General features: G+C 41.6%; 21 protein-coding genes and 3 non-coding genes across 34 annotated transcripts in view; 15 read left to right on the top strand and 9 right to left on the bottom strand.

Moving 5' to 3' along the window:
* serinc5 (serine incorporator 5) overlaps positions 1–13,536 on the top strand; it is a 17,536-nt gene extending 4,000 nt beyond the window's left edge. The window contains exons 2-12 of the mRNA XM_070834478.1: positions 3,579–3,746; positions 6,466–6,644; positions 6,933–7,015; positions 7,312–7,405; positions 8,019–8,230; positions 8,502–8,594; positions 9,299–9,425; positions 9,931–10,000; positions 10,212–10,248; positions 10,736–10,880; positions 11,684–13,536. Coding sequence (XP_070690579.1) covers positions 3,579–3,746; positions 6,466–6,644; positions 6,933–7,015; positions 7,312–7,405; positions 8,019–8,230; positions 8,502–8,594; positions 9,299–9,425; positions 9,931–10,000; positions 10,212–10,248; positions 10,736–10,880; positions 11,684–11,828 — 1,353 coding nt within the window. The 3' untranslated portion in view covers positions 11,829–13,536. The remainder of the gene's footprint in view (positions 1–3,578; positions 3,747–6,465; positions 6,645–6,932; positions 7,016–7,311; positions 7,406–8,018; positions 8,231–8,501; positions 8,595–9,298; positions 9,426–9,930; positions 10,001–10,211; positions 10,249–10,735; positions 10,881–11,683) is intronic.
* Positions 13,537–13,608: 72 nt separating this feature from the next.
* Positions 13,609–22,002, bottom strand: thbs4a (thrombospondin 4a). Its single transcript, XM_070833094.1, has 23 exons — positions 21,845–22,002; positions 20,719–20,916; positions 20,306–20,553; positions 20,036–20,159; positions 19,825–19,916; positions 19,013–19,064; positions 18,713–18,909; positions 18,474–18,611; positions 18,280–18,360; positions 18,041–18,193; positions 17,790–17,894; positions 17,589–17,696; positions 17,329–17,488; positions 16,217–16,335; positions 16,081–16,133; positions 15,902–15,986; positions 15,715–15,811; positions 15,424–15,602; positions 15,088–15,136; positions 14,763–14,959; positions 14,384–14,556; positions 14,158–14,297; positions 13,609–14,069 (listed from the first exon to the last, which is right to left on the bottom strand). The coding sequence occupies exons 1-23, from the start codon at positions 21,924–21,926 to the stop codon at positions 14,020–14,022; spliced, it is 2,880 nt and encodes a 959-aa protein (XP_070689195.1). The 5' UTR covers positions 21,927–22,002; the 3' UTR covers positions 13,609–14,019.
* A 2,180-nt stretch (positions 22,003–24,182) lies between these two features.
* mtx3 (metaxin 3) lies at positions 24,183–29,347 on the top strand. 4 transcript variants are annotated; one of them, XR_011584403.1, is made up of 10 exons: positions 24,183–24,263; positions 25,551–25,620; positions 25,834–25,910; positions 26,037–26,129; positions 26,217–26,399; positions 26,512–26,588; positions 26,851–27,008; positions 27,254–27,342; positions 27,496–28,525; positions 28,625–29,347. XR_011584403.1 is itself a non-coding variant. In XM_070833095.1 (9 exons), the coding sequence occupies exons 1-9, from the start codon at positions 24,183–24,185 to the stop codon at positions 27,589–27,591; spliced, it is 924 nt and encodes a 307-aa protein (XP_070689196.1). In that variant the 3' UTR covers positions 27,592–29,347. The 4 variants fall into 4 exon arrangements, 3 of the variants coding, with proteins under 3 accessions (XP_070689196.1, XP_070689197.1, XP_070689198.1); XM_070833095.1 differs by having other exon boundaries at positions 27,496–29,347; XM_070833096.1 differs by lacking the exon at positions 28,625–29,347 and having other exon boundaries at positions 27,254–27,397; positions 27,496–27,545.
* A 1,412-nt stretch (positions 29,348–30,759) lies between these two features.
* cmya5 (cardiomyopathy associated 5) lies at positions 30,760–42,133 on the bottom strand. 2 transcript variants are annotated; one of them, XM_070834243.1, is made up of 14 exons: positions 41,952–42,133; positions 40,404–41,049; positions 37,257–40,226; positions 34,746–34,841; positions 34,366–34,584; positions 34,239–34,261; positions 33,865–33,989; positions 33,629–33,763; positions 33,071–33,217; positions 32,710–32,857; positions 32,361–32,494; positions 32,151–32,268; positions 31,885–32,061; positions 30,760–31,799 (listed from the first exon to the last, which is right to left on the bottom strand). In XM_070834243.1, exons 1-14 carry the CDS (start codon positions 42,056–42,058, stop codon positions 31,547–31,549), a joined length of 5,298 nt encoding a protein of 1,765 aa, XP_070690344.1. In that variant the 5' UTR covers positions 42,059–42,133; the 3' UTR covers positions 30,760–31,546. The 2 variants fall into 2 exon arrangements, 1 of the variants encoding a protein (XP_070690344.1); XR_011584420.1 differs by lacking the exons at positions 30,760–31,799; positions 31,885–32,061; positions 32,151–32,268; positions 32,361–32,494 and having other exon boundaries at positions 32,724–32,857; positions 33,629–33,794.
* A 599-nt stretch (positions 42,134–42,732) lies between these two features.
* tent2 (terminal nucleotidyltransferase 2) lies at positions 42,733–49,039 on the bottom strand. Its single transcript, XM_070834342.1, has 15 exons — positions 48,996–49,039; positions 48,526–48,688; positions 48,290–48,397; positions 47,560–47,803; positions 47,336–47,450; positions 47,170–47,258; positions 47,003–47,060; positions 46,617–46,683; positions 46,451–46,527; positions 46,146–46,274; positions 45,998–46,041; positions 45,622–45,758; positions 44,764–44,855; positions 44,556–44,635; positions 42,733–44,435 (listed from the first exon to the last, which is right to left on the bottom strand). Exons 2-15 carry the CDS (start codon positions 48,642–48,644, stop codon positions 44,349–44,351), a joined length of 1,446 nt encoding a protein of 481 aa, XP_070690443.1. The 5' UTR covers positions 48,645–48,688; positions 48,996–49,039; the 3' UTR covers positions 42,733–44,348.
* Positions 49,040–56,471: 7,432 nt separating this feature from the next.
* On the top strand, positions 56,472–72,379 carry homer1b (homer scaffold protein 1b). Its single transcript, XM_070833407.1, has 8 exons — positions 56,472–56,835; positions 59,276–59,407; positions 61,499–61,591; positions 63,737–63,885; positions 68,891–69,047; positions 69,265–69,375; positions 69,495–69,575; positions 69,665–72,379. Exons 1-8 carry the CDS (start codon positions 56,533–56,535, stop codon positions 69,854–69,856), a joined length of 1,218 nt encoding a protein of 405 aa, XP_070689508.1. The 5' UTR covers positions 56,472–56,532; the 3' UTR covers positions 69,857–72,379.
* A 1,584-nt stretch (positions 72,380–73,963) lies between these two features.
* LOC139203591 (junction-mediating and -regulatory protein-like) lies at positions 73,964–85,970 on the bottom strand. The gene is made up of 10 exons (XM_070833406.1): positions 85,072–85,970; positions 81,866–82,039; positions 78,299–78,449; positions 77,489–77,658; positions 77,230–77,395; positions 76,799–76,968; positions 76,281–76,358; positions 76,108–76,200; positions 75,457–76,006; positions 73,964–75,360 (listed from the first exon to the last, which is right to left on the bottom strand). The coding sequence occupies exons 1-10, from the start codon at positions 85,888–85,890 to the stop codon at positions 75,053–75,055; spliced, it is 2,679 nt and encodes an 892-aa protein (XP_070689507.1). The 5' UTR covers positions 85,891–85,970; the 3' UTR covers positions 73,964–75,052.
* On the top strand, positions 79,857–79,928 carry trnaq-cug (transfer RNA glutamine (anticodon CUG)). The gene has a single exon. It is a non-coding gene; the product is annotated as a tRNA-Gln (tRNA).
* Positions 85,971–91,631: 5,661 nt separating the features above from the next.
* Positions 91,632–91,703, top strand: trnaq-uug (transfer RNA glutamine (anticodon UUG)). Its single transcript has one exon. It is a non-coding gene; the product is annotated as a tRNA-Gln (tRNA).
* A 475-nt stretch (positions 91,704–92,178) lies between these two features.
* trnaq-cug (transfer RNA glutamine (anticodon CUG)) lies at positions 92,179–92,250 on the top strand. Its single transcript has one exon. It is a non-coding gene; the product is annotated as a tRNA-Gln (tRNA).
* A 391-nt stretch (positions 92,251–92,641) lies between these two features.
* On the bottom strand, positions 92,642–96,078 carry LOC139203373 (betaine--homocysteine S-methyltransferase 1-like). The gene is made up of 8 exons (XM_070833061.1): positions 96,006–96,078; positions 95,148–95,280; positions 94,905–95,017; positions 94,614–94,805; positions 94,360–94,507; positions 94,094–94,276; positions 93,562–93,790; positions 92,642–93,430 (listed from the first exon to the last, which is right to left on the bottom strand). The coding sequence occupies exons 1-8, from the start codon at positions 96,024–96,026 to the stop codon at positions 93,337–93,339; spliced, it is 1,113 nt and encodes a 370-aa protein (XP_070689162.1). The 5' UTR covers positions 96,027–96,078; the 3' UTR covers positions 92,642–93,336.
* A 502-nt stretch (positions 96,079–96,580) lies between these two features.
* cenph (centromere protein H) lies at positions 96,581–99,511 on the top strand. 2 transcript variants are annotated; one of them, XM_070834259.1, is made up of 10 exons: positions 96,581–96,626; positions 97,390–97,530; positions 97,728–97,783; positions 97,869–97,914; positions 98,030–98,098; positions 98,242–98,298; positions 98,388–98,451; positions 98,924–98,975; positions 99,087–99,247; positions 99,336–99,511. In XM_070834259.1, exons 2-10 carry the CDS (start codon positions 97,409–97,411, stop codon positions 99,426–99,428), a joined length of 720 nt encoding a protein of 239 aa, XP_070690360.1. In that variant the 5' UTR covers positions 96,581–96,626; positions 97,390–97,408; the 3' UTR covers positions 99,429–99,511. The 2 variants fall into 2 exon arrangements, with proteins under 2 accessions (XP_070690360.1, XP_070690361.1); XM_070834260.1 differs by lacking the exon at positions 96,581–96,626 and adding an exon at positions 96,633–96,653.
* Positions 99,512–99,609: 98 nt separating this feature from the next.
* Positions 99,610–102,777, top strand: dimt1l (DIM1 dimethyladenosine transferase 1-like (S. cerevisiae)). The gene is made up of 12 exons (XM_070833726.1): positions 99,610–99,771; positions 100,429–100,502; positions 100,641–100,727; positions 100,856–100,917; positions 101,018–101,111; positions 101,195–101,244; positions 101,336–101,459; positions 101,546–101,638; positions 101,737–101,801; positions 101,903–101,966; positions 102,082–102,188; positions 102,287–102,777. Exons 1-12 carry the CDS (start codon positions 99,714–99,716, stop codon positions 102,327–102,329), a joined length of 921 nt encoding a protein of 306 aa, XP_070689827.1. The 5' UTR covers positions 99,610–99,713; the 3' UTR covers positions 102,330–102,777.
* Positions 102,778–104,167: 1,390 nt separating this feature from the next.
* On the bottom strand, positions 104,168–119,224 carry kif2a (kinesin family member 2a). 4 transcript variants are annotated; one of them, XM_070833057.1, is made up of 22 exons: positions 119,046–119,224; positions 113,982–114,076; positions 112,789–112,911; positions 112,021–112,075; positions 111,622–111,741; positions 111,423–111,467; positions 109,981–110,081; positions 109,712–109,807; positions 109,563–109,617; positions 109,313–109,475; positions 109,068–109,158; positions 108,844–108,907; positions 108,621–108,712; positions 108,390–108,532; positions 108,028–108,232; positions 107,785–107,895; positions 107,630–107,697; positions 107,245–107,370; positions 106,191–106,338; positions 105,645–105,746; positions 105,225–105,360; positions 104,168–105,127 (listed from the first exon to the last, which is right to left on the bottom strand). In XM_070833057.1, the coding sequence occupies exons 1-22, from the start codon at positions 119,104–119,106 to the stop codon at positions 105,042–105,044; spliced, it is 2,286 nt and encodes a 761-aa protein (XP_070689158.1). In that variant the 5' UTR covers positions 119,107–119,224; the 3' UTR covers positions 104,168–105,041. The 4 variants fall into 4 exon arrangements, with proteins under 4 accessions (XP_070689158.1, XP_070689160.1, XP_070689159.1 ...); XM_070833059.1 differs by lacking the exon at positions 107,245–107,370; XM_070833058.1 differs by lacking the exon at positions 111,423–111,467.
* Positions 119,225–122,588: 3,364 nt separating this feature from the next.
* unc45b (unc-45 myosin chaperone B) lies at positions 122,589–129,894 on the top strand. The gene is made up of 20 exons (XM_070833512.1): positions 122,589–122,654; positions 123,394–123,555; positions 123,663–123,699; positions 123,810–123,985; positions 124,154–124,243; positions 124,340–124,507; positions 124,761–124,926; positions 125,094–125,264; positions 125,366–125,537; positions 125,658–125,958; positions 126,181–126,275; positions 126,568–126,709; positions 126,793–126,933; positions 127,088–127,215; positions 127,384–127,450; positions 127,574–127,687; positions 127,977–128,092; positions 128,198–128,315; positions 128,437–128,592; positions 129,431–129,894. Exons 2-20 carry the CDS (start codon positions 123,394–123,396, stop codon positions 129,701–129,703), a joined length of 2,793 nt encoding a protein of 930 aa, XP_070689613.1. The 5' UTR covers positions 122,589–122,654; the 3' UTR covers positions 129,704–129,894.
* Positions 129,895–142,694: 12,800 nt separating this feature from the next.
* Positions 142,695–163,805, top strand: pip5k1bb (phosphatidylinositol-4-phosphate 5-kinase, type I, beta b). The gene is made up of 14 exons (XM_070833798.1): positions 142,695–142,794; positions 142,916–142,984; positions 143,687–143,817; positions 146,737–146,854; positions 149,755–149,907; positions 150,157–150,456; positions 156,506–156,708; positions 157,069–157,152; positions 157,953–158,001; positions 158,116–158,200; positions 159,226–159,384; positions 160,454–160,580; positions 162,187–162,310; positions 162,479–163,805. The coding sequence occupies exons 2-14, from the start codon at positions 142,916–142,918 to the stop codon at positions 162,479–162,481; spliced, it is 1,605 nt and encodes a 534-aa protein (XP_070689899.1). The 5' UTR covers positions 142,695–142,794; the 3' UTR covers positions 162,482–163,805.
* Positions 163,806–163,948: 143 nt separating this feature from the next.
* LOC139203895 (ceramide transfer protein-like) lies at positions 163,949–183,315 on the bottom strand. Of its 2 annotated transcripts, XM_070833797.1 has the most exons (18): positions 183,179–183,315; positions 182,839–182,973; positions 180,183–180,299; positions 173,390–173,497; positions 172,985–173,123; positions 172,270–172,353; positions 171,920–172,077; positions 169,833–169,925; positions 169,579–169,665; positions 169,249–169,341; positions 168,764–168,841; positions 167,891–167,986; positions 167,523–167,655; positions 167,358–167,428; positions 167,124–167,252; positions 166,748–166,877; positions 165,783–165,920; positions 163,949–165,660 (listed from the first exon to the last, which is right to left on the bottom strand). In XM_070833797.1, exons 1-17 carry the CDS (start codon positions 183,266–183,268, stop codon positions 165,793–165,795), a joined length of 1,869 nt encoding a protein of 622 aa, XP_070689898.1. In that variant the 5' UTR covers positions 183,269–183,315; the 3' UTR covers positions 163,949–165,660; positions 165,783–165,792. The 2 variants fall into 2 exon arrangements, with proteins under 2 accessions (XP_070689898.1, XP_070689897.1); XM_070833796.1 differs by lacking the exon at positions 168,764–168,841.
* Positions 183,316–184,854: 1,539 nt separating this feature from the next.
* Positions 184,855–192,002, top strand: polk (polymerase (DNA directed) kappa). Its single transcript, XM_070833799.1, has 15 exons — positions 184,855–184,923; positions 185,086–185,215; positions 185,487–185,606; positions 185,751–185,903; positions 186,188–186,319; positions 186,436–186,586; positions 186,779–186,988; positions 187,338–187,462; positions 187,690–187,856; positions 187,954–187,986; positions 188,112–188,208; positions 188,988–189,159; positions 189,299–190,351; positions 191,146–191,194; positions 191,312–192,002. The coding sequence occupies exons 2-15, from the start codon at positions 185,087–185,089 to the stop codon at positions 191,391–191,393; spliced, it is 2,673 nt and encodes an 890-aa protein (XP_070689900.1). The 5' UTR covers positions 184,855–184,923; position 185,086; the 3' UTR covers positions 191,394–192,002.
* Positions 192,003–192,697: 695 nt separating this feature from the next.
* Positions 192,698–197,583, top strand: ankdd1b (ankyrin repeat and death domain containing 1B). Its single transcript, XM_070833758.1, has 15 exons — positions 192,698–192,872; positions 193,252–193,352; positions 193,497–193,595; positions 193,710–193,808; positions 194,172–194,276; positions 194,387–194,488; positions 194,658–194,756; positions 195,172–195,270; positions 195,463–195,561; positions 195,775–195,873; positions 195,964–196,062; positions 196,266–196,361; positions 196,707–196,908; positions 197,200–197,331; positions 197,452–197,583. Exons 1-15 carry the CDS (start codon positions 192,698–192,700, stop codon positions 197,505–197,507), a joined length of 1,662 nt encoding a protein of 553 aa, XP_070689859.1. The 3' UTR covers positions 197,508–197,583.
* A 152-nt stretch (positions 197,584–197,735) lies between these two features.
* poc5 (POC5 centriolar protein homolog (Chlamydomonas)) lies at positions 197,736–206,095 on the bottom strand. The gene is made up of 13 exons (XM_070833757.1): positions 206,025–206,095; positions 205,011–205,094; positions 204,468–204,621; positions 203,696–203,803; positions 203,346–203,533; positions 201,763–201,939; positions 201,301–201,405; positions 200,409–200,588; positions 199,810–199,987; positions 198,886–199,010; positions 198,654–198,755; positions 198,292–198,462; positions 197,736–198,192 (listed from the first exon to the last, which is right to left on the bottom strand). Exons 2-13 carry the CDS (start codon positions 205,092–205,094, stop codon positions 198,058–198,060), a joined length of 1,707 nt encoding a protein of 568 aa, XP_070689858.1. The 5' UTR covers positions 206,025–206,095; the 3' UTR covers positions 197,736–198,057.
* Positions 206,096–218,598: 12,503 nt separating this feature from the next.
* sv2ca (synaptic vesicle glycoprotein 2Ca) lies at positions 218,599–237,912 on the top strand. Its single transcript, XM_070833979.1, has 12 exons — positions 218,599–219,196; positions 228,558–228,738; positions 229,859–230,010; positions 234,444–234,577; positions 235,074–235,163; positions 235,616–235,726; positions 235,868–235,956; positions 236,358–236,522; positions 236,722–236,855; positions 236,944–237,150; positions 237,385–237,544; positions 237,729–237,912. Exons 1-12 carry the CDS (start codon positions 218,599–218,601, stop codon positions 237,910–237,912), a joined length of 2,205 nt encoding a protein of 734 aa, XP_070690080.1.
* A 5,147-nt stretch (positions 237,913–243,059) lies between these two features.
* iqgap2 (IQ motif containing GTPase activating protein 2) lies at positions 243,060–277,349 on the top strand. Of its 2 annotated transcripts, XM_070833133.1 has the most exons (38): positions 243,060–243,169; positions 246,434–246,533; positions 251,736–251,892; positions 252,417–252,494; positions 253,974–254,050; positions 256,210–256,277; positions 257,997–258,110; positions 258,216–258,394; positions 259,814–259,901; positions 260,164–260,327; positions 260,908–260,995; positions 261,209–261,372; positions 261,526–261,686; positions 262,022–262,146; positions 262,323–262,486; positions 266,131–266,221; positions 266,556–266,723; positions 266,844–266,986; positions 267,073–267,243; positions 267,474–267,557; positions 267,957–268,028; positions 268,134–268,203; positions 268,531–268,739; positions 268,948–269,100; positions 269,221–269,384; positions 269,566–269,790; positions 270,213–270,353; positions 271,532–271,616; positions 271,772–272,004; positions 272,692–272,824; positions 274,027–274,129; positions 274,228–274,369; positions 275,044–275,131; positions 275,240–275,452; positions 275,561–275,721; positions 275,898–276,041; positions 276,220–276,328; positions 276,689–277,349. In XM_070833133.1, exons 1-38 carry the CDS (start codon positions 243,124–243,126, stop codon positions 276,800–276,802), a joined length of 4,989 nt encoding a protein of 1,662 aa, XP_070689234.1. In that variant the 5' UTR covers positions 243,060–243,123; the 3' UTR covers positions 276,803–277,349. The 2 variants fall into 2 exon arrangements, with proteins under 2 accessions (XP_070689234.1, XP_070689235.1); XM_070833134.1 differs by lacking the exons at positions 275,240–275,452; positions 275,561–275,721; positions 275,898–276,041; positions 276,220–276,328; positions 276,689–277,349 and having other exon boundaries at positions 274,228–274,380; positions 275,054–275,127.
* f2rl2 (coagulation factor II (thrombin) receptor-like 2) lies at positions 262,910–264,632 on the bottom strand. The gene is made up of 2 exons (XM_070833135.1): positions 264,569–264,632; positions 262,910–264,164 (listed from the first exon to the last, which is right to left on the bottom strand). The coding sequence occupies exons 1-2, from the start codon at positions 264,630–264,632 to the stop codon at positions 263,128–263,130; spliced, it is 1,101 nt and encodes a 366-aa protein (XP_070689236.1). The 3' UTR covers positions 262,910–263,127.
* Positions 277,350–277,503: 154 nt separating the features above from the next.
* Positions 277,504–280,620, top strand: f2r (coagulation factor II (thrombin) receptor). Its single transcript, XM_070834403.1, has 2 exons — positions 277,504–277,714; positions 279,175–280,620. Exons 1-2 carry the CDS (start codon positions 277,630–277,632, stop codon positions 280,383–280,385), a joined length of 1,296 nt encoding a protein of 431 aa, XP_070690504.1. The 5' UTR covers positions 277,504–277,629; the 3' UTR covers positions 280,386–280,620.
* The last annotated feature ends 579 nt before the right edge of the window (positions 280,621–281,199 follow it).

Here is a 281,199-nt window from a genome sequence, read left to right as displayed (position 1 = left end):
TCACAGTCTAATCACAGATGTGGTTTTAGGTTTGTCTACATTTGTTGATTATGCATCCAGCTGTAGGTCAGAGTTTCAGTTGAGCTATCCATGGTCTTACTAACTAATTCTATCTCTGCAACCACTTGCTTCATTTTGAATGGCATTTGGGTTCATTTCCTGAGGGCATTCTCGCTGCCGTGTCCTGTCCATCCTTTCCATGTAAAGCTGATTCCTGTGTGTGTGCTTTGAGTAATATTGTCTTTCTCCTGACCCCTAGAACAGCTGGAGGGCACCCAGGCATTGGGGACTGAGTGATTTAGGTTAAAGGGTTAAAGAAGAAAACAAGAGGAAGAGGGGACAACAACAAGCCTCAAAGTAACAGGGTGGGGGAGGATGGAGGAAATGAGATGAAGAGAGTGTAACAGCTTCAGGCTGAGTGAGAAAGAGACAAGCTTTTGTCTCTTGAGATTCCCACAGTGGCAGTATAGTGAGGCTTGGTGCCTTCAGTGGAGGGTTGTGAGAGTCTTGGCTTATTTTAAGTTTGGTAAAGCTGAACCAGGGTCTGCCCATCAAGGGGTCAAAGTGCCTCTGATGATCTTTTTTTGACGGGTGACTAGAGCAGTATGACAACCTAGTGGGGGGTTGCTGTTGATATTGAAGAAGGGGTATAAACTGCAGACACGCTGACCACCTGTCGAAATGCTGGTGGGGCAGGCGTGCGGTGGAGGAGGGGGTGGATGGCCCGTGAAGTGAGTAGGGTCAGCGTTGGTTACCGTGGATACTCTTTTTGTATCTGTGGATAGTGGAATTCCCAGAGACTTTCCCGTCTCTCCTGGCTCCCCCTCCCTCCATCAGTTCTGCTTCAGCCTGCCGTTGGCCCCCTCACTGTGTGCAGTCCGCTGGTGAAACACCCCCTAACTAATGAAATCTAAACACCCTCACGACTTGAATCATCCCGCTTTTTTCCCTGCTTACTTTCAGTCTGCTGTAGTTAATTACTCGCCCATTGAAAAAGACATGTGGGTGCAGCAGAGACAAAGGAAACGGCTTATCCTGTTAAGCTGTGTGTAGTCAAATGGAGATCAGAGGCCACATGCATAAAACTTTGTTTAGATCCAAGGCTAGACGTCTGCGTATGCTTAAAAGCAGAAGTGTACATGTGCAGCCTTGGAGTTTCCAGAATTTTATATTTTATCTTAAGCATCGGTAAATTGTATGCAAGTGTTTGAGCTTAATGCCCACTTACACAATTTACCATAAATATATATTAACACACCCCTCTTTAATCCTGATTGGGAATAAACTGGTCTCATTCCTTGTTTGATCTGGCGTCAGAGCCTCCAAAAAGTCTTTGTGTGCATTACATTGTAGATACAGGAATTGAACCTTGTGTGTTGATCTATTTGCTCGGGTTTGAATAAAGTCATAGAGTTGAGAGGGATTCACTGTTTTTCTCAAGGATACCACAGCAAAACAGACACGTACCATCATAAGGGATTGAACCAAGATTTTCAGATATTGCCGAATTCCTTCCTTGCTATGCCACCCTGGGGCTCCACTCTGTTGTTTTCTGATCCAAAAGGCCAGGTATGTGTTGTGTTCTTGATTTCATAAGGTTTAATTCATGATTTTGCACCTCACAGTTTCTTTAAAAAAAAAATCTATATGTACCATTATATAACAAGAGCATCAGACACAGCAATGTTTTTCCACTTTCTTATCTCTCTTAGAGAAGTAAGTGGAAACTTTTTTTTGCGTTTGGTTTCACATGGGAATAGAAAGCTTTCAAACTGAAATTACGCAGCTCGCATCAAAAAAGCTTCAGCGTCTTCAGCACGAGACGAAAACCAATTAAGTGGGCCATCTAGAAAAGACCGGCAGGGAAAGCTTTTGGAAAGAGAGACCCAGAAGGCACAGCCATGTGGACAGAGAAGTAGCTTGATCCCGACCATGTGCCTGTGTGGATCCACGAGTCTGCAGCATACCACACATTACTGGCATCTGGAGCGGAACGCAAAGCGTCAGACAATGTTGCACACTGGCTTTACTACATCAGTACACCCTGGCCAGATTACAGACCACAGCTGAGGACACACGCTCGCAGACAAGGACTACTGCTGTGACTGAAAGGCAGATTTAACTGATCTTGCTAGGATACATTAACAGGTCTAGATAGATAAAACGTGTTAATCACCACACCATTGGTTGGATTGATGCTGGAATCCTAGTTTGTCAGGATACATATGGGCTGTTAGATTGGATGTCCTGGTGGCTTGCAGTTTGTTTCCCTGACAATGTAACTGTAATCCACATAAGAGAATGAATTTGTTGTCATACATTGATTGGGATAGTTTTATTTTTTCGTCAGATGTCGATGCCATTAGACGGCACTGTGCACAACTCTCCTAAGCTGTTTTTCTCTATAGCCCTGACACTCTCCAGTTGACAGGTCAGTAGTTGTTGGCACATTATTACCCATCTGCCCATAATTTTCAACCTTTCATCTAACACCTTAATGACAGTACTTAAAGACAAGTTTTCCCTGTAGCTCAAAAAGACTCAACCATGGTCAGACTAGCCTCGGCATGTAACCCACTCTCGTGCCTCTCCCTCATCACAAGTCTGTCTCACATCCCGTTAAGTGGAGGAAGGAACGTGGTGCGTGTAATCCCTCCAGCAGTGCAGCACCAGTGCAGCCTTACAGTGAACCACACCTTAACTGTAGACCGCATCAGAAGTTCACCTCTGACCACACCAGTGTGTGTTCTGCAGGCTGAGGAGTAGGAGGCTTACACTAGCAGGGTGGGGTGGCTACAGAAGGACATTTTACTGTATAATTATAGAGCCTCCGTTCTCCTAAATAGAACACAGGGCCTGTCTTTATGAGACTGTCCTCATGTATGAGGGCCTGTCAGAGACACAGTGTAGGCCTCTGTGTGTGTGTGTGTGTGTGTGTTTATCTGTTTTCGGACAAGACTTTGCTGTCTACATTGAGTTGCCACTGTGAAGGAGGGGGAGGGATTTGTCCCCCGTGATAGAAGCCATGACTGAGCAAAGAGATAGTCAGGCGGGTGTCTTCTACTGCAAGTTTACCTCTGTCTAGTAAGTTGCGATAATTTGTCTTCTGGCTCAGATCTGCAGTAAGTACAGTTCCAGGATTATGAAAGCTGAAGCTCTGGAAATATGAAAATGTACAATACGATACAATAATAACAATAATATGTAGTAATATGTGCAAATAAAGGATCATCATCTTGTTGCATTTTGTGAGATGAACTTCACATACATGTAAACACCAAAGTTACTCTGGGATGTGCAACAGTACCTATCTCTGAGATACTGTAACATTGAACTTTCAACTATGAATTAAAAGGTCTGTTTCATGAAGAATGGAGATTTTTTTTTTGTTTTCTTCATTCTCTTCTCGTGCAGCTGACAGAGATGGTTGCAAAATCACCCTCCCTTATCCAAGTGCCCTGTAAATACATTGTATAGGCCTGTCTCAGATTGCTCATAATGGTGTGGAAAATTCTGAAAGTAATATGGTAATGTTTTCCCCATCCCTCCCTCCTTTCCCTATTGTTCTTTGTGTCCAGCTGGCCTGCTGCTGCGGCTCAGCGGCTTGCTCGTGCTGCTGTAACTGCTGCCCCAAGATCAAACAGTCCACAGGGACCCGGATAATGTACGCCCTCTACTTCCTGCTGGTCACCATCATCTGTGTCATCATGATGTCCCCCACTGTGGAGCAGGTGTTGAGAGAGAGTGTAAGTACATAAATCACACGCAGCAAAGAACCACTCCCCCACAAGAGGTACACACAAGCATACACATGCTTTTATAACTATGTAAATTCCAGGTATGATGAGATATGTAGCTGAAGATTTTGAATTGCATATGGTTGGAAGAGTTAATTCTAAGATGGCTTAAACTGCACAGAGGGAAAATTAAATCTCTCGTCTGTGCTTCATGACAGCTCAGTTTTATATGTAGAGTGAGTGGAGAGGTTTTGAAACTCTCAGTACTAAAAGCCTGTAATAGATAAGTGCTTCCATAGTGCGGTGAGGATACGCTGGCTATGATGAAATCTGTCTCTAGGTCATGGTTTCCTTTCTGGGCAGATTATTGTCATGATTTGGGCGTCACCCAGTTGGACAGAGAGTCGAGTCCATTTGCTGCTGATTCAGACATTCAGCACATCCATTATTGCTGTGAAAAAAGCCACTTGACTTAATATAGTTTAGCTATCATCATTGCAGGTATAGAATTTGTGTGGAGGCCGTGGTTTAGCGGTGACACGGTTATTATCACAGCCCTACTTCCGCCATCTACCATTTCACCCAAATGGTGCCCAAACCACATGCTTTTCTATTTATGTCTTAGGTGAACAAAGCACATAGACTTTTATTGATTTCTGTTTTTGTGAAATTGCCTCATGTCTCTCTTACATCTATATCTACATCTTCTTAAATATCTGCTGCTTTCTGGTCGTCAAGAATAACATCTGTGTATTTTCTCAGGAGTAAATTATGTCCGTATTGTCTAGTCTTTGTAAGTTTAAATATCGTTTGAGGTCTATTCCCCACTTTAAAGTCTCAATTTTGCCACCTTTTTGCGAATGTCCTAGTTTACTGAATAAAGAGTGGGGATTGACTCAGAGGCTCTAGTAACCGAGCCAACAGGAGCCTCAATACTGTGACCATTTACACTGTTTGGCCTGCTGCTCCATCTACACTCTCTGCCCAGACTTCAATTTGCAGAGGTTAGCAACTGTACAGTTATTGAGGTCTGGGCGCCATCACACAGAACAGTGCTGCTAGAAACGCATACTGACATGGAGCAGAACCAAACATATTTGTAGGTTACACACTCTCCACACACATATCTTGAGGTTGGGTGTTCTCTTGTCAGGTTAGCCAGCTTGTGTGTTTAGCTCAAGGAATGTAACAGATTTACCTTGTCAATGCTAACAGGCAAAATTAAAGACATTGTTACAGACCATGTGTGTCTTCACAGTAGTAAGGCCAGAGTCAAGGAGGAAGGAGCTGAGGATGGTAGCTTTTTGTTTTTAACCCCCCACCTTAGCCTGTGAAGTTAGTCTCCTGAGCAGTGACGTTCCTGTTTCACTTTCACCATGAAGTATGTACAGTGTGTATCAGCATACGCTGGACTAGAAGAGTAAGCAGGGAATAGTGATATCTGTATCTAGGAAGAATACCCTTAGCAAACTGTGTTACTATGGCAATAGCGGCAAGCTTCCTCAACTCAGAGCACTATTTGAAGACGGTGATCTTTTTCCACCAATCTTCTTCTGCTGTTTTTGCTTCTCTCTTTCTCAGACAGTGTCTACTGTAAAGCATAAAATCGGCTCCCCACTGTGTGCCTCCGAGAGGAGAACCTTGTAAAAGGCCCATTCAGGCACCAAATGGCCTCTGATAGCCCCACGCATAGCCCGCTGAGTTACACACACATATATACACGTATACATGCACACTGTCAGTCACACACTGACCACAGTGGGAAGTCCCAGCTAAGAGAGCAGCCATTGTGTGTATGAGAGTGCTGGTCTTTTCTCAAGAGATTTACAGCTGTCTGAAACAGCCGGCCCCTTTCCCTCTTAATCACTACACCATGGACATGCTAATATGGTCCTCAACATGAGACAAAAGCTCCAAAATGGGCTTTTTACTCTATGTTGTGGTCTGGCTCTGGACTGAGCTGCACACTGAGGTGATGACAACTCAATCCACTGGCGTCTCACCCACCAACGTCAAAGTCCAAAATACTCTGCCAAAAACTAGCAAAGCCAACTCAAACAATTTATTATCTGAAACTAAAGATCTGTAGTTCTCCCGAAAATTGACCGTTGTATTTGTTTTGATTCACGGCTCTACAGTCAGGGGGAACAGGAGAGGGGAACAGGTATTTGCGCCTCCATTCTGCGGTCATCATCTCAAAGGCTGCCCCTACGGGCCAGTAAAGCACTTCCAATTTGAAGGCAACAGCAAGGTCCTTATCTACTTTACTGAATCACCAGCTCTAGTTACACTCATCTTTGTTATATACCTCAGTGAAACGTCGAAATAAATTGTGAACATTTATTTGAAGACGGATCTCCCAGTCCTTCACCCTCGTTCATGCTTTCTCTGCTTTTCCCTCTCCCCATATCCTCTGACTTGCTGACAAGAGGCAGTTAATTTATTCATCTGTGTCTTTTGTTTGTGTACACTGACAGTTACTTGTAAGGCCCCTCTAACAGCCTGTAGAGAACGAGGGATGAAAGAGTGCTTCATTGAGAGAAAGAGGGGTTGTTGTTGCTGCCTGTTCTCTCTTTCTGCTCCTTTTAGAGGCGTGACACTCAGAATAGCCGCTATTGGGCCTTTTCTCTGTGGCCTTGTACAAGACAAACATGGGCAGAGGTGGGGGGGATTCAGCACCATAATGATCTCATCTAAATATCTTGGGTTTGTGATTTTTGTCAATCAGATCCCTTTCTACAGTGAGTTGTGTGAGACGGTGAATGCAGGGGAGAACTGCAAAACTCTGGTTGGCTACTCGGCAGTCTACAAGGTGTGCTTCGGCATGGCCTGCTTCTTCTTATTCTTCTGTATCTTCACCATACGAGTCAACAACAGCACGGGCTGCAGGGCGGCTGTACATAACGGGTAAGGAGACCTTGTTCCTCTCGTTAGTCATCTCTAATATCTAGCAGGATACTACATTACACAAGTCAAAAGCCAAATGAAATTCAAACTCTTGATAGGAGGCGGGTTTTTATTAATGCTAGCATTAATTAGGTCTGTTTAATACCAAGAGTAAAGATATAGATATCGTAAACGAACAGGCTTATCCTGCAATTAAGCATCTTTTTCTTGTTCCTTCCTCTCCAACATCAAGTGATCTTGTGTTTCTTTTTCATATGCAACCTTTAACAGTATCATTTTGAATGTTAGGTTCTGGTTGCTGAAGTTTATTTTGCTAGCGGCATGCTGCGCTGGAGGCTTCTTCCTCCCAGAAGAGGAAACCTTTCTGGAAGGTAAAGATTGAACACTCAACAATGGTATTTGCAACATGTTTTGTTAGATAACATATCATTAATTTATCCACCTTGACCCAGCAAGTATTAAGAAGAGTGTGGAAGTAACTTGCTGCATTTTTTTGATTAGCAACATAATTTTACAAGCTTCCTCAAATAAACTGCATCCCTTTACACAGCCAAACATTTTCTGTAGTTTGAATATAATCTCACAGCATGAAACCAGATATCTGATGTTAGGTCTTATTGTCTCTAAAACCATTTCCCCGTCTCTCTCTCTGTTCAATGGACCACAGTGTGGCGCTACGTGGGAGCCATTTGTGGCTTCATTTTCCTGCTGATCCAGCTCATGATGTTGGTGGAGTTTGCACACAGATGGAACACAAATTGGTGAGAGCAACATGTCTTCTCTCTCCTCCTATCTCTTGTAGCCCGGTATCTCGGAGCCTGGCTCGCGTATGTGAGCATGGACGCCCTGTCAATAGGAATAGTGCAATGCTTTTGATTTCTTTGTGAGAAACTCTGAGGTTAGTGGGTGGAGGGGACGCTTGGCAGCAGGTCGACCCTGAGCGGATTCACAGGATGCACATGGTTTAGGAGTGTGCTCTCAGTTTCCCCTTGCCCTTCCCACACAGACACACACACATACCACAGCAGATTGTTCCAAAAGCGATTAATGGTTTGGTAACTGATGCATTAAACTTAAACCTCTCAATATGTATTGGGCCCACTTTATTTAATTTTTTAGTAAAACCCTGAATTTCCAGACCAAGTGAAACTGATGTAAAAGCACTTAAGCAGCCATAAACCTGTCTTCTCATCTCCCCTGGGTGCAGGAATAACTCAAACAAAACTCTTTCTCTTTCTTTGACTTTGTCAGTTGTCTTTTTATTTTTCTTTGTTCACTTGATCCCTTTTACTCATTAAATGTACCCTTGTTCATGTTGTGTTTTTCTTTTCTGCGGTCTGTTTTCTTTTTCTCTCCCCTTTTTTCCGTACGCAGGAGTTCAGGAGTGAAATATAATCGTCTCTGGTACGCTGCTTTGGCCTTCGTGACTCTGGTGCTGTTCAGTGTTGCGGTGGGAGCTGTAGTCTTCATGGGTCTGTACTACACTGACCCCGAGGCCTGCTTACTGAACAAGATCTTCCTGGGCATCAATGGCAGCTTGTGCTTCATCGTCTCCATGTTGGCCATCTCACCGTGCATACAGAAACGTGAGGACCTGCACATTATCTCACATCACACAAATAAAAATACAAGCATTTGCATTTATGTGATGTTTATGGAAAGCTACTTGGCTTAGCACAAAGAGAAGTTCACAGACGGCACATCTGAGGCACATCAAACATAGCATAATGATAGAAAGTAAGACTGTTGCCTGAAATACCCGCAGCGTTTTCTGCAATGCATTCATACCAACTCAGGAGTCTCTGTCGGCAGAGGCAACTACATTTAAATCCTGTATTCACCTTTGTGTTCCTGCAGTCCAGCCCACATCAGGCCTGCTGCAGCCAGCAGTCATCAGTGTGTATGTCATGTACCTGACCTTCTCAGCCTTCTCCAGCAAACCAAAAGAGAGTGAGTACGAGCAGACGCACATCTCCACCGAGTACACACTATTGGTTGCCAGCTCGGATCAACAGGTATTATTTATGTCCAGTGGTGGGCTGGGCTTATTAACGCTGCAGATGGATAAAGTTTACCTGGCAGGGATGGCATTGACGCAGCTGCTTCATATCATGACAGTGACTTTTAACAATAAATATCAGCTGGTGTAAATTAAATATAATGAGGCCTTTCTAAGATGAGACATTAAGATCTTTATGATAAAGATTTTTTTTTTTTAATTTTACATAGTGAAATGAGACATAATACATATCACACATAAACAAAATATCTTTGATTAAGAAAAAAAGTTGTGATTCTTAAAACAAATTTCTCTGTATAGTCTGAGGTGTATCTCCGCAGCACTCGTGTTTCCACAGTAGTAGTCAAGTTAATATACTATGGTGAGACACTATTGTAAAGATAATATTACCATAAATATTTAATATATCAGTAATATATCCACCTAAGTAACGCTCAAGTATACTACAGGCTGTTGGTGCTGTTGTACTTACTGAATGTCCTGTACTGTCTCTCCACTCTCGCTGCTGCAAACATTGTGCCAAAATACACACACACACTCCCTGCATCTCTTGCAATCTCCTTACTCCTCTCAATACTCCCTCTACTTCTTCTTTCACCCCGGACATCTCTGTCTGTACATTCGCTCTGTTTAGTGGTGGAGAGAAATGGTGTGAACACAACTGTGTGTGTGTTTCCCTTCAACTCTGGGACGGAGAGCGACAAGAAGATTGTCACTGCTGTGGGGACCGTTCTCCTGTTTTTCTGTGTCCTTTACTCTTGGTAAGACACACGCACACATTTTGTTTCTCCTTTTTCCTATTCTCAATGTCTACATACATTCCAAGTTTTCCTCAAATATATTTCTTTTTAGCGTCATATGTTGTTGAATTTATGTTGAGTTTAGAGATCATACAAAGGCTACATTCCATACCCATTAACAGCAGTTGTGTTCTAGGCAATGTGGAATAAAAGTAATGCATTTTATGACAGGATGCAGTGACAGAGAGAGGGTAGTTTTGATTGGCTGTGACTCTCGAGAGGCTGTGCATGATTGGCTGTGGCTACGCCAAGGGTGTGAGACACCAGAACTATGGCTTTTTGCATTTTGTTCACATGTGTTTCCCATCAAGTGGAGGCATCGTGTCTCTTGTGGTCGTTCCCTGTAGAACAGGGAATTAGACTCTGCAGCAATTTGAAACTGCACATTACTGGAAAAATATATAGTGATGGAATTACAACTTTTCTCTCCTTCCATTTGTCTTTCTCCCTCTTTCTCTTTCTTTAGCTTGACGTCCACCACCAGGCGAAGCTCCGCAGCACTCCGAGTGTGTAGGAACAGTGAGCCAGAGACTGAGGTAAACGCAAACATAATTCAGATCTCACTGGGTGTGTGGGTTAATGAAACGCACAGGCTTGTTAAACAGATTAGTAGGACTTGAAAACCCCACTGACCAAGCACTCCCAATTAGATGCACTCATCAAATTAAACAGATTAGGCCCAAGAGACATAATGTGTGTGTCTGTTCCAGTTAGATGGTAACCTGTAGGTCTTTCTTTATCCCACAGAGAGCACGCTGCTGTTTCTGTTTTGGAGATGACACAGGTGAGGAAAGCCAAATCATTTCCTCTCACTATCATATCTTTTTTTTTTTCTTGCTTTCCCTCTCTCCCCCTGCCTCTTCAGCCTGCTCAGTGTGTACGCATATGTCCCCAGCCGTAGTGTTTGCACACAGAGGAGCTATGCTCATTGCTATTCCTCAGCCAGATTGACGATGGTGAGAAAGTATTGGTCAGCAAACACAGATGATGTCACTGTTACTAGGAGGTTAGTATAGACACAGTGAAGCAGGACCAGAGGCAAAGCGGAATTGTTGGTAGGCTGACACTGCCCCCTGCTGGACATGAAAATAAAACATAACTATCAGAAATATATCATACATATAATTAAAACGAATCAGTCTTCCATAATGACATTAGATTTTCTTGCATAACTTTTATCGTGGCTCATGTCATTGACTTCAGCTGAAGTCGGACTTCCAGGCATTTTCTCACCCACAACCCGTTTGCATCATTTCATGTGTGCTTTATAGATGATTATGATGAGGAGAAGACTGGTGGAGGCCAGAACGTTGTGTATGACGAGAGAGAGGGAACCATCTACAGCTACACCTACTTCCATTTTGTCTTCTTCTTGGGATCACTCTACGTCATGATGACCGTCACTAATTGGTTCCAGTAAGTGATACTTAGTTGTGTAATATAATACACAGTAGACAATAGCGGTGTCTTTGCTACACTTCTGGGGCTGTATTCACAAAAACAAAACAAAAAAACTGAGAGCACTTGTCAGACCTCACTTTGTATGGTAGTTCATTAAGTGTAGATTAGATAATCACCAACTGAAATAAATAACTTGAATAAATATTTTCATAATAACAGTGGATCCGATAACTGTGCAAAAGGCACAACTCATAGTGATGAATCCAAAGGAGGTTATCAATGTTCCTCTATGGAGCCTCAGTGTATTTATTTTGTTTTGTTTTCACAGTCTGCTTTTGGTTCATTCTCATCACTCTCATAGAGTTATTTTCAACCGCAGCAGGCAGCTGTTTTCAGGAAGAAAAAATAGAGCCCATTGTAACTGCCGAGCATCAAACAGCCAACAGGCAAAAGTTAGCATCCCGTTGATAGTAGTAGTACATCGTGGTGCATAGAGCTGCTAATGAGTCAGATATTCCCCTTAGGAGTTGGTAGAGAATAAAACAGAGCTAAAAGGAGTGTGAATACTGGACTTCCTTTCATTAAATGGCCAGAAACACAACTCTCAGTGAGTGGTTATGTTTCTTCATTTTCAGCCAGATGTGAAAATCAGCATCTGTTTGCCATATCTAGTTAAAAGGTGATGAAATGTCAGTGTTGTGTTTGTAGCTTGTTTTCTGCTTCCCTCAACCAGCCTAAAAGTTATTGTAGGTTTCAGGTGGCTCTGAACTGGGAAAGAGAATAAAAACCACGTTTGTTTCTTTTCTTCCGTTTTGCAGTTTTGATGACCATAAGATTGAGAAACTGTTGGATGGGAGCTGGTCAGTGTTCTGGATCAAGATGGCCTCCTGCTGGGTCTGTCTCATCCTTTACATGTGGACCCTCATCGCCCCCATGGTCTGCCCGAAGCGCTTTGAGGCCTAAGACACACATCACTACACTAGAGTCGGCTTACTCTGTCTCTTGGGATGTGGCCAGGCAGAAGCTCTCACGCTGAGCCAAGGGGCTACCCCCATCCTCCTCTTTTCCTTGAAACACAACCCTACTCTACCCTCAGCGTTCGAAATGGAGGATTATCTGTTGCCTTTTATTTTATATGCTAGTGTTTATTTTACTTTGTTGTACAATGTTTAGCTGTTAATACCTTGATGGTAATTTTTGTTGTCTTTTACTACCACTTACTCCTGGGATTTTGTATTTCTTACAGATTTTAAGTTACATAAAGAATCATTTCAGTTAAGTTACATTATGAAACATGTGAAGCATCCAGCCTCCATCGATTCCTTAATAATTTCAGATTTGAAACTATATTTCCTAATTATTTCCTCGGTGTGTCAGTTTTTTTTAGATTACCGCTTTTACTCTCAGCCAGGCATTTCAGTTCTGTACAGGTGGACCATAAAGTTGTGGCAAAGTTTTGGGGCAAATTTATTTCAGCTTAGAGATGTTACAAGAGAAAATGTATTTATTAAAGTGTCTTACATAATCAGGAATCATTTTGTGGAGGAATGTGCTGAAAATTGAATTAGATTTGTCCCCGACTTTGTTTAAAAACTCATCTCTCAGGCTCAGATGTAAGCTGTATATGTTTATGCTTTGTTATGTTGCGCCCTTTTGTAGACGTTTTCTATGCAACGGAACAAGCTCTTTTGGATATTATAGACACCCAATGTCGTGAAGTTTCCACTTAGATCACAAGGATAATGTGTCAGATTTTATTAATGTCAGTGCTCCCTTTGAGCTAGATCTTTTCTTAGGAAAACCCCATTTCATTTGTACAGCATTTCCAGTGATCGTCGTTGTTCTACTGGGCAGTGAACTTCAAATCAATCTGCCTTACATAAAAGTGAAGTTAGTGGAGCGCCGCCTCTCTGGAAGAGCTGCAGTGACACAAAGGAGGAGCGTTTGCCAAAGGTAGATGTCAGAAAACAACAAACTTCTCTGTCAGATTGTTTGGCCAGTTAGAGAAAAATCTAACTGAGACATCATGTATTTGCATGCACACGCAGACACTTCAATCAGCTGTTTTCTGTACAGTTATAAAGGCTTTTGCCTTGTCTTTGTTACTTGTATCAGCTCATAGTGGTGGTCAGAAAAAGGTAGCATGAGTGATTTTACTGAAGTTATTCAACACTGGATGTTGAGTTTACTGCCGAATCAAAAGTCACACAATGACCTTCACCTGTTTGATACCTGTGGAACATGTTTTATTTGTATAAAACACAATATATCGCACATTGTCAGCTGCCAGTCTATTATATTCAAAAATAAATCAGTATGCTCATTGTCTGATTGTATTCCTAACATGTTTTATAATAACTTATATGTACATTTTGGCTAAAGTTCTGTGATCTGTGGAAAGTTTCACTCGAATTTTGCTTCATATGCCTGCAACTTTTGTCATGTTTGTCCTCTTTTGGAAATATTTCTGCATTTTAACTATTGGTATGGATGTAGAAATGCAACGGTGCTCTGCAGCTTTAATATCAAGCTACATAAACAAATTCTAATACAAATAGCAGGACCCACTGTGAAAGCTGTCTACCATAACATGCAGGAATACTTTTTGACTAAGTATGTGGGTGCCATGCAGTTGTTCACACTCTTTCAATAAAACATCCATTGAACACCTTGTGGTGTATTTATTTGTTAAATGTAGTTTTTTGTTATACAGATAGATAACACACGGTATTCTCAAGGGGAAAAAATAGATACAATCTGCTTTGATTTTCTAAAATGCTCAGGATTTTATTGTTCTATTATTCAAAAACAGTATTGAATCTTTACTCATAAAATGCTAATAAAATCACAGCTGATATATCGCATAGACATACACAGAACCTGCTGATGATTTATACAAGAATGTCCCAGCTTCAGTTTAACTGAATTAAGTATATAATGCCCAAAGTTATGCTTTCCTATGAAGCTCTCACTTAAATGACAAAGTTAAAACACTATCATCCAAATCTTTCACCAAAACTCCCCAAGGTGTTCTGTCATATTCATCTTTCTTTCCAACTCTTGTCCTCTACCTCTTTGCTCTCAATAGCGAAGCTTTGCTTTTTTCAACAAGGCTCAAGCTGTTTCCTTGATGAATCGCTCCCCTTGTCTGGCTTCACTGAGCATTCTGGGCATTTAGATCCTCGTAGTCAGAAGGAATTGTGTCTGTGGATGAAGAACACAAAAGAACTCATGAGTTTAAATTTACAGTTTAAGTAGCTGGCTGGACTGCCTTTAACTCACAGCCACTCACCGTTGCAGCGGTACTTCAGATTGGACCAGATTATATTTTCCTGAGAGAAGCAGAACACGCCCAGTCTCCCGCCTCTCATGCTGGTGTCGATTATTACCCCAGTGTCCGCCACAAGCTCAGAGCCCTCAAAGAAGCGAGCCCTGTCTCACACACAAGGTGAAACTAGTTAGTCAGTTCACACAATATGTCTGTGTATGTCTGAGTGTTGGTGGGTGTCTGTTTGTACCTGATGTATCCAACCTGTGGTCTGTGCTGAAGGAACCAGCGGTATGAGACCTTGTCCTTCCAGCCACTGTTCCTGGGGTCCTTCCACAGGAGACGAACCTGCTCTGGGGTGTCTCCTGTGTGCCAGAGGGAGTTCCTCAGGTACTCACCGGGACCAGTCTTGGATTTCACCACCTAGTGATAAAATTCCAGGTAGTATAAGAAAGAGAAAAAACTGGTATTGATCCTTGGGCACGACATTGAACCCCAAATTGCTCCTGATGGTCTGGCAAGCGCCTTGCACAGGTGTGGATGTGAGTGAGTATGTGAACAGGTGGCATATTCTAAAGCACTTTGAAATAAAAGTACTATAAAAATGCAGACATTTACCAGCCGTTTACCTTGAGCTGTATTCCTGGCTCAGCAACAGCTCTAAAGGGCGCAGCTTGCCAGTATGTTTGCTCTGTCTGTTTCCACATCACCACGTAGAAGGAAGAGGAGTCCTGGTAGCCGAAGATGAAGCCAGCATAGTCATCATCTGTCATCGTGTTCACGTGGAATGTCCCCTCAAAATCGACACCACTGAATGCTTTGTAGCCTATAGATGTGAACAGAAATATCCACCATAATAGATGAAGGCTTTGGAAAAAAATACACAGAGGAAATAGGGAAATATTCTCTAGTTAAAACACGTGGGAAAACAGTATGAAGGGAATCTGTGCTTACCTACAGCAAGACCAGGGTCAGAGTTCATGGTCTGAACTATCTCCATGCCCTGTCAGGACAAAACAGCTTCACTTTAGCTTTATTTGTATTATTATATGACTTGTAGATTTGTTGTTTTGTTGATTCTAACAAAACAATCTTAGTTTTATCTTGTTAGATATTAACATGTGATCAACTTTTACTCTTCAGTACAGTAGTATACTTTTTTGTAATTTTGTAGAAAATATGGGCAGGATACCCTAAAATGTTTGCGCTTTATACAAAGACTGATTTAAAAAAGAAAATACACTGTAACAGAGGCTCAGAAAAGGAGGTTGAACTTTGGCTACCGTTTACCTGATTGAGGACCACCCAGTTGGGGTCAATCTGAGAGTCCCCTTCTGGATCCAGCACTACAGTCTGATAGGCTCTGAAGTCGGTCAGAGTGACCTCAGCGTTCTCTGGGCAGTGGTCGATTACGTCAATGATTTTGTCGTTGTCAAAGTCTCCCTCGCATGCATCTCCAACATTGTTGTCTGAAATGCAAGGACACAGCTTAGGAACCACGCAGCAGAAACACACATGCAGCACGCACAGACTTTGCACACGCGTGTACACTCCCAGGAACAAATGTGAAGTGATACTAACTGTCTGTGTCCTTCTGGTCAGAGTTGGGAACTAGTCTGCAGTTGTCATCATTGTCCAGCACGCCGTCATTATCGTCGTCATCATCACATTCATCTCCCTATCAACATAGAATAGTCACACACATGAGGTTAATAAATGAAATATTAAATAAACTGTGTAAAGGATAAAGGAAGAGACAGTATCAAACCATTCCATCCTTGTCAGTGTCCAGCTGAGAGGAGTTGATGACTGAGGGACAGTTGTCCTTTGTGTTCTGGTGGCCATCACCATCACTGACAAAGAGGAAGCAGAGCAGGTAAAACTAATGGCAAAACTTTATACATCTTTATGCATATTCACACCACATGTCACGACAGCGGGCTCTACCTGTCTATGTTGTCGTCACATGTGTCTCCTACGAGGTCATCGTCTGAGTCAGACTGCAGGTAGACAAAGCAAATTCCCATTGGTCAGAGTTATGGCAGCAGCTGAATCTTTTTCAGGTTGTTGTTTGGTTTGTTACCTGGTTAGGGTTGGGCATATCAGGACAGCTGTCACAGGCATCTCCCACGCCATCGTTGTCTCTGTCTTTCTGGTCTATGTTGGGGACTCGCTGGCAGTTGTCAAGAATGTTCTTCAAGCCTGAGAACATAAACACCTCAGCACTCTAATATCTGCGTCATGTGTAAAAGTGTTGAAAGGAAAATGAAACAGCATGACGGAACGCAGTCTACAGACGCAGCCTGTCAAATGCATCACCAGATGGCAGTGTTTGTGTAGGAGCAAGGTGAAATAGTTTCCAGGGGCCCTCAATGCCTGGCGAAGGCTTACCGTGGAAAAATGCTTTTAGAGAGGAGACAGACATGACCAAGCGCTTAGCAATCCAGCCTCAGAGGTAAAGACATAACCAAATGATCAAAAGGTTGGAGCTCTGCCAAAATGAATGAACGGGGTCACCAAACAGTCTAAATATGCAACATGCGTAAGCACATAACGGTAAACGCACAAAGACATCGAGTTACAACTGTGTTTCCAGTGGAACAAATGAGAGGTGCTAAGGAAGGCCAATAAGGTGAAGTATGTGAGACAACACTTACAATTCCAGTTGGAATAGTTTAACATTTAACACCTTTTTCTCCTGTGTTTTTAAAGTTGTTTTTTTAATGATGCTTGAGTTGTTTCCCTGAAAACCAATGACCTAACTGCTAGAGGATGTGAATTGGAAACAGACACGAAAAAAAAGTCCAGGAGGATGTTTTTAACAGATAAAGTGCTGCCAGTTCAGTGAGAGCAACAGAGATGTTCACCCTTTCCACCAAACATGATTGTAAAGGATGTTTTCTTGTCTCGACAGTCTGGTCCAAACGGTCTGTGGTTTGGATCACCTTCACAGTCACGGTAGTCTTTTAATGTAATTATCAGCCTCACAGTGTGTTCCCAAATGTATAACCTCTAACTGATACAATAAAAGAAGTAATGGCCCTGTTATTACACCTAGAGTAATGACCATCCAACCTTTTCAGCCACTGTGACCATTTACAAAAAATGCAAAAATGTCCCAGTGATGTAAAGTAATCCCAAAAGTATATGACTACAATGATTATATGACTGTGAAATAATTATTAACACACTTACCGTCCCCATCCATATCATCATCACATTCATCTCCCAGCCCGTCCTGATCGGTATCCCTCTGTAAGGGATTTTCGACTGTTCGGCAGTTGTCACAGGCGTCACCATGGAGATCCTTATCACTGTTCCTTTGGTCCACATTAGGAACAAGCCAGCAGTTGTCCTGAGAAGGACAAATGAGAGAGTCGTTCAGAAAATGTTAGAGCCCACCTAAACTTGTGAGAGCTTATCGTATGCAGGTCCTGTGGAACTAAGTTACTTACATCTATGTTAAGAATGCCATCACTGTCCGCGTCATCATCACAGGAGTCACCGATCCCGTCCCTGTCTGCATCCTCTTGGCCAGAGTTTGGCACAAACCGACAGTTATCCTGGCAGCAACATATCAAAACACAAACAGCATTAATTTTTATTTCTAGCATGAATTAAATGCAAGAGAGGGTAGCGGGTGTAGACACGAGTACCTGCTTACAGTTGTTGTCACGGCACTGGAGCTTACTGTCAGGGTATGCGTCAATATCTGTGTCCTTTCCGCACACATAGCCATTACCTGCCCAACCAACGCCACACTAACACACACACACAAGAAGGGAAAGGGATGTCCACTTTTATGTAAATGATGTAAAGTGGATCAGCACAACAGTCCACATTCACGATTCTTTCACGATGATATGCATAAAGCTGAATATGATGTCAGTATCTCCTTAATTCTTACCACACAGCTAATACTGCCGTCTCTCTCCACGACACACTCGCCATTGATGTCACAAGGGCTGGGCTGACCATTGGGACAAAGCCTGGCACCATGACAGCCTCTCACCTGGTCACCCGTGAAGCCAGTTATACACTCTCCGCAGCGGAAGGAGCCCTGGTGAGAACAGTGCAGAGTCAATAAACCAGGTCCTCTAGCTTTATCAGTGTGATATAATCATCCACCAGTTCCCGTGGTCTTACCATAGTGTTGTAGCAGTGCGAGTTGGCAGTGCAACCTCCATTCTCAGGTGGATTCAGACACTCATCTATGTCCTCACACACCTGGGAAGAACAGATGAAAGTCAGTACATAAAAAAGATTCATATTCTGTCATCGGACATCGACAAATCAAACTGAATGAATCTTTCATACACTGTGGATTCATTTTGCTGTACCTGTTTGTGTGATTTTGCATAGGACACTCCAACTCCATTTAGCTCTGGTCCAGTGTATCCCAGCGGGCATTTCCCACAGCGAAAACCAGGAGCAGTGTTCACACATAGGACACCAGGGAAGCATGGGTTAAACTTACACTAAAACACAAAGAAACAGAAAAAGATCAAATGCTAATTAGTGACAAATTCACTTACTGGTTGCAGAGATACGTGCACGCTAAGAAACTTCTAATCCATACCTCATCTACGTCATCACAGTGCACCCCATCTCCTGTAAATCCATCTGGACAGGGGGCGCACTGGAAACTCCCTGACTCCGTACGGATGCACATGTTCTGCCTGAAACAGGTCCCAGGTGGACACTGAGTCGAAGGCTGCATGACAAAATGCCCAGGACTTGGAGCTGGACCTGTGTTGGTTGCACTGCCCCCAAGACCTGTGGGAATGCACAGACAGACAGAACGCACCCTGTTGAAATGTCAGAAGAATCTAAGTACTCTATAAAAGAAAAGTCTGATCATAATATTTTTGACGGTTACCACAGGCGAGGCACTCTGCGATGGTATTCCTCAGAAAAGTTGTCTCCTTAATCTTAAACCAGAAAGACACACAGTGTGTGTTAGTCAGGATAAACTGCACTGTTTGAGTGTTTTCCCTTTACAGCTTATATCAACAGAGGCAAATCAGAATGTTATCTTTCAATAACTATTGAAAATCTGAATGAGACTAAATCTGGAGGCTAAAAAGCTTTGGATAAGGTTTTAAAAAGTTGTACAAAGTGTGTCAGGGTAAGCTCCACTGGTCTGTTTCCTTACATAAAAGATCCTCTGTGTGTCTGACAAGTCTGAGAAGCTGAACTATGTAAGGAGCATTTTATTGCCTCAGGCTCCCTGTTTGATGCCTTATCTCCTGACAAATCCTCTGCTTTAAGTGATCATCGGAAATCATCCACTTGAAGCTGCTGCTGAGGATTTTCGCTTTTGCTCAGGCTACATAGTTGGTGAAAAGAGAGGTCCAGAAAATCAGCGGGGCACTCATAGTCTGCATTCTCACTTTTCACAACAAAGTGCTGAATTCACTGCAAAACCAATCTCCCCCCAGAGGAAAAGGAAATCCCTCATGGTTGTGAATCAGCCCGCATTCTTCCACCTTTAAACATAGCTACCTGAACAACAAGGAATCTCTCCACATTTTCTGCTCAACACCATCATCATCCAATAATCATTGGGCTGTTTATCACGACTTTATGTTCAAACACTTTGGTGCTCTTTGATTGATTTTCCAAGTAATTTTCCCTTTCCATCAGGAGTGACGTGTAAAACACACATGACTGAGACACAGAACAGGATACCTGCTGGTGGAGCAGCTCCTTCATCTCAGATAACATGCTCCTCAGCTCCAACATGGTGGCCTGGTCGTGTACCGTCCTGCCTCCCTGGATACCTGAGTGAATGTCACAAATCCTGACAAGAATCAGACACACAACACATCTACCAGGTTTAAGTAAAAATGGCTGTGCGATGGTGTTTGATATCAAATAATCAATTGCAATCTGTTCTCACCCAGCAGCTGCAACGCCTCTCTGGTAGATTGCCGAGATCCAACCGTATCTACGCTGCAGTCCTGTAAGGTGGCCACATTGTCTATGGTGTCCTCTATCACCAGCTTCAAGTCTGTCAGTTCATCCTTAAAAAAGAACAGAAGACAAAGAAAGAAACCAAAAGATTAGAATGAAATGCGTGTGGCAAATGTCTATCAAGTTATTGCACTGCTCAAACAGTATTCATATTTATGCTGTAATGTTGGGACCACACTATAAATCTCTTATTCACCTGTCCGCTTGACTGCAGGGTCCTAAGAGCCACCTTGTTGGGACCAGATGGGAGGGACCCAAACGCAGGTGGCAGATCATCCAAAGTGTGCACCAGTCTGCAGTCTATGTAGATGTTGAGGCGGGGTGGACCCCTCTGGAGACCGCTGGCATGCAGCATCACATGGTGGTCTCGGCCATCTGCCAGGGAGGCGTGGTTGAAACTAGTTGTGGCAAACCTGCCGTCAGTCTTCTGGTAACGAATGGTCACTACAATTGGAGAGAAGAGAGAATGAAAGACAAAGGCAAGAAAAAATAACTGGTAGGGAGACAGAGCAGGGGCAGCAGGAGAACACAAGTTAAACCAGTTGATAATGGAGCCTGTTTAAGTAATTCTCACACACATTCTTCATTTGTGTCAGTATAACAATTCACCCTTGCTCAATTTGGCCTGCACGCTGAGCTCCAGGTACTTGGTGTTGTCTTTGGGGTTGATGACAGCGTAGAGGGAGGCGGGGGCCTTGTTGTGGAGCCTGAAGGAAGAGAGGAGGAACGCCTCGTCTCGTCCATTGTTCTTCAGGCTTCCTTGGAGCAGGTCTGGCAGGCAGTCTGGAGACACCAGGAGGTCATAGACTAACATAAAAGAAGGATGTTAAAAACTTGCATTATACTGCTGTAGATGCACTCTACCATAATTCACATTACATGATAGATTAACACAGAAAGGAAAACATACAGTATAGTGATCAGTTAATAGTGCTGCAAGGAGTTGTTATAAGAAATATTCAGCACATCAACTGAAAGCACTCCATTTGGTACACTATCCTTTTTTTTTTCAATACTAATGGCCAATTTTCCAAGTTTGCATCTTGATGGCTCGCAGCGCACTGTGGATTGCTACTGCTGAGTCAGTGCGCCATGGCACTTTATTATGTGTGACAGTGTATATGGATGTGTGTGTGTGTGTGTGTGTGTGTGTGTGTGTGTGTGTGTGTGTGTGTGTGCGCAAGTGCACGTTCATGTTTGTATCCTGCTGTCTTTTATAGAGTAGTAGACTGGAGTTGCAGAAAGGAGCAGCCGTAAAGTCTTTCCACTGGAACAAACCCACTGCCTCACACTCACATGCCTGGACACACACGCACGCACACACACACACACACACATAACCCTTGCACATGGCCATTAGCTGAATTCAAGGATAATCCGAAGTGACAGTAAATTGTATGGAAACATTTACGTGTGTAGATTCAAGGCAAATTTATGCACATGCACTTTCTCAGATGGCAGTTAGTGCTGTTTTACCATCTAAAACTGACCTTATTTAGGTCAGACTGTTACTAGATCCCAGACATCAAATTCTGCAAGCCACAAAAAAGCCAACCTCATGTCAATGAAATCAACAGAGTTACCCCTATTATTTGCAGATAGGAGGTTGTAAGATCAGACGAAGAGATTGTTTGGAATAAATAAATGGAAAAGACAGTCGTATTTGATAGTGATCTAAAGAGGTTTTTAACAGGTGCTGATCTACAGACACACATAGATGGTGAAGAGTACATACCAATGCCTTGAGCTGTGATGGTGAGCGCCAGCTGTTGCAGCACCAGAGACAGAGCTGCTGCTCTGGCCCACATACCCATCATCAGAGCTTCAGTATAGCACACACCTCAGGAGAAGCTGCGCTGCTGATGAGAGAAAATGAGTTTCCTCTGTATCCTCTGTGTCACAAATGAATCATCAATTACAATGGTCCAACAGAATGATGGAAAAATCCAGATGTTGGAGAAAAATCTCAGCAGAGGTGAGATGGTTTTGTGGCCACAGGCACAGCTTTTAAAGCAAAGGGGAGTGTCCTTGTACTGTTGCGAAAGTGGCACAGTGAAGGACTATTTTAATAGCTTGTGGGCGTGTCCCCTGCTACTGTTGCTTGATAAAATTATAGGTTGTATATTGTCCTTGTGTACAACAATGTAAACAGAGAAACATTTTATTCTAAAAACAATTGACTGACTGTTGCATTACTTATACTCTCTGAGCTAAATGTAAGTTGTTGTTTTTTTTTTAATCTATTTTGAGTCAAGATAAAGCTTTGATTCATCAAGTCCCTGTCTTGGAATTTGTGTTATGATACCATAAAAAGTACTCTAAATCAGCCTGTATACAATCAGCCAACTCTACAAAATGTCTGAAATGGATTGCATCTGGGTCTCAGAGGAGAAAAACTCGATTCCAGCTGGCCATTGTTTTGCAAAAATGTCATAAACCTGTGTCGTCGATGTGGATTTGGTCTGTTAGCTCATCTCCAGTAAGTCAGTCGATATGTATAACTGTATGCCAGATGTTTTTCATTTAAATTCAATCTAACGTGTTCTACATGCCTCCGCAAAACTTTTCTTAATTCCATCTGTTGGAGAGTGTGGGAAAGGAAAGACAAAAAGGGCTGGACTTAGGACCCTGGAAACATTTCGTGATAGCTGTCTGGTCTCTCAAAGCTTTCTCTACTGAACTCAAGTACATTTCAACATCTCAGCTGCTGGTCTCAGCCAAAGAGAAACATTTACCATCCCTCAGTGCATTATCGCCGTGCATCTGTCTGTGTCTGGTTGTCTGGTCTCTGACCAAACACCTGGCAGCCTTCGGCTCACTGACGACCAGCCCAGGGACAGACATCGTGCTGTTTTTGCTGAAAATGAGTAAAATGCCACAGTAGCGGCAGTTTCTGTTTCACATGGTCAAGTCAAAATATGTTTCATTCCTGCAGTGTAGAAAGCCTGTTTCTATACACGTGGAAGCAGACAGTTAATGAGTGATATGACTATCTGATTGTGTTATCTCTGCTCCCATGTTGAAGATATCTCAGTTTTAGTTTTATGCTGTTTTTCCTCCTCCTCAGGTTTTATAATGGATGTGTGTTGCGCTGCCTAGAGCGGGTGATGTCACCAGCTGCTGCTCCTCTGCCTTTCTGCTTCTTCAACAATTTTCTCTCTTCAGCCCTTTTAACGTCCACACCTTCAACTTTTTCTACACAATTTATGCATCAAACATCGTCGGCCCCAAAGCAACAGGAAACCACTTCGACTCCCTCATTCACTCTAATGTTATTTTGGCTCTGAAATCTTTGACCAAAACCACAAAGTTGGGACTTTTTAAACTGTGATATTGAGGTAATTTTACCTGTACTACTACTAGTACTGCTGCCACTCATAGTACTACAGCTTGTACTACTGTTACCTATACTACTACTACTACTACTACTAGTACTGCTGCCACTCATAGTACTACAGCAAGTACTACTGTTACCTATACTACTACTAGACAGAGACGGAGAGACAGACTGAGGAGAGCAACAGCTACACCACTGGTACACAGTCAAAACTGCAGTAAACTGAAGAACTACAGAATACCTGAAATTTCAAGTTCCCCTGAACACCTCAATGAAATCTGTCTGCTAACTGAAATCTAAATACTAAATCTTATTTATTATTATTGTCATCCTCTCATAAAGGTGCATGCATTATGCTCAGTTGTTGTTAGGATGGTGTAATTCTTCGATGATTACCTCACCATTACTTACCAATCTTATGACTCTTAAACTGAAGGAAAGCATCATCTAAGCAAACATCTAATGAGTTTTGTTTGTTTGTTTGTGTGGGAATGAATCATCATAGTTGCCAGACACAAGTATATTAATGTAAATATATATAACACATTTATATTCAGATACATATGTCACATTTATCTTTCTTCATGTCGGTACAAATGTGCTTGGTAGGTCACCTGAGCACTGAAAACATCCTTTCATCTGACTCGTGCTGACAGTTGATCTCCTCACCTGATTTCTGCTGGCTCTGCTATGACAGGTACGCCGTGACGTCACCGGCTCCTTCCATGAACCAAACATGGCGGCCGCCATGGAGCTGAGATGCTGGGGAGGAGACTGGGGTTTGCCCTCTGTCCACACCGAGTCTCTCATTGTACTGGTAACGTTATTATCTGCTCGTAAAAATATTCAAAAGCGGTCATTACGTGTAAGTCAGCGACACTTTTAAGACAAAAGGAGGTCGCGCCTCCTCTGTGTGTCTCTTAGCTTCCGTGCTAACTCATCTGCTGCAGTTTGCCTGTTAGCCCAGCTCGGTGTGTAAGATGGACACTGATATCTGCAGCGCATTTCGTGTTTTCCCAGCTGTAACAGAACAACTGTGACTGCGTGGTGTGTCCTTTACGTTTGGCTGGTTGCCACAAGTCACTCTCACTGTGGTCTATCAAGGTCAGCTCGTCGAAGCTCCAGTTTTACTGTATTTGTGTGTGCTGATCAGTCTCTCGCTAAGCGGCTCTTGAAGGTGTCCGAGGCAGTGATAACCTTGTCAGAAAATGATCATCGAGCTGTTTGCTGGGTGATTATCATGTTGTAGTCTCCCAGTGGACCTCCCAACACAAGGTGACTCGTTCTCTGACCAAGATGGCACGAGTGCCACCTTTTATTTAGAGATACGAGTGCGTGTTGTTGTGGTTTTGTTTGTCTTGGTTTGAACGCAACACGTCAGACTTGTGTCCTTGTTGAGTCCTGGGCTTATTTCTAACCATGGTACTGGAAACCAGCAGAAAACACACATTCAGTGTGTGACATTAATACATTAAAAAAAAAACTAAATTAAAAGAATAGAAAAAATATATACATCAGGAATTGACTTCAATTGACTGATTTTTTTCATGTCAAACATCACACAGGTACTGGCCTCCAGTGCTCTGCATTAATATCATTGTAAACTGAACATCTTGGCTTGTTTGACATTTGAAGACGTCACCTTACCATAAAAGATTGATCTGGAAAAATATCAAATAGTCGTCACTTTGCAGCCATAATTGCTGTTATACATTTATACACACATGTCCCTTCATTTGGGTGCATTTTTAATCCAGATGTTGGGGGGGGGACTGTCCAGAGAGGCTCGAGGTTTTGCTTGTTCTTCCTTACTCTGTAAATGAAGCTGTTTCTGGTCAGCAGTGTGATCATACTGGTCCCTTTTGCCAAATCTTCATTTATTGTCAGTGCCAAATTCCTTTGAAGGTACTTTGATTGCAACAAGCATTGAGCTTAGCCCTGATTAGCCCGGCACACAGTTCAGGAAGTAGTCTCCTGAGAGTCGTACACTGGAGTACTTTTGTATTTAGATCAGTAGTTCCAGCATAACATCGATGACAAACCTTTGAACTCTCTTTTTACCATCTTTCCTGATTTTTCTTTCCATTTGTGGGTGTTCTTTCAGGCATACGCCAAGTTTTCTGGGGCCAAAGTCACAGTTTCTCCAATAGACTGGACATGGAAAACTCTAACAGGTGGGCTGCAGCTTCCTATAAACCAGAATGTCACGGCTTTGTCCTTGAGACAACACACAGGGATTGCTTGGTGTACAACTGTAATACCTTAATTGCAACTGTCAGGCAGAAAAGGTTCAAAAACTCAGATTTAAATAATCATTTTCAATTTTAATGTTATGTTGTGCTTATGTTATGAATAGTAATACATTCTTTCTTTCATTCAACCTGCAGCGACAGTCCCAGAGTTGCTTTGTGGCGACTCTGCAGTTCGGGAACCTGCACAGATTCTCAACTTCCTGAGGAAACAGGTAAAATTGGATGCCAAGGGCTGCTCTCTGTCTGTCACCTGGTCATTCTGTCCCCCAAACCCATTCAGCAGGATCAGTAATCTAGTAGTAATATACTGTAATATTTGTGATTTTTCTTGTTTTCAGAGATTTAATGCAGACTATGAACTGACAGCCAGAGAAGGAGCTGACACCATGGCATACATCGCTCTGCTTGAAGAGAAACTACGACCAGCTCTGGTAACATGTGTCTCCTGTGCTTGTTCCCTGACAAATACTAATCTGTGAGTGCTGTTGATATTCAGAGTGGTGCTTTGTGTCCCACAGTTGCACACTTTCTGGGTGGATGCAGAAAACTACGCCAATCTGACACGGCCATGGTTTGCTTCACGCTCGCCGTTCCCCCTTAACTTTCTCGTCCCTTGTCGCCATGCCAACACCGCCCTCTCCCGCATCCTGGTAACTAAGGCTGAGGCACCGCTACACAGAATCACTGAAGTGGAAGGAAAAGTAAATATTTATCTGTGTGATTCATCAGTCACATGTTGTATCCACTCTGTGTAGTTTTGACTGCCAAGTTCTCTTTTTCACACCTGTGAATCTTTGTCCCTGTCTGCTTCAGATCTACAGTGATGCTAAAGAGTGCCTGAATCTCCTCTCCTACAGACTGGGAACAGCAGATTACTTCTTTGGCAACTCGTGAGTTTTAATATTCACTGATTTAAATGTCCGTTTCAAGGACCATATGTAGGTGAATAGCAGAATAGATGGAAAAAGCATGAAAATTTGGGACAGAAATATGTTGTACTTGATGTATGTTTGGTCAGGAGTCTGTGTACAGGTAGGACTTCTAAAACATTTTGACAATATGGATTATGCTGCTCACGGACTCATAGCCCTATATCGCTTGTCTCTGTGTGTGCCTAAATGTATTTTTCTGTACATACATTTGTGTTTGTAGGCCGACCAGCCTGGACGCCTTTGTGTTTGGCTTTGTTGCTCCACTTTACAAAGCCAGTCTCCCCAGCAGCCCTCTGCAGAGTCACCTCAGACAGCTGGATAACCTCACACACTTGTGTGACAACATCCTCGCTGTGTACTTCAGCTCGGACCACCCTTGTAAGATCGTGACTCACACTCAAGGGGCTTTAGCTTAGTGAAATCTACACACGGAACTGCAGCAGTAGTTTTACGTTTGCATGCAAAAACAACTAACATCATCAGCATTTCTTCTGCTCACATCTTCACTGCATGCTTGCTCTTTATATCTGCTTTATTTTTGATGCTCATTGAGCCAGCTTCCACTTACACTGAGCTATCTCCTTCTTCTTCTCTGGGTGTCCCCCTACTTCGTCTCTCTCCAGGTCATCCCCCACCTGTTCAGGAAACAATGGATGCCAACCTGCAGAAACTAACTCAGCTTGTAAATAAAGAGTCCAACTTGATAGAGAAGGTGCTTCTGCTTTCCTTTTATCTTCTTTGCATGGGTTCATGGTTGCATTTGGCAGGTACAGTCCCAGCTGGAGAAGTAAATGTGTCTCTTACTGAATCATCATTTCTGCTGGTGCATGTGTGCTTTAACTAATCTGGACATCCTGTGCTGTAGATGGATGACAACCTTCGCAGCAGCCCTCAGCACAAACCCCACAGACCAGACCCCAAACCCAGTCTGGCCAGTGAGAAGAGCTCCACCCCCGCCTAACGGCTGACCTGCCAACCCTGATCCAGCCTTATAAATGGAGGAGGAACAGCCCGTAGATGAAAGGTGCTGTTCTGCATCTAACTCAACGTCCTGTAAAACAAAAGAAAAGTCTCGCAGCTGAACTATAACTTGGATGACAAATAACCAAATAACTAATTGAAGTTTGACTGTGTAATTATACAATTATAAAGACTTTTTTTTACTGCAACGCCATGATAATAGATTTCAAAGCTGTTAGTCTGAGAGTGAAGGGAAAGTGCATGTGTGGGGATTTGAAAGAGGCTGAGCGCATGTATGTGGGTAAGGATGGAATGCTAAGAAGCGGCTCTCAATGAGAAAGACACAGAAAGTTTAAAGGAAAGCCGGAGTAAATGAGAAGTCCAGCAGGGAAAAGAAGTGGCACGGTTTGACCTCTTCTCCTATTTGTTTAGTTTAAGACTTTCTCTTTGAACTTTTCAATTTTTCATGACTTTACAGTTGATGCTTCATAGGAAACTTTGAGATGTCCTCGTGAGGATATTGAAATCTGAGTCAAAGATACCTTGGTCACTAAAGTAGAACAGTGTTGGGTTAGAGCACTTAGTTATCTTACGTTACTCCAGTTTATAAATCTGCGTTTTCATCAGATCCTTGAGCACACATCCCTCCTAATATCCACTTTAAAAATGCTATGTAAATTCTAATAACATTTAGTGTAATGTACAGTATGTTTGCAGTCACGACTACAGAAATAACCAATTACTTATTGTTTTGCTCACATCTCATCTGCTTTGTATAGCTTGTATAGTTGTAAATAGTTAAATGATAATAATCAATGCAATTTAATTACTAAGTTTCCTCTAATAGGGCTGATCAGCTTGTTCACAGTCTTTGCCCGATACACTGAGGTAATGGAAGGGCCTTACACACTGTATCAACAAAATATATGGGACTTGTGTGTGTGTGTGTGTGTGTGTGTGTGTGTGTGTGTGTGTGCGCGTGCGTGCGTGCGTGCGTGCGTGCGTGCGTGCGTGCGTGCGTGCGTGCGTGTGAGTGAGTTTTCCCAAACCATTGTGTCTTTCAATTATTGTGTCTTTGTTTTGTAGTATATTGTGTGTCATTAACAACCCCCTCACTTCTGTTGCTGCCATGGTTTCCACAACCATTTTTGTACATTTGTTTTGGTTATCATTTGCTGTGCCTGTTTGAGATCACCTCGTTAAAACTGAAGTGTCTGTCCCGCTTGGGAATGTCTCATTAGCTGCTTTATTTTCACCGTCTGAATTTCTAAACCTGAAATTGGACTGTGAAATTAGTCTTTTATTTCCTTTTTCCTGCAGTCATGTTCCCCCAAAATCCTCACAGCCCACACATAACTGAACTGTGTCTACTCCATGCCATTGCTGTCGAGATTTGCCTGTGTCTTATTCTACAAGTATTCCTCTTTGTAAAGATACTTGGGATGTTGCAACTTCCAAAAGATCACTTTATGGTTACATTCCCTTTAAAGCACCATATCCAGAAACAAAAGCGTTTGTGTGTGTGTGTGTGTGTGTGTGTGACTACAAACAGGCTTGTGAGGACCATATGGGTGCAGTGTGCCTTCATGACTGCTGGTGTCTTTGTATAAATTGTCAAAATGTTAACAGTGTCCTTCATGATTTTGATACATTGTCATAAATGATCTTTGTCATTTCTGTTACTGTTCGTTCTTCGTGGATAGTTGGAAACAACTGTCTTCATGTTATTGAAATACAAATATGATAATCCAACCAAAGCCACTGTCTGTTTGTTTTTTTTTAAAACCAAATAAACATTTTAATATCATTTCACTAAATATGCCTATAAAAAAGTGAGCTGGGGCTGGGATTGAAATTGTTTGAGAGAGCGGTTTGTCTCCTGTTTGGTGCTTTAAAAGATATTGTAGATGTTTTCTCCATCCTCCACGGCATGCTATTGGGGGACTTGTTTTTCCAGTAATACTTACAGACGATTTCAGCCTTGCCCACCGTGCTTGTCTGATTGTGGGATCCACTGTTTAGACGTTGGGAGGACAGAGAGCTCTTTGTTTGGTTTTGGCCTTTGCTGTGGAAAAAATGAGAGCAATTAAGCTGAAAGGATATGATGCATACTGGACATCAGATATTGTCAAAGCCATCGGTCACGTGAGTGAGGGACTGCTGCTGAGGCTTCTCTTAGCTGGCTATTTAACAGGTTTGGTAAAGAGATATAAATAGCACATTTGGATCTGTTTTTCTGTGTCGAAAACTATCTATCTGAACTGCAGTGATTTTAGGACACCTGTCATCCTATTTTTCTGAGCTATTTAATGTTTTCCAAATAAATCACAGTGTCAAAGATGTCAAGGTGAAAACAGTCCCCAGTGTGGAGCAGTGATTCTGGGTCCTCGCTTTTAGCTGTAGAAGAAACACATCCTTCCCAAAATTAGCTACAATAAAAACTATTCCAACCTCCAAAACCACTGCAGCAAGACAGAGAAGAGTCAGTTCCAGTTAAATGAGGCTGTCACTTTTCAAAGCGTTTTTCAGGCTCCAGCTGAGCCGTCCAACGCATCACATGGAAGCCAGCAGCTGTTCCCTGATGGGCTGCATGTGTTTGCCCCACATTCTTCTTCCTCCTTTCATCCTCCTCTCTTTGTTTCCCCAGAAATGAAAAAAGGTGTCAGAGATGATGGGATAGTTACGCAATAATTGTGAAATGACTGCCCTCTGGAGAAGCATGTAGCTTTGTCTGAAAGGTGTCTGGCACCCAAATCTACAGAAGCTGTGAGTGAAAAAAAAACAATCTGGAAGTCTCAGTGCATAATAGATTTTCCAGAAGCTGTTAGGATTGGTAGCAGAAATGTATTTGATTGATTTCGGCTTGAGGTCCAGAGGGTAAACCCATTCAATTCACATTTCTGCACACATTCTCAGGTTGATAATGTGCATAATATTACATGGCTGTAGAATATTTCAAGGAGTTGTAGGAGTATAATGTAAAACTCAGTTCAGCTGAAATCGGGAAAAAAGTGCTTGTTCATATTATTGAGGAAAGAAAAGCTAAATTTTTGGATGATTTTGACTCAATGCTACAGTTACTGAAGTACTGAGGCCCTCTAGTGGTGAATGTATGTTAGAGAGAAAGCTAATGAGCTGAGTCAAAACAAACAGTCCAGTTGCACAAATAGAAAAATAAACATATTCATTCAGCTCAGACGTGAAAATCAGTCTACAAGACAAGGAAAGTAAAACAATTCATCTTCATTTGCTGTGACTGTGACTACACATAAAATATAGAAGCGATCACAACTGTTTAAAAAGTTATTTACACAAATTCACAATATGAAACACATTTCAAAAGTGCTGCAGTATATTTCTTGAAGTGATAAACTCAGTGTCTAATCTCAGTGTTAACAGAAGGCCTTGACTGCTGTTAACTTCTCATTCACAACACTGTGTGTTTGACTTCAGTATGCAGTCAGTCCCTTTAACTCACAAAACCTCAAAAACTCAAAAATGAAAATGAGTAAATTATGGAACATGTACAAAACTATCTTGTCATTGATTGTTATGGTCATATTTATGAAATGATCCACAACATGGCACGTCTCCCTTGGCGATACCAAATACATTCAAGGCACTAAATTTCAGTCTAGTTGTGTACAGTTGTGTACAATTTCATTTCTGTTACCAAAAGATATAAAATAATTAAAATCCCGTTCAACCAGAGAAAACTATATCAATTAGGTTCCATCTCACGAAAAGCACACAAAGCCATCAATGAGGCCTCTTTAGAAGAATGGGATCCATTATGTCTTCTGCCTTTTCTGTGGATATCTGAATATTTTATGTCCTGGCATATCTGCACATATCATCATATCATCATCTGTTTTCCCAGTAATGCTATAATGGTCAAATCAATATATGTCCAACATGAACTGTAAACTCCTCAGTGTGCGAGGCCAGTAGCAGAGCTATCTGTCCTTGGCAAACTCTGGCATCTCCAGCACCATCCTGACCTCCAGGCTGCCCGGCATCTCCAGGGCCAGAGCAGGGTGGCACGGCTGGGTGAAGCGCTGGCAGAAGGTGCCTAACAACTGACCACTTTGGGCATTGTAGAAGGATAGACGACCAAGCTGGTAATCCAGGAGAGTACCCACCCGCTCAGGCATCTCAATCACAAGCACACTGGACCGAACATCTTTGTGGAGCAACTGATACCTGCAGCTGGACAGACGAAGTGAGCAAAGGTTTAGACTGGAACATTGATGGGAAGTTCAGTTAATGGGGGGGCGTCATGTTTTATACATACCCTGATGGTGTAGGGACACACTGCAAACACCATGACAGGCTGTTTTCTCCCAGCGGGCTGTTTCTGTTGGCTGTGCTGTACGCTACTCCAAGCCTGTAAGCTGTACTTCCTGTTACAATGGTCTCCCAGTAGTAATGTCCTTTTGCTGGCAACAACTCACCCAGGATGGATGGACACCTAGAAAACACACAAACTCTGGTTTACACCAATTCTCTTAAGGGTTTCCTAAGAGGGTCCAAAGCATGTAGGAGCTGACTGGAACGCACTGTTCGTCTGTAGATGGTGTGTGTCCAGGTACGTCCTGAGAGTAGTGCAGGGTGGTCTGGTCCACTGACAGCTCCAGAGCGAGGTGAGCTGAGGCTTTCAGCAGGTGGAACCTTGTCCCTGAAAACAGTCACAGGTAACAAAAGACATTATGAAAAAATATGTAGTATTACATACAAGTACAAAGACAGTGGAAGTGTGCGTTTTGTTACCTTTGGTGGAAATGAGTGCAGCTTCGCTCTGTTCGCTGGCTCCAGCCTCATTCACAGCTTTGATGTAAAACAGATAATTCTCATTGGGCTGCAGGAGAACCCTCTGTTCACAGCTTCTGATACCCGAGACTGACCTGGGAGTAAGTCACACACAGCCACAAACATGCACACGCATAAATTGAAGGAATAAACTGTGGTACATTAAAATGTGTCCAGCTAGTTTTTGCTAGAAATTGAATTATGTCTTGGCCTGTACTGTTTATTATTAGTTTGTTAAAGCAAACTAACTGGCTTTCCTAATATGCTAAATGTCAGAAATGATAAACAAAGTTAAATGACTTTCACCCACCTGAGCCCCTCTCCCTCCAGTTCATACTGACGGCAGTACTCCAGGGTGTAACTCTGTTCAGGAGTCTGTTTTGCTGAGCTCCACCGCAGTGTGGCTGAATCCCACATGACAGTGCAGCGTTCTGTATCAATTACTGGCACTGATGGAGCTGCCAGGAAAAGAACAAGATAACAATAATAGTGGGAAATTCACTTTTGGCTTTGAAGGGCAGTCGTCTGGGCCCTTAGAAATGTAGATATTGTAATATAACAGGAATCTGATCTCCCTTCACAATGCCAGTAAAGGTTCAAATGGAGCTTTCCAGTTTTATCAGATAAGGTTGTTGTATAGTTGTAACTTTAGCTCCAGTGTGCGGACTGACCGGTTCTGAAGGTGAGTCTCTCGCTGGGCAGAGAGCAGCCTGTATAGTTGACAGCCATCACCCACACCTTGTAGGTCTTGTCAGGCTCCAGCTCCTCCAGGACACAATAACTCTCCTTCACTGTCACACGGTACTCCTCTGACACAGCTGTGAACAACAGCAGCCACAACACGTGCTATGTTTGTATGTAGGTATTTAGTAACTCAGAAAGCCACAGGTATGACTTTAACTTCAGAGAAATAACTTCAGAGAAATACCTTTGGAGAAATAACTTATATAAAGTAATAACTAATATAAAGGACAGGACAACCCGAACACAGAATCTCTACCTGTTAGATAATGCTAAAGTAAATATAAAAATAAAACTTCAAAAATTTGTGAAAATGACTTCTTTTTAAATGAACAAAAGTAAGAAGTAATTGCATTTCCAATTAAATCCACACTTAAATTTAAGTGGAAACAGTGCATCAAAAAATGATAAAGGAAAAATAAAGTGGGAGCACTTTGAACGTTGGCCCCCATTTTCCAGTTTATTAACACCATCCTGAAAGTATTTACCTCCCTGTGGATCCTCCATGCAGTAGACCTGGAAGCAGTCTATGATATCCCCAGGGTTGACTCTCCAGTAAACGGTGACGCTGGTGCTGGTGGCTGAGCCTGGCTCCTGAGGCTGCAGTGTCGGCCTCTGAGGCACTGAGGCACAGACCGGGAGACACGCAAATTCCTAACTGCACATATACGCAAAGAACATAAGACTGCTTGTGGTATAGATGTCAGGTTTGTATCAGATGTACCTGGGATTCCCTTGCGCTGTGCGAGGTGAGAGCTGGAAACGTTGCCCTTGGCATAGTCCTCAAACACCAGCAGTCCCTTGGGGCCCAGCTCCAGTGACATGGCTGAGTCCAGAGCTGCCTTGAGCCTAACCACACAACCACAGTATTTAGCCTCTGGCCACAACCACAAGTCAGTGTCAAAAGCATTCGTTTCTCTATACTGAGCTTGAATCTACCCCTACACTTGAATATTCAGCATACTGGCACACTACAAAGGCTATAGCTTTGCAGGTCATGCAGCAAACTTTATCGGTTATCACTATCTGGGAAACCTTTAGAATAAACTTGTTAGAAAAACACATTAGGTCACACTCCATTCACTGAATGCATATTACCTTGCATGAATGTCCTCAGGAGCCTAGTGGGAGAACAGATTGAAGAGGGATTTATCAGAAATTTGACCTAATCATGGTCATGGGCTGAATATGACACCGCTGATCAATAAGCATCAACAAGACTCACCCGTGCATCAGTCTCAGCCTCTCTCACCGTGGTCTCCAGAATAGCCTTGGCGGAGTCGATGCTCTCCTGGAAGGAGACAATCTGGTCATATAGCTGCTCCAGCTTGGCCTTCTTCTCCTCTTCCATGCTGACAGACATGTTGTTGTACTGCTCCATCACCAGAGCCATCATCTCCTCATTCTGCGCCTGCATCGCCGCCTCAGTCTCCACACACTGATCCTGGCCGAGAGGAGAGGGACAGAAAATAGACACATTGTATTCACAAACATTCATAAATCAAATGGCATTATGGTGCGTATCGTGTCATTTTGAAGACAGTCTTATGTATGTATATGCAGATCTACTGAATGTGAAACAGTCAAACAGACAGCTTGTTGTACCTCTACAGAGTTGTAGGCTAGTTCAAGTTCAGACACTAAGTCCTCGATGTTCTCCGACCTCCCCTGAAGCTCTGAGATCCAGTCACTCAGCTTCTCCTGATGAAAAAAAAATCATCATTAGGCTAAATATCACATTTATATCTCAGAGACGCTGACAGCAAGATACGGATGTGTAAAAAAAAGCAAGAAAGTGGTGTGACACCACTGATTAGGGTGCAACATATCTGACAGTTTTAGATGATAGCAGCAGTATTTTTTCTGTAGAAAAGTCTTTTCTACAGCTCATTTATTCGTGTCAGTGAGTCTGATTTTCTGACACTACTCATATCATATAAAATATCTGAATCTGAATTTTACTGAGGCCGTCTGATGGATCTCGGGGGTCCTGGTTAGTAGGAGATAGATGTTCCTCTCTGCTGTTATCATTTACAGTGATAAGACAGGGTAATCTTTGGGCAAAATGTTGTCTACTGCAGCTTTGAAGGGAATCAGGGAAGTCATTCCCAGAACGGTGGCAATCCCCTGTCACCACCCCACCACTGACGGCTCACATTTAACTAGGTCAAGCTTTGGTCACTTATCGCTCCCTGCTCCTTCTAAAGGCAGACCGCATGCCCATTAAGAGTCAGAAAACAGGTGTGTGTGTGTGTGTGTGTGTGTGTGTGTGTGTGTGAGTGTGAGTGTGTTTGCATGTCTGTGAGGAATAATATGTGAGCTTCTATGTCTGACGAATTGTATTATAGCTCAGAGCACTGGCCTGGATGCAGTTTGGCTAAGTTGTTTTGGTAAACTTGTCAGGATCGATTTTCTGCGCTCTGCAGTATCCGAATAGACTGCACTTCTTGGTGCTGAAGTCAGATTTGTATTACAGCTTTGATCTTAGTCTTATTTAGCGTCCAGCTGTCGATGTTTCACATAAATACAACATCACACATGCACAGGGCCTGGTTGAAATGTCATCTGGAAATGACATTTGATCATTCACAGTTTGCTCCATGCTTTCCTTTGATTTAGATGCCAGACACTGTACCGTGATTGTTTATCAAACACAAAAAAGTTAAAAATTGGACAGCAGACTGTTGGAAAACAGCAGGTAAAAGACAACAAAAAAGGTTTTCTAGATCGCTAGAAGGAGCTATAACATTAATACAAATGTTTACAAAGGCAGATGGCTGACCCAGTGCTGACCCATAGGGACAGCGAGGGAGAACAGTGTGTGTGAGGAGATCACATGTCAGTCTCCACTTGATGATGTCACACCGGACCTTTCCACTGATCAAAGCAGAGCATTACATCACAACAATTCAATGTGCTTGGCCGCAGCCGCAGAGAGTATGCAGCCTGCCAGCATGAATGGAAAAGTTAGATCCGATTAATTTAAGACCATTTTAATGTATGATGATCCAAACTAAAGCCAGTAAAGTGAGTAATGATCATGACCGTGTGTTATAATAATGCTGTTAAAGTATACGATGATGCTGTTCGATTAAAGCTTGCCATCAGACATGAGAACTCATGTCGTTTCAGCAGCAGCCTGCCAATATGATCAAACATCTGCGAGACACTGGGATGTCTCAGAGGCCACAGAGAGAACAAAAAGAAAAACGTCTTATCTGAAAAGGATACAGAATTAAACATTTTGGCAAATCTACTTATTTGCTCCCAGAGAGCCAAGAAAATAAGAGCATTTCCCAAAATGTTGAACAAGTCCTTTAAATCTATTCATTACATTTTTCACCACCTTACAAAACATTTCCATTGTGTGATATTCCTTAATCATTTTACTAATACTGTCAATGTTAACTAAGCTATAAATTAGTATAGTATTCATTTTCCAGTGCATATATGGTGATTGCGCCATCGACATTCTTAACAGTGCATATTGCACAATATGCAAAAAATGCAGTTCATAGTTATTAAGGGACTTCTTCTTATTAACTAGTAGTAATAAATAGTTTAACAATTAATTAACAATTAATTTTTAAACAAATGCTAATTAAATTCAATAATGTGATAACTTAATAAATGTCCGTAGTAATCATTTATGACTTTTAATACAACTTTTCCCTGTTTATCTTATTTCTAAAAACAGAAATGTTCTTTGATTTATCTTACCATCAGAGATACAAATGAGGCGGATTATGATGCAGTTCATCTGAACAGCACCATAAACTGCAGCGTCCAAAATCACCACAACGTTAAATCAACACCCCTCTAAAACATGACGGCAGGATTTATTGTAGGACTGTTGTGTTAGACTGCATTAATGTTAGGCAGGTGTACCTCATGAATCAGAGATACAGAGCAAATTAAAATCCATTGTATTCAACCACATTTCACAGCTGGGGTCTCTAAGTAACCTTTTGTAGCCACCTTCTGAACATCAGTTTAAAATCATATTTCTCAAGGACCCCAAACACAACACTAGGGTTCAAAAAACTCAACCCTCATCATAAACTTTAAATTAAATGTTAATGTATGTAAAACATCCTCACGTTCACTTTAGATTACCTTGATTTCCTCGTAGGCTTTGTCCACAGCGGTCACCTCATGGCTGCGATGCTCTCCAGACCCACAGTCGTCCTCTGACAGCAGACACTCACAGGTGAGACAGAACCAGTCCATCCCCTCCAGCTCAGCAGCCAGTCGGGCCTGACTCTGCTCCTCTGCATCAATGATTTCATAGTCAGCCTCGATGAGCTCTTCTTCTGGAGCCAGATCAAAGACCTCCTCCTCTTTCTCCATCTCCACCTTCTCCTCTCTCTCCTGAACAGACTCGGGTTCTGGTTCCTCTGCATCTCTCTGTGTTTCAGGTTCTGGCATTGGTTTGGCATCCTGTTCTGATATTACTTCATATTCAAGTTCCTCAACAGTTACCTCTGGAGCCTCTGCAACTGTCTCATCCTGCTCCATCTTTTCCTCTGCATCCTCTCTGTGCAGATCAATCTCTGGACTTAAACCCTCTTGAACGATGTTTGTTTCTAGCTCATCTTCCACCTTGTGTACCGCTGCTTTTTGCTCCACATCTGCTGCTTCTGGCTGTATATCCTCTCTGTCTAACCCGGACAAATCCTCCTGGGCAGTAAAGCTCCTCAGAGGGGAAAAGACCCCCCCATCCTCTTCCTCTTCTACCCCGAGGTCCCTCTCTGTCTTCTGCTCCTCAGTGTTGGCCTCCTCTACGGGAGCTGGAGGTGCAAACCTATTGTCTAACTCATTATTGGGTAGTGGTTCCTCCTTTAGAACAACTTCTGGTTTTACCTCCAGTTGTGGTTCTGTCATTGTTTCTTCTTCTGGTGCCTGAAGAATCTCTGAGCATATTGTGGTAGTTTCAGGTGCTATGAGAGGTTCACATGTGCTGTCAGGTTCAGAGAGAGCTACTGTATCACTTGCGGGCTTCTCCGACCACTGACTGATCTCTATGTCCATCTCTACAGCTTGTCCTTTGGGGACAAGGACGATTAAATCATCATCCACATTCACCTTCTCCTGAACAACCATCCCAGTGTCCTCTATGGATGACTTATCCGTGGCCTCAGTTATCAGCTTGGCTTTCTCTAATTCGCTGCCACTTACTGACTCCTGTTGTTGCTTGGGTTCAAGAATTTCATTCTGTTGCTCAACTGAATCTGTTTTGATTTCCTCTGGTATCACAGGTTTAGTTTCCTCATGTGAAATCTCAGTTTTAGCTTCTGATTCCTGATCAGCTGTAACAATAATCGCAGGCAACTGGCTCTCCACTGCCGTTTCCTCTGTTAGACCTTCCCGTTCTTCTTCAGGAGCTGCCGTTTTAACACCTGTTGCCTCGACACTTGTTACCTCCCGAAGATCAATCTGAACTTGAGTTTGGATCTCTTTTTCATCCACTGCTTTTTCAATGACCTCTACGACAGCGTGTACTGCAGAATCACAGTCAGTGACGACCTCAACGGGTGCAACATCTTGAGCAACAACTTCTGCTGCTGCTTTATCCTCACACAGTGATGTTTCAGCCGATGTCTCGATGTCAGCAGAGGTGAGTGTTTCATGTGCTTCAGTCTCAGGTTCTTTCACTTCAGCTGGGGCCTCTGCTATGGCTTCAGTTACATCTTTCTCATCTGCAGCCACCATCTTAGTGTCAGAAGCTGCCTCCTCAGATAAACTCTTCTCAGTGGTTTCTGTTGGTATTTCAGATGTAGTGATGACATGAGGCTCCTCACTGCTAACACGTGCTGTCACAACTGTCTCCTCTTCAGCATTTATAACCACCTGAGCTGGTTTTTCCACCACTTCCTGGGTCTGACATGGCTGCTCAGCTTCAATGATGCTAATTGTTTCTGGAACTTCTCTCTGATGGTCCTCAAACTCCTCTGTTTTCTGTACTTTACAGTCTACCTGCTGAGTTTCAGGAAGTGGTTCATCAGTGCTGCTCTTAGGAGGTTCAGTCTGGTCTCTCTCTACCTCATGTTTCATTTCCTGATCCTCCATCTGATCCTCTCTTAGTTTGGACTCCTGACTGGATTCTTCTAAGGCCTCTATGACAGTCTGCTCTTCACTCACCATGGAGAGTTGTATGTCCTCTATCACCTTTTCTGTTTCAGCTTCTATTCTTTCTTCAAATGTTGCTAATTGTAAATCCTCCCTCCTTTCTCCAACACTGTCCTCCTGTGTCTGTGGTTCCTTTGCCTTTGTCTTGTCCTCGTCTTCTTCTTCAACTACTCTTGTTAGACATCCTGTCATTTCAAACTTACTCTGTGACCACATCATCCTCCCCTCATTCTTATCCTCGGCTGACTCTGGCTGAACCTCCACTGTGGGAGTTTCATCCTTCAAAATAAACTTCTCCAGGTATCCATCCGCCTCCTCGGAATCTGACAAACGTCTCTTGTAAGACTTCTCAGATGCCATGCTCTCTGCCTCAGAGTATTCCTCATCGCTCTTCCTCCTCTCGCCTGCAGCATCCTCGTAAAGGTCGGAGTACATGAAGGACATGGCAGTGGGCTCCTCCAGCAGGATGGGGTCAATGATCTTAGGCGGTCCAGAGGAGATAAAGATGGGTGTGAGGATGGTCTCTTCAGTCCCAAACAACACTGAACCACTTTCCTTCACAGATCTTTGGCTCTCTAGTCTTGTTCTCATCCCTGGTCCACTCTCTGCCTCATCATCTCTCCGCTGCAGTGCATCAGCAGGAGCTCCGTCTCCGTAGAAGACCTCATCCAGGTGTTCTCCGACTATCTCCACATCTGTAACAATGACAAAGGAGTCTTCTAATGCAGATGGGCTGTCTGTGGCTGTCCCCTCAGCAGGCTTTTGCTCATCTTCTTGGGGCTTCAGTGCAAGCTGTTCTGCCTCCTCCTGCAGCTCTGAGGTTTGCTCCTCAGGAACCACCACATCAACCAGGGTAAACTTCTCAAAGTAGTCAATGTCACTGGGGATCTCTTTCTGGATGAGTGTGTGTCTGAGCTCTGTGTCCGCTGATGGCTTAGAAGAGTCTGGCTCTGAGGGCTGAGGAATGATTACAATCAGCAAGGCAATCTATAGAGCACAATATAGTATTAAAACATTATTTTACCAGACAAATCAATATATTGATTTAACGTGAAAAAAGCAAATGAAACCAAAACAAGAGTTAGTACCTAATTGTTAAAATGGCTCAGATCAAACAGAGGAAACACTAAATACCTCTTGGTGATCCAGTATTTCACCCTCCTCTGGCAGGACATGATTCCTTTGCTGTGTCCAGTCATGGTTGTTTCGGGACCTGATCTTTGGGGTCTGGTCCAAATAAGACAAATTGTCCTGCAGCTCTGTGCTCTCCTCCTCATCCACAGTGGGAAGTTTGGAGGGGACTCTGATGTTGAGAATCTCATAACCCTCTGAAATCAAACAAAACAGCTGCTGATCTTTGCTTTTGATTTCCTCCAAGTCCGGCTCTGGTTCAGCTTTCTCCTGTTTGACATTGGGCAGAGACACCTCTGCCATCTCTGGTCTCTCCACTCCCAGAGCTGAAGCCGACCTTGAACTACCAGGTCGGCTCAGCCTGTCCCCTAGCCTGCTGCTCCTTCCTCCAGACCTCGTCCTCCTGCGGACTATTTTCTCCTCATCAAAGACGATAGTGATCTTCCCTGCAGCTCCAGAGCCCTCCATACTGTAGGCTTCAGACATGGAACTGGTCTCAGAAGCCCAGGGGGTAGAGCAGCGGCTAGAGGCCGTCTCCCAAACAATACCACTGTCCTCGCTCTGAACAGTTACCATGGAGAACGATGGATCCACCATCAGGCACTGGAGTTTGGGCTTCACAGACTGATCCTGGACAACCTCTCGCAGACTGGAAGAAAGAGGAATGGATGGAGTTAGAGGGAGGAGAGCAGGCTTTCTTTTTGCTTGTGCTGTTCATGGGAAGAGGAAGGTCATGAGTAAACAGTCTAACTGCAAGAAGAGATCCTTTTGGCACACCTCGTGAAACTGCAAGCTGAGAACAAACTAATGAATCAAATTAAAAACATGTCTGAGCAAAATGTGCAAACCACATTCACGTTTTGCACCTGAGGCAAGTTAGAGAATCTAAGCTGACAACACCCGCTGATCTCTTCTCAAGATGATAACTTTAGGAGTGTATATCTCCAGCATTAGACCAGGTGTCTGGTGCCAGGCTGCCACTGTGAGTGATGAGCTGAAAAAATAATGATCAAATGCGCTCTGAGCTCTAACCTCCTGCTATGAATACAGCTCATTCCTGCAGGGTTACTGCAAGGTGACGTCCCAAAGTGTCATTCATGTAATATTAGAGAAGAGATGCCTGGCCGTCCCAGATACATTCAACATATCTGTATCTCCTGCTATTTATGACATGGCAAGGTCCATTACCCATAAATAAGATGTGAAATATGGGATGGTGAAGATATCAAACATTAGAATTGAGCTATCTGCCTTGCCACATTGACAATTTCTTGTATGATGATTTGATATATTGGGTGAAATTGATGGTGTGCTTCTTTGCTTCACTTGGATATACGTGTCCAGTCATACTGTCCAGCCAGAGATAACACACAACTTTTCTTTTCTCTTTTTAAAGTAAAATGTACCTGAGTTAAGAGGCCCAGAAACAAGTGGGTTCTCACAGATGAATGTCATGGTAAAATGTCCTTGCAGAAAAGACACCACTTTGCACATAGATAAAGTAGACAAACTTGAGGTTATTCGGCTTGTAAGATCCTGTATGTAAAGCACCTGTTCTGCAGTTCCTCCACCTCATCTTCATCGTCCTGGCTGATGGCCTCTGAAGCCTCACTCTGAAGCTCTGTCATCTCCGAGTCCAGACTCTCACACTCCTCCATCTTAGTAATATCCTCCAGCTCTTCCCTTTGCACGTCCCAATGTTGTTTTTCTGTGTATTTTAGAGTCCTCTTGATGTTTTCAGCCACTCTGATTTCAGAAGAGCTGGTCTGCCTGTTTGTGTCATTCTAAGTTGGGAGCTGTCCATCTGACTCAGCGAGGGACGGAAATAGACTGAGTGGGGAATGAAAAGAGGGGAGTGGAGATAGAAACACGCAAAGCAGTGAGAGGGTAGGGATCACTAGAAGTTTGGCTAAACACACTATCAATTAACTAAAAAGAAGTTAGCTTTTAAACTTATCATAAAAAGATTGTTGAAGATTGGGGGAAATCCTCATTATCTTGGTCAGTACCAGAAACAGTCGAATGAGCCAGTGTGACTTTAAGATCAAATTCCCCCTTGCGAAGTTAAATATAGGCTGTGTGCTGAAACAGTACCCCGCCTGGTCCCCCTGCTGCTGGGGGAAACACTAAACAGGGTCACACTCACGTCTTGTAAGGTAGCTACCCACCAGCAGTACTGGCACTATGCTGCAGTCATAAAACTATGTGTAATAAGGCATCAAACCACTGGACAAAAACTAATCAGCATAGGAGCTGCCAGATGAGGCTGCAGAGATTCAGGAGTCATCCTTAGTTTTCTAATCTTTTTTACGGACTAATAAATCACAAACACCTGCAAGCGTTTGGATAGTGGTGGATAAACTGTATTAGCAGAAAGAAACAAAATGACACCTGACTCCAAATATCAGATGGGCTAAATGGTTTGGACCAGATCTGTGGGATGGCATTCGAACTTATGGGCAATGTCTGTTCCAGATTATCAAGCATAATTGCTGTGGATCAAATTTTTTACCTTGACTTCAAAATGCAAGGTGATCAATAATATTAGGTGATGGATTAGAGTGTTGATGAGTCCTCTTTACATCCCATACTCCAGAACAGGCCGTTATACCATTTTGCATAAGAAATTATCTTAAAACATGAAGAAAAAAAAAAAATAAATCATACACTTTAGTCAACACATCTGAACATGAATGACAGCTGGAAGACAGAAGCCAGTGTACAACATGATATGATTTTGGCACTTGATTTCGCATAGCCAAGCATTCTATGGGCTTTGTATTCAGCTCAAAAATATAAAGCGAAAACAATCATACATCTTCTGAGATTTAATCTTTAAATAAACATTTAAAATTCAGTAATGTACAAAAAAGAACTGAGGAAAAACATAAACCAAAAAGAAAATAGAAAGTCACACTCAAGTGTAAATTCTTCAAATAACTTATGTATTTAGGGAACCAATAATGAGTGGATAGCACGTTGGTTTTTGTCCAAATAAACCATGTAGACCCTGGACTAAAATGACACAGCATGGAACCATCACCAATCTGAGGAAAATACAAAAGGAGAACAGTAAAGGAGTCACTTAAATTATGACACCAACTTAAGCATCACGTAATAAGAAGCTCAGTCTTCAGAGGAGCTTCGAAAGTTAAAGATGGTGATGTGACAAAAGAGGGGCCCTTCAAATGCAGCTGTAGAAAAAAGTGTATACAATGTTTAAACCCACATTAGATTCCCTACTGTCCTAGAAAAATAGAAAAAAGACTTTTATGTTACAAGTTGGTCCAGGCAGGCTGTAGACAATATATAATCAATTATGTGGCATAAACAAATCATTGGCATCATCAAAGCTATGTGCAGTATGGCTCTAGCAATCTCTATATACGGTATAACTAAAACCGAGATTACAGGAGATAAACCTGGCTGAGACCAGTCAAACCTAAATGCTGCTGCTTCCATTCAAGCTATCTTAAGGGTATGAGCAGGTACCGGGTATTAGTTTGTCTTTTCATACTTGTCAGCATATTGAAGTTCTCTCCACATTGGGAAAGAGGGCCATGTAACAGCATCTCTAACAACACTGACCGTTCTCCTGCTTCACAGCAGCGTCTCTCTGTCACGAGTTTAAGTGAAAGGATTTTAATTTCAGAGCTCTCTTGTGTCACTATAAAAATATTTTGTATTTCGATTATCACTTTCAATAATTTGGCAAATTTTGAAAATGAGCGCAGTATTTTCAATATGTACTGCCACAGGACATACAGTACGCCACCGACTCCGAGGCAGTCGGAGTCCCAGAGTCTTTCTGGCTGTGATGTGCGGAGGCAGCAGGGTCCTTTCTCAGCATATCCCAAAGGTCTCGCTCTTCGTTTCTGGGGACAGTCCTGTCTTGAGGTAGAAGACTCTCAGCTCGAGCTCGTCAGCTCGTCTAATTAGAGGAGTCCCTTATCTCCCGGATGACTCCTTATTAATGATGGCTCTGACTGGGAGGATTGCGTTCAGGTCCTTCCTCTGTTGTAGTATCCGACATGACTGCGCAGACACAGAGAGATGAGAAGCAGGAGGATAATGAATAACTCATATCTGGCCCACAGCGACTTGGAAGAAGAAAGAAAAAATGAAGGGAGCTCAGTTATCAGGAGTGGCACACACCTCAGCAAACTGAGCTTTGATGGCGTCGAATTTCATCTTCTCATGGACTGCCCTGGCGACATTATTCCTTTCAAATGGCTCTGAAACACAAGGGATTGCCGTCACTCACTGAATATGTAGCGTTACTGTGGACATTTCTTACACTGCTGCTCCAGTTATTGTTAAATGGTGATAGCAGTGATCATGTTATGCCCGGTGAAATGTTTACCTTCCACGCATATGTATTTGTTTCTCCATTCATGAGTATGGTTCTTGGGCAAAGCTTTGGCCTCTCGAACAGAGATCACGTACTTATCCCACCTGCAAGACACAGAATCAACAAAAGTGATGGGAATTTAGTGCTTTTTAGACTGAAAATAAACTGCCATACCAGAGGATAATCAACTACAAAATATGTGCGCTTTACTGTCAACAAACAAAGGGGACGTTTTTCAGACAGACTAGTCTTTCAAGGCATCGGGCGGTTTTAGTTTAATTCAGTGCAGTATGAAAATTGAAATTTGTTTGGGAAAGACAATGTTAACATAAAGGGTTAACATTAGGGTACAAGATTGTCATGCAATAATGTGAGAAGCAACAACATTTGTGCAAACTCATTCTTACTGGACAACATGAGCATATTAACCTTCACACTATCACAGTATTGTCTGTCCCTCAACTCCAATCTCTTAAATGTTTGAGCTTCATTGAATGCATCAAATACAAGGTACAAAAAAAAAAAAAAAAAAAGATTATGAGTAAATGTTCCACTGGGCCAGATTTGTTTATTGGCAAGAAAAAAAAAAAAAATCGGTGCATGTTTGTTTGGTGAGTTTTAGTTCATCATGGTATGTCATGTTAGTGCTGCTTTGTAAGGCCAAAAGGTCCCACCTGCTCCTGCCCTTCACCCAGAAACATGAAACCAGAGAAGAGGATGCATGATAGAGGAAGGAGAGGAGAGACGGGGGACTAGAGAGGGAGGAGATTTTGGCCAGAGGAGCAGGGGATGAGGAATGGGAGCAAGGCAAAAGAACCATGGATGCCTCTGAAACACTAGACTCAGTACTGTGATATCCTTGGGAGATACCTGAAGTCTGTGGCATAGTACTTGAGGAAGCCCAGAAGCAGCTCTTCCAGAGAGGACTGGTTTTTTGAGATGTAGGGGGGGATGTGTTTGGGTCCCCCTGGAACCATGTCAATGTCCATAAAGGGATTAAAACACTCCTGAAAAAAAGCCAAGCACCTTTTCATTATACTGTAGACATGTATTTTTACAAAACTAGGCAGAGGATAAGAATGGGAACAAAGTTTTTTTGTATCATTTACCTGTTTAACAAGCCATTTTACTATGTTTTTCAGCTGTGCCTCTCTAAATTAACTTGGATGAGAGTTAAAAAAAAACAAACTAATAGTGGAAACAAGATTCTGCTGCAAAAAAACCCCAAATACAAACAGACACTTACTGGGTAGTCTCTCTGTAGAGAGGGAAGGACAGGTTCATTAAGAGCTGTAAAGAAAACAACACATACAAGATGGGATTCACTATAAGTCCAGAAGTATAATTGAGAATGAAAAAGCATTTACTGTGTGTGTGTGTGTGACTGTACTGACTCTGGAGGTAGTGCAGCACCATCAGAACCAGCGCGTAGCTGCTTAATGTTCCTTTGCTGGCATCATTGATTTGATTGTACCGGGCCCATTTCTTGACAACAAGGATTATGGGTCTTATCCTGAGATCAGCTGAGGGAGACCACACAAAAACTGCAGGTCAAAAAACAAGTAACTTTTCCTTCTTCCCTTCAAGAGGCGAACACACTTCTTTCGGTTGGACTAATGGATGGACTTCAAATGAGAAAGGGGACTTTTGAAGAGCTGCAGCCACAAAAACAATGGGTATTGTTGACTGTCTCACCCACCATAAGCATAACTCCTCAGAAGGAATGTGTTTCTGATGCCCACTGTGTTGTTGATATTCAGATCAAACTCCAGATCACTAAATAGGGCAGGAGTAAAAAGAAAAAGTCACATGAGCACTTCTGACTTCTTTCTAATGTTGTAAAAACAGGACTGAACGACTCCTACCTGCCTTTCTCTCTGAACCTGAGGATCGGCACTTTGGCTCTGATCAGCTGAGTCCTCTCTACATATGCTAGGAATCAAAACAATTATCATGTGATTTAGTTTGGTTTTAGTTTCCTTTTCTGTAAACCTGAAACTCTTCTGCTAATGGGTAAATAGCCCCACCTGGTGGAGTCTGTTGAGAACATAACATCTTGGAAAAATAGCCTACAGGAATCCAAAAGTCCACTATTGGTCACAGTATTATTTATTTTGTTTGGTAAAAGTTGCTAGTTATACACAGTAAAGAAGTAAGTGAGACATTAGATAGTACTGAGTAAGTGAGAGTTTTTTAAACCATGTTAGAAAGACAATCATTTGATATAAAAAAAAAAAAAAGTATTACTCACACAGTGATTTGAAAAACCTTTGGAGGACAGAGAGTACATGAATAGGATCATGTCTTTTCTGAAACAGAAAAACATGCAGGTATTTAAGAGGAAGAAAGTATCTATGATTGTATACACACACACACACACAAACAAACACTTTGGACGACTGAGTCAGAGGTACTCACATTCCCCTTGAGGACTAGACACAGATCAGCATCACTGCTTCTGCAGCCCAATCCATTCATAGAAGATCCAGTCAAGTAAAGTCGTGCCACTGCAAGAAACACATTTCATAAATAAGGGTCACAATAGAAGATTCGAGCAGAGCGAGACTGTGCATTTCATACACACCTGCATAGACACGCTGTATGTCTTGCTGCAGCCGAGTTCGGCACGTCTCCTTTCGGGCCAAATCGGAGGACTGCTGCTGGCACGCCTCAAACAGTTCCACCATCTGAGAACTCAACTGATGGCACAAACACATGCCCACTGATAAACCACGTATGCCTGCATGCACACATAGTGAGACTTGATGTAGATCGGCTGCAGATTAAGACTATCTGAACATACAGTACCTTGTCCTTAGCATAGGCCTGCAGGCCGTTGGAGCTTTCTGGGACAGCTGGCACCTGAGAGTGGGGATGGGAGTTAGGGCCGGGATAAGAGCGATCAAACCCTGATCTTGATGACCCTGCCTCCGCTTGGTCAGGATAATGAGGGGGAGGTGGCAGAATTACAGGGGAGCCTACTGATGAGTAAGGAGAGGAGTCGAGGCGTTGGCGCTTCACAACATGGGGGCTGTATTCAGCATTCTGCCTCCTGCAAGAAACATCATGATAAGGAAACGTTAGTGATGAATACAATTGTACTTTCAGATCAATCTCTATTTTGATAATCAAATAAACACTCTATGGACAGTCTCTATTGTCTAAATGGATTTATCTACGAAACTGATCCCAAACAACAGTGGCAGCGAGTCAGTGAGTGAGTGAGTTTGCTGAATGATCTTGAGTTAACAGGCCTAGTTATACTTTTAGATATCACACAGATATCCTGGCCTCTCTTCAGACACATTTCACTGTCTGGCACAAGCATAACTTCAGGGACGGAGATACTCGAAGGTTTTCTAGACCTTCCCATTTGTCAAAAGGGTACAATGCCCTCTTATAACGCATATTATCGACAGTGAGTAATGTTAAGCTGGTTTCTTACAATCTATTAAAATTCTCCAACCATATGTTGAAGGCAATGTTCAGAAAAATGGAGGTTAAAACAACTCAAGAATGAGACAGATATTATTCATACTTGCGCCCATTGGTCATCGTTGGCGTGCGAGGAGGATGGACTGAAGAGGTGGAGGGTGTTGGCTTCCATTCATATGTAGGCAGCCTCTCTAGTCCAGGAACATAGAAGCTACCAAAAAGACATGTACACATTACTGTACAGGACATTCAAGCCATTTGCAGGATTACTACGACGTTACTAAACCTGGAAGTGTTTGGCACAGCACTGCAGTTAGTTTCCTCGTCAGGCAGGCTCACCTGTTGACACCGGGCAGGCTTTGGTGGTTGTAGTCGTAATACCGGGGCACAGGCGGTGGCGGATACAGGCCGTTACTGTAGGCTGACCGCCCCCTCGGTGCAGCGCTGCGGGGGAACATGCTGCCGTTCTTCACAGCGCTCCAGCATCGACTCCGCTGATTTCCTGAGAGAAAAACAACAGCCCGACGATTCAGCTGTTATTGTCAGAAAATAAAAGGGGATCTGTGGCAGTCACACCTACTGAACTCGCCGCCCAGCAGCGATGGTAAAGACACGAAACGTTGGTGTAGAAACTTATGTGCTAACTGACGCTAGCATAAACCTCGTCAGATATCGATAACGATATTACAACACAAAATTAAATATGTTTCTTTGGAGGTTCTTGTGAAGACAATGCGGAATACGCAGTACGGAATCGTTTCACTAAATGTTAAAAGTGTTGACTCAAAACTGAACTCTGTAACACTCACCAAATTACATGTCACTTGAAAAGAAAACTGAAGGCGCTAGTTTCCTGAACACACACTTCCGCATTGATGCAATGACGTAATAGATCTCGATTTAAAGGGGACACGGGCATGCCTGTTAAAGGGAAAACCCACCAAAAAAGGTTAGGCTACACTGTGTATTGCTGTTTCAGCAATATTAGACAGTGAAATAAAGATTAAAAAAAGCCAGTACATCAAGACATGAACAGATATTTTTTGAGATACGGTATATCCAAATTAGTTTGATTTAAATGTGGGAGCTGTGCATCAGATAAGATCACTAACCAGTAAGATTACCATTGCTGCTGTCACGCTGTCTATTGTCCATTGTCTGTGGAACAGCTTCACAATTTATCAATGGATGGCATTTCACTACTGTTAGTCTTTCTACTGTTTTGCCGAGGGACTGCATTGTTCAAATCCAAATATTTAAACAGATCTCCTCAATGTTGTAAACATAACATGCATGGATTATATTCTAAGATGGGCTTTAGCTTCCAGGGTCCACAATGGCACATTGGTGATTAGCTAAGTGTGATGTTACTGTTGGCACTAAATCAGGAAGCACAATTAACAAATGACTGACTTTGTGAGCCTAGACTCTAAATTTATTTATTCATTCATCTATTATGTTCTTGAGTTTTGTTACTGTCACTGTCGCAGCTTTGTGAGCTCTGTGACCCACCCAGCATGTTATTCATTTTTTTTGGAATAACTCCACATGGGCTATCTGAGCTCCTAGATCATCCACGACTCTGTCCCTGGTTGATAGCCTTGGGTTTTTCTAGATATGATTGGCTTAAATGAACATTTCTAAATTCTGTCTGTGCCCTCAATAAAAGAGTTATTCCTTTATATCCACAAAGTTCAGAATTAGATGTGGGCTCTAAAGCTCTTTTGTCTGACTTGAGTTGAACCAAATATATCTAGATATTAAAAACACCTCATAGAGAGAATCCAAAGAAAAATCAGATAAGAAAGAGCAGCATATGTAATTATGACAAATAAGGGTGGTGATTCATTTCAAAGTTATTTCAAAGCAAACTGCAAATTGCATCAGGTTTGTCCAATGTATATGTAATTGCAGGCTGCAGGCAATTTTCCAAATAACTCATGCAGCCCAGATAACTAATGGAGCATGAACAGGGTTATTTATTACCAATACTGGACGTATAAATAGATTAACAATGCTACTAGGAGATTCTGAAAACTTAGGGGTGGAAATTACATATCGCAGCCTCGGAATAACGTTTTCTTTAAGCATGTGGTGAGTAGGCCACTTCTCAACCAACTTCTTATGAAACAACAAAGCATCAAATGGCATCAGTCCCCTGAGCACCGAGTGACGTCACTGCGGAGGATGGTGTCGTGACGTAGGCAGTTCAATACTGACAGTGATCTGAGTGCGAGGGAGGCGGATGCATCAGCCAGATGTGGAGCGGTTTTGGGGGGCGGGGTGCACATAGGTGTCAGTGGACAGGCTGCGATCAATAAAGCACACACACAGCTGCAGCAGGATATTTTGATCTATGCAAACGACTCCACATGTCAGCATTGATAAAGAGAGCGGGAATTTCTGTCGTGAATCAGTGAAAAAAGGCATAAATTGATGTTGCCGGAGTACAAGGTATGCTATAGGGTAAGTCATGGAGCCACATCAGAAAATCGGCTTTATTATGGAACTGCACTGACGGTACTTTTGTGGAATAACAGTGAAATAGCTGTAGTCTGGGCGAGAGAGTGGGGGTGTAGCCTGTGAGCCTATGGTAATGAGAGAGAGGGGGGGGGGAGAGAGAGAGGGGGGGGGGGGGGGGGGAGAGGAAGAGAGAGAGAGACGAGGGTGGACAGTGGGATGCTGTGCGTTATCTACTGGCTAAATGAGGGTTGTCTTTCCCAGTTCAGGCAGCAGGGCTTCTCCACCCTTCCAGCGAGGATCTGTAATTTACACGACAACAGCAGGGTGCCTGCTGGATCTCCATTGGACTCTGCGCTGGATCTCCCACAGCACTGCTGCTGCTGCCGCCGCCGCTCCAACACCAAATCTTCAACGCCAAAGGAAGAGAGGAAGATCTGATCTCCGTGCCATGTGCAGAACGACATGTATGTGTGATCTCATGCGGTGACAGCGGAGGGGAATGGAGCAGTTGTCATCAAATTCCTGCAGACGCACCGACCGTGATACATTGAACGCTGTCGTGTAGAGAGAAGACCTTCATACGCAGCAGCCAATCCGAGAGATTCGTTTTTATTGCCAGTGAAAAGGATCTGTGGTCAGGTGTCGCCGTTGATTTCAACCACAACAATGGGGTAAGTGTGATTATTATCCCACAGGCTGACTGAGTCCCTTTTCCCTCCTCTCTGTATTCATATCAGCTGCGGCTGCCTCACAGGGTATGAACTTCCCTGCCATAAAAACCACACCAGGCACCACACAATGATGACCATATGTTAAAAATGTATCTCTCTGTCTTACATGAGGACTAATACACCTGGTGGAGGATAGTTCAGGTAGGCTGTCAGGCATGTGTGATTGAGAGGTGATCCTCTGACGGCCTTGATGTGCTGCACACTAAAACAACACATTTTGAGACATGTACTGAGGCAAATTATTCGTCTTTCCCCTCCAAACAGCCTCTGTTTGGTATAATAGGCCCTACATGCTGACAAACTAATGCTGGTGCAGAAGTTGCCCCCTCATCAAACTTTTAGGATCATAAGAGTGGGTTAATCTGCAGTGATTCCTAAAGTGGGACTACCAGTGGGTGCTATTGTATAGGGCTGACTTGTGCTTTCATCAAAATAAAGCATAGCTTAAATTCCCTATTATTGCACTGGAGCAATGAGAGAGTGAATTTAGATGCTGGTTTTTCTAGGTCTCTCTGTCCCACTGTTTACTCCCCACCTACATTACAGACAGTTATGTAATTCTGAGAGAAGGCATGTGTAACAATAGCATTTCTTCTCAAATATTGTCAAGCGGAGATCTATGGTCTGATGTATTGTACATTCTGTCCCAGGTCCTGCTTTAGAGAAGGTTTGGATCAGTATAATGTTAAAAGAAGGGAAATGTCAGTAGCTACAACGCTGCACAAGGCTCTAGTGAAAGTGGCTTCCTGTCTCTATGGCAGCACAGTGACCGCTACCTTACACATCCCCTACGAAAGGCGCCCATCAGTGAAATATCCGCCTACTGCGCAGCACTGCTCATTTGCATGTCCCCTAACCCTGAGCTCAGCGGTCCATTTCCCTCACCAAGTCTGCCGTCCATTAACAGCTGTCTCCTGCAGTTCATTGTGATTAATTGCACAGCAGGAGTTTAACAATATGGCACAGGCATGGTACGATTTCAAGGCATCAGCCAAAACTGCATTAACTATTTACAATACACTGGAGGCTTCCCAGGCGCCCACTCTGTCCTCCTACAGTGTGGGCAGCACATCATTCAGCGGTCTCCCACTCATCTTCAGCTCTCCACTGGGCTCTGCCATACTGGTGACTAACTTACTGTTATGCAACTGACTCAATGACTCAATTGATCTACAATGGAATAAATTGTTAACTCTTTTTCAAAGCACTATGCTGCACCCAGTGTGTGTGTATTAAACGCAGAATATGTGCAGGTGCCGATGAGATCAAAGCATACAGGGCTGTATGTCATATACACATACGGACAGAGTCACATTTCACTCCTGACCTCGTGGATGAATATCAAGAAACTTACAGTTGGTAATGGGACAGAGGAGAGCATTAGTGTTAGTGGAGATGACTATCAATGCTCTAGTACACTTTCACTTCCTTGGGCAAATGCAATCAATGCACAGATGGACTCAGTTTCTCTCTCTATCTTTGTCTCTGCTCGTTTGTGTGGGTGTGTGTGAGAGAGTGTCTGTTTATGGGCACATCTCAGGTCATCCAAGCCTTTCCCAGTAGATCCACACCCAGTAGAGCAAATAGGGAGCTCTCTCATTAATGACCTCACACTACTTTAAATAAGATCCACTTGCCTTCAAGCTCCTCACTGGTGAATTAATGAAAAATCTGGAAATAAGGACAACTTCTAGATGGAGGCGGCGTGGAGGTGGATGTGGCAAGAGACAGTGAGATCTCCTGAGATGGACTGTTTCATTATGCCTCTGTTTCACTGTCAGTATTTGCAGAAAGAGGGGCAGCTGCACAGTTAAAGGGGACACACAGAAGTAGAAAATAAAATGGAGCCTTTTGTGTTATAAAATGACTGTGTTCATCTGTGAGGCACAGCGGGGTGGCACCTGTTGCCACGCCAAATGTGTATGTGTGTGTGTTCATGTGAAATGCCCTGTAGGCATTGGTGCAGTGTTGTTGACCAATCCATAACTATGTTAACGTGTGTAAAACTTTGTTGTGTGCCATAGTTCATCATATTTTAAAGGGCTAGTTCCCCCCCGTTTCAAAATGGAAAAACTTCCATGCTGGAAATTTTTGTTTCATATTCTATTTTACACATTTTACATTTTAATTTGTGATCCACATAATCCACAGACATCACTGTCAGCAGTTTTCATGGGGACTATTTCTAAAATAGTTCCCATGAAAACTGTTCACAACGAGGGCTGTGGATTATCAGAACTAACAGGGAAATTGCTTCTGGCAAGTTATGTTGCTGTTTAGATATATATTTAATCCACCTTCATTATACCTGGGTGGAGGCAGAAATATAAAAAACTTATAAAATAAAATCAATATGTATAGGTACATCTAAAGATAACTGACAAAGTATGTTTTTAACCATTTGTTTCTACTTCAGTTCACACCTCAGAGCAGCCAGTGTGTCTCTATATCAGTCCGCCTTTAGGGGAGCTCTTTTCTGTTTTCCAAAATTTGCTAACTCGTGAGTAGTTAAAGCCTGTGTTAAATTACTTTGTGGAATTCGCTAAAAACATAATCTGGAGACGCCAATTTTTCCATTTTAGTTGGTAGTTTACTGTAAAGAATAAAACCTTTCAAATTCCTTATCGCATCAGTCAAAAACTTTGTCTGTAGAACAACATTTTACTACCATAATGATAACAGTAGTAACAACACTCACTACTCTGTGAACCACTCCAGAACACACATACTTCACATATTAGAAATTGTAAAATGTTATATATTATATTACATTATACTCATATACGACATACTATATATTTTGGCGTATTGCTTTTCTTGCTATGGGTCTTACACCATCCATCCATCCATTCATCATCATCATCCTCCCACGGAAGTCAGCGAACTTGTCTCAGGCACACAACCTACTCATGTATCTGTTTGACACTTTGCCTTGATTTCCCTTAAAAACTTGTATTGCTTTCCTGAAAGTTCAGATTAAACCAGCACACAGCCGTAGTTCGGCTAATTGTTTATACCACACTGTGTGGCAGTTTAGAGCTTCCCACTCTCTTCATCTTCTTCTCAGCGCTCTATCCTCACCTACATTCATCACCTCCTCCATGTTCTCCTCATCCCTCCCTTCTTCTCTCACCTCATCACTCTCCCTCCCTCTCTCATTCTGCCCGCCTTCTCTATCTGTTAACATTCACGTTCCATCACCTGCCCTTGTGTCACACAGTTCACTCCGCATGCTGAACACCTCCTCTTCCTCTTCCTCGTCTGTGTTTTTCCTTCCTTCTCCACACTTTTCCTTTACCCCTCATGCGCATCCCACTTAACTTACCCACTTGTTTACTCTCCTGTCCCTTTGTCCTCTCCATTCACCTCTTTACTCTCGGCTTTTGTTTTTACAAAGTTTGAGGACAGACAGCATCTCAAGGCTTTCCCTGATGCTTTTGAAATCTGTGTAGCTGTCAAACAGCCTACATGCTACTACCAGAGTTCATCGCTAGAGTGCAAGAGGATCAGCATGCTCTGAATTGACCTCCATGCAATCCCATAACTGGTAACTCCGGCAGGTTATTGGCTCAGAGCAGCATCACTGTAGAAAAGACTGTAGTGGTAGCACGCATGATGGATCTGATGCCTTTTGTGATGTGGATTTAATGAAGGAAAAGGTATATGAAAATGATTGCTGTACATTTTAGATAGCGAAATAGCATTCAGCTTATCATTTATTGCACTGTCTTTTAAAAGTTCAGTTGTAGGAGTGGATATTGCTTTTTTTGACAACTGGTGGGTGTCATTTTGGAACAAAACTCTTTGGCACAGACATTCATGTAAAAATCAAAGTACAAGAATGTTGCTGTGTTTGGTACTAGAACAATCAAGCAACAAGAAGCCCACAGCTCCATCAAATTATACAATGAAAAATGATGCCAGTTGCCAAGCGGCTATTGCACAGATCATACGGACAGGCCGTGGTTGTGTGATGTGTGCTGGGAGAGAGTTGAAATGACTCACAGTTCCGCCACTTACACTGCTGTCGATGATTATGATAATTCGCGCACAGCACTCCACAAGCAGCTTTGTGGAGCGACATTAATCATCCCAGATTCACTCTCTGACTTCCTATACTCTCCACATTCCTCATCATTCTCTTTCTCTTCCTGTCTAACTTCCCTCTCTCCCTGTCTCCATGTTTTTCTTTCTCTCCAAGTCTTGGCTAATCACACACAGGAGGGGTGCTGCTGCTGAATTTTAATATTAATTTATACAGCAAGCCTTTGATGTCCCCCATCACCCCCTCAGTGCAGTGTAAGCACTTCTCTATCTCCTGCTCTGCCAGCACTGCCAGCCCAGAATATCTCCCTCTGCACCCTGCGCTTTGAGTGTGTGTGTACTGACTGTAGATATTACCCGAGAAGCCCCAACAATGCTGGAATATATGAGGGCATTGTAAGAGCAAACCGAGGAGTGAGGACTGAATTGGACAAAGGGTGAAGGTGGCGCATTTGTGATGGATGAATGGATGGTCAAAAAACAAAGACGACTCTTCAGTCATCATCATCATCATTAACAGGGGTGAATACTAACCCTGGTTTGAGTGTCACACAGAGATCAATGAGGAATTAAGTCATCTTAAACCAAGCCCATCATGGGTTCTGATCATCTACTGATGTAAGCCATACAGGCACAAATCCGCACATACACTCACACATAAAGACAGATTGATAATTCCATCATGTCTGTGTCCTAGTGTGTGTGTGTTTATATGTTTATGCATTATGTGTGTCTGTGTGGAAATTGCAGCTCTGGGGGGTGTGTCTTTGGTAGTTAACCATGGCCTACTGTCTATATTTAGCTTTAAACCCTCTTCTTTCCCCCCCGTGCTCCCCTGTGTGACCCTCGCTCAGTGCTGCAGGCATTCCCATATCAGAGCAGGGAGAGACGGTGCTGCCTTACACAGAGAGAAAGACCAAGAGAGTCGCTGCATACATTTAGTGTGTTAGTTTACAAGTAGAGAGATAATGTATGAGAGGAAGTGTAGACTTAAGGTGTATGTGGGAATTCTTCTGTAGTTTGAAGGTTCAGTCGGCTTGACATCAGTGTTCAAGACAATGAGTGCATGTAGTAGTCCTTTTACGGCCTCTCTCTCTCTGGTGTGACTATGGAGGATGGCGAGTTGGTAATTCGGTTGCCAGGGAGATCTGATTCCCCCGTGGGCAACAGGAGTTTCAGTGCTGGTGGTGGGGTTGGTGAGACGTTGGTGTTGCGGCACAAAGAGGTTCACCACTTCTTCTTCATTCCCTTCAGGGAGCAGCCCATCTACAGCACGCGGGCCCACGTCTTCCAGATTGACCCCAACACCAAGAAGAACTGGCTGCCCACCAGCAAGCATGCCGTCACCGTCTCCTACTTCTACGACAGCACGCGCAATGTCTACCGCATCATCAGTCTGGATGGCACCAAGGTGAGCAGCTGATTGTTACTGTACAAACATTCACTGTCACACAGATTTCATTATACCTCTCCTGTTGCATCCATTGTGTCACTTTTCATTTTTGCCCAGGGATATGGTTTTATTAAGATCTCAAACAGTGTTCCTGGAGATTTTGGTGGCACTGTGATCTACTGAGTGTTAATGGTGTTAATAAGCTCTGGACTGGAATCTAATGCGCAAACACATCTTAAAAGAGCTCAGCGTTGCGCCCCGTCTCAAGACTGACAGCTCATGTGTCATTGTGTGTATGCATGCAACGGCTGTATTTGTGTATGCATGTCTGTGTGTGTCTGTCTGCGCTTCAGAGTCTACACTTTCTGCCTCAAGTTATTCTTGTTAGAGATCTGGGAGAGATATTTCTGCCGGGCATGGTGTAATTGAGGTAGAGCTCTGCATGACTAAGGCAGAGGGGAGTTCTTCACAGGGAAGGACCGGTCATACACGTGGACACTACCCACCAGTTATGGGGAGAGGAGGGGTGCCATTAAATGAGAGAAACAGATGACAGACTATGAAGAATGTGTGGTAGGAGAAAAATTAAAGCAGCAAAGGCAGAAAAGTGTGAAGCCAGGTGAACAAGAAGGTTGGGAAAATGTCAGGGACTGATGGAAGTGAAGCAAGGTCACACTGTCTATGCAACAAGTGTACGTAAACCACTTATAATCCTCAATTATCATATCATATCATACAGCATCCAATAGACATTTATTATGCAACACACACACTCACTGACTGCCACCCTTCCCAAACAGGCCTGTATTGATGCCAACCAGAATGTCAACCATTACACAACACAGCTAATTGATCAGTCATTAGTTTGAGCTCCATTAGTATTGTTGAATTATATAAGATTTAGAGGTAGCTCTCTATTTTGGTTCATGTAAATTAAAGCTGGAGATGGTCTCTATCTTTCTTACTGTCAGCAGACCTTGTGAAAAGACAAAAGACAACAAGGTGTTAGTCCATCTATTAATACTTTCTGATACTCCTGAGTGTTGCGCTAAGCCAAAACCCATTTGTTACCACCAAAGGTGTAAATCTTTAGAAACCAGTCATGAATATATAATTTAATCTTTTTGAAAAGGCTCATTCATTTTCTAAAACAGCTGGGCACTGTAGTTTTTAGAAAATGCTACTCAAAAAGAAATAAATTATGAATTTGCTGGGGACTATTTTCAGCAGTTGATTTGGATTGGTCAGGACTCAAAATAATCTGCCCAACCTGGCCATTAGGATGAACTTGGACTTCCCAAATTCATTGTAATGCAATAGTGCAACAGTGTAGCTCACTGGTGTGTTTTTAATCATTTTCAATCTACAATACAACATAGGTCTGTGGTGCAGAGTAAAGTTGTTAGTTGGAGCAACACATTTTTCATTGGTTTCGTTGGCAGTAAGGACACATTACCAGACTTACCTTTTAAAAATAAAATAAAAATAAAGCTTTCAGTGTGTTTCAATGTTCAAATTTCAGACTCTGTTTCTCTTTTTCTATGGCCTCCACCTCATTTCTATCTGCTCTTAAATGATCTCTGTACAGATATGAACATGCTCAGTCTTTATGTCTGACTGGGTGGACCACTGACTCCATGGTTGAAGTCTTTCAAAGACAAAATCAGCTCCTCTCTGTTAGCTTTCCCAGCATGGATGTTATTGTGTCGGTGTGAGTCTGCACTGCCGTAGACCAGAAGCTGTATTCTATTCTCTCAGGCTTTCCCCCGTCTCTCACACATACATACAAACACATACACAAACAAAACAATTTGTTCAGATGAATGTTGTAACAAAATAATATGTTGATTTTTTTGTTTAGTCATCAGACTATAAAGTGTCAGAAAATTCTGAAAAATTCTCATTGCAATTACCCAGAAGCCCCAGGTGCTGCATTAGACATTGTTTTGTACAATCCAACAGTCCAATTTACCAAATATATTTAGTTTGTAACGATATAAAACAGAGGAAAGCAGCAAATCCTCACATTTGAGAATCTGGAAGCAAAAAATGCTAGACATTTCTTAAATATCCTTCTTCTTAGATATCTGAAATGATAACTTCATTATCAAACTGAGTAACAGTTTTGGCACTACTGCAGTACTGCAGCCTGAGAGAAACACAATTGAGGCACTAATACCAACAGTTACAGAAGGATACAGAAGTAGAGATGCAGCTGAGCTTTTAATGTTTAAACTGTGTGTTCCACATACAAACAGTGTACTGTTTCACTGATATTTTCATCTGTAGTCCTGATTTCTGGTGTGAACACTCTTCAAAAAGTACACACATGGGTTTAAATCCTCCTTGCCTCTTCCTCTGACCCCCTCTCTCTCTGGTAGACGCACACACACATTAAACGCACTGCAGTAATAAAGTTAATTTAATATGTATTAAGTGGGTTGTCTGTGTCCTCCAGGCAATAATCAACAGCACCATCAGTCCCAACATGACGTTCACAAAGACCTCACAGAAGTTTGGCCAGTGGGCGGACAGTCGAGCTAACACTGTCTACGGCCTGGGATTCTCCACTGAGCATCACCTAGCCAAGGTACCACCCCCATCCAGCCACACACACACACACACACACACACACACACTCACACTTAAACCACATCTACTATAAACCTTTTAGCATCAATCGCAGGATGCCTTCTCTTTTCTTTTTCTCCCCCGGTTCTTGAGAGGGGATGGCATTTCAACTGTTTTTTTTTTACTTTAGTTGCTATATCCTCTCTCAAAGTGTAGCCCTAATGAGGCTTTTTTCTACTTGTGTCTGTGTGCGTCACATATATATGTGTGTTCACTTGTGTGTGTGTGTGTGTGTGTGAGTAAGTAAGTGGTGGGTTCTCTCCTCTGCAGTGTGATTAAGCTCTGTCATAAACCAGGGAGGCTCACAGCATCCCCACAGTCAGAGAAACACACATTACAACCAAACTCAGCAGTATAGACACGTCCCCTGTGTCAGGATGGCAAGGATAAAGAAGCTGATAACAACGTCTGATATTGAAGACATTTCCTGTTTTATATCATATAGTGGACATTGATAACATGAGGCCTTGTAACCTGAAGGTTGTCAGGTCAGGTGCTTAATGATTTGTACACGTATTTAGAGATATGGACTTAGTGGGTGCTTCCGAGTTTAAAGGGGTGGTCCACCAATTTTGCATTTAGGTTTAACCGGTTTGTCTGTTTTATGAGGCCCCCAACATTATGAAACTCCAAAACTAAATTGGAGTAAAGGTGCCATCCACAGCACTTTGCCATAAATGGATGCCTGCTTAGTGGCCAGGTGCAAATTTGTCTAATTATGTGACTGTGAGGCAGACAGTTACCATACATAAATGTACATAAATAAGTAACCAATATTGCATTGTAATGTACTTTGATTCCCACAAGTCACATATATAATTTGTTCTTAGTTGTCTCTTGTAAAATGTACTTTAAGCTTATCGAGACTTAATAAGGCTTACCTTAACATATAAAGGTAAATTGCATTTGACGTTGAGTTTATTATCATGCTTACATCACTGCCACAAATAACAGAGAACAAAACAATATGAATAAAAATGTTTTAAGAAATGTCCTCCATTTTCCCAACTTCCTGTCTAATGTAAAGCATCTTTGGTTTACCGGATGTACAGTTGTAAGTACATTGTTAAAATTAACTTAATCTGAGGTGTATCAAATTGCCATTTTAAGAGACATTTATCAGATAATTAGAAGTACTTTCTGCGGTTTAAAGCTGAAATAATCAGATCCACTTTTCAGATAACTGCAGCACTAACACTCTCGAAGCACTTACTGTGAGAACTGCTGCTTTTAGATCACTGTACCAGAACTATAATATTGCACTGAGGTGGAATGATATTGAGTTACTGCAACTCTACTAATGGCAGACACAAGACTGGCTCCAGAGTTGTCAATTTGATTTCCTCACCACTCAGCCCTCTTTGGCACTGTATATACTAAATTATACTGTAACACCGTGGGAGTAGTGTTGGTGCTGAACCACACCCTAAGAAGACATTGGGGATATGCGCTTGTGTGTGTGTGCCAGAGTGTTTATATTTGCTCGAAGCCCCTCAGCTGAGCTCACCTTACTTCTTCAGGCTTGCTGGATGTATCTTTGCTCTCGCTCAAAATAACCACGGGGATCAACTTCAGCCACTGACAACTTCTGATTAAAGGCAAAAACTCAATGAGGAAAACACAATAGCACTGTCTGCTTTGCTGTGTGTGTGTGTGGTTGTGTTTGTGTTTGTGTTTGTGTGTGTGTGTGTGTGTGTGTACACGTGCCTATGTGCATGTCTGTGATAGACAGGTTAACAGTGACCTATTTAGCTCATGTTTCTGCCGAGGCCTTATGGGTAAGGGCCTTCTTTTCTATCTCTAGATCAACTGGGGGTCATTATGGGCAACAGTTTCTCTCTGTCCCTCCCCTGGCTTCAGGACTGACCTATAACACACTGATTTGTGTGTGTGTGAGTGTGTGTGTGATTGTGTGTGAGTGTGTGTGTGATTGTGTGTGTGTGTGTGTGTGTGTGTGTCAGTCTATCTGTGTGTGTCCATGCACATATGGCTTTATGGAACAGATTAAACCACTGTAGTGTCCATACTGATGACTGTCCCATGTGTCCAGTTTGCAGAGAAGTTTGCAGAGTATAAAGAGGCAGCACGGCTTGCTAAAGAGAAGAGTCAAGATAAGATGGAGATGGCCACGTCTCCTTCTCAGGTACGTTCAGTACACATTACCATAAACCCCCCATGACCACCTGTCACAGGCATGTTGTGTATAATGGAGAGTTGAACAGGTGAACTGAAGAGCGATTTGTTTCCATTTGGTGTAATTTAGTATGATTAATTATCAGAGAAGACATGGAGGCAAGAAAGAATTTGATTTTTTTTTTAATAGATACAAAAATATGTAGAAAATGTTTTTAAAATATGACGCCAGTGATAAAAGTATGTAGATCCTTTACTTAAGTAAAAGTCCCCATACATTAATGGAAGAATACTCCATTGCAAGTAAAAGTTCTGCATTTAATATCTTCCGTAAGTAACAGTGCAGAATTATTATCAAGAAGATGTACTCTAAGTAGCAAAAGTAAAAGTACTGGTTCTGCAGAAAAACTGTCTGTTGATGACTGATGGTAAAAAGCACAACATTTCCTTCTGAAATGTCTAAAGTTGCACAGAATGCAAATACTTAAAGTCTAAGTATCTCCAAATTGTGCTTAAGTGCAGTTCTTGAGTAATTGTACTACTGCATGACCCCCTGGGAGGTCCTGACACTGAGGTTAAGAATTACAGTCTTTACAGAATCTACACCAATATAGCACATTTTGACTTTGTGTATGAACCCTAAAAGAAAACGACAAAACTCTCTGTGCACTCCCCATAAATTGGAGAACATAATTAGCCTGTATGTTAGGTATTTGTTTGTGTGGGATATCTAATAATAGAGTGTTTTAGGGCATTAGCTTGTTTCAGAGGAGAATCCCTAGAGAAATCTGTTCTTTAATCTAAAGGCTGTTAACAGGCTTCATGTCCTCGTCTGTTCATTATGGAGGCTATGGGAGCAGCCCCCCCGCTGTACTGCGCTCTATTACTTGCACTGTTAAAGCTGCAGCCCACATGGGCTGATATGTTACAGTACCTTGTGCTTCCCGTGGGAGAGTGTTTTTTAATGAAGCCAAGTGGACAGCTTCGCTCTCATCAGGGGTTGGAGGCTGCATGTGCAGTGACCACCACATTGCACTATAGTATGAACCTGAAGGGATCATTGAAACGGTAAAGGCTGCGGCCTCCCTGTTACATGCCTGCAGTGTTCATCTGAAGCTGTCTCATTACTGATTGTCACTGTTTCTCCCACGTGTCCGGAGGTTCTCTCCCTTTTCTCTCCTACACCAGAAAACGCAAGGGGGAATTATTTCACTAAAACAAGACAAGAAAGCACTGAGCTAAATGCTATATGCTGGTAACTGTAGGCAGAGACCCTACTAAAAATGTAGGGTCTGAACAGATATTAAATGTTATACTAATGAATGTGGAGCGCAAAATGTAACGCCGCTATAATCTTCCTCTTATCTCTCACTTCCTTCTTGTCCATTAGAGACGTAGAGACAGTGTCATTGTGCTTATGTATTGTGCCCTAGCCCTGAGTCTTAATGGCTTTGTTTTATGTACATGCAGCAGCAAAATGATTTGTCTCTCATATAATTCTGTGGTTGTATTGGATATAAAGATAAGCATTAATCTGTAATTCTGCATTTTCCCAGTGCTATAGTAAGCTAGTTATTGGCCTATAGGCATGTGGAACTGCTCACTAAGAGGTTCAAATTTTTCAGCTTTATACGTTCGAGAGAGAGAGAGAGAGAGCACCTCCACCAGCCCTAAAAACACACCTCTATAATTTCTTATGACAAATCCAGGAAAAAAAAAAACAAGCTTTCTCCAGTTCTTGCTTCTTTCTTCTATTTCTATCTTAGCTTTTGCTAACTACTACACAGTTCTTCAGTATTTAGTCTAAACAAATCACTGTTTTCTGCTTTTGGTAATGTTAAATGCACCATTTCCTTCCTACCTAAGGCTGTGTCTCTGCAGCAAGACACCATTAAAAACTCAAAATGTAGAATAATTTCTATTTTGAATTATGGACATTAAGGAGTATCATAGATACATACATTTATTTATAGGGAAATGTCACAGATGTCTTCATTGGACTAGTGAATTGTTGAGCTTTCAAAATTACGTTTCACTCTAAAATTGTGAAGAATATTAAAACGATTAAATATATAATATATATATATAATAATGTTTCAGTGATTACTTAATGTCGAACTTGGGTAACAAATGAACAACTTTGTTTCACCTGTAGGAGTCTCCAGGAGGTGAGCTCTCGTCACCTTTGACCCCAGTGACTCCGCCCATGGAAAACATCAACGGCACCGATGAAATCTGTGACACGACTCCCAACTCAGACGCCCTCCCAGGACCGGCGCAGAACGCTCTGGCCTTCACACACAGGTACATCCCACCTCTAGATGTATTCACTGTCATGATTACTTGAGTGCAGATGTTACAGCCTGACCATATACACTCACATAGATTATACTCTAAAATAGATTATGATTATGTCTGAGGCACAGAAGTATATACCTCTTTTCTCCTATGTCTTTCTTTTCGTCTGCATGCACCTACATATGTTGCATGTCAGCATGGTAGTGAACTCCCTCTATTCACTGCTGCTCTCTCATGTTTTTCCTCTCTAGGGAGCAGTTTAAGACTTGTCGGGTCTGCTCTTTCTGATAGGGATGTCATAACAAGTCCTGACTACTGCAACATCATAACTACGCAAAACAAAAAATGTTCAGGCGCTAACTTTTCCAAAAAATAAGAGCCTGATTGCAGCTCAGCAACTGGGAGGGTCTTTTTTAAGAAACCTGGTTGCACTGCCTGTTTACTAACTGCTAACGAATAAGGTAACAGCAGCGTGTCATCACTCCAGTCAGGAGAAATATGGGTGCATATGAATTACATCAGTGATATTCTTACTCACACACTGTCACTTCACATGGACCAGCAAGAGACTTCAAGTGTTTCTCAGGAATGAGGAATTATTCGATTTATTATTTTGTCCAATCTGAGCATGCTTGGTAAGGAAACCAACATATATTTATAGTGTTATGTTTACCTACTGCAATGCAATAATATCTTTTTAAATGCAAATTCTTTTGACTTTTAGGTAGTTTGATGCATTACAGCACATGTGACGATGTCACTTCTATGCATGCACCACTGCTGTTGTATACATTCCCTCTGTCTTTGTGTCCTGTTAGGCTGAATATCCAAATGGATAATTCTTATTTATTGTGATTATCAGTATTGGTTCATATACAGTAGACTGTGTAAGATGAAGAGGCCAAAGTGCCATGTAAATATTTTTGATTTGTGTAATGGCTTCCTGAAGAGGTGTGGCTGTGAAGTTCATCACCAAAAAGGTGTCGATGAAGCATTTATGTAAGACTTATATAACATACTGTGGGTGGTGGGAGGCAGAGAAAGAGCAAGGCGGATAGACACACTGAGAGAATGTGTGCGTGTGCGTGTCAGAAACTGGGAACGACAGAGAGAGGGGTGCATTGAATAAAGTCTGTGCATGAGTCACTGATACCTAAACTTCCACCAACTGCACACATATACTCATTACAATAAATAAACTCAACAGGACAGCATGGACAATCAGTTTGAAACATTTGAGTGAGTGAAGTTTTTTTTCTCTGGAGAGGAAATGTTCCTATTATCTACTGTCACCTGTAGTCGACTGTACACACACATTTGTAAAATTTCTGTAATCTTGTGCCGCTCATTTCATTATTCTTTTGGCTGAGATTCTTATTAATTAAAGATATCAATCAATGGCTTAATGTATTATCATTCTTTTGTTGCTTAACTCTGGTGTCTTAGAGGAGACTTAAAACATATTTTGCATATAAAAATGATTGTAGAGATCTTTAGAGACAGTGGTATTATTTAGCAGTGTGTTAAAGACTGTAAAGTTGTGACAAACACAAGCGCAAATGCTTAGAAATCCCTGCCGCTACATCATGAACTCAGTAAGGCTACACAGATCTGAGTGTGCAGTGAGAGCGGGATGTAGAGAGGACACCCACTGCCTGCTGCAGCCTTGCTGCTGATGTGTCTATTAATGCTGCATGCGTGGGAGATGGGGTCGACTCTTGGCATTCGCCGAGATGGCAAGCGTGGACCTAACTAGCAAACCTCAGTCTCACGTTTTTTCACAGGCATATGCAGAGAGGGTAGATGTTAGGACTGTTCAGATATATTACCACATAACCCTCTCCTTTTCATCTTTTCACTCTACAATGCTCCTCGCTTTAATATCTACTCTGCACATTATCTCATATGTCTATCACTTTTTACAGTAGCTTCATGAGCCTGTCATGCACCTTTAACTGCCGTTAAAACATGTTTTCTGTTAATTTGTGTGATCGTTAACAAGTTTGTACTTAATTTAATAGCCAGAAGAAAGGAATAAACATGTTTGTAGTGTGCACACACAGGTGTTAGCCGTCTTTTTGCTTCAGACCTCTGCAGTGGTCTTCATTTGTCTCTCTGCCATGTGTCTTGAATTAGATGATGACTTATCTCACTAACATATCCACCACACTCCTGCCTAGCGTAGCTGTGTAGGCAGGTGTGTGTGGGTGCTGAGGGCAAGGGAAGAGAGGAGGCTGAGATACAGCTGTATGCAGGGCTGTGAGAGGGTTTTTTTTTATATTGCGGGATGTTGGCGTGTTTGGCAGGTCTGCAGTGGAATCATTTTGAAAATTGGAAGACCTTAAGTTGGGTCTGCCTTGGCTGTGTGTGAATGGTCTTATAGTGTTGGAGGATGTAGGCGTCTGTCTGTGGGTTTGTGGTAGGCTTGTGTGAACGCAGATGGTGCCAATGTCGTACGTCAGGGTGCTACGAGTGCCGTCGTTCCTCCAGTGCTGCCATGGCAACTGCTCTGGCTCCCTGCTTCTTGAAGTCCTATGTGAGGAGGACGGACCTACCTGACAACGCACAGCAGTCAGGACGAGGCAGGAATATGAGAAACCTTCAGTGTCATGCAAGTTTTTGTTTTGTGTTTGGTGGCTTTATTGAGCGTGGGAGGAGAATTATACTTGTGAAGTAGTAAAACACAAAACAGAGTGTTGATGTTTTATTTAACATGGTGTATTGGCAGTGTGTACAGTTTATGTTCAAAGTATTAAAAAAAATGAATAAAATAAAAATCTGAATTAAATCCAGAAAACAAAAAATAAAACAGAATTAAATGATATTAAAAAAAGATTTACCTGACACCCCACAAAATCAATCTTGCTCTATCTCTTGTCGTGACATATACATTTTTTTTTTGTTTACATAATGTTGTTCATATGAAATACACAAAAAGTAAACATTGTAAAATTAATGGAATCTTCTGTACCAGATACAGACTTATAAAACAATTTGATTACATATATTCAAAAACAGTGCAAACAATTGAAAGTTTCAGGCTGATACAAACAAATAATTGCCTCTTCAGTTCAACATCACACAATTGGCTGTTGCAAGACTAGACACAGAATTATAACAAAATTAAATTATGATCATCGTTGAAAAATATCAATAGCTAATAAAATACTCGTGACAATACATTCAGATTATATGAATAACCACATCATCCTTGACAATCAGTATTTGAGTGAAGCAGCCGCTAACTTACCCTCCATGTGTCTCACACACCTTCAGCTCTGCTCTGCTGTCCTCAGCCAGAATTGTGCTCATGTGCCCTCCTGAAACCTTTCAGCCAGACTCCTTTAATGAAGACGAACACCAGTGTCAAAACATCTTTCACTCCTTTCCCTCCTCTAATTCTCCCTCCATCGCTCTCCCTTGCTTTCGCCGTCTGTCTTCATCTTCACATCTTGACGTCTCGCCTGCTCTCCTGCTCTCCGAGCTAGTGTGTGGGGTTTATACATTGGCGGGGCTTCGTGCCTTGGTGACAGCATCGCTCCCTGTGTGTGTACTTTGTGTGTGTGAGTGGTTGTGCGCCAGTTAATATGTGCATGTGTAGGATGAAGTGTCGTCTCCCTCCTGTGCGTCACACACGCAGACACAGTTGCACTCACAGAGGGGGTGGCTGTTGTGTAAGAACTGAAGGCGCCGTGGGAGTCCTGAGTGAATTAAATCTGGGCTTTCTCTCTTTTACACTTCACACAGAGTGGGTGTTAAAGCATAGTGGAGTACTGCTGCAGTGTGTGAGCATATATGTGTATGTGTGTGTCAGTGAGGGGGCAGAACAAAATTGTTCACTGTTATGGGTCATACAAAGACCCTCATCTCTCCTTGAGTGAACCAAGCTTCCTTTGTGTTTTCCAGTGTATGTGTTTCCACTGCTGTGAGGAATTACTGTGAAGTATGTGGGAGTTGGAGCTCCTTTTCAAAGGGACTTGACTTGATGTCAGAACTCGACAATGTTTAGATCTCTTATACATTCTTCTGCCCAAGTCAGACATTATGTGAGAGACAGCAGTGGGCATTATGTAATGTTAAATGAATGCCTGCAGTGCTCATATCTAACTAGGGAGATGCACAGCCAAGCATTTTCCCTCCAGAAAACAGAGTTTATACATATATCAAATATTGAAACTCTGAACTATTGACTACCCAGCCAGTTTTTTTTTTTCACTAGCCTTTTTTTCCCCACACATGCTTTTCCATCAGGAGATTCAATCCCATTCAATCACTTCTCCCTTATCTCTCATCTCATCTTCTCATCTGTGAGTAGCTGGACCAGATTAGGCTCCAGCCAGTCTGAGGATATAATCGCAGATTACAACTCATGTGGCAGCTTTCACAGTCACTGGCCAGGAAGTGCTCCAATTTGAGTGCCCGCTGCAGCCTTCAGTGCTAGAGCAAAGATGGATGGATGGATGGATGGGTGGATGGATACAATCAAAGAGACACAAAAAGATACTCAAAACTTCCATTTAGAGACAAAAACCAACAAAATGAAGAGCGACACTAACGACCACTGAAAGACACAAAATTACCACAATAGAGGAGACAATAAACAACAAAAAATAACAAGACAACCAAAAAAGGCTCAAAACAACTACAGAGTCTGATAATGACTACAAGGACACTCAAAATGAAGACAAAGACTGAAAATGACCACAAATTACCCAGAATGACCAGAAAGAGACTCTTTCAGACTGGATGTCTTGCTCTTGTGTAAGAGGGGCCGTTTACATATCTGTGCTCCAGCACCCATTGTCTCATAATCTGTCTATTGATGGACGGATGAATGGCTGCGTACAAACAACAATCTTTCTGACATGTTTTGAAAAATGATCACTTTCGCAACTTGATTTTTCAGATTTAAATTTGCCATCATGAGTGTTCAGATGTAAACACATTTACATCTATATCATGCGTTACTGTTATGGTAATCTGATAGTATGTATGTTCCTGTGTTCTGCAGCCCTGCTATGACAAAACACTGGGAAGCTGAGCTGGAGGCACTAAAGGGGAACAATGCCAAGCTAACGGCAGCCCTTCTGGAGTCCACAGCCAACGTCAAACAGTGGAAACAACAACTGGCTGCCTACCAGGAGGAGGCAGAGAGACTACACAAACGGGTGAGGGACAGGGCACAAAAATGCATGCTGTGTGTGATTGATTCATTCAAATCAAATAGGAGCAGTCACTTGGAAGCAATGGTGTGAAGTCAAGATGAGAGCATAGGAGAAAAAAAGGTTTCAGCATGAGAGACAGTATAGAAAAGGTAGTCTGGAAAATAAGCTCAAGATTCTGTCATGCTGGATCCAAATCTTGATCTCCATATTGTCCTTATAGGTGACGGAGCTCGAGTGCCAGAGCAACCAAACCCCAGTGATCAAATCCCAGAAGACTGAACTCAACCAAACTATAGAGGAGCTGGAGAATACACTAAGGGATAAAGAAGAGGTTTGTCTCTGCATGTGTGTGTGATAAGGAAGGACTCTTTGCTTGAAATGTAATGGCTAATGCAACGACATCCTATGTTCATGCTACACAGCCTTTTAATCTGTTTTTATGTCCTCCAGGAAATGGAGAAGTTGAAAGAGGAATTGGAAAACATGAATGACCTGATGGAGCAGAAAGACACTCTTACCCAGAAACTTGAGGTGGGTGAAAGAGGTGTCAGCATGTCCTCTGTCATTATTTACCTCCTAATGACACAAACATGCCAACAATCCTGTCTCTCCTTCCCCAGGAGACGGAGCTGCGCGGTCGGGTGCTGGAGGAGCAGCTGGCGGGGGCAGAGCAGCGGCTGGAGGAGAACCAGGAGGAACAGGAGAATTTCAGAAAGAGCCTGCGGACGCTGCTGGAGCTGCTGGACGGCAAGATCTTTGAGCTGACGGAGCTCAGAGACACCTTGGCTCGGCTCATAGAGGAGGCCAGCTAGAGACAGAGCTGCCTAATCTTCACAGACAGAGCCATATGATAATTTACCTTGACGCAACCAACCCATCTGCACCAGTCCCACCCACCATGCCCTGCCTCCCTCCTACACCCCACTCACATTAAAACTGCAACACTACACTGCCCTGATTCTGATTTTGCTCAATAAGGGCAGCTAACTCCCCCTTTTTACCTTGCAGGCATCAAGCCCCAACCAACCGCAGGCACTCCTGTAGTTCAAAACAACACAGGGACTACCTCATCTTGCCTTCTGATTGGCTGGTGTAGGCATAACCTCGGTTGAATTGATCCCTCTAATCCTAAAGATGCCTGTGGTGGCACATTGCAACTGCCCCTCAAACCCACCCACCCACACACTGTCAAAGAGTTAACTTGAGAACTGTGCCTCAGTGCCATCTGCTGTCTGACTGGGAGAGCTGCATCATAGCTTGCAGCATCACAACATCTCGCACACACGTACACAACCCTTTTCTTCCTCTCTAAACTGCCCCCCAAGGGGAATGTTGAAAGTCATGTGGAAAGAATTGCTGTTAAGACTCAGAGAACTGCGCCAAAGCTGCCAAATCCCCCCAAAATATTGTCCTCTAACTAGCACAGGCTTTGATCCAAAGTGACTTACTGTACAGAGAAGTGCTAAACAGAGAAAGAGCCCCATGTTCGAGCTCGGGCTGCCAGGAGAGTGTCACTGGAAACAGAGAATCAAAGGATGGCTCTCAACAAACCAACCAGTTTTACCTATTTACCTGGGTGACATCGATGCTGCTCTCCAGTCTGGACACACAGGGCTGCTGGGAAATGTTGGTGGAAAGGAACGTACCCATAGCTTATTCAAAATCCTACATGACAGATGAGTATTGAATCTTCAGAGGCATTGCCCATGCCACACAAAATCTCCCATGCCAAATTTTAGAGGCTGTGTGCCTGTTTTAGATTTGATGAGAGAATTCCTGTATCCAGACTGCTTCCACCGTCACAGAAAACTGACCTGTCTTCCTGCCAAACTCAGTGTGATGTGTGTTCCCAACAAGGCCTGACATAGCGTGTGCCTTCACAGCACACATACGTGGACACATGTTTGTACATAATATATGTGTGTGTTTTGTGCTGTGAGAGAGACAGAACCTGTTTTTGGACATCAAGGCCTACACACACACACACACACACACACACACACAAACACACTGAGCAATATCAGACAGGCTCTATATGACACCTCTATCTAACTCTATCAGGTACTCTACTCAGTGGACTCATGCAGATAGGTCAAATGCAACTCAGCTGATCCCTCCCTGTCCGACAGAAAGTGTACTACTGTTGACCGCGAACCTGTGTGGCAGCCCTGTCTGGACAAAGTAGTGCATTGTGAAGGGCTTATAGAGTGTCATCTACATATTCGTAAATCTCCACCCTCAGTGAAACTGGCCACAGATTTTCACTCCTCACAGGTGAATACAGAACTGGACTCAGTTTCTATTCTTTTTTACACAGGATATAACACTGATGATATAATAATAGACCTGTATAAGACAACTTTCTACTCATGATGGCATTGTAAATGAATTGATGGATAACTCAAATGCAGTAACACCCTGCAGTGGCTTATTGTTGTGTATTAACCCACTGAAAAGCATTGCATAGTTAGTATAGTGTATCTAGTCTGTAGGGAAACAATGAAAACCTCTTTAATATATATTTAAAATGCGTAACAACACAATGTAAACACATAGTGTTAAACACTCTGTACCAAAACATGCACTTACAAAGCAGCTCCTGTACTGGCGAAATCCAAAACGGCATCTTTCAAAATCTCTTCCTTTGAAATCACTGAATTTTTTAAGAAGTTATATTCTCACGTGAAATTCTGCTTACCATACCTTTCAATTGAGCACCCCGTTTGCACTGTGTTATTACACTGTTGTAACTACATTATATATCAAGAGATTTGCATTAAATACTAGCACAGCATAATTCTGTATAGATATTGTAATTAGTTGCACAGGTTAATACACTGGAATAAGACCCATGTAAAGGGAAAAGTTACCCTTTTTTTCCTTTCTGGTTTAACTTTGACAGTCGAATGGCAGAGATGGAAAACCTTGATATTAATGCTATTGTTAACGAATGCCTTTGTACAGTAGTGGATAAGAAGCTTTTCATTCTCCTGTTTTGTAACTTATGGTATTTAAATGTAGGTATTATTATTGTATTTAGAGGTATGAGAAGACTGGCAATATTTTTGACTATTTAAAGTAATTTTGAACTCATGATATTACAGAGGTACCTCAGGCTTATGATGTTCGTAGATTGGTGAGACTTGTGTGTTTGCAGGTTCAAGGATTCGCCAAATGGTGGTGAAAAATGATCAGGAGACACACCTGTTGGTGCTTCAGCCAAATTAAATCCTTTGTTGAGTTCTAACAAAGACAGCCCTACCAGGCTGAGAACACACCTCTGTGAACTGAGAAATGCTATGTTTTATATTCAAATACAGTGACTGCAGAATTCAGAGTGTCCAAATCGCTTTTGTTCTGTTTCAATTTTTAAAAAAAACACATTATTAACTAAATTATTCGACAGTGTAACAGACAATCTCAGAATCTGCTTCACTTGGTTTTATTCAAATGCAGGGGCAAGTATGTAAATAAAAAAAAGGTTTGAACAAATGAATATGGTAGGACTAAAGGCAAAAACATTTAATAAGTCCGTTGTTTTAGGCAATCAATCTGAACATATTGTTTCCCATTAACTTGCATCATTTTCTTATTATTGGTATTGCACTTCTCAAGTGACTGAGTGGACAGCAGGTCATATAGTCAGCCTGTGTGGACAGCAGGTCTACATAGGAAAATGTTCAGAAGCAAACACGTCACAAAACAATTTGGCTAGAAACACTTTGGAAAAATGGGATAAAAACAATGCAATTAAATGCAATGTACAGTTAGCCGACAAACAAGCTGTGTTAAAGTTATTTATACATAAAAGTCAGTGTGCGTCATTGTTTAGTGGAGCAACGTAAACGTTAACACTAACAACTTTGGGTAACTCTGCCCTGGACAGTCATGGTGACATCAAGTCGGGTGAAGTCTGGGTTAGGTTTCATTTAAGGTCAGGTCAGAGTTAGGTCTCTGTCTCATGCTACATGAAGACCATGGAAGAACATTGTGCTGACAGTGACAGAAGACATGTAAAAGTGCCTCAGGCATGCTCTGCCAGGAAAATAATAAACTTTATTTAGCACTGAGCTATTTTCAAGCTGTATAATTTGACATATACTTCCATCTCTGTTCTTTTTCCATTAGTGTCTTCTTGTCTCTTTACACAAGAACAAGAGAAAAAGCACAAGTCTTTGCATCAAAGCTGTTTAAAACGGTGCGTGCCATGGCTGTTCCAGATTCAGAGCTTAGTTTATGAATCCACATCTTTTTGCTTCATGTATGCTTCTGTGAATTCCTGTGCTGCTAAGCATCCCGCTGGTCCTCTCAGTGTCCTCCATCACACTTCTGTAGGTCCAATTCCACGTTGTTCAGTGCTTTTAAGCTTACTCATCTACTACAGTTATAATGTTTCGCCAGTGATTAGAAAACAAAAGTTGTTGCTATACAGATCGAATGATTCAGAATTTTGTACTATGTACCATGAAAGTGCTGAAACCACTTATGAAAAAAGACTTATGAGTAGAGGCAGTGGACTCACTTTGCCACTGAAATGTTTCTGTACATGTTGGCTGTGAGTTTAGTGCGTGAGTCCATGTGTCCTCCAACACTGAGTAACAGACCTCCTACTGTGTGCTTTTGCCCACTGAGAGGAGAGAAAGAAATAAGAAAAGATGCAATATAGAGTAGAGAAAGTGAATAAGATGGCAGGAGAAACCGCATCAATCACGACTGCCGCTCCACAGCCCACAGTGACTCCCAACAGCTCCCAACAGCCTCCCACAAACCATCCATCATTCAAGCTAGCGCGGCCGGTTTCACAGCTCTGCCGTGACTATCCCACATATAAAGTTCGGGAGTCACCAACCAAGTCTGCCCACACTTTGCAAAGCACACTGACACTAACCATGACCCCTGCCTCGCTAAAGAAACTCTACAGCTCTACCACTGACCCCTCATCTTATCTTCTCCTGCTCCAGGCGACCAGGCTCTGCTCAGAGATGTTGTTAGATGTGGCAATAACTGATAAAGCTATTTTGACTCCACATATCTCCCTCCAGCCTGGCCATATGCCACAGTCGAACAGATGGGTCGATACATACACCCTCACCCAGAGAGGTGGTGAGAGTCGGGGGTAGTGAAGGGCAGAAGGACAAAGGAGGGGGAAGGGCGTGTATCTGTTGTGACAGTCTAAAGGATTTACAGTCTTTATGCAGTGTCAGATTAGACAAGCAGTGGTCTTTATACTCTCCGACACTACCACACCCACATGTAACAGGACAAAACCAGCTGTGCAGCATAGTGTGGCTCAGTAATAGTACACAGGTGGAGAAAAATAGAAGAAAATGACAGCAGAAATGGGGGGTGTAATGGTTTACAATCTGGACTGTAAATCCAGTTCAAATCTCAGTGGGAGCCTCTATTTGTTTTTCAGTTTCCAACATGACCCTAAATTATCAACCATACAGTTACATATTTTGTTAGTTATAGTTTCTCAGTGAAAAAAAATCACACACCCCACAGCACTAATAGCTTTCCATATGAGGTTTTCAGTTTGACAAATAACTGTCAGTGCAGTGTGTTGGTGTAAAATGTGTAATGTGCTGTTTTTGAAAGTTAATGTAGCCACAAAAGGCCAGTGCAGAGCAATATTACAACGGAAAAAAAAAACATCTTTACAATCTGAATACAGAAATAAAACCACAGTAACATAAAGTAGAAATAAAAACACAAGTAATGTCCTTCATGATGGTGAATGTGGTGTAAAAAACAAATGAACAGGTTGACCATAGACCTTTGGAGCATTTGGTGCCTAATATTCAGTAAGACGCAGGCCCTGGCATAGTCACTAAGTACATGTGTGACTGAGCTGCGCGTGCTTGAGTGTAAATGAATGAGTAACTGTGTCTTTGTGCATTTGTACAGTACAGTGCAGCACTTTACAGTGCAGTACAGTACAGTGTGTGCGGTGCCAGAGAATACAGGCATCTCTGTTTGTGTTAATTGCTGCGTCTGAGCCTTGGACTCTAGCTTTCCCAGTCAGGGCCGGCCAGCCCATCGTCATCTGAGTCAGACTCAGGTGAGGCCTCCTTGATGCGACGCAGTGCCTCATGGATGCTCCTGGTCAGAGAGTCAGTGGAGGCTGGGAGCTTTCCCTGGTCCTTCCTCTCTTGCATGGGGACGCGCCTCAGTTTGACCCCCTTCCGAATCTGAGCCAGGATGCTGTTGGGGTCATCGTCACCCTTGGTAGAAGGCACAGACCGCTGGTCAACCTTCCTCAGGTGGAAGCTGCCTCTCTTCAGGGACGCTAGCACCTCATCCATGGGTGAGCTCACTGCATACAGGAAAAGAAGAGGAAGACAGACTGTGATAGGCTACTGTAACTGGCTAATCTAACAGTGTTTACTATGGTAGTAAATGGTTCCAGTACCTCTTCTGGTGTGAGAGTCAATCTCTGGAGTCTTCCTCAGCTTTTTCCGGGCGCTCAGCAGCTGGCTGCTGTCAAAGAAGCGAGGGATGAATGGACCGAGTGGGGAGAGGGAAAGCTCTTCTGCTGCACTCTTCCCCTCAACCTTCTGCCTGTGGCGACCTGGGCTCCCAGAAGGTGATAACTCCTCCTTGGTTGGCAAAGGAGGGGGAGGGGGAGGAGGAGGAGGAGGAGAGGAGATAGGGGATGCCAGTAGTGAAGACAGGGAGCAGGGAGAGCAGGAGGAGTCTACGGGAGTGGGTACAGGCAGCGGAGGAAGGGATGCTGTGAGGGCCGTGACGGGCTGAGTGGTGAGCGTGGAGCTGGGGCTGGGGTCTGTCTGCACACTGGTACTGAGACACAGCGGCTGGCCCTGAGTCTGGACACAGACAGAGTCCACACGCTCCTCCCTCTCAATCATGCTACTCATTTCCATGCTCCTTCCACGCTCTCTTCTTCTAGTGTGGGACATGCGTATTCGAGTGGACTTCAGAATCACCTGCCCTGGGTACCGCTAGAGAAAAACACAGGCAGTAAGAGTCAATCAGTAAGAAAAAAAAAAGAAAAGTGTTAAAAGTGTTTGGCAGATATTCACACTGATAGAAGGGCACATACCTGCTTGAAAGTGCGTAGTCTGTCAAGAGTCCTCTGCCTCTCCAGACTAACTCTACTGTTCCTTCTCTCCTCGTCCTCTTCTTCAGTTCTCAGCTGAAGAATGAAAGGTATTAGAGGAGAGAAATGTGTTTTTCAAGTATTCAGTCACATCATTATAGAAAAAAGGCATTTACCTGTAAGACCTGGTGGGAGTCTTTGAGGATGGTTTGATGTTTTTGCTGTTTCTGAGTGTGGTTAGATACACAGATTTCCTGCAGAAAGGTGGAAGAAAGAAAAAACATCAACACACTGATCCATATAGTATCATGTATACTGCCAACAATAAGACAACTAAAGCAACAAAACTTTGTAAATCAGCGTCATATAACATATTTTGAATATCAGAATCAGTTTAGAGGTATTTACAGTCATGTACTTTTTGTTTTTGTTATTTTGTTGAAGGCATTAGTGACTCTCTAGTTCCAGGTCATCATTTCTTAGCAGCTGATCTCATATGAGTCATTTAGATTTCTACTTCTAGTGCCAAATCAAATATTGTCAAATACAATTACTGTGCATGACAAAAATAATGCCATTCTTTATACATTACACAATACAAAACAATATGATCAACAGTAGAGCGAGAGCATGCAACAGCATGTAGACTTGTGCACTTCAGGAATGAAAATAAGTGACACAAAGTCACACACACCCTTTTGTTCCTCAGATAGGAGCGCTTGGCAGTGATGCGCCCCCTTCTTGCCTCAAGCTGTCGAGCGCTGACCTGAAGTCTGCGCAGCTCTTCCCTCTCTGCAGTATCGTCCTCCGCTATATCATCTGCACTTTCAAAGGTGTCATAGTACACAACCTCATCCTGACGCTCTGAAAACACATGTACATAAATATATGGACTTGGATGGACACACAGGCACAGATCTTGGCGGTAATACTTCTCACCAGTAATGTAATGAGTAATAATTCAGACAGTCTTCTGGCAGGCTCATACAAAGCCAACAGAATAAAATGGTTTGTGAGGTGTGTGGTGTCTTGTCAAAGTTCTTTTAAAAATTAGATAACACACCTCATGGGGCTTATCCTCTAAAAAATGTACCAAAAAGTGGCGAGTAAATTTGGCCAAAATACCTGTCATCTGTCTGCGAATGCTGTCTAGTTGAGCAGTGAGGAGCAGCTCTTCACACTGAAGTATCTCAGCCTGGATGTCGTACAGTTGGAGCTGGAGCTCATAGTACTGCGTCTCCATGTGGTCTAAGAGGGCCATGGCGTCCTCGCTGCTGCACAGACTCTGCATCTGACAGGGTGAGACAAAAAATTAAGCCACAAAACAACTGTGAATGTGTGTGTATGTATGTGTTTCGTACGGTGCTGAGTGTTACTGCCACACCTCATCTCGAAGTGTGTGTTTCCTCTGCTCCAGACAGATCTCCCTGGCTCTCTGGAGCTGCAGAGTTTCCTTGGCGACAGAGTAGCGGAGTCTCTCCATGCGCTCCACCGCTGCTGTCCATGAAGATTTACCAAACTTACGCTGATCCACCTTCATACGCTCATACACGCCTACACACACACACACACATGCACACAAAAGGCAATGTAATGGTGGCTGAGTGTGACAGTTAAAAGTGACTCACCAACACGATCAAGTAACTTTTTCCTCTAGTACAGAGAGCGGGCATGCCAGCCATAGTTTCTTTTAACATGACTTTAGTCTCACAGGAGTAAAGCTTACAATACTGTTACTTACAATAATGGAGAGGGAGACATCTGTTGGCCACATTTGGACATTACAACTTCTTTCATTCCAGTTAGCACTTGAAGCCACTCTTTTTTTAAAATCTTTGATCTAATAAGTGTCAGACAGTAAATGGACCAATCAGTAGTGGAGAAACACTGGGATAAGCAGGGGGGCACACTGTGGAGTTACCCTGCACAGAGACAATCTGCTGGCAGAGCTGTTTGATCAATAGGTTGTCCTTGTTTCATTGTGTCCCTGTCAAAGCATGACTGTCTGCACCGCCTCATTAATACCAAATCACATTAGCCCTGGCATTCAAAACCACACACAGGTCAATAGCAGGCCAATGCTACCACGATGTGTGTGTACGTGTGTATGTGTGCTGTATGAGATTATTGAAAGTCATTTCTCTGCTGCTTTATTGACTTTAACATTGGCAGTGACACTCATGGAAAACTGTACCTTTCTGGGCTCTGGCAGTGATCTCAAAGTATTTTACAGTAAGCTCCTGGATGTTGAGGACTGCCTCCTGAGCTTTCTTCTGCCAGTCAAAGTCCTCCTTTTTAAGAGCTTCAATCCGCCTTGGGCCCAAGTAGTCATTCTCCATGGAAATCTGTTGAGAGTGAATGAACATATTTATCAGCTAGACTAAGAACAACAACAGGCCTCAGTGAGATGAGGTGAGAAAATAAAGTCCAGAGAAAACATCTGAAGATAAATGTATTTGTCAAACATTTTTAAAAAACATATACACCCCGGAAAACAGGATGTAGTATGCTGAAATCAAATATGCATCTGGAGATCTTGGGATACAAATGGTTTCATCTGAGGTGAAAAAGACAAAGCATGGCAGTTCATGTGACCATTCCCAGACATTTACACTGATTCTTTCTCATTTGAGAATCAGAGGTGGTCAGAAACATAAATGTCACTTATTACTGCCACATAGTAGCAAAAATGAACGGGCTTAACAAAAAAAGGGAAAAAAACAGTGAAAAAAAAAAACAGTGATGTGCACGTTTTCCTCAATTATACTGAACCGTCATTAGGTGGTGGTATACATGACAGTACAGTGAATCTCTTCTGACATTTAATTTATGAGGATGAAAGGAGGAATTGTGCAATAATAATTTCACCATTCAGTTAAACCTGAAATATTTCAGTATTATATGTCATATTTCAATTTATCATGTCATCAGAGAAATGCAAAAGGTGCCCATGCAGCACAAAGATGGAAAGCGAGCAGTAAGGATTACAGAGCTACATCCCCGTCTGACCCGAAGTAACCTTGCTGCACCTCAGCTCCACCTCAGCTCCACTGCACTACTCAGCAGTGCACCAGTATCACTTAACACTGCAATTTCCTCCTGTCAAGTTGCCAGTGCTCAATCCTCGATTTTTATCCCCCTGCTATCCTATACATAGTTTCATTTTAGACATATTGGCTTTACATACGCCGATTTATGTTGCTGTTAATCTTAATGTAGCAACCTTTTCCTTAAACTTACCATCTACCACCTACCATCTCTCAAACATGTATCAGCTGTTTAGATATGGTGCATGGCTCTGTTTTGCCCTTGTGAATGCAAAAGATCAGAGGCTACATCAAGATTACAGGATACATTCAGAAGTGCAGGCATACATATTATGGTGTATCTTGTGTAGATATTAAGGAGGATAAACTGATTCAACATAAAAGATTTCACTTAGTAGGTCCTGTTTTTTCCGAAGTATGACTGTGTTAGGAGAGCAGAAACAGAATTTTGAGTGTTAACTTATTTAATCACATTGGTTCATTTCACGGACAGAAAGAAGAAGAGAGAAGAAGAAGAGGCAAAAAGGTAAAAAAATGTTACCCACAAAATGGAACAGAAAAAGACAAACTAACCCACAACTAAGGAATTCAGATGAAGAAGAGCTACAGAAAGCCATGCTGTGTCTGAGCTACAAACACAGTAAACTATAAATAGACCCGGAAGTGCTGCTTCAAGCTCCTCCCTCCCCAACATGTGTTGTAGGAGGTTCCATGGTGTAATGGTTAGCACTCTGGACTCTGAATCCAGCGATCCGAGTTCAAATCTCGGTGGGACCTGCAAGTTTTGTCCTGTAGGCAAAGCCTCGGGGATCCCTTGTGCTGACATGTTTATGTACATCTTGATGTAGGCTAGTAGATCGAAACCAAAGGCTACAATAGACAGGAGATTCCACTCTGGGAGAACAAATGAGAAGAGAGGAAGTGATCTGAGGTGGAAGCAAACACAACTGACTGTCAACTTTGAGCTATTACAAATGTAGTAGGTCAAAGTTAGTGAGAGTTTTCTGTAACTCTCCCATGTACATGTTCTCCAGGCTACAATCTGAAAACTGCCAAGTCCACAGGACAGAGAGGATGTCTGAATTACTGCAAGGTGGGAAATGTAGTCTTGCACATTCTTAGTTTTCAATAGCTTACAGAAGTTATTGAAAAAAGCTTTTGTCAAAATACCATAAAATGTGAAATTATACTGGAAACAAATGGAATTATTTCTCTCTGTTGTTCATAAAGGGTATTCCTGTCTTCAGCAGTCAGCAGGTTTTAACCTCCTTGAGGAACTGGGGTTGAGAAAATGTATTCAGCCACATCTGAACTGGAAAGTAACCGCATATTTCTCCATCTTTTATTTTCTGCTGTATGCCTTCTGATCCCAGTGTGTCAGCAACAACCTGTGCCTGCAGTAAACCTATAGGGCCACACAGAACATGACTTATTCATGTCTCTGTGAGACTGCAGGAAATCGGAGATCCATGGGTCTCAACTCTCACAGCTTGTCACTCGACCCCCCCACTGCCACATCCCACAAGTCTTTCAGATGATGTGGAAAAGGATAAACTGAGAGGAAGGCTAAGGAAAGCTATGTGTGTGTGTGTGTGTGTATACATGTATATATAGTGCTGTACAAAAGTCTGTGACTGTGTTTCAACCAGTATATGAAACTGATGATCATCAGCACCAGTATAATTGGTTAATCATACACCTGACTACGATCCTACAAAATCCCTGACTTTGTGCAAGTGTACCTCGTAGAATTGAAGGCAAAGGGTGGTCACACTAAGTATTGATTTGATTTAGATTAAACAATTAACAATTATAAACAATTAAATTTCATATTTTTGAAAGAATTCTTACTTCATAGCATTTCTACACACCTGCCTAAGACTTTTGCACACTACTGTATGTTATTAGCAAATGTTACATAGTAATGTGAGTGTGTTGTTTTTTTTTTTTTTTACTGATGTGTTGAGTGTGAGTCAATAAGCTAAATATAAATGAAATAAATCAACACTGCAATAATTGAACAAAACCTTTCCACCATTTAACCGTTTACCAGCCTCAATCTTCTCTTTGCAGTTAGATACATCTCACTCACCTTCCACTGCTTTACGATGAGGCATCTTATGAGAATATACAGGAGAAATTCATTTTGCATGATACTTCACAGTCAAACATGCGCGCAGGCACAGTGACGCACAGAGCAGAATCTATTTTAAGATAAATGAGAATTTCCTGTGACCATCCATTGTGTTTTATGACTGTTCCATGTCCGTTGAATCTGGATTTGTCCAGAAATACATCAGCATAGCAGCCTGATTCCCACATATGTTGGTTCAGCAGAGCATCTGAAAACCCCCATGCAGTCAAAATAAATGGTTCACGATGTCTAAATAATCAAACTACCAGAAACAACACAACATTTTTTTTACTAATTTATCATCATTATTACTTTCTCTTGATTTGATGTCCCCAACACTGGTGGTCGGCTGGCCACATGTGTATACTGTGTGCTTGTCAGTGGAGATTTATGAAAAGTTGAGGATGCTTGGTAGAATGCCAAAGAGGTTTTCAAATTACTGGGTCAACAGATGTGGGCCCAAACTCTTTCCAAAAATATGGAGGACACTCTTGCTAACTTCTGTGGAGATGCCTCAGACTTCTTGTGTAAACATGTATATACACATGAACTACAAAGTTTAGATGGTACAAATTGTTACCTTGATCTGCTGTCTGCGTAACATTGCTAGTTCCCTCATGTCTCTGAAGGGCTGCAACAGGTACTGGTACAGTTGTGTGGAGGCCTCCAGCAGGTCTCCATAGGCCTGATCTTCCTCCTCGTATAGCTCCAACAACTCCACCATACTGTCCATGGTCTTGTGCTTCTCCAGGAGCTTCATCAAACGCACACACAATAAGTAAATCAAATCAAAACAGATACATATTCATAGCCTGTTTAAAATCTATGCACAGCCGTGTTAGTAAGGCATTTGAAATCATCCATATCAAAAGTCAATCCGTATCAATAATCCATATCAAATGTAAAAGACAGGTTGGAAGCACCTTGATTAAATCCAAGTCTTTATCAAAGCGCATGTTACACACAAATGAGAAAAGGTGAACACAGAGCATAAGGCAAGCACACTGTAAGAGGCTGTAACATAATCCGCAGGAGTTGTCTTTATCTGTATGACAGTGTGATAACAGTGCCAGAGAATCAATAAACCACAAGTACACAAAAGTCAAAAAAACATACTTCAATACTTCTTTAAGTGTCACTCAGTGGAAACTTGCACCTCACTGTGAGACCAAGAGGATATTTTGTGTAACTGTAAATAGTGGGAGTGTCTAGCAAGCAGAGTCCCTTTTGCTGCTGGGAGTAAGATCAATACACACACATTTTTGCCAGACTGAACAATCCTGTAGGCTACGAGCAAGCCCTGAAATAGCCATTAACTCAGCCCTCAAATGGAGTGGGAGAATCGATAGGCCGGTGTGTGTGTGTGTGCGTAAAATGCTACGACACAGCAAACTGTGACTGTGTTTGAATGAACTACAGAGCATCTGCAATGACAAAGAGCTGAATAAAACCATCTTCAAACACACCTTCAAGCTAACTGTAAATCCCACAGAGTGACAGACATTTAATAAAACAATTGCTGCAAATTAGCTTGGGCTGGTTGGTGCACATTCTGGGACTAATGCTGTTTGATGTCCTTTGTTCAGGAAGGGCAGTAAGGCAAAGCTTCCTGTGTCTGGTTTTCTGACATTTTTCTTCTAAGTGTGTATGTGTGTGTGTGTGTCTGAACTGTGAAAATGGGAGTGGGTGTGGGACTGACTGAGTAGAATGACATGTGGGTGAGTAATTTATGCTACTCACAGAATTTTTTTCACTGCCAAAAGCAGAGCAGATAGAAAACGCCCTGGCCAGAGAATCATATAAACACATCAGTGTGAATAGATGTTGTAGCTTGATTCTTTCTTGCTTTTGCAAAGACAGTAAACATGCATGCAGATAAACAATGTAGCACGCGATCTTGCTGTACCGGAGGCAGAAACTAAAAAACTTTAAGGTACTTTTACTTCATTGATAGTTTTGTTTTTAATTACATTAAGTGAATTGGGTCAGACAGGATAACAGAGTGCAGCATTTGCAGTGAATATGCGTGCATTAGTGAACTGGTTAAATTAAAATGGTACTTCATTGTTCTTTGCTGCGTGCATTAGAAAGATATTTATTTAGTAAATACAGGTAACATCCAGAGTTGATGTACCAGCCAGCAGAGTGGGCAGGAGTAATGCTGTGATGCTAATAATGGCAACCTCTTCCATTAATGCTCTCTCTCACCTGCTCTCTCAGGACTTATGCACTGACAAGCTCCATAAGTCAAGGCTACATTAATCTAACGCCATTGATTAGGAGAACAATGTGAGAGCCAGTGACTATAAATGCAATATCTGTTTATATTAAGAGCATTTAATCAATCTCCAGCTGCTGGTAGAGCGTATTAGGAGCCGGTCTGGAGCATGTATGGTGTATGATCTGGATTATGTCTCCACTGTGTCAGGTCAAAGATACAAAGCAGAACTACGTTGATCTTTTAAAGCAATAGTGCTAATGTTTAGTTATATTATATAAGCGTTTCACAAAATATACAGTACCAGTCAAATGTTTGAACTCACCTTCTCATTCAACGTTTTTTCTTTATTTTTTATTATTTTCTACATTATAGATTAATATTGAAGACATCAAAACTATGAAGAAACACATGGAATTATGTAGTGTTAACAAAAAAGTGTTTCAACATATTTCATATTTTAGATTCTTCAGAGTACTCTTAATGTCAGTTAGCGAGTTAATTAACATCCCTTGAAGTCTTTTCTCTTGTAACGGCAAAATAGCTTTTTAAAAACATTTCTGACAAAATAATAAAGTTTCATTTTTGTGTGGGCTTGTTGTTGCCCTTCGTCCAGTCCACTTAGACCAGTCCACTTAGACCAGCGACACAATGATGAGACTTTATCAGAAGTGTTTTCAAACCGTATTTCACAAAAGAAAAGACTTCAAGGATGAAGATGAAGTGGTGAACAGCCCCACGTCCTTAAAGAACATCACACAGCTGCTACCCTGGGTTTTTCTATGGGGTCATCTGGGACCGTCTCAGAATAGGTAGCCACCTGCGAGCAGCAGGGACGATTTTGCACATCACATAAACAGGTTAACTCTAAAAGGAAATTACCACTTGAATTGTGTGTGTGTGTGCGTGTTCATTTGACTATCTCAGTCAGCTATGTAGGCAGACAGCAGCCATGCTGATGGTCTGATGATCCGCAGAGGACTCTTTACAACTTAATTTCATAAATTCTTCTAGCTAGTAAGAGTTGTCTCTCTGCTATATTCTCAAGACACTTATTTCATATATTATTATATTCATATATTTCCATGTCAGCTGTCTCACCAGTGTGCAACAGTTTAAGGACAGTTTGTTTATGCTTACGATGGATATGTTGTGGTGGATTATGCCTTATTTCATACTGCACCTTCTGGTGGCCTCTTTCTCTCACAGACCTGAATTCTTTTCATAATAATCCACATTGGTCATCTTATTTTTAGCTCACGTATACTAATAGGAAACACAAAGGCCAATAAAATCCTCCATGGACATTGGACAGCCACTAATTCTTATAACTGACTGTGTGATATGCATCTATCAAACCATTAACGGCTAGTGCATCACATTTCCTCACTACCACTTTGGTGTGGCACAGCCTGAAGCCACTCCAGTCAGGTCTGGTCAGGAGCACAAACACTGCGGTCTGCCAGCTGTGTGAATGTGAGTTACAGAGTTTGACTGTGCACAGATTGTGTTGACATGAAGCTGATGCAGACATGGAGCCACTGTGAGAGGATCGCAAAGACTCTCACCTCTTGCAGATGTTTTGTTGCGCGGTTGAGCGCCTCTTCGTAGCCGGACTGCCTCAGCTCACTCAGGCTCTCATAGTACTCATCCGGGTCGTCGTTTTCCGTGAACAGCACCTGCGACAGGATCTTCCATCCACACGTATCGAGCGCGTGGCCTAGGTACACCTGTAAACTGTAGCAAAGCGCATCCATCTCGGTCTCGGATACTTCCGCCGGGCCGAACAGCACCGTCCACATCCCGGCTGGCTCCTCTGGAAACAGCGGGAGACAGGGCTCCAGGTCCGAGTTCACCGAGCACAGCTGCTGGTGGATGGCCTGGAGGTCGTGGAAGGAGAAGAGTCCGGCCCAGCTGCAGTCCTCCGGGCTCAGACTGCCCGGGTCCTCCAGATCCAAGCCGCCCAGTGAGGGGGACAGCTGGTCTTCTCTGAGTGATGTCAACACCTCAGTGTCAGGACTAACAGGAGACACTGCAGATGTCATCACTGGCTTCGCGGGACTTGGTTTCACGGCTTTGGTTTTGGGACTGCAGCCTTTAACCACAGCCTCCCTGGCTCCTTTGCTGGGGCTCCTCGACACTTTCTCCCTGACAGGACTTTCGGGCCATTTTGTTTTGACACCCTCCTGACTGGTCGCCTCCACCGGAGGGTCCCTGCAAAAGCTTCTCCTCTGCACCGTCCTGTTGTGACACGTAATGGCAAATTTACCCTCCACTTCATTCCAGGCCACGATGAAAACGAATTTATGCTTTTCCTTCTCCTCAAACGCATTTGGGCGAACAGCTACCCACCCCGACTCCAAATTATCCTCCATTGTGAAGGACATTTCTGCAAAGTGATGGAACAATAATAAAAACGCAACAAACCCTGCGCTGGCACTGGTTGACAGTCGGATGCAGTGCAGTAAAACGGTGTGTGTTGGGGTGTTATCAGCGTTTACCAAACACCGTTTTCTCTCCGAGGACACTGAGCCTGAGGGGCTATCCTCCTTCGCTCAGGCGGATGAATTTGGAGCACCGCGGTGTCATTTCCCATCTCCGGCCCACCTGCTTTCAGCTCGGTCGTCTGCCTGTCCCTACGTCCCGCAACAGTTCGCTTTGGCATTAGCTTTCCGACCATACAAGACTCAGCTCTGACACACAACATGAGACCGTGTGTTTACCAGGTCCGCCTGTCAGCTGTGCTCCGTTATCCTCCGTCTCTGGGCTGCAGACCTCCCTTCTCATCATAAAGTACCAGCGGGAGCCAAAAACAGCGGCGCTCATCCCTCACACACAACAGACCGAGGCCATGAACAAGATGTTTTGTCCGTTCACACTGTCTTCAGAAAGGTTTGCATCGTCTCCAAACTCAAAACATTACCATGTTTTCTTCATCGTTTGCCCACCAAGACCACATAAGCAAAATAAAGATGTTGTCTTCACGGCTGTCAGAAACGGCGGCATTATTACTGAGGCGGATGTAAAAGCAAGGCTTTTGATGTGACCTTTTTTTTTTTAAATTTATTTTTACCAGCCTTTTTCTATTTTGTTACTGAGGCCATATTACATTTAGCAAGGGAAATATTGTTTCTCTCTAAATGGGAAGAAAGGCACAACTAAACAGCAGTCCTGCAGGATCTTCTGGTTAAGTAAACGTACAAGACTCCGAGGAGCACTTAAAGGCAACATTAGAATATCATCTCGAGCAGGGCACGTAAGGACGTGATGACGTTTCAAGTTTGAGCAGCGTGGGATGGTTTGCAGACGAGCTGCAGTATTGACAGTGCAAAAAATGTAAAAAAAAACAAAAAAAAGAAAACCCAACAAAACCATAGTTATTAAATGCATAAATAAATAAATATTATATGCCAACAATATATTTGCACCACTAGTACTGCACTGTAATAAAAGTGGCCTGTGAATGAAAAATTTTCTAATTTAGGAGTCAAGTCAGAGAGTATCACAAGATCCTGAAATCTTCTCGAGTTTTCCACAAAACAATGCCTGAAGCCATCTGTTTGATTTTCTGTGGGACAGAGCTGTTGAGTTCTCATTGTTTACGCATAGCACATTGGCTGGACTGCTTCAGAGGACAGGAATGGAAAATAGTATTCACCTTTAATGGTCACAGCCTTGAGACAGATGGAAGTCGATCCCTCACCAGCGTGCATCACATCTAAAGAGGTTATAGGAGATGCTTAATGGGTTCCAACAGAGTTTGCCTCTGCTTTGATGGGCCCCATCGCACCAGTACCTGTGGTGCAACGTGTTTGCATTCAGATCCTTAGTGTCTCTCTCGAACTCAAAAGTATTTGACAACCTCATTCAAGAGCAAAGAGGCAACATACAAAATGCACACCAAACCTAAAACTTACAACTTAAATTCAATTCAATTCAATTCAATTCAATTTTATTTGTATAGCCCAATATCACAACAGAGTGTCTCACAGTGCTTTACAAAGTTCACTGAAATAAAGTGTAAGCGAACAAACAATCTAATAAAGAGTCCAGCAGTCGATGAGGCCAATGGATCAGTCCGGTGGATCAGTCCGAGGCATCACCTGCCCTTTATGATCCTCCTTCTTCGGGAAGGAAAAACTCAAAAAACCCAGTGGGAAAAGAGAAATCTCTGGGAGCACCACAGTGAAGGAGAGATCCAGCTCCCAAGGACGGACAGGCTGTAGCCTTGGACAGACGCACATCCATTGGCTGGTGGAGAACCACATCAGCGGGACCAGGACCAGGATCCATAGGAACCAGGGAACCACATCAGCAGAACCAGGACCAGGATCCACAGGAACCAGAGAACCACATCAGCGGGACCGGGACCAGGACCCACAGGAACCAGAGAACCACATCAGCAGGGCCAGGACCAGGATCCACAGGATCCACAGGAACCTGAGAGATGAGAAAGCACAGAAAGGCTCCGGGGAAGATAGCAAGTTAGAGGCAGACATTTGACTGACATGAGACATAACGATGGAGAGGAAGAGGAGGAGAGAGAATAGAGGAGCTCAGTGCACCATAGGAGTCCCCCGGCAGTCTGAGCCTATAGCAGCATAACTAGGGGCTGGTCTAAGGCCTGAGCCAGCCCTTAAATATATGCTTTGTCAAAAAGGAAGGTTTTTAGTCTACTCTTAAATGTAGAGAGGGTGTCTGCCCCCCGAACCCAAACTGGAAGGAGGTTCCACAGGAGAGGAGCCTGATAGCTGAAAGCTCTGCCTCCTGAACTATTTTTGGAGACTTTGGGAACCACCAGTAGGCCTGCATTCTGGGAGCGCAGTGCTCTAGTGGGGTAGTACGGTACTATAAGCTCTTTAAGATATGATGGGGCCTGACCCTTAAGAGCCTTGTAGGTGAGGAGAAGGATTTTAAACTCTATTCTAGATTTTACTGGAAGCCAGTGAAGAGAAGCCAGTACAGGAGAAATGTGGTCTCTTCTCTTAGTTCTCGTCAGAACACGAGCAGCAGCGTTCTGGACCAGCTGGAGAGTCTTTAACGACTTATTGGGGCAGCCTGATAATAATGAGTTACAATAATCCAACCTAGAAGTGACAAATGCATGGACCAATTTTTCTACATCATCAGTGGATATGATGGGCCTGATTTTGGCAATATTACGTAGATGGAAAAAGGCAGTTCTAGAAATCTGTTTAATGTGGGAGTTAAAGGACAAATCCTGACTCCCAGATTCCTCACAGTGGAGCTGGAGGCCAGATTAATGCCGTCCAGAGCAGTTATGGTAGTGGAAAAGCTGTCTCTGAGGTGTCTGGGGCCAAGCAAAATAACTTCAGTTTTATCTGAATTTAGCAGCAGAAAGTTGCTGCTCATCCAGGACTTTATGTCCTTAAGGCAGATTTGAAGTTTAGCCAACTGATTGGGTTCATCTGGCTTTATTGATAAATATAATTGTGTATCATCTGCATAACAGTGGAAATGAATGGAGTGCTTCCTGATAATATTACCAAGAGGAAGCATATATAAGATAAAGAGTATTGGTCCAAGCACTGAACCTTGTGGAACTCCATGTCTAGCCTTAGTGTGGACAGAGGATTCTTTATTATTCTTTATTAATATGTACAAACTGAAATCGATCTAATAAATAGGACTTAAACCAGCTTAATGCAGTTCCTTTTATACCAATGAACTGTTCCAGTCTCTGTAACAGGATGTGATGGTCGATGGTGTCGAAAGCAGCACTCAGGTCTACAGGTCTCTTAAAGTACAGTGACTAAATTCCTTCATCTTCATCTATGCTTGATGATATGTTTAAGAGTTCAGACTTATCTACTGATTGTCAGCTCAAATAGGCAAATAGGTGGTACTGAACACTCACAGGATGTGTCCCTAGATCAGGGGTGTCCAAACTTTTTTCACTGAGGGCCACATACAGAAAAACATACAAAGGGCTGGGCCACTCACTAGAAGTGAGCTATATTGCTAACTTTAATCCACTAGAGGTGATCGCCTCACCTCTAGTGGATTAAAGTTGGCAAAATCAATCAAATGGAGATAAATTCTGCTTGATAACTGAATATGATTCAAGAAAAAAAACAGCCTTTCCATTAGTGGGCTTTCATTTATTAGTTGTACAAGCTGGTCTTTGCCTTGTAGGCTCTTGTTCAGTGTGTTCAGGTGATCAGTGAGATCCACTAAACATGGCAACCAGAGAGGGTCACTGAGCTCATGAAGAGGTCCTTCTCTCTTCAAAACTGGTCCATTTCTGATCTTAGGGAATAAAACTGCAGCAGCACAGAGCCACAACTGAGCCAGCGCGCGCACCCCCCGAGCCCCATCCGTCGTACCTCCACACAGCTCGTCCCATTTAACTCCGATCATGCCGACTGCTCTTTAACTGCTAACATCAAGCAGCTCCTCCGTAATGCAAAAGTGATCGACATTAGCTGTGCTCTCATCGCACACCGCGTCTCAAACTTTCTACACTCACCTGACACTACAGTCACCTGTAGCACATTTCTTCTTCTATTACTCATTTTATAGAGAAGCTGCCTCGTTCAAGACAGTTACTCCACCTAGCGGTGAGACTAAGAAGTACAACACAGACAAGCGCAACTTCCACGTGTGGGCCGTGTTACAATACAATTTTAAAATTTCAGTTTAGGAATTTAGCTAAAAAGCACAAAAAGTGGATAGGCTCCAGAATCTATGGCTTTTACAAGTGATGAACTTTCTGTTAACTTTTTATGTCTTATCAAATAATATTTGAACAAACAGTATTGCTTTTTGTCTAATTTTCTCCACAATACATCATCTAATTAAGAAATCATAACATGATTTGGCTGGTATTATAGTATGCCTGTTCTGCTGTGTCTAGAGACAACTTGCAAACCATTTTGGGAATCTTAGGTGTAGCTTAATACAATTGACCACAAGGCAATTCATGTTTCTCAGAATGATCACTCATTTTTGAAGGGTTTAAATATTTTTTTTTTCATTTTGGTAGGAGATGCACTTGACAATCATGACACCAGTCTGTCCTCATCTACTGAGGATGACAATGAGACTATCATTAAAGAGATAATGCAGCATGTTGATAATGATGCAGCATCAGCTGCCATGGATGATGTTAAAGATGCGAATGCATACTCTGAGCTTGCAAGGAAATATGGGGTACTAATAACACAGAAATACCTTGTTGCAGGTCATACACAAATGGAGTGCGACAGCATACATAGTACTATTGAACGCAAAATAGTTGCAGATATCTTCACCCCAAGAGACTATGTCATTATACTTCAGACTGCAAGAATCCGGCCATCACCTTATCATGTGAAAATGCTCAAGCACGATGAGTTCCTGAAACTGAATGGAGCTTACTTCTTTAGCATCAGACCAGGCAAAAAAGCTGGAGACCTGACTGTGCATGACTTGCGGGCTCTTCAGTTTAGCAGTGAAGGCAAGGTCCATTTCAGACTGTCCTTTTCAGAAGCCTCTGTGTGGGAAGAACTGCCACAAAGGGTACAGGTGCCAAATGGGCCAATGGCATGGATAAGATTGTTTCCATGTGCTCTGCCAATCAAGGAGAGAAAGTTCCAGGACCTCCAGTCAATGAAACCCATCATGCCTGTCAAGTGTCATCACTTCTTTGACAATTTGCCACACAAATAGACATCAGTCAAGAATCCAGCAAAGAAGAGCTGGAGGGAGAAGTGAAGAAATGCACATGCCTCCTCAGCATTATGTTTAGTTAGTTTATTAGTTATGCTTTATTCTTGACAGAGTAGAAGGTTTGAAATTGCCTAAGTCACAAAGGCATGTTCAAAAATTTGCCTAAGTCATTTAATTCTCTCATGTTCCATGTTTGACTGACATTGTCATTTGTATGTCAATAGGCATCTGTTGTTATAACTATTTTGATTAAAATTGTTAGTAAATATCATATATTCAACAAATGGTTCAGTTTTTTGTGTTTCCTGAAAAATCTGAAAAAATGACTTGGGCGATTATTTTAAGAAGGCGTCGATATGGTAAACATCTTTTTTTTACTGTGAGCAAACAGAACAAGTGCCCACATTAATTACTTAATTATTACTCAGGTGATTTGCTGCGGCTTCAACTCGTTCACGGTTCCATGGTGTAATGGTTAGCACTCTGGACTTTGAATCCAGCGATCCGAGTTCAAATCTCGGTGGAACCTCAAGGTTTTGAAAGACGACATATACATTAAGAAGCAGAAGTAGTTTCTACGAACTACGGTGTGATTACGTGATTCAAGATGACCAACTGTATGAGTTAATTAGCAAAAATGACAGATCATTAAGCCAAGCTGTGAATGTACAAGCAAAAACAAATTTATATATAACGCTAAAGGAAAATACGGATGGACTGGTGAATGACTTTTAGATGGTTTATTTTTGTATTTGACTTCATGTATTTATCCGTGTGTTTTGTCTGACTACAGTTTGTGCCAACAGGTAAGCAAAGAGTGTGCATGATGCGGTTTTGACTCGCTTGGTGATGGGAAAACTGTAAATTGCAGCAGATAATGAGTTAAATGAGAAATGTGTTGTGAAATGGTATAAAGCCAGAAGGTCAAATGCGAAGAGGCAACAGAAAAGTCACCTGAAGACCTTTAGCTCCAGCTGTAGACTAATGTTTGACAGGGATCACGTGGTTCCATGGTGTAATGGTTAGCACTCTGGACTCTGAATCCAGCGATCCGAGTTCAAATCTCGGTGGGACCTGACTTTTTAAAAGAATATGCGTCAAGGAAAAGTCGTCAAGTCTCAATATTTATTGGGTACAATGTCGTTAATTTGTCGTCTGAAATTGTTTAATGTCTAGATTCTCTCCTTTGTTTACACAATCATAACAATTGCACTTGTTTTCACTTAATGTGCTTTTAATAGCTAAAAAAACACAGATTGGGAAGAGTGAAGGAAAAATTAAGGAAGAACTGATAAATTAACAATTATTGGGTTAACAATATCCTGTCTCAAAATATATACATTTTTACATAATTGGTACTTTTACCACCTTACAAAGGGCATAACTTATCTCCACAGTTAACCTCACTTCCCCCCCATTCAGGTTAATAAGTGACATGTAGTGGTGAAGAAGTATTCAGATCCAGTCTTTTCTCAAATTTTACTGGCTTTATTTCAGTGATTCCAGTAAACAAACGTATTAATTAAAAGTTGCCAACTTTTCCACATACAGTTTGGTGTTGATAAAATTTTTCACGCCGTGTGCACGTGGTGATCCTGTCAAACCAGTCAAAGTCAGAACAACAACCTACTGTTCAGACTTGTCACACATTAATGGGGTTTGCAATGAGTACTCAAGATTAAAAATATAACATTGCTTGTTCACATATCAACATTATTCAATAATTTACATTCATTTGATTGAATATGGGAAAAATTAAACAGCACGCTTCAGCAATCTAGCAGCAAATATTATAAGACCATGAGGATCATTTCCAATAGATAGGCTACATGTAATGATGGCTAAGAATACCAGCTTTGTTTTAATGCAATTTTGTTATAAATTTCAGTGATACTACACAGAAAAAGGCAAAGGGTCTATCAAAAAATTTGAAATGCTTACATTATGAGGATGTTTCACAATGAAAAGGGTATTAATTGTTGATAAATGATACAGTGACAATAATGAGAGTGGTTGTCAAGTCAACAGGACAAAGTATTTCACTAATCTCAGTGTAAACAAAAATCTGGTTGATCACATCCGTCAGTGGCATGTTTTGATATAAGGAATACAACAAACTGTGTAGTGTATACGAGAGATTATGTTGGTATGTTAGATTTCAGCTATTTTCCATAATCATCGGCTGGCGTGGCCATGGAAGGGCACTTGGGACGTCCAGAAGCAGGCAAAAGGTTTTCCCAGTACTCTCGACGAGCCCTAGGACAAATTGGATGGAAACCAGTACTTATGCAAAGTGTTTCATACATGAAATATTGTTTTCAGTCTTTTGTTGAACTGTTTAATGCAGATGTAGCAGCTCCATGTTTAATGCAGTAGTTGTGTCTTACCTGGCTCTGACCCAGGGCTTAGTGTGCATCTCCAGAGCAGCTCCCCAGAGCCCGTGCTTGTCTGACGCCGGTGGGAGGAATCCTCTCTCTGCAGCCAGCTCCTCTGCTATAGCTCTGATATGGTAGGGCTCAAATCCACAGCAGCCACCAATGTAGCGAATTCCTACATTGTAAGCCTCTCTGGTGTATTTATGGACGTCCCAGCGGGTAACGACTCTGGTCTCCAGTGCTGAGGAGAGTAATTTTACTATTTATTGATTTTGTCATACCGATGTTCTCATCAAACTGCACATATGGGGAGCTTAAAATAGTAGCAATACATGAGCTCCAGTGTATATTTATATTACCTTAAACATACAAAATAAAGTTTGTAAACCAACAGTCACACCACCTCTACCAAAGGGATGGGGTACATGGCTGGACTACGATCTTGTACCAAGATAATAATAATAATAATGATAATAATAATAATAATGTGACTGAATATAAACGTTTTTTTTATTCTACACAAAAGAAATATACAAATGCTGACCGAAGGGGAACTCAGGCAGGCTGATGTATCCACCAAGATTGCACTCAGGTGTGTGACAGCCGAGTGGCTGGACCATGAGATGGGCTTTGAGACCAGCTTTCTCTAATCCCTCTTTCATCAACTTGACCGTGTGAACGCACGTCATAGGGTCCAAGTGGCAGTTTACTCCAACAATGTCAGCTCCTGCACATGAACACAGGTACATGCAACATATTGAGATTGTACAACTAAAACGTGATGTCAGACTACACAGAGGGTCACTGTACCAGCTTGGACCAGCCTGACAGCACACTCTCCAGGTGGGACCCCGTCCATGTCTCCATGTGGGGAGATGCACAGTGTTGCACCCACTGGTTTACCGCTGGTCTTAAGCACCTCCACCGCCCACACCGCCTCCTCCACATGATCGACAAACTGCATGAGAAATGTGGATTGAATCATTAAAATCTCAACATAAGACAAGAACAGTAAAACAGCCACATAACTTATGCTTAGTTATTCCTCTGGGTGCTTCTCATACCTCCACTATAAAGAAATCAATGTCTTTCTTGAGGAAGTTATCCATCTGCTTCTTAAAGATGGCCTTGACCTCAGTCTCACTGTGACTCTTCTGATAACAAGGTGTCTTGGACACACACCCAGCAACCAATGCATTGCCTTCGTTGGCTACTTCCCTGGCCAGGTCACAGGCTGCCTCATTGATTTGGGCCCCCTGGATCAGATAATCAGATTTATTTTTTTTAACAGCAACAGTACGGCAAATGTGATCAGGATGTTATTAGCTGTTGTCTGTTTTTTTTTTTCCACTGACAGTGATGTTTGTGACATTGCCACTCATCTCCAGCTTATCTTCGCTGCAGTAGAAGGTGAATGTCTGAAGGACATTGGCTCCTGCTCTCAGATACTCCCTGTGCAGCTGTCGCACTGACACACAGACACATTAAAAAGAGTAGATAAGCTTTGTGGAAAACACAAAAAATTATACAAACAGACAAATAAGTGCTTTATAGGAATCAACTCATGTCATGTTGATAAATCAGTAGGTAACATGTACCTGCTTCAGGATGCTCAACAGCGGCCTCAGGAGTCCAGTGTCCAGCCTTCACATAGCCACGTCGCTCAAGCTGCAACACATAACCTCCATCGCCTACAACCACCTCCCCAGCATTCAGGCGGTCTAAGATACTCTGAGTACACACACATACACACTCACAGAAGTATGAAAGTCACAGTGATGAATTGACACACCAGGAGCTCAGGTATTAGATAACTCAGAGGCACCTGAGGGGCACTCTAGTATTTAGTGCCTGAATTCCCCATTTTGTCAGTAATAACAGTAATTACAATACTCAAACAAGTAATGCCTTATTATTCTCTTACATAATTATGCTAAAATCCTCATTTATGTTTGATTAGATAGATAGATTAATCCCAAGGAAAGTACACATGTGTAACAAACACACTCAAAAGAAAATTACATAGGTGAGAAACAGATGAGAAGGGCAAATTATATATAATAACACTATATACCATAGCTCTAAATATGTACTTACTAACATACAGTCTACAATGCCAGTAATACACTGTAATAAAGGATATACATCAGTGGAAGTCAAGTACAACAGATATTGCAAAAGCTGTACAATAAGGTGCAGAAATATCATTAGACAGATTATCAGGTCACACTGCATCTAAGTGGTGTCACAGTGTTGCTTGTTATCTTGGTGGCAGTAAACTGTCTGCAGATTAAACTTCCACCTGGTAAAACCTGGTTGTTTTTCACCTTTTCCTCTTACAGACCTCAGAAAGACTTTTGGGTTAACATTTCTATTAATCAAATAGCTGCTCTCAAGAGCGCAGCCTTTACAATCGGGTTTGGTCGATTAATGTCAGCAATAAATATTTGTCTTACCCTTCTATACTTGGTCCCCATTGCTGACAAAGTCCCTGCGATACTCTCACGATTCAGGCCAGCTCAGTTTATAAGGAGACGGGTTGCGTCATGTCAAAATGAGCACGCAAATCTCACGAGATTGAAGAAGTTATGTAAAACCGAGCGCCGCAGGGAACGTGGTGGCCACTGTGCAGTGGAGGATCATATTAAATGCTTATTTATGTATTAACTGTAGAGGATTCGTTGGCCTGATCCGGAAAGTGATGAGAGTAGACTCTCAAAATAATAGACACCCCAGCATATATAGCTTTTAGTCGAAGTGTATGAAAAACTCTGCAAGAAGTTTAAAGACGTGTTTGAACTATACATTGCGTCTGTCAACGACAACACTACACAACACAAACCTTGAATTCTGTATGCATGAATGTTATGACCTGTCAGATAAAGACGAGGGCAGACTTCAGGGACTGGAGCTGACCCCATTTGACTTGCACTGCCTACTCTTGGCCTGCGGGGGCGCTGCGTCATTGTCGTGAACACAATTGCGTCATTGCGTCACTTCCTGGCGGGTTTTCGATCTGACAACGGATGTAAACAAAACCGGCGGCCGATCTGACAGCGTTGATCAACGGTGATACGGTGAAGTTTTCTAGTAAAGTATACCTTGTATGTGACAGTCACTGAAATCAATACAGTTATTGTAAAAGTTTTGATCAACAGTCAGTCTTTACAACAGTCAGGGGCTTTAAATGCAGTCAGTAACCTTAACTGTCAGAGAAGAGGTCGTTTCTGATTTATAATCAAGACAATAACGATAACTCCGCTGCCTTTATCTCATTAGTTTTTGGCAATTGTATTTCCACTTGGTGTGTTTGTCTTTTAAGATTGGATAAAATCAGATTTATCCTAATCGCTGCTTTCATTTTAATATTCAGTGCAATTCTCTTTTTTACAGTAAAAACATTGTGACAAAGTACAGAGACGACATTTTAACACAACGAAGAGCCCAGACAGAGAAAAGTAGTCAAAAGTTAAAATAGAATAACTCCTTTAATGCTTGATATGTATCTTTTAGGAGATAGCAGGTCGACTGTGTAATTGTATTAATTTGGTGTGTAAAGTTTAGTAAAAGTTAGTGTAAAGTCCATGGCTACACCTAGATGTCTTGCTTGGCTTGTGGTTTTTAACACCGCTTAAAGCTGAACGCTCACTTTTAATCATTCTTCCTTCCTTCTAAAACAATTATTTTCAGTTTTGTCTTTGTTTAAGTGAAAGTAAATCGTTGATTATGTTCAATAGTAGAGTAGTAATTCACTCTTTTGGTCCAACAATACTAAATTGGTCAAACCCAGGTGATGTGACGTAGACTTTCTCTTTGGTTGGCTTTGATTCATCCCTCCAGGCACCCTCACTGTTTTGTGATGGACCCATCTGACAACGTGGGGAACATGAACCATGCGGTGGAGGACGTGGCACTGAATGATGCTCCTGCTCGCGACAGCTCGTCCGGACAGAAGGAAACGTCGCCTGTAGACGTGCTGAGGTTCTCCCTCCACATCTGCATTAACACATTTATTTTTATTCAGTTTACTGTGACTGAGTGCTGGTTCATTTTATAAATCACACAACAAAGCCAGACTCACTTCATCCAATTGTATCATGCGTGCATGAAAGCATATTATCTCTAAGATAATAATTAACATGTTTATAATTGTTGAAATTACTTTTCTTTACTGGCAGAATAAAACAGCAGATGTCCAACCAGTGCTTTGAGATGGCAGTGCAGCTCAATGCAGGTACACAGCTGTGTGCATTATTTCCATCATATTATACTTTCATCAAGTGCACACACGAAGCATTAATATCAACTTCCTGAAACAGGAAAAAGCAAGAGATCGTGCAGCACGTCTGAAGCTGAGAGAGACTTGTGAGTATTTGAAATCTGTATATTGATGCGGATCTAGGATTTAAACCAAATGCAAGAATAGAATTCATTTTAATGTTTATACCATTAACGTATTTCTTTTCTTTAAATGTTGCAGGCCAGATTATGTCAGTGAGCTGGAAAAAGCAAAGACAATTAATTTTAACAGCACATTGACACTGCACAGGTAAACTGATTCCTTATCATTTCTGATGGGGGCTGGATTTTAATTTAAAATAAATATTAATTTATATAAACAATTGTAACACATAGTATATAAGCACTGAACTTAAACTTTGACAAATCAGTGATTTAACTGGTGTCTTTCAGAATGCAGATGTGGCACGCCATTGGAGAAAAACTGAAACAGAATGATTCAGAGGCAGAGTAAGTAAATTCACCACATACTGAAACTGCTGACATACATTTATTTTAATGCTTGTGATAATTGTGTCATACGCCGGTGTTTTTCTCAGAGCCCTGAAAGCTGTGAGTGATCGCTGCATGGCTCTTTGTTCACACATAAAACAACTTCAGCAAGTAAGCAGCCTCATCTTCCATTGTGTGTATATTAATTGTTTGTCTGCGCTGATAGTACTGAGTTTAACACTGTTTTGTTGTTGTGACATCATGTTAAATGACACCTTGTTTGTGCTTTGTGTACAAATGTGTTGTTGGCCTGCTGCAATCAATTCTCATATCTTAAAAATGTGTCTGCAAGGAAGAGAATTATGTTTTGTTCAGCAGTTTTATGGTGTCTAATTACGCCTGCAGGCCCAGGACTTAAACAATATTTCAATAATAGTAATATCTTTTGTTCTTGACCTGTTTATTTTGATTAGTTTACAATTATTAATGAGATTTGAAAGGAGAAATTGATTGCTACTGATGATAGCTAAAGCCTCTTTGCAAGTTTACTGCCACAAATCTGACAATGGTGTGGGTTAAAATTGACATAAAATGTTGTGTAGAATAGTGAATTTTGTACTTATTCCTCATGATTTGTTTACAGGAGTCAAGAGACCTTCAAGATGAAATCACAGAAAAACAGAAGAAGAGACTCGGTACGTTAAATGATTTGCAGTGATGAAGTACAATTATATTGTGATTTAGTTTTCTCACAGTCCAGGTTTTTTTTTTTTTTTGACAAATTATGTGTATGTGTGTGTGTGTAGAGATGAAGCGGCTCACACATGAGAAAATGAAAGAGATGGAAGAGATGATGTCCAAGAAAGAGCACCCAGATTCAGAGAAGTACAAAGCTGCACTGGAGAAAGGTCAGGCCAACCTGGAGAAATATAAAAAGATGGCCATCATGACACAGAACGTCCTCAGGGTACATTTTCTCACTACAATGACTGAAAATGGTGAATGCGGAGAATGAATGTAGCAGCTGGTGTACTGATGTCAGTGTTTCTCTTCAGGGCATCCTCTTGGCCTGTAAAGTCAACTGGCTGGATGATCCCAAACTTCGAGACATCGCCATGACTCTGGAGAAGTTTCCCATCTCTGAGTAGAGGATAACCCATTTAGACCTGTGTCATATTTCTATGTTTCTGTTCTGTATTGTCTAATAAATAACAAATGAACACTTTAAAAACAGTATTATGATTCATTTGTAAACGGGGATATCCAGCTGCCAGTAGAGGGCGACGCAAAGCAGACTGTGAACCTACTGCATATCCTGCCAGTGAAGAAGAAAAGAGTGTTACACGTGTTTACCAAGTCTGGAGAGATTTATTTTGAATAATTGTTTCAAATCTGGGTTTCTCGATCTTTAACCGGAATAAAACCAAATAGAAATGCCAAAGGTGAAAGCGGAAAAGAAAAGCAGGCAACACCAAGATGTCAAAAACCAAGGTATGCTTCTGTTAGGGAGAGGTTAGCATTAGCATTAGCATTATAGCAAACATCACTGTCAGCTGCTGGAAGAAAAGGGGCTTTAAACTCAGGCAGACAGACATATTGAGCGTGTTTCTACTCTCTTACCGTAACAGTATGAAAGATTAAACAATAATGAGGATTTGGTTGTCGTGTCTCAGTTGTGCCAGCATGAAATATTTGTTTGCGCGAGTTTTTGACGCTGGTAACTAAGTTTTGTAACTAACGCCAAACTCAATTCAAGAAATTCCCATTTAAAGTGGTTCGACTTACCCACAGATGCACGTGCATACACAGCATTTGTTAAGGTACATGTTAAATAGTCGAGTGTCTCGTGGTTATTTCGGCATACGAAAAGTGCTCCAAATAACCAGTGAATGCTCGTCAAGCTTAGTTTTTTGTATAATATCTCAAATTGAAGATTTTGATGCCAAATTTCACTCCTCACATATGAGTTACTTTATCTGAGATTCTGACTCTTGTGATAAATCCTTGCAATGATATCTTGTCAAGCCAATTCAGGCAAGAGCCCTCCACCTGGTCAACAGTGATATATATGATATTGAATCTAAATATTTTATTGTAAATTGCTTTACACATTAACATCACACAATATCTCAATCCCGTCTGTTGCAGGCATCATGTTCAACACCGGCATCGGCCAGCACATCCTGAAGAATCCACTGATTGTCAATGGGATCATTGAGAAGGTAAGTTGCGCTCTACTAATACACTCTGGTGCTGAGAGGAACATCTACACACACACACGCATCCTGTAAACAAAGACGGCGCTCAGACAGTGCAGAAGCACAGGGTTCCTAAGCCGAGGTCATGACTGTGTTTCTCAGGCTGCCCTGAGGCCGACAGACGTGGTTCTGGAGGTGGGACCTGGTACCGGTAACATGACGGTGAAACTGCTGGAGAAAGCCAAGAAGGTGGGATGCACACAAACACCTAAACCCTGTAGTCAGGTGGAGATTTAAAAGCCTCTGTTGTGTTTGTTTCAGTGTCCCCAGTAGTGATGAAACGGTTCAGCCTTAAGAGAAATAAACTGTTTTTGCAGGTGGTGGCCTGTGAGTTGGACTGCAGACTAGTGGCTGAGCTTCAGAAAAGAGTACAGTGCACGTGAGTGGAGACAGCAGCACGGTGCCACCACATATATCTCTATATTTACAGATTAAAAGTGAATATGTGATGTAATAAAAGGACTTTTATTTGCTGACAGACCCATGCAGACCAAACTTCAAATATTAGTCGGAGACGTACTAAAAACAGACCTGCCATTCTTTGACGTCTGTGTGGCTAATTTACCTTATCAGGTAAACAAACGCTTCCTCTGCAGCAGCTCATTTAGCATCATTCCGTAGATCTCTCTCAAACGTGGCGTTTCTAATTTGTGCAGATTTCGTCACCGTTCGTCTTCAAGCTCCTGCTGCATCGACCCTTCTTCAGGTACGAAAACGAGCGAAGGCCCTCTGAGAGGTTTTAACTGTCTTCCTCATGTGTCCACGGTGAGCATTCGTTACCTGCGTCGTTTGTTCAGGTGTGCCGTGCTGATGTTCCAGAGGGAGTTTGCCATGCGACTGGTCGCCACGCCTGGAGACAAGCTGTACTGCAGACTGTCCATCAACACACAACTACTGGCTCGTGTCGACCATCTCATGAAGGTGAGGGCATGAATGTTTGCTCTCTAGGCACCACGACGTTGTGACTGTCCTGTGTCTCAGTGTTGGTGTTTCCCCCCCTTGATCAGGTCGGGAGGAATAATTTCCGCCCTCCTCCGAAAGTGGAGTCAAGTGTTGTCAGGATAGAACCGAAAAATCCTCCTCCTCCAGTTAACTTCCAGGTGAGGTCCTATAAATTAGTCGGTGCTTTGAGAATGGGCTCGGTCGAATGGGAGACAAATTATGTCGTGTTAACGTCGTTGTCTTTTCTCCTGAGAAGGAGTGGGATGGCCTGGTTCGGATCGCCTTTGTACGGAAAAACAAAACCCTCAGTGCAGCTTTCAAGTGAGTGTCCGTCTGCTGTAAGCGTTGTAATCCAAGTCGGTTCTGTCAAAAGAGTGTGTGGGGAAACAAAACGGACGATTGTGTTGATTTATAATCTCCAGGTCCACCGCGGTAGAACAGCTGCTGGAAAAGAACTACAGAATCCACTGCTCCCTTCACAGCATGGTGAGTCAAAGTGTGGATTCTCAGTCGGGATCGTCGATCGGTGTTGTTCCTTGTAACTCTGCAGATCTGATGCTTTTTAAGGTCTCTCATCAAGCCTTGTGCTCCGCCTTGACAGGAAGTACCAGCAGACTTCAGCATCAGTAAGAAGATTGAGAGCGTTTTGCAGGAGGCAGGTTTCTGCGAGAAGAGAGCCCGGTCCATGGACATCGACGACTTCATGGTGTAAGCTCAACATCTACTTCTTTGGTCCTCCACCCCCCCAAGTAGAGATACATTTCTGTTCTGACCTGTTTAATTACGAGTGTTTTCTTCGTCCTCAGGCTGCTTCATGCATTCAACTCTGCAGGGATCCACTTTTCTTAAACAGCAGATTGAACAGAAGTCCTATGACTGTTTTGTGCTGCCTGTCAGATGAGTAGAAAGAAATAGATCTGACTGAACTTTTGTCTGGATGAACTGAATCTCAAAACAGATGGACGTACAGTGAATATTGTATAAAGAATATTGGAGGACACGTTTTAAGAGCTCATATTGAGTTTCCTGTTTCACCCTCATGAGTACAGATAAAGTGGTTCTCAGGCTTGAATGGACAACTTTTGGCAGTCGCCCTCTTGGTAGCTTGAGGAACTGTTGATGTGTGTGAGACTCACATTGAAAATAATATCTAATAGATGATTATTCTAATCTAAAAGCAGTCTACAGATTTTCTAAAGTATGATAAAGTTACCTTCATGTCAAAACGTGAAATATTTATCAAGTGTAGATTTTTGAGTGTGTGCAGTCTCTTCAAATAAACTCAGATGGCCCACAAGTTTTCTGTCACTCCTTTCTTCTTCTGTGCTAACATCATCTGACTGTCACTAAATGGAACGACAATTGTTTACTTCCTTATTAGTCCATCAGTGGTCTTAGAGTTGATGTATTCAATCAATCAATCAATCTTTATTTATATAGCGCCAATTCACAACAGCGTTACCTCAAGACGCTTTACATAAATTCCATATTCAAATTGATTGCAGTCTAAAACAGAAAGCTTTTTCACTTTATAATGATATGAAACAGAGGACGAATATCAAAGATCACATTTAAAAACTTTAAGCAGCTAATAATTGATAAACATAGCTTCCATGTAATGTGACACAGTGACTACAAATCAGTACCAGAAATTAAAGCTGCGTAGACCACAAAGGACGTATCTCTTTATATTGGACTTTTGTATTTCTACTTTTTACTATACATTTTTTTCCCGGTAAATTCATTATAAAAAATGTCCAAAGCACGGCTCTGCTCACAGGTACTTCTTGTATTATAGTCTCTGTAGGTACAGTAGACGGAGCAAAGCAACAACAAACATTGCTGCTTTATGACCAAACATGCTCTGCCCTCTGGTGGCCACAATGTGGAACTGCAGCTTAGTTTGGGGTGTTTTATTTTGAAAGTCTGTATCGGAAACGTTATTAGTATGTTGATTCCAACTTTACTTGTCGTTGATGGCTCACTGCTGCCCTCCAGTTGTGACATTATGTAACTACGGTGCTGTTTTTTAAAAGTGTATTCACTGAAAGTAGAGCTAAATTAGCATGTTTATGTTTATTAGTAAGATGTCGTGCTACAGTTTTCATACATCTAAAGATTAGCTGTCGAAGAGATGATATTTATTTTATCTTTGGTATATTGATGAAGAGAGAGGGGATATCTGCTGGCCACCCGTGGTACTAACACATCATGTCATGTATCATCTACTGTCTGATACATCAAATTACACTTTTCTCAACTGTGCAGATTTCTTCAATTTGTCTTCAAGCTCCTCCTGCATCACGGTAAGAAATAAATAACCTTTTACAGCTGTCTGCGGAGGCCTCTTCTTACACCATCACTCCACGTCAGTGCATGACATCACTTTGGTCTCTGGGCGGTGAACTGTTGTCTGTAAATACTGCTTGAAGAAACACGCTTTATGTATGTAGTTTTTAAAGTGATGCTGGACTATTGTGAGTTAAGTGAATGAAGGATTTAATTGTTTTTGCCTTTTTTCAGTCAAAATATGTGAGGCTGCTGCAAGATTACTTTGGCGCTGTTACTACTTAGCAAAAGAGGGGCATGATGTAAAGTCAGGGTGGGTGCAGATTACTGTGCAGAGGGTTTTATGACACACTTCATTTTCATTCAAAGATGGCTTTTGATGGAAGTTATCCAGACCATTCAAATGAAACACATGACTCTTTATTACTTCATCCAGCATTACATCCGGTGCAAACACTGAGCAACATAACCAATGGTAGGTCAGTGGTCTTCACTATCCATTTATTAATAAGTTTTTCTAGTTTCATTTTTGTAGCAAAGTGTTAAAGAGGGGTGGAAAACATGTTTTACAGTAAGAGTTTTTAAGTCAGGTGCCACATAGAATGACATGGCACAAACTACATGTAAAAACCTCTCAGGGGGACAAGGAAGGAAACACAAAGGAAGAAGCACAACATGGTTAAAGGCTTCTTCCAAACTGTTAAATGCTCTGAGAAGGAAGGAAAAGAGAAGAAGAGACCGTTTATAATGAGGTATGACTTTACAATGCCAACAGAGGACCTAAAAGCATGAAAACCAAGAACAGTGGCATACATACGCTATTACAGAGTGCACATGCAGACATGTCAGCCAGAACAACCAGGAATCAAATACTGGTTTTGTGCGGTAAACCTTAAAACATGTTCAATGAAGATCTCTTCTGAAATCAGGTCAAAAGTATTCTGTCCAAAGAAAGTACAAACAAGTACAAAAGAAAATAATTTAAGAATAACAGAGAAGGGAGACTAAACATTCTCCATGAAAAAAAAAAAGTCTAAAAAGGGAAGGAAATAAAACTAGTTTCCTTCTTAAGTTTCCTAATGAGACCATATAGTGAGTGAACAGCCGGTTTTGTTAGAGGGATCATAACAAATGCGATTCCTTCAGCCTGTTGGTACATCAGACAGTTCTTTTATTTGTGTTTTCACAGCTGCTACTGACAGCCCGAGTTGTGCCAAACATCTAGTGGTTACTTTCTCCATGTGCTACTTACAGCTCCTCATCCTGCAGTCTCTAAAGAGCACGTGGCCTCTTGGGATTGATCTGCTTACTGGCCTGCTCCTCCTCCTGGAGCGTGGACCGGAATGACTTCACTTTATCTGTCAGGAGGAAGCAGACATCAGCATAAGAAACCTGAGCGGAGGTGCATTATCAGCAGGTTTGCAACAACTTTGTGTTTCTGTGCGCCGGTCGTACCTCGGAGCTCGGTAAGGATTTCTATCTTCTGGTCTAGGATCTGCTCCAGTTGGGTGGCGTACGACTCCACGTCATAATCCACCTCCTCCGTCATCTCCAGCAGCACCTTTTCATCTTCCAGCCATCGGATGGACTCCTGCTCAGGAGAAGACACACAGACATTTTCGGTTTATCCCAGCCTGAGATGAAACAGTGTTAGCAGCACCAAAGAATGACCTCTTAATTATTACAACAATGATAAATAGAATGTGAGCAATCAGCAAATGTATTGTTGAAAAATCTGATCACTTAAAACGTCTCGCTGCATTTGCGTCCCTTGATCAACTTGTTGAAATGACAAAAGGTCTTCACGGATATGGACTTAAACTATGATGAGAGGTGAGTATTTAAAGAGTCACGTGTTTTCTTGGGTGTTCGGACCTGGAAAACGGCTCTGTGGTCCTCCAGGACCTGCTCCTCCATCTCCACTAACTGAGACACTGCCTCGTGGAAGGTAAAGAGCTGAGGAGACACTTCCTCCTCCTAGAAAACACACAACACACACACACACAACACACACAACACACACACACACAACACACACACAGAAACACGGTTAACAGCAGCAACAAAAACAGAAGACACGATGGACACCTTTCCTGAGATCACGGCTAAAATCTGGACGTCGCTGTTCACAGATTCTCAAAAAAGCTTAAAACACATTTCTAACTTCCTCACAAGCTGAGTGAGCAGTTTTAGGACAAAATACCCAAATTATACTGAAATTTGTGAGAGAGGGATTATGGACTAGACAGAACAGACATGCTGTACACTGATATATCAGATTTCATATGATGTGATAGAGAACTTTTTTTTTTTTAAGTTTCTTGAGATGTTTATTACAAATTGGCGCTATATAAATTGATTGTCCATATTGGCCACTCCTGGTTGACTTTCTGTGTAAGAGAACAGACCCTGTGTACTTACATTCTGCTCACAGAGCAGTTTGAGGTCGTCTCTCTGCGGTGAGATGCTCAGCCAATCCTCGTCCAAAAGATCCAGCTGGTTGACAGTGTGGATGTTGGGTCGACCTCCCTCCATCACTTGGTTGGGGTCGACCGTCAGCTCCTTCACCCTGCAGAGAGAAGATGTGGGTCAGGGCTGGTTGTTTCGCAGCGCGGACACACGGCTGCTGTTTGATCTGGGGGTGTGACGTCGAAAGTGTTCACAAAGAGCACAGGATGGTGGCATCATGACAGCAGTGACATCATGCATGGGGACAGGTGACTGGGTTGGTGCTGTAAATGTTTGAACTCTTAATATGATCACTTTATGGACACGCTAACGTTATTCACAGACAGAACAGACCGACTAAGTTTGTCCAGTTCACCTGGACAATGTAGTGGAACGCTACACCTGATGTCCACAGGAGTTTGGAAAACTGTGGGCTGGAGTCCACATCAGAGCTGGTGTGTATGCAGCCCCGACAACTAGAGCTGTGTGTGTGAGGGATTACATGCTGAGAGCTGGCCCAAACAAAGGCTCAATCTGGATGCTTTTACTGAACAGCTTTGTGGTTTTGGTGTTATTAGTGCCAAACAACAGCTGACACCTTCTTGGGTTATGTCTTAAACCGCCGTGTGTTCATTCTCACTTCCACAGTTGCCCCTGACATCCGGGCCTCAGCACTGATGTGGTGCCACGCAGAACAAATAAGACACGCCCATACGGACGGACAAATGTGTTGTTCTTCGGGAGTCCGTGAAAAGAAAAAGGTAATGTCCACAGCTCGGCCAAAGATAAGAGGGAGCGCACATGTCAAAGCGGGGGAGGAGGATGAAAATCATGCAGATGAGAAACAGGAAGCAGACAGCGGAAGTTTTCCACAGTGAAAAGTCAATGAAGTAAATGAAAGCTGCTGAAATGATCTTGTGGATGCATATTGTAATATAATAAATGCCTGCAAGGAGCGCATGCACTGCGTGTGTGTGTGTGTGTGTGTGTGTGTGTGTGCAGTGCTGTGCTTTGCGGAGTGCTTGACCTGCTGGGAGAGGTAGCAGCAAAGTCATCGAACTCAAAGGTATTGGTGGGCGAGTGCTCAGGGCGACTCCCCTGACCGCCCTGGGAGAAGGGGATGTCCGACGGACTAATCCCAAACTCCTTCACTCTACACAGCAGCACGAGCCGCACCAGTGGACAGAGGAGCAGAGGGCGGGAGAGGAGAGGGAAACGAAGCAGGAGAAAGAGGAGAGAAGGAACACAAGAGAGTCAGACAGAACTACTGAGAGTAAGCAGAGAAATGTCTAACAACAACATTGGTACAGCTGATTTCTATCTATATAGGGGATTATAGTGGAGCTACAGGAGCTTTAATTCCACAATATTCCATAACAATGCCTTGTCGTCACAGTTCTACATATTCCCACCTGTTAGCGTAGCGTAGTGTGTTGAGGGTGTTCTCGCAGGATGTCATACCAGGAGAGATTGTTGCAATCTGTGCAGAGAAAGAGAGGACCACTCAAACGACTTGAGGAGATATGAAGGCGAGGACATAAAAAGTTAATGAAGGCAATGAACTGACCATGCATGTGCGGGAGTTTTCCCCAATGAAGGAGTCTCTCAGGACCTGGGTGAGCTTACTGGCTCTGAATGGAGTGTGGGGCTTGTTACGGCCCAGCGCCCTGATACACTCCTGAAACAAGACGAGCAGAGTTATTTGGGATTACTGTGAATTTGGTCTGTTAACTAACAAATAGGAAAACGATGTTGCAGCTGAAGTAGCAGGACATAAAAACAGAGCTGCTGCCATCGCTTGCCCACAAACCTTTAGGGCCAGCAGGCTTTTGTTGATCTCGGCTCCCTCCAGGCGAGTCTGGCGGTCAGCACTTGATGTATCAGCCCCCCTCTCATTCCCCGCGAGGTCGATGAGGGAGAACTTGCCGTGCATCTTCCCCTTCCTCCGAAGAATGATCTGGAATACGGCATGGCTGCGAGAGGAGTGGGCATTGGCCGACGTCTGCCCTGATGTTCTAGGAGTGAGACGAAGGGCAAACAGGGGCGAGGGGAGCAAGAAAAGCATGACAAGTCATCAATTCATGTCAAGCATGAGAAAAATATGACTCAACAAATACAAGGATTAAAAGTCTTAGGATTGCACCACAAACAACTACGTTTACGGTGTTATACCTGCAGCTGTTGCCCACTTCTATGAGTTTCAGGACGTCCTCTGTGCACTTGACCTCTTTCTCCTGAAGCCCCACAACCTGCACTTGCTGTTTCCCGTCCTCCAGCACCCTCAGCTTGGTTTTACGATTCAGCAGGTCAAACACCTGATAGAACAGTCAGCACGGGTTAATGTTTTATTTTATTTAAGGGAAATAAAGCAAAAACCCGAACAAATGATTAGACATCACTTGCCTTTCCACTGTAGATTTCAAAGAAAGTCGCGTACACTTGTAGATCTAACTTCTTGTAGTTTGGTTTCTTCAACATGACAAATACATCCCGAGCTAAATGTCAAGAGATGAGAGATTTTACCAGAGCAAACCAAACACTTTGTTATATAAACACGTGTTATTTGAACGCCTTCACTCAATAGAGCACAGTATATTTACAAAGACAGCATAGCTCGTTGGCTTACCAGCTAATGCATACACTCCTTTAGAGCAGTCTTGGTTCTTCCCAGAGAAATCTCCACCCATAGTCTAGAATGTGTTACAGTGTAGAGTGGGTGAAAAGACGTTTTCAAATTATACGCAAGGGCATCAAAAAAAAGAGCGACACACTCAATAGAAACAATTAGGTTTGATCCCTAGTAAGCAACGTCATTTTATCGCTCTGAAGGAGTCGATGCTTGTAACTCACATGTGTTTTTCCACTTCCTGTCTGACCATAGGCAAAGCAGGTGGCCATGCCCCTCTCAAAAATGGTCTCCACCAGAGGTCTGGCAGTGAACCTGCAGGATAAAACAGAACACATTCAATCACTACTAACAAGACAACAAGAAACATGTTAGTCGCTAATTCATTTCTGTAAAACAATGCATTATCCTCAACGTGTTGATTGACTAATCAACATGTGTAACACTTCACTGAATTGCCGACACAAACCTGTAGACCATCTCGTTGGTGGTGCTGTCGTCAAAGGCGTAGTCAAAGCGGAAAGTCTGGTTCTCAAGGTAGCGGGTGAGGTCGACTTTTTGTTTTGGTTCATGAACCATTACCACGTCCTTACTGGGGATGGTGATCACATCCAAATCCTTCACGGACAACTCTGGAACGCAGCAGAGGCAAGACTTTTGGTCAGATTAATACTTAGGAGAACAACGTTTTAAATAGAAAACAACATGTAATGACATACCTTTCTTATTGAGTGGGCGTTTCCTGACACATACGCATATTCTGTGCTCTTCAATCTGGACAGTGCAACACAGGACATAGTATTATACTGCTGCTGAAGGTCAACATCTAACACTCAGGAGAGGAGGAAAAGCTACAGTTGCTACCCACCAGATCTGCTGTGGTCAGGGGCCGGTAGTCTAGACTGGCTCGGAAATCTCTGATCATGTACATGATCTCATAGTTAGGAATGGTGGTATCCACCTCCTGAAGGAGGGCAAGGAGAGACAAAGCGACGGAGGTGTAAGGTTAACCACCAACAGGAAGATTATTCTCATGTCTTTTAATTTATTATCTCAATGTCAAGATTGCAAGTGTTTATCCAGATCTAATGAACATATTTTAACTAAAAAGGAAAAAGGAAGATAGTGTTCACGTACCTGTGCTCTCTTCTCCCTGAGCTCCTGTTGCTGTAGCCGACGCCTCTCTCTCTTCTCCTGCAGTTTCTCCACCTCCTTCACACAGTTTGACTTCCTCCTCGCTGCCATAAAGACAAGAGAAACAGTAACTCCACTACCTCCCACAGGATATACCAGTTGTTCTCTGTTAAAGTCTCTTCCTCTCTTGCCCCCCTTCCATACTGTTTCTTTTACTTCCGCGGTCTCTTCCCTTGGCTTGAGCAGTATCTTTCTCTCAGTAAGTCTTTCCTTTGTCTTCCTTCACACAGAAGGGAGACCTTGGGCTATTTCCAACAAAGCAGACCAGTGATAGTGCTCAAGCACAGACCAGGATGCAGTGGCTGGCACACAGTGCCTCTCGTAGAACACTGGCCGCTTTCTCTACATAACCAACAAAAGGCCTTTACAGTCAGTTCAGAATCTGCTCTCCTCATGTATCCCTTCTATCTGCATCCTAAAACACAACTGAACCAGGGAGCAGCTAAAACTAGGATATCAGTCTCATATTATTGCAATTAAGCCAAATGAGAGTTGGTTTGAAATCAAGTATGGTTAGAAAATTGTTTTCAATCAACCAGCATTCAACCAGGTTATTCAAAACGTCCCAGCACAGCATACCCCCAGATTAGTGTTGTTGCAGGTCAATCACGAAGCATTAGTAATCATAATAAGAGAACACAAGTTAGCAAACATGTGAGTAAAAGCCACTTCTGACTCCTTGCAGAGTTTATAAAAACCAGTGTTATCTGATTAGCTTTGGCTTGCTGCTACAGCCCCAGCTTCCCACTGCAAAGCCTGGCTGAAGCCCTGTAATACAGTCCTGGCCTCCTGCTGGCTCCCATCCCTGAGAACCCAGACTATGAGAGCAGAGGGATTAATAATCTGCACTAATCTGGGAGGAGAAGATGAGCCTGGTCAGCACCAGGACAAGGCAGTAGAAGAGGGATGCACAACCATAACTGCTTGTGGGTCTCGCAGGCTGTCGGTGGGGGAACTGAGGGGAGCGGGTTGGGGGGCTTTTCCTCTTTCTCCTCTCATTTTATTGAATGACAGTGTGCGTTAAGAGAAAGGTTATTGTTGCCATCGGAGCTTTGAGGAGTAACGCAGGAGTGCCCACAGGCTTTTCCATGTGTGCCCTTGTGTGACTCAGCAGAAATCAGACAGTGAAAAGACAGCGCAGTCCAACAGCAGCAAAAAACGTTTTTTTTAAACTCCCTGTCTAATACCCAGAAAGCCTGTCTGCTGGATGGATTGTGCTTGTGCTACTTCACCACCACCACAACACAGCTTTGTACAGTATCTGGCAGACATTTTGGGTGCACAATCTTGTCATTAGACTAGAGGACTCTTCAGTTTCTATTGGGAGCTCTATTAGAATCACCAAGAAGCACTGAGGGATGGGGAAACATGCAGGTGATACATACAAAGCTGTCCAAGCTCCTTTCTGGATATCGGATGATGTGAGGATTCTGCGATGAACACGTGGTCAACAAAAACACGAGATGAACATGGGACAGTTATGATAATATGCCTGTTTTCTGCCGATGGATTTTCTTGAGAAAGATCACAGTTAGATCAGGTTGGGTTAATTTAACAGCCCATCATTTCTTTTGACCGTGTTACCATTCTGCAGTTGCTGTTGCGTCTGAGCTTGAGTGGGCTGTGCAGGCTGCTGGGATGGAGGTGGGGGTGGTGCAGGCTCTGGTTGTTGAGGTTGTGGGGGTCTGGCCCGGGTCGGAATCACTGAAAACACAACACCACAGAGATTTAGAAAGCCAGAAAAAGAAACTTTTAGCAAGACATGCACATGTGAATATACATTAGTGTTCAAGATACATATTAGGCCAACTAATTATAAAAGATCATGACTAACAGGTATAAAAAATGTGAGATATAGTAATGGAATAATTAAGAATAATCAAATAACATTGTTCACTAGTGTGTGTTGTGCATGTGCTGAACATTGCCACAGTCATTTTCGAGATTTCAGTGTAATTTCGCAGACAGCTGCAAGAAACTAACCTCTATTATCCCTGGACGGAGTGTCATTCTTAGTAGGCGCTATCGTCCGACGGTTCTGCAAAAAAAAAAAAAAGAAAAGCTACAGCAAGATATTCTAGGGTGACAGGATGAGGGTTCAGTGATTCCTACTTTCAGTTTTATATAGTTCACAAGTGCTCACATCTTTTTCTATTCAGTTTTCAGCCTCTTGCCTGCCTCTGTTGTTATGTAGAGATACAGAAATAGACAAAACATGAGAATCAGATTAGTGCCGACCAAACAGGCCTCCTTTATTAACACTATGATGACACTGCCAATGCACACATCTTTAAGTATCTTTAAAAAAAAGCTGCCTGCTTGTATACGTGTATTCTTTTGTGAGGATGATTCCTGTTCACCTTATGGATCTTGATCAAGTGTGTCTGCTTACTTCTACAGAACTACACAATGAAACACTATAAATGCAATGCAATATTTACCAAAATAATCCCTGTGTTATGTGACACTATGGAGCAGCCGTAATCTACTGTGCACCACACACAGCGTATTTAACAGAACCAATTAGTTGCTTACCAAGAAGGATCCAAGATCTATATTAAGGTCCAGCAAACAGCAGCCGCATAACTACCTGAGCAAATCTGAGCACTTTACATCATTTACTCTGGCTATTACATGAGTAAAGGATGTAACATGGAGGGAGAGAGTGAATAAAAACGAAAGAAGCTGTGCTTTTGTTTAAACAATCCAAATCACTTAACAATGATTTGATGTAGTTGCTGCCAAACTCACCTTTGCAATTTTGTTGACCTTCACACATGTGGGTGTAGGTGGGGGTGGAGTCTCTGGACTGGGGGCAATTTCCTCATCCGGAGCAACATCCGGGTTAAGTGCAAATATACTTTCCAAGTCGATCTGTCCAGAAACACATTGCATGTATACCAACTGACCGATGTTTTAGCTTTAGACAGTGTAACAACATGCTCTATTCATTCATTCATTAGACACCATGTCATTCAGTATAAAAATACTCTTCTAAAAAAGCTCAACAACCTGATACAAGAATTTAAAAAGTGCACATAGTTCTTTATTGAAAGGGTTTTGCAAACAAAGGATTGAAAATGCATCAGAGCTGTTTTGTGTTTCACAACTGTACTTAGATTAGATACATGTGTAGAGATGTTTTGTTGTTTTCACTTCAGCATTAAAAACCTTTTTTGCTGACAAGTGTCAAAGTAGCTGAATTACAGCCCCCAAACTCAAAGCTGTTAAACATGGAAATGTGGGGTTAAGACTTTTTTGTAGGTGCAGCCAGTTACTTGTACAACACAGAGCAGCTCAGTTTTAATTTGTGCATTTGAACAAGTGTCCCATTAAGCAAACCAGCAGAGGCAGATTGTATCAGGTTTGGACTTGAATCATTACACATTCATTAAAGTTGGATCGCAGTCTAATGACTTTACTGTTAACTTAATGTTAACAAAATAAAATGACATGCATCTTGACTTTGACTACTTGCCAGACTTGCACTTGAATGAATTTTGTGACCATTACAATGCATTGTAGCTGACAAGTATTGAAGCTGATGTTGAACGAGGAAACAACAAACTTTTACAAGACACCTTTCAAAACCACGAGGTCTGTCCTTGATACCGAAAAGAGATCTTTGCATTCAAGACTTGGTAGCCTAAATATTGTATTGCATATTTAATAACTGTTTATCAGCAATATCGCTGCGTTCACCATACCGTAATTAAGAATGAGAGGAAGAACGATAGACAGAGATGTTACCATCTATCAATTTCACTGTCCAAATGACTGATATATCAGAATATAAATACCATTTAACGGTGTATTGCTCCTTTTACACAGTCTCAGTATGCTACACTAATATCTTAGTGGTGCTTTGGAACCATTATTCATTGGTGTGGAAAATAAAAGCATGTGCTGCTGATGCTTTGAGGGAAAATAGACAGTGGTTTTACCTCTTTCCCTTTTGTGTCTCCATTTTCTATCCACTCCACTGTGACGCTCTCGTTGTCCTCATTCAGTGAGGTCACCATTGCCTGATGTATACGGCCTGTAAAAGTATCATAGACAGGGGAAACACGGAGATCAAATAGGCATACTGACACTTAAAAGTTTATCGTTTACAGCGATCCAAACTCTTTCAGTGTGTTTGCAAGTTTGGAAGTATTAATGTTGGCAACACGTAGAGGGATAATGGCACTGCATTCACCACCACATATTTCAGTTATGAAAAGGGGATAAAGAAGGATCATTAAATATATCAACATATATTTGTTCTCTCTATCCCTTACACACACACACACACACACACACACACACACACACACACACACACACACACACACACACACACACACACACACACACACACACACACACACACACACACACACACACACACACACACACACACACACACACACACACACACACACACACACACACACACACACACACAGGATTTCGCTAATACCTTTGCTTGCACATCAAATTACAAAAGGCCTAATATCCACAGCCGGATCAGATCTGTGCTGTCTTGTTAATTTGAATGTTTTTTTTACTTTGGGAATGCAGCAATGTTGGACAAACCTGAAAAGGGTTATGCGTTTTTGAAAATGTGGTAAATTATATTTAACAGCCAACCGAGGGCCTGTGTAGCATTATCTTCTTATATTTTAGCTGTGATAGCAGTTTATCTATACTTATGTTATATTAGACAAAATTAGGACTTATGAGTCAATATTATTGTTTATCAACATTAAGCTCAATCATTTCACAATGATTCAACTTATTAACCTAATAATGGACCATCACTGCAAACTCTAAAACACTAAGGAAAGGTGAAAACAGCTCAGTACACAGCACAGTGTTGAATGATACCCCAGTAAACTGAATCCTGTCTGTGCTCACATTAAAACTAACCAACACAACATTTCATTCTGACATCAGCACCTCAAACATCCAAATGCAATTGGGGCCTTTAAGTTTCAAGTGAAAGCGAGGCAACATGCAGAGGTTAATCTTAGTAAGATCTGACTGTGAGGTTTGATAATGACCCGCTGGAGAGAATCACTGATAATGGGGACAAGCACAGCTGCTGCTGGGCTGCATGCTTCTCTCCGCCTCTCTGTCTACAGATTAATAATACCAGCTGTATAGGGCCTGCTCAGCCCTCCCATCTTCGTCTATGTGGATCCAACTGTATGCTGTAAATTCCCAGCACAATCCAGGGAAACGCTGTGTTCCTCTATCCATTATTCAGAGACTCTGAGAGCTAGTGAGCAAAGATGCTTTTAGTGTTCTCAACTGCTGAACATTTCCCTGATTTAACTTACAATGGTTATATATTGACAAAACGTAAAACGAGCAAACCTAGTGTCCTAAAACAGGGACAACACATTCTCAACACCAACTACAAACAGATGGGTGAAATATCAAAGGAGTTGGGCCACCACGGTCAACCAAAACAGCTTCTGTTTCCAAGTCTGAGTAACTCACCATTATTCCAAAAGATATTCCCTTATCTGGTGTTGGAGGTAGACAGCACCTGTCCAAAACCCCCTTTAAATGTTCAGTCAGATGGAGACCTGGTGGCTCTGAAGCCTGGATCGTATGGTTCTCATCATCTTTATATTTAAACCAGTCAGTCGTCCCCTATGTCCGGTATGCAGGGCATTAGCAAATATTATGTTTATCTGCTCATTTATTCCTGTCAGACTGTGTATGCAACTCTCTTAAGTGTAGCCTACTTCAATAACTACTATATTGACAGCTGCAAGGTCTGCACTGTGGAAAACAGCCAGACATGAATATGAGTGCAAATAATCCACTGTTTAACACTGTGACACACAGTAGGTTACAGAAAAACCCTTGGCAACAGCAAAGGCGGCTGGAACAACAGGCACGTGGTAGGTGTCACAACTCGTCTTAAGGAGAGTGTTGAGAGCACGCCCTGCTGCAATAGTGACTGCAGCAGTGAGGGGATTTACAGGCTGAGAAAACACAGTCACTGCAAATCACTGCTGCTTCACGCTAAGTTTTTTGCTTGTAATGCAAAAGGAAGAAAAGAAAATATATGTAACTGGCTTCTGCTAATGTCAGTGGTCAAGTTTGAGAGCACAGTCTTCCTGTAGGTTCATACAGATTCAACTCAATTCTACAACGTGATGCATAAGAAACTGTTACTTCCTCCAATCCGCTTGTGTGGAAAAATCTTGTCACGCAACTGAACTTCAACAAAAGCTTAAATGTTCATTAAAATACATGTTTTGAAGCACTTTCATAGCTAAACTTTTAAGCAGACAACACACATCACAGTAATCGCAGAAGAGGATAGAGCTTTCAAATTATAACGGTCAACCATCTTGACAGAAAGAAATGTTACATGAAATTATACATTTTTTTCCCTCAATTCTGCTGATTTATTAAGATGGTTGATTGATGAGGATGAGATGCTGATTTATTAAAACAGCACCCTTACTGTATATTCTCAGCACTTCATCTTTGCTATAGCGCATTGAAAGGCACATTGTACAGTTATCAATGGTATAACCTGAGAATGGAGGCTACTGCCCCAGTAACACCATAAACAACAATGGGCAAGTAGGGGACCTGTCTGACCCGTCGCAGCCAGAGGCCTGAACACCTAGGGACACAAACGCTAAACTCACATTATCACCAAGACATTGTTTTTTACAGTACGAACAATTTTCTCCCTGCATATCCAGAGAAGGCAAGTGACAGGGCTTTTTTTTTTTTTTACTAATTATTAATAACAATAATTTGTATACTAATCACATATCAAATAATATAATTACCAGGGTCCATGCTTAAATGAAAAAAGGGGGCATTGAATTTGCCCCAAGAAATCAGTGTAGTGTACCAGCCTGTCTATCTCTTCCTTAAATACACACATTTTATTCACACATCTGACTACATGAACTGAAATGCAAAGTCTTGCAGGCTTGTCTTGCCATGGCACTGAATGCACTGTCCACTGTGTCCCACTTATATGCTAAAACCTGGCTGGATGGGTCTGCTGACACCTTCCAGTAGTTGAAGGGGCTTAAGAGGGGAAGCTTCAAGCTCTGCTAAGCCCGAGACACAAACAAAGCCTTAGAGGCATCAGTTTCACTACAAAACCAAATGCACCCATTGATGAAGCTAGTAGACCTAGCAAGACTGTTACTCCTAAAGACTACTATATTTCACACAACAATGAACGCCCAGTAAGAACAAGAAATCCAAATTCACCATCAAACAGGAATATATTAACGACACACAAGCATAGAGCTGAGAATGATTACATGAGCAATAAGCCTAACTTCAGGCCATCTACTGAATACCACAAAATAATTCTCTATGAGATCTTACTCTCTCTCTCCCCCTGCGAAGGGAAAAAAACACAGAGGGAGCGAGAGAGTCCTGGCAGAATCAAGGGAGCTGGCTGCAACAGATGGGGTGGTGGCTAATGGCCTGAATCTGGCTTGAATATGAACCAGACCCGCCACCAACCCCCCAGAGAGAGAGCAATCCCTGCCCTGGATGCAATACCAATCAGCAGGGAAATGGACAGACAAGAACTACTTCCCTCTCTAGGCTGAGCGTTTCCTTCACACCCTTGGCCTTACAGTGCTCCAGATACTAAAACTAAATGATTCAGGGATGATGTCCTTGAGGACATTATCATTAACAACAATCAATACAATGGTTAATATACACCCATGCCACTGGCTTTGTACAGTTTATTTTCAAGTGCTTTGCAAGTGCAAGTGAGCATTTGTTGGTTAAGGGTTGATTTCAAAACAGCATGACTGGGTGTAGCCTAATCCTGGAAGGGCCAGCAGGAATGACACAAACTTTTCAGTCGTTGTTGGCTGCCTGGCCCTGAAGCAATGGTCTACAACTACACAGGCCAGGCAGAATAAAGCTGACATTCACATAGGGAAGAGTCATACAACAAGCCGCCTCTCCCTTTCTCTGTCTACTGTTAACCCTTCAAAGGAAAAACTGTAGATGAAGTGAGTGTATTGTAATTGCAACTTCTTCCTAATGGCACTTTTCAATATGCTGTATGCTTCTATAATAAGCACAGAGCTGTCACAAGTGTGTCACACACTACTGTTTAGTTTATCTTCATGCTAACGTTATCTTGGCATGGCATAGCATTTACTATTACAGTTTGATTTCCTTCCTTACAAAGGCGAGACCTTATCAAGATTTGCACTGACTCCAGTTATTTACAAACTAGTATCAATATTAAGACCATAGAAATTTCTGATTAATAGTGTTATTATCAATACATGGCATGTCTAATTTACAACACATTCAAGTTTATTGCCTCTTGATTCTTGACAATTAGAGGGTTTCCATAACAACCATTACTTAAGTTAACGCTAATTTAGCTCAGTAATCATTTAGCTAATACCCCGAATAAATCAATTACACAATGCATGAAATACAGCCAAACATGAGTACTCGTTTACGAAATGGCTCATGGTTGGGTTTTTACTTCAACGGTACTGCGGTAATCAAGCCGGTAGCATTAGCTAGCGTTAGCCTTAAAGCTAACCTCAGGCTAACCTAACGTTGGTCTCTAACGAACTGGCGTTAGCTTGGTTAGCAATTTAGCTAATGACAAATTTTAATCTCTCGTTAGAATAACGCTAAGTCGTTTAGGTAACGTTATACAGTGGCACTAACATCTGTGTTTTTGCCTTGTCAGTTTGCAATTGAAAGCTTTTGCTGTTATCTAACGACAAGAATGAACGTCAACAGCGAATGTCTCTTGAATCCGCAAAGAAGCTAGCTAACAAAGGTAAGAGCTCATTCAAAGGCTTTGGCCATGTTGAGGCACTCCGCCCTGACAGCTAATACCATCATTTTCGTGCAGCTAACGTGGACGTTACGCTCTGCAGCCAGGAACAACGGTTGCTGTATTCAACAGCACCGCAGCAACAAAGATCCATAAACAACTTACACAGTGCGGCGGGGTAAAGAATAGACAGGCTGAAACTTACCATCACTGCGCTTTATCTCCACATAAGTACCAACGACAATCTTCCCAAAACCCGACGCCATTCTACATTACTTAAACAATTGACAAAAACAGGACTACAGACTTATCATTAGCCGGGTAAAAGCAGCCTCTTGTGTTTGGCAGTCTTTGGCCGGGGAGGAGGATGCAGGCAACAGAATGAGCTAGCATTACGTAGCTACCAAGAATAGCGAAGTGTTTCCGGCCCGGCCTTTTTCAAAATAAAAGTCAATCATTGCTTGGATGAAAATTTGAGATAGGTGGTCCCATATTCAACATTTTCAAACTAACTGGGTCTTGTAGTTTTATGTGTTATGGTTGTTATTTGGAGGTAATACATGTAAATATTCTTGTACATCCAATGAAAGGAAATCCGGTAAATTATGGAATTATGGCCAAGTAATAACCACACATTACCTCTAGCTGAGTGACATTTTGCCACTCTACTTTTTCCACCATTGTGGCACACAAAACACACTAATCCCAGTTTAACTGTGCACCTTTGTCACTGTTACTGTAGTGGATGGATTATGCCACTTGGTGGCACCAAGGCTCCGATGGTTCACATAGGACACAGCCCAAGCTCAACAAATCACTCCATCCCTCCTTCGATAAACATTCAAGGGACGGATTTGGTGCAGTTAAAACCCACACTGGGTAAAGAAGATTCTGACTGAAACCAGTGGGCTAAAGCACTTTCTGGTGCAAAGTTTTATCAGTTTCTGCGATAGTTTCCCAGTTTGGAAAGCCTATGTATTGCGATCCTTGTCACTGCCAACTGTATTGCTGACATGGTGGCAGACAGACTGTGCTTCCTTAGTGACATTTGGTGTTGTCAGCCACTTTGTTTCACCTGTCAGGAATGAACTTCACAGGGAGCAGAAATCGAATGGGCAGTGGCCACACAAAGCCAGAAAGTTATCATGGAAAATGAACACATTTCTTCAACCCACTTCTAACCTTAAAAGTGTTTAATCATATGGAACATATTTTTGTATTATTATTTATTTTATAGTTTATATGGCATTCATTTCATTGCATGTTGTGGGCCTTTGACATTTGCTGATTATTTGAGAGTTGGTGCTGTCCAATGGCTGTTAAACAGTGACATAGGACTTCCTCCTTTCTTAGGCAGCTGTTATTCTTATTCACTTCTACATATCTATATACATACTGTATATGTATAGACAGATATTACAAGTAATTACACACCACATACAAAACTATTACAGCCTTTAAACTACCTTATATATGTAAAATGTATAAAAAGCATAAGAAATAAAATTGGCCCAAGGCAAGTAGAACAAAATAGCAAACACTGTATGTTTCATATGTTTTACATTGTCCATTGTAGGAGTAGTTATACCTTTTATAAATATCCAGTGACACATCAGTTACTTTTGAAACACTTGAGCTGCTTTGTTGTTTAAACGGATATAGTTACAGGAGTGACAATTATTCATTCTCAGCTAATAACATTGTTTTTGACTCACTTGTTTCAACCAATCAAATAAACAAAGGACATGTTTGTATTTAGCCAACGGAGCAGCCAACACAGCAGACAGTTAAACCTTTGTCAGACCATAAATATTTCTGCTTGTTTGTTCACATTCTGAAACAAATTATATGCCACAAGCACCTGTTGGTGTGGCGGATGAGTCCAACAATGAGTAAAGTAACAGATTGTTGATAATTCCAGTTGTGCCATTGCTTTGGTTTCTGCTGAAGTGATGTTTTATGGTGTCCTCAAGTCTTTTATGTTTCCAAGTTTAGCACAACTCCTGCTATCCGTGTCACTAAATTAGATTTACTATACTGTTCAAGAAATTAGGTAGAAATTGTAGAAAAACGCAGAACCTGCGTAGAGAAAATGATCATTTTCAGAAAACAGATAAAGGTTACACACAGACTCGGAAATTGAACAATTTACCACAGAGTAATCCCTCCACAGGCAGCATCAATGCACTGTGTAGAGAAAATGGGACTTCTGGCGCCAGAGGGGCTTGTGATGGAAAAATACTGAAATGACAATTAGTTGTTGATGACCTTTGAAAGCACAAGTGTAACAACACTGAAACATGCCAAATGTATATATCTGCCCTGCAACTGATCCTAAGAAAAGGACATGGCGAAAACAGGAAAACACCTGGAGTTGAGTTTGAGGGCATTTGATCAGAAAACAGGAAACCACCTTGATTTTAGCGTTGGGGAGGATGACCAGAAATTAGGGAGTTACCTCGGCTATTGTCGCTCTTTGTGTCTGTGATTTATAATGCTATGTTTTACTTAGATTCTTACCTTATAAGGAAGAAAACCATTTGTGCTTATGATACGCCCAATTGCCTATAATATTCTGTCTGATATCTCTTTGTGCCAGTCAACTCCTTCACTCTCCTGTGGTGTGGATGACTTGACTCTCTTGCGCAAGATAATAAAGAGTTCAGTTTGTTTGACATTGTACCGAGCTTGATTTTATTTCAAATAGCGATTTTCCACTACAGGCTCCAAAGGGTTTCCATAAGACAGTTGAGACACAGCCATGTATCATGAGAATCTTAAAATGCTGTAAAACTGTTTAAAACACTGTGGCAGCATGTGATAACAACGAAACATTTCATCAGTTGAAATGTCACTACGACCTGCCTGCCTTCCACCAGATCAACACCTGTACAATTGTGACCATCAGAAAGTGGCAAATGACAATGAGTAATGACTGGTGAAGAAAGTAAAACAATGTATGTACCCCTGACAAAACTCTTTTTTAGGTTCTAATCTAGTCTGTTCATTGATGTCTACATATTTATTCCTATTCACAATCATTTTGGTATCCTGCCACCTGTCACCTGCATGTGCTGTGCTGAAGACAGACAAACACCCTGAGCAGTTAACCATAGTCTTAGTTCATTTTCTTGTATTCTGTGTCACACTCAAACAACAGACATAAACATACACACATTGTAATTGTATATGCGTGAGGACACTTCTCGATAAAATGCGCTCTCTCACCGCTGACCCTTACTCTAACCCTCACAACAAAATGCCTATCACCAAGTCATGGGGCTGAAGATCTTTCTCTTTCCAGAAGTTACCAGGTTCCTCTGTGGTCCTACAGCTGTCACCCCCCCCCTTCCCTGCTGTCTCCATACACACACACTCTTTTAACCCCCCTCCCGCCACTTTGGCATCAGGCATTTGCTGGTGAGTTCTCAGCTGTCTGTGCCCTAAATAGACCTTATCAGGAGCAGACCATCCATGAGGGGGGTCACGCTCAGGGTTTTTATTGAATGGAAAATAACAGTTTTATTCATAAAACCTTGGAATTCAAAGGCATCGGAAGAGATTTGTTGCAACACAAGTAATCAGCGTTTCTACTGAGCTTTTGTGCAAAGCTGTTCTTTGGGGTTTTAGTGTACTTAAAGTGAACCCCTATGTGTGATGGGTGGTCCACCTCGGCTCTGTCCCACCTCATTGAGATCCACTATAAATATAAATTGAGGAGCTGGTGGGGGAAGGTTACACAGAAAAAGTTTGTGGGGACTCGAGGTCCAGATCATCCTACACAGCGCAAGACACACAACATACAGTCCTAAAGGTACTGTACAGCTTACTTTTTTCATTTGAGTGACATTCAGTTGCGCAGAAGGCACTTAGGATAAGGACACGGACAGGGATCGACTGGGCTTATCAAAGTAACAGGAGGAGATAGTGTGTGTCCATTAGGAAAGTAGCATTTGTTGCAGGCTCCAACTGGGGTGCGAGACTATGTCCAAATAAGGCCTGAGGGGAGGCCATTTAAAGTTAGAGATAACATGTGCATGGCCATTTGCTACAGGAGACCCAGGTCAGCAGGACACTGATTAGCACTAATGGTGAGAAAAAACATTTCTAATGCTACCGTAGTTTTAAACAATATCATCATGTTGACAGATAGTGATTACTATTCTGTATGGGTGTGTCTGTATGGGGTGGGTGTTGAACTGCTTCTATACCTCTACTTACTTCTAATGCTCTTCTCCTTTGAAAAAAGTATAAAACTGTTCAGCTGATTTTTTTTATAATCTTTACCTTATTTGAAATATACTCAGAAATTCATGAGTGTTGATGATTTTGGTACGAAGCTTGGCACCTTTATTACAGTTACAATGCTAAATCTACCTTTGATTGACACCGAAATTGTTAAATTATGCTTTGGCTGGTGAGCCGATACTGCAAGACACAAGAACTGATGAAACATAGATGTTAACCATGAGGTTGGTAGCTGGATATCTGTATATCTGTAGATTTCACATTTCATTATTAATATTAATAATATTATTTCTTATTTCTACCAGATGGGTGACCCGATCCAGTTAAAAGACGAGGGAAACAAATACTTCCAGGCAGGAGATATCGACAAGGCCATTGAGAGCTACACTGCAGCCATTAAGGGGTGCAAGGACAAAAAAGTGCTTGCTGTCATTCACAGGAACAGATCAGCATGCTACCTAAAAAAGGTAAGCAATTTGGTGAAGCAGCACACAAACAAACACCCAAGACATTATATTTGCAATTTATTTGGCAAATCTAGACTTGTATTTAGACATTTCTGTTTTTCTAACAGGAAAACTATGCCAATGCAGCATCTGATGCATCAAAAGGTATGGAATAAATACAGAAACGTAACCAACATCAAATACAGAATCAATCCTAACAATAACAGTAACCAAAGGCCAGACTCTCATTATGACTCTTTCTTCCTCTTATATAGCAATTGATGTTGATGCGGCAGATATTAAAGCCTTGTACCGGCGTTGCCAAGCCCTGGAGAAGCTAGGAAAACTGGACATGGCTTTCAAAGATGTGCAGAGATGTGCCACTCTTGAACCAAAGAACAAGACCTTCCTGGAGACTCTCCGCAGGCTGGGAGCAGACATCCAGGCCAAGGTCAGTATTTAACACACCCACACTCGGGACAGTGTCACACTACACGAATCACAACACTAAATCAGCACTGTTACATGTATTCATCCACAAACAAAATGCATGTATATGATTTGGATAAGTCAGAATGAAGAGATGATGAAAGTTATTAAGTATTTTGCTTCTCCACAGCTCAAGACAACGTTCTCGACAGATTCAAGGGTGCAGAACATGTTTGACATTCTCCTTGATGACGAAATGGAAAAGGAAAAGAGGGAAAAAGTGCGTAGTTTTAGAAGGAAAAACACTGAATGACATTAACAATGCAGAAGTGTGCACCCTTAGCTTTACTTGTGCTTCTTGTCCTTTTATGTCTAGGCTGCCAACAATCTGATTGTGCTGTCCAGAGAGGACGCCGGAGCAGAGAGAATCTTCCAGAACAACGGAGTGCCTCTGCTGCTCAGCATGATAGAAACAGGCAAACCGGAGATGATCCTGGCTGCTGTTCGTACTCTGTCAGGAATGTGCACAGGACACAAAGCTCGGGTGAGCTGACTTGTCAAGCATATCAGCCAAGACAAACGCAAAGTGAAAGTGAAAGAGTTTGTAGAAACACATTCAAACACAACAATACCAACTGTGTAGTCTTTTCAAAACATAGCAAACTTCAAAAGTACAACTTCTGGCTATAGAAATACCTTTAGAAATAAGTGTAATATCATGTTTCACACATTTAAATTCCAATTTTATTTTCACAAAGTGTACATTGTGTATATTTATTTTCACTACCCCTCAACAGGCCATGGCCGTTGCTCACCTGGTGGGCATTGACAAGATGTGCAGCATCATGGCTGTTGACAATGAAGAGATCGCATTGGCAACCGGCAACCTCTTCCAATGCATCAACGACTCCCTCACTGGCGCAGATAAAAGGGAATATGGGAAAGAAGAGGCATTGGTTTTGGGTGAGACAGAAACATCATCTGTATCTGGAACAAAAAGTAGATTTTGTTATGGATTTATTGCTTAATCTTTAATCTTCCGCAAAAGCCAGTAGAATCACACAGAGAAAAAAGGAGAAATGGCTGTAGCTTTAATGCTATAATGTTTTATATCATCTGTCCCTCTGCAGATGCATCTAAAGACCTGAAAACCATTCTTCTCTCACTGCTGGAGATGGTTGCAAGTAAGAAGGTGTCTGGCCACGGTAGAGACCAGGCACTGAACCTCCTGACCAGGAATGTACCTCGCAAAGACAAGAAGGATAAAAGCAATGCCACGACCCTCTTCACTATTGACAATGGTGAGCCAGACAGATGCATCTGGTTTGAGCTGCAGTCCAGTGCTAAATACCAGATCTCCTGACATGAGATATCTATATATGCATATGCGTTTGTTCTCCAGGTCTGAAGAAGATCCTCAAGGTTTGTGGCCAGGTTCCTGAACTGCCAGATCAGCTGCCCTTGACGGAGAACACACAGCTAATTGCCAGTGTGCTCCTCAACAAGCTCCACGACGACCTCAAATGTGACCCAGAGAGAAACAATTTCAGGGACATTTGTAATGAATATGTCAAGTACGTCCCCATTTACCTAACTTTCTGAATGGTGACCAAGCCAATATAACTTATGCTGTAACATAACTTATGCTCTCTTATGCTGTTTTCTTTCCCTTGTCCTCGCTTCCTTTTCCACAGAGCCAAAATTGACCCCAATGACATGGACAAGACCATTCATGCTATCAACACCATCTCAGGACTGCTTCAGGGTCCCTTTGATGTCGGTAATGCTCTGATTGGACATCAAGGCATAATGGAGATTATGGTGGCGCTGTGTGCCTCTGAACGTGAGGTGGACCAGATGGTTGCTATTGAGGCGCTGATCCATTCCTCCTCGAAGATGAGCCGCGCCAGCTTCATCATCACCAACGGTGTGTCACTGCTCAAGGACATCTACAAGAAGACCAAGAATGAGAGAATTAAAATTCGTGCACTGGTGGTAAGTATGTGCAGCAAAGAATCACAGCTTGAAGTGTGTACATCACAGGACAGCACAGGGTAGTAAAACATAGAAAAACTTCTCTCTAAAAACTCAACTACACTAGACACAAATGTCCGGTTGTTCACTTTGATACATAGAATATAAAGAAATTAGACTATATCGTTTTTAGATTTTGTCTGCGTGCATATGTGTGTATACTCATGTCCATCTCTTTCCCAGGGTCTCTGTAAACTGGGTTCAGCTGGGGGTGATGATTACGCTTTAAGGCAGTTTGCTGAGGGCTCCACAGAGAAGCTGGCCAAGCAGTGCAGAAAGTGAGTGCGCAAACATTTTGCTAAAGACTCTAGTGGGTTGTTGCCCATAATAATGGAAAAAAATAATGGTATGTAGAAAATCTGCGAGGAAGCCTGTACTAGTATCAGTATATTTTAAAATACATACTGTACTTAAAACCTAATTTGATATTGTCCAATTCTGGTACAAAAATAACAGATATAATCACTTACAATAGGTATACAGTACCAGAATGTCCTTATATCTTGCAATCCTACCACTTCACATCATCACTAAATACACATACTGTTGAATGTCTCTTTACTCTTCTAGGTGGCTTTGTAATCCTAAGATTGATACCAAAACAAGGAACTGGGCAATCGAGGGTCTCGCTTATTTGACTAATGATGCTGATGTGAAAGATGACTTTGTTGAGGATGAGCTTGCCCTGAAAGCCATGTTTGAACTTGCCAAGGTATGAAAATCACAGACACAAATAGACATACAGAATATCTGGTTATAAATTAGAAATAACCTCTCCTTTCTCTGTGTTTTCAGTCTAAGGATAAGACAATTTTATATGCAGTAGCTTGCACCCTGGTTAACTGCATCAACTGCTATGACAAGAAGGAGATAATTCCTGAGCTGGTTCAACTGGCTAAGTTCTCAAAGCAACATGTGCCAGAGCAACACCCCAAGGTAAAACAATAAGGGAACTGACAGAAAAAGAAAAGAAATTAAATTGAACTATTCTCTGAAGCAGCACATACCACAACACCTATAATGATGTAGATAAAGCAGAAAATGTTACACATACACACATTCACACACTTTGTATACTGTCTTTTTTCAGGACAAGAAGGACTTTATTGAGAAGAGAGTGAAAAAACTGCTGAACGCTGGAGTCACGTCAGCTCTTGCCGTCATGGTCAAAGCAGACAACTCCATACTGACTATTGAGACGAAGGAGATGCTGGCAAGGTGGGAGAGGAAGCATCTCTTAGCAAAGTGATCCTGTGACTGTAAAAAAAATGTGTCATCAAACATATAACCAACTGGAACTGGAATCTCTTGTTTCCTCCTCCTTCAATTGCAAAATTGTTTAGAAATATATGATTGTTGAATGTGTTTTCTAATTTTTATCTCCAGGATTTTCTTAGCATTGTCAGAGAGTCCCAGAGATCGTGGTATTATTGTAGCACAAGGTGGGGGAAAGGTGAGTAATAGGTTTGGAAACCAATGTATGTAAAGTGAATCTACAACACCTCATCAAGTCACAGTAACTACTGTTACCTAAGTCAAACTAATGGGAAAACACCTCTGCTGGCTCTGCCCTCAGGCTTTGATACCACTTGCTCTGGATGGGACTGATGCTGGGAAGGTGAAGGCCAGCCACGCCCTTGCCAAGATTGCATCTATTTCCAATCCAGAAATTGCCTTCCCTGGTGAAAGGGTAAGACATCCAACACTAGCTGCTTTGTTTATTTCTATGGCTGTCTCCTTTGAAGTGATTGTGGTGGAAGGTGAATGGAAATTTAATGAGGCACCACATTCGTCCCAATCTCCCTTTGATTACACATTTTTAAAATTTTGACAATGCCTTCCTTTTGCAATTTGGTTTACACTTTTATCATCATTATTAATCTTGTTTGTTCCCCACTTTCCAAATTCATTCGTTTACCTCGTAGGAGTTCAACAAAAGGACTTTTTACAGACAACTCCCTGTCTTTCTCGGTTGACAGGTGTATGAGGTGGTGCGGCCTTTGGTTAGCCTCCTTCAGACAGACAGGGATGGAATACAGAACTATGAAGCCCTGAGAAGCCTCACCAACTTGGCAGGTTACAGTGAAAAACTAAGGTAATATTCTTCACCATCACGTGATACTATGGTCTCTGTGATGCTCAATTGCTTATTTCCAATTTCAGGTTTTGCATTATTGTTTTTTTTTCATTTGTTTTGTAGAGTGAAGATTGTGAAAGAGAAAGCTCTGCCAGAGATTGAGAACTACATGTTTGAGGACCACGAGCAGATCAGACAGGCTGCCACTGAATGCATGTGCAACCTTGTTACATGTAAAGAGGTAGGAGGGTACATGCAGCAAAAAAGCGCTCATGATAATAGATGATGCATGATTAACATGTGCAAACTGTGGCATCTGACACCTGTGGGTGCATTCAAAATTTCAACTCTGTCTGTTTTAGGTCCAAGAACGGTACATGGAAGATGGCAATGATAAGATGAAGCTGCTGGTGCTGCTGTGTGGTGAGGATGAGGAAAAGCTTCAGGTAGCTGCAGCTGGAGCTCTGGCCATGCTCACTGCTGCTCAGAAGAAGCTTTGCACCAAACTGACCTGCGTGGTATGTACAATGGTGTTCAGTAGTGTTTTTACCAAACAACAGGAATTATAGTGTCACCTAGGAATCTGTTTGCGAAAGCATGTGTGCCCCACTGTGAAAAATGCCCAGAATTCCCTTGGCTAGCTTTCCCTAGGAACTGATAACTTGCATAACCAGGCTGTTGCCACAGGAGCAAAGACACTGATGCTTTACCCCCTGCTTGTTCTGTTTTGGGCATCATGTAATGCTGCATCTTTTAATTTGTAGCGTTGAGATGCGTTGAGTAGACAAAATGCACCTTGTTGTGCCACGTATCGTTGTGAGATAGGATTCTAGAGTTAATATGGAATAACTCTTAATAAGATTACAAAATCAGTATGCTGTTAATCTGTAATGCTTAACAAAATTAACTTTTGTGACAACCAACTTTGGTTTGGCAACCCTCCCTGCCTGGTAAATGCCTGTGTGCCTTTTTAAACTAATGCTGGCTCTCTGTTATAAATTTGTCATCTTTGAGCCCAGGCTGAAATAACGCTGACATCATTATATATCAGGGGATATTTCATTACTTGTATGACTAAGCTTTTCCACTGAAACCACTGGAAGAGAATTACTTCTTGAAACTTGTTGACCAATGGAGATTTCCTTTTAAGTGAAAATAAGAAATTACATTGAGTTATACAAACACTAACTTACTCAAACCCTCACTTAAGAGACATATATTTCACTGTCTAATTTAATTAGAACTGAAAATGTACATAAAAAAAAACAAGTTTGAAAAGCAGCATGTGACAATTTTGATTCATGATTCACACACTTTCCTTCAGAGTTTCACTGACTGACTGATCTCTCCCAACAGACCAGTCAGTGGCTTGAGATCCTACAGAGGTTGTGTCTCCACACCAACACCATGATTCAGCACCGTGGCCTTGTGATTGTCTACAACATGCTGAGCTCAGATGACAATGAGCTAGCTAAGAAGCTGATTGAGAGTGAGTTGTTGGAAATCCTCTCAGTGATTGGCAGGGCTGGGGACAATCCCAAGAGACAGGAACCCATCGATGTGGCACGCGCATGCCTGGTCAAAGCTATGGATCTTGGTCTCATCAAACCGTTCTCCAGCCCATCTTAAGATGCCGGCAACCGGAGAGATAACAGCAATGGACATTTTTCTTATTAAAATATAGACTTTTTCCAGATGCCTTTTCCACATTAAAGATATTAAAGGATTCACCAACATGGCTCCAAATCTCTGAAGATGATCTCTCACGATCTATAAAGCAATGTTTTTAAGTGGTTGTTTGGGGTAGTAGAATAAAGACATGTGGTGGATTTGATCAAATGTATTATTTCCGTTTGTGGTGATCTGTGAATGAATGTTTAATGACTGATCAGTTTACATGTGCTTGTTTATACCACATTCCCAAATACCTGTTTGATAACACCTAAATGCTTCAGAGTTAATCTGTCCAATTAGTCAGCTGATCAGATGCCAGGGTGTCACCTACATTTAAGACTCCTCTTATGATCATATGTTTTATGCATCAAGGCTTGACTTCTGGGAAGATGATGCACATTTAATGTATAAAAATTTAATTGCACATTTTTATACTGGTGCTGGTGATTTTATTTTACCAGTGCTTTTTAGGAACAGTAATATTTGTTTCCATAAACTGAAATAGCACAGATGGTGACATTTTGAAATTGTTTTGCGGTACCTGCAATGCAGTATTCTCCATAGCATACTTGAACATCTACACTTCCTCCTACATTTCCTGTGGGGGAAACGTATTAAAACTATTTGAACATTAAACCCATGACAACGATGATCATTATCGGCTAGCCTCAGCCACACTTACTTACATGGTTTTCACAGGAGGGTCGGGTGAATGTGCAATGTGCCAAGAAAGGCTTCTCAGGTAAAGATGCTTGTGATTGTGTTTCACTTCTCACTGTGTAGCTTCAGTTACTGTAGATTATGGACATTATGGGTCTCACTGGCGGGTTTCTGACACTTTACCAGCTTTAAACCTTCTCCAATGCCAATTTAGTTTGTATTTTTGTCCTTACAGAGTTGGCGTTGCATGTCTCTTTTATTTACACCATATTCATGATTAAATGAAAAAAAAGTGAGATAGTTCATAGATATGTGGGATATTTCACGGAAGCCTTATGTGAGGTTACAGATGGAAATACATTTATGCAGTTGTTTTTCTGCAGGATTTGAAGATTCCAAGGCGTCAAGATGATCTTTTAACACCTTCGGAGATACTACTGGTGGTCCTGGATTGGATGATGGCATCTCTCCTTCTCAGCCTGACCGTGGAGCCTAAACTCTGGCAGCCTTGTGATTTGTTGTAGTTTTATTCAGACTACATTTTGCAAGAGCAGTCCCTTCAAAACAGCCCCCCATCCCCAGCAATATCACTTACATAAAAACCTATGTCCACTTACACAAACGATACAAAAGAAAGAGCATCCCACGTGTTGTGGAATACCCACAATACACCTGCAGTTTGTGCCAATGCTGTTTTGTTAGGGTATTTGGAGAATATTGTAAATCTTAATTATGCAAAATGCAATTTGATTTGAAAATCTTCAAAGAGAAAAAAAATATATCTGCAACACAATTTTTTTGTGGCTGTGTTCATTTTTCAGCACAAGGTGCAGTATATTCAGCGTTGAAGTAATCTCAAAGAAATTATAGTAGATTGCTTTTTTTTTTTTCTGTAATCCAATGAACTGCGTTACTAATTTTAATTGCATTCAGACAGACTACTTTTCAAAGTAATCTGACCCAAAACCTGAGTATCCCAGGGATGCCAAAACTCTCATACCATGCAACCAGAAACTGAGGTGAAATAATGATTTTAAGATTTCTAAACTGCTATTAGAGTTGAGCCAAATAACAGATATTGTTGTTTTGGCAAATAGAAGTTATTTGTGGCGTCTGTTCAGGCCTGCAGAGGGCACTTTGGAGTCGCTCCTCATTTGTGCACCCGGTGGTGCACTGAATGGTTTGGTTGTATGTAAAGAGGCAGGGCTGGGACATACACGCACAGGGCTTCTTGCTGCCCTCAGTGGAGGACTGATTCTTCAGTTGTAGCCCACACAGTCAGCTTGTGGTGGCTGCGTATATTTCTGTCAACCGCATTTATTTATTTGTTGGAGAACGACTGCTGGAGGAGAGCAACGGGCTTTTTTGAGAGGATTGCAGCGAGGACAATATTATCTGTAGAAGAAGAAGATTCGCTGGAAAGGTATCTAAGAGTGTGGTATGAGTAGTGTGAAACTCCAGACTTCTTTTTTTTTAGAATGATATGTACGCTGTGAACAATAGCTTTGAGGTTAACTATAGTGAGACATTAACCATTACATCAGGTACATTTATGTTTGGTGCTCCAAAGTGTCTCCAGCTGCTGTGACAGGTGCAGGTGCGCCTGTCACAGCAGCTGTTTCTGGTCAGATAGCCTACAGATGTGTTAAACGTATACGGTTATGTTTTCTCATTTTACTACCATTTAAAAGACAAATTTAAAGCGAGAGAGTGAAATCAAATGCGGAGATGGTGGTTGAGGCTGTGTGAAATTAATCCTTAAACTGTACATAAATGAAGCATTGAGACAAATCCTGTAGTACAACCAGTTCCAAAGGGGTAGCTGCAGGACAGTCTCTAGTGTTTTGCTGTTTGCTGTATCAACATTTACTTATTGCTGCTGTTTCCTAATTAATAAGGAAGTTTGTTGTTTATGTTCCTGTAAGTCTGACTTGCACTTTTAGTTAGAAACTGGAAGTCTAGCTTGATGGGAAATGAAACATGTTGAAGGTTGTGTAACACATCAGGGGGTAGAGAGACAAAGTTAAATGTGATAGTAATGGAAATCTGACCTTAGCCCCGTGGTGTGTATGAGTGTGCAATGATGCTAACAACAATATCTGAACCTGAAGGTATCTTAACACCTGGATTAGTTTAACCTTTTGTACGCCAAGTCCTGAGAAAGTACTGCATGTGTGCAGTCACACAGCTGCTGAATCCCTTCAGCACAACATGTGCTGTAGGCCAGGGGACAGACTGTATTCCAAATATATTTTCTGTGTGCATCATTAGTGCACTAGACCAGCCTTTCATTTACTGGCTTGAGCTTCTGTACCTATCACATAATCACTGCTCTTTACAGTGAAGTGCTACATTTTTCCTCCTGGTAACTGGCAGCCAGCCTGTGACTGTGAAATGGCTTCGCCAGCCGAAGGGAAAAATAGTTAACTGATTATCATGTATATTATGCTGAGAAACAGAGAGCGGCCCAGTGAGCAGGGAATTTGCTTTAGCAAGCTCAACAACAGCAGTGTCCAGTGATTGATCTCGACTTATATTCAGTTCAACTGTTGAGATTGTGTTTATATGGCATCATATCATTGACAAAATACTGAATCTTAACAGACAAAATAATGTTTGTGTCCTTGGAAGAGTTTTGCTTTGTTACCAAGAAAGATGGAAAGTTTTGGCACATTTTGATGTTATTTTCTCTGAGTTGTGAGAGATGCAGTTGCAAACTTAAGTTTTGTTTCCTTCATCTGAGGATCTTGGACAACTTGAATGCTTCCCTCATGACTCAGTTTTTGTTTCTTTTTTAATTCATGCAATAGGAGAAATTCCTAATGTGACTGTGCTTTATTAGCTTTTTCTTAAGTTTAGAACTCTGGTCACGGGACTTACTGATGGTTCAGTTGGCTGAACAATGAAGTGTATCTGATGTTTTCCCATGTGAGCCTTTTCATGTTGCAGTCATGTTATAGCTGTGTGAAATGCAAAGTGGTTAATACATGAAAACACAATTGAAATATTACAGATTAACACCAGTTTGGATTCAAGTGTGAAGTCCTGATGAATAATCGAACACAGGATTATGAACCTGTGGTTTCTTTCACAAACTTCCTGTTGCTTCCTCATTTGACTGAGAGGCAGTGGAATTGGTCCAGCTCGGGCCAGCTCGGTCAGCTTGCCGCAGTGGATGTTTGAAAGGGAAAACAGCTCATGCAAATCCCTCGTTCTCTCCTTGGGACAAACACCTGAGCTCCTGTGCTGTGCGGCCCTTGTGCTGATATGCTGCTTGTCAGAGTGAGCAGCATCTGTGCATTATGTAATATTTTCCATCTGAGTAGCAGCAGAAGTGCCACAGCACTGTAGAGCCAAACCCTTGTCCACACAAATCACATTTATTCTCAGCTCCTTTTTGGCTTTTACTGTGGTGGATCAGGTTCTCTTAAATTAGTGATTAAATTGTGATACTGCCTGGTAACTAAGCATTGGTCAATAGCACTGATTCAAAGCAGTGGGTCACCTTTTTGCACCGACATTAATATGTCTTTTACCTGCTGTATGAGCTTCCTGGGAAGTGGTACCATAGCAATTAGCAGCTATAGGGATTTTAGTGCCGTCTTGTGATTTTGGGTCAAAGAGCACTCTGTGTACTATGCTCCTACTGTACCATGGGATCCAGTTGTGATAGGACCAAAATAACTGGCATATGAGGCTCATTAAGACAGTTACATAAGTCAGTGCCCTGAACATTGGTTCTCAGTGCTCTCTCATTCCCGATTATGGTCTGATTGACCGACGTGCCTCATGTCCACACACAGGGGTGTGGTCCCATGTTGGGTTTGGTTACATTCAAGATGGTCTGATTAGAAAAAAAAATGCCTCAATGTGTTGTGATAATGAAATCCGGCACCTTGTAATGTTTGTGTGTGTTTAGTGTGAACTCTCTTCCTTATACACCCACTCTAATTCTTTTCTCAGAGGATCCTCTCTCACTCCCTCAGTCTACACTGTAGACTCTACAGTGTTATATTCTGGGTCGAAGTGCTAACGTGCCATGTCCCAGTTGAAACCAGTGTTTGTTTTCTCTGCAGTATTTGTCATCTCAGGTTATTCTTTTCTTTTTTATATCGCTTTAACATCTGGATTGCCCTGTCTCCGCAAAACCTTTTTATCCTCGTGACATGTTTCATGTCATTCTTTTCTAGTTTATTTTCTCAGATCAGATGCAGTAGCCTTTGATCAGATCACTAAACTTAAACTTCTGCGAAGCAGCAGAGCAAAACAATGCATGTTGTTGTAGTACTGTAGAATATATTTGAGCTTATTTCTTGGTTGTTTCCATACAGCTTGATAAGAATATATAAAAACAAAATGTGGCATCCATCTTTATGAGTCAGAGTGTTTGGTTTCAATTCTTGTAATGGACATCATTGGAGTCACTGTATTTCAGTCATGTCATTCAACTTGTAGCAATTGTGGGATGTCCTTCAGTATAACATGCGGTTGGTTAGGGTTAGGGTCACACAAATGAAATTAAAAAGAAAGCAATCTTTCATTACAGTCCCACTTCTTTGCATTCAAAATATGGACTGAATGAAATAATTTTGTGGGTTGAAAAACTTGTCGGCGAAGAAAAAAATTTAAATTATATTGGTTATTTTAAATTAGCAGTTAGGATCTACATTTACAAATATTAATTAGATCGTTTGTTGTTTGTACTAGATAAATAAAATGATTCAGGGTTCATCACAATAGGAATCAGTGCTCGAAACCTCACTTTTCCTGCACTTCCTCTCAGGCCAGCAGTATGAATCAGAGCACTGTAGAGGAAGAAAGTGCTTCGTAGCATAAAGCCTAGACAGGTCAGTGGGCAGTTTGACCCACAAATTCTATTGATCAGATGAGGCTCAGCCTCTACACCTCTGTTCAGTTGTGTTGCACCTCAACCTATGCACAGTGTGGGCTGCTCTCTCTCTCTTTTATCTGTTTTATTGTTCTCATTCATCAGCCGGGCTGCACTCATGTCAGCACATACCACATATTACTGATAGCCACCAGGACTTCATAATCTACTGTCTCTTATTATCAGTACTATCACCACTATATGAAATTTGTTAGAAAATGCTAAAGCTCCCCCACATTATTGTTACTTAGTTGTAACAAATAGGAAATCATCCCCTTAACTTTAAGTTGATCGGAACAAAGGATGAATGCTCTTTTGGTTTGAAATCCTTGAAAAATGCCTGTATAGAAACTCAGCTTTTCTTAGTAGACCTAAAGTCAGCGGTGCTACCTACAAATAAGTTTTACATTATAACCAGCAATCACTGTTTTTGGCTTGTTCATGCTCAAAGAAAAAAATGTCAAGTAAATCAAAAAGGGGCACTCCACGGATTTATCCATGAAGATCAGTTTACTAGTCATAGGGTTAATCATTCCGGGGACTAAAAGCCAGGATATCTCAGCCTCTCTGACATATTTTGACTACTTCTAATCAGCCTCCCAAACGTACCCTTCCAATACAAAATCACAAGAATTTTCCTCTCAGAGTGTAGATACAAATCATCATAACAATGCTTCTTTACAGAGCCTTATCTAATTTTTGATGATGTGACCTAGCACATGTTCGTCGACCAGAGTCGTGTGTCTGCTACACTGACCTACTATATTCATGTTTGTGCGAGGATATGTTAAGCTTGGGAAGAATGTCAACAAATGCCAATCTTACGGTCTGTTAAAAATGTCTTTCTTTAACTTTGGCGCAGGTGAGTCTGGCTGTAGAATTTCCCAATGTTATTGCTTTGATCTAAATGCTCTCCAATGGGGAGTTCCCCCCTTCCTTGGCCCCACAGCTTGTTGGCACCAGCTTTAGAGAGGACGAAAAAATCTGCTAAGAGAGGCCTGCAGCCGTAATTGGCTCATAATTGTGCCTCTTTGTATAACCATTGGTTGGTTGGAGGGTTGCAGGCAGGGCGATGGGTTGGCAGCCCCGCAGGAATTCAGATTATTTGGAAGTTGTGGTGTTGTTGTTTGTTGTTGTTGTTTTTACCCCCCCAACCCCCTCCCACTTTCCTGCCCTAGCTTGCAGAGGCCCACTCAGGGGATCCTAGGGGGCTGGAAAGAGAGACTCCGAAGGAGAGATGGCGAAATGAAAAAGTCAGACAGCAAGACATGGAGGGGTGGGTGAAGACAAACAAGTGGGAGAAAGAATGCGGAAATTTGACAGCATGAAATTCTTCCTCTTCTTCTTCAGCAGCCTGTGACTCTATATCAATAAAGGCAGAGTGACCTAATCCCCTCTTACCCCCATGATTGACCACTTCTGAGAATAATAAACACAACCAGTTGTGCCTACAGCGATATGAATAATAAATCTGCCAGTCACCCTCGTGACTTAAAGAAGAGTAAAGAGGACCTTTGGACTCCAGGGCAGGGCTTACTAAAGCTAACCTGGGCTTGACTGGGATGGGCAAATCTCTCTCTTCTTCGTCATGTGATACTGTTTTCCATGGGCTTTCCTTTAGGGGCTGAGGTTAGCTTGATATTACTGGTGGTTGAATATAATAAGACTGCTGAAATAAATCCTTGTCTCAGAGAGTAGTGTATCGCTCGATCAGGCCAGCCTCTCTCTGTGTCTGTGTCTTTGGAGAACATCGTCTCTGTTTTCTCTTCATATACTTGTCTCTATGCGCCCCCCCTCCATTCCTTCAGTTGAATCATGTGACTCTGGACACAGAGGGTGACCTCCTCCTCTCATGCAGAGTGGAACTAGAGTGAGACACTCTCTGAATTGCAAATACACAGGCTGAGTCCTCTCCTTGGGATTCCTGTATTCATGTTGCCTTTAGAGGACAAAATGTTTTAATTCTCTTGCTCAATGCGTTTACTTTATTACAGAGAATAAAACTAGAAGTGGTTTTGTTGTACGTTGTTGCTGTGAAAATCACGAGGGAAGCATCCAACTTTATATTTAAAACTATCACACTGTTAGTTTCCTATCTCGTTCTCTCTCCCATTGTCTTCCTCCCTTGTCTTCTTTTTTATTCCCCTCCTCTGTCTAGCTCATTTTTTTTTGCTGTCTGTTCATAGCACATCAAAAAGGTCATAGCTCTCTGAGTGTAAGTCCCTTTTCCCACCCACCTAATGTTTCTCTTTATTTCTTGTTGCCAAAAGTTCAAACACTGTCAATAGTTAAATCATGCATTTAGTTGGTGATAGTTGCCTTGTCAGTGTTATATGTCACACAAGGACACCACTGAGCCCACTAAAACAAGTATTCAGTTTAATGCAGTGCTCAGAACACAGTGTACATGCTGCACTGTGTGATGATGCATCGGGGACAATGTCGCGCTCACTGTATAGAGCTCCGTTCTTTGCACTTTGTTCCCCCTGATAGCATCATGTTGGTAAGACATAGATCATTGTATTTTCAGCCACACTGGCTCTGTTGGCAGGTTGATCAGTCTGTTTGTACAACACTGCCCAGTCATGGGATGGATGTCACTTTATGATGTCCTAAAACTCTGCTGCACTCTGAGATCAATACCAAAATACTGTAACATGCTAAAGGTTTGACATTAGCATTTTGACATGACACATTAATCATTAGATTACAGTAGGTAACATGTAAGCATTGTAACATACATGCTACACACTAGATGTCACATGCTAAAGATTTGGGGTAAAACCCTTTTGATTTACGCAACAAGTAGTAATAACAATACAAGTTGTCTCTACATTCATAATCCAACCAATCAAACATAAACTATGGCTGCCAGTGTGGCTACAGAGGCTATGTGGCTATTTTGTCATGTCCACACATATGGTGTCCACGCACACTCACACACACACTTCTTTGCCAGCTCTGCAGTGGTGCACAGTCGACACTACTCTAAAGCTGCAGCACAGCTCGTCCCTCAGAGGGATGATGAAAACAAACACACCTCCAGAGGATACAGTGAAATGTAGAACAGAATGCTCCAAAAACAATCCAAAATAATACATGCCTCCTATTATGCAGCTTCATTTGTTGTGGGGGCTCAGCAGGGACAGAGAACACAGAGGGTGTGTGCATAAGATGTGTGGCTATGTTTACAGAGCCACAAAACCTGTATGCTTGCGTGCACATTTACATGTTGAGACTGTCTACATGTTATGTTCTATTTACTTTGTGTGTATTTGTAGTTTGTTGAAACACTGTGTTTGAATAGGTTTCATGAGCTGATATTTCTGTTTTACTGGACATGTCACAAAGACAGTGTTTCCCTCTTCTTTGTCCCTCCATCTGCGCCCCACCAAGCATTTTCCACTCCTCTGCTTGTCTCACGATTTGTCTGTGAGAAAAACTGCCTTTCTTGAAAAATCCACAACAGCTAGGGGATAAACCAGAATGGCTTTGAGTTGGTGGAGGACTAAAAATCGTTTATTTTTTATATAAGACTGATCATTTCTGCTTGGCTAGTGGTGGGGAGGCCACACATTAGATGTTTGTTTCCTAGCCGCATGATTCACCACCACGACACATTTCACAGAAGCAACTATTTAACACGGATGGGGTAACTAAGTCAATTATGTAACAACACTCACACACGAAACAGGGAACAAGTGTTTTTACACAAGGCATCAGAAAGATTACGACTACACCACATATACATTTAGCCTTGATACATAGTACTTTTGGGAAATTTGGTATCATTATTTCACACTTAATTTCATTGAAATTTTATGATGTTGCCTGTAGTGCTGCAATATTTAGTTCTAGATTACACAAGACAAGCAACAATGCAACTGAACAATATTTCTGAGTAAATAATTTTTTAGGAGAGTTTCTGTGAGCTGTAGTCAAGGATCAGAGCCGTTAAGTTGATGAAGCCGATCCCCTGCAGGCTGAGCTAAGCTGACTCCCCATGCATCTTCTTGATTGTATTCATCCAAATCCAGATATCTGTGCTTATCTAACATCTCACAGTCGGGGATTGTGAAGGTCATGAAAGCCCAGCAGTCGAGTCCTCGGTGCTCTGCATTGCTGGTCTGCTATTGATTCTCCATTATGTCTCCAATCTGCTGCAGTAATCCAATAGTATCTGGGGACTGAAGCAAAGCAGACCAAAAAGGAACCTACAGTATATGTAGTATCTGTGTCCTGGTGAAAGAAACTGTGGGAGCCTCTTTGAGTAACTCTCAGCCCTGATGTTATGATCAGATGTTTTGAAAATTGTTGCGCTTTACTGTTGTAATGGCTGTTCCACTTTTGTCCTAATTGTAAAGAACCAGATTTCCCTATGGGAAGAGATAAATGATTTGTAAATTATGTGTAATTAAAAAACAAGTGGCTGGTGACTGATTGATCTGTACTGATTGCTGCAGTCATTATTATTACCACTACCTTGCCTACTGAGGCCAGTGAGGCGGTATTAACACAGCTACTTAGACTTTTTAACTGTTCAGATGCAGTCTGCATTGGATCTGCATTTCCATCATACCAGACAGCTCATGTCTGCACTCAAAAACTTATTTTCCGTGCCAGGAGTGCTTGGCTACAGAGTGGCTGTCTGACTTCCACAGGGGCTGACTGGCACCCTTGGCATTATCCCTGAAACCATGGAGGAGATATGGCATGAGAGCCAGTGTTTGATCTGGACTCAAGTGTGTTTGTTCGAAGGGTGGTAGAGTTTCTGACAAGGGCGTTTGGACGAGTGGGAAGAGAGTTGTTTAGGAAAAGGGAGACTGACGGAGAGAAGAGCTAAGTAACGTTTGTTTATATAGCAAAAGTAGAGGTCACAACGTGTTTCACAAGTAGGAGAGATGAAGTGAGCGAAAAGTACATTGCTGAAGTCTGGGTTTTGACAAAGACAGTGACAGGGAGAGCTGTCATGAGTTTGTGAAGAAACTTTGCAGTTGCAACAGTTTGGTCTCCATTGGTCTGCATTGTGCTAACATGGTGTTGCACAGTTTTATGATGAAATCTGTATGAAGTCTTTATTATCTTGACTTTCACAAAGGAACACACACACAATCATCAACTCAACTTCTCTACACAGACCAGTATGCAGTTTCTTTTTTATTGATCAGTTGTATCAGTTTACCCATTTGGTCCTCAACCACACCACATAACATTCACTATCTGTCTGAAGCATTGATTTGACAAGGACACATATCTTCATATGTAGCTCACAGTAATGTGATTACATCGCAGTAATGAATTACAACTCACATATATGTAATAGTGTACATGTGCTCTCTTTTTCCCTTGTTATGCTCCGGTATGGCAGTGGTGTTTGTAATGGGAGTGTTTGACACTGTTAAGGCATGGCTGATTAGGATGATCCGTCCATTTTCATGTCCAACCATCTGTCTGCCTCCCTTTTGTTGAGAAGTGAACAACAGACCTGCTGTTGTGCGCTACAGCTGCGGGCCTCGCATAGATTGTTCTGGAAACAGTCTGTTGGAGCACCGGCTGGGTTGTGGGGTCAGGTGAGAGAGAGAGAGAGAGAGAGAGAGAGAGAGGTCCAAACAATCCCTTTTAATACTGACACTCAGGTCAGGGCTGAGCAGAGCCAGACAGGCCGGCAGGCTCATTAACATTCCTCAGGTTCATAGCACACAGTCATGCAGTGTGATGGCTCAGGTGGATCAACACCTCATCACACAGGGGGAAGAGAAATATTCCGATTTCTAATGACACAGATAATGATTGATAACATGCTTTAGGTAATGTTTTCCTCAGTTCTAGTCACAAAAAGTTGTATGACAAACAAGCTTTTCATTCAGGATGAGTTGACAGGTTTCATGTGACCATATGTGCTTATGTTTGAGGGAAATACTTAAGAGTGGGTGTCATTTTAAAATGATAGATGAGGTATAAATAATGCATAGACCCAAACAAAGCTGTAGCTGAGAGGTGTGCTTCCAGCTAAAATGTATCTGTATTGGAGATATGTCTATGTTTATAGCAACAGAAGAGCTGGCACACACGCAAATATCCAGTCCACATAAGGATCCAGTGGAGATAAGGAGTGTGTGTGAGCGTGTGTCATCATGTATTCATCTGAAGACACAACTCTCCTTTTGAAGACTATTTTTGAATATGGCTACGGCATATTTGATGATTTCTGATAAGTAACACAGCCTGTAGAATTGTCACATAGTTACAGTAGTACTTTAATTGATAGTAAGCCTGCTCCATTGAGTGTGTATATTTTGCAAGAGATTCTGATTTGGTTTCGATATGATTGCTGGATTGCAGAACAGCTGACTGGAGGACCACAAACACTGATGAAGCAGAAAGACATTGTGCAATATTCAAGGCTCTGAGATCTGCAGGTGCATTTATATGCAGGTGGGATGGTGACTGCAGGCTTGCCAGAGCTTATCAGACAAAGTCCAGATTTTTGTTTCTGTTAAGCCCCTACTCCTCACTCCACAGCGGTATCCCTGTTTTTCCCACTCACTCAGAGGACCCACACTGACGCACAGTTCTTGTGCCATTCTGCGTTCGGTTTCTCTGAAGAGTGGAGGAGGAAAAAAAAAAGAGTAAAAACAGTGAAAAGGGAAGTACAGAGAGTGACAGGGAGTGGTACAGTACAATTCATGGAGAGCATATGAGGAAATGAGACAGACCAGTGTTTTTGTGGCTCAGTGACGACTTGGTTGTGGCGTAAACTTGGTAGCACCAGCAGATCACTTTCAGCCCCAAGGCTACATCTCGTTCATTCACATTGCAGGACTGTGTCTTTATGAGGTGTTATATATCCAACACACATACATGGCCTGGAATATGGAAGGAATTACAAAAGTAAAGAAGTCAGGGAGGAGGAGGAGGAGGAGGAGGAGGAGGAGGAGGAGGAGGAAAAGGGTAAATGTTTAAGTATAGTGTGCTTTCTACATCTGCACAGTATGATTTGTGGAGTGGCAGCTGAACTGATAATCAGGATTCTGTTGTTTTCCAAAATGACACTCTAAGAAGAAGAGTTGGGATGGTTATCACACATACATAAATATTTCATTAGTCATGAGTGACTGTCAAAGCAGAGCTGCAGGCCAGTTGAAAGTCTAGAAATAGACTAAATTGCCTCTCATATCAGGCACAGATTAACAAGAGAGTGATGGCATTAAAATGGCCTCAAACGTATTGCAGCTAATCAAGGAATCTTTGCTGGTGGACATGCTCTCTCCTGTCCTCAGCTTCTCACATCTTAACTTTGGAGCAGCTTCACTATATTCTGAGGCTCTGAGCGTCTTTTTGGCCTGGTTTCATATTGTGTAATAATAACTCTTTGTGCGTCTGCTCTCCTGCAGACGGTCCCCTGATAGATCCAAACCTCCTGATGTTTCCTCAAGCTGACAATCAAGAGATGTCGCCCTGATTGCTGTTTGTCGGGCACAGCTCTTTATTAAGCAAGGTAAGTTTATGCTATTGACTTTTTCAGTCACCATATTCATGATGGAAAAATTAAAGTTGTGAAATTAGTGCCAGTTATTTTTATTTATCAGTTTTATTTTAGTGCTTTGTGTCTTTTTTAGATGTCAAGCACAACAGAAAATGGGATGGGAGGGCCTTGGAGCACAAGCAGAGAGAAAACATACAAGAAGGTAAAAGTTATGACTATTCATACAACAGCCTCACTGTGTTTGGTTATATTTACCTCCAATGTGAACCTGCTTCCATAACATTTACTTTGGAGCCAAAAGGTTTTTTACTCCTGAGCCTGTGAGTCACATGAGTCCTTATAAATGTCCTTCTACAGCACACAATGTCTTGACCTCTGTCGGGGCCGACTGCCAGAGATCAGTCAAGTGCTGGTGACACTTGTTTTCTTTCTGCCTTTTTTTATTTTAGCCTCATAATGGTGACAACGTAAAAAATGCTGTTATAAGCAGTAATTGCTCAAGATGGGACATGAAACCTGGTCAAAGGTCTTCTTGTGGTGGCCACCCATGCAACAAGAGTAATGAAGATTATGTCTCAGTGTTTTTATTTCTAGTTTTAATGTGTTTGTATGAAAATCATACCACAAACATGTGCTATACAAAGTATTGGGTTATATTTTGAGGCTGTTGGGCATCTACTATGCCATGGTTTGAGTTGTGAAATGTACTTGTTATATTAAACTAGAGTCTGTAAATGAAATATAAAAATGCCTCAAACAGAGGGGGGTTTCACTCTCAAGCTTATTTATTTATTTTTTTTCATTCACATTCACACCCTATTGTGTATGTAATGGGGATAGCAGTGACAGTATGCTGAAGAGCCAGACTAATGTTCTGATGTTTGTCCTCTATTTTCCCATCTAGACCACGTCATCAGCCCTGAAGGGGGCCATTCAGCTTGGTATTGGCTATACTGTGGGCAACCTCACCTCCAAGCCTGACAGAGACGTGCTTATGCAAGACTTCTACGTTGTGGAGAGTGTTTTTCTGCCCAGGTCAGCGCTATGTAGTGCCAACCCACTCAGACACAAGTTCATACTAACACACACAGCTTCTATACAGCAAGACTCATATATGATGTAAACATCATAATGATCTTATATGAAAAATATTTTCCCCAGTACGTGTTCCACATACAGGTTATTTGTGTAGCAATAGTCACACATGTGCATTGTCATAAAAATAACAGCCAGACTTTACATAAGCTCAGGGTTATTGGTCCTCAAAAAGCCAGTGAATCAGAGAGCTGCTTCATAAAAACAGATTATGTGTAGGTGGTAACAGGCTGCTCTTTGACTGTGATAGTTTCCTGACTCCTCAAAGTGAATGAATGGAAAGCAACTAAAGACTAAGACTAAGTCTGCCTGCTCAAATAGTATATGCCTTGGTCTTGCATTAACAATATTTGAAACTATTATTAATCACGCTCAATGGACACTGCAGGCACATCCAGAAGAAACTGTGCTGCTACCACAAACTTCCACCATCACCATTTATCAACAAAGTGAATTTTGCTAGTGTAAGGCATGATGCAGAGATAAAACTATTCTAGTGGATAATCCTGCCAAGAACTGTGAAATCAGCTTAGTGTGTGCCTCTTACTGCCACAGTGCAAAACACATGTCAGCGTGTGGCTGCTCCGTCATCTCAGGCTGTCTTCATCTTAAAGAAACATTTTCTATAATCCAAAACAGACCTAGCAATTCCTTGAAAGCGTGACTCACACATATATTAACACACAGCTGATGCTCAAACACGCACTGTAACTATTTTTTACAACTATTGTGACATTGTCAGTTGCTAGCACTTACAGTATAGTCTCACAATAGATGAAACAGTTTTCTCATCGTTTGGTGGTAGCTGGTGGTATTTTCTATCATGTCTTATCCTTATAAACACGCAAAGACTTCTACACAAGTTAGTAGGTGACAATAAAGAAAAAAATGTTCACTAGTTCTTTCTATGGCCAAATATGTTGATCATCCATGACTTTAACTGTGAAGCTTAAGGGAGAGAATTGGAGTCCTACTAGGAAATATTTTGTGGTTTACCTTTGAAATGCAGCACCAGAATATGCAAACTCAGTGTGGTTTATGCAAAACTAGTCTTGACACGCACATTTACTGTCCTGCTCCTCAGCAACAGCCAAACATTAATCTTGGTTTTAGAGTTCACCCAACACCCAGAGTGTTGAGTGTTTAAAAACCTGCTGTAGCTTTGCTGAAATGGTGAAGTACAGAATATGAAGGGTTTAAAACAGGCTTGTTATATCATCCTCAATCTTCATTCAATGTCAAGCCTTTTCACATAATGGCGAAATAAAACGAAAGTTGTAGTTATCTTCAGGGCCAGCGCTTTGCATGGAAAGCCTACTGAAATAAAATGACACCAAGGCTGCATGGTTAGGAAGAAAGACAATTACACAAGACACAATAAGCAAAACATAATCAACGGGGAGAGGAAATGGATGTCCTACATATCCCAAGTGACATTTCCCTCTGTATTGTCTTTACTTTCTCCAAGTGTTCTGTTTTGTAATAGCTCACGAATACAAACCCCTCTCTTTCTGTTCACTGACAGAGTATCCTGAGAGAGAGGCTGAGTTATGGAGACGGCTCTCAGATGCTTTTATTGCCTCCCTTCCTCTCACCACTCATCTCCCTCTCTTCCTCCCCATGTTGTTGCTCCTCTCTGGAGGTTTTTCCACTGTTGTTTGTCCTGTCAGTCTAGTTTTGGATGGCTGGAGATGTCGCAGATCACTTTGACTCCCACACACACACACACACACACACACACACACACACACACAGTTTGTTTTTCAGTGCATGTATCTCTGACAACCAGCACACATCACTAGGCGCGTGCACACACACACACACACACACACACAGATCGCTCTCTGATTAGATTTAATGAAACATTTCCAGGTGCCGTGTGTTGCTAAATGGTTTCCATGGGAGGTGTATGTTGCTATCATGGACTGTCAGTCATTGACGAAAGATCATTGTTGTTGGCCTCACACACTAAACAGAGCAGTCAGATTTCATTGTAGAGTAATTACAAATATAGTGTTACACAGCAGAGCTTGACTGTTGCCTGTATCCTGTTACTGAACATAGCACCAGCACAAAACAACAGAGCAGCCTCTTTACCCAGAAAAACATCCAAGTCCTCAGAATTTTAAACAGATTTGGAGGTGCCTTGGTAAACAAAACCTTTATTAACCTACTTATTGTAGATTTAGGGTCACAGTGATTGATTTCAGTAAGAGTTTATTAAGACTCGACGGCTGACTCATACAAACCTTATCAGATGTGCTTATTCCTGTGTTGCAGTGTTCCCCTTAGGCACGGGTTCCAAAACAGGGTTATTGTTTGTTAAAGCCTGGCTGAGACTGACAGGTCTCACGGTCTAGTCAGGGCAACAAATGTGGGTTATTTTGTGTGCTTGCTGTTTTTATTTTCACCATTGGCTATTCAGTTTTCCCCCTCAGAGACAAGGCTCATGTGTTCTGCGCTATTGTTTAGATCCAGTAATCAGAGCCACCTTCAGTCTCCAGGTGAAGAACTCTATACAGGCCAGTTTGTCACCACAATACTGGTAAATCTGAGTTCCCATAGAGGACCTTACTGTAGCCTGTTCATGTATGGGTGGAGCACATAACAAGGGTCCACTGATACACTCACCGGGAGTCAATAGCCTAGATACCAAGGCACAAAGATTGGGTGTTAGGCTTCACATTCCCTCTGGCTCTGCCTGCATGGGATCCTTGGAGAATGACTGTGCTAATGATGTGTGACATGTTTCAAGGTTTTCTTTATCTCCCCGTATTTAGTTAGTGTTGGAAAAATGTATCTAATGTACAATTATGCGATTTTGTTTCCTGGCTTGCTTCCTGTCATCACACATCCCAGTGAGGGAAGCAACTTGACCCCAGCACATCACTATCCTGACTTTCGCTTCAAGACCTACGCCCCACTGGCCTTCCGCTACTTCAGGGATCTGTTTGGCATCAAACCAGATGACTACCTGGTAAGACAAAAACCTTGTCATTATTTGTTCCACCCTCACATGATTATGTAAACTTATACCCAAGTCCTCTTCCTGGAGTTGATCTCAGGGCCCCCAACCAAGAAATAGTCCCACATCTAGTCCCACGTAAAACCATAAATTGTAACTTTTACACTTACCAAGACTGTAGTGAGTTTTAGGGGTGTTGGTAGATGGATTTTGTTGACATCAGACAAAGCCCGGCTACGTGTTTCACCTCGTTTCCAGTCTTTATGCTGTGATGAGCTTTGTAATGAGCGGACAGACATGAGAGTTTTATCAATATTTTTATATAATTCTCAGGAAGAAAGCAAATAAGCGTAGATTTTCCCAAATCTCTAGCTATTGCTTGAAGCAGGTCTATCTATTAATGTGTCTCAAACAACACATAGTTTAAGATCTTTGAGATCCAAACATCTTATTTCAGGTGAGTAGTAGATTTATTGGTCCTCGTGGACATTTTAATCTAATTTTGTTCCATTGTATCTATATGGGAATGCCCAAAATACAAACAGAAAAAACGTTGCTCCCATAAACAACGGGCAATGAGGCCATTGCCCGTTGTTTATGGGAGCTGGTTGTCTTTCTCCTGAATTATTTTCTATTGACTAAACGCTAATCTTCAACCTCAGTGCGTACTTAATTGTTAGAAAATTCAATGAGTATTTTATTGAGTAGTGGCACCGCACACCATCTGTGCATTGGAAAGACAGGGTTGGAGAATGAAGTCAAGGCAAAACATTGGGACAGTAGAGATATTGGAGGTAATGACTGAGCTAATGGAGCATGCCCTCATTACATCGGCTTTAACCAGCTCCCTGTGCTGAATGAAATCAGCAGATGATTCTGTGATTTCCCAGCAGAATCAAAGACAAACACTGACTAAGAAATAGATAGGGAGAAAGAGAGGAATGTTTTTTAAGAGATTTTGCTTACTTTTTTGCTTGTTTGCTTATGTGTTTCTGTCTATTATCCCTTAGGAGGCATGTTTAAACACCCACGTCAAAGCCATTATTTATGCATCCTACATGCACCCTGTATGTTAATTTAATTTGCTGCTCACCAAAGTGTGTGCCTTGTTGTCATATTCATCCCTATTTAACATGCATGCTTCTTTCTTGGGACACAATTTGATCTTGTGTAATCTTGTTTGGGCTTTACGATGCTGTTTTCCTATATTTTGTCTGCCTCCAAGCCTTTCAAAGCCCCACCAGCTGCATTCTGGTTCTTGAATGCCAAATTTGTTTCTGCATAAGTGAAAGACAAAAGAATTTGGAGGAACACAGATGAAATGCAACTTCAAGGCAGTAGAGGGAGAATGGCATAAGGCATAGCAGCTTCGAGGATGTACTCATGATTGATGTCCTTGAGGTGATGATGAATTCATTCAGACAGAAGCCACACAGCAGAGTTTAATTAAAGGAGAGAACACACACACACACACACACACAGAGTATCCTTAATGCAAATGCAATAAACCTTGGATGTGTTTGTGTTGGTAACTCAGCGTAACTACAGACTGTCATTAGTGGTCATTAGTTGCATAAGAGTTTCTGGGGAGGGAGCGTGGATGCCTCCAGTGTTTGTCCTCTACTCTGAACATGTAGTGCTTATAACACACTGATTGACATTTAACTGATCTCTTCAGTCGGTTTCTCTTACAGTCTCTCCCTCACACGTTACAGTGATGGCTCTCGACCTGTTCTGGTGTTTTTCTGAGACACAGCCCAAATAGTAATTGCTCCTTACTACCATCGACTGAGGAGCTTATGCTTCTGTCTATGGTAGTAAACAGAAGTTTAAAACGTCGGGAGATATCATTGAAGTTTGGTAGACACATAAGCACTGGGCTCATGTGATCCAGATCTGGTATTTTTGCAATTAACTGATTAGTGTTTTTTGAACAATGACAATAATGTAAACAGAGACCTGTTTTCATTGATATGCTTGTAATGTACGTTATATGGCCAAAACTATGTGGACAATCATGTACTTCTTTGTGTACTTTTGATCTGGGGCTGTTTTCATGGGTTTAGCTAGGCCCCTCAGTTCCACCTAAAGGACATCTCAATGCTACAGTGGATATCATATAATCATATTTTAGACAGTAGTGTTCTTTGCAACTTTGTGGCATCAGTTTTGGGAAGGCCCTCCTCTGTTTCAACATCAGAGTGCCCCATGCACACAACGGGATCCACAAAGAAATGGCTTTCTGAGCTTGATGTGGAAGAACTTGACTTGGCCTTCACAGAGCCTTTACCTCAAGCCCATCCCACCCTTTAAGAGTACATTTTATTACCTCATTGATGGTCTTGTGGCTGAATGGGGGTAATATGGGGGTATATCAGTGTAATTCCTGGGTGTACACTTAATTAGTTTGAGTGCTTTGTTTTTGGCTACATAGTTTATGAAACCACTTCAGGAAAAAAGCAGTGTTTGAATAGAAGCCTGGTGCTTTTGTATCATAAGACTTACTGTAAATACCCTAAAGCCAGTGAAGATTTAAGAGAGACTTTATTTATCCCACACCGACAAAATTCACTTTAAAGCAGCAGAGAGTCAAGAGACAGACACAAAGCATCAGTAACAGAAGTAGTGCAAAAACAAGGGATATAAAGAATATAACAATAAAAACAAATATAAAATGTAAGAAAAATATACAATATTGCACAGGAGGTGTATATTGCAAGTATTGCAGAGAAAAACAAATGCAATTATATAATATTCTAGCACTAAATAATCAAAAGATGCCTATGCTGTAGCATCTTTGTTTAATAGTGTTACCCATAAAAGTTTAAATAGTGTCATAGTTTTCACTCTAGTAGTTTATCTGTCTGAAAATACAGTATTAAAATGGTTTGCTTTTGTTTTTCCTTTCTCAGTACTCCCTGGTAAATGAGCCTCTGATTGAGCTGACCAACCCGGGAGCCAGTGGCTCTCTCTTTTACCTAACCAGCGATGATGAGTTCATCATTAAAACCGTCCAGCACAAAGAGGCCAAGTTTCTCCAGAGATTGCTACCTGGATACTATATGGTGAGACACTTTGCTGCTTCGTGAGGTTTAAGATGCTCGCTCAAGCACCTGATGAGATGGCAAACTCCACTTCTGAGTGTTGAATAGTTGTCTAAAACCCTCTTAGTGATAAATCAAAGAAGATCACTCATCATAGTGGTGCGGTGAATTAGCATCATCATTAGCTTCAGCTGTAGAGCTCAATCAGGCTGAAAGGTGTTATGCCTTTGTATTTTGATCTTGTGACCTAAGCTGTCTTTCACACTTCAGAATCTGAACCAGAACCCACGCACACTGCTGCCCAAGTTCTACGGGCTGTACTGCATCCAGTCTGGAGGCATCAACATCCGACTGGTGGTGATGAACAACGTGCTGCCGCGCTCTGTTAAAATGCACTACAAGTATGACCTGAAGGGATCCACCTACAAGAGACGAGCATCTAGGAAAGAGAGAGAGAAAGCTTGTCCGACTTACAAAGATCTGGACTTCCAGGACATGCATGAAGAAGGGCTTTACTTTGACGCAGAGACGTACAACAACCTAATGAAGACACTGCAGAGAGACTGTCGGGTAGGTAGTTTTAGCAGTGTGTGAGGCAAGGGATTTTGTTTATGTGTGTTCTTTCTTGTCTTTCTCTGTTCATTGGGGTGGCTTTGAAATGACAAAGTCAAACGGCTGCAACAGGAAAGTCACTATTATTCTATTAAAGGAAGCTGTGCAACAAACAAGGATGTCTAGGATCAGGTGATTTTTGTTTCATTAACAGAATACTTTCCTTCAAAGGGCCATTTCTGTTACATTCTCATGCCTTCATTCATTCACTAAAACATTTTGACCTGTGTGCAGCAAAGTTCCATCCAGACATTATTATGCCATATCAGAGCTTAGAGCGGATTACTTGGACCTGAAGCTGGGAATGCACTGGAGTGGAGCGACATAGCTGATGAAGGGATGCTCTTGACCTCTCATTCTTGTAACTGATTATGGAAGCTTAAACACATGCTAAGCATAAATGAACCACATCAGCACGTATGTATTAGTTCAGGGCAGTATGTGTGCATCTGGGACAAAATGTTTTGAAAACAGAATTTTCCATGTGCTTGCCACTGCGTAGTGTGTTTCCACTGTGAGTTCAGTCTAAGCTTCCAGTTTGCCCCGGGCTCTGTTCTCCCGTCTCTGTGCTGCTATGTTTCAGTACATGACAGCTCTCCAAACACTGAATGTGATTAAGACATGATCCTGGTAGCGTGAGAGTTTCTGAGCTCGATCCAAAGATAGTCCAATCTTAAGGCTCACATTCTTCTCCATTTTAATGGCGTGGCCAGGAGTCTGCTGGAGGAGGATAGTAAGGTTTTAAAAGAAGACATAGTCTGTGCTCTGGTCATCCGTCAGTATTTAACTGCTTCTAGAAGCATGAAATCATACAACAGTTGTAAATAGTTAGTCAATATCCTTTTTGTCTATCTACAATAAATCTGTGTCAGAAAAATAATTTGTGGAAACAGCCTAGTAGTGGAGACTGAAGTACCATGTACAATAAATTTTCTGATTTTGCTGACGTGCAGACCACAGTTGTGGGCAAGGAACAAGCCCTCAGGCTTTAAAAAGCAAAAGAAGAGCTGAATTGCTGTTTTTCTTGTCCTGTGCCTCTAAAATAACTATAACTGAGAACTGTGGCTCTTAGACAACAGAAATATGTGCTAGAAATGTAAAAATAATCCACAGATGCATTTACTAATAGTAAAACATTGGAATGTCAAACATTCCTACCCTGTTGTTCTTTATGTAGACAAGGTGGGCTCCCTCATGTTTTATGAGTGATGACATTGTGGCTCCCAGACACTGATTGAATGTGTTTTATCCACATAGTGGCTGGTTAATGATGGGGTTTAAGATCCTAAAGACCGCAGTGTTGTAATCCCATTTTTTCAGCTTGACATACAGTAACTGCACACACACACACACACAGCTCCTCCATGCTAACAAGCTAATATTCAACCGGGAATCTGGCCAGGGTGTTACTGTAAATGTGTCAGATGAGGCCCAGATACCAGGAAGAAAGACGCCATGTCAAACTTCCTGCTGGGCCTGGCCGACCTGCCAAACCTGGTATCCCTGCGTGGCACCATCCAGCATTCAACAACTTAATGACTTCCATTATACCTCAGCTAAATGTTTCAATTTTGGACATGTGGGAAAACCGGTGATTGATAGTGCATGGAAAGGAGTTAGTGGTAATGAACAGTGTGGTGCTTTCGGTATATTTAATTTAGCCTGTTAAGTAACAGCACTCTCCTCTCCTCTCCTCTCCTCTCCTCTCCTCTCCTCTCCTCTCCTTTCGTGTTACTTTTTTGGGAAGGTGGAGTATCCTTCCTGGAAATGTGTGTATACAGGTGCGAATAACTGTTGCTTTCCCACTTTTTAAGTCAAACAGTGTCACTGCTGTTGTTATCACAAGCTGTTGGACTAAGCTGGGTCTTGTGATGTTGAGTTAGAGTATGATTACATTCATAGGAACTTCAAGTGATCTTCTCGTGTTATGGCCCTTCACATCATCATTAACCAATGTGCTGACTTTGTCAAATCCTCTGTTTTCTTTAATGTTTTCTTAAGCAGATTGCAGCCAGAATGACATCCTGCCCTCTTGTTGAGTCAGTGCTTCTTTAACCTGGCAGCACACTCACATTTCTAAATTTGCCCAAACGTACCTCCGACATGTACTGCCTACTAGCAAAGTGTGCATGTACAGCCCTCCGTGTGCCTCATATAATCTGTATAAAATGTATGGTGTGGTGTGTGTCTGTGTATATGTAAGTGAGCCTATTTAGCAGCAGCTGTTAGAGACTCTGTGCGGTGCAGTTTGTTATTGTCATGGCTTCCTGCACTCGCCTCCTGAGCGGGAAGCAAAGTGCCCTCTAAGCAGAATCGCTGACCATTTCCATGACTAAGCAGCTAACCCCGTCACCCCAGGAGAGGCTGCGGACCAAAAAACAGAGGAGGGGTCGGCAGAAGCCAAGCAACAGGGGGTGAGGGGCGTGGAGGGAATGAGGAAGTGGAAGGGGACTGTTGTCCTATGAAAATGCATGTGGCGAGGCCTCTAAAAAATACATTTTAGCTTATTTTTTCAGTGCTGGTAGTGTTGTGATACCTGTTTCACAGGAATGCGGGAGGTCAGAGTTGAGTTAAAGCAGCAGGCAGAGAAATGAGGCAAAGAGGAGGATGAGCAGTGAGTTTGAGAAGATCAAATATTTCTGCTATGTGGGACACTTCTAGAGAAACGCAGAGTACACTTTCTTCCTTCTAAGTCTACTCTCTCTATTACTCTGCAGCTCCCCTGATACTTGCCAAATGCCAAAACAACACAAGGCTTTAATAATTCATGTTGAACTCTACTGTATGGAGAGATAGAGACGTAGAGGGTGTATTGTAGTGTGTGTTTGTACCGTTCTGGCTATTTGTGTGTGTGTGTGTGTGTGTGTGTGTGTGTGATTTGAGTTAGAGAAGAGCATCACGTCCCTGTTGCATTACACTGACCGTGCAGCAGCTGTCTGTCAGACAAACAGACGTAATGATGATAGTGATGCTGATGATAATGTGAAGCTGTCGAGACAGTTTTGTTCACAGCACACGTTTGACAGTTGACACTTCATCATGTTGGGGACAACCCAGGCCAGATGACATCTATGTGTCTCCTGTCTAAACCTCTTTTGGAATTTGTGGAATAGGGAGTCCTTTAATTTCACATACAAACAAGTGCAGAAATAATGATTCAGACAATGTGGGCATGCATTCTTGACGGTCGGACAATAATGGATTGCATAGCAGCCATTGTAGCCAATCATAAACAACCATTTACTGTATGGTTTCCCCCGCTTCTCAGACATGTGATCCTGTGACAACAATGGTTTCTCTCACTCTCAGCTGCAGAAAACTAAGGCCCTGACCTTGCAGTCAGACGTACTGTAAAGGATCCCTAACCACATTTACTCCACATGGCTAAAACCTGTTAATTACATTAGTACTAGTAATACATTTACTTTGTTTTATTTTTTTATGAAAAAGCCACTTGGTTGGTCTGTAGAGCTCATTACAAGTTCCCAGAGCCCATGTTGATGTGTTCAGATGTCCAGTCTTGTCCCACCAATAGTTAAAAGTCAAATATATATTAATTTTTACCATCAGAGAAGAGTAAGAAAGCCAGGAAATATTTGTTTTTGAGTAATTGTGCCATTATAGCTACAGAAATGACTTAATATTTATTATAATTATTTTATAAAGAAAAATTGTTGCTAGTTATGTGAATAATCATTGCAGCTGTACACAGGCCTTAATACAAATGTGCAATGTGATATGAAGTTATTAAAAGTGACATGGTGCATACTTTAATTCCTGTTATCGCATATCTGATCATGGAGATGGGAGGTGTTATTATTATTATTCGGTCTCCGGTTCATTAGGTACTTGGCTATAATCTAATATAATGGAAAGCAACAGTTATGCAATAATCTCTACATTTGTCAGAGAGAATGAACAGAGACAGAAATATGTGATTTTTTAAATTGTTATTTGTTAGAAATCTAGAAATGTTGAGAAGCTGATTTGTTTAATTTGATGCCCATGTGCCTTTACAAGTCTGGACAAGTGACAAAATTAAAAACCACATCTAATCTGACTTGCGACCAGTCCAGGTTGTACCCCGCCTCTCGCCCAATGTCAGCCGGGATTGGCTCCAGCCCCCCCGTAACTCTTAAGGATAAGCGGTATACGGATGGATGTCTCTAATCTGATATGTTGTGTCATGTGTAGGAGAGTTATAGATGCAGAAACATTCCTGTGATTGTAACTGGTCAGCATACGTCCAGAGTGAATGACCCAGTAGACAGGCTCGTACTGAAGAAAGCTTGCACTGTATTAGTGTCACTGCAAAATGGGGCACGTAAGCGAACAGTATGGGAAGCACTAAAGCTCTGCTGGCACAGAGATAGATGGATGGAGGAGTGCTCGAGGGTGGAATATACTGAGAAACAACAGAGATTTGCTAAAGATCAGGGATGCTGTGGCAAAGCTCACTACATACAGGAGTGTTAGGATTAGCTTTTCCCATTCAATGTGGGAAAACTGAGCTGGTTTTGAAACATGAGCAGAGGGTAGGTTGCTCGGAGGTGAGATGCAAACACTTGGCTGTAACACCTCTCAGGATCAGTAATATTTCCCTCCGCTCACTGATATTTTCTGTACATATAATCAGTATTTTTCATAATCCAAAGAAACTCTTTTGCGCAAACAACCATCAAAATCTAGCTGTTTTCTTTTTGCTGTGACCGTTTGATTGTTTGCCTGGGAAAGCTGGGGCCAGTACGCACAGTAATGGCCTTCTGTAGGCAGCCTAGTGTGCGTGGCTCTATTCAAAATGGCTGCTGTTTGAATAGGCTGGGGGAGTTTGAGTGAAGGGATGCAAATCGTTGATATGGAAAAGGCAAAGCTCACACAAAAGCCCCAGTGTTTGTCTGAGTCAGTCATTAAGTCTACTCTGTGTTTGTGTGTCTTTAGCATGAATGTGTGTGACTGTGACAGTTTCTATTACGGACGCATACTGGATTAACATTTAACACTGATAATGTCTTCTTTAACGATGCATTGAAAATGGCTAGAGAAATATAAGGAAGGAAGTTGTTGGTCAACTTCAACACTATTGGTCTCACATTCGTCATAAAAACAGGCCAGTTTTCTCTGGAGTCTGGGTCACAGCTCTCTTTGATTATATCAGAAGTTTTATTTTTTGTTGCTTCCAATCCTATTAGGCTTAGGAATGTGTTAGTCATGGAGCGCAAGAGACAATCCCCAAGACAATAATGATGAATGTCTTAACTTGTTCTTTGTGGCTTTTCATCAACTAAAGATGCATTCGTTAAAGAGGGAATTTCTTGACATGATTTATTGAGAGTTGCTTGTTTTTTCATTCTTCTTCTATAACTGAAGGGAACTAAAGGAACTGAATGCAAAGCACTTTTGCAGAAGTAAATAGCGTCTGCCCTCTCCCCTTCAGACAGCTCATGCTTTCTCTCTTTCTGAGCCACGCTCTTGAAAAACTTGATTGTCAAGTAAGGAATTAAACACCAATACAGTAATAGTTTTTCCAGTCTAGGTCATAATATAAGCCTGGCTACCTGGCAGTGACCCTGATCCCATTCTCAGCTCAGGCTCCTGCACTAGGAGACACGGAGTCAGAGAGTCTCTGGGAAACTGGGCGAAAGGCTCCTCAGACAGGTCAATGTGTAACAGTTGGCTCACTGTGGAGTAACACCTTGTTTATTTAGCTCAAAACTGGTTTAAAGAGAGATTTCCTTTAGCTAGCTCGCAGCCTTTGCGGTGCTGAGGCTTGTTCAGTGATATAAGTGTTCTGGAAGGAAAAAAAACAAAACATTTCATAATGTCACTATATTTACCGTCAGGGAGCTGAAGGTATAGAATCTAGTCCAGAGAATAATGAGAATAATCTCATCAGTGTCCACACAGGTCACAGGAAATGTGAAATATTTTGTTCATTACAATCCAGCTTGTGTCATTGGACTCATTGTGCATTTATTGTAAACACTGCACATCTTGTAACTTGCTACAGGTACTGGAGAGTTTTAAGATCATGGACTACAGCCTGCTGCTGGGTGTGCACGTCTTGGACCAGAGCCAGAGAGAGGGGGGTGAGCCGGGCCAGGCTGGGGGGGACGGAAGGAGACCTGTAGGTCAGAGGGTTCTTTACTCCACTGCTATGGAGTCCATCCAGGGAGACGGCAAGGCCGCCGAAGCTGTCACCACAGACGACACGTGAGTCGAATCAGCTGGGGGAAAACACATATTATGCACACATATTTGGGCATACACACTCTGCCTCTGTCTGTCTCTTAATCTCCACCTTTTCTCTCACAGACACAGTTATACAACCGTGCTCATGCCTTGCACAGGCCACTCAAACAGTGTACACAGTCAGGCTCTCATATAACCATAGCTACACAAATACAAACACAGCCACTGTTCTGCGTATTCACAGCAATACACATGAATGTAAATACTGTAAGTGCCTCTTTTACAAATGTTTGTAAAAGTGCGATGGCGCATTGCCTTTATTTGAACAGTTCAGAACAATAGCTATTCTGTGACTGCTGGTGTGTTTTTACTTTGTTTTAGGATGGGTGGCATCCCGGCCAAAACGCACAAAGAAGAAAAGCTGCTCATCTTCCTGGGTATCATAGATATTCTGCAATCATACAGGTAGTGATCTTTACGAGATTATATAAACCTGCCATCATTTTATTTTTCCACACACTGGTTCTTTCTTAATATTGGAAAATTCATTCATCTGTTGACTTCTGGGGCCATGACAACCATTTAAATCCGACTGTATGATCAGCCTCAATTTCTGAAAAGTAAGATGTCTTTTCAATAGCCAATAAAGATGTGACAGTTAAGCAGGAATGTGCATGAATAGTTAAGGACTTGGCATGACTTGCTTCCGTTGATGCTTGCCCTGCAACAAGACCTCTTAATGTTGAATTATCACTCTGCATTGATGGAAAGAGCCACTTTATCACACTCCTAAAAGGACTCAAGACTTCTACTCTCTCCAGCATGATTTAAATGGGCACAGTAGGTTATCAGTCTTCTTTATTTACACATTGATTTTTGTTGCGTGGGGTAACTGAGGAGGAAGCCTTTTGGCTCATCAGCTGTTCAAACTTGTGGAAATTTTAAAGCATCCCATAAGTCTTTGCCAGCCAGTTTGGACGAGGCATTAAATGCACACAGAGTGGGTGAGGTGAAATCAGGTCAGGGAGGAAGGATGAATAGGCCCCATTTGGCTCCACTTATCCTGCCTTATAGCTGCTCCACTCAAAGACAATGTTACGCAACTTCAAACCGTGATGTATTTTCTGCTAATATGCTGAAAAATAACCTCAGTTTGTGTTGCGCCAAGGGGGAAGAGTCTCAGGTTTGATCGAGCATAAAGGGGAAGTTGTCGGGGAAGTGGATACGTTTGTAACAAGGCGTCTTCTTGTTTTGTTTCTCCCCAGGTTCATTAAAAAGTTGGAACACTCGTGGAAAGCCCTGGTGTATGATGGCGTAAGTCGATAACCTGCTCAAACCTGACACTGCTGCTTTTATGAATGAGCCTTTTATTCGGTCACGTACTCTTCCGTCTACTAAAAGCCCGGTATTTTCTCTACCTATCCTCAGGACTCCGTTTCGGTGCACCGGCCCGGATTTTATGCCAGCCGCTTCCTCAAGTTCATGAGCACACGGGTGTTCAGGAAGACTCATCGTAAGTCTGCAGCTCAATCATTGTCACACAGGGGAGAGAGGGAAACCAGCCCACATGCAAAAACATAACAAAGAGAAAGGGCAGCCATGGGAAGTAGGACATCCTGGCCTGATAAGAAGAGTCAATCTGTGGGCAGGTTTTAACTACTGCTGGGCACTTGTGTGTCACTGTAACATTATTAGATTAGCGGTTATTCATTACATTAAGTGGAATATTGTTTCCATGTATTGTTCTTAAGATCACCCAGAACATGGTACCGTTTTCTATATTTACCTGCTGCACAAGCATCTGAGGCACACAACCCCTTATGAAATGAGAAATGTGAGTTTTGATTAAATTTTGGGATTAAATAACACAATTTTGTTCATTCATTCATCAAACAAAAGTCACTGAGGTGGAAGTAAAGATGATGTTGCTTCTCCTTTTAAACACACTTCTACGTCCACAGAAAGCAGGCCTGTTGTGCTGATGGATGTAGAACAGATTGATCGGCCCTTTGTCATATTTACCGTGAAATATTTGTATCCTTGGAGTCATTTGTTCTCAGTGTCGTGGGTGTGGCTGTAGGTAAAGCCAGGAAGCAGTTTGGGAACTTCACATTAACATCAAATATAGTAACGATATTATGCAACCATGCGGGACCCCTGTGGAAATGAACATGGATGAAGCAGAAGATTCGAGGATTTAGCCTCGCTATTAACCATCGCCAAGTCCCGTCAGGGGGAGATGACAGGAAAGGATTTAATTTCATGCTCTGCTTGGGAGGCAGAATAAGGATGGCTTAGGGGACACTTGTGTAATCGCCATTGTGCATTTTAACAGTTTAATGACTTAACTGCTAATTTTGGTGGCAGAACATTGGAGTTTTATTGTGTGCGAACGTTACTCCAATCAGGATAATCGTCTCTTTCCACTACCTCCTCCACTTATATTCTCCTCTGACTTTCTGCCTCTGATTCACCAAATATTTCTCACTTTTTCTTCTCTTTCCCTGGCTTGCTCACTCTTTTTTTTTCCCTCCGCAGCAATTCGATTCTCCCCTTCAAAGAGGACTCGCACTTCCATCCCGGCTCTGAAGTCGTCCTCACAGGAGATCCTTTCATCGCAGGCAGATGAGAGGAATGAGGAGGACAGGAGGGACAGGCTGGGAGGAGCTTGCAGTCTGGCCAGTCTGGACGGACAAGGTACACAAAACAACATCTCCTTAGGCAAACCTCACTGTGAAGCAATTTTTTCCATTTGGGTTGTAAGATCTTGGATGTTTGACAACATTCGGGGATGATTATAGAAGTGCCTGAATTATTAATGGGATTGTTTGTAACTCAAAACATTAACAAGCGTTTTGCATTAATACACTTTTACCATTATCCTCATCATGTCTCTCTCTAACCTGCCGTTTCAACCTTAGTCAGTTTTTGGTTCGTGTGGTTTATTAAAGCTTTTTAAAGACACTTGAGGCCCATAAATAGCCACCTGCATTCGGTTATAGAGATGTTGCCCTCCCGGCGCTGCCCAGAGGGGCTGCTGTCACTGGTTGATACAGTGTTTGGTCTTGATGGAAAGAAAAGAGAGGATACCTTGTTATGAGCAGCCCTGTAGCATGTGTTTGGCCAAAATTCTGACCCTAGAACAAATCAGGTGATTGAGAAAATGTCGGAAATGATGCACAAGTTCAGCAGAAGCGTTCGACCTTTGTGTTTGATATGAAGAGGGAGAGGTTAGCCAACACTTTCTCTGTACAACCGAGCGTGCTCCTGCCAGCGTCTCTAGCTGTGATGTAACATACTATAAAGCAATTTGGATTGTTAGAGTTCCTGACTCACTATTCTTCGTCACCAAATCGAGCTCAACGAGGGCAGAGAAAATCAGTTTTTTTAAAGTTTGAAGTTGATTCAGAGAAATATATATCAGTTTTAACTTGAATAAAATTCTTATTCCCATGTCTCAGTCATTACACTTGTTTTTAAACTTGTCCACAATGGAAAGCACAAGAGAATCATAAGAATAACTTTTTCTCCATTCCTCTGCTGGATGATACAATGTCAATGTCAGGTCGATGTGTGCGTTTTCTCAGTTAAAGGGGAACTCAAACCAAATTTACAAACAAAGTACTCATCATGGGTAGAACTCCTCAGCCTGTGAAAAAAGACTAGTGTAGTAGTGATAGTGTTACAAACTGGGGGCATGGAGGTCAGATGAACTGATGTCAGGAAATGTAAGAAAGTGTGTTTTCTTTTACTGATATCTTCTCAGCTGTGTTTGGTTCGTACCTGCGTCCTGATCTGGTCCCAGCCAACCCGTCCTTCTACGAGGGCTCCTCCATGGGAACCATCTCCACCTCCTCCATCTTTGTCAATGTGGACAACCAAACAGAGGAGAGGTACGTTTTCCTTTTTGCTCCCTCCGGTTGCTTTCATCATATCGCGTCAGACAACGCTAGTGTGTACACAGCGCGGCCTTGAAGATGTGATAGAAAGGCGTGTAAATCTGCCACGCCAAACACGCACAGGCTCCCCTTATTGTCACTTGTGCTCTTACATCACACGGCCTTATTGGTGACATGCGTCATGGAGCAGGTGACTCAGCTGGCTTGGCAACAGTCATCCAAAACACAACCACACACTCAAACATACACTTCTTACACAACATATGGACAGTGCAGTCAAAGGATGAGTGGCGAGGTGGTGGGTACTCTTTTATTTACAAGAGAGGGAAGAAGAAATAGACTGGAAGCTTTGTGCAGGAAAGCCTTGGTTGGCTTTATCATTATATTGAACTGTAAAATCTGATAAAATAAAATTTTTACTGTCAATTATGAAATAGTAAATGTATTATATCAACATGTTTTATTACACCTTTAACCCACATCACTATCTGCTAGTACAGAACAGTTTCATTTTGGCTCCTGAACACTTTGTCCTCTGACCTCTCCGTGTTTCCCATCTTTCACCTCTCCTTGTGTCCAGCAGTGTCAGGTTCAGCTTGCTTTCTGAGGCTCCATTGTGCGACTTGCTTGGTCTTGTCCCCTCATCAGTCACCTGCTGCTGCACTGACATTGTTCTGTCAACTGTTTTCATAAATATTTAAACAGCGGCTGTGACGCATTCTTACTTAGTGCTATTATTCTGCAGAAAGACTGTGACAATAGAGGACACGCCATGCGGTGACGGCTAATCCGTGTTTGACAGCTGGTCTGCCTGTTACAGTAGCAACACCTTATGTTGGGATGAGCCAGGATGGGATTGTTTTAAAACAAAGCTTTTATTTACACGTACCTCTGTCTTTTGTCTGTCCATCTATCACTACAAATGTACTTCTCCACTGCGCTCTTTAGTTGGATTCCATTTTCACTTTGAGCACAAAAAGAAGTCAGTCACATGTCATAAAAGGGTAAAAAATGCATTCCTGAATCTTTCAGTCACCTGACAGCTCTCAAGTTGCCCCCTGGTGGTTGAAGTAGAACCATAAAAGAGAAGGAGGATGAATGTTACACCTTATGGTCAAACTACATTTAAGCCTTTTTTTTTTTGGAAATTATTCTCGCATTTATGCAATTAAGGCTTTATTAATTAATTACCAGAACAATACACTTCTTAAGCTCATTCTTATTATTCTCATGCCATATGTGACCGTTTGCATGTGACCATTTGTGGTACATACTATCCCAGCTAGGGTCTCAATTTAACTTGTGGTGGTCAAATCTGGCTTGAGGAGATTTTGTTCATTTCCTGTGCTCAGCTAAGGCCTCCACTGGCGCAGTCACCAGACGGATTTCCCCTCCTGCTCTCAGTCGCTTCATCTCTTTGTCTCTTTGATGTTGGAGTTTCTGCAATAGTGTGTGATTTGTTTCTGGAGAGTATGTTTTTCATCCGTTTTCAAGCACTGTTTGCACAACTGTTTCCCTTTAACTACCTTTGACCCAGACAATAAATTCTCCGGGCTGTCTACTGAATAGGTCAATATGAAAATATCGTATTATGTTTCAGAGATGATGTTGCATCCAGCTCCACGTTTACCCTGGAGGACAGTGCTATCTGCCTCACTTCAGAGCAGAGCACCATGGATGTGGACATAGACCGTGATGATGGATCTGTTCTCGATGTCTACTTGGTGAGTTGTTTCTCCATTTATTTTAGGTCACTCTTACATCGGGTCATTCTGAGGGATTTTTGCCCTCTTAAGGTGCTTAGATATTAATCATCAGCATGTTTAGCTTGTTCACATTTAGAAAATTAGGCCAAAACTACGTTAACAATTTCTTTCTCTTCTCTCAAATAGTGAAAAGAGCAGCTTTACAACCTTCATTTCCTCCTGCCAATCATAAGACAATCACCGCACTCCATTGGATGGGCCAGGCTGGCCTTTGACTCCACTTCCTGTGCTGCTACATCCATGTTGCCACTTGTATTGCCAACACATAAAAAGACGGAGATTCTCTACCGGTTGATGGACTAAAAGAAGACACCAACACAGTCACAGTGATGGACTTCTGGAGTATGTGACATATCATGTAAAGTGATGAACATCAAGATGAACTGAGTATCACTTTTTAGAGCATGCGTCAGCGCAGTGCCATTAAGTTTTATATATGTATACTGTTTTCATGGCCTACACAAAGATCCAAACATTTACTGTATAAACATATGAGGAGGGGGTCATACATTTCTTTAACTATTTTTACTGCTGACCAGAAAGAAATGAAACAGGCTTTCAAAGCCTGCAACTGCATTAGTTGCTGATCAGAAGAGAAATGTTTACAGCAAATTGATGATAGCATCTGTGTCCGTGATGAACAGGGATGTGACGTTGTCACACAAAGAACACAAGCCAGCTTGTAACCGCAGCCATCACGGATGAGAAAAGACTCACATGAACAGACATGATGGATCCTGAAGCTCCCGAGGCCAAACACAGACTGTGACGTGGTTAAAGTGGCCACCTTATCCTAACCGGGCTGTTATTTGTAAAGCCCTGGCAGGGACCTGAAGCCCTTTCAAAGGGCTGCTGTAAAGTGAAGTGAGAAAAGACAGTTACTGGATCTTGGATGAAGCACAGAGCGGAAGGAAAGATGCACTCGCTCTTGATAAAAAAGGCACTTTTGACATTGGTTATGATTACTGTAAGAAATATTTTTCCCTGAAGAAGTTGCTTACGTGGGTGGGCTACCTAACGTACGCACAGATTTGGATATGTGAATATGCACTTTTCTTCTCTTTTTACTCTACAAATGCACACCTCTGTAAGTCATTGATACTACATGTGCAGAGACAGTGACAGAACATTGTAGATCATTTTTGATGTGGAGCTACTAGTTTTGTGAGGTTTGTGTCATGACTGAACTGCTTTTACTCAGGATATTCTTTGATACTGACTAAGTGTGTCCTCTTCAAGAAGTTATGAGACATGCATCCTACTCAAAGAAGCTGTCTGATACCTCTTCATCAGAACCATATCCAACTATAAATGTTGAATTCCACCATCACACGTTGGTTGAGACCATAATTTATTATGTAAATCTCACTATTTTACCATTTGCTGAAAAAAATACTTTACTTGCTGAATGTAAAGACAATGCATATTTATATATAGAAGAGACTCCTATAAATAAAATGCTTACATTTATTGTCTACCTATTGTGATCTCTTTGCACATCACTGCTGTGTATGTATGCATAACTTGGGTGTTTTTTTTGTACATAAATTGCCTTCACCTTCAAAGTAGTGCCACTAAAACAGTACACCTCACTGCTTCTGTTGTGTAACAATTTTAATTTACAGAACATTGTCAAATTGCATTACATTTAGTGCAAATAATAACACTTCTGATGTACAACTTAGAAATATACAAAGAGTGTAGATTACTGACAAAATATCAAAATTAAAAACACTAAATGCATTCTTCAGCTGACATTGCTAATGGATCTAGCTCTTGTAATCATCAGCAGAACAGCTGTCCTGCTCCTTCCTCACCTCTGACCCCTTAGACCAAAAAAAATCTGATGGTGAATTTTCAACCATACAGATGAACTCATTGCAGAAACTCCCAACTTTTGATGGCATCAAGCACAACATAGTGTAAATTTAAATCTTGAGGTAAGATGACGTGAAATGCTGACTTTCCCTCCCCCCCGCTTCATTTAATTGTTGATAAATGCACATCTGGTGGCTGTACAGTAGAGATAACCAGGAGTTTAGGATTCATCCTGGTGTCTAAGGCATTCTGGGGGTAGTTAATCAGTCAAAGGGCAGGAGGCCACTGCACTGTAGTGTGGCGTGTGAAATGTAATGTTACAGTATAACAGTGTAGGGTGTAGATGATATTTTACTCAACTTTTTACAACGTTACCTGCAAAATAGCAGCAGGACTAATTTACAAACCTGACACTTGTGAATTGAAACACATTTTTTGCTGTATCATCAGGGACCGAAAATGGTGAAAAGCAAACTTAAGATGTACAAAATGTATCCACTCATCTCTCAATGAAAGAGAGGAATCTCTATATCAGACACTGTGGCTGGCCATTTTCAAATATCTGTCAGAAACCATGCATTACAATGTAGGTTAAAGACAGATACACAGGCTGCAGCCTAGCATCTACAGACCACGGTCAACTACATCATAGATATCCAATCACTGATTACCAACTCTGCTTCAACAGCGTCAAAAATATTGTCCCACATGAGTTAATTAGACTCAGCAAATGCTCATGATCTCCCACATCAGGTTTCCTTAGCCCATTGCTGTCATCAAATTCAAGTGTTTAACAGTCAATTCACATTTCTCACATTGGTAAACTAACTGAAAACTTATTCTGTTTTCTCTGTACAATACATTGTGTCTATGGTGCTCTCTGAAAGCTACTTTATAACAATCTAAAAATATAAAGATTTCAAAGCTTTAGGCTCTGACCCCCCATCAAACAAGAGAGTCATCACAAGAGGGACAGGAGAAGGCAGGACAGAGGAGATACTCTACCAAACCTCATCAATGCTTTTCCTGTCAATATCTTATAGCTTCCCTCCCTCATGGTAGTTACTTTAGCAGCAGCAACACAAGTAGCTGTAATACTAGCGAGTAAAGCAAACCCAAGAAAGTCAAGAAGTATGTAATCATAAGAAATGTACAAAACAATTTACAAAAAAAGCAAATAATCATCAACAACAATTCAAAAACCACTTAAGAAACTCTTAACTTTACATACAAATGTACCCATGACCAACAGATGGTGTTAAGCCATTACAATGGGGTTGGGATGATAACTACCGATGGATTAAAGCCATAAAACCAGTCTCTTCTACAAACAGGTGTCCTGCATGACATCCTGGTTGATATGGTGTCCTGCATGTAGTGGTTTGAAAACGCATTCTAACTGATGGATGAATGGGTCGTGTAGTCATCGAGAGCCCGTTCAACATTGAACATTGTAGTCTGTCTGGTGGCAACCATGGCCCTCCGCAAGCCTGAAACGAGGACGATCAAACGTCAGCACCCAGAAATTACACAAAAGTGAAATAACGTGAAAAGGAATATTGTACCCATCAGTACAGCTGCTTTCAAAGCTGTGACACAAGATCCTGACTACCTCTTTGTGTTCAGAAGAGAATGGGGTTCCCAGAGGTTTTCTCCTGGACGTAGGAAGTGAAGCGTTTGAGGAACTTGGGATACTCTCTCTTGGCCACGGCTCTGAGGACTGAGGCTGGAGCCCAGCCTCCCGGGTTCACTGCAGTCACACATAGGGAAACTATCAGGAGACTGTGTGTGCGTACAAACTTGTGATAGAATTACTGGTCACAAACCCACAGTGTACAGGCAAAACATAGAGGCAGCGGTCTAGGGCGCCCTCTAGTGACAGGCGAGGATGTGAAGCTTGTTTTTTTTTTGTTTTTTTTCAAATGAACTACCCATGACCTGCCTGGCTTCCCTAACAATAAATTGACTCAGGATTCCTTCTGCAGCGCTGCTTTATGTCACAATCTCCTCATCTACAGGAAGTTAAGGGAGGGGGGAAAAGCTATCCAAGTCTGGACTGACCTTTCAAACACACAAACACAGACTGTCTAGCTCTTGTGTCAGCTGCCAGCTTTAAAAAGATCAATTTGAAGAAATATCGGCTGGCTGATTTAAGCTCATAGGCATAATAATACACACTATTTCTTGATGGTTAAAACAGTTGCTCACATGTAAATATGTCAACATAACCATCCAGCCAACTAAATACATATGCGCAGCCTCAAATAAACAATCACAAACTGTGTATTTAGGCTGATGTGGACTTTTTGGATGGATGTACCTTTACCAGTCCGCCGATACATTAGCCTGCAGTCAGTGTTAAGTAATATCATTAATGCTTTCTTTAACTAAATTTAATTTTACTTGTATTAGTACAGACTATATGTAGACCACAAATAACGGTTTGATCCAAATTGACCACAGCTTAACACACTTTCCGGCATTTACAGTGGGTTCTGATTTTTATTAAACTGATGACGACAGAGTGTTCTGTTGGGTGCTGAGCAAAAAAACTCTTTAGGCAAGAAAGGCACGTACCATTGGCAACGTAGGTGATCTTACAAAGAATGTTGTCTCTGCTGATCTCTTTATCACCTTCTGGTGGGCTAACCAGCGTTTGGCAGATCATAGCAACATTGATTTTGGCACGAACGCACCGGTTTGTGGGCTGAAAGTAAAACAGAAATGTAAATGCAAACAATTTGACAGAGTGAGTGAGGTTAAGAGGTCAAAAACTGTTCTTTCTTGAATGTATTCATAAAAAGGGGCATATAATAGGGGGCTGTAATAATTCAAATGCATCAAATAGCCACAGCACTTGGGTGTCTAATAACATCAGCAAAATGTCACTAAAATGAACAAATAAAAACTATGTATAAAATATATAATAACTAGTGTGGTTCAGTAATCTTACAAGGGCTTTGTCGTGGTCCACAGAAAAGTTGCAGACTAGCCATGTGTCAGGATCATTTTCGTTCGTAGCCAAGATCTTCCTGATGGCTGACAGATAGAGCACGTCTCTCTGAGAGGCAGGCCACACTCTCTGAAACACAATTGGAGGCATTCAGTTGGAAATCAAAGTAATAATAAGCAGAATATTACTGAATACATATCAGCAAGGCCTCAAACCACCGGGAAGTCAACTTACCTTGTGCGTCTGGTAAACAATGACGGCATTATCAGAGAGGGTTTCCACAACGTTGAAATTTTCAATGGTGGCTGAAGGAAGCAGAGTTCAATCAGGTCATGACATCAAAACAGAGAAAATCAGACTGTGTTCATGCGGTGGTCACTCCTGACATGGTGAACTTACTCTCCCAGTCCATTCGGACAGCTGTGTCCCAGAAGTAGTGGCAGACCTCATGTCCCGTCACCCCCTTCACAGAATGTGTAGCTTTGAGGGGATCCAGCACAATACCGTTCTCCTCTACTTCTCTCCTGTACACCTGTCAGGTGTAAAGCGTGAGAAAGAACAAACGGAGAGTCAACACAGTGCTATAAACATACTCACAGCCTCGTCACAAAATAATCTGGAAGAATCCTCTTAATTCTCTCTCTAACTTTGAAGACTGCAGATCTATCAGTGTTTCTATTGCAACCACAGTGGATTTTTGATTGAAATACCGACAGCTAGCAATCAAGGGACATGATTCATAAGCAGCTTCTCTCCTCTTTGCTCACCTTCATCTCTCCTTCTTCTATTACCAGCTGCCAGTTGGCATCTCCGCCTACGTCCTGAAGTGAGTAAGTCATATGATTCTGTACCATCTCCTCCACCTGAGAGACACGGGTATTGATTAAATTATCATGTTAGAGAGTCTTTCGCTGCTTTTTACCTTTGCATTTGAGGACATGCTTTGAAACAGGACGTGGTTTAGGGAGAAGAAGCATGCATTAGGGATGCTATACTCAAGTTTAATGATTAATGGAGTTGAGAAATCAACGCACCTAGTAACGTGTGCTGGTGTTTTTTTGTTTTATAGAGGTTTTGATAACATCATAGGAGGCAAACAGAGAAAATATTTCCCTCCAAAGATTCTTAGGAATTCCTTAAGAAAATACATTAGCCACTGAGCAGGTAACTAAACAAATATGAAATGATTGACCCTGCTTGGGGGTTGTTATTCAACATCCCAACAATGCATTAAAAACACAGTGAATAGCCAGTCTGGATCCATGCCTGCTCATGTTGTGGAGGTGATGCAAGGAAAGGAAATGAAGAGGTTTCACTAGTCATGCAGCATCAGACCTATTTTCCTTTTTCAGTGGTATGAGGACAACTATTATGTGATGAAGACAACATGTCCGTCATTCCAGGAATTTAGGCGTTTTGTCCAGTTTTTTGGTCATAAAGCATCACATTATTGCTATGAAGACTTTGGAGTTAAAACCAACTATAACATACTACCCAAAGCACAGAAAATGTTCCTGGAGAGAATAGTTAGTTGACATTTTCATGCTCTCCACTCATGCTTCCTCTGCCTGCAGTGGAAAGCAGCAGGCATTTGCAAACCCCTGCAGATACAGCTGCCTGCTGTTCACCAAATACAGTACCTGAGCGCTGAATCTGTGAATGTCATCGGAAGCACTGACTAGCTCAACGGAGGACAGGGAAGACGAATGGCTATGGGGCTGTACAGCAGAGAGGGAGATTGAAAGAGAGAGGAATAAGGAGCAAAACAGAAAGCAGCACCACTGCAGCAGCCCAGAGGACACAATCACGACCTGCACAAGTAGCATTTCATATGGAGATGTTATGCAAGATCATGCAATCACATGATTGCAATAAGCACAAACCGAATCTGTGTGAACAGATTAAGGTGAAGCAAGAACACGTGGTGAGAAGACGTTATTAAAGTGTCAGCAGACGAACTGTAGTTGCAGAGCTATATAGACAGGTCACACTGGTTGTAACCTGACTAGGCTTAAGACAGGAATGATGAGACCTTTACAAAGAGCAGCAACCCGCAACCTTAAATTAGACCAAAGTAGGATGGAAGTAAGATGGACATTAAGGTGAAAATGATTGTGTTGAGCACCTTGGTGGCAAATCGGTGGGTACCGATGGTGGAGTAGGCGTCTCCAGGAGGAACCGGAGTTAGTCGAGGTATCCTGACCTTCTCTGACTGGCACTGAGGGACAGAGAGTAGGAGTTTATCAAGAGAGAACACTAAGAATATACTAGAGAAAAAGGCAACATGTCTCTGTGTAATGTATGCAACTGTGCTTTGGTTCACTTTGCTTTGTTTGAACCTTTCTTGTTCCTCCCTTCCTCATCTTTGTCTGCCTGTATCTGTCTCCGAAACACATTCAGTGTGTCTTCTAGACTCGATGTGTCATTGTTTTATACATTTGGATCTTCATCACACCTGCTCCTCTATCTTGTCCTGTCTGTCCAGCGCAGCTTCCACTGCATCGAAGAACTCGTCCTCATTGATCAGACTGTTGGGCCCCTCCTGTGGAAAGCAAATGTTGTCAGCAATGTGTGATAAAGAAGAATCCTGTGAGAACAGCCCTGAGTGCTAAAATGTACATGCTGGGAGACGTGGAACAAAGTCAAGAAATCCTGCTATGGTTTATCTAGCTCCTTCTAATTCATTTATTTTATTAAATGTTATCTTGCCTCGTAGTCTGGCCCTCCGTAGTGTGACTTTTTCTTCAGTTCATTCATAGCAGACTTGTAGGCATCTTCCACCCTCCTCCTCTTCTCTAGCTCCTGAACAAACAAGGGAGCAGTGTAGTGTTGTTAGTGCATCTGTATTAAACAAAATAGTGTCAGCAAGTAAATAGAAACACCCATCTGTGAGAAAACATCTCCACCCAATGCTTTGATCAGATTACAGCTGATAAAAAAAACTGGGAGAAAATAAAGGTCTACATGCCACCAAACGCACCGTATCATTCAGCTACGTGTGAACACTCAAACAGGTTTTACCTAATGTCTCATTTGCTGCCAGAGGGAAATAAATACAATACACTGCAGAATAGGAGAGGTTGGATTTACTGTTTTCCCCGTCCATTACCATGAACACAAAAGCCTATCAAACCAGTCTAAAATAGTATACTTTAATATAAAACAACAAAGTGTGCCGTCGATATATACTTAAATGGAGGGAAACCAGACAGAAAGACACAAAGGAAGCCAGACAAAGTATACAGGGAGGTGGAGACATGTACAGTTGGCACAAAATAAACAGGAGGTGATCCTGTTGACGGCAATGTGTGAGCACTTCACTTTACACCTACTGTAAAGAAATGGCTGCAGGTCTGTAGAGGTATCCATCTCTGTGTCTGGTGTTTCAGCAGCTCTGTCCCTCTTTGTAATGAAGGCTTCCACAAATTAAACCATGAAGTCCGAGCAGTCATTTTTCTAATCCGCTCTCTGTACGAGTCTGAGCAGGTGTGTCTTGTTCCTTTCGTTGTGCTCTGTAACTATTTCTATTTCCTTACTCCACATCGACAGCTAAACTTAACCAACCGTACTTCACCAAAGACAGATAAGATTGAGGCAGTTTCATTCGAGCTGTCTAACCGTAAGCACTTCCCAGCTTTAGGGTTGGGCAGCATGCCTTTACTCACACACTCACACACACACACACAATCACACACACAATCACACACACACACAAACACAAAAAGAAACTGGTTTGACAAGATCAGCCGAACTGATCAGGATGTGAGCATGAGCATACCTTTAGAGCCACAGACCACTCTTTGCACTGCCCGGATAAAGCAAAATCAATGAACAAGCGTAATAAGCGAGTATGAGTATTTTGGGAAATTCAATCCCTCTGATAAAAACAGAGCAAACAAAAGGGTCAAAGGTCATTATGGGCAACAAGGGCATTTGTGCTTCTGATAAGCAAGTCTCTGGCTGTATTGAAATTGATGTGTTTATTGTTTTATAACGTTTTATGTTTTGATATAGCTGGTTTATGAAACCAGCTGGTATAGCTACATCCAATTGAAATGACAGCTTTTCAGTGTGTAGAATTTGAGGACTCCTATTTCTAAAGCTGACTAAGCACACATACATTCCCCTTTTGCTTTACAGTTACACCTGGCAGTTGAACAAGGGGCCATGTTGCGAAATTCTTGCTAAAGGCACCTTCCATTAAGGTGCTGTAACATTTCCCACAGAAAATATTTTGAGACGGCACCAAAAGACGCATACCCATATCAACCGTTCCACATCCGAGGGAGAGTTTAGGAATAAGGACTAACCAAAGCAAATCTAAGCTGCATCCCAAAGAATCCAGGCTTGTCTAACCTGTTCATTCATACAGGTATTACATATTCATTATTTAACACAGCTAGTGAGTTTTACATGCAAATCTCAGCGGCACTCAACTCAACTGCTAGCTTATCCAAAACAACCACAGTACATTTTTCGCACTTGATTTGCTATCAACATCACTGTCAACATGAATAGCTGGCTGTTATCAAACACTACAAACATGGATAGACATTTGGACAGATGAGTGTTGCACCACAACCTCATCAAATGAAGAACAGAGCCCAAAAACACCAAACTATTGGTCACAATAACCGACTCCTTAAAGACAAGGCAACAATTAGCTCCTCAGTCTGTGACGCTTTCGCAGCAGCGGCTGCTGTTGACACGCCCACTCAGGAAATGCGTATTATTCACATGACACTTATTCACGTGACATTTCTTTCAATCACTGTGTGGAGAGTGCGAGACCGTACCTTGTCCAGTCTCTTCTGCCAGCTGTCCTCTCGTTTGACCATCAGTTCGATGCAGTGAGACAAGGTAGAGAGGATGCCCGCTGTGGTGGCCTTGAAGGTAATTGCCTCACCTTTGAAGTCTATCCCATTCATACCTTTGGGACTGGCAGGGGGAAACACTGGCACAGACAGAAACAAAGAATTAACTAAGTGTGATAGTTGCCTCAAAGTTGGACTAAAAATGGACATCCTAGCTTTTCAGATTTTAAGTGAATTCGTTGTTAAAAAGCTACGCAACCAAAATGTATTTTTTAACACAGACATTCTCGACTAAAGCAACGAATGGTCGGACAGCATTCGCTAGTACTCACGTTTCTCTTTGCTTCCATTGTTGTTGTGATTACATTCTCCATCAGGTCTTGTGGTGGTAGGAAACTCATCTTCGTCCTCCTCTACTATTGGTGAAAAAACAACGGCAGCCTCAGATCTATCTACTCTCTGTCCAGTTAACCAAATTTTAAAACACATTATAAATACCTTAACATGGACATTAAACAGAATATAGATGAACATTTTTATACCTGTTCCAACAGAAATAGCGGTCATTTATACCATCTGAGTTAACCGGAGCTGGTTGCTACTTTTTCTTAGTTGGACAATTTTTGACGACTCATAAGTTTCTAGTAAAAAAAAAAAAAAAAAGAAGCATAATTCTGACCAAACTGCATTTTCATTGAACCTATGCAAGAGAGTAAATTCAATATGAAAGTGCTTTTGAAGATTGCAGATTCTGCCACCGAGACTTAACAACCCACAAAGTGCCCTGTGAGAGGATATTGATTTTTGTTTCCCTTCTCAATGAGTTTTACCGACCACTCCCCGTCATCTCTCATACTGCTTGAACCAAGTAAAAAAAACTCCTATCCGTAAATTCTTTGCTTTGCTTGTGAACATCAAGACTTATTCCTCCTTGCCATTTACAGTGTCCACAGAGCTCTGAAAATCAGAGCACCTTTAAACCTGTTTAAACTAAATCTCTGGCGCTACAGACAAGCTCCGTTACAGTGTTTTTATGCCACGGGTTACCTCTGTCTCTCTGAAATTCATCTTTGGAGACAGCATCAGCACAGGAGTCAAAGTATTTCTGCAGGGTGTCCACTTGTCTGCAAAGAATGTCCCGGAAGGTTTCCATTTCTGCTAGCTTCTCACGCAACCTGTGCCCCTTCTGAGCAGAAAGGAATAGAAGTAAAGAGATAGAATCGAAGGCTGTCGGGGAAAACATTCATGTCCGCTCTTTCTTTTTACCTCAAAGAAAGTTCATAATAAAAAGTAAGCACAAAGCACCTGACACTCACAAATGACAAATGTAATTACCACACATCTAGCCTTTAGCTGATATTTTCAGATAACGCTTTTGTGTATTTGACTATAGCTTAAATGTGCTAATACTTCAGAGAGGTTCGTGCGGGTTGTCCGGTGACCATGTTTTACCTTGAAGGAGGATGTGGATGTGGCAGACAAGGCACTGGCTGCGGAGGTGAGAGACAACATGGAACCATGACGCCTGAGACTGGTTTCTGAACCATAACCAGACTCGGCCTGAAATCCAGAGGGAGGGATCGAAGAGAGAGAATAAGGGAAGGAGAGAGTATGATATGGAAGATAAGAAAGGAGAAGTAAAGAGAAGGGAAGATAAGATCAGTAAGTGCACATACACATTAAGCAAACAATATCATAAGAAAGTCTGCAGTACATAAAACCTAGACAGAAACAGAGAGGGAGAGATCAGTTCTAGCAGTCAGCAGCACTGAGTAATGCTGAGCTCGACCAGAGCAGGAATTCCACCTACACAGACAAGCAGTCTGTTGGCTGACTAACAGACGCATGCATAAACCAAGCCACTAGAGCGGAACAGTGGAAAATAAAGTATATTGAAATTAAATTAATCATTAAACCTATTATTGGATGGCTATTGGTTTTTTTTTATTGCGACTTTCTGAAGGAAAGACCTGATTACCTTTTAGGACATGCAGTGTTCGGCCTCACATGGCATTATAAAACAGATCTACTGTATGGCCAAGCATTAGGGAGTGGCACTGATTGTATTTGTTCCATTAAACGGCCAACTTATGACTGGACTGCTAACTCAGCAAAGCGACAGAATGTTATTATACATCGTGCATGCACACCCAGCCAACCCCACCAAAGTAAAATATTCTTGTTTATCCCACATGCAGCTGTTAGCCATTATCCACTACATTAGAGAGAGACAGCAAATTTATAACTCAGCATTGGTCCCAAACAAATTCATTTGTACGAGACTAATGCTTACTCAATCAGTAGGAACAGTAATAAGGAGGTGGTGTGACTGGCTAAAGTCTGAAATTGTTTATCATATGAATCAGGACTCTGGTGTTATGTTTTAGGAGTCTAAAATTATTTGGTGAGGTTTAGTCATGCCCTGGGTGTGTAATTTTACTTTTGATTATTTAATTAAGATTATGTTTCACATATTCAACAATTAACAAGTTCCTGTTCGCCAACTTGCATGCAGAGGTATTTTCTAAGAACAGTGAGCAAACTGAAGAGGGAGTCAGGTGACAAACTCGAGAGAGAGAGAGCACACATACATTCCTCTGCTTTAAGATCGCACAAACAAACAGAGTGACGGACTGAGAGATTTGACATATAGTGAGCAGACTGTTCAAGACCAGGCCAACAGAAAATAAAGTCTGCTTTTAAAAGGGTCAAGTATGTCCACATTCATACCAGTGACACGTAAGCATTTGATAATTCTAAGTAACACATTTTCTGCCCATGATGCAGGTTTACATACAGTAAATTTACAAAAAATGTACTCAGAAATAAATGTTAAATCATTCCATTAGCAAGAAATAAACAATCAACAGCACCACAACCAGAGCAGTATAAAACCAGCTGGTATTAGCAGAAATTGTACAAAATGTTTTAAACATCTATGGTATATTCATACAAAGACATAAAAGGCATGAAAATAACACAAGCACTGATCAACAAAAGTTAAATCAATAATATAAGAATTAAAGTATATATAAACTCTAGGGATAAAACTAACCTGAAATGGGGCTTATGGTATTATTACAGATAACCTGTGGCTGATTTAAAAAAAAAACAGTCTGTCTTCATTGCAATGAAGTTTGATTTTGTAACTACACATATGCATACGAGCATATGTAGCTGCAAGTATCGAACTTGTCAGTTCAGTACAGTACTGGTTTGTGTCAACAACAGAATCTGCAACAGACTAAAAAAACAAACAGTAACTCTAAGTGGCAGAGCTGCATGAGTCAGTGACTGTTGACAGCTGCATAGCTGCACTGAGGCACCCCTGACAGCTCAATACTGATGTTTTGTATGGAAGCCTATAGGCGACTACAATAAAAGGATAGGTTAAACATAAGATGTGAAAATATAACTCCACAATTGCATTGTAATTTTCCACATATGTATTTTTATTTGAGTAAAAATGCAGTAATCCAATTTGCATTTTCACATACTTAATTCATTAAAATGAAAATGGAAAAGCTGTTTGACATTTAGTTTTCATTCCCTGCTGTACAGTGGACAATATTAAAATACTACTGTAATTTTAGATTGCAAAATTAAAATACAATATAAACAATGTAACCTTAATGCCTGTCTATTTATGCAAACAATACTTAATTCAAATTAAAATGTAATCTTCTAACAATTTGAAAATGAGGAATACCGTGACACCGCAGTGTGACAGTCAGGTTCATTAATAAACCAAGGTTTATAGATAATGTTTATGAATTTGTTTCATTGTTTCCCTATCTATTTTTCCAGCAGGGATGCTGCATTGTGCAAATTTTATTTTGTGCCACTGGTGGGTCAGCTGGGATTGGCTCCAGCTCCTCCATGACCCTGATGGATAAGCAGTATAGATAATGGATGGATGGATGGATGGATGGATGAATGGATGAATGGAAGACATTTAGCACATCCACTAGAGGGTCTTTAGACAAATATTTGTACATAGTACTCATTAAAATGTACAAGTTCTACCTACTATACTAGAAGTGGAAGCGGGGGTAGTAACAGCTTCTTGGACTAGCGGCTCTACAGACCACCGTCACGCAATGAGCACAGAAGTCAGGTTCTGGTAAGTAGCCTTTGGTGTCCCGCCTACGGGATGGTTGAAATCCTAAATGAAGACCCGCCCTGATGAGAGGACTGATATATTGCATTTTCATTTTCATTCTGTCACCAAGAGAGCATTGGTAAATTTTTTTAAAAATGTAAATGCACTGTTTGGCTTATCGCATTTGAATACTGCCCACTGCACAGCAAGTTAAGTCTTAAATTAAATGTGTAAATGCCAATTTCATTTTCATATTAATGGAAAACTGCATTTTAACTTATATATTTAGAACTGTGACTTATATGTTACATGCATAAATGGAAAGTCACGCTAAATTGTTTATATTTCATTTTAATTTTCAAAGCATTTTCATGTTTGCTCAAATAACACATACGTATGTGGAAAATGATAACGCTGTTGTGGAATTACACTGCCACTTTCGAGTTTACATTATTATTTCAATTTAGAGCCCTAAAGGCTTCCAGTTTTGATATCTATAGCGCAGTAGGGATTTCATTTCTTGATTGCTTTCTTAATGCACAAATGATTTAAGCTATATCATCTTCAGTGTTACTACAATCAACATGCAAAGCCCTTATACAAACACACAAATTGCTTTACTGTTAACTTCATGTTGACCTTTTGACAGCCTATATTTGCTGAGACAACAGCTGAGTATGACAGTTGGATAGTTACATGGGTAAATACACATTTGGCCAAAAGGTGACGGACTAAAAGCTGTTCTTACGACACATTCGCAATAGGATCTGATTTTAATCCTGCCGACATGTTGCACAGATTGCTGAAATCATTATTAGCATATTGCTACTTTAGTCTGAACAAGAGGCAAAGCAAAGCACAAATGAAATATTTTGACTAGTCAGGGACAAATCCAGAGACTTCCATCTTGATGCACCTGGCAAGCTGCACAACACACAGCCATGCAAACTAAACACCCACTCGTACATATGAAATGGCATCTTGTGCCCGCAGCTTTGTGATGGTGATTAGTGTGCAGTAACTGGCCATTGCAACCACTGAGTACTTGCTTGGACATTCACATCACATTAAAAATGTTGGCAGTCCAACAAACAGCCAAGTAGCATAAGCTTAACTTCTACAAAAATACTGAGTGATCTCTTACAATGACTAGCATGCAGTATAGTTCAATACTAAAGTTAGTCCATCAGTGCTACTTATGTGAAAAACTGTAAGCATGCAAGTAGAAAATACTAATTTATACAATGTATGGGTAAGAGCAAAAATGTGTTGTATTTATTATTCATTCATGACATAACACTGGCATACTAATTAAAGATTTCAGTGCTGAGTGACAGCAGCAAGCAGCATGACAACATGCTATAAGCCCACCATTCGGCCATTCCAACACCCAAGGCAGAGCAGGACACTGCTGCAGTCCCGGCGGTTTTCTGGCCCCAACATGGCCCAGGCGCTCCCCCAGCACTCCCACTGTTCTGACAATTCAGAGGCTTAAATCCAGTATTCCTGTTTCCCTGGACACACCTCACTGAGGAACAAAAGGGAGGAGAAGGAGGTGGAGAAGAAACGCCACACAGGCTTAGCTTAGCTCATCAAGTAAAAGAAAGCAGCTCTAAGAGAGGGAAAGGAGGAAGAGCAAACAGTCATTTGCGCCGTTGTAGTCAGAGGAGAGGCACGCACTGGATGCTCCATGAAGCAGAAGAGGCAGACTTAGCTAAAAGGATGAGTCTTGTTATTCCTCGGCGGAGCGAAGCTGGTCTGCTTTCAGTCAGCTCTTCCGCAGGCACACACATGGACTCAGAGGCACACACGTACATACGCTCCGCTCTGGCTGCGCACATATATCAACAGACCACACACCCTGATATGTGAAACCTTTTCATCTTGTCCATCTTTACGTCCGGCATCCGTCACTGAGCAAGCAACCGTGACTGTGTGTGTTTGCATGAAAGAGACAGAGCGAGAGGGGGATAAAAATGAAGAGTGCATGTCTGCATGCATTAAAGAGAGACGAAGGCTGTCTGTATGATAAACCACTATACCCAATAAAGTACCGAATGGGTGGGCGAGTGAAGCAGCCGACTCTTCATTATAACAGAGGGAGAGGGAGAAAGAGAGAGAGAGCGACTGAGAGGCAGAGAGTGGGAGGCATGGAACAATATTTGTCTGGTTCTTGTGCTTTACTTCTATCTACCTGGCTCTCCATTTATCCTTTCTTATGCTGATTTGCTGATATTACCTTGTGAGGTCTGACCTGGGCCAATAAAGTTCAGACTGTGCCAACGAACAGCCCAAGGAGGTGGTGGAAAAACTACAAATAAATACAGGGGTTTTCCCCATTCGCTCCCATATCACCCCTCTGAATTTGACAGAATGGAAGAGACTTATCAGTGTGATCGAGAGTTTTGTGTCCCTCTTGATTTTTGTTGCTGTGAGAACGGGCGACTAGAAAGATGCATTATTCATCAAGAGCTGCACTTAGTGTCCCTACATTTCACACGACTTTTTCCACCACCAACACAAACACACCCACACATAAAAGCCCAAAAGGACTTGTACAAAAACGGCTTTCTTTCCCCTGGATTGTAAGCGCCTAATTTGGTAATATGAATATGCAAATTGTAGTTGTTTGTCTTTGCAAAGTGGCTTATAAAAGCCATTTAAAAGCTGTAAATGTGATTTATTTGGCCCATATTAAAGCACAATTAGAGTTGTTGGATACTGGCACAAACTCAGCTTGAGCTAAGTATGATGTTGGTGTAAGAAAGTGGCTGGTTCATGCCCTCTAAGGTGCTATCTCAAAAATTTGAAACCAGAATGCAAGTGGTGAACATTGCATGATGCAAGTCTTTCTATGCCCAGTTGGGAGCAGTGCAGACAACTCACTCTTAGCAATGTTGCAGGTAGTGCTGGGTAAGACTTTCTGAGGTTACTGTAGGTCAAAATCCAGACATAACCCTGAAATACTCACACACCGTCGTTAATGGGCTACAGACCAGCGGTCACTCACACTCAATTGACATGCCAACACCCAGCAGCACTAACAAAACCATGACAGCACCATGTCACTGGAGAATCAGGCCAAGTGAGAATTCACAGAACAGTGATTATTTTTGCCAAAGGTGGTGCATTTACGGTGGTCTCCCAACTAGTGTTTTTATGTGGTAAATGCAAAAATGACATAATTCAGATCTTGTGAACTGGTAACATACATTTGTTCCTCACTATCTCACACAGACGTTTCATCGTAAGACCTGGATAACACACAATAAAGACTTGCAAGTCACAGAATAAACACTGAATATTATGTACGTTCATGTGCTGTCTATAGTGTATTTTGAACACTATAAAAGTAAATTAAAACAAAATAAAACTAAACTACAAACTAAACTATAAATTCAGTGATTATAGCTGGGTGTATCATCAAGGTTTGGACAGATCAACGTATTGTATGATGCACAGAACTTCTCTGGTAAGCTATGACGACAAATTTTTTTACCCACTTATTTACTATAAGAAGCCATGCATCATTAATTAGACTGCAGCTGCCTGGTATCTGTTGACAGGGGATACCCCCACTTCAACACTTCACTCCTCAGATTCCTCACATTCCCAGGGGGAAGGGCTGTGTGTGCATGTCTGTGTCCGAATCCCAGCCCTGCCACACCCAGCTCACAGAACAAAACAGATATCTCCCTGTGCGCCCTAAAAAACAGCCTGACCCAAAATTGAACCTAAACACCTGGAAAATGAAAGTGAATAATGTAGCAAAATGAATAAATAATGTTTTCAGTGGGTGATTAGGCGAGCCAAAAAAGAATCAAATATTTATTATGGCTTAAGGAACTGACACAATATAAAGTTTCTTACAGAGAATATGGTTTGTTCAGATTCTTCACAAACACCGAACAAATCAAAAAAAATCCTTTAGCACAACAGGGTGATTTAGGCTTCAGGCACACTGAGCATCTGGAGTATTATGTAGCATCAATCTATCAAAATAATGCAGCTGATTCGATTGCAGGTAGCAAAATTACCATTTATACCTTTATGTCAAGCCAACCGATATGTAAAAAAAACAACAACAACAACAAGAAAGTTAAAAAAATCAATTTTGGAGAAAGAAAAAACGATTCCACTCACCTTGTGCAGCTCTATCGACTCAATCCACTGCAGTCTGTGCTTGGGATCTTCAGCTCTGAGGTACCAAACACTGTCGTTCACGCTGATGTCAAAACGACACTCGTCAAACTCATGAGGCTGCACAGAGAGAGGAAAGAGCTCATGAATAGTTAGTAGGCATGATGCATAAATCATGTCCTGAAATACTGTCACTGAAACTAAATATCTGTACTTGAATACCAAAAATACAGAAACTCAATCTAGCATTTTCCCTAGTTCAACAAAATCCCGTAGGAATCAGAGCAGAAATCCTACTATAATGTCTCAACAGTCTTCTGTCTGTTTATGACACTAGTTGGCTAGCAGTGATACATTCTGGACACACATGGATTCCATCAGTCAAAGCCTCTGCCACACAATAAACAGGAATTTTAATTAGAAACTGATGTCTTCTGTCTGCAGACGCAACCCTAAACGACAGCAGCAGAGCTGTGCAAAAAAAAAAAAAAAAAAAAAGGCAGATTATTTCAGCATGCTTTCGTCTCAACCTGAGTCATCATAACCTTTCCTTCTACTACTGGGCCAAATCTTTCAACTATTTCACTCCCCCGTTCTACAATGCACCCCACCCAGCTCCAAATACTGACCGCCTAAGGCATCCAAACACGTGCGCCAAAGAATTGCCCTGTTTCCTCTGAGATTGGAATTTGACCACTGCACTCGGCTGAGGAGAGATCTGCTCTGCAAAGGTTCCTAATATGAAATAAGACACAGTTGACTTGAATCTCTTTCCTGTTTTTCTCCTCAGTAGCACCAAGGCTACAGCTGCTCTGTCAGCTGACATAACCTCATGTTGCCCAAGTTTAATTAGATTTGCTGAATGACGCTCATGTGCTCGCTTATTTGCTGCCACTGACAACATACACTCAGCAACATACATACAACTCTGAGCAGGAACTGTCAACTTTACACAACACTGTCTTTAGACTTTACCACTAATTCTGCATTTCACACATTGCATATCTGCTGACAGGGGTGAGTGGTTTTCTCTGACCCTTAAATGCTTTCTATTACAGCCATCAACAAACTAAGAACAAAAGTGACAGGTGTAAAAGTGTAAAAGTGCCCCACAGTTTCAGAATTTCACTATAAGAAGGGGTATGCAATGGTAACCTTGAGTGCATCCAGCCATGTAGCCATTTCTGGTTATAGAAATCCAGTCTATCTTACTGTGCTGTATCAGATACGGCCCATAAACCCCCGCTTTACAATCCAGTTTATACCTCTTTCTTTCCGCCAGAAACAATCTCCTTCCCCTTGCGTAAGCACTACTGAACATCCATGCTGCATCGGCTTTTTTCTGCTAATAGGACTGTGGCATCCAATACAAGGTGTTAGGAAAGAGGAGGTTATCATTCAAACACTGACGGTCATAGTTCACAAAAAAAAAATCTAAAATCTCTTTAAACAAGTGCGTGGGAATACATATTTGTATCTCATTTAAACTAATAATTAGCACAATAAGTATTTACTATTATTCATATGAATTTTCTCCGTACAAAAATCTATAACTGACTAGAAAACACCAAATCATAGACAAGAGCATGAACTAATGTGAGGTTTTGATATTGGATCATGGCCTACAATAGGAATTTTCAGACAGCGACATTTCCTGCACATGTTGGCTCTGTACGAGTTCAGGGTGGTGTGCGTCTGCAGATACACAGCGTGTGGCAGACTGATGTCAGGCAAGAAGAGAGGCAGGCCCTTGTTTCTGCATTCCTGAGTCCTCCTACCACCTTTTCCTTAGACAGCACTGGCTTTGGATATTTTGGAAGAAGGGAGAGGCAGTGAGAAGAGGCTGAGTGGGTTACTACACTACCTTAATTATTAATGAGCATATGTAATAAAGCTGTGTGCATGCTTAGTTAGCCTATAACAGAATTACTAAACACTCTTAATGTCTTGGGCAGACACATTTAGGTCTCCACAAACACAGGAATTGGTGTGATGCTCTCTCAAATGACCACTCTCATTCAGGTTCACCCACTTTAACCTCTCATGTTTGTTGTTTCAATCCAGTTTTGAGCAGCACAATCTAATAGCACAAATCACAGTGAAGCACTAGCTTGGCCTCTGTACTTGGTGTGCAGTGAATATTTAACCAGGGTGTGGGATTTCAACTTATCTCACCAACGGGAGGCCTGCACAGGGAGAATACAAGGCTAATCTCTATAGTATGCGGCGAAAACTTACGTTTTAATCATAGAAAGCACCGATTTCAAGTAGCCTGTGCAATAACTGCCATGGAGCAAGAGGCACGAGCGTGTTCTCAAATTACTGCTGGAGCAAGAATGCTTTGGTCTGCTAAAATACAGTCCATTACCCTACCTGTGATCTTAGTAACAGCCTAATAACCAGTTAATGTTTACCTGTCTATCTTTGAGGAGCATGGATTGAAGGAATTAAAGTTCAACTCTATGCTAAATGGCAGGGGAGGACGGGATCAAAACACTGATACCTGCTAGAGAGGTAACCCTACACCACGAGCACTGATGCAGAAAATGAGTCCTTTCATGGTCGCCCATCTTATGAGCCCTCACTATGTGAAACAGGTGCTGAGCTCACACTGCTTTCTATCTGTGCAAGGGACAGCAGATATTATGTAAATACTCACCGTGATGACAGCCTTGCTGAGGCACAGAGAGCCCCTGCAGCCATATTCCCGTTCATCCTCGGACTTGTAGTAGCTCAAAGTATTGTTTTTCAGCACGACCCACCGGTCCTGCCATCCGTGGATGTAGTTTGTCCACTGTAAACACGTGAAGGTACAGTTAGAGGCACTGAGCAACCCACAGATCCTCCACCTAAATTATGTATATTTCTGTTTTTCCTGCTCATTAGTGATGCTCACCTGGCTTTCAGACTAGTACTGTGTTAACAAGACACCTGAGATAGAAGTTTTCCTGCACCATAAAACATTGTGATCAACTCAAACAGGTTCAAATCAAAGTTACCTTGCTTAAGACGCCTCCGAGCTCCACAGGCTGCCCGGATTCCGGGTCCACATCCTCATCTGAACCGGACGATGAACTCTTTTCGGACATTTAAATCCGAGCTTCAGGGGAAAACTTTAACCTAATTTTATCGACAGAAGCTCGACGAGCTGCTGGTTTCGTTATAAATTCAAAGAAACCTGCTGACAGCTTCTTTAACTTACTGTTAGCTTTCACATCAGCGTTACTGAGGCATTAACTGAGTGTAACGTTATGAAGCATCAGCTTTATCGCCTATTTTATCGTACAGACTCGGACCCAGCTAGCTCGTCTCCCAGCGGGCTCCTGTGGAGGTGACAGCTGAAACTCAACTTCTCGCTTTTGCGGGCTTTGTTTTGAAACTGACGTCGAATACCAATGAGACTAGCTAGTTAGCGTTAGCTGTCAAACGACGCAACTGGCTAGCATTAACTTATCAACAAACTTGTGACTGGTCTCGTTAGCTACCTTAGCTGCGGTCGATAACCTGCTCAAAGGAGGGATCGATAATGAAGGCCTTCGTGTTATGGCTGTACCTCAACTTCCAGCTACAAATGACGAGCCTCGGGCTGCACCGCTGCTGTAGTTCCGCAGTTTAGTTAGCACTAGCGGAGGGCTGACTAGCCTGTCTTCATTCAGGTCGGGGGGAGGAGCAGCAGCCACGCTTTACTGTGTACCTTAAAGACAGCGGCGTCAAGCTAAACACACCCACACAGGACCGGAAGTCACACACTCACACACACACACACACACTCACACACACACACACACACACACACACACACACACACACACATACTAGCCCTCAAACTAAAAGCATTACATTTTTTAGTGCAACACAAACTGCACCAAAATCAGGTCAGTGGGGCCAGTATTGTTTCAATTGGTTCTCTCCACAAATACACACATTTACAATTTTTTTTTTTTACCCGGAAGTGGGGTTTTAGTTTGGCTGACTTAACGCTTACTTAAATCTTGCCATAGGCTGCAGTATATTTTCAGAATAAAGAAATATGGCACAAATGCAATAAAAGTGAGTTTGAAGTTAAAACTGATTTAAAGTTTAAAAAAAAAAAACAGTTTAGAAACGTTAATTTTCTGAGTGAATATTTCAGAGTTTAGTTTTATTCGCTGTCATTTCCTGTAGTGTGATATGATGGTAGTCTATAAGGTTCATGATGTCCACTTCATATGAGACAAAAACACCATTCTTTAATCCATTAAGTCCATAAAGAAATAACTAACAAATATCTTGTATTAGCAATAATAAACTAATGACAAGAATATGCTGTGACTATTACCACTGTGGGGCACCAGGACAATTTCTTAATAGTACCTGACATCAGCCAAAAAAGTATCTTCATAGATTTCGTTTAATGTTTATGCTTTCCGGGACTCCAAACATCTAAAAGAAACACTTAATATTAACTTAATCACATTTTCATACTGGTATATATTATTTGGTGTATTTGTAAGGGGTGAACATACCGTAAAGATTCTCTTCATGGTGAAATCTGATCTCAAATACCTTTTCAGAAAAATAAAGCTTCCTTTAATGAAATTATTGAAACAAGGGAAGCCCCGCCTCTTCCGGCGATGACGCATGTACGCGGAAGTGCCGCCAAAACCATTAGCTCCACTGTTTTCAAAAAATAAACGTAGACATGAACATTTAGACAGCGGAGCGATTAGGATTCAAAGCGATTGTTCCTGTTGAGAGTGGAAAGGTAAGTTGCTGAATTACGTGGCTGAGAATTTATGTGATTTAGGCAGAAAAGGCGCAAACATAATGGGAATCACGGCTACAACATCTCAAGGTTTATCAACTAACTGTAGTAGAAGTCGAAGTCGAAATAAATTAGACTGTTTTCCCATCAAAAATCCTTCAGGATGGAGAATGGCGTTGCATCCACTAAAGCAGAGGGCTTCCTCTCCAGAATGGCCCTCAATGACAACAAGGCTGGCATGGAGGGTCTTGACAGGGACAAGATCAACAAGATCATCATGGAGTCATCCAAGGTAGATACTAAAATCTTCCATACATGCATTCTCGCTGCATTCATGTGTAACATTTTCTCCCTCATGTTAGAAGAATCCTAACTAAGTTAAGTGATATATTAGAGAGAACAAGTTACTATAGTTACTGGCTGTGAGTTCAGCCTTGTGTTAAAGTCCCGTATCCCCAGTGTAATGACATACAGCCCTAAAAATAGATGTGCTATTGCAGCTTTTTATTATAGCTGTGCTACAGAATCTGTAACTCATTATTGTCCATGTCATTTCCCTGCAGGGATCCAGGTTTTATGAGAATGAGCTGAAGAGAGAGCAGCAGGTTAACCAGCGTATTGAGAAAATGATGCTACAAAAGGCACGGACCACAGATCAACAGTTAAAGAAAGCACAAGCTCAGGTCAGACATTTCTCGATTTAACTGGGTATGGTTGGCATCGGTTTCTTTTTAGAGGTCACTCAAAAACACATATGCATATACGTACGCTATTAAATGAAAAGGCTACATTTCCAAATATCACGAAACTTAAATTTCTCATCATAGGTGGAAAAACTGGCCACCGAGCTGGAGAGGAGTCGCGATCTAAGCCGTGTGATTGTACATGTAGACATGGACGCTTTCTACGCTGCTGTGGAGATGAGAGACTGTCCTGAGCTGAAGGACAAGCCCATGGCTGTCGGATCCATGAGCATGCTGGTAGGTTAAAATATTATCTGCAAAATGAACACAATTAGGACAGTAATGTCTAAGATTATTAATGCATTTGCTAGTTGTGTTCATGCATCAGATGCTGCACATAACAGATAGTACAGAGTATGCCCACCAAAGATTTTAGCGTAAGTAATAGTTAAAATGTATGCATTAGGTTACTGGTAACTTTCTGTGATACAGATCATCACAAACTTCTTATCTTATCTTAAATGCAAATTGGCTTTTATATCTAAAAGTTTTTCATTTAGCTCTCACCCTTTCTTTTTCAGTCAACATCTAACTACCATGCCAGGAAGTACGGGGTGCGAGCCGCTATGCCTGGCTTCATTGCAAAGAAACTGTGCCCCAACTTAATTATTGTTCCAACCAACTTTGATAAATACAGAGCTGTAAGTGAGGAGGTAAGAATGATGGCGGAGCACACACATGGAGATATAAATGCAAACATAAACTTGCAGATGCTACGCGGCCCTTTTGTGGGGCAACAGGTGCTCATGAATTTGTATCTGTCTTTTAGATCCGGGAGATTTTTGCAGACTATGACCCTCATTTCCAGCCAATGAGCCTGGATGAAGCCTATCTGGATTTTACAGACCACCTGGGACAGAGGCAGAGCTGGCCAGATTCCTTACGAACACATCGCTTGCGCACCGGCAGCACCGCTACAGGCAGGACTTAGTTATACAGAAATGTAGAATGATTTTATGGTGTGCTGTGTTGTTTTTACTGCAACTGCAGCTTTTGCCACATTTACTGTAGACGTGAGAACATAACACGAAAAAATTCTGCTATGAATTGCCACTGTACACTTGAAATCCATCTGGTTACTGTGTGGAATGATATTCTGTAAATCTGTAAAGGTGAAGAGCAAGTTGAGCTTCCCCAGGAGGCAGTGCCTGAGGTGGAGGACCTCTCTCCGGTCCTGTTTGATGACACCCCGAGCTCCTCTCCCTGCTTGCCGGGCTCTGATGGTGTCGGTGCGTTCGAGGTGTTTGGGAAGTCTGTTGAGGAGGCTGTTAGAGAGATGCGCTTCCGCATTGAGCAGAAGACCATGCTGACTGCCAGTGCAGGTGAGGGGAAAAACATGTGTGCCATGGTATTGTCAAACATGTTGCTTTTTGATTTGAGTTTTCATAGGAGAGTCAGCTAAGTGTTTCAATCCTCTGGGTCGTGGATTGTGTCTGCATCCTGCCAGAGATTTCTATTCCCCTCTTCCTCCTCCCTACTTTCTGAATACAAGCAAAATTTTTAAAAGTATGAGGGGGCAGGCAGCTCTACGTCAAGTATAATTAACTCTTTACAAAACAAAACTGCCAAGCAATAATAATGATTTGCACATTTTGTTTAGAATTACGATCAATATTATGTGTTTGTTTTTACCAGCCATTCATTTACAAACACGCTCAATTACTCCTCCAGGAATTGCTCCAAATATGATGCTTGCCAAAGTGTGCAGTGACAAGAACAAGCCCAACGGCCAATACAGACTCCCATCCAGTAGAGAGGCAGTCATGGACTTCATCCAGAATCTCCCAGTTCGCAAAGTACAGTACACATCGCTCAGGCTAAAACCTAAACAGAGCCTTGTGGTGGAGTCGGTGAATAATTATGGAATGATGTTAGAATGTAGTCACGAGTTTTTGTATCATGAAAGGCTAACAGATGTGGTGTTAAGAGACTAATGATGTGCTGCAGACCGGGGAATGGTAGTTGAAAGAAACTCTATATCAATATTTAAAGGCAGTAAAAGTGTTTGTGTATATCTGTCCAGGTTTCTGGCATAGGGAAAGTGAGCGAGAAGATGCTAAACGCTCTGGGCATCACCAGCTGTTCCGATCTTGGCCAGCAGATGGCATTGCTGTCCTTGTTGTTCTCGGAGACAGCCTGGCATCATTTCATGCAGGTTTCCCTGGGTCTGAGCTCTACATACATACCGAGGTACTTCACTGTTTATGTGATAAAACACAACACAACTAATTATAGTAAACAGTCTAGTTCAGAGAGAAGAGATAATACTGTCTTTGCTTTTATACAGACATGAAGAAAGAAAAAGCATGAGCACTGAAAGGTAAGTTTAAATGAATCATAATTAGACACTTACTTTGTTGAAGTGATTGTTTTTTTGTGTGTGTGTGTGTGTGTCATCCTCATTTTCTCTCCATCCCACTCTTTTTTGGCACTTAATCTTCACAGGACATTTAAAGAACTGAGCAAAGCTGAGGAGCAGTTGTCTTTCTGCAGGGAGCTCTGTGAAGACTTAGCAGAAGACATGAAGAAACAAGGTCTGAAGGTAATCAGTGAGGGTTTCATTATTATGTACCTTTAAGTTGTCTTCGAAACATCTTTGGCTACCTGTCTTGGTTAAACCAACCTACAAATGAAGTTAAATTATAAGTTTATAGTTTTCATTTTATAACTGCTGTGACATTGCATGGATGAATCTTGCTTTAACGTGCTTCCTGATTGTGTCTGACTGAGCAAAAAGATGCAACATAAAGCAACCACTGGGGGGCATTTGGACAGAAATGGACACCACAAGACACCACAAATGGATTGAAAGAAAAATGTTATTTTGGTTAAGAAAAAAAAAAAAAAAAGAAATACTGTCTTATTCTCAGCTTTCCTAGAAATGCCCTGACTCCAAAACCGAACCTCATGTAATTACTTCAATCTGTTCATTCCTTTTTCGAATCGATAGAGGAAGGACCGCATGGCTTGGCACGACCATCACCCCCTGCCTGGGTCCCGATGTGGCCTTGATAGCTGGAGCAAATGGAGGGCCATTAAGGAGACAGCAGGGGCTACTATCAGCCTCGGAAATGTCTCCCTAGGAGATGATCACATTACTATGAAAGCGCTTTGTGGCGTGTTTCTCCCAAAATGCATTCTGACAAATCAATCAATGATATGACAGATTACACGGATTTCCATCTCTCTTCTATTTATGGCCCATCCATACAGTGTTATTGATTATGCTTATAATTAAGACGTTTTTAGCAGAAAGGAATGACCTTAACTGTTTTTTCTCATGTGAATTTACCTGTATATTTACTTCATGTCTTCCTGAAGGGTAAAACAGTAACACTGAAGATCAAGAACGTGAACTTTGAGGTGAAAACCAGGGCACTGACGCTGCCGTGTGCTGTCGCCACAGTGGATGAGATATATGCTGTTGCTAAGGACCTACTGAAAACGGAAATTGACAATGAAAGCCCCCAGCCACTCAGACTGAGACTCATGGGTAATTAGATAAAGCAATGTAACTGACATACCAATTAATATAAGTAGCTTGAAATAAATCTAAATGATCTGTGACACCCTGCATGTGGAAATAAGACATTTTGAGGTTTTCTCCAGATAATTTGTGTTTGTGCTCGTAGGTGTTCGAATCTCTGCGTTTGTCAGTTCGAATGATAAAAAGCCCCTGCAGAAGAGCATCATTGGCTTTCTTCAGCCAGGCAAGACAGACCCCAGTGGCTCTTCCCAAGGAACACATACAAAGCTGGAGAAAGAAGACCTCTCCAGTCACTCCCTCCAAGCCGCGGCCCTTGTTTGCCATCCTCAGACGCAGATGTGCCAGAGAGAAGAGGAAGTTCCCAGGTGGAGTAAGCAGAGGGGGTTAGAGGGGAGCCAGCTTGGTGAGAAACCCCAGCAGTCTTTCTTCCAAAGGGCTCGTGCCAAAAGACTGCAGCTGCAGGCAGGAAATGCAAACACACCAGTGGAAGGACATGCGGAGAACGCTTCTGTGGTTACTTCCACAGGCACATATACTCAAAAGGGTGTAGAGTCATCAACGAAAGGGCACAAGAGTACCTGTACAGCCTCAGATCTCTCCGAAAATGATTTTGTTTCCCCAGTCGAGGCCCATGCATCCACATCAGGCTGTGGTGGCACAGTGTCAGAGAGCCTCACCTGCCCGGTGTGTTTCAGCCAGGTGCAGTCGACTGATTTGAATGTCTTCAACAGACATATAGACCAATGTCTCAGTGATGCCTCTAGAAAGCCAAACCGAATCACAATTTCTGACACGGAGTCAGATTTGGACCAAGAGAACGGCCGCAAAGACTGTGAAGTGGTGGGAAATCGGAGGGAGGAGTGTGAATCTGAAGGAAAGAAAGCAAAGAATGTTGAAGAGCTGGAGGCGAACGAAGATGATCCTCAAGAAGTCCGACACAGGTTGAAAGACGATTCGATTCAAACGGTTTTGTCGATCAGCGGTGGCAAGAAAACCGTGACTTTGCGAGAGCCTCGGCCGTGTAATGATGACGGCGGCCCCGTCCTCATCTGCCCAATATGTCAGCTGACACAAGACAGCGATAACCTTGTTATCTTCAACCATCACGTTGACCTGTGCCTGAACCAGGAGGTCCTTCATGAGCTGGGGGAATCATCTCCCATAAATCCACCCTCAGTTACAAATAGCAAGGTCGTAGGTGAGTGTGTGTGTTAAATAAGGTTGTTTTTCCTCACTTAACAGGAACCCCATCCCATGTGATTTTGTTTCATTGTGTTTCATTTGACCTGCAGTAGCTGCTTTTTTTTTTCAGCCACTTGGGTGCAGCAGAAACAAGTTGGTGCTGAGTAGGTAGCGTACAGTGGCTTTTTTAAAATGTTTTTTTTGCTGAAAATATGATGAGAGAGAACCAAAACAGTAAAGTTGTGGGCTGGACAGCTAATCAATCAGGTAAAAATATTGATTATAGCCACTTTAATTATTAATTTGCATTTTGGGGTTTAAGGTGTCAGTGATTCCTACGTGGATCTACGTTCTGGGAATGTATGCATCTCTGCTGATGGCAGATACAATCCTGTAAACGTCTATAAACTGAGGCCGTATAACATCTGTGGAGTTAACAGATGGAATGTCTATTTGGGAGAATGCTGGTGGCCTATGACCTTGTTATTTACTGACAGTGACATCGGGTGAGAAGTTTGTATCGATTCCTACAGAGAAAAGACATCTCATTTCAGCCCGTGGGGCTTCCTTTGCCCTGGTCTTGGAAATGACTAAATCGCTTTCTCACCTGTTCGTTTCCCACAATGAACTGCGCCCTGGTTTCTGCTTAAACAAGCCTGCCTTGGAAATTGCAGTCTTTATATCCCTGAAGAGGTGCCGCAATTGTGTGCCTCCTCAGTGGATGTCATTTTTTCGTCTGAAGAGATAACGATGGAGGATTGTTTTTTCTTTTTTCTATCCATGTTCATGAGCGCCTGTTTCTATTTGCAGACGGAGGTCGTCTCCTGCCAACACAAACAAGCAAAGGCAAAACCAAAAGGTGATGATTGTACAGATTGTTGCTGCAAAATGTCGACGCATCATCACAACATATTCCATGTACTGTAGGTCAAATGAAACATTTTTGTCCTTCTTTTTTAAATTTCATGACTTTTAGATGGGACCCGGATTCCTTTCCTCCTTCTAAAAAGGCTAAAGGCCTTGTTCCTCATAACACCATCGACAAGTTCTTCAGGTGACAGTCGTGCACAACAGCGTTCATCCTCATGAAGTTTGCTACTGGAAAGTAGAAGCATCTGGCCCCTCCTGCCTTTTTCGTCATTTTAGTCATGCTACAGACTCCATGGCTCACACTCCCTCACAGTCACTGCAGACAAAATCAAAACTTCATATCAAACTTCTTAAATTAAAGTTGTAATTAAGACCACTACTGTAAGAAGCTAAGAGTTTGCACTATATGCCTTATTTGCTTTTTATAAGCCATACAATAGACAAGAAATTAAAGACGACAAAGACAAATTCTGTTTAACAATTATATATTTAATTAATGATAATATTTATGAGCCTGTTGTCTGTCAATGCCAGTTCCATTGCTCATTTTGTCTTGATGAAGAAAAGCTTTATGCTAAATGGATCATGGAGATATTTATTACATGCTTCGGCACCAGTGTTACTTTTTCAATTTATCTTCATAAAGCTGTTTTATTCAGGTATTTTCATTGATTTCCCATTGTATTTATTATTGTGTGTTTTTCAATGATATATTCTGTATATGCTAATAATGAAGATAAGAGAATCCTTCTATCGAGTAAATTGAAGTTGAAATAAATTTCTGTTCCACTGGCTAATGATGACAGTTTTGTAATTCTCTATTGATCAGAATCAAAAAAAGGGTTGGGTTTACTGATAAAACACACAGAATTAGACTGGTTTAAAGTAAGTTTATGACCGGAGTGTTGTTGGTTTTAGTCCTGACTTTGTGAGAAAAACACGTGCTCCAGGTGAAACTGCACAGTGGCCGGTGGCAAAAGCCTGCATCGCATCTAGTCAAACACAACTGTGAAACTACTATGAGAGCTTTATATTAATCCTTTGTAAACATTGCACCGTGTTCACAGAAACTGTGAACTGTGAAACTGTGTAAGTTTAGACACACTTGGTATGGTGTCGACATATCAGTCAAAGCGTGCTATAAATGAAGCCATATGCATGCTGCTGAAGAGTCACTTAAGAGTGAAGTGTTAGATGTTAAATATTCTCTCTTTCTATCAGAACTCACTCGAGGGTGTGAGCTGGTAAAGTAAACATGGATCAGTCCTGGAGCATTTCAAAACATAGTGGGAGTACACTTCCAGTTTGAAGCTCGCTGTTCACTATTTGAGGACAGGATCTATACGAAATCGGGTAAAACAGGATATTTTAGTTTTTCTCAGGTGTTTTCAGGTTTTTCGGGTGTTTTGTTTGATCTGCTTTTAGTGCTCTAAGTGTAAACTGAACCAAGCCCACCTTGGTTACACAAAGGGGTTATTTAAATAGATTCTTAATGGAGAGGAAAGTTTTGGCTTTGAGGACAATGGTCAAGAAGCACTGTCCTAAGAAGGAGAATTTGGACCCTCGAAAGTGGACGAGACCTGAGACTGTGCAGGGGTTCGCTGACTTCATACTGAACAAGCATTCGGACAAAGATACGGACAACGGCTTTGATAACAAAGAGATGTGTGAGTACGCACAACGACAAACTGAGAAAAAGGTGGAAAAGTTAAATACATAGAAAATGGCTTTACAGAACATTGAGATTATGGGACATGATTTTGTACTGTGAAAGCTGGAGTTAATCATTAGTTATTCATCATGGATTCCCAGAGCGTGATAGTTTTCTTTCCAAGAAACACACTGTATTTGCTCAAGGCTGAAACCTAAAGCAGACACACACTCGTCTTGGTTTACCTTACAGTATGCTCCTGTTGACTCAAATGCCGTTGTAGATGGCTCACACATCATCTGGATTCATAGAGCCCTGTAAATGCTGTTAATTCTATTAAATATTACATATATAAATAGCCATATGTCAAATGCTCTGTCTGCTGTGTTGTGCAGTGCTTGACGCAGAGAAGCAGTTTATGGATGCAGCTAAGAAAAACGATGTGGAGACGATGAAGACTCTTGGAAAAGGGCTGAATGTCAATGCGAAGAATGTGGTGGGTGTAAAAGCAGAAGTCCTCTATCTGCATCTCAGTATAGTGACTTGTAAAAGATAAATAAACAGACAAAGGCTGGTACTTTCTGGGACTTTTTAAAAACCTATATTGAAAGGACATTTTACTGATTATTGTGTGCCTCAGCATAATAGGACTGCCCTTCACTACGCAGTAGCTGGCAAAAACATGGAAGCTGTGCAGTTTCTTCTACAGCGCAGGGTTAAGGTGGACCCAAAAGACAAGGTGAGAGGGTTTGAAATGTCTGCATGTAGGAAAAACTTTAGCCATAGCAGCTTATGTAATGTTTTTTTTTTTTTGGTAATCACATCTTTCTGTTGTGTGTCCTGTGCCTGACAGTATGGCGTGACACCCATTCATCTGGCTGCCTGGTTTGGCAGTTTGGACATCCTGAAATTGTTAGTGCGGGCTGGAGCTGAGCAGAAGGTTGAAAACACGGTAAAGAGCAAGAAGAGTTTTGTCCTACTGTTTCTCAGTAACTGGCAGAGAAAAATACCCAGAAACTGGGCCATTTGTCTTTTTATTTTATACAGCATCTCCTCCTCCTCCTGCTCCTCCTCCTCCTGCTCCTGAGGCATGTGTTGACTAATTTTCATCTTCCTGGATTTTGAACCCAACATTAGTATGCTTGTCTCGTTACAAGCCTCACTACAGATGTTTTTTGTTCTTCTTGTTGAATATCCTTTTGTTTCTGAATGTGACTCAAGTCGAATCCCTCAAAACATTGGATACTTCAACTTCACACTGCTTGATTACAGAGAAAATGTTTTCTAAATTATAAACTTGCTTTTGCCACCTCAGGAGGGACTGAACATCATGCACTGTGCTGCTATCAACAACCACACTGAAATTTTAGAGTATATTATTGACGACCTGCAGATGAAAGAACTAGACAAAGATGACGAGGTATCTGCTTATTTCAATTCTTATTTTACGTCTGTTTAATTCACTGTCTTGGCAAATCGTGTAGGACTACCAAAGCACATGCGGTAAATGAATCAATTCTTCTATTCCAGTCAGGACACCAGGCATTTGCATTGGCGGCAGAGCATGGGTGCGTTCAAATGTTAGAAATGCTGATGGATCAATACAACATGGCCACCATGAAGCCCAACAAGGTGTGTCTAGACTTCATTTTGTGTCTTTTGGTCTGTGTACAAACATACATACTGTGCGTGTTTTTATGCAAACGCTTGTCTGAGTACACATTTGCGTGTCACACCTGCAAGAAAGCTCAAAGTCAAACACTCTTTGATTCTGGTCGCTTCCCTCCCTCCCTTCTGCCAGAGAGGGGACACGCCCCTGCACTTAGCTGCCAGGAACAACCACTTGGATGCCGTCCAACTGCTGCTGCAGCGCTTTGATACTCGGGATGAAGTCAATATGGTAGACAATCAGTGTAAACATCCTCTCTATCACGGCTTGGTTTGTGACAGTGTGTACTCAGTGGCTAATCCACTGCTGGATGGTGGCTCCACTTTGGATTATTTAAGATATATCAAACATGTACTGGCTACTATCATATAACAAGGCAAACTCTGCTCTGGTTTAGACTTCAGCTCTGGCTGGAAGGTTATACTTGATAAGATTCAATTGGTGCTTCTGATCAAATATTCTGACTGGGATCATCTGAATTACGATGACAGCCGTTACCCGTTACCTTTAACAATTGAAAATGTCAAACAGACTCCCCAGAAAACTCATCTTTATAATTGTGGTCCACCTAGAAAGAATTAACTGCTTCTGTTATGGTTATAAAGCACCACCATTTTATTAATTTGATGCGTCCTCTGTGTTGCAGGATGGTGAGACAGCTCTGTACCAGGCTGCAGACAACGGTCAGGAAGAATGTGTTCTAGCCCTGCTGCAGGCTGGCTGTGACCCCAACTTCCTCACAACGGTAACACAGGGCACGACACCGACTTAAGCGTTAAAATCACTGACCTGGTACCCTGTGGTTATTGGTTCCTTGCTGTGAAATATTTCAATGGGGTTTATCCCTCAGGCAGCATCAAACTTAAAGTGGTAAATAATGTTTTTTGTACTGATGCTAGACGTACAGCTAAGCCTCCATCTCTTGCCTGTCTTGTAGGACAAATGCAGTGCTCTGCATCCAGTTGCAGAAAGAGGAGACACGTCTCTTGCCCAGCTCCTCCTAGAGTACAAAGCTCATACAGACTTTAAGAATCAGGTAAGCAGACACGAGCAAGGTGGCAGTGGTACACTCCTTCGGGAAAGTTTGGAGGCAACACAGATCACACACACACACACACACACACATCAGCTGTGCTGCTGATTGACACGCTGCCTGGAAGCATATCACTGAACTTCACATATTTTTCTTCTAAGCTAACAGTTCACTTTTTTGGGCTCACGTTGTGCATCAGGATATTTTTACTCTCAGCACCTAGATGCTCCGCTCCACCTGGCAGTGAAGAACAGTCACATCCCTGTCATCCATTCTCTACTGAACGCTGGCTGCGACATCAATGTCACCGATAAGGTAACACAGTAAAATCAGATATTAGCCAAAGTATTTTTGAGAAAAAGTTTGCTGCAATGTACTCCCCTGTCTTGTGCTATAAACTGTTAGAGGTCCCAGACTGCTATGCATCTTGCTGCAGAGCTGTCCAGAATAGAAGTTGTGGAAATGCTTCTCAAAGCCGGGCTGGATCTGACACTCCAGGACAGGGTACAAATTCTCACGTTAAATTATGCTCCTTTTTTCACGCTTTATGAGGACTTAATCCGTCTAGTCAGATCAAAAACCCATATGTGGTTCTAATTTAATCCATAACAGCAGCATGATACATTATAACTCTTATTCCAATTTTGATAGCTCACAGCTCTAATTAAAGTTTGTGTATTCTGTTGTACATGTTGAATTCGGAGTAGCAGGGTAAGACCGCTCTGGGTGTGGCAGTCAGAGCAGATGAGGTGATTATTGTGGACATGATCATCAAAGCTGAAAGATACTACGCCTGGAAGACGGTGAGATGATACCTTTAACTTTTACTGTTATCATGTGTGCTTTCATCCACTGCTGAAACCACATAATGAATAATTACATTCATCACAAATGATTCATTTCCTAACGTCACAAACTAGATTAGATTAGTTGCCCCCACCCCAGGAACATTTGACACCCAATTTACCATCAATTTAATTACAGGTAGGCCTGATTCCCTTCCCTTCTTGATTTTCAAAATGTTTAATTCTGGCATTCATATTGCTAATCATGTGAGTGTCTTTCCAATAATCTCTTCCCATGGCCCTGCCCTCTCTGTAGCTTGTGGCCTTTATCAATCTGTTGATGTGATTTAATTGCCCTTTCAGGCCAACCCTGAGCTTAATGAGAGTGTTCACAACGAGTACCCTCTGACGTTTAAACTCGACCACCGCTCTGAGACCAAGCAGCTACGTTCGATAGCCTGGCGCCTGGCGTACGAGCTCCTGAAACCAGGGGACTGGAAAAGACTGGCAGAACACTGGAGCTTCACTAAGGAGCAAGTGTCGGCCATTGAGGAGCAGTGGACAGGTGCAACAGCTCACGCTGACTGGACAGGCTTTTGACTGAGCATTTGGCAATTCTCTGACATACTACAGACTTAAGCCTCTTGTTGCAAAAATGTTACAAAGTTGAAATCCCTGAACCTGCAAGGAAAATCTGGCAATGAAAAAGAATATCCTTGAATAACTTTATTTTTTAAAACAGAAAAAATAAAACAGCCAGTCTATTTTATCTTCCATTGCACAGGGGCAGTCTTTAGGATATTTTTACTAGCTGAATTGTTTTCCTGACTGCATAGTGCTGTGTGTTTGACCACAGGTCAGCACAGCTATCAAGAGCACGGTAACAGGATGCTGCTGATCTGGCTCCACGGGGAAGAGTTGGCTCAGAGGAGTCCTGCTAAAGAACTCTACCAGTGCCTCATCCTCACGGGGAACAGGAAAGCTGCAGGTACATTCAGTTAACATTTTACTCAGAACAAATATACTGAGGAATCTATAAACACGTAGCTCTGCTGCCTGGGGATATGTGCCAAAATTTTATTACAGAAAATGTTCTTTTGTCTCACAGATAAGATTCGGACAGAGGCAGAGAGTACAAGCACTAAGACCTGCAGCATTTCATGAGGATGAACACTGCAACATATGGACCAACAAAATGAAACAACATAATTTCCAACTACTCATCTGTACAGGACGTTAGCAGTAAAATAATTTATTTCAAAAATAAAATTGTGCGTCAGATCGTTAACATATGGCTTTGGTTTAGTAAAGTTAACAACCTGTGTTGTTGGACGGTCCGTCTCAAATTAAAATATCAATAATGCATTACAGTACAGTCTCACCTGTGCATAATTTAAAGTCAAACTTTTTTACAGAAATAAATGTTAATTTTGCTATTCTAAACTCTGTCCAGCTGGTGATGATTAAAAACATTTACATGCACTGTTCTAAACACCTGTGTCTATGTAGAACTTTCCTGAGAAAAATCCTATTGCTCAGGAATCAAACATTCACTTCAAATGTAGAGAGCAAAGGCAAATTCATTCCAAGATCTCAAAATAAATGGACTTGAAACTCATGCCACAGTAACTATTTCTAGGATTGTTGCACAGGGTTTGTCAAATTTTAAATCTAGACTAGGTGAGAACACTTTCTGAGAGATATGCGTGTGTGATCAGTCAACGACTTTGATGGCGTGTACATGGCACGTGCTGGTGTGCGTCCTGGAGGAGCTTTTGCCTCCGGTGGAGCTGGTGCCCTGTTGGGCGGATCGAGGAAACTTGGCAGCCGTGGCTTGACCGACAGTGAGCTGAAAGAATGAAAATTAAACAAAAGAAAATGTCCATGTCATATTTCAGTTTCACGCGATGAAAGGTACACAAGTAACACTGGTGATCCATGCCCATACCTGTGTGACAGGATGATGGCGTTCAACTATAACAGAGCTCATGGGCGGAGCCACACCCATCACCTGGAGGTTGCTGCGTGCAGCCTTAGCAACGTCAGAATGAGCAGTGATGCGAGCTGTGACCGTCTTTGAAGGTTTTTGTTGACTGGCTGTGACAACACGACCACTGACCTGAAACAACACATGTTTTGGACATCATGTATAAATGTGGTTAGTGTAATAGAGACTTATCTTTGACTAAACTAATCCACTAAGCATTTATTCAATGATAAAATTACGAGTAGCTGTCGTGAAGCTGGGCATCGTCACTACTTGTAAGCCCCTTGTGCCAGAGTCAATAGATGAATATGTCTAATGCTAACCTGTTTGTGGGAACTTGCAGTGGCCCCAAGTGGGAGTGAGCTGTGCACCACTGTGGTGGGAGGGAATACCTCTGCCCTGGACATCGGGGCACCAGATCCCACCTGAGGAAAAGGGAATCAGGAACAGGAGTGGGATTTACAGGAAGTGTGTCAGAGAGCACAGAGAGAGTACAGAGAGAACTTGTACATAGTAGTTAGTAATAGTATTTAGTAATAATTGTCAGTGTCTCACCATATCCTCTACTTCGTTGTGGGAAGGGTCCGCACGGTCAAAGTGGACTGGGCTGTACCGTGTGGAAGAGGTAGGATATGGTTGAAGTTGAGCCATTGTAGGCTCATCCTGGGGGGGGGGGATATCTACAGAAAGGAAAAAATATTGATTGAGGCTCTGGCACAATATATTCTTGTTATAAATTTGTAATAATTACAGAAAATCACTCATTTTAAAGATGAGTGTTGGACCGGAATTTACAAATGTTCTGAGTCTATCCTAATCAGCTGATTAGGAAATATCAATAAGTGGTATCCTGTGAATGAAAAGCCTACAGGTTTGATATCTCCTTTTGGTTGAACAGTTTTAAAAACAGGGGCCTACTCATTCAAATGCTCTGTGAACCTAAGCACTGTTGACCTGTTGCACCTTTTGTAGGCTCCAGGTTTCTTGTAGCTTTGCTTGTCAGAATACTTCTAAATGACAGTAATAACATGATTTAATAAAGGTTGCATAGGACGATTGAATTTTTCCAGCCAATCTTTCAGTGTCACATCAAAGTTATGTATCCTGTCCAAAGTACCCCTCAGTCAGCACTCAGCATATCCATTAGATGAGCAAGTGAATGACTTCAAGAACAAAGAACAAAAGGGACAAAGACCCCGTCCACTCGGCTCATTCATAAATCCACACAACTGTCAATAGTATGTGGCTGCGCTCTTTCGGAGAAATGGTGTCTCTGTCTTTTCTTTCTTGATAGCAGCCTTGAATCAATACAGCGCCGAGGCGAGGCTAACAATACCTTTATGGTTTGTTGTATAGAGCAGGGGTCTATTTTTGTAATCACATGACTTGTGATTGGGATAACTCAAGTTTTAATGTGCAAGTTGTTTAAAAATATGAACACGCTATAAAATAGGTTTGTGTGGTCATTTTGTTACAGACCATCATGAACTGGGGGTTGCTCTGGACGTCCGTCTGTCGTGTGGAACATTCCGAGAGCCTCTATGTTGAGAGCACAAACTCCCCTCATGAAGGCTTTCTTCATAGATTCCTCATAGCGTTCTCGCTCTAGTCGTAGTCTCTGAATCTCTGCCTGGGCCTTCTCTATGGCCTCACAGTGCTGCAAAGACAGGTAGCAGAGTACAGACAGAATTGCTATCTTTATTCATTTATCTAATACTGACAACATCATTGGATTTTGTTCTTTTTCTTGCTTTCAGCCTTAGGTCTTTGTGTTTCACTCCTCCTATTTCTTTGTTGCTTCCTGTCACACTGTCTCTATCTACATACTTGCTCTACATTGTTTTTAATGCAATCTATTGTTCAAATGTATTACAATTCACAGACTAGACCTTTAAAAATACATGTACCCATGTAATTACTAAATGATGGTAACCAGTGGTGCATTGAGTCTGCTTCACGACTCAGCTCTGTGAATGTACAATGCATCTTACTGACTACAGACTGCTGTGATTCCTTTGGTAAAATACCTCACTGAAGTAGTAACGCGCTGTTTCATATGCAGGTCCTTCCTTATTTACCTCTGCCAGTTTGGTCTCATACTCTGAAGACATGCGGGTGCAGACCTCTTCAGCCCTTGTACGGCAAGCCCGCTCCACCTTGACCTTCCAGTGTTTCTGGATCAGAGAGTGCCAGCCAAACCACACCTTCTTCTTCAGCTGCAAATTGTAGTGCCTCTGTGCTGCTTGAGCAGCATAAGCCTGGCCGGGAACCACAAGACCATGAAAATATTCACAAGAAAATAATTACACCCACAATTGATTCTTTTGCAGGTGCAGTACATTTTCCCTTGTGGTACACTTTTCTGTGTGGGGATTTAGACAAAAATTATCATCCAACAAATTTTATATTTCAAAGAAATTGAAACAGCAATTTTGTTAAAAGAAAAAAAAAAGAAACTCGTTGATATTTCATGCGCTTGTTCACTTGATATGCAGTATGAGCAGAAAGAGGACTGTTAATCAGGGCACTGGCAAAATTTCACATGTGTACATGTTGTAAGAGGAAATATTTGTTCAAAAACAAGGCATGCGCATGTAACGTGTGCTGATCGTTTGCATAAAACATTAAGCTGCACTGAAAGTAATCTAGCAATGTTGAGATACATTCACTACCAGTAATTTTATATGCATTACTAAAAAATATACATATATGAAAATACATAAATTATACTATGTGACTGAGTCAAAAGTAATGAGTGAAACTGATGATTTAAAGAAATATGTCTAGATACCAGTAAACAAACAATATGCAAACACAGACACCGTGTAAAGGATCATGTAAATGTGCTCCGTGCATTAAACAGGCAATGAAATTTATCCTGTCAAGAAGGGAGTTAATTTTTGCAATCCATACAAAAGCCAGTGAATAGTTTTCTAACTTATGGGAAACACCACAACGTCACCGGTGTACCTCTTCTTTGGCCACAGTGTGTTGGATTCTCCAGTTGGTGAAGGCCCTCATCTTTTCAATCTTTTCTTTTTGTCTGTCCAACACCTGGCTCAGGTTCACAATCACCTGAGAGAGGACACATCACAATAGGATAGTAGCTCAGTCCATAGGGACTTGGCTTGGGAACTGGAGGGCGGCTGGTTTTAATCCAGCACAGACCACTAGTAGCTGGAGAGGTGCCAGTTCACGTGGAAAATGTACTGCACCTGCACCGAGGTGCCCCACCATCAGCGTGTGCGTGTGTGGAAAAAAAGTTTCCCCATTAGGGGTTTAAAAGCATTGTTACAGCGTTCATTTAATACAGTAAACATTCTAAATAATAGAAAGTAACTAGAATTTAAATCTCCGTCTGGTACTTAATCCATGTCCAACCAACCAGAACACAATTTACTGGGGAAAGCAAAGAAATAAACATATAGTCACCTCATCTTTTCTCTGGCTGGAAGTCTCATAGGTGTGTAGCAGCCCCTTCAGACTGTCTAGCTCTGACTTCAGGCCAGCTGTCTGGGCTGCATACCTCTCCCTCTCTTTTCTCATCTCCAGCTTGTGCTGCTCCTTGAACGTCAGCTTCCACTTCCTGAGCTCGGTCAGTACATTTGACTAATGAGGGAGTAGAGGGCAGGACAATCACAGTGTGTTCATTATACAACTTTAGTAAATATGGACATATGTAAACATATCTTCAGATAAACAGGTGCGTCAGAGTTTTTTGTCAGTCACAGGAATTACAAAATGTAGGAACGTGACAAATCTCAGCTCTAGTCTTGTTGGATTAATTTCTGGTGACATCAAACAGATCTGTGGTATAGGATTTGGTTTGCGGTTCTGATGTGAAGTGACATTTTATGGACATACAACTCATTCAGCACATTCACAGGTCTAAAACCACCGACTACCACACGCAACCACCAATGCACCCATTTATCTTTCAATGGCTACATTGTGACCTCGGCTAAATTTCTACAGGGTGAAACATAATCAACACCAAGAAATGTGACAACGTTTGACTTATTTGGAAGGTTCTTCTTGCAACAACAGAGGCTCGCAAGGAAACAATTCTATCAGTCAAGAGCCCTAAAGGAGTCTCCACGTCTCATACTACAGTCAATGGTTCTTCACTGGCTTTTTCCAAGTCAAAATCTACTCTTTTATGAGCTCTGCCCAGCAGGTGATTGGTTGTTGTCTGCCCTCCATGAATGAAAAGGGCAGGAAGGACACCAGGTACTCACCTTCTCCAAAATCACAGACACCATTAAAAAGGTCACTGATGCCATAAAGAGGAGAGCTGTCATCCTGCTCAATGAGCCTTCATAAGACTCCAACACTTTACATTCCCTTTATAATCTCTGACCTCTTCCTCACTATCGCCTATGAACTCTGTCCACAGTATTTGTTGCATTGAATCCATTTCAGTTAGACTGTATGGAAAATGTCAGTATATAAACCCATAAAGTAGATTTCAGTTGCTTGTACGTGCACAGCATGCATTTTGATAATTATATGTGATCTGAAAAATACAGTGTCAGTGGCATAAACATGAACTCTAAGGTAATTTTTAGGATTTAGGATAACTATATTTTGGAATCTTCCACCACACACTACTTTAGGTTTTGTAAACATGCTAAAATTTGTATGTTAGAAACGGCCTAATTTGCCAATTAATGCTCTGTTGACATTGTACCACATATATGACAAAACTCTTAATCATGATTACAATACATATTTTCCTCAGCAAATCAGAAATTCAGTTTCATCATTTCAGTTTTTCAGGAACAAAACTGCCAGTTTGGGTCTATTTTTCCATAAAATGCTGAAGCTCAAAACACAGCACTGCTATTATCTTATTGCATACTGTATAAATGAAAGTAGTTATTATTCAGCTATGTCAGTCCTATTTATAGTCATATGACATTATCTATGGTCAGCTCTCTAGCAGACAGCAAATACAAGCCATTAAATTGATGGATTGTGGAAACAGAGTCTACAGTAAAATGAAGCAGACTAACCTTCAGGTTGTTGCTCCATGTGTCCACAATGTTCTCCATCTTTCTTATATTCTCCTCTGAGATAAACATCTCTGTCACAGCAGACTCGAAGGGGTCTGGGCTGTTTGCCCTGGACCTATCAGACGCCACCTGTAACCTGTCTGAGAGCGCTGACGCCCTGCCAGATGACCGACCTGCCATGTCCTCAACTGGAACGAAAACAAAAAAGAAAGAAACACAGACAGACTAAACAGTTAGATAAAATTGCAACTAGATGGCCTTTGTATTTTTAAGATTATTAGAGATTAAGGTAAATTAATATTCACTTAGATATCAGATCTCACTCTTTTTTTAATTCAATTTAAACCAACCTTGAGAGGCTCTTGAGTGTGTGCGGGGCTCAACAATCATGGGAGAGGGTGGGAATAATCTCACATTCCTGCTGGAATGCCTCCCATCTTTAGTTTCAGTGGCAGTATCTGACACGAGACAGGAGAGGCGAGGAAAGAACGTCAAAGAGAGAAACACAATGGAAAATACATAAAAAGGGAATGTTGCTAAAATAAATGTTCACCTATAAAGTCTATAAAAAGTCAGAAAACAAGAGACATTTTAAGAACAGAAAAGGTGATGGCAAGAATGCTGAATAAGAAGAGCACGACTCCTCGTCCAGGAATGCATTTATGTCAATATCTTAATTAAATCCTGCAGGGGGAAGAGAAAGCCAGCACTCTAAAGAGCAGCACGGGCAGAGTGCCAGGAGATCATTACCAATCGGCCGTCTGCTTCCTACATCCCTGTGCACTACTCCATGACAGTTAAAGCACTAAACCTCCAGCGAGAGATACAGCTGGAGCTGGAGCAGGAGCTGGGTGGGGGAGGGGGAAACTGATGGACTGTTTAAGATGTGGGTATCATAGGGGAAAGAGATAGGGGGTTCAATCTGACAGACTGCTATCATGTGAATCTTGACTAGACTGGTTTACACGCCTAAAATGTGAAGCCGATAAACACACACTTTCGTTTTTTCCATGTTGTGAGGCCAAATCCTTTTTGACAGCTGATCATTTGACGGGGGCAGTGTCTGTTAGAGCTCAAGTTGTGTTTCTGTCAAAAAGACTTAGTGAAAGGAAGCCAAGATACCTGCTGGGCGCTGTGATTTTATGTCAGCTTTTCTCTGGGGAGTCCAGCCCTCTGCAGACAGATGTGGGTTGCACAGCTGCTGCAAGTGAGCACTGGTGAGTGTCTGAAGCTTAGGGGTGACCACAGCATAGCGGAGGAGCTCCTCATATTCATCCTGTTGATCCATAAACAGTGGGGGGAAAAAACACCAGTGGGCTCGAGTGTCTATTGATCTTTTTTTCAGAAAAATTCAACTTGTTTTTGTCAAACAAGCTTAGGGTGTTTACGTCCCTGACTGCTATATACAGTTTTCCAGTAAGTCCATTAGGGCAAGCAACACAAATAAACAGGTGTTTCCCAGTTCCCAGTTTAACAATATCATGTGAATCACTTACTGGGATGTGAAACATGTGTTGATGGTGAAAGTTGCTATTGAAATTGGCTGTTGCAAACATTCGCAGTCCCAACTGCACTCTGGAGATGTGCGCCACAATGTGGCCTCAGATCTGAGCGAAGTCACCAGTACATACAGGCACATTAATTGTGTGTTTTTTTTTAAATCACCTGAAGCTCAGAGGAGACGGAGCTGCCCGGATCAGAGTCCTTGGGCAGAACAGGACTGGTTGGTTCCTCCTCGTCTGACGACATCTAGACAGAAATATGCATAGTGGGAATGGTGTTAGTTTAAGGAAACACTACCAACAGCACAAGATAGCGATGTCAGGCCACAAGTGTGCCTCACATGTAAGTGAAATGTTGTAAAACGTACTTTAAACTGAATGCTGAGTATATTAACTTGAAATATTTGATTCTTAATGGACCATAGGACACTTATGGTAGTCAGGGTTTTATGCAACAGACTTACTGTCTTTTGCACATGGTAGTTTAGTACCAACTGTTATACTTGTTCAGATAATGATGAAGCAATACTGTTAAAAGCTGCAAGCTACTTTTCTCGGTGTATAATTTCATCTTTCATTTCATCTTATTCTATTTTAAGGTTAAATATTTGTGTATGTTCTATGTGTGTAGCATGAAGGGGCTCCAACTTACATTTAATTATGCAACCCTGAGTTAAAAAAATGACAAATTAATGACCTTGATGCTGTATATACAGACTAAACTCGGTAGCAAAGATATTGTATAATAATATATAACAGAGAAGCTGCATGAAAGTGGTCATAACCATGTACTGTACCACAAAACCCACAAAAACATATCTGTTCATACATCGCAAAACATGCAAACAGCAGCTAACATTACAATGTAACACTGGTTCTTTAATAGGCGAAAAACAAATTCGCTAACTCGTACATTTTTTTAGCAAAGCACACCACGCCAGACCCTACAGACAGGCTGTAAAATAGGAATATGCCAGTGTAACTTTCTCTACAGTCACTGCTATCCTTAGCGTTGCGTGTGTAAAAACAAAATCACACGCTTCCGTTTTGGCTGCAAAGCCGAAAAACACTCTCTTCGAAGAGGCAAGTCGTGCTGTTTTACCGTCTCTAGGAGTAAATTACAACGTACCTACGCAGACAGATATACAATAACAGTGCTTTCGAAAGTTTTTTTTACCTGTTTTATATTTCTATGCAGGCTATTGCCCTTCTTATTCCGTCAGTTGGAAAGTGCTTGCTCTGCCGTTTCAAACGGACCGACTCTTAAACAACAGACGCTGTGATTGGCTACTTTCCCTCAGCACCTTGCAAACTCGTCTCTGATTGGCTGCGGTGTTTCCAAGGTAACGCTAAGCGGAACAACGCTGAGCTCACCACATCGGTGCCCAGTACAGTACAAACAACAAGCCCTGCTCGTTTTTAACATGGCAACTTCCCCAACTCTGACATTAATTTACACTTCGCTCGAAAGGCCCTGACTCAAGGTTTGGCTCAACATCACTTTACAATGGTTCATGCTGTTAGTTTATGGTTTGATATGAATTTTACGTTAATAACAACAAAGGACGTTTGAAAAAAATGTTTTCAAGCAAATCTTCAATTGGCAGAAATGCTCATTCAAAGCGCAAATGTGGTTTCCAACCTGCGTTGTGTGTCCGGTAGTCTGACAGACATCAGACGTCCGCACAGAGATCTGATTAATCTGATTAAAACTGTCACATGGAAGACTTACCTGACTAAAGAAGGTGTATGTTATTGGAGAATACCACCACCCTGTGAACCTTCCTGTGGCCATTTCTCTGTTGTTCACTGAATTACAGCAATGTCTTAACCCCCTGAAGACCTTGTGCTTGGCAGTATTAAGACACATATGTGGCAGTCCCTGGTTAGGACGGACTCCAGAGAGAAGAGACATATGGTGCCTCTCAGCCTTGGCAGAGCTGCAAGCAGCACTGTTGGACTGGAGCCTCCTCACCACCTGGCTGAGCGCTGACACTACTTCACCGTCCGAAGGTGTCCTGTCAGCTTTGTTTTATGACCTGCAGGCTGACTCTGAAAAGGGGGGATGAATGGTTGTGACAGTGGTGATGGCTCAGTAATCCCTCCAAAACAGCAGTTTGACAGCTGATTTCAAAGTGTTGTGGTCAAGGATTCAATCTGATTCATATCAAATATAAATCATAAATAAACAGATTGATTACTTAGTGTAAGCAAGGCCTGGCGCAGACACTGCTCAGTGCATAAACACACACACACACACACACATAAATTTATTATTACATGTCTTGACAGTTGATGCCGGCTGTGAATTTGAACCCGAATTGTGAGGCACAGAGGATAATCCTTGCTGCTCTGTGGGGAATGGAGGTTTCCTGTTGAATGACAGGAAGACGTGGCTCCAACAGATTACTTATTTCCATTTCAGAGCGGATGATTCACATGTTTTGAAAGGTTTAGGTGATGTGTTCATCGCAGTTTCTCCTTTAGGGTGATTTTTGTCATCCCAACTTGGCTTGTTAGTTTCTCTCCTTATTTTAACACGCCATTGATGTTAAACTGCTTGTCTGCTTTTGTCATAATAAGGACTGGTTAGGCACAGACAACTGCAGGGTTTTGTGAGCTTCATGGGAGGCCCAGCATTTTAGGCATATGTACTGTATCTGTCTTACTGGCAGCACTTTAGTAACACGATACATACAACAGCCAACTGTTAATCTGGTATAGTACCCAGTCTCTTCTTGTGTGATATCAATTAATTGCAACCTGTTAGTTGCCCCATGTGGAAGTAAATAAAGTTACACTGAATTTAACGATCTCTCAAATCTATATAATCTGTATTCTCTTAATTAATACGAATCAATTATGATCAAAGGACTCAATCAGCTATCACAAGTGTCTTCTGACCCACATGAGTACATCCACAGATGAAAAAATAAACGATGGCTTAGAAGTGAGTTTAAGATGCAGACAGACGATAGAGACAGACCTCCATTCTGTACCCACTCTGTATAATGTTTTCCTTTTGTTGCAGACAAAGGTAGTACACCACTGTCGATAGTGGTTGGATTAAGGCCAGTATTACTGCCTCAAACCCTTCTTTAGATCCCTTTCGTAAATTTCACCTTCCTTTCAGCAAGAAATGCACCTGGGCTTGAGTGTCGAAATGGGATTCAGCTCACATTCTTCTCTCATAGCCTGTTCAATCTGTTCCAGGACAATAATCACAATCCATTTGACTTTCTTCCCCCTGGTGTTTTAGCTCAGGTACGTTAGACTATTCAGGACCTTGCAATGGTAGACAGAACAGAAATTAGGAAATTATGTTCTGTGCTTATATGAGCTGACTTTGTCAAGGAACTTTTCCTTACAGGACTTTTACATTTTGTTTCACAGATTTTAGAAATTCCCAAAAATGTCATCAAGTCCTGTTCAGTTTTTTTTATGCATGCCTAAATTCGTTTTTACATTCCTGTTGTGGAACAAGATTACAATCTTGGTGTCAAATTGTTTCTGCTCTTGATCGATTTTTAGTCAGACGTATTTACAGACAGCCATAACTCCTCAAGACAACAACTAATGTGCTATCATCAATCGTAATGTTATCAACCCATTTTTCTCACATATGAGACAATGATGACCTCTCACTGAATGCAATGTTGCCAGAACTCATCTTAGAGTTATTCATAGCTGCCCGCTGTTTTCAAATTAGTTTTCATTACATTTTGATGGACCAGGACTTCCCCCTTGGGCCACTCTAATCCATCACATCTCTCTATCAGTGACACCAGTGTCCTTTTGTTTTGCTTTCAGAACCAAATTTTCCAAGACTTGCAAATACATCATGGCCACGTCGTTCACACTGAGATAAGATGGTGTTAACAACGAGGTAACAGACAACAAGGCTGCATAATTTCTGTCATGATTGTGTAACATATCCATATAGTATAATAGCTGCTGACTGCAGCATACAGAGGTCAGCCATATGAGTGCAGATGAGCAGTGGAGGCTGAGAGAGAAGATGGAAGCTAAATCACTTAGCCGGAGCTTCTATCTCTACACGGCAAAAACAATTTCCATCAGTGTCCACATCCCTTTGTTATAATCTGGATGATGATAAACAGCAGACAGTTGTTCCAGTCTACCTCCACCTCTCTACTCATTTCATAAGAAAAGCTGGCACTGCAAGTACTACAGCCATTTTAGATCTTGGGGCAGTGGGATAATTGTAAAAAAAGAGGTGCTGTAATGCAATACAATTGATATATTTGCATATGTTTATTGAAACATTACATGATGGTCATGCAACACAAGTTCAATGGTTTTGTATTTGGTTGATAAAAAAAAAACCCCACAAACTTGCACATTATGTTTTGTATATCATACCTAAGCATGCCTTCTGTGTTATATAAATTAAGTATCATATAACATAGACCTATGCAGAATGTCAATCATATTTAAATCTATGTGAAAATGCACCAAGAGGCATACTTGCATTCTGTGCATTACTGTGAAAATGTAATGTATTACATATATTTCTATATGTAGTACATGACTTGTTCATGTCACATCGCGTAAAGTGCATATGTGGAAGATGAGATGATGTCTAGCAGGACACACTGTAGGAGGATGTGAGTTGCATGGCCAGCAGGGCTATATGGGGTTCCAATAGTGTCACTTTCTTATTACCTCCCACCAATAGCAGGCTACATTTACTGAATGTGGCATGGAAATTCATTAACTTGACAGCTAGTCTTCACACACACATTTAGTATAAGAGCCTGCATGCCCTGGGAAATATGAATAGCATATTTATGGTATTTTCACTGTAATAAAAAAAAAAAAACACTGCAGTTCATGAGCATGCTTCTTGCTTGTGTGCATGTCTATGTGACAAGAAAGAGAAGAGTATAAGTCTCCCAAGAAGAGAGAGAGGAAGCGTTGGCATGTGCAGTGGACTGTGTGTGTGTGTGTGTGTGTGTGTGTGTGTGTGTGTGGGTAATTCTACTGTCCTGTACATTACGCTAAGTGCTCCTCAGCTCTCCAGCAATAGTAAATGGAGCCTCATGGCTTGAGGGGGGGTTTGTCTCCCAACTTTGAATCAAAAGCAGAGTGTCCCAAGCCCTAGGTCACTGCTTCTGTGAATCATCAAATTCAAGGGATAATAAAGATAGATGCCTTTCCTTTTGTTTGCCTGTGTGTGTGTGTGTGTGTGTGTGTCTTTGATCACTTTTTGTGTGGTGTGTATCTTTGTGTTCACTGTATGCATTATTTACGATCCCATACAGTATTCTTTGTGGCACATATGGTGCACAACCAGTGTCAAAGCCACGTCTCTGTGTTTAAACTCAGTAAGCAAATGCACAACCAGGCTGCGCGATTCACTGCATTTCCCACATGATGAGTATTTTTGGAGCTATTGAGATTTAGTTTTTCTAAAATGAAAAGGAATCAAATGGGCATGGTGTAGTACTGTACATCAAAGAGCTTGCTGGTAGTCATTTCTGCAGTGGACTGAGTGTCACTGGTAGAGCTGGTTTAGTTTGCAGGCTTTAATGACGTGAATACTGAAAGGGTGAATGTCCCTGTGCTTGCATCAGTCCGTCATATCTTTTTTTTTCCCTCCCTCACTTTCTCTAGGAACCACTCACAGGTTTCAGAGGCATTACGATCTGACATAGCAGGCACACAGGCAGTCACTGCCTCACACTTCATCTAAAGAGCCTACTTATTTCCAAGGGCCTGTGTTCGGTTATGCAATTATTGTAACAGGATTGTATAATCTGTGTGTGGTGTTCGTCAATAGTGTTACTCCCTCTGTGATCAATATTTATGTCCGTGGAAAGAATGAAAGTGTTTTGCCGTACATAATGCATAATGCTACGTTATGTTGTCAAATTAATCTCAGTGGAGTGTAAATGAAAAACAGGATATAACACGAGTAAAAATTATTAGTTACCGTGATACCTGAACCGTAAGTGGAAACCACGAGTTGTAAACAGAGAAAATATCATAATGAAAATAACCACATTAAAAGTTAAATGCAAAATGAGAGTTAAACGTAAATGATGTAAATGTGGTTTTCTAAATTCTGGAGATTGCCAGAATTTGGGCACGAGCACTGAATTTTGCACATGTTCAGGTTGAGTCATTTACATCAACAAGTTCACCTGCGGCCTGGGACGGTGTAAGGCCAGTATCCCATTGTATTATCAGTCAAACAGGACAATCAAACATCTCGTGTATAGTGTATAGGTAGAGGCGATCCAGGTCCAGACCTTCCTGTTCTTGTCCCATTAGGGGTCCACATAGTGACCATTTATCCAGACATGAATGACATGCAAGGTGAGCTGCGTCTCTATAAGCTGACATGGTCATGAGGTCATGAACTGAAAAAATGTCTCCCTATGGGGGAGAAAATGAAGAAAAGTCGAAGTCAAAATCATTTTCTCACAATAACTCATCATTTTTTCTTTATATGAGTGCTTAGGTATCATGTTAATTTGTGTTTTGTTTTTTGTTCTTTTGTGGCAAACTTTTCCATTTATGATAAATTGTCTTTATTGGACACTTTACTGAGCTCTCTCTTTCAGGTGTTTGAGTGAATCTCACCTGGAATCAAATGTAGGCAGTTATAAGGGCACTGATGGAGAGATACTGGGGGTCAGTCGGAGAACAGTCTCAATTGTTTTGGGTTATGAATGTTGGCTGTGGGTACATTTATGGCTATATGTGTATATATTGGTCCTGGCAGTGTGTCAAGTGTTCGGTCCCCAGACTGAGATGATTGTATTATTTGCAATTAATTTTTTTCTTTTTTTTTTTTTACATATGCTATAATACCCAACATGCTTTCCGTGACTGGCCAACCTATTTCTTTAGGGGTATTTCTGCCTATGAGTATAGCTGTATGTCATTTTAAGGTTTGTCACGTGGAGGGCAGTTTCAGGATATGAAGGACTTTGACGACAAATAAGTTAGGACGCGGAGGGAAACTTGTTACCTTGAATTGTGCACCTGGAATGTCATTTTGCACCTGAACTGTGCTGTGGCACCAGCAGCCAGACAGGTGTCGGTCAAGCACCACGGACAGATGCGGTGGTTGACATGCTCTGCGTGTCAAGGTGAGGTCCACTCTCATCATGGAAGCAGGAATGGATGGAGGTGCAGACGGACCATCCAGAAGTAAGTGCCAGAAAGAGGAAACCACAGCGTTGTTAAACATTTAAAGACGAAGCAGCAGTTTTGCCAAAACGAACAAACTTTTTTTTATTTTATTTTTTATGCCCTGAAGCAAAAGGTCTGTTTTTCAAGCACTGACCATTTCCCCTGCACTGAAACAAACACTCATTGCCCACATTCATACTCACAGTTTGTCTCGTGGTGGACGGACGGGACTGTATCCTGCGTAAAATGAGACCTTTCTGATCTGTTGCAGTGTTTTCCAGTCCCCAAACTAGATTGTTCCATCAGACGGAATTAGCCGCATCACTCAATGAAGTACAATTATTGATTACCCTGCCCCCCCCCCTCTCCTTCTCTCTCTCTCTCTCTCTCTCTCTCCCTCCCTCCCTCCCTCCTATCTCCCTCTTTCGCTCTCTCCTTCCCTGAAGTACTGCAGCGAGGGAGGACTGCATCGGAAAAAAAAAAAAAAGCCCTCTGTCGTGCGCCGCCAATTACCTCAGATCCTATTCTACACTAAATAAGCCCACAAGATTTTTTTTTCTTCCTCCCCCGTAAAGCCAAAGCCGAGTCTGATGCAATGGGTGACTATCAGCTCAGTCCGCTCTTCTCGCCGTAAATGACGGTAAGTAATTACTACTTTTTCCCTGAAAACATGCTGACTGTGTAACACGAGTTAGAGTTAGAGAAAACAAAAAACAAAAAAAACAACAACACCCCAGTGGTTTCAATGAACTGTTTTATAATCTGCTGTTTTAGGACTTCCAAGTGCGTTTATTTGCGTCTTACCAACGATAGCTCCAGCTACCAGGGATGCCCTCATTATTTATTCATAAATTTGTGCATCATTTGTTTAAAAGAAAAGTTGGGATTGTACATTAAATATGCATCCACGTGATTCTGATGAGTGCAAAGAAATCGATATGATTAAGTGAAAGTGGGCAAGCATGAGAACTGTCTCATATGAGTAGAAATGTAGAGTTTCACTTCCAGTCTCCTTACAATTTAATTCATTCAGTATTCAAGGGTGTCATGAATGTTTCTGTAATTCCTTCATTTACATCTTGGTTTAAAATGTGTGGCGAGGTCTGTAGATGCATTTGCTTACTGGAACTGTTGTTTGTTACCTTTTTATTTGGTTGTTTTGCTCCTGACTGGTGCTCACTGTTTGCCCATCTTTTTATTCACCAGCATTTTGTCGGTGAGATACTTGTCCTTGGCATGAGTTTTGTAGTTGCTGGCTGCGGACTGTGCATGCTGTAGTGCAATACAGCCACCTGCCCTGGGGCAGTTAAAGCACTCTGCACTGCCGCCAAAAAGAGGAGAGGATGCGGGAGCAGGCGACTGACTCATCCGTGAATTGCACCTCAAGAGGCAGTGAGCGATTGACAGGCACACAGCCGGTGAACTGGAAATCTGTGGCAAAGTGCTTTGTTTGCAATCTGAAGGCTGCTGTAGTAGTCCTGCTGGGTTTACACTGAAGGCATACATCAATGGAAAAGTGTTAGATGAGGTGAAGTGATTGCAGGTTGCAGAATTCATTCCTTTGGCTCACTTCTCATTGATTTCATGTTGATGTAGGTTTTTTTTGTTACTGCCACGGTAAACAAGAATCTCATTGTAATTCAGAACACCCCTCATCGGCATTCAATAACATTTCCATCTCAAGCATCCACTGACCTGTAATTTAGTTAGTGTTCCTAAAGTTTATGCAGCATCACACAAGCTATTTTGAGAGGAAGACATTTTCTATCCCAGTGTTTCACTGTAGGAAGGAAGGATCAGAGGACTCCAAGTACAAAGTACGCTGTGCCAGTGACGACAGGGTAGATATGAGAGCTTCACAAAAAGATTCTGTCTGCACATTTTGTTTGACACGTGCAGGCAAACGAGGAAAATGGACGTTTAAAAGGAGAAAACTTAAACCCAATAGCACTGTTAACATTACGGTAAAGAATCTGCTTGTCATCCTCGGGTCCTCCAGAATGAGAACGCATGACTTTCTTCCTGAAAGCGACTGAGGATGTGGTTTTTTTCCTGTGAATTCTTACCTTTGGGAATTTTTAGCACATGTATACACAGCCTCCAGCATAACGTCAAACAGTTGGACAAAATGAACAATTAATTGTAAAAAAAAACAAAAAAAAAAGACCAGTAAATGTGCCACATCTTGGATCCCTTGCCTGGAATAGTAGTGTTATTGCATCATTGCTACATAAAAGTCTGCACCAGGCTGTGGTGGTGGCACATTATGTTTTGTATCTGCTATGTAAGCACTGTATTGTGTCAGCAGTGAGGTCTGGCAAGGCGGGGAGACCACATGTTTACCAAGAAGATCAAACACACACCAGCCTGACGCAAAAAAGCAAACGAGACAGCACACTTTACTCTCTGTAAATCTGCAGGGTGGGATGACATTTCTTTTATTCCAAATTTAAAAATATGTTTTTTTCTCTGTCTGTACAGATGTAACATTTAATTATTTGATTAGCTACATGATACTGAACACATTCTGCACCCTTTATATCAATATAAACAGAGGGGAATTCCTTTTCCCCTATAACAGAAGTGATTAAAGTCGATACTAATATTAACATAGCTTCTCATGGCAGGAAACCGTATGATGTAACATTAGCATGGCTTGCAATCAGCTCTGCTTTTGAATTTTTTATCTTTAAGTCGTGGAGCTCTGACTGTTAAAAAGAGGTACAAGACGAGGCTTAGCTGCTTTGAGAGATGTTTTATCATTTTATGAGATTCTCATGTGGCACCATTTGCAGAAACAAACATTACTTCATTTCTCTTCACATTCTTTTGCCTAGCCTCCATTTATTTTGTTATTAGTGCTTCTCATACACAACCCGCCTCTCTCTCGTCCTCCTCCTGCTCCTCCACTCCGTCAGTAATGGCATCAGTGTTTGATGAAATCTCCTAACAGAAGACGTCCCGGGCTGGTTGTGCCTCTGCCTTCCAGATGAGGTCATGGGCTCTCCGTTTTGATGGGATTACATGCGGCTCTGCCCACTTAGAGATTGGACCTGCTCTTTCTGATGCTAATAGAACAAACTAGCCGCCAAGCCACCGTGCTTCAGCGTGTCTTTGAAAAGGCACTGACAAGTCAAACCTGACTGAGATGGAAAAGTGTTTGTGGATTGTGTAGGGCTAGGGACATAAACTGTAAAACTGGTTCAAATAGTGCACATGGTATTTATGAATAAGCAAGAAAGGCAGAAAACTGAAACTGTCACTTTTCGAAAATGCAACCATCATACATTTACCATAAAATGTTATTGCACTAACAATACTTGTAGAGTATAACAAAGAAGCCCTCATTGTTTTGTATCATTACTTTTTTTTTGCACTGTGTAGAGCCGATGTCTGGACTACTGGACTGCACTCAGCCAAAAGAGGCACTATTGATTTTCCTTCAACTTCTCGTGAAAAATATAAAGTATTTGTCTCCTCCAGCTGTTATGGGTCAAAGCAGCCTGAAATTCTTGGATCAGAATTGATTTTTTTTTTTTTCTTATTCTAACAACCTACTTGCCTATACCAATCTCTTTGGTGACTGCTGTTGGACTCGGAGTAGCTTGACACCAACAGTGACATCAATCCTTTAGGCAAAGGAAACTGACAATTACCTCATTATGTTATTCTGACTAAATATCTTTATTGTATGGCCAAAACTCCTGTGTTACTCTAATCTCTTCATTTGTATCTGTATGTTCTGGGGCCAAGCGATACTTGAACTAGTGTTTTTTTTGGTATTCTAAAGAGGTTGAAGGAAACCGGGACTGCTATCCGTCATGCAGACAGGGGGTATGGCCAGAGCAAGGCCTATTTTCAGCCACCCTCACATGGTTCACAGCAACAGTAGATACACTATATTAACTCTCTTTGTTCTAATTTTAGAGAACAGCTATGCCCTGGGACAGTCTGTGGACACAGCTTCTTTACGTTCCAGTGCATTTCCTCATCACTATGTTCTTTTGTTATCAGCAGAAATATAAACGAGATGTTTTAAGAGTTTGGAGGGAGGTAATGAAGGTGTGAATTGAACTTAGGTAATGAGTTGTGATGGGTGTAGTAGAATAAAACAGAACTTGGTAGTGATGTGTGATGCTGGATTTACAAATAGGGATGTGTTGACTGATATGGAGGCTTGAGTGAAGGCAATAAGTTAGAAAAGGGACCAGTGAGCTGGTTATGGTCTAAAACTGATTTCAAATGGAAGAATGAACATTTTCTGACAAACAGGCATCAGTGGATAGAAGAGATACCAAAATGGGACAATGAGAGAGCACGAGAAATGGAGTGGGTAGAGATGTTTGGGAGTGTTGGTGGCTCCCCAGTTTGATTGTGATTGCTCTCGTTGCTCGGGCTGTCTGCGCTGTCAGGGTCTCGTCAGCTGCGGTCAGGTGAGGTTGGTCGTCTGAGAGCTCGGGTGTCCTCTGAGCTTCATCACAACTGACAGCAGGCCTCACCATACAGTCCATTGATTCCCTGACTGGCAGGCTCCACCAGGATACATCCCCTTTTGCTGGGGTGTGTATATATGTGTGTGTGTGTGTGTGTGTGTGTGTGTTTTAAGTAAAAAAATATGTGTGATAGCCACCACGAGCTGATCCTGAAATAACAAATAGCGTTAGTTCAGTGACACCACTGCACTCTGACATACTCCTGACAGGATGTTAGGCAGCTGAAGCAATCCAAATTTTTTTTTTTCAGTTCATTTTTTTTAGCGTGAAACTTCACTTTATTCTTTTCTATATCAAGAACAACTGTATTGAGAAACCCTGTAATAGTAGTCTAGTATTTATGCAGGAAAGCAGTCTTCTGTGATGGTTATTATTTTGGAAAAAGAGAATTAAAAAGAAAATAATGCCACTAATCGTAAGTTAACCCTTTGCAATGAAGAAGAAAAATGCATCTTAATGAATCATTTTCAGGACAGCAACCAGTGGTTTCAATGGAGGTATTAAAAAATTAGCAGTCCAAGTGTAAAGGAGTGTGCTCATAAGCACAGAAGTCATCCAATGAGCCAAAAGGGATTAGCAGAGTCACCTTGAATCAGCAGTGTCATTTTGCCCAGTAAAATTGCATTATGGGAGCTGGAGCTGGCCCTGTGATTTGTGTCCTCCTGACAAGGCTTCAGTGTTCATTAGAGGCTGTGGTGAGCAGCTCCTAGACACACGGGAACCGCACACACTGGACAGCTCTGGCCACACACACACACACGCACACACACACACACACACACACACACACACACACTGTGGACAGTTCTGACCATCTCCACCATAGTCCTAACTATGCACTATAGAAATATTTATGAATTAAATACCAATTTAGGATCTTTTTTTTTTTTTTTTTGAACTGGCTGAATATCACTGTCATTTTGAGTTTGTTTCAATAATGGTCGTGTCTCTATGCTTGGACAAATTATCAAATAAACAAGCCCGTGTGAGCCTGTGGAGGCAATGTGATGGTGAACTGTGGATCACAGTGTGAATACTCACATGAAGCCATGTTACATCATTTGCAGTGTTAGGCAGGGTTCTCCCTCCCATCAGCACTGGCCTGCCAAGATGAGAAAAGGGCTTCCCCATCCGTGCTGCGAGCACACACTCACATATGTGCATAACATGTTTGTGTGTGTGAGAGACTCTTTCTACGTGTGACTCATTTTGTTATTCATTTTAGTGTTATGGACACCGAACTACACAAAATCATGGGCCAAGCTACTATGCTACTATGAGTGTGCATTTATCTATGTGTCCATTCATGACCGTTTCTCCTTTCTGCCTTTCCTTGCACGGATTAGATATGACAGCGCCGTTCCGGTTGGATCGTCTCTCCCATTATAATAAACCAGCTCTTTATTGGGGGCAAATTGATTTTTGCAGAGCCTTGTTTATTAGCTTCTGTTCCTCAGAGCTGATAATGAGTCAGCAGATTCAACATCTCCGTTTTAAAATGCTCATCTCTTCAAAACTAAGTCCAACTCATGAAATATAGAAGAAGCAGAGTGCCCCTGGAAATTGGATATTTATTTTGAATAAAAACTATAAGCGACACAGCCAAAGCCTTTTTCCTCACGTCACTCCAAATGATTAAAAGGCCTGGGAGAATGGCGAATGAATGATTAAAGAGGGACTGCGCTGTCAGGGGGATGTCACCTGTTAGTCTGGGATAGTTACAGATGTAGCAGGGGAGACATGAGTTACGGGCACTATCTGATGAACATCTCCCTCTCTTTTACTTTCTTCCTCTTTTCTTTCTAATCTCTTTCCTGTCTGTCCTCCTGCCTTTCCTCTCTCTCTTTTTTTTTATCTTTCTGTCTCTTACCCTTCCCCCATCTCTCTCAGCCTGGCCGATGATTGCCACAGCCATTGTGGGTTATCTCCTGTGGTGACTGCAGACTCAAGAGTTTTCTTCCCCGCTGCATCTCGAGACCCACTGATCTCACCATACCTGCAGTTCCCCGCCAGCTTACATTTACTCCTCTTCCCTGTTTCTTCTACTTCTAAGTATCCTCTGCACCCCTGTGAAAACCGACCAGTGGAGCCAGAATGGAGGACACTTACAATAACAGGACTTCTCTGGCTAAGGGGGCCAAGGTCATGGTCAAGGAGGCCAAGCGACATGCTTCAAAGAAAGTCAACAAGGTGGTGGACCGCGCCGCAGATGAGTATTCATCCCATCGCAACTACAGCCGCTTCCAGGATGAGGAGGACGAAGATGAGGATTTCTACCGGAACCCCCCAAGGCAGGATGGAGAGGGTTACCATGACAACGAAGAGGGCTCCAGCGATGCCACAGAGGGGCACGACGATGAGGATGAGATCTACGAGGGCGAGTACCAGGGGATCCCCTCGGCCGGAGACAGGAAGCATAAGGAGGGCCAGGTGGCACTGGGGCAACCGATGTCAGATGCCACAAGGGACCGTAAGGGGCTGGAGGAGGAGAGACAGGCTGACGAGGAGGAGCTGGCCCAACAATACGAGCTGGTCATCCAGGAGTGTGGCCACGGGAGGTTCCAGTGGCAGCTCTTCCTGGTGCTCGGGCTGGCACTAATGTCAGATGGTGTGGAGGTGTTTGTGGTGGGCTTTGTGCTTCCCAGCGCAGAGACAGACATGTGTGTGCCCAACTCCAGTTCGGGATGGCTAGGTAAGGAACCCTGTGTGTGTTTGAGTGCTTGTGAGTGTGCATGCATCTCCCTCTGCTAACAGGAAATGTTGCTATTCCTTCAATATTAATTGCAGTTTTTATGATTCTTATTAGTATTTTCCAAGGATTTTTATCTAGCCCTGATTATAGACGTTTAATGCTGCTGTCCAGTTGCATTATGGGAGATGCAGGATCCAGTGTTTTCAGAGCTTGACCCATGTTAGGGCTTAAAAGTCAGGACCTTTCAACCTCTTGTGCAAATTTTTTTTAAATCAGTTCCCTCACAAGTTCAACAACTTTGTTTAAGAGACTTACTGAATCAGTGGAGTTCCCCTTTAAGTAAACACTCAATGGGCCCCATGCTATTAAAGTGTCACAAACATTTTTGTTATTTGTAAAGAAACAACCAGATCAGAGGAGATTTTCTTATCAATATGATGGATAACTAGAACAAGGACAAGTGGCAACACAAGCAGCCAAACTTTCTTTTCCCACTAGCCTGGCCTCCTGCACTTGGATACAAAGGTGCAATTTGTAAGACATTCTCTGTACCTCTATACTGAATTGTATGCACCAAGAGTATTCATTACAAACTTAAATTGTGTTCATTGAATTCAGACAGTATAGTATATAATATACAACTTGGACGCCGGGGAGGGCCGGACTACTTTCTGTAGAATATTGTTTGTCTTAAAAGATAAGATTAGCTCTGTGTGCTTGGTCTATACTGTATGTGTCACACTTTATCCTAGTTGTGTTTCGGTCCACTGGTCTGTGTCAGGATTAAGAGGGGAGCTAGTATTCCCTGTGTGCTCTGGATGTTGAGCAGGAGTCCCAGCAGTCCCAGTGGCTGCAGGTGTATAATCCATCACCACAGAGCTGTGTACAAGGGCTGACTCACTGTGTCAGTACCAGAGCGGCGAAGACATTAATTCAGGCACACAGACATTAGATACTAACTGCCACAGTTAGACATGACAATACATCAACTGCAGCGCAACACCTGATACAAAATTGATACAGCAGGGCCTTTTCGGGAATGGAGGTTGTGACTGAAAGTTGATGATTTTTGTGTTAGAGTAGTCTTGTTGGACACGTGCAGTATGAAGCCGTGCCACGTGTAAAAGATCATAGTTTTAATTATCATACTTTTGATTATACATGTTTACTCGTTAATTACAAAATAGCAATTAATGATGCATTTTAATTGTTATAAATGCGAGGGTTTCTCAGCTTGGAAGTATGAATATCATAACCTCAGTAATATAGAAGACTTTATTGATATATGTCTGTGTGGGACTGTCACGGTTAAATCCTCACAAGATGTTGTGTACGGTTCACCATCATTTTTCTGTCTCTTTCCAAGTATCCATGTAAACTCTTTTCTTCCTCTCTAGCCGAGCAAAGTCCTGCAGGCATTCATGCTCTACGCTCTGCTTCTCCTTGTTCGTGACTCCGTCCCTCACCCCCTGTCCCTCCCTCTCACCCTCCATTCTCTGTGTGCCTCTCTTTTCTTCTCCCGTCCTCCCCCATTCTCTGCTCCTTTCTCCTACTGATTGCCCTGAGGCTCCTCCCTGTTGAGGTGAACATGATTGGTGTGTGTGTGTGTGTGTGTGTGTGTGTGTGTGCATGTCTGAGCATAGCCTACATGATTACTATGACCTTGTTGGTATCCATTTGGAGTTTTCCAGAGTAATTACACTTAATTACAGCCAACATAATGAAGTGAATTGATGTTTTACAGGTGCCATGGCAATATTTTATTGCCTTGAAGTGCAGCCAGTTAAATCTATGGATGAATGTGATTTGGGTGGTCTCATTCTTCATGTATTTCCTATGACCTCTATTCATCTAAGTAGGAGAAAAAAGTTTTTATTTTATGGTGACAGCCTTACAATAAGATGTCCTCTTCATGGTGCTGTGGTGCTAATGATAAAGAATAGGGGTCACAGGGACTAGATCAACCACTACAGTGGTATCTGTGGCTTGGTTATATGTTGAATTTACCATAGTTGCCAGTTTTAGCACATCGGAAGCCACTGAGGGATCATATCCTTCGTGCTGCTGCACTTGTGACTCACGCTGGTTTTTTTTGTGGCTGCACAGAAGTCGTTGGGATCTTGGAATTTTTTTCTACCTGTGTTACACCCTCTTGGAGGCACTCCTTACTTGTGGGTTTCCATGCATTTATGTAACCAGATTACAGTCAACTCCCTGCAGTAATCTGATTTCTTGAACATCACGTACCGTATATAACAAATCCAGTTTCTGTAATTGGGATATGGGATTAGAATAACCTGATTTCACCAGCTATTTTCTAAAGAAAAAGTAGATTTTTGGCCATGTGGAACCACTTTTCTAAATGGCTTTGATGTGTAGGCAACTTCAGACAAGTGAAAATAACATGAGAAATCATCCATACTTTTTGACTTGTTTTTTTCTTTTTGTGAGATTCAGTCTCATTTGTGACGTGAAGAAAAACTGTGCGCTTTCCAAATCACTTCTCTCGCTGTGTGTTGCATCACTATTACAGTTGAAGTTAATAAGTAATGCTTCAAAAAAAGGCCAAGGGTAGAGGAGAAATCTGATTACCAACCTGCCATGTATATGCCAATATCCAAAGTGTTGGAGTGATGGAGTTCACTGTAAAGTGAAACTGGAGGTTCTATAGAAATAATACGCAAAAATGAATAAAAAGTTTGAAAATATAGTTGATCACAGCACAGACAATAGTAGCCACCCATTATAGTAGCATTATGCAGCTCAATTAATCACATAACATGTAGAGACAGAGGCAAGCTGCAGGGACGGAGCTGACTGTAATGGGATAATGCAGTATGGAAAACATAAAGACCCCAGTAGCAACTGGGAAACTGATGAGATTACATAATTTAGTTTGGTCCTACAAATATGGTTTTAAGGTTAACTATGGTATTTTTAAACCTGTGCCCTATTTTACATATTTTGGGTTCCAAATGACTTGTAGATACAAAAAAATGTGAAATTGGTCCTGTAGATCGCCTCAGCCGGCAGCTGTGAATGGGCTGTGAACAAGATACAATGGCTTTAAATTAATCCTTTGGGGCAACTGTGCCAGTTAAAGTACGGCCACTAATAGTGCATATTTTTTCCACTGACCGGCTCAGACTGTTATTCAAAGTGTCTGACAACATTATGGAAAGGATCTCTACAGAGATAGACTTTCTGTTACACTGTAAGATCCTTTTTGTTTAACCAGAAACAGCCATTATATCGCTCCCTTCAAAGCCACCAGATTCCATTGACAAAAACAGTAATTTTACTACTGCTGCCTCAGATGGTTAGTTTGTTTGTGTTAAAAATACTGAGTTATCTTTCAGTGGTACATGCCAATGAAGGATGGAGAATTTGGATAGGAGGGGGCGAAATACTATTAATAAAAAAGAAAGAGAGGACAATGTGGAGAAACAAGGAAGGAAGCAAGAGGGGAAAACAAATGTCGTGAAATGCAATATGTGTGATGAACGGGGGAGTAGAGGAGGAGGGACAGCTTTGAAGCAGAGAGATTGCCGAGTTAGAGAGGAGTAATGGGGAGAGAAGTGTGGGTGGATGGGAGCAAAGAGGTGGCAGATTGGTGGTATTCAGCACACCAACAATGTGAAAGAGAAGCTCAGCTATCATCTCAGACACAACAGACAATAGGAACGCAACGCCCTATCATTACTTATTTGTTCTGGTGGAGTGTCTTTTCCCTGCTGAAACTCCCCTCATTTCTCCCTCTGACTCTGTCAACTCTTCGCGTTTGCATTTAACATCCACCTCTCCCTCTATGCCACCGATAATTCCCCCCTTCTTTCTTGTCTCCGCTCTACTTTATCCTCATCTTCTTTTCATCCTCACTTCCCTGTCTTCTGATCTCTTGTATCTTTTTGTTTCTTGGGCTTTTTTTCTGTCCCAGCTTCACCCTCCGTCTCCTCTAAAGCTCCATCTCTACAGTACTTCTCCCTCTTTGCCTCTTTTCTTTTCCCATCATTCCACCTCTTTCTCCCTGTCTGTATGAGCCAGCTGGCAGGCTCTGTGGGGCTGTGTGGTCCAGGGGCAGCTGAGCATGGCTAAACTGCAGTAAGATCGCAGCGTCACTGCAGAGATTACACTACTTGAGTGGTGCAGCTCCACATTGTGTGGGAGAATGTGTGTGTGTGTGTGTTCATGTGTGTGTGGGAGAGGAAGGAGGGAGTGTGTATGGTGGGGACTTGGTGCATGTGTGTTTGTGCACACATATGGACCAAACCTGCTGCCACCAGCAATATGAGCCACAAGTAAACCGTGTCTAACTGCTCGCTCTTATCAGGGATTCATTGCATCACTGTATTTCATGCGAATTATCTACAGTCTTTAATGTAATGAAGGTTGTATCATTACTGGTGCTGTATGAGTCATTTTAAACCATGCACTCTAAGCCCTACAGTAGGTTACTTTCATATAGGTTTCATTGAAATCCTGCCCCCACTGATATGACTTAAGTATGACAAAAAGCTTCAATCTCTTTTTCTGCGGAGGTGGCAGAAGACGGAGGCATGAATGTGATCAAACTGACACGATGTAGTACAAATGTGATTACACGCTGCTCAGTGTAAAGGAGCTGACGACAGTGGAGCGAAGAGGAAACTAAGGCAAATAAATGAGAAGGAGTCAAGGAGGAGAAGACAGGAGCAGGAGTGAAGAGGTGCGGGAGAAATGAGGGAGGAAAAAAAAGAAGCGAGCCAAGAAATTGGAAAGCAAATAGAAGAGGACACAAGCTGAGGGAAAGAGAAATGGAGGAAAGGTTAGGAAGAGAGGCACGAAAGGGAAGGAGAGCTGAGGGAAGGGGTAGAGGAGATAAAATAAGATCAAAGTCGCAATGAGGAGATTGATTTAAACGGAGAAACAGAGAGAAGGACTAGAAAAAATATCAAACTTGCAGAGGTACCACAGCGTCGCCGTGGCGCACCAGGCACGCCGCTGTATGATAGTATCATCATTATGAATAAAACAAGACGGGTGTTTTGCGCGGCGCTGAAACAGTTTGCACCGCTAAGAGCGAAGAGCATCAAAGCATGAAATCAGAGAAGAGGTCGTGATGCAGCTCAGCGCTCCCACGGCTCTCTGGGGGCTCCTCGGGATGTGACAGGACAGAAAACACCGCACTAGGGCCTTCCCCTTCCTCCCCTCTTCCTTCTCATTGTCTCACTCCATCTGGCAATTACTGAACTCTCCTCCCTCATTACCCTCCTCTCTCTTTTGTCACTCCTCTCTTATTGCTTTTGCTCTTACTTCTGTTGCACATATTTCATTTGCTTGCATCTGTGCTTGCTCCTGTAAAAAAAATATTTTTTAATCTTCCCTGCTTCATTTAAATCCCCAGTGGCTAATGCACTGTAGCCACACCAAAAGAGATTAAATACATTTGTAATATTCTAATCAGTGAATTAGTTTTTCTCTTTGGGCCTGTGTGTGTGTGTGTGTGTGTGTGTGTGTGTGCGTCTGTGTGTGTTTTACTCCATATTGTAGACTGAAACACCAACTCCATGAAGTTTGTCTTGTGTTTAGAGTGTGCCTGTGATTTTGCTGAATATTTATCATTCCTGGAGATGTGTTTTGACATCTCAACGGAGTGTCACAGGGCAAAACCTTTTGCTTCTGCTTGAGAGGTCTCCTGACACACTGTCATTTTCTGAGGGTGCTCAGAGTCTATATGGGTCATCAAGTCCAAATTCAGCTGCATTTCACACTCTTTTGTACGATGATGCATCTGTTTCAGTTGACATCCATGTGTCTAATCGGTACTCTAAATAACGTTCATTTTTCCAGTATAAAGAATCAACATTTCATCCCTCTCCATTTTCAGAAGCAAATCCTTGGTCCTGAAATTAGGCAGAACTGAGCAGTAAGTGTATTGATTGTGTCCTTCCTAGATGTACATTTATAGCCCTACTAAATCAATGACAGGGCAGCACTGGCTGACAGCACTCAGGAAAGCAGCTTCATAAATCAGAATACTGGTTGACGCTCTTGTGGTCCAACCTTATCGTGTCCAATGTGTTCAGTATTGGCTGACCGGCTGTAGCCTGAGCATCAGTCTAATGAAATATTGAAACGTTTGATAGATGTTATACTTTCAAGTTAAAATGGATTAGTGAACAGAATTAGCGTATGACGATCATTCACTGGGAGCACTAAGGAAATAATGACACCAGCTACATATCTTTTGCGACTATGTTAATTTATATAGGAAAAATCTATTGCATAGCCACACCCAGGCAAAGACCCACAACATTTGATCCTTTTATTTATAAAAAACGTCTGGATAACCTTTAAAACGTAGCGTTATGCAAGTGTAACTTTAACCTTGAGCAACACAGCAATTATAGGAATAAGTCAGGGCTTTCATATTCCGCCATCACTTGATTGCCTTGAAAAACACAGAAAATCCAAGACAGGCTTCAAAATGTTAACGTTTAACTGTAAAAATATCAGTGCACCCTGGGGATAATTCTGTAAGCGCTTGTCTAAAGGTTTGCCTACATGCAATAACTGCAACAGCCATTTGTCTTACTTGCTTCTGTAACAGCAGATTGTTAGGAGATCAAATTTCTCTGTGTTGGTTTTAAAATAGATATGTATTTTGACAGAAGTTATACGAAGAAAACAGTGAGGGGACACATGTTTAGGAGTAAATTTCTCTTTACTGTGAATATGTGAAAGCTTATGATGTGTAAAAATATTAATACCATGGTCTCTTAAAAAGCCAAGCCGTTATTTCATTACATTCATTCATCACCATTATGTCTACTATAAACAAGGAATTCAACTCATACTCTGATAATGCTGCTAGCTTGTTTACTTACAGGAAAACCTCCCTGCTAACTACATTTAGATAAAAATGGAAATGGGACTGTACCACTCTGACATCACACTGAAAGTGGAGTGTGACTTTGAAATTAGAGAAAAATCCCTCTTGGGGGCAAAAGATTCTGTTGAAATTTGTACCATCATTTTCTGACTTGACAGGTTAATGCCACACAAGCTACCTTTTGGTCCTCTGGCGATGAGACAGACCTCATAATGTTAAGTGATGTCTGTGCTATTTTTGAATTTTATTACACCACATCACACTACTCTCCTCTTTGCTGGCATGGTCACTGCTGACATCATGCCCAGAGATACCGGGCAGCAAGTCAGACAGAACATCAATAAATTCATTACATAATGGGCCGTCCTTTGAGGGATGTGCTCATTAGTCAACTGTTTTATTGCTCTTTTATAAAGGGCATTAAAGTAGAAGGAATCAGAGGGTCTCCTCTTTGTCTGTTTTGTGCCAGTATCTCTAAAAACCCCAAACCCAAAAAATGTTTAGTTTGTATGGAAAGTTGAGCGCTGAAAATAAGTGAAAAGGCCTCTGGATGTTTGCATGCATGACAATTAAATGGGCGGCCAGTGGGTGTTTGCCTGGGCACCGTCTATCTAGGCTCTCCTTAATGAATCAAATGTGAAGTGCGCGTAGACTGAAGACTTCCGTTAAATTTAGAATTGAATTTATGGTGCCTTGGGGCGAATATCTAGATGGCTGCCAAATGTGACAGATAGCTACGTTTTGACCCCTGAAGCAAGAGAGTCAAACAGATATCTGCTCACAGCAGAGGAGAGGGGACCTGACTGCAGACATTACAAAAAGGAAATGTATCTTGCTATTAAGATTATTGTAATGGGGTGAAGAAAGTGTCCCTACGGCGAAATCTTATCACTCCATATATGACTACAACTTACAGATTCTTCTTTTTGTGTAAAATTATGAATACAAATGTCCTCTGTAAACCAGGTTTATGTATCTGAATATGTCAGGATATGGAGATGAAGATCACCATAACTGTAATATTATCTGTTAGTTAACTATTCAGTGTTTTGGCCTGGAACAGAGACTTTGAAAAAAAAACAACCCAGCGCCTCATGCAATGTAGACTAAAGCAATAAGCTACTCTTCCCAGAGCAGAATCACGATGATCAGTGTGAGAAATCGATGCGGTTTTGTTGGAGCATTGATCCCATTTGTGATGAGAGAAATTAAAAGAGAGAGCGGCGCGCTCTTTTGTGAAGTCACCCCGCATTACTGTTTACATTTGTCTCCTCATTGATCAGAGCCTGTCGTCATCATTCACTGCTCCATTTTTAAGGATCCAGTCAGAGTAGCAGTGATACTATAGCTTTAATTTGAAAATTGTACATGTAGCAATCTCATCTTGTCCACATGAAATTAGGAAGTAAAAGTCTTTGTGTGTGTGTGTACTGTGGGGAGTGTGTGTGTGTGTTTAACTATAAAACATTTTAAGGGATAGCACTTGCATCTAGCAGCAATCTGTTTTTGAAACACTGTGATAAGTGTATCATTACATATGCGATCAGTTATTCGACATAACGTCCAGTTCACTGATGAACATTCAGCAGAGGCACAAGCTTAATTTTCCTCCATTTTTTACTCTGACACTTCACCATTTGCCAGTGAATGCACATTTAGAGGACGCGATTCCTAAAACAGTGCTTGGCTGAAAGTCAGTGTTGGCTGGCTTTGACTACTTACTGAAAATGTCATCCCCTAAGTTCACAAGTGTTATTTTTTTTGGTGAATGGCGATATTATGAAAATGAAAAACATGAATCTGTGAAGGCCTTCAGTTGGAACCGTTAGCAGGGAGGAAAAGTGTATCTTCTTGCAACTGTGTCTTTGAGCACGAGATAACTCCTTGGCTAAAGTGCTTTGTTAAAAATAGTAGCTGCTTCAGGGAATCTCTATGATGTGCGAGTTTATTAGCATGTCAAAGCGGCTGTAATCGATATTTTTATATCAACAGTAGGCCGCAGGTCTCAGGCATTCCCCTCAGCTCCACAGAGCTTCAAAGCATCTTATAGCTCATCGTTTTGGTTGTCAGGCTCTAACTTCATTGTTTTGGTTCTCTCTCAGCGAAAAAAAAAAAAACCTTCTGTTCAACCCTACTCAACCCTGACCAGCAGTAAGATAAAGTTAAGAAATAGCTGGTCCAAAGCCAAAGAAATCCTTTATTGCAGGTTTAAAAGTGTTCCTAAAGAGCTTGAATGCTTTTGTGAAGATGATCTAGTAAATGATATGTGAAAGAAAGCGATGGGCGGTGACTCATTTGTTACCTCACAGATAAAAACTAATGAGCAGACTGGCACTTAAATCATCTCTGACCAATAAGACAAACTTCCAAGATGCTGATTCAGTCCTGGACACCAAAACATTTAACCTCATACAAACACGTGCATAGATGTGAGGTATTGCATATCAAAGCAAATAACAATCAGACCCCTCTCTCCCCGTATCTTTTCAGGTAGTGTTGTCTACTTGGGAATGATGGTTGGAGCGTTCTTCTGGGGAGGGATGTCTGACAAAGTGGGCCGTAGACAGTGCCTCCTCATTTGCATGTCCACAAACGGCTTCTTCGCTTTCCTGTCATCTTTTGTCCAGGGATACGGCCTCTTCCTCCTTTGCCGTCTCGTCGCGGGCTTTGGGTAAGTCTGATAAAGTGGAGGTCATTCTGGGGCCGGCGAGCATGGCAAGCCATCAGTTTAAATGATTTGTGAAAAGTCAAGTCAAATGGTACACACCATGTCACCTCGAAATCTTCTTCTTTGGCAATAGGATGGTGACACTATCTATGAGTGTAAACAGTATATCTTTCTATCTTTGTTGACTTCCACTGAAGTTAATAAAAAAAAAATGGAAAGCAATTTCCTCTAATGATAGCTTTAAGTCTGTTTCTCTCTCTCTGATCTACACAAAGTTAATTGTTTCTGGCTCTTTTACCATAGAGGGTTGACTGTACATCTATCAAGTGTCCTTTCCAGCAGTAAATATAATTTTCTCATATTGCTGCAATGCAGAACAGGAAAAACTGTTAACAGCTAATTTCTAAGGGGTTATGCCCAGTGACATTCCCATTCCATATGTAAAACTTAACAATATGCATTTTTGCAATCTTAAAATATGTCAAAAGAGTGTTGCAGATTGTGTGAAAATAAAGACTACCAGAGAAAGACAGTGTGTCCCATTACTACATAGAAACATAATGTGGACATTGATTTATTATATCCTTTTCTATGGCAGTGTAACTGTTCCTTTAAGAGCTAATTCAGTAATTGCATCTGTATCGCCCTCCCCAGAGACCTCCAGAGTAATTGAAAAGGCTGTCCAAACTGCCAATGCAACCTGTGCCTCTGAATCATGAGAAACTGGCGCTGAGTATTTTTCTAGTATTATGTTTGGGAAAGAAATATGCTTAGTTGTGCATTTTTTTTTTGCTTACTTGGTCTCCTTTGTCGTCTTAGCAATGAGCCTTCAGTTTATTCTATTTTAATGGAATACAGTCCCAAAAAAAAGAAGACACAGGCTGAATAAAGTCTCAAAGCGTTTGATGGAATAACATTGTCACTAGCAATGTCTGACTTATTCTTCTTCAACTGAAGGAACCAAAACAGGGAAAACCTGATGGATGAAGACAAATCGTGTAAAAGCAATCATGAATGCAACTCTGTGAGAGACATGAAACATAAGGATGAACAGTTTCTTTCCCGGTATAGGCTCCATCCGCATCACTTCCATTAACTTTCCTGTTCTCTGTGCTTCTTGCAGGATAGGAGGTGCTGTGCCTATCGTTTTCTCCTTCTTTGCAGAGGTGTTGTCCAGGGAGAAGAGAGGGGAACACCTTAGCTGGTTGTGCATGTTCTGGATGATTGGAGAGATCTATGCATCTGCTATGGCCTGGGCCATTATACCACACTATGGTGAGCTAATCAGTAAGAAAATAGAAAAAAAAAGTTATATGTGTGAGTGTTTATATGCACACAAGTGAAACCCTTAACTGGATTAAGTTTAGCACTGATTAAAAGCATGACAATGTGACTTTGTGTTAAGCTCCTGGCTACAGGTTGCAAAACTGTAAGGCTTCCCCAAGGCTGTAAGTTGAGGTGCTACTTTCTCCTTCCACGAGAATCAATCACTTAATAGCTGTGAGTGGCTGTGAGAGGCAGAGGTTAAGAGATTAATGCACGCATGGATACCATAGAGCACACGCATGCTGAAAGGCTGAGGGTGGGCCTGTGGGAGAGAGGGAGCTGTGATTTATGACATTACTGCATTACACATAAGCTACACTCATCATGAAAAGAAACCAAGAGAAAGGAACAAGCCTCTCCCTCTCCTCCTCTCCCACCCGCATCCTTTGCAGTTTTCCCCTGCTTTTTTTTAAACCTGCTTTCCCTTCCTTTCACTGCCTCCCCTCTCCTCCTGTTTGGTACTCTCTCCATCTCTCTGTCTAACTCTGTCCTTCCTTTTATTACCTCTCCTCTCTCTCCATTCTCTGTCTCCGCATAGTGTTCTTCTTGATCAAGCATAATTAGGTTTTTCTCCTTGCTCTAATAGGACAAAGCTACAGCTAGAGGTGATTTATGGCCAGACCATGCTTTAGCCAACCTGTGACGTCAGTGAGAGGGAGACAGTGTGTGTGCGTGTGTTGCTCTAAGTGTTTTACTGGGCTGCAGCCACATACAGGTCTTCTTCAAGGCAAATTGAAGGCAATAACATCTGACATTGTAAGAGGTCATTTGGGTTAACAGACACACACACACACACACACACAGCATGGCTAATCATAGAGTTTCCGATAAAGGAGTCACTTTTCTTACACGTCACCCGCGGAGATGCGTACACACATGCACAAATGCACACACCGCTGTAGACTCGCTCAGACGGATGTACAGAAGCAGAGTGGACTCACAAAACCCTGTGAAACCAGAACGAGTCTTCATGAGGAAACTCTGCTGTCAGATCTGCTGATCTCGTATTGAAGGGATGGTAGTGGCCTTACTTTGCTCTTATCCCCTCTGATGCTCACTACCACTCTGCCTCTCTTTCTCTGTGAGGGAACTACGTGTCTTGCATACATACTCCAGCGCTCACCAGTGGTTTTTATGTTTTCCCTAAAGTACTGCAGTGCCTGCAACCAACAGCACTACAATGTGTGGGCACAATGCGTCCTGCAGAAACACCTTTATGTCTTTGAACGACGACAGAAAGGCATCAGTGATAGGTGGCTTGTGATACGAGTGCCTCAGCATTGGTGTTAAATACGCCATTAGAGCTCTCATTTATCTTCTCCACTTCTAATGTCTCCCAAAAGCCCCCTGCCATACTCACAGCAGGGCCCTGTAGGAGCTCTGCTCGCCACAGATCTTCATCACACTGATGGGAGAGTCTGAGGAGTTTACTTGGTGCCAAGCGAAGCCCACCAGAGAGTAGCCTCATGAGACACTGCTCAGATGTACAGATTAAAGATTAAATACCTCTATCTATCTTTCTATCTATCTATCTATCTATCTATCTATCTATCTATCTATCTATCTATCTATCTATCTATCTATCTATCTATCTATCTATCTATTTACAGTATCTAGGCTGGGAGTAGAGTGGCACTGCTGACTCAGTCATCCATAGACTTAGTCAATTATGTACATAATCCCTGTAATGAGATTTCCAATGACATGGGTGAAACACTAACCCTGAGGGGCAGGAAGCCACGCTACATTTCTGTAGAAAAGGCAATCACAGCTGAACAACTCCTTCCCTTTCTCTTTCTCTCCCTCTCACTCTGTTGCTCTGTCTCTTTTTGTCTCTTTCTCTCTTTACGTCTCTGTCTCACAGACGTACACACACACACACACTTAAAACACACACACACACAGAAAGAAAGCCAGATAAATAAGGTGAAGATTCAGGGGAGGGAAGGGACTCTAAGAGAGCGGGAATACATACAGGCAGAAAAAAGTCAAACATAAAGTGAAAAGTCATCCCTCCTACTGCCCAGCAATAAACACTATGAGAGTCAGAGACTCGTTGTGTGTGTTACTGTTACAGCACAAAAAGCTGAATTTTAGACCGGCCGGTGCAAGCATTAAATATATCCTGTTTATGTATTGTGTTCTGTACATAAAGAAATGCACCATTTGCAAATATAAAGACAAAATAAATTCAATTGCTTTTGTCTTTTAGCTTTTGATTTTGCACTTTCTGCTTTCGACTCAGTCACGTTCGTCTCTCCGCTCTCTTTTGGGATACATTCATACCACATATGACCCACCCCCATTTGCAGATAGTTGTTTTTAACACTTGATATTGCTTTCCAACCCGGATTTTAATGTGCTGTGAGATTAATTCCAAGCAGCGTTTTTCTGGCATAACCATTAGCGTTAACCCCCTCCCCACCCCCTGACTCCCCTCCTACGCCCGTTGATGGATAATGGTGCTATTCCCTTTGGAGCAGCATCTCCATGAGACACGATCTGTCGAGAAACGTGGGAGGTCACGACTGACATGGCAACCTCGTTCTGTGCTTCCTCACAAAAATTCTAAAAATCAAAGTCACTGAGAGCACAGATCTACACATACAGTACTTTGTAGATTTATGATGGCATGCTGCCTGATCATGGCATTACCAGCCTGAGTTACCATCACAAGCGTTCTTTTATGTAGGTTGTGCACACTGCACACAATATTACTATTATTTTCTTCTACAAAGTTAATTACTTTGAATTTATTGTGATATTTAACATCTTTTTATGTAATATTTCATGTAATATTCTGTTCTCCTTTACCCACTGAATGGTTTAGAAAATAGTTTTGTGATAATGCTTAAAAACAAGTGTTCAAGTGTGCAAAAGGAAAGGTACATTTTATGATGTATAATATATTCATGTGCTTACTTGCATACATTTGAGGGTGAGAGTATGGCATTATGCCATTATATTAGTTGTGTAAGTGTCATCTGCATATGGTAATTTGTGTTATTGATTTCTTTGCTTTTTTGTGTATGTGCATGCGTGTTCATCCTCCCCCCCCTCCCCCCCTTTGTGAGAGTGTACAAGTCTCTGCGTGTGTCTCTAAGTGTGTGTGTATATTACAATGATTAATGACTCTGGGAGAGCGCCTGTGGGCTGAGATCAGGTGCAACAAGATTTAACTTTGCAGAAAACACTCAGTTCCTTTCCTACACATTCAATTAACCCGTCCCTGAGCACTCCTCTCAGCTCCCTCCACAGAGCCATTCATCTCTGAGCCTACACATCACTCTGCTCCAGCTGTGGAGAGCTCTCATTTAAATGCCATCTTTTATTTGCAGCCACTTTGTGTTCGCAGTATGAGACTCACACATAACATTTAGAATCAGCCTCTCAGAATAAGTCACTCCCTCTGATAAGGATAACAGTAGTATCTGCTATGCAGCTAATATTATTTAGTCACAGCTTCCTCAAAGCGGTGTTTTGAGACTTGTTAAGTAATCATACTTGCTTTTATTGTTCCCCTGTGAGCTGAAGATTGGCTAAATAGCCACCTGTTGGCTGCATTGAGCATTAGTGTATAATTCATCAATTAGACACATTGTGAATTGTGGTATGAACTGAGATACGAGCGGTAATGACCAGAAAGATTGGCTTTAGTGATTTTGTTTGCAGAAAAATTATTATTTTCAGGATCACTTGAATGTTTTACGCCATAGTAAGACACCCACATATAGCTTCATCAGCAAAACCAATGGATGCCACAATACAAGATAGACCAAATGAAATAAGCATTTCATGAAATATGGGCTCCAGTCTCAATATTAACTCTGAATAATAAATAATGCAAAAAGATTTCAAAAAAATGTCAAAAGAAATGTTTTGCAAAACTCTTGAGTTGTGAGGTTTCAGGTTAATATGAGACAATTATCAGTGCTTCAAAGATACCAAATACTAAACACCAAAAACCATGACAATATATGAGAAAACTGCAACATTGAAAAGACACCATTCAGGATGAATATGTCCGACATATACATATACATCATATTATATACAGTATATTTGTATCTGACATAATGCTACTCACCATTTCAGCAATATGTGGGTCTCTTTTGTTGACGTCTTGATGGCATTGTTGCCATAATATTTTATAGACGTTCCATTTGTGGATTTCAATTAATCTTGCACTGTTGATCTCAACTATATCAGGTTTGGTTTATGTACCTCAGCTTTAGAAAGGTACAAATCACTTGCAAGAAAATGTAAGTGAAACACTTGCAATGTTTTCATCAAATATTTAAATGTCTTCACTTCCTATTCTGCCATGTCATCCATCTGAATCAGACCTGATTGTCACTGGTGTTATAATCCACCGTTCACAGGTTGGAGTTTCAGCATGGGCTCAGCGTACCAGTTTCACAGCTGGAGGGTGTTTGTGGTAGTCTGTGCCCTGCCCTGCGTGTGTGCTGTGGTGGCGCTCACCTTCATGCCCGAAAGTCCCAGGTTCTACCTTGAGGTAATGGTATTTTCTCCTGTTATTACAGCTCAAGAAATGTTCACACTGAAACTGTTCTAAACTCTCGCTGAATCACTGTGGTGATTGTGTCATTGTCGCCAACTGTTCACGCTTATCAATTTTTTACATTCAACATTTCTGGAATAATACGTCAGGCAGATTTAGAGTAGTTGGACATTTCCCAGCAGATGTTTAATCAGACCAAACAGTGTGAGTCATCCCAAACTCTCTAATATGTGTCTGCAAAATAGAAGCCCGGAGATCTGTGACAGTAGGTTTGCCGCTGCAGGATAATTACCCTTTGAAGTAAAGTGAATCACCGTTGTCGTGACTCTCATCATTTTGGCCCATCTTGGAGAAATCAAAGGAATGTATTTATGTACAGTATATATGATTTTGGATGTGAGACTGTTGGTGTGCCTGAGTAAGCGAGACTGGTGCTGATCCCGTGAATTTATCTCCTCTTCTCTTTTTCTCTCCCTTTGCCTCCTGTCAGGTGGGGAAGCATGATGAAGCCTGGATGATCCTCAAACAGATCCACGACACCAACATGAGAGCGCGTGGGCAGCCGGAGAAAGTCTTCACCGTGAGTGTTTGTTTCTGCTGTGTGCTGTCTTTGCTGGGTTTCCTGATGCTTAAGGAAGCAAAGAGGCTTATATCCTGCCACCACTTTCATGCTTTCACCGTGCAGGATCATATCTGAATTATGAAGGTTCTGAAAGCTGTTTTGTGTCACTCAGGCTTATTTGCTGTGTGAGCTGCACTTTGGGAAAGCTCTTAGTCAACACGTTTCGTGAATTGATCATGTACTGTAGTGTTTACGTGCACCTTTTTGATTCCGATTAGATGTTTATACAATTATCATGCATTGTTAATCCTGTGGGACACTAAAGAAGATCGTAATACAAGTAAGATTCATGATATTGCTTATGAAAAGAAATGTTAAATGCAACTTGAATGTACAGTAGACTATATGTAGAGTACACATATTGTATTATGCTGTAATCATCATTTCCTTTCCCATGATTCATTTCCCAGGTAAACAGGATCAAGATCCCCAAACAGCTGGATGAACTGGTGGAAATGGAGTCAGAGTCTGGCAATCCAGTTTCAAAGGTTTTCTTCAGGATAAAGGCTGAAATACATGGGGTAAATATTTGTCTTTTTAATTAATTCCCGTCAAAGGCTTTTTTTTTTGCTTCATTTTCTCATTCTTGCCCACTGCCCCAACCATAAATGTGTCCCTTTTGATTAAATAAAAAGTAATAAGCCTCTTGTCTCTCTCTTTAGATCTATCTGAATCTCATGAAATGCTTCAACTACCCTATGCGAGAAAACATGATGCGACTAGCCATAGTGTGGTTCACACTGTCATTCGGGTGAGCTTCTTTCTGATGTCGTTTGTGTCGCAGAAAAATCAGACAAGTCTAATTTCTCCGGTCAGATAATAGCACTTGGCTGCCCGGCTCGGGGCCACATTGCATTTCTGTCATCTTGATCTCTCTGCTCGAAATCAATCAAGTCTGTGGATCAATACTGGCCCATTGGTGTCTCAGTGGGAGAAAAGATAGGAGTGAAAGCAGCAACAGATTAAAAAAAAAAAAAACACTCTTTACAATCAAACAGAAATGACAATGTCTTTTGGTCTGCTGCTGTGTCTGTCTGACTGCACATTTAAGAGTGGATCTATTTGTGTTTTTGTGTGGTCTAAAATCAACTTTCTTTGCCTGATTAATTGGAGCTTGACATGTGAATGTCACTGTATCCTAATGGTTTTCAGGTATTATGGCCTGTCAGTCTGGTTCCCTGATGTCATCAAACACCTCCAGGCGGATGAATACGCCTCCAAAGTGAAGATCCACAGCAATGAACGCATTGAAAACTTCAACTTCAACTTCACCCTGGAGAACCAGATCCACAAAAACAGCCTCTTCATCAATGACCGGTAGGACAAGTCAACTTAACAGCAAGATCTGCGGATGCAAAATCACTTTCATAATGTTAATGTCACTGAGTCCTTACAATTAAACATGAACATTGCATAATACAAACGAGAAGATTTGTTGTCTGTTAAACTGATTGTTAACTATAACTTTTATCCTGTGATAGAATATTAATAGCAGAATGTAACTGTGCTTCTTCAGATTCGTCAATATGAAACTAAAGTCTGTCACCTTCATTGACTCAACCTTTCGCAACTGCTACTTTGACGATGTGACATCAGTGGGCTCCTTCTTCCGTAACTGTACTTTCATAGATGCTTTCTTCTTCAACACCGGTGAGATATTATGGTCTTAAACTTACACTTACTTACACGATTTAATCGTGTCATGGTGAAACGGTGTTATTGTGTATTCTTTGGGCAGACATCGATGAATCCAAGTTGATAGATGGCACAGAGGTGGTGAACAGCACATTCACCCACAACAAAACAGGATGCCAGATGACATTTGATGATGACTACAGCGCCTACTGGGTTTACTTCATCAACTTCCTGGGGACCCTTGCTGTTCTGCCCGGGAACATTGTGTCCGCCCTTCTCATGGATAAAATCGGGCGTCTCTCCATGCTAGGTAAGATTGGAGGGTGAGGGTGAGGTTCATGTTTGTGTGTGCTCTTGAGTAATTGGTTTTCGCATTGAAAACTAATTTGTAGATGCTGAAATGATCCATGCTATGGATGTGGCATCCATCATTGAGTATGAGAGGCACTTTTGATTAGGCCCTATAATTTAGCTCAACATTAGTCAACTGAATGTCACTCTTGCTCCATTGCTTTTGCTCTGTGTGTGTTTGTATACCCACCAGGTGGCTCCATGGTCCTTTCAGGCATCAGCTGTTTCTTTTTGTGGTTTGGCACCAGTGAGTCCATGATGATTTTCATGTTGTGCCTTTACAACGGTCTGAGCATCTCTGCCTGGAACTCCCTGGATGTGGTCACGACTGAGTCATTCCCCACTGTCAGGAGGTGAGGGGATGAAACGGTGGATGAACACAAACTGGCTTATATAGTTGTTTAGACTTATTTGTGGATTTGCATATAATGGGCAGACATACAAATAAAAACACAGAGGTGGTTAAGTCAATTTTAACATATTTCTCTCTCTTCTCTACCTTTTATCTCCTCCTGGCTCTGATTTTCACCTCCACAGAGGAACAGGCTTTGGGTTCTGCAACGCTTTGTGTAAGCTGGCTGCAGTCTTAGGGAACCTGATTTTTGGTTCTCTTGTTGGCATCACAAAGTCCATCCCCATCCTCATGGCCTCATCTGTGCTCGTCGGGGGAGGCCTCGTTGGACTGCGGTTGCCCGACACCAGGGCGAATGTCCTCATGTAACACCAGCTTGGCATTCACCAGCTGGGATCAAACCTTGAGAAAACCTGGGTGAGTCCAAGGGAAAGCCCAGGGAGTGTTGTGCATCGAATGCAAATGGCTTGGTTCACAAATCTTAACACTATTACTCACATATTGCTGAAGTACCGTAGGTAAAGCCATATGGCAACCCACGTTTGCCCGGTTTATTTTATTTTTATCATACAAATAAAAATTAATAGATTCCTCGTTAGTCAATCATAAACTCAGCCAGGTTGTGAATGTATTATCCAGAGATTTCACACAGAGACAGAGAGTTTGGCTTCGCTTTGGTTTCGCTACTGGGACTTTGGCGGAGCTTTGCTCTTGCTTGTGGCTGCATCTTACAGCTGCAGCCATAACCTTGTGTGGATTCACTGCATGGTTAAAGCTCAAGGCTTTTAATATTGATACAGTCTTATTAAGACGAGCCAGATGGGCAGAAAAGTGAAAAACAAGTCGTAATGAGCACAGCCAACCTGCTGTGTGACAACGTAGGGAATAGATGATCAGTCAGAACGGTCACACGACACAGCTGTATGACAGCTGGTTTGCCCACAGGACCCACATATACAGGACATGTTGTAGGCAGTGTGCAGAAAGTCATCATACCCAAGTAGATAAAAAAAGCCACACATAGATATACTTAATGTGCAAATACATGTCTTACCTTAGACTCACACACACACTTTTCTCCTTACTCTACACTTCCAACGCACTGCACACACAATACTGTTTTTTGACATTTGCGCAGACATATGCAACCTTTTCAAAGTAGATAATTCACATAGGACACCAAGCCCTTTGCATTACCTACCCAACCAAGAATCAAAAAGGCCATATTGAAAAACTGTACTTTCTTGTACCAATAATTGTATTGTATGTTCAATTTGAGGCTGCTAATGTTATTTTCTGTTGTGTTATTGTGGAAGTTGGAATGATGGATTATTAATTTTATCCAAATGTTGTTACTCCAGGTCCCCTTCCCTGTGTTCAAAGGCTCTCTGATGAGCTCTCCTTCTGATTTAGCTTTATGTTGGATCTTACTTGTGGCAGTGACGTTGATAATGACATGTCATGCTGCTTCCTTTTAACAATACTGAATGGCCTTTTTTAAATGTGCCTCTCCTTAAGTGGAGCAGTCTGCCCGTAGTCATGTGGTGTCCAAAGGTTATAAGGAACAGAGAGAATCTGAATAGGAAGTAAATAGATAAAATTATCATGACGTCTTTGTGTATATATGTGAAATATGTGGCCAATACAGTATTTTATTAGAATCTCATCATTTTTGTTAAGCATCCCTATTTTGATAAAACTCTTATTTTTGTTTCGTCCTCTTCAGGAATCCAGTTGTTACTATAGGTAACAATGAATCATAATATTAGAAAATGGTTTAGGTTACCATGCATGACTACAAAGTAATATTGTAAATAACAACCACCTCTTAATGAGGGCTAATTGGTACCACCCATGATGAAAATGAAAATGCTTTTCTGATTTCACTCATGTTTGCATATTTGTTACATTTTAAGTTGTGAAAAATACAAAACTGGATGATAAATTTGGGCTGTGTCATTTGGTGTGGCTTTCCAAGATCTTTGTCTAGAATTTAATTTTGCTATAATATCACACTTGAAAACATGACCTAGGTATTATGTAGCTTTCAACACTGGAACCTCAATGCATACTGCTAAAGATAACGACAGTAAGACCACGTTACTATTTTCAAAGTGAAAATACCTCCAAAAATTGAAATTGATATCGACATTTTTCAGATATATCTAACATAACACGTCAGTTGCTCTCAGTCTTGTTTGATTTGTGCCTGTGGATTGTATTTCCTGTGGCGAACAGCCTGTGTCCTCCTGCTTTTCTCTGTATTTGTGGTATCTGTGATAGCGGCATAGAGGTAGTTTGCCCTTGCTCTGCAGTTGGCTCTGTCAAGGCTACTTAACAAAAAAAAACAAGCTTCCAAAGTGTTACTGTACTTGTGCATCCATCTCCATGCACCCAACTTTTTCTCAGATTTTGTAAAATCAGTTGGAAATACATAATGAAGAGTGCTGCTATTGTGCAACAGATATTTTTTGACTATATAATTTCAATATTTTTGAAACAGATGTATGGCATACAGATTCTAGATACATGAATAATAAGATTAACGTAAGGATTGATCTGTGTGGTTCTGGATGTGCTTCAACTTAAATTAGTGGCAGATCTATCTGTTGTGTTGTATCGGGGAGATTATTTATATTATTTGTTATGTTTGAGGTATTTGGGGTATTGCTTATATGTACTGTATTTATGTGTGTGTGTGTGTGCGTGTGTGTACAAGAGCGAGTACTGTATGTGTGTGTGGGCCTGTGTATGCATGAGTGTAAATAATGTACATATCAAAGCTGATATTGGTGGACTTCTGGGTTATATGTGTGTAGGCTCCTTGATTGACTCATGTGTCTCCTGCTTTGTCCAAACAATAAGTTCATCTACTGTATCTCTGTTGTACATCTCTGTGTGTCCTTGGCTTTAAGCCTCTATTCACCTGCTAGTCTGTGTGTGTGTGTATGTGTGTGTGTGTGTGTGTGTGTGTGTGTGTGTGTGTGTGTGTATGTGTGTGTGTGTGTGCGTGTGCGTGTGCGTGTGCGCACAAACTTGCATGTATGTAGGAAAACTTTTGTTCTTTTGTGCTAAACTTTGTGTTCTTACTGTAAATTCTTCTGGCAGAAACCGATGGCAATATTCTGATTTTTGTTGAGGAAAAATGTGAATGTATCACTCTTGTAAGTTTTGTTCATCTAATTTATGGAGGTATTCAAATGTATGTGGAGAATAAAGTTGTGTATATTGTTGTGAAGGGCCTGCCAGTCATAGGATGACTGAGCTGTATGTTCAGAGGTCCATAAGTGTGAAAATATGGGAAGAGATATTTGCCAAATGATGCCCTGTGAATAATGTTAGAAACTGGAAAGGCAGGGATTGCAGACTGTGCTGCTTTTGAACATATATACAATAAAAGTTATGTTCTCTAGCAAATTATGCTGTGCTTTATTCCACAACCCTTACCACGAACTTATCTTAGACTTGTATTAAAACTTATCTTAAAATCACTCTCCATTCTCTTCATATATCACATTACAGCACTAATGTGTTCGGTCATAATAGTGCATTATCTTCTAACAAACAGAGCATTCTTTGGGAGAAATTCTGCCAACAAAGACTTGAGGGGCAGTCTTTTTCCTCTGTTAAAGTAGTTTATTTGCATGTATTAATGGGTACTTTCATATAAAATAAACAGTTGGTTTATTAGCCACTGTTGTAGTGTAATGAAAAGTCTAATATAAAGCAGCATAATTTAAGACAGCCCTGTAGTAAATCCTATCTTTATGCAGATGATAAGGTTCAGTTTTCATAGCAAACTTTATGCTCTCAATACTGAAAGCTGTACCTAATATAAAGTCTGATTGAATATGAAGGTAGAAAAAGATGTAAGAAACACTAGGTAGGTTCATAGGTTCACACACGCACACACACACACACACACACACACTACACTACTCACAAAAAGTTAGGGATATTCGGCTTTCAGGTGAAATTTCAGGATGAACCTAAAATGCATTCTAACCTTTCCAGGTGAACTTAATGTGACCTTCTCTAAACTTTTGAATGCACATGTCCAACTGTTCAGTGTTTCAGTACTTTTTGCACAAGTTGCTGTTCTCTAACAAGAAGCTTAACAGCAACATTCACAACAGGTTTGATCCCTGAATCGACCAATACATTTCCTGCTTCAGTTAGAATTGGTATTTAAACAGTCCTCCTCATCATGGTGTTCACATTCTGACATCATGAGACCAAGACGACACCTAACAGTTGATCAGCAGCACCTCAACACTGGAGGCTTCAAACAGGAAGTCCTCAGACGGAGGTTTTCACTGAGCTTAGAGGGTCACAGAGTGTCATCAGGAGGTTGTAACAGTGATACAGAGAGACTGGAAGAGTCACAGAAAGGAGAGGAGTGGACGTCCTTTGGCCACATCCCAATTTATTGAGACACTGAAAATTTTTTGTTGTGGTATACCCACCACTGTTGTTAGATTTTCTTCAAATACATTGTTTAAAATGAAGAAATTACCATTGCATGCTTCTACTTAAATGTCCTACTTTCATGATATAATATCACTGTCGCATTAACTTTTTCCATTTTCCATAAATTTCACCTGAAAGTCGAATATCCCTAACTTTTTGTGAGTATGTTCCCTGTGGTTACTACCATTCATTCATCACAATCTAATGCTGCCACCTAGTGGATGTATTTATTTACAGTCTATGATTGACGTATGTTAGTACTGAAATTATAGTACATCACTATTTGTAGGATATGTAGATGTAAACTGAATTTATCAAACATGATATTCATATTCAAGATGACATTTCCACTTATCAGAAGAGCATGGCGAGCTAAGCATGTTGTAAATACTCCATATACTCTATAGTAAACATGCATATACTTTCATGGCCACCCACCTCATGCATTTAATGCAACCTTTGCACTCTTATCTTTGTTCAGCTTTGTTGTCTTTGTTTTTTTAGCTGTGTCTCCACTCTGTGTAAATACACTGAGAGCAACAATAAACAGAGTCAAAGTTGAGCAAACTTGATTCTGATTCCTGATTAGTTTTGCCTTGATTTCTAAAACTAATGGTCTACATGTAAAATGAACGAGAATCTGAGAATGAAATGAATAAAAAATGAATTTAAAAAAAGACTAAAACACAAGAGGAGAATAGTCTCACTGTATTTGATCAGAGGGCTATTTCCCAGTTTCCCCAGCGGCTCTGAATGCAGCATGCGCCACCTTGTTACCAGCAGGTGGAGCAAAGGTGCTCAACCTCCATCTGCTGTCAATCATTTCTCCTCAGAGCGGAGCGGGGCCAAGAAACACTTTGAGCAGGAGTCAAGCCTGGGGAGCACACACACCATGGGGATTGTCTGCCGCAAGTGACAGCCGGTGGTTTCATGAAACTTTTTTGGGGACTATTTTGTCACGTTTTGTCCGAGTCGGCCGGTCATTTGATTCATACCGACACATCCTTGGAGACGCGGAGTCTTTTCTCTCTGGCTGCTGAGACGTTAGCTTGTAGGTTGTAAGTTATTTCCAGTTCAGACGAGTTCACGAGTGTGTGTGTGGGGGGAAAGATGTACCATGAAGAAACCACAACTTTACAGAAGCCACGCTATGGAAGTAAGTACCTCCTTTTCTGACGGGGTTTCACGGCGTTTACTCCTCTGTGTGTGTGTGTGTGTGTGTGTGTGTGTGTGTGTGTGTGTGTGTGTGTGTGTGTGTGTGTGTGTGTGTGTGTGTGTGTGTGTGTGTGTGTGTGTGTGTGTGTGTGTGTGTGTGTGTGTGTGTGTGTGTGTGTGTGTGTGTGTGTTGCTCGGCCGTGGGGGGTCAGAGGAGGGATACGAGCTAACGTCAGGTGCCATCACAGGGGTGTTTGATGAGCAGCAGGTGGTTCGGCGGCACCTGGCTGCTCCTGAGAGCTTCAGCAGGCGAGGCGACCCCTGACAAACACGGCAGCCCGGAGATGGGGAAAAGAGAAATAAAACGTGGTGTGAGGAGAAGAACGGGGGACAAAGTTTCCTGGTTGTCAAATTAAAGCTGCACAGTTGGTACGTTCAGGGTCCGGGCTGCAGATGTTTGGGGAAGGAGATTGCTCACACTCACACAGATTTAACTGCAGCCCAGAAACCTTTTGGGTTGTAGTTTTTCCTTCAAACTGCACTACAGTGATTTTTATCTCTCTCTCTTTTTTTTTTTTTTAACGGTGGTGGCCAGCATATCAGTCTTTCTACACACAAGGCATTTTCTCATAGGTTAACCATTAACTTGTGATTCAGCTGCTGTTGAGAAATCTATAACTGACTCCCTGAGTGTGTCAAGATTGTAACTGGGCTGGCTGATATAAAAACACATCTAAAGTCTTTTAAAAGACTCAACTTCAGTCAGAGTTGACTGCATGTGTCTTGTCTCTGGCTGACACCTTTGGGTAAAGTACATCTTTGAGAGATAACGCCAATCAATTGTCATCAGCGCAACCTTCTTTGCTCCTGATTTCACCCGTTGGATTTTATTGACCACGTCTGTCTTGCGCTGCTTGAAGGCCACCCTAAGTTTATGCTGTGATCATAAATGTTTTGCTACTCTATCCAGAAAACAAACACAAATAATGAGTAGATTTTTCCAAGGACTGTGAGATCAGGATCAGGAACAAGCTGTCTTTAAGTTGTTGACCTTGACATTGTGTAAAAAAAAAAAAAAAAAGGCTTGCACGTGTTTTCATTTGCAAGTACTGGTATGGGACAAAAGCAAAGTCATTCCCTTTTTAAGATAAATGTCAGATTAACTTTCAGCCTAGTTGCAGTTGAAATGGAGCAACCCAAAAACAAAGCCAGTCTTGATTTGCAGTTCCGTACTGCTGCCCCCCTCCCGCAAAAAACAGTTGGGTAGAATAACCCTGAAGCTAAACAAAGGCGTGAGTCATCATCATAGAGCCCATAACTCAGGTCCGGTGATCCTGAGACGCACAAAGGCAACAAACCCATCCTGAGGGTTAAATATAATGTGCGGTGCAAAAGTGCAGACAGGCTCTTCCAGGAAGTGTGTGAGTGAGTCAGTAGAGGTAGTTTGTAATGGCAGCACTGGGGTTGCTGCTATGCATTTGCATTCATTTCAGCTGCACAGCTGGGCCGCTAATCTATGGTTGGATGGCCGGATGCTGCGCTCATGAGGGTTGTGTGTATTTATGCAAGTCTTTGACCTGTGTCTCTACTCCCATTTGAGTATTACATATCAAGCCTCTATTGAGACTAAGGACGGATGTCTATGAAGGTGGCTGATGAAAAGACACATTTAGAAGGCAAAGAAGATATTTAACAAAGATTGCAGAGTTTATAAGATTCAATCGAGCCCCAAAGAGGCAAGAGTGAACAGAATGTACTGAAATGTCCCCATGGAGTCCACAGTTCAGCTCCTGATACAATAAGTAAATTGTAGAATTGACTGATGTAAAATGCTACAACAGATATTACAACACTAAGTAATTGAAGCACAGCACTAAGTAATCTACGACTCTGATAAATTGGAATAATCATAGACAGCTTTATTTAGGTAAAGTCAATTTAAACTGGCCGCGCTAGACCGGGGCGTCAAAGGAGTCATGGTTTGCCGTCCTCCTGCGCATTAGGATTAGATAGTTTGGGTTAATTAATCAACAGGTTTTACCAGTTTAACTTGGCATCACCAGAAGTGGTGATATTCATTTAATCCATGGACATAAGATGACTGACTGATGTGCATACAGTTTTGTGTATTTATTCAGTTTGACTTGTCCTACACCCTAATAAAGTAGAGAGGAACCATAAAGACCATGCTTTTCCATGTGAAACCTCAGTTGCTCAAATTTAGGACATGGTGCTTGTTCCAGTCAGACAAAGCTCTTAAACTGAGCCCCCGGATCTGAGATTGTCCCTTCACTCAGCCAGAAATAAAGGGATTTGATTGGATTAGAGCGGGGTAAGAAGTGTTTGGGGGGAGGAGATCTCATTAAGCTGCAGGTAAAGGTCAACTCTCAGCAGAAGTCACTTGTTGGCCGGGCGCCCCGCTGAGGCCACTCAGACGTGGTCATTTCATGTCCCTCGAGCACGGGTTCATCAGAGCATGAGGTGTCGTACAGTTTCCGAGGGGCACTCAAGTTTGTAACCGTCAAAATCAGTTGTATCAACGTGTGTTTGATAAGATGTACAAGATAAACTTTGGTAACAAGTTTAAGTTGTCACACTCACAGTGATTTAGAAGAGCACCTGCTGTACAGTGCCTGAACTATTTGTGTCACTGTCGGTACGTTGCTTTTCTTTACAATGAATAAATATGATAACAAAATGCTGAATGCAAATTGTTTAACTGCATCCTTTTTTGTGTCATGTGCTAATTGTGTATCTTTTTGCAGTGTGATGTTTGAGTTAGCATATTGTATGAATAAGCTGTGTCACGTTATGTGTCAACATAACTAGCTGTAAGAATATGAAACATACCAAAGTGATACAACAGTGAATGACTTGTGCAAGTTATATGGATCTGGATGCTGCACTTGGCTGATCAACTTAATCAAGCGCTCTGTGCTAGGATTGAATTAAAAATAAAATAATAATAAATGTATATATTTGATGGATGCACTTTACATGTCTAAATTGTTTGGCCTCGTCTGATGAATGAAAATGGAACACGGCTCATGCTTTGAACATCTTTTTACATAACTTTTGTTTACCTTTGCCATATTGTGACTCTCATATCAATATGAGAAGATGTACTTGTTATTATCATGATAATAACTTTGCCCAGCTCTACTTCATCGTGTGTAATTAAAACCAACAAGAGAGCAAAACACACCGGTATGTTTGGAAAAATGAAGAACAATGACGTGATCTTGACTTTGGTTGCCTTTTCCAGCCATCCAGGACGATGAGAGGCTGTCAGCGGAGGAGATGGATGAGAGGAGACGACAGAACATCGCCTACGAGTACCTTTGTCACCTGGAAGAGGCCAAACGGTAAGACGGGAGGTGACACATGCCGATTAAATGCAACCACTTTCCTTTATATTGTTTGCTCAGAGCTCGTAGGAACTACTTTGGGTGTGTTCTTGGGCCAAGCATCAAGTGTATTTGATGTTTGATTATGTAGAACAGATTCGTATCATGTGTTTTTAATGAACATCAGCATGCCGATATAAAAACAGCAGGGAGTGGTAGAGAGATGAAGCGATGGGGAGAAAGTGAGGCATGTATGGTAGCCAAGGGAGCAAAGCAGTGTGTGGTTAAACAGTTTTTGTAGAAGCGTGCAGCTGTGATGACAGATAAACAGGCACGTGAGATCATGGGGGGAAAAAAAAAAAAGTTTAGTAAACATTTTTGTACACAATAGCTTGTAATGATTTCTACAATCTTTTTTTTTTTTCTCAACACCAAGTTATTCTAAAGACAACATAAACCTGATAAAAGTTTCTGAGGTGCCTGAGCACAGCTAAGACTAAACCACTTCCTGTCTTCTTCATAAGGGCATCCATCTGAACAGGAAGTGTATTTATTCTCCTTTTTAACACACTGATTTTGTTACAATCCCACCCAGTTGCAGAATTAATATGATTAATGGTGTTTTTTTTAAAGGAATAGACTACTTTATTTATTTATGTCACATGGTAATAAGGTTCTACTGGGGCAGACTAAGCATAGATTCAGTCAGCCATCATAATCGGGCCACACCCAGATTATGGCAAAGCTTTAGTGGGAGGTTAGCTGAGCTTCACTGGGGCAGTTTAAGGAACAGAGGCTTTCGTAACACTCCAGTCCTCAAAACCACTGGTGTCCTAGTATTTAACTCCTTTAACGCATACTCTACTCACACTTTCACTTTCACACAGCTTCCTGTTATTCCATCCCAGTGCTACTGACTTGCCTACACTCCCATCACTTGTGGAATGCAATCTCTATTCTGGGAAAAGTGTCATGGTAGATTAGGATTAAGTCAGACGCCTAACTGCCAACCACAGAGAGCGTGGGATTAGGTCTGCTCTGAGGTCAGGAGTCAGCAGTCACTGAAGCAAGGCAACCCTGTAGAGGCAGCTCTTTTGGTACACCTGGGTTATGATCTTTGAAGAAATGGTTTCGTTCTTTAGTGTTTCAGTAAGTGGGGAAAAACATTAACCTCCTGCTGCATAATCAAGAGTGTTGTAGCAATGCAACTGCACTTAAAGTGACAAAAGTCCATCACATATCTTGTAATTGCCCAAATTTTACTCGTTCAAAATGTTTTTTGTTTTTTTTGACAATGTAAAATTGTAAGCTTTCTATAATGTGTAATAGTTGGTAAAACAACATAGAACTAGTAAAGCTGTTTGGGGAAATTCAGATTTTCCGCAACCCTCAAAGATAAGCGGTACAACGGATGGATGGAAAATATCATTAACAACATCATGGACATCCCAACTTGATTTTTTTTCTTTTGTTTGCCTTATTGCTCTCTGTTTAGAAACTAGAACCTGAGATGGAGCATTTTCAGTGAAAATATCCTCTCTGACAACATCTATCAGCGCCACAACAGTAAGAGACACATTTGGTTTAAAAAGACAAAGCTACTCTGCATCTAGTGACTTAAATGATGTTATGTGTCAACTGAACACAGGGACTCGTTTATTTTGACGAATTTGCTGATCGTTTGTGGCACAAATGCAATTTCATTCTTAATTTGCACAGCACAGACCAGAGTTCTTTACATAGTAGTGCCCACATGCTTTGTTGGTCAAAGTTCCCTTAACTGCACATTGTTCAGTGCAGTAAGTTGATTTTAATGCTGTTGGTGTTGTCAATTGATAGACACACCCTCCAGCAAAACACACACAGACACAGTAGTTTCTGGAATGAGACTTTGTACCCTCACTGGAGAGTAAACAGTTGATGGTTTACAATTCTACTTTTTTTGGATGGAGACCTTTTTGGTTTGCTTTGATACAGTTCATCCTGGGATATCTGGAGCATGTTTTTTTTCAGTCAAGGATATTCTCTTAATTTTCAAACACACCCTTTCCAATCACACATGCTAAAACTTTCCCATTACACGCACATGGGCACAAACACCAACTCATGACCAGCATGACTAAGCTACGTGACGCAAGTTCTCAGAAGACACTTTGTGTGGACAGAAATGCTGTAACTGAAAGCAAAGGAGTTTAGATTGCTAATAATGTGTTAAAGTGGGACAGATTACAGTCCCAGGACCCAGAAAGCTGTGTTTTGTTTAGCCTGGTGATTGGACAATGACAGGAAGGCCTGCTTTGGAAGGTTGTAAACATGAGTCCTAGCCTGTCCTGCTTCAGGAGACAAGTCCTTCCAACATTGTTTTATGTACAGGAAGTGAAGTTTCACAGGAGAGCTCTGTTACCCATGCAGGATGTTCCTTTAACTATGTTCCCGCCAACAGAGTGTGCACCCTTGTGTCTATATCAGATTCATTCAGTCTTTCAGTGCCAAATGGGCTTTTCCTGACATGCAACATTGTGTGTGGGTTGAGGGTTAACTGATACTGATATAGAGATACTATCTGCTTGATACCAGGCCAAAAAAATTCCTGTATGGCATTTACAATTTGATCGACTTTAGACCAACTATGGCGAATATTTTTTTTTGGTGTCCAGTCAGAAAAAAGTGAAAAACAATTTCCAAGAACCCAGGCCATTAAATGTTTGTTTTTTTTGTCCGACCAATAGCCCCACAGCCAAAAGTTTACTCAGATGTAACACAAGGAAAAGCATGTTTTCACTTTTGAGAAGGTTAATGTGAAATGTTTGGTGATTTTTGCCTGGAAATTGGCTAAAATTATTAACCATGTATCAAATTAGTAACCGATTCATTTTTCTTTCGATCAACTATTGAAGAAATATTTTACAGCTGAAAAGATGCTATTTTCATAACACTGGAAGAAAGTGCTGACACATAAAATCATTTAACTTACCTTGGGCATACAAAAAATGCGGACGCACAATCTGTAGTTCGAACACCATCCCTAGAGCAACCCTAGAACCCGTTCATGTCATCTGCGGATTTTTGTGGCAAATGAGCGGGAGCTCTGGGTGCAGGCAGCATGGATGAAAGTTAAACATTGCTGATGTGCATATACTACTTAAGCCAGTTCAAAATCAGCAAATGTCCCCTTTAATTAATCTATTTATGGTTTCAGCTCTATTTAAATGTACTCAGCACCTGACTGCAAATCCCAGATGAAGTGCCTGAGATCCAGATTCTCATTTCCTGATTCCCGATCAGTAACCCTGAGCTTTGACCAGATCCTGTAAACCATTGCATCCCACGTGTCGGAAGAAATTATATTTCGCAAAAGAAATTCACAGATGGATTCCGCATATTTGTAATGATTATACATCTATGGTTTAGGATCTACACTAAACTTATCCAGCAAACATGCAGCCACTATCTGTACTTTTCCATTTTATAAAACACTGAAGAATGACTTCTTGCATAATCCACAGCATCAGCTGACATACTTGGTTACAAGGATGCTTTATTCCTCAAGGTACATAACTTACACACTCCACTGAGTTTTCTGTTGACAGTGCATAGTGTGTTTTGGTTGACCTTAATGTGCTGACACATATTTTGGCAGACTGGGTCCTTTGAGCACCCTCACGGCCTTAATTAACCTAAACAAGGTGTCTGTGCTTTTGCATGTGGGAGGGAGCGCTTTATTGTTTGGGAAGGTAGGAGTTGCTGCAATGAATGAAACCCATAAAGAAAACATGGGCGAGTTAATAATCGAACACTGTACACTGCCTTTGACAAAGGATAATTTCATTTGTAGGATGATGAGCTAAAAGGTAAAAACTTAAAGTACATACACATAAAGAGGAGAAAACGTTTTTTAATAGTAGAAACATTGACATGGACAGAGGTGTTTGTCATGCTTGTAAATACGGTGTCACTTCCAGGCAGTAAGATAATGTGTAACAGATTCTCAAACCATGATGATTCACTGTACTCACAAATCATTCACTAGCTCTTTGGAATGGATTTTTCCTAATATCTCTGGGAATAGTCTGGCAGAGACCGCGCTGAAGCCACTGTTGAACCTCTCAAAGGGAAATTACATCAGTTTGAAAGAAGGTCCACATTTCATAAGCTGAATATGCTCTATTCAGTTTTTAGTTTCTACCTATAAACGCCTCTCATCCCTTGTAGAGATAAAAATCACCTTTTCTTTCATAATTTCTTTCATAACTACTCAATATCATTATTATTAGTAGTATTAGACGTCTTGCTCAGTGTTTACTTCGCTAACCTCACATTGTCCACTCAACAAGTAAGCCTAGCACTAACCCTAACTAAAAGTCTGTCCACAGCCCCCTTCTGAAAGCATGCTGGGCTTAGTGTGGGTGCTGCTTGTAACAATGCCCAGTTCTCGCTGGACCACAGACTACTTTGTTGCCCTGAATTTGAGTGTACTGTACTTTTATATAATATGAATACCAGCAACATATTTTTCCTACAGTTGCTAGTTGGATGTTCTTGGTCCACTGTCTTTAGTTTTTGCTTGGATCAGGAAGGGCAGCAGGTGTAGGAAAAGCCAATATTGTCTTGCTGACTACATGCAGGCATTCTGCCACTGCACTCAGTAGATCTCAGATGGTGGGGCAACCAGAGCGGACTGATGTTTGTTTATTGTCTGAATGCAACCATAGCATGCTGTTCAGTATCAAATACAAATCACCTTGAGGCTGAAATTTTAGTGGTCCTGGTGATTTACCGTAACGAGGTTATAACTTGGATGAGTTTAGCTCACTGTACTTCAAGTAAGTCAAGTAATACTTTGAAAAAAATGCTATCTACTCTGAACTCTCACATGCACTGACACAGACTAATGCCCCAACATGCACGCACTTCCTTCCCACCTACTGTGCAATATATTTATATATGTATTTCTTCTCAGGACGCAAAATGTGCTGATGAATGTGTGTTTGCTCTGCACATGTTGCACTTTAGAGGGAGTAGCTCTCCTATCTTGTTCTACATTGTATAATGACAATAAAGGCATTCTATTCTATTCTGTTAACACTTTAATTAGTCATATATTTACAATGTTATAAAAACAGTTTTCAGCTGAGGTCAGTTTGGTAGCAAGCGTTTAACATCAGAGATGCTTGTGAAAATCCTCTGCCTGCACTGAGATCAATATTTGTTTACTCTCAGGTGGATGGAGGCCTGCCTGGAGGAGGACTTGCCCCCTACCACAGAACTAGAGGAGGGACTGAGGAATGGTGTCTACCTCGGCAAACTGTCCAACTTTTTTGCCCCCAAAATGGTGTCTGTGAAAAGGATCTATGACAGAGATCAGGCCCGCTATAAGGTACATGTACACATTCAGTTTCTTTTAAACTCCACCCATCCTCCTTTTTCAGGTTAAGTCATAGTTGTACTACATTTGCGTTTTTCACCAGATTACGTCACAGCAGACAGGAAGACAGTTTAAGCACTTCCTGACAGTTTTAAACGGTTTAAGACAGGAAAGGGAGAAACGTGGCAGGCGAGTGACAGGGCGTCACTGTAACATGCAGCTGTACCAGCAGTACAGTAAACTACAAAAATGTCTGAGCAAGATTTTTAGCTTGACTGGACGCAAGTCTTATCAGACAAGGAGATGTTATATTAAGTTTAGTCAGCATGAGGTCTTAGGTATGAGCTCAGCTGTAGCTTATGTTTAAGGCCAGTGATGATGAGCTTCCTTTTCTATAACGCAGCATTATTTGTGCACACCTTAGCATACCTGTTACCGCTGTTCTTCAGAGTTAAATTTTTTTAACCATTTCCCTACAGTTCCTCACAATTATATACATTTCTATGTTCTCCTATTATTATTATTATTATCTTCAGAGCAAAGGACTGCACTTCAGACACACCGACAACACAGTGCAGTGGCTCAGAGCTATGGAGTCAGTGGGTCTCCCCAAGGTAAGGGGCTTCCACAGCCAACCTTAAAGCTGACATACGCTGCCTATTTTCCAAACACGCACAGTATACTGACTCATTTTAGTCTGCTTTCACAGACATCACACTGTAATAAAGACAGATATTGTTAAATTAAGTTCCCCGCTTGCAGGTGAAATAAAGATTTCTTAAATCAACATATTTGTAAAAGAGTTATTAAGAGTCTTTGCTCTTTACAGTTAAGTTCATACAAGAGCACAGGCTCCATCTTACAGCTAAGTCAGAAGAATCCATTCATCCAGTACAAACCAAAACTACGACAGGGTATAATCTACTCCACTGTTGAAGAATGAATTTGATCTGTCCTTAGCCATCACTCTACTACAATAAGACCTTCTAGTCATTCATGCATTCCTCTCTGCAGCTTTTTACTTTAAAGACTTTTAAGAAATTAACATTACCTCTCTACACATAGTGAGTACGCTACAGCACCTGTGACAATATGTTTTTTTTAATGATTACATACTTGAGCTATAGAAAGAGCAGTGCCCTGGTATTTAACTGGAAAATGTCAACAGTTTAATTTCTGACATGATTCACATTTCATGCATCTAGAGAATGAAAACACTGACATTGAATGAAATTGTAATGAGGGTGTGACGGTTCTCACAGAACCGTATTAACCTCACTACATCTTTTATGAGACGACACAAAAGGCTTCACTGAGGCGAGTCGTCGAAATGAAAATGAGGTAAAACTGATACCCACTTATCTCTGCACTGCCCTTTGGGATGAGGCCATTTGATGAGCAATTTTTATGAAAAGCCTTTTTTTAGTAATTGCCACTCTGATAAAGCAACCTTATCTGTAGTTTTTAATATTACACATTTCATATTTCTAAACAAAGCCATGATGTTAGAGGCAGCATTCAGGGGTGACATGAGAAAATATTACAGATGGGAAAGAATGGGCCAACTGTTTTAGAAACTGTGTCCTCCTTTAAACTGGATATTTGTATGATGTGACATATTTGTTAGCCAAGTTATAGGAATTAAGTATATATCTATGAGATACCTGTGTGGGGGGAAAAAAATTGAATACATATGCTGTGCAGCCATAAAAGGGGCAGAGCAACAGCATGAACAACTACAAAATATGATGCAGTCTAAAGCAGTAATGTTGCTATAAATGGTACCTCAAACCCTCAGTAAACCCAACACCTTCAGTATTTTAGAGATGATGCTACTGACTGCTGTTGGTTGAACTCTGGTATTGAAAATCATTTGCTTCTCAAAGGTAGCATTTATTGCAGTGCCAGGGATTGCATGAAATGATCTAAGAGGTATTCCTTTTATTATGTCCATCCCTTGCGCGTCTGCAGGTGAAAATATGAGGCGACATTTTGATGGATGTCGTGCTCTTGTTTGGCTGCAGCAGAACAAGGAGTGTCAAGACAGTGATAGAAGAAGAGTGACTGATATCTATTGTGGTTTCTGCTTTCAGATATTCTATCCTGAAACGACAGATGTGTACGATCGCAAAAACATGCCCAAGGTGGTATACTGCATACACGCACTGAGGTAAGAATAAAAGGATCTAAAACCTAGCGATTTTTCACTTTTTCATATGTTTCTCATTGCTGACAGCAAAATTGCACACTCATCTCTAAAGTCTTTTGTTTGTGCAGTGGCAGAGCACACAGTTGTTGTTGTTTTTTTCTTGAAGATGCCACACCTGAAGGTCAAGTGTGATTTCACTTGAGAGAAAGAAATGAAAACAAGTGGACTTAAACTGTTTTAAAAAAAAAAAAAAAAAGTGCTGATATCTGGTATTTTGAATGAAACTATGAGCTGGTGGGCAGATTTGAGTTTGCAAGCATTGCTGTTGACTTTTAGGTATGTGCAGCAGCAGGCTACTCTTTGTCACTGACAGATTACTCACCGTCTTATTTAAATTAGATTTCACTTGTTGGTTAAAGCAGACATTTTCAAACACTTTGACATATAGTGGTAATTTTGCCGTTTGCACAGCAGTGGATTCAAGTTATAGAAATTACGGACGGCTCATATGTAGGATGACGAGCCTAAGTTCAACCTCTGATTTATATGACCACCAACAGAACATTTATATCACCAACAGAAGTAGGTGTAAGTAAGTGACATGAAACAGGAACTGGAAAATGTTATTCCTGCTTAGGTTAGGCAGAGAGTGCTTCTTGTCAAACACAACCATTTTTATGTTTGTCTCAAATAGGTCAAGGCTACTTTATACTGCACCATGCATACAGCTATAGGCAGCTTTTGCTACAGTGTCACATGTTCACATGCTTTTAGACCCTGATTTGCCTGTTTGCAACCTTTTAATGATGGCTGATTAGCAATTCAATGACTCTGAACAGTTTTCTTAGATTCTGTTATTTTAGATTGCTCCTCTACACACACTGTATACTACACTACACTGCACACCATAAACACCTCTGCCACAAAGACCAGACTAACATGCTGTATAAAGTAAATGTGTCACCACACAGTCTCACCACAAAGGGTTAACTCTTCGCTATAGTTTTGGGTTTGTGAAAAGTGTTGTATTTCTTTAAAGGAAAAGTCGGTGGTCTCACTTTAACATGGGTGGGTTGAGAATTACAACTTCAGGTCCTCGCTTTTTCAGTTGAGATGACTTTGAATGAACTTAGGGCCGACATTATCCGTGTGACCCATTCAGTCAGCCAAACACAGATTTAGGGAGTGGTTTTGTGCGCCGCTAGGATTGTTTTCTCTGTTGTCGTGTTTCAGTCAGGTCCTGTGAGAATTGGCTTCCTTCCCTCCTTATGCACACACGTGCTCTTCCTTCCTGCGAGTCCAGCTCGAGTCCCACAAGAACCCAGTGAATGCTCTGCTTCACTGGGTACATGCAGACATGGAGGCAAAATAGCAGATGCTCCTACACATTCAGTGTGCTGGAAAATTGAAAGGGAACGCAGTGTAATGGGGAGAGAACGTGGCAAGTGGGAGTGAATTTGAAAACGCTCATGACAAAGTGGTTGAGATGTAGGGCTTAATTTGTTGTCTAAAAAGAGAGGAAAACATGGCAATAAAAAAGGAGATCTACAATGTGGAAAAAAGAAGTTGCTCCAAGCTAGTCAGCTGATTATCTGTCACCCCTGTGGCTTGTAATCGGCCACCTTCATTAACCCGAGTCAGCTGTTACTGTGTTTGTTGTATCTCAACTGAATGAGCTGCCTGCATGTTAAAACATTACCCTTTGTCTAAGCAGAGTTTAGATAGCTGTGTGAGGGACAGAGTGCATTTCATGTTTACACACACACACTGTGACCAAAGGCCAGAATCACCAGCTACTACAGCTACTCCATTCAGAGCAGTACTGATGCCAGACCTGCTTTAAATATATATAATTCATTACTGCTTATCAGGTATCTGCGGCAAGATGAAAGTTTTATGAAGTTTCCAGCCACCTGCTTGTTCGCTCCAATGCTTAGTGGTGTACTACGGCTGCTGGTTGCTGCCGGTGCTTGTTGTAACATGAGCCAACACTGCCCTCCTGTGGTGTAAGAGTGACATAGGTAGGAATGAAAGGCTACCAGGAGCGATCACAAACATAGAGGAAAAGTCTCATGATTTCATGATATCAGACTGTAGAATATTATGTTTCAAGCTTCTCAGTGCTTCTGTGTTTTTGTGTGTGTAAATAATACACACCGTATTATTGTATTTCGTTTCAGCTTGTACTTGTACAAACTGGGCATTGCACCACAAATCCAGGACCTGCTGGGGAAAGTGGCTTTCACAGGTAATATCAGTAGAAATCAGCTTATCCTGAAACCAAAGTAATATAAAACATCAGAGTGCATGCATCTCTTTAAACAAGAGAACAAACAGCTGTGGTTTTGTTAATTACTTTTAAAATGAAGGATAAATGTTGCCTCAGAGCTTTTTGAAATGCTGATGTGTACACACCTGGTTGTGCATGTGTTAATTTAATGAGAATTTTCTTTGCGCGGGAGGTAATTTTATTTATGACTTTTGTTGGGATTTAATCGAAAAAACGAGACAGAATGTTATCATGTGCTCTCAGGCATAAAGTTTTATGAGGATTTGTGTGTAATTTAGAGTTTTGAATCATCCACCATCTCAGTTAATCAAAATACCCCTGCAGCCATTGGTTTACATTGTTTTTTTGTTTTTTTTTCATCATTTATGACTTTAATTTAACTTTGGGGAAAAATGTCAGCATTCCCTCAGTGTTTCTCAAGTGCTTAAAGGTTCTATGGGGAGTCATCCAGTAGTGCTACACAGCTGTTTCGCTGTGTGTAAGGCAAACCGATGACTCAATACATAAACCTACCAATGGTGTTACACTATTTTACTGATCAACAGGTGGCGGTAACATGCCAAAAAATGCTGAAATGCGCCAGCAAAGACAGGGAATAGGATGGCTGAGAGCTTGTAAACATGGATTTAAACAATGCTGGATTTAAATACCTAAAAATGTTTCACGAGGAAGGAATTTCATTTTATGGGTTCATTGAAAATTCTACAGGGTCCATTTTAAGTACATTTTCTGACACTCAACTTTGTCAGAAACACTGACCGCAATCACCAAATCACTTTATACTGAGCAGCACAAGATTTCACCTGCTGTGCAAAAGGCCCATGAATCACTCAAAACAGTTAACTCAGGCCAAAAGTAAACATCTTCAGCAACAAGTTCGTCACTGCCACCAAAATAAGATGTCTCTTTATTGTGGCTTGTGTCAAGTCTGTCAAATTTCCGAGGAACTCTTGTTAGTGTGACAGAGGACAGTAATATTGTTTTGCTTTATGCAATTTGTCATTGAGACTTACATGCATCAATAGTAAAGCCAACCGAATAGACTCATGTCATAAGAATACTAATTGCAACAGTCTATTCAGATCAATGCTGTAATGTTATATCCAGGGATGGTGGTAGCTATGCAAAACTCAATTTGACCGGTTGTGGTGTATCTGCGTATGAGAAATGATAGCTGAGGCGCTGCGCCTGTTTACTAAATTTAACAAGATGTCACGATGAACATGTTGGCACCTAAATTGTAGGAATCATCTGTTATGAATTCTTTTTATGACACCACAAGATCACTGAAACCTATGAAACATTTATGTTTAAAAGGTTTTGACAGTTAAATAATTTGCATATAATCATGTTGATGAGCAATTATAGGTCATACTAAAAGCAGGTAAATCTGTTTAAGATCCCACAGACTAAGTCGGTGCATCCTTGGATCATTTGAAAAGACTTGCACTAAATCTATTGTTAATTTTCTTACAACAGTATAGGCATGTATCGTCTTGTCAAGTGTGTTGAGAATCATGATTTTCATTACATGATTGTGCCAAAGCAACTGAAAAAAAAGTGTTAAAGGAAATTAAACTGTATTTTATGCAGTATATTTTAGTCTTGACTATGCTGTACTATGCTATAACACCACAATGGTCCCTGCGATCCATATATACTATATCTGTCTTTCAGAGGAAGAGATCAGTAACATGAGGAGTGAGCTGGAGAAGTATGGCATCCAAATGCCAGCTTTCAGTAAGATTGGAGGAATTTTGGCCAATGAGCTCTCGGTGGACGAAGCTGCATGTAAGTCTCTATTAATTCTCTATTGATGTTTTTGACAAAAATTCTGTGCCGATCCAAATTTCTTTGTGGCCAACACTAAAGTGTTCTCACACACTCTGTCCTTAGTGCATGCTGCTGTAATTGCCATCAATGAGGCAGTTGACAGAGGTCAAACATCTGTGACAATGGCAGCCCTAAATAATCCAAACGCGATGCTGAGGAACACCCAGGAAGCTCTGGCCCAAGACTACCAGGACACACTGAGCCAAGCCAGGGCTCGTAAGCAGAATCAGTCTTCAGGGAGGGTGAGAATCACCTCAATGCTCTCCCCTATTTCAGTGCTATTTATTTGTACAATAAAGATAATTTTTGACTTTCATTGTATAAAACATGTGGACGGCTTACTATGAAGCAAGATTAGTGGGTTAGCGAGGTATGTTGAGCTTAAATCCAGAGTTTTTAATGTCACTAAAGGTGACTCTCTGGCTAGTCACTTATGATACACACTACCAAGTTTTGGCTTTGTTTAGGCTTTAAAAAGTGTTGCCCTTTCACTGGTCACCTGCTTTGGAAATGTAGTCACGATTCTTGGAGACTCCCATGGACTTTGGTGCCAGAATTTTAAGAGGTTCTCTTTGGAGGGAGAGACTGCTTCGAGACCAGAGTGATCCGTTATTCTATATATGTATGATGTCCTCTACGAGCACTATAGATTTTCTGCTGAGAGAAGAGGTTATACATGCAAACATGAGCTCTATGTTGGCAGTGCTACCGAAAGTAGCTGTGTCCTTACAGTAGTGCAAACTGCATATCATTGCCACTGGAACCTACGAGCTTCAGCTGATGATGCAGAAAATCTGTAATATTCATGCACACTGACACATTTTACCAATACACTAAAATATGATAACGTCAGCAAGACAGACCAGTATGGATGATGTTCTTATGCGTGCCTTGCCAAGTCCATTTTACACTATTGAAACGTATAGGACAGATTAGAAAACTGTATTATTATATTATAAGTATTTATCAAAGTTAATATTCGGTTTGTTGAGCCATCTCAAAGAAAGCCTGGCTAATCTCTATCATTCTCTAACTTGCTGATATATATATATATATATTTTGCAATGATAACTTTATTTATACAACATCCTTCAAAACAAAGTGTCAAGTTAAAATAAAAGTTAGAATAAAAACATCTTTCCACTGAAGCTACAGTATGTAATGTATTTAACCCAAGTGTATTGATTTATTCAGAAAGTGGCAGAAATTGAAAATAGAAGGCCATAAAACACTGAGACTACATTTGAGTACTGCAAAAAAAATAATTCAGACTTGTCTGCTGGTCTGAACTGATGTTTCTGACTGCAGTGTCTAGTTCTGATAACCATAATAACTGTAGAGAGATCCATGCTGAGGTCTGAGAGGCGTTGCCTGCACTGACTCACAACACAGGCCTTGCCAGCACATTCCAGTGGCTGCAGTGTCAGCTGTACTTCACCAAACACAGACCCTCTGCACCACTTGGCATCTCACCTCCCATGCTCTTTACAAATGCTGTATAAACAGGAGCCATTTCCACTTAATGGCTTAAATGTGATATGTAAAATATGCGACTTCATTAGAAATGGGGAAGAAATTAATGTTACAAGGTACAAATTAAATAAACTGTCTGAAGTGGGTCAAATATATACACTGTATTTTTCTTTATCTCCCTCAATTAGCGCTCGTCAGTTGCTTCTGAAGAAAGAGATGTTTATGAGGAGTTGCTGACTCAGCTGGAGATCCAGGGTTGCCTTGACTCTGTCAACAGTAAGGACTTTCCCTCTCACATGACCTTTACCTCTTTTTCCAAAAATTCTGTCAAGTACCATGCATGTATTCTGTTTTGGATTGGGGAAAAAACTCCTTGTACAGTTGGTGTAAATGAACAACATCTCTGAATATATAGCACAGAATGTGCCGTTAGGAAAACTAGACATTCCTTAAAATGTGTTTGTTTCATTTAAAAAAAAAAAACATTCAAAAGAAAATACATTACCCATCAGTGATGCCTGTGTTTTCCTGTCTCCAGTTCAGGCAGCAGTAAGGCAGGTAAATCAAGCAGTGTCGACCCAGAACGAGGCTGCTCTGTTGGATGCACTTAGGCTTGAAGCTCTGGCCCTGCTGGGTGTTCAGGAGTCCAATGGTCACTGGTACCTGGAACATTTTACCACCTACTGCCAACATAAATCCAAGGTATACTGAGTGTGAACATGTTTGCTCAGTTCTTCATAACTCAGGGCGTTAGGAACCAGAGTGCCACTGGTAGTTTTTCCAAGCAGTTGGCTAATTTAATTTATCTGCAGTTATTAGGGATACACAATAAATAAGCCTGTGTATTAGACAGATGGGTGGGGGGGGGGGGGGGGGGGGTACTTAGGGCAAGCTACAAACCACAGTCCATTCACTTAAAGAAATGTGTGTAAAGAGGTGTGTGGACTGATTTCAAGGGAAACACGTTTGCATTGTTTTTTGTTTGTCCATCTGACAGACGCCACACACCTATTGGTCTACTGGTCGAACAGATGTAGTGTAAATACCGATGAAGGACTGCAGCTGTTACTGTTGCACTGCTTTCCCTACTCAGGCAGTGAAGACATTGTGTTATAAGACAAAAGTCTAACCACACCTTCAAAAAAACTAAAAACTGATCAGCCACCAAAACTTCATTTGGAATGGACACCACCATTACTCTCCTGCATTAAAACCTGTAAAATAATTATGGGATTTGTGTTGTATCTTTTTGCAGTAATGTGTTCTAATCTCTGTGCTGCAGGATGCAGGAAGGGCCGTGATGGTGGACAAAGAGGAGATTCAGAGAGTTGTCAGTTCTTGTAATGACTTTGCTGAGGCAGAGAAACGAAGTAAGCACATTTTATTACTTACCATGGATGTTTATTAATAGCAATAAGTGGTCAGTTGAAAGTCACACATGCATGTACTATCACAGTTATATGCTGAAATTTAAGATTTATTTATTTAATTGTAATGCAAAGAAAAAACGTAACTTTTGACATGCAAAATTATTTTTGGGATATCTGAAAGACATCGCTATCTGTGACAATTTTCTTGACTAGAGCTCGAGGCAGTTGCAGCGATTAATACAGCCATTCGCCTGGGCAATGCAGTGGAGACGGTGGAGGAGCTGATGAACCCTGAGGCGCAACTGCCAATTGTCTACCAAACTGCTGCTAACCTCTATCAGGCTGAGCTTTTCAGTTTGCAGCTTCAGGGGGGGCGGGTAAGACGACACGTTCTCAATTTTGACTCTTTAACATATGGGCCCACGTGCTGATACAGAAATGCTTACAGGTTTAGGGGAGGTCATTGCTAGACATGTACTGTAATTAAATGCCACTCCATGCTTGTGATTCAGACCTTTTATGTTTATTAGTCTGGCTTGAGCCACGAGGAGCTGAGTGTCGCTGTGGAGATGCTGTCAGCTGTAGCAGTGCTGAACGAGGTGCTGGACACCAAAGACCCCCAGGCTGTGATTGAGCAACTTACAGACTCTCCTCTGGGCTTCACAAACATGGACCAAGACAACCTCAACAGGTAAGGTGACTGCAGGACAGATGGCTGTGGACTGCTGAGGAGTAAAAGGTGGCATTGGCAGTGCATAAAACGAGTGCTAGGAACCCCGGTTGTTTAGTGAAATGTACCACTGGCTACTAAAATGTCTTTAACAAGACACTGGACTAACCTCAAACTCATAATCCTCCTGCTGTGACATATGCTGATGCTGCTATTGATCCAGCATCTATTTAGGAATAATGTCTTTAAGTTGCAGGTCCCTGCACTTTATTGTAGGTCTCTCTCCCCTTATAACTGCTAACACTGGGGTAGACTGATGAGTAGTTCACAGGATGTCATCAACTTTTGTTCCTCAGGTATGCTGATAGTCTCATCAAACAGCGAGACGATGCACTGGCCAGTGGCCAAGAGTTTCTCACCTGGAATGATGTTCAAAAATGCATCGACACAGTCAACATTCAGGTCCATGAGGAGCATGAACGTAAGAGTCATCTTCTGGCTATGGTTTACCTTTACTTAAGAATTTTTAAGCCATCAGTTTCATACCCTTGAAAAAGGTTATATTTTAGGTGTGATCATACTATGACCTTTTTAAGAAAATACACCATAAATGATTTACAAACTGAATATCAAGTGCTTCTTGTCTTCAACCTCCAGGCATCATCGCTATAGCTGAGATCAATGAGGCACTGAACTCAGGTGATCATCACCAGACCCTTGCAGCTCTGCTCCTCCCTACAGCCAAATTGACAGGGTTGAACCAGGCCACAGCCAAACACTACCATGATGTTCTACAATATACGAAGCAACTCCTTTGCCAGGTATTGCGACTCTAAACTGAGATAATTTACTTAAGAGTTATGTAACTGCACCTCTCACATCCTCAAAGTGTGATGTATGAAAAAAATATGGCTGTAACCACACCATTTATCTTATTCTAATCATTAGTTTTATTGGACTTGCACAGCAGCCGCCCATCCCTGACATGGACATATTTACATTACTGCATCATTATGACTGAATTACTTAATTTTGACATTGAACTTTTATGTACATACTATATATGTAATCAAAAATCAGACCAGTAAAAGTAAGTGTCCATGTAAATAATTTTTGTATTTATTTCTGACTTGTAACAAGAAAGAGAAAAGCTTATTGTTGTCAACATACTCTAATCTGGTCATTAAACTTTTACTAGTCTGACATTTTGCTGGGTAATAGGCTTGTATGGGTTTCTCAGTCTAAATGCTGTTTTCCTGATCTTGATATTCCTACAGCTGTGAAAAAGCTGATTTCACAGAACTTGCTGTTGGTTTTGACCTAATGGAGATTACAGCATTACCCTGTTAAATTCATAGCTTCCACTTTCAACTTTCACATCTTTTTTTCTTGGCTTGTGCTTCCCTGCTGGTTCGTAACAATCCAGTAAGGAAATGCTTTTTCTGTGCACACACATCCAGCCTCACATCATAACAGCTGGCCTCTGAGGTATCCCGTGGAGGGAGAAAAATTGTAGTTCTGACGCTGTCGTCTTGGAAATGAGCATACACAGGAAGGGGTCCAGACAACTGTGGAAGCAGCAGAGACACACCGTCACTCTGTAGTATCCATACAGCCTGTCGTCCCCATTCGATAATAGGCGGATGTAGTGGGCGGTGTGCAGGATGCCGCTGGGCAAGAAACACACCACAAAGATGATAAAAACCAGAGTGCTGACCCTGATGAACGGTCTCCAGTCACAACCAGATTGCCCCAAGTGGTATACCACTGCCACATGGGCGTAGATACAAATCAGGAAAGGCACCATGAAGCCCAGGAAAACCAGCATCAGTCTGTATGGCACCAGTGGGGAATGGGATCTCTCTTCTAGGGGAAGTACATCATGGCAGGTGGTGATTTCCAGCTGGGCAACCTGGTAGTTCTGCCTCACCAGGAGCTCTGGCAGAGTAGCAGCCCCGAACAGGAACCATACAACCAAGCATGTCCACACTGCCACCGTACTCTTGGCCAGCCTTCTGTACAAAAATGGTTTGACCACCGCCAGGTAGCGCTTCAAACTCATGCATGCTATTGTTTGAGCTGAACAGTAAACATTGCCGTAAAACAAGGCTGTGATAAGCCGGCAGGAGATTTCTCCAAATATCCAGTTGTTTCCATTGAAGTGGTAGTGAACACGCAGTGCCAGGGAGAGCAGGAGCACCAGGTCGGACAAGGCCAGGTTCAGGTATAGGACTACTGTTGAAAATGACTTCGCTCTGAGCCTGAGGAAGGCCAGAATGTAGGCGTTGGAGGGGATTCCCACCAGCATGGCCACAATGTATGCTGAAGGAATGACCCAGGTGCTGAGGACCCCTGTGGTATAGGCTGTCACTGGGTCCTCTGGGTTCACATCGAGCAGGGCCGGCTGCTGGTCTGTAAGATTAAGTTTGTTTATCCTCCCCTTGAAGGTTTTTGGTATCACAACAGAAGAAGTATTGGTTTTGGTCCTGGTTCTATTTCCTGTAAATGGGCAGGAAAAACAATATTCATAGCTTTAAAGCAACTTTAGTGTTGTGATAATAGTACATTTAAAACTAAAACAAATGCATAAAACAGAAAATGTAGTTACTTGTGCTATCTGTTGTTGTCTAGTTTTCATTTACACAATTTTTATTTATATCTCTTGTTTTGTGCAAAGAAAGCACATTTCTATGGAAAAATTATGCATTATTGAATATCTTTATTGCAAGATTGGTACTTAAATAGTTAAAGCCATGCTTTGTAACTGTTAGTTGGTAAAAGAGCCCCTAACCAAGTTAATGTCATGTTTAAAAAAAGTCTGAATATCTCATTTTGGACCCTGGCTTAAAGAATAAATACAGTTATCCTTTTGGTAAACTCTGGCAGTATTTTAATGAACTCACCATCGTCCTGAATGGTCTCCGCTGCCATCAAACAAATGAGCAGTCCTGACACAAAGTCGGCCATATCACTCTTCAGTGTGTATCCCAGAGTTCTTAAAGATTTCTTGTCTTCATCCCTCTCAGTGTTGCTTCTTTTCAGTAAATGTAGGAGTTCTCCATTGGTGAAATCTGCTGTCCTGCATCTCTGCGGTGACACAGTAGCAGTGATAATGGCGTGTATTAGGGCTCAGCTTCCCGTTTGGTGTATGTGGGACTCTTGTGTGTTTGTACGGTGCGGTGAGCACATTTCCTGTCCAGGCTTGAAAACGGGATTCCCTTCTGCCTGCGTCAGTAACTGCCCACTGACTCAGTGGAGTGGAAGAACACTGCTTAATGGTTTATCAACAGCTTTGATCCATAAACTAATTACAGTGATTACTGTTAGAAGAAGTAATTATATTAGTGGTTTAGGACGGTATGGGATTTTGGTGTGTAAAGTAATTTGGCTTTTGTACTTATTCAAGGGGGATGGTCACCCTGGTTATGGAATTGAGGAATCACTACTGTAAGAGATGTTTTGGGATAATGTAAGCTTCTTCATCTGCATGAAAATGTATATTATTACATTATACAGCAGTTAGATCATGGATGTAGTGTGGGAGCTGAATATTATGTTTGCAGAGGGTACTCAATCATTTCAAAGAAAGTATAGCGTATATTGCAAAAGCTGTTTTTTTTTTTTGGTTTGCATCCATATTGTGCAGCACCCGACTCAAGTATATATCAGTGTCTATCTGGTTTGTAGCATAAACTTCACTTTTAAATTATGTTGCACACAAAAAAAGAAATGTTCTTTTATAATGTTTCCATTACTGTGACTGATAGTAAGGCTGATCCTGCTGCACTCTCTCAGTACATGATTAGCTTGTTTACATCTGCATCTGACCACTGCTCTCCCAGCAAAGAAGCTGCTTTTAGTCTGCTAAGTGTGTTTTAATGGTGACTTCCTTCCTGATGGCTCAGTGGTCACCCGAGTCCCCACAGGACTTCTCTAAAATTAGCCTTAGAACAAATAGAAAAGTCAAGCTGAATAAACATGTTATATTGTTAGAGTCTGTTTGTTTTTTTGAGTGGTTGATTGAGTTGGGGTAAGGATATGTCTGTTGTGTAATTATTGTCGATTATTTTGACATGTTTTCCTTTTCTTCAGAACTTACCTTTGGACACAGAGAAAATGGTACTGTCTATAATTTGCTGTTTCTCCAACAGCACTTGCTTGCGTAGTGTTGGTAATCAGTGTTGCTATGCTAGTGCTACTGCTGTAGAGTAAAAATCTGCATATTAAAAGATCCACAATCCTAACTTGGTATATCGCGCTTGTGCTGCACTATAATTGAACTGCACCGATTTCTAACCCCGGACATCAAATGTTTCGATATAAAAGTTATTTAAAAGATTTAGAATTTTATATCAAGTTAGTATTGTGTAGCTATGCATGAACAGTGCCTTGTGTGTCTGTTTTAGAGGGAAGAAACCAATTTGCACTCAAAGACAATTGACCTTGATCATTTACCTTATTGTAGAACTCTGGAGATGAGTCTGCAGTACTGTGGCTGGACCAAATCCAAGAGGCCATACTCACAGCCAACCAGGATGAAGAGGAGGCTCTCACATGTATGCACCCAGAGTTTAAATTCAGTCATCCATATCTCACTTCAACAATAGTTAATTCAAGTCTAATTAATTATTCTCATATGATGGGCACATTAAGTCCTAGACTGTGATTGTCCAGAGGATGCGCATTATTTTCTGATCACCACTTTTGAGTGATATATTTTTATTACATGGATATTGTAATATAGATGGCTGTGTGTTCATATTATCAATATTGTGATTGTAATAGTTGTAATAACCATGCTGCTTGCTGTAGCTTATCCCTCACTTACTATTTTGTACTGTATAAAGTTACTCAACAGCTTCTTAGGTTGAATCTTGTTTGCTTTGCTAGTGGCTGCTGCAGTAGCTGATATAAACAGGATGGTGGCCGAGGGAGACTCTCAGAACACACTGCAGGCTCTGCAAGTTCCCAGTGCAGGACTGAGAGCGGTGCTTCCTGAATGTGCTGACACATATCAGGCTGAACTGGCACAGAGACAGACAAACAGTGCTACTAAAGGTAACTAGACTTACTGCAGAAGTATCAACAGAAAGGCTCCTTGTTTGAGAAAAACTGATGCCTACAAAGTGAGAAGTCACATGATTTTCAGATTCAGCGTTTCTTTCTGCTTTCCTACAGGCAGCCCTGATAGTGTGTGGGTGAAACATTGCGTCAAGGACAGATATGACTACTACTATAACCTGGAGACTGGACAGGGTGCCTGGGAGGAGCCTGAAGGATTTGAAGACAAGGATGGCCAGCTCTGTAAAGAGGAAATCCAGGTACCCTGTGCTGTATTGTGTAGTTTCAGTACTTCAGAGGGTTCTCTCCAACCTGAAAAACTTCAAAACAAACCCTTTTCCCTTAGACTGTTGTCAGCTGTGTGACTGCAGAATATAACCGAGAACAACTGTGGTTGGCCAATGAATTGCTGGTAACACAGCTGCAGGCGAGAATCAGAGGTTACCTGGTCCGAAAAGAGCACGCCCAGAGAATCGAGTATCTACACCAACAAGAACCACATGTCATCAAATTGCAGGTAGTGTATGGCTCCGCTTTGAATTGTGAATAGTGGTTGAAGATCATCATCAGTGATCCTTGATGCGCTCAGTAGAGATAACGTCTAAAAAAATCAATATTTACTTTAGTTTACAAACATTATACTGACCGTAAACATCTAATAATCCATGCTGTGGTATCGCTGATGTAAAACACACACCTTGTAGCATGCACATGAATTTTCATTTTTTTTTTCCCCTGTGTTTACAGGCTTGCTGGAAAGGTTACAAACAGAGGAAAATGTACAAAGACAGGATGAATTTGCTACAGAAAAATGTTGTTTCTGTTGTCAAGGTGATACTTCTTTGTTTTATAAACAATTTCATAAAAATAGAAATGAGTAACTGGACACCTGTAAAGCTATGCGCCCCTTTCTTGTCAACAAAAGCTTTATCACAATTTTCTGGAAATCCTCAGCCACAAACTCAAATAACCATTCATTAATTTGCATGTATCTAATGTTAAAGGAGAGCTCTTGTATTTTCAAACCTGAGCTGTATTTATTTATTTTGAACAATAAATGAATAGAAGGTACAAAAAGTTATGTAACCAGTCCTGTGGATCAACTCAGCCAAAACCTTTTGTACCTACCAGTTATTTCAAACCTGAAATGTGTAAAAATAGGGTCCTGTTATCCTTTAATAACATAAGCTACCAGATCAAAAGCCTGATTTAAAATGCTGGTGTTTTTAGATCCAGTCTTTGGTGAAAATGTGGAAAGCCAAGCGTAAATACAATCAGAGGTTGCAGTTCTTCAAAGATCATGTGAGTATCACTTAGATAAATCAATATCACTGAATGGCATCCTTTGGATTTGTGTTGTTTGGTCCATGTTGTGTAAGATTCACTGTTACCTTTCTCTGTGTTTAGGAAAAGGAAATTGTGAAAATTCAGGCTTTTCTAAAGGCCAACAAAGCCAGAGATGACTACAGAACCCTCAGTGAGTCTAATATCAGTATCGTGATGTGAAACTATAAACTTTGTATTATGGTCATATTGCAACTGGTCTTAAGGGCAGCATTATGGTTAGGCATCACAAATGTTTTGAACTTGTCGGACTGTCAGCTCTGTTCAGCCATGATACTCTCATTACTTATGGTTTACTGCCTCCAAATTTTGATAGATGTATATTGGTATTTAGCCTAAAATATTGTGATATCTGATTGTGTCTGCATTGCCCAGCTCACGATAAAAATGCAACACTCAAGTGGAAATTGTTAAAATTATCCTTTCATGTGTATACTTATTCTCATGTGCCAAATTTCAGCCGGGGCCAAGGATCCTCCTCTGTCAGTGGTGCGTAAGTTTGTTCACTTGTTGGAGCAGAGTGCGCTGGACCTTCAGGAAGAGCAGGAAGTGACGCGACTTAGGGAGGAAGTGGTGACCAATATTCGCTCCAATCAGCAGATGGAGAAAGATTTGAACCTGATGGACATTAAGATTGGACTGCTGGTGAAGAACAGGATCACTCTGCAGGTTCGGCAACTCTTCTCACTTTTATGTGTACAAGAAAAGGAAAGGGCATGCTGAGATTTCATCTCAGTTGACATCATTCATAGCTCGGTAAAGGTACAGGTTACAGGCAAAGGTTCTAATCACTGAGCTGTGATTACATTGCTAAAACTATATTTTGTTCTGTCCAGTTTGGCTGCTTGATTCATTCGGTGTGTGTTTCTTTGAAAAGGATGTTGTGTCCCATAATAAGAAAATGAAGACCAAAAAAAAACAAGCAAGTAAAGACGACTTGACTGCAGGAGACAGAGTGGGTATTAAAGGCCTCAGTAAAGGCAAAAGAAGAAAACTGGAGGCCTACCAACATCTCTTTTACCTGCTGCAGGTGATACAGATATATTCATCTCTACGTCATCTACTCCAACTTAAAAGCACTAATAAGGCATCACAGTGCAGTTACAGGCACACGCTTATTGCTACTCCTTCTCTCTTCCCTCTCCCGTAGACCAATCCACCCTACCTGGCAAAGCTGATCTTCCAGATGCCCCAAAACAAGTCAACTAAGTTTATGGACACTGTGATCTTCACTTTGTACAACTATGCCTCTAACCAGAGAGAGGAATACCTGCTGCTCAAACTCTTCAAGACGGCTCTGGAGGAGGAAATCAAGTGAGAACTGCAGCCTTAATTAATACTATACCACAATCTTAAGTCACTGTACCAACTCTTATTTACTGTTGTCTTACTGTAATAGTTAAAATGTATTACATAAGTGACTGTATGTGTATTAAAGCTTTTTGTTTTGGCAGACGCTATTGATCAACTGTACTATCTTCTCCATGTGTCTCAGTTCTAAAGTAGACCAGATCCAGGACATAGTGACGGGGAACCCAACAGTCATCAAGATGGTGGTGAGCTTCAACAGAGGTGCACGGGGTCACAACACACTCAGGCAGCTGCTGGCTCCAGTGGTCAAAGACATCATTGAGGACAAGACTTTAGGCATCAACACCAACCCAGTGGATGTGTACAAAGCCTGGGTCAACCAGGTAGAGACGGCTACTGGAGAGGCCAGGTAGGGGAAAATACACTGGGTCAGAACAGTGATGTTCATTGGTATGTTCCAAGATTTATTCTACCTAAAATTACAGCTGACCTGTTACAAAGCGCATAAGCTTATATGATTATTCTATATTATCAGAAAACTTTTAGAATGGCCTTTAGGATAACTACATTATCATGAAATGATAACTTTTACGAAAGATAAAGAATGAAGAAGATGCTGGCCGTGTTGGTCGACCAGTTTAAGTAAGGTTTACTTAACTCTCTCTTTTTGTTGACATGACAGATGCCAAGGACGCCTGTCATTAATTTTACTGCAGCAAATCAGTCCAAACGTTTATAGTATATGATTCAAAAACACAAAACCCTCACCGTGAACAACAATGAGCCTTTCACTTGTATAAATGTTTGCCTTCTGTTGTTGTCGTCCTTCAGCAAGCTGCCTTATGAAGTGACTCCAGAGCAGGCCATGTCACATGAGGAAGTACGCAACAGGCTGGAGGCGTCCAGTCTGGCGCTGCGGTCTGCTACAGATAAGGTCTTGAATTCCATTGTGTCCTCGCTGGATAATATCCCGTAAGTTTTAGGACCTGTTAGGTGTCAGTGTCTACTTACCCTTTGTGCTCTCTGTGATAGATCTGCCTGTCAGTGCCTGATCATATTGGTCAGCATGATCTTGACTCTCTGGTGTCATTTTCTCTTTTTTTTTTGCCAAATAATTTGCAAGGAAGTGTGAATAAGGATGTGCCTTTGATGTTTGCCATTGAAAGCGTGAAAGCATTGAAAACTCTTTTTCTGTTAGATGGGGTTGCTCTAAATAACACAAACACATAGTAGTGTCACACAGTCTAATACAATAGCCACCCAATTAATACTACCTTAAATTTGAAACTTTGCTATGTGTTGAGAAGCCATGATTTTGGGTGTTGTTCTGGATTGCGTCATATTTTAAGCTGTCCCTGTTATTTTGTCCACCCCTGTATCCTGCTTCAGTATTGTTTCAAGAAGCAAGAAGCTAGAATTGTTAGCTTTAAGTTGAATTGTTACTTAAAATCTAATGTTATATGTTTGTTTGGTGGGAGATTTCTCTCTATTCTATTTTTTTTATTTTTTTGCATTCTTGCATTTTTGTCCTATGCATTGAAATATTTAGACTTCATTTTTCATACTTTTTTTATTTTCTCATCCTTGTGTTGAGTATATGTCTCTCTATTTTTCTGTTTTTATTCTTCTGTTTTTTTTACATTGTTATTCAACAACATAATGAGAGCAGGGTTAGACAGGATATGATCATGTGCTTTACCATGTAATTAGCAATACATTCTGGTTGTTAAGGTTTCAGCTGCATGCTGGGACGTGGTTATTACTAGTCGATCACTGCTTTGCAGCATGCAGTCATCTGGTTAGTTGTTCAGGCACAAAAACAAAACTGTACTTTGTGCAGTTAGCCACACCCAAGTAACCCAGTATTGTGATTTGGACATAAATACTCATTACTTCTTGCTTTACACTACACTATAATTTCAGAAATGAATGACTGTATACACCACCAGATGGTGCTATTTTTCTATTGTGCTCATAGCAAAAATGCCGTAAAAGATTAGAAATGCATATAAAGAGACATTGAATCACATCACTTGCAGTCATTAATACAGGTACTTTCTCTGAGCTTGCTATATCATTTGTCACGTGGTGTGTGAATGCATGTTGTTTTGTGTTTGATGTCCCATCAGTGCTTTTTGTTTTGCATGTAGTTATGGCATGAGATACGTAGCAAAAGTTCTGAAGAACAGCCTCCATGAAAAGTTTCCAGATGCTTCAGAGGATGACCTGATGAAGGTAGAAGCCCTCACATGCATGAATATACAGTATATCTCTTTCTTTCGTTCTCAGTACCGTCTCTCTGCACGCTTTATTATTGTGAGCATGCTGAGGTGAATGCAATTTACTCTCTCAAAATGTTTCAGTGAGGAGTTCTCTGCTTTTTATGACAGATTGTAGGAAACCTGCTGTACTACCGCTACATGAACCCAGCCATCGTGGCCCCTGATGGCTTCGACATCATCGACATGTCAGCTGGAGGGCAGCTTCACTTAGACCAGCGTCGTAACCTGGGATCTGTGGCAAAGATGCTGCAGCACGCCGCTGCCAATAAGCTGTTCGAGGGCGAGAATGCACATATGACGCCAATGAACAAATACATATCTCAGACATATGAGAAGTTTAGGTAAGAAAAGAGAAATTATATAGACAGAAAAAATATACCATGTAGCTGGTACAGAAGAAGCTTTGACTTGTTTGTTGTCTCGGGGCGATACTGAGCATAGATCAGTCTTTTATGACATCTTAATGACATACAGCATGCTGCAAAGCAAAACCACACCATGGAGGGGAAAACACATGAGTTAAAGCTTGCAAGTGAAGCTGCAGATGCAAAAATAAATGAAACCCTGTTGGTAAGCATGTTTTACTTGCACTGTAAGGTCAGGAACACGTTAGGCGAATGTGATGGTAGGAGAGGTAATACTGTCAAAAGAAGAAGCTGCTATTTTCTGTTTCAGCAATTCTGAGATGTGTGTTGCACTGAAATCAACCGAACTCCAGGACCTGTACAAACTCTCAAACAAGCAGGGCTACACCAGTATGCATGCAGTTATTTGTCCCACTTTGCGAAATTGACTGGCTCATCATTACTGGAGATGCTCACAAACCTTAGTTTGTTTTCTGCAAACAAGTCAATATGATCAACTAACCCTAGCTGGAAAAGACACAGACGCATTAAAGAAAATTCTGCATTTTCTCTAAACAAGTGTCACCGTATTTGCTTGTAATTTTGGTCATCCCGGTCATTATCTCTGTCAATGTTTAGGACTGGGAGACTAACGACCACTAACTACTGATATTCCTCTTCCAGGGTGTTTTTCCAGGCAGCATGTGATGTCCCCGAGCCTGAGGAGAAGTTTAATATCGATGAATACTCAGACATGGTGACGCTAAGCAAGCCTATCATCTACATCTCAATAGAGGAGATCATCAATACGCACTCGGTAAACCAAAGCAAAATTATTTCAGTAGCCCAGATTTTAACTTACATCTGGGTGTCAGTTGAGACTCCCTTGAAATAACATCAGCCCATGACAACATGTGGTGTAACAAAGTGTGTACATGCATTGTATTTGATGATTCATCCCTCTGTCAGTCAGTGGCATGTTTGTACTGATACTACAGATAGTGTACAGTATTATTTCATGTCAAACCTGCCAACTGTTCAGATTGTTTCTACTGCCGGTTTTACATCATCTTTATCTCTCATAACATTAATTTTCGCTTATAATGTTCCAGGTGAATGCACAGTGTGCTGGAAAGCATACTTATTGTTAATGTTATGGTTATTCTAATTGGCACTGATAGCAGTTTTAACTATCACCAGAACTGCTGCTAATACGTGCTAGCAGTACTTTTGGGAATTCACCCTTTTCACCAAACATTACACCACATTAACCACAAGTTCAAAAATCTGAAGCAAAAAATCTAAATACAATCAGACTTAGTAGACAGACTTTGGCCGTGAGTCCCACCAGATGGGGTTACATGTTGCACCGTTATTAGGATGTATCGCCATCTTCTTTATCACTTGTTTCTTGCACAAACATCATCCTATTTCCTTTATATCTTTAGACCACATCCTTTGAAAGGGGGCAGTGTTGAGAACAGGTTAGAGTGAAGTCAGTATTATATACAGTATATGGCCCAATATCTTAAGCCATAAATTTGCCTCAAGGGGCTTTTCAATCTGTACAGCATCCAACACGGTCTATCCTTAGACCCTCAATTCAGAGAAGGAAGAACTCTCCAAAAAAGCCAATTTAATGGGGGAAAAAAATGGAAGAAACCTCAGGAAGGGGAACCAGAGGACAGGGACGTCCCAAGACGGACAAATATGCATTAAAGCCATCTGTGTCCTTTTGTCATCGGTGTCACTCTACACTTACTCTCACAGCGACAAACACTGGAAATGACGAGCAAGTTGTTTTGAGCAGATGTTCTTTCAACCTTCATTTTGCACACTAAGGTCATTTATCATTACATGTCCGTTTGCTTGATGTGTGAAGAAAAGCCCAGATTAAACGGGTTCATGATTAATTTTCCCTTAACATACCTTTGTTGTATTAATCAACACCCTAATAGATAAATATATTTATCAAGGTATTAATGACTTTAAAATTGCATTTGCATTTGCTTTGTTCAGCTGCTTTTGGAACATCTGGAGGCCATCTCTCCCGACCACAATGACTTGCTGCATGAGCTCCTGCAGGACCTGGGAGATGTCCCCGATGTTGAGACATTGCTTGGTACTGTCTGACAAACTTTTATCTATGTTAATCATATGAGAATCACAAATTGGCTACGGTGCATTAATCATTTTCCATGCCGTGCTGCTTTAATTCAGGCGAAGGAGCAGTAGACCCAAACGACTCGAACAGAGAGAGTGCTCTGAGCCAGCTGGCCAAGACTGAGATCTCCCTCACCCTAACCAGCAAGTTTGAGCTACTTGAAGGAGATGACAAAGACTTAAAGACCCTAATGACAAAGTAAGTTTATTGTTGGAGGATTTTGTTGAGAAATTATTACAGTATGACAGTTTATAAATGATCTCTTTTCAGGCTCAATCACACTTACTCAGAAGTACCTAATATAGACTTTGGTATTGCTATGAATGCCATGCGATGTACTCTCCCTAACCCCTCTTGACAGTGTGTGCGTATCTTTGTGGCTATCACCCAGTAGTGCGTCTTTGTTGCCTTTCCTGCTCTTCTATCATTTCCTGTCCAAAAGGACGTGGTTCGGTGGTCAGAATTATCTTGTCTATGCATGTATCCGTCTGCATCATTTTCTTACCAAAGAGCATCGGAGAGTTGGTGTCATCCTTATTTTTGGCAAATGCAATGTTTAAGTAGTAGTAGTAGTAGTAGTTAAAGTGGTGGGTTATGAGTTGATGCGTGCTAACGTCATTTAAATTTGATCATAAATGTGTTCAGGCCATGCAAGGACGACTTTGGCGGCCAGTGTTAAGAATACAGTATGGAACGCTGAAAAAGGAGAAAAACGCACAACGCATTGGGATTTTCCAAATATTCATGAAAGACTACATACTAATGAAATGTATAGAAATGGTGAAAATCTGTCACACACAAGCTTAGTCTACATGGCACCTGAAATAAAACAAAGACAGAGGAAATGATCTTTTTTTCTGTCTGTGTGTCAGGACAAAAAAGCTTATAGTGGATGTGATTCGGATTCAACCTGGAGAGACTTTGCCTGAAATTCTAGAGGCCTCGGCTTCTGCTCAACAGGTGATATTTTCTTCTATGTTGTTTTTCCTTACCCATACACCCACCAGCCTTTCTTATTTGTCAACAGCTTTTTTTTTTGCATTACTTCAATGACTTTTGTTCCTGCAGGAGTTGGAGCATAACAAGATCATAGAGCGCAGAGCAGTCCAGGATGCTCAGACACCAGAGGGCCTGAAGAGCAGCCCAGCAGTACTGGAGGACAGCCAACTGCCTCTCGAGCAGAAGAAGAGGAAGATCCTGAGGAACCTCCGTAACCTGGAGCAGGCTGGCCTTGTTACTGCTGGTAACAAATACCAGGACCTCATCAATGACATATCAAAGGTACATCATCCACAGCTCTACTCGTAGGCCAAGACGCTTGCTAAAGTGTATCATTAGGTTCGCCGGCATCTGAATTTGTGAAGTGCTGGAAAACTCTGTAATTGACAGGACATTCGCTACCAAAGACGCTACAGACAGAGGCGGAAGGCCGAGCTCGTTAAGCTCCAACAGACTCTGACGGCGCTCAACTCGAAGACCGCCTTCTACCAGGACCAGATGAACTATTATGACACCTACATCAAGACCTGCCTGGATAACCTCAACCGGAAGTGAGTGGTACCTTTTACTTCGAAGACCTGGAGTCTGAGTTTTTCAAAATATTTCCTCTCGCCTGTTTGGAAATGACAATCTTGTTTCCTTTTATTTGTGCGGTGTGGATCTTTAGATGGATGGGGCAAGACTTCTTATGATTTCATACACACATTTATGCATTTTGTCTGTCAAGGAATTCACGCAGGTCTATAAAACTGGCCAGCAAAGGAGACGATAGGGGCAGTAAGAAGTGGAAGCCACAGTCTCTGAAGTACACCGCAGCAAAACTGCACGAGAAAGGAGTCATCCTGGAGATAGAAGGGCTTCAGACAAACCAGTGAGTTCAGCTGCACATCAAACTAAGCAGATTTAAGGTGTACTACTGACAACCACTGTCACTTAGCTTTTATATGTCTGCAGTAATACCCCTCCAAAATGATTATTGCGTTTTCCCCATGTGCTGTATTGCCATTTTTTTGCCATTGATCTCATTTCCTTGTCGTCTCTTCTTTCAGGTTCAAAAATGTCATGTTCGACATTTCACCCACTGAGGATGTTGGGGATTTTGAGGTGAAGGCCAAGTTTATGGGAGTTGAGATGGAAAAAGTCCAGCTTCATTTCCAGGTATACGTTTCCCAAGTGCTAAATAAATACAGCTCACTGGTCAACACTAAACCTTGATGACTGATCATTACATTTCCCGTTCCCCTCATGGGACTACTAGCAGGAGATATAATCGAAACAAAGCAAATATTTCACAATAAAAGACACATATTGGATATAGAGAACACAGCGTGTGAATAAAGGTCAGGTGAAGTTGGAGCAACAAATTGTTTAACACATGTTGTGAAAACTTCTTTTGACAAAAGCTGAATCAGAGTTATTCGTGTTCATTATTTATGTCGTATGTAAAGCTGCCAAATGATCACTTTATCTCTATCGATGTGCGTTTCTCATTGCATCTACTTCGCATTTTGTGTCCAGGACCTCCTTCAGCTGCAGTACGAAGGCGTGGCCGTCATGAAGATGTTTGACAAAGCCAAAGTGAACGTCAATTTGCTCATCTTCCTCCTAAACAAAAAATTCTATGGAAAGTGAGAAAGTAAAGACCAAAGGGAAGGAAGCAACGGAAGAGGAGGGGGAAACAGATTGTGCCTTCTGACAGTACTGAGTTTGTTGAACAAAATGAATTTAGTCAGAAAACATGACATGGTGCAGAACTGTGTTTTGTTTCATTTGATTGTAATGTGAAGGATCACACCAAAATGAAATGTTATCGCCCAATTAAATATATCTTTTCTGTATTTTCCCACGTGGTGATTGTAAATGTAATGTATTTTTAAAGATTAAATTGTAATGGTATTGCTGTTTTGTATGTAAGAGATGCAAGGAAACACACTGTTATTGTTACTTTATATGTTGTAACAACTTTAAGGGTTAGGGCAGTACTGTCCAGAAATGGAGCTGTGGAGCAACTCTCCAGCCGGCCTGCATGGCCCGTGCCTTTTTATGATTAAAGTGTTTTAATTAATAAAACATTTAGAATTTTCAAAAGATACAACTGATGTATTTTTAATATGTATTATCAGTATATATGTAATCTCTAATGTTTGAACAATGTGCATAATAAATGTCTACAATTATTTTTTTTTTCTCATCTGTGATCCATATTTTGATAGTTTTATTATTTATTTATACATTTTGTCAACAACTACCCTCCCAGTATTTTTCTCTGAGGAAAAATATGTTTGTCTTCAGATCAAGGTTGCACATTATTTCTCTGTAATGGGGAGGAGATGTGCACTGAGTGGGGAGGCGGAGTATCTCTGTAATAACACATTTTATGCTGGCAGAAAAAACACTTCAGGAACTCTTCTGGTGAACAGATAATTACAACACTCTTGTAGGTGTAAAATATTTGGAGGATGCACAGTAAAGCCATGTTTCACCTGTCAGTGGGGTTGGTAGTATTGTTTTCTCTCCACAACTCAGCACTCGCCTCCCAAAATGGTAAGTAGTTTTCTTAACTATAAGATGTGTAAAAACTGTAATAGTTCATAAGATTATTATGTGATTTTTTTATGACTATAGTTTGCAGCCTACAGGCTTGTACTCTCTGCTGGGTTTGACAAATGGAGGATAAGGAAACATTAAGTAGATCTGTCATGCCTCTGAAAATGAATATGACATCTCCTGTTGAAACATTTTCAGCTGAATGACACCGTAGCCCATAATTCCCTGATGTCAGGCTAGATCCTACAGAGTATATGCAGTTGGCTGGACTATTTGAAATGCCTTTTATGCAGGAGCGAAACTGTGCTCTCCTTCCCGATATGCCTGGACCTTTTAAATTATTAAAGATCATAAAACAATTCATACAAACTAAAGATGTGTCTTATTTTCACAGCGTTCTCTGCAAAAACTAGTTTCAAGGGAGATAAGATATTACATTAATTTGAGCAGTTTTGAGTATGGATTGGATTAAAAGGTGCTGACTATGTAAGGCTATTGAACTTAATATAAGTAAATGCCACTTGCTGTGTCTTAATTAACAATTTTATCTCATATTGGGTGATGTTTAGCTTGGTACAAAGACATGTCTGTTGCACAATCCCTAGTATGCCTTGACTTGACATGCCTTCTTTTAAACTGAAGTTTCAAGAAAAAAAAAAAGAAACATTTAGCCTACATGACAAGACATTTTCTTTCTCTTTTTTTTTTTACATCCCATTCAATACAAGACAAACCTATATAGCCTGTACACATACTGTACACCTACATCCTTAACATGAAAAATGACCTATTTTGTGTGTCATTGGTTAGAATTATCAGCAAAGGGGACATTTTCACAATATCCACTGTTCCACTGAGTTTACAGCAATGCCAGTGGACCTTTGAGCTAAATGCTGTTGTCAGTCAGTGTTGGTGTTGGTGATGAATAGTAAGAGGATCACTAAAGGCAACGAGATTCATCTTCTGGGGATCATGAATGTCTGTAATAGATTCTGAACAAATCCATCCAGTAGATGTTGAGGTGTTTCATTAGATAAATGAAAACTTGTGGCTGGTGGCACAAGGGGAAAAGTCAGAGGATGACTGGAGTCATTAGGAGTTGTCCTCTGGGAGCCATGAATGTGTGCACCAAAGTTTGTCCCAGTCCATACAGTAGATGTCGAGACAGTCCAGTGGACAAGTAAAGACTATGACCTGTACTGTATGTGGCGCTAAAGGGAAAAGTCAGGTTGTCACCAAAGGGATTTAACCTCTAAAATCATTGTGTCATAGAGTCTGTGCTGACTGGGAATACTACTTAGGTATGGTTAATTATTAACATGCACAGTTATGTCTGTACTGAAGAGTAACTGGAGACTTTTCATAGATGTCTAAGTGAGAATTAGGCAACCTAACCCTTGAAAAAAGTTTGAGCATCTCTGATGTATTCTGCTTTGTTTCCCTGCGTCTCTTTGAAGGCTCTGCACTCCTCCCGCGGACTTTCTCTGGTTACTCTGTCACCCTTGAGCCAATAGACTATAGCGACCAGTCTGTGTTGGGCAGTTTGAAGGATCGTGGGGGTTCTGGCTCAGGGTCGGAGCAGGAGCCGGTGAAAAGACACAGCCAGCGCGGCCCACAGGAGCACTTTTTGGTCTCAGATGAAGCTAAAGATTTTCTCCAGGGTCACCTGTCAACAGGCCTTGTCCCGACAGTTTACACCCTCGTCTTCATCATCAGCGTGCCCCTCAACCTTGTTGCCGTGGTGATGTTTGTGCATCACATCCGGCCCAGAAAACCTGCAGTGATTTACATGCTGAACATGGCCTGTGCTGACCTGCTGTTCGGCCTGCTCCTTCCCTTCAAGATTGCCTACCATTACCACGGCAACGACTGGATCTATGGCTCCTTCATGTGCAGAGTTGTCACGGCGGCTTTCTACTGCAACATGTATTGCTCTGTCCTGCTCATCATGTGTATCAGCGTTGACCGTTTCCTGGCTGTGGTTTACCCCATGAAGTCGCTGACGTGGCGCAGCCCTCAGACAGCTTCAGCTGTGTGTGCCTCCATGTGGCTGTTAGCCCTCGGAGGAGCGTTCCCCCTCCTGACCTCTGGGCAGACCTTGTATCTGTCAGAGCTGGACATCACCACCTGCCATGACGTGCAGGACATGAAAAAACTGCAAGCTTACTATGTTTACTTCTTCCCCATCTACTCCTCTGTCTTCTTCTTCATCCCTCTTGTCTTTACTGTTGTCTGTTACGTAGGCATCATCCAGGCTCTGGCAGCAGCCAATGTGCAGAACCGCTCCAGAAAGACCCGAGCCGTGGTGATGGCTGTGGTCGTGCTCGTGGTGTTTGTGCTCTGTTTCACCCCCACCAACATCATCCTGATGGTTCACTACATTCTGCTTCTCCACCAGTCCAGTGACAACTCCTACCAGGCGTACTTGGTCTCCATGTGTGTAGGCAGCCTCAGCTGCTGTCTGGATCCTGCCCTCTATTACTTTGGCTCCTCTCAGTGCCAGAAGCAGGTGGCAGCATTGCTCAGATGTAGGCGACTGACTCCGGCAGAGAGCAGCACAGGAACACAAAGTTCAAGAATCAGCAGGCGGACAGACAGCACCAGGTCATACAAGGTGGAGGGTGTTCAAACTGAACTGGATAGTCATTACTGCAGGCTGGTGGCTTAGCTACATGGACATGACGAGCCTGCATCTGAGAGACTCTTCAAACATTCACCCACACAGTATGATGCATTAGAGTCAATGTGCATGTAAATCCTTATTAAGGAAATGCTTGGGTTAGAGCGTCCAGTGCCTCTTAGTGGTGGATTTACTTACTGGATGCATCTTTGTTTCCATTAAAGACCAATTAGCTTTTTGTTATTTTATAACCAGGAAATATACCGTAAATCCACCAGTATGACAGTGTGTGACATATTGAATTTAGATTTGCTTTCATTTTTTTTTAAAGATTCGTGTTGTTTTCCAAAAAATCATAGGAATTACACCAGTAGTGTATAGTAATAATAAAGTTTTAATCAGAAAAACATTACATGTGATGTAGTAACTAGTAATGAAGCCAAATGTGTGTGTGTAAATAATTTGTGGTAAAGTATAGATAATTCAATCAAACAAATCTACTACATACATATTTTTTGCTTAGCACGAATGTTGCTGTATGTCTTCGTCTTGTTTTTAATGCTGCTCACTCTGTGCTCTCTTTGTCGTCGGGACAGAGGTCTGAAACAAAAGAACACATCCAAAAAAAACTTTGAGTGAACAACAGAAGAGAGCAAATATTCCCCAAGCATCATGGAGAATGGTGGCGCCGTCATCTTTTCCTGATCATGTGCATTTTGTCTCATGGGATTCATCCAAAAAAAGAATGAAGTTTGCATATATAAGGTGAAGACATAAAAGTATAATCATATATAAAGGTTGCACTTCACAATACAACATCTCCACCTTGTGGCAACTCAGTAAAGACTCACAGAAGAGTGGC

The sequence above is a fragment of the Pempheris klunzingeri genome, chromosome 7 (genome assembly GCF_042242105.1).
Source record: "Pempheris klunzingeri isolate RE-2024b chromosome 7, fPemKlu1.hap1, whole genome shotgun sequence".
In the NCBI taxonomy this organism is placed as follows: domain Eukaryota; kingdom Metazoa; phylum Chordata; class Actinopteri; order Acropomatiformes; family Pempheridae; genus Pempheris; species Pempheris klunzingeri.
Note: the sequence above shows the minus strand (reverse complement) of the source record. Positions and strands in the feature narration are given on the sequence as shown.

Bases quoted from the DNA above. Each gene is read 5' to 3' on its own strand.
- LOC139203591 (XM_070833406.1), bottom strand. From the start codon at position 85,890: ATGTCCTTCACAATGGAGGATAATTTGGAGTCGGGGTGGGTAGCTGTT. The intron at 76,201-76,280 runs GTAAATGCCTTT...TTCATTCTTCAG, and splicing joins ACTCCCACCAGGTCTTACAG to CTGAGAACTGAAGAAGAGGA. The intron at 76,007-76,107 runs GTATGTGCCCTT...GTTTTTCTCTAG, and splicing joins GACTACGCACTTTCAAGCAG to CGGTACCCAGGGCAGGTGAT.
- unc45b (XM_070833512.1), top strand. From the start codon at position 123,394: ATGGGTGACCCGATCCAGTTAAAAGACGAGGGAAACAAATACTTCCAG. The intron at 123,986-124,153 runs GTCAGTATTTAA...GCTTCTCCACAG, and splicing joins GAGCAGACATCCAGGCCAAG to CTCAAGACAACGTTCTCGAC. The intron at 124,244-124,339 runs GTGCGTAGTTTT...TTTTATGTCTAG, and splicing joins AAAAGGAAAAGAGGGAAAAA to GCTGCCAACAATCTGATTGT.
- kif2a (XM_070833057.1), bottom strand. From the start codon at position 119,106: ATGGCGTCGGGTTTTGGGAAGATTGTCGTTGGTACTTATGTGGAGATA. The intron at 107,896-108,027 runs GTTTGTGGGCAA...GTCTTGTTTCAG, and splicing joins AAAGCCTGCTGGCCCTAAAG to GAGTGTATCAGGGCGCTGGG. The intron at 107,698-107,784 runs GTCAGTTCATTG...TTCTCTGCACAG, and splicing joins AAAACTCCCGCACATGCATG to ATTGCAACAATCTCTCCTGG.
- f2rl2 (XM_070833135.1), bottom strand. From the start codon at position 264,632: ATGGCCGACTTTGTGTCAGGACTGCTCATTTGTTTGATGGCAGCGGAG. The intron at 264,165-264,568 runs GTGAGTTCATTA...GCCCATTTACAG, and splicing joins GGAGACCATTCAGGACGATG to GAAATAGAACCAGGACCAAA.
- polk (XM_070833799.1), top strand. From the start codon at position 185,087: ATGGAGAATGGCGTTGCATCCACTAAAGCAGAGGGCTTCCTCTCCAGA. The intron at 185,216-185,486 runs GTAGATACTAAA...ATTTCCCTGCAG, and splicing joins TCATCATGGAGTCATCCAAG to GGATCCAGGTTTTATGAGAA. The intron at 187,857-187,953 runs GTACTTCACTGT...GCTTTTATACAG, and splicing joins AGCTCTACATACATACCGAG to ACATGAAGAAAGAAAAAGCA.
- mtx3 (XM_070833095.1), top strand. From the start codon at position 24,183: ATGGCGGCCGCCATGGAGCTGAGATGCTGGGGAGGAGACTGGGGTTTG. The intron at 26,400-26,511 runs GTAAATATTTAT...TGTCTGCTTCAG, and splicing joins TCACTGAAGTGGAAGGAAAA to ATCTACAGTGATGCTAAAGA. The intron at 27,009-27,253 runs GTAAGATCGTGA...GTCTCTCTCCAG, and splicing joins CTTCAGCTCGGACCACCCTT to GTCATCCCCCACCTGTTCAG.
- iqgap2 (XM_070833133.1), top strand. From the start codon at position 243,124: ATGTACCATGAAGAAACCACAACTTTACAGAAGCCACGCTATGGAA. The intron at 262,487-266,130 runs GTATTGCGACTC...ACCTTATTGTAG, and splicing joins CGAAGCAACTCCTTTGCCAG to AACTCTGGAGATGAGTCTGC. The intron at 276,042-276,219 runs GTGAGTTCAGCT...CTCTTCTTTCAG, and splicing joins GAAGGGCTTCAGACAAACCA to GTTCAAAAATGTCATGTTCG.
- dimt1l (XM_070833726.1), top strand. From the start codon at position 99,714: ATGCCAAAGGTGAAAGCGGAAAAGAAAAGCAGGCAACACCAAGATGTC. The intron at 100,728-100,855 runs GTGGGATGCACA...CTGTTTTTGCAG, and splicing joins TGCTGGAGAAAGCCAAGAAG to GTGGTGGCCTGTGAGTTGGA. The intron at 101,967-102,081 runs GTGAGTCAAAGT...CCGCCTTGACAG, and splicing joins ACTGCTCCCTTCACAGCATG to GAAGTACCAGCAGACTTCAG.
- homer1b (XM_070833407.1), top strand. From the start codon at position 56,533: ATGGAGGATGGCGAGTTGGTAATTCGGTTGCCAGGGAGATCTGATTCC. The intron at 59,408-61,498 runs GTACCACCCCCA...CCATGTGTCCAG, and splicing joins CTGAGCATCACCTAGCCAAG to TTTGCAGAGAAGTTTGCAGA. The intron at 69,576-69,664 runs GTGGGTGAAAGA...CTCCTTCCCCAG, and splicing joins CTCTTACCCAGAAACTTGAG to GAGACGGAGCTGCGCGGTCG.
- cenph (XM_070834259.1), top strand. From the start codon at position 97,409: ATGGACCCATCTGACAACGTGGGGAACATGAACCATGCGGTGGAGGAC. The intron at 98,099-98,241 runs GTAAACTGATTC...GGTGTCTTTCAG, and splicing joins AGCACATTGACACTGCACAG to AATGCAGATGTGGCACGCCA. The intron at 98,299-98,387 runs GTAAGTAAATTC...TGTTTTTCTCAG, and splicing joins CAGAATGATTCAGAGGCAGA to AGCCCTGAAAGCTGTGAGTG.
- ankdd1b (XM_070833758.1), top strand. From the start codon at position 192,698: ATGGAGAGGAAAGTTTTGGCTTTGAGGACAATGGTCAAGAAGCACTGT. The intron at 193,596-193,709 runs GTGAGAGGGTTT...TGTGCCTGACAG, and splicing joins AGGTGGACCCAAAAGACAAG to TATGGCGTGACACCCATTCA. The intron at 196,909-197,199 runs GTGCAACAGCTC...GTTTGACCACAG, and splicing joins CATTGAGGAGCAGTGGACAG to GTCAGCACAGCTATCAAGAG.
- poc5 (XM_070833757.1), bottom strand. From the start codon at position 205,094: ATGTCGTCAGACGAGGAGGAACCAACCAGTCCTGTTCTGCCCAAGGAC. The intron at 204,622-205,010 runs GTGATTTAAAAA...ATGGATCAACAG, and splicing joins CCGTCTCCTCTGAGCTTCAG to GATGAATATGAGGAGCTCCT. The intron at 198,463-198,653 runs GTTAGCATTAGA...GTGTTGTTTCAG, and splicing joins CTGCAAGTTCCCACAAACAG to GTCAGTGGTCGTGTTGTCAC.
- sv2ca (XM_070833979.1), top strand. From the start codon at position 218,599: ATGGAGGACACTTACAATAACAGGACTTCTCTGGCTAAGGGGGCCAAG. The intron at 236,523-236,721 runs GTAGGACAAGTC...GTGCTTCTTCAG, and splicing joins AGCCTCTTCATCAATGACCG to ATTCGTCAATATGAAACTAA. The intron at 237,151-237,384 runs GTAAGATTGGAG...TATACCCACCAG, and splicing joins CGGGCGTCTCTCCATGCTAG to GTGGCTCCATGGTCCTTTCA.
- LOC139203895 (XM_070833797.1), bottom strand. From the start codon at position 183,268: ATGTCCGAAAAGAGTTCATCGTCCGGTTCAGATGAGGATGTGGACCCG. The intron at 169,926-171,919 runs GTACGGTCTCGC...TTGTTTGTTCAG, and splicing joins GGCAGAAGAGACTGGACAAG to GAGCTAGAGAAGAGGAGGAG. The intron at 165,921-166,747 runs GTACGTGCCTTT...GTGTGACTGCAG, and splicing joins GATCACCTACGTTGCCAATG to TGAACCCGGGAGGCTGGGCT.
- cmya5 (XM_070834243.1), bottom strand. From the start codon at position 42,058: ATGGAGGAGTGTGAGAGTCTGGACTCGGAGATGACAGAGCTTCAGAGT. The intron at 40,227-40,403 runs GTATTTAGTGTT...ATCATTCCTCAG, and splicing joins AAATACTGGATCACCAAGAG to CCCTCAGAGCCAGACTCTTC. The intron at 32,062-32,150 runs GTGCGTTCCAGT...TGTGTTTTCTAG, and splicing joins ACACCATCTACAGACGAACA to GTGTCCATCCATCCTGGGTG.
- tent2 (XM_070834342.1), bottom strand. From the start codon at position 48,644: ATGTTCCCCCGCAGCGCTGCACCGAGGGGGCGGTCAGCCTACAGTAAC. The intron at 46,042-46,145 runs GTCAGTACAGTC...TTTTCTTTACAG, and splicing joins GGTGCTGCACTACCTCCAGA to CTCTTAATGAACCTGTCCTT. The intron at 45,759-45,997 runs GTAAGTGTCTGT...GCTTTTTTTCAG, and splicing joins CTCTACAGAGAGACTACCCA to GAGTGTTTTAATCCCTTTAT.
- f2r (XM_070834403.1), top strand. From the start codon at position 277,630: ATGCACAGTAAAGCCATGTTTCACCTGTCAGTGGGGTTGGTAGTATTG. The intron at 277,715-279,174 runs GTAAGTAGTTTT...GTCTCTTTGAAG, and splicing joins AGCACTCGCCTCCCAAAATG to GCTCTGCACTCCTCCCGCGG.
- LOC139203373 (XM_070833061.1), bottom strand. From the start codon at position 96,026: ATGGGGACCAAGTATAGAAGG. The intron at 94,806-94,904 runs GTCAGTGGAAAA...TATCTGATCCAG, and splicing joins GCAATGTCACAAACATCACT to GGGGCCCAAATCAATGAGGC. The intron at 94,277-94,359 runs GTACAGTGACCC...GTTCATGTGCAG, and splicing joins TGTCAGGCTGGTCCAAGCTG to GAGCTGACATTGTTGGAGTA.
- thbs4a (XM_070833094.1), bottom strand. From the start codon at position 21,926: ATGATGGGTATGTGGGCCAGAGCAGCAGCTCTGTCTCTGGTGCTGCAA. The intron at 19,917-20,035 runs GTGAGAACAGAT...ACATTCACTCAG, and splicing joins AGAGGCGTTGCAGCTGCTGG to GTATCCAGGGAGGCAGGACG. The intron at 15,603-15,714 runs GTTAGTATCACT...CTTGCATTTCAG, and splicing joins TGACCAGAAGGACACAGACA to ACAACAATGTTGGAGATGCA.
- pip5k1bb (XM_070833798.1), top strand. From the start codon at position 142,916: ATGTCAAGCACAACAGAAAATGGGATGGGAGGGCCTTGGAGCACAAGC. The intron at 156,709-157,068 runs GTGAGTCGAATC...ACTTTGTTTTAG, and splicing joins GCTGTCACCACAGACGACAC to GATGGGTGGCATCCCGGCCA. The intron at 158,201-159,225 runs GTAAGTCTGCAG...TTCCCTCCGCAG, and splicing joins GGTGTTCAGGAAGACTCATC to CAATTCGATTCTCCCCTTCA.